The sequence below is a fragment of the Camelus ferus genome, chromosome 7, assembly GCF_009834535.1.
Source record: "Camelus ferus isolate YT-003-E chromosome 7, BCGSAC_Cfer_1.0, whole genome shotgun sequence".
Taxonomy (NCBI): Eukaryota; Metazoa; Chordata; class Mammalia; order Artiodactyla; family Camelidae; genus Camelus; species Camelus ferus.
This window is the reverse complement of record NC_045702.1, coordinates 49033741-49269982: the sequence shown is the minus strand read 5'-3', so window position 1 is coordinate 49269982 and position 236242 is coordinate 49033741. Positions and strand designations below refer to the sequence as shown.

The window sequence follows — 236242 nt, the reverse complement described above, 5'->3', positions numbered from 1 at the left end:
CAGCTTTTAGGCTGGATATTCTCGATTAGCAGCATGTCAGTTGACCACTTCACAAAAATGTTTTCTTGACCGGTACCTGGGTGTTGGCTTAACTTAAGTAATACATGCACATTATTTCACACTGCTTATGCTAAAGTTTTCAAAGTACAGTTCACCCTTGAACAACACAGGTTTGAACTGCACAGATCCCCTTAATAAGCAGATTTTTTTCACTAAATCCATACTACAGTACAACAGGATCTATGGTTGGGGCCGATAGTTATACTTGGATTTTCAACAATACGGAGGGGTCAGCACCCCTAGCACCCACGTTGTTCAAAGGCCAACTGTATATTTTAAGCATCATGACTCTTGATCTATTTTGACTTTCATCTTTCCATAGTCAGTACATACTGTCTGCATAATTTTCAGTTGTATGATCATCTGATGGCCGCATGAGGGAAAACATGGATCCTACGAGGTTGGCCTGAGTTTTACATGACACTGAATCACAAGATGAATATATAGATGACAAGTGTCCTATATTAGTGATGATAGTCTGAATTTATCTGAATTCTTCCTGATCATAATGGGAGAAACTTTATTGCCTTTTCAAAATGTTGCAAGTGGGGATGCCCAGATCCTGACTTCCATATGACCATAGACTTTTGAGTCTAATGATCTCAAAAGCCTAAGATTATGTAAACCAGCATAATTTTAAGTCTTAAAAAAGATTTAAAACAAGAATCAGAAGACCTCAATAAGATTGAAGAGGCTCTGTCTCTAATGTGTTTGGGTCAGTCATTTAATGTTTCTTTGTCATTTTACTTTTATTTGTAACATAACAAAGTACATCACTGCATTGTGAAAAAGATCAATCGAGTTGATACGCATAATATGCTTTGACAAAATAAGGTGCAATAGCAATGCATAAAATAACCAGTTCACATTTAAAATAATATTCAACTCTTTATAAATCATCACAGGTCACTTTTTATGCTCATAAACCCATCAAGATATTGAGAGAAAACACAACTATCCTGTTACCCCCCCAATGTTTTAAGAATTAGTGATACATTATGGTTGGGAATAGAATCGAATCTATAAATGTAACTCATAAGGATGTGTATCAATTTGGCTTGTTCAGTTATCAAAACTGAGAATTTAGAATAGTGAAGTTCAGATATTCCATATTTAACATTAGAAAATGTAACCATAAAATCTAGTTTTCTTTGTGTCCTAAAGAGGAAGTTGTTATCTTCTTTCTTTTCTAAGGTTTGACCCTCCTGCCTGGACAAAGGGTACTTATGCCATATAAATGACCATTTGTTTTAGATTTAAGTGGGTGGATTTTTTTTTTCTTTTTTCTTTGTAACTAGGATAACAGACATTATGGAAGGTTTCTTTGAAGTTTTATGCTGAGTACTTTCTGCTCAAGCTCTCATTTTCCTCTCTTTACTTACTGCCTTTCCATTGTGATAAATCACTGAAATCTCGTAGACTTATCCTTACAACAAAACTATCATTCCTTTCTTTCCTTGTTTTAGTTTTCTTTTCCTTCTATGAAGTTTTGATGATTTAGATGACCTAAACTACACATGCCACTTTGAAGAGTAATGTTATATATATTTATAAGTAACTTCTGTAATGTTATGTACAGAGTTTTTCATCTATTAAGCATAGAATCCTCCTCCAAACATGTCACCTGTGAATCATATGGTATTTGTGAAATAGATGTTAAATACTAGTAATAAGAAAGTAAAAAGAATCAGCACTTTAAATTTACCTTAGTCATCATACCTTTCTATTTTGTCACTGTATCCTTAAATTTCTTTACTTACCACAAAACAATACTGAGCTAAATCTTCACTATACAAGACACAGCTTATAACATTTCCCACATGCATATTACCCAGTGGTAATATTGCTCGGTATAAAATCTGTAGTGAGTTTTGATTATACTTTTCCACATTTCTGGTCTTTTGAAGTACCTATATTTTATTACATTGTCTTTTGAATTGTTTTTGTTTCTTCTGTATAATGATCCATAAAGAATTAATTGATGTTTGGCGTGCATATCTCAAAAAGGTCTATAAATCTTTACTATAAAATTCCAAAAAACAGGTAAGAAGTAAGCACTTAAAATTTGATTTGAATTATTTTAAACACTGTTTGCAAAATCACTATAAAAAGGACCAAAGTTATGATTCCATTTTAAGTAAAATTATATGTCCCCTTTATAGATTACTGAATAATAAGGCTTTAAAAATATAAATTAAAAATCTAAGTGCTATTATTGCAATTAGTATTCATTTTTAAAGAAATCAACCTATAATATAGTTTAAAATTATCAAACTCTGTGTTAAAGAATTTTTAAAAAAGAGTATTATCTCTTGGGAATTAAGGTGTCATAAACAAAGCATTCTATTAAATTGCTATAAATAAAGATATCTCAAATTTTCCAGGACTCCCCTTGAGCTGGATCAAGGGGTAAATTATTTCTGTGAATAACACTTTATCAAGTTCTGATAAGTCAGTTTTCCAAGGTATAAATGTGACACAAGAAGGAAGCCTTGGCCTCTGTATGCTCTTTGTTGTCAGGAGCCTTGTTTTATATATTTTTGTATCCTCAGTATCTAATGTCTCCTGGGATATAGCTGTTTTTCAATAAATGTTTGGTGACTGAATGAGTGAATCTTATCAGTGTATCCAGGCAAATATTCAACTGTGATTATTCTTTCTAGTGCAGTTATTTTTCCTCAGGGAAGAGATCCATTCTGTAACTAAAGCTCCATATACCAATTTGATTATTAGATCTATTTGCCTATCTGTTTACATTTGTAGTGGGCTATCTGTTCTATCATATTTTTTTATTTTTCCCCGTGACACTCAAAAAGAATCAAAAAGAATATAGTGAGAAGGTACAGCTGCCTGTCTCTTTTTACAAAAGTATGATTACTGTGATCTAAATAGTAAAATAACAATTGCAATTTCTTTGTTAATTAGTAACCAAATAAATCTCATGCTCAGTGTGGTTTCTGCACACCCCATTAAATTAGATTGATCACAGTCCTTGGTTCATGACACTCTATCATTCTTGACTCATGAATGACCACATTAAAAAAAAAAACATAGTTAATCAACATGGAATGAACACCACTGAACGTACTACCCAGCCAAATAAGTAGGTTAACAGTGTCTTATGTCTACTTCTGTGTTGCTCCTCTATCCCATCTCTCCTTGTCCTCCCAGCAGAAATAACAATTATCTTTACATTTATTTTTATTTTATCCTTGTTTATTTTTTACTTTTAACTTAAATATGTAAGCCTAAAGAGTATATTATTTATTTTTATTTGTTTTTGAACTTATAAAAGGGATATTATAAGTGCCATGTGGTTTGATATAAATCAGAGCTGAATTATTGTATGCTTGTGATTTTCATATATTTTAAATTCTACAAATATTATATTATTCCACATAGTTTATTAGACCCTGTGAATATGAACTTAAATCTTACAATATTCTCAGTATTGGTGAAAATAGACAAACCTATAGTTCCTATATGATTTGACAGAGAAAGAACACCAAATGCTTTATGATAGGTACTAGCAGGAAAATTGAGTTGAGCCTTGAAGAATGAACAGGATTTACTTAAGTAAGGGAGACCGGCATTCCAAGCTTTTTCTCTGTTTTCATGATGTTTGTAAACTGGTGGTGTGAAATAAGTCTGGAAAGGAAGGTAGAAGCCAGACGGTGAAAGGCTTTGCAAGCCATACAAAGAGTTTGTATATTATCACATAGGTACAGGGAGTCTGGAAAGATTTAAAGAAGAATAATAAAATTTTCAGTTTTGTTATTTAAAGGAATTACCCTAGTACCAGTATGGAGGATAGGTTACAAAGAAGTCAGACATGGTTTCCAGACTGTGGCAGTGGTGCCGGTGAGAAATGTTGAGTTGATCTTAGACAGTGGCATGTTGATAGGAAGAAGTTAAAGATTAATAAGGAATTTTGAAGAGAACATCAACAATACTTGTTTACCAATGCAGTGATTGGGGGGAATTAACGCTGAAAGGTGAGAAATTTAAGAAGACTTCAGCTTTCTGAGTTGGATTGTTGAGTCACTGGTTGGGCTATTAGCCCAATCCAGGGACTTTTTGTACAGAGAAAGTTTAGTGAGGGATAGCAGGGTGTTGTGGAGAGAGAGCTTAGTCTAAACCTGTTGAGTTTTCTAGAACCTATAAAACAATAACGAAACCTATGACTTGATACCTTAAAAAAAAGGCACCATGCTAAGAGTTCTGGAAGAATCGAAACTAAACGGTTTTGAGCCTCAAAAAATTTACTCTCAGGAATGGAATGATACAAGGACTGAAGAATCTCTAAGATGAGACAGAATATCCTAGGTGACATTGAACAGGAATACACAGTGCTGTGATTTCCATAAGAGAAAAAGCTGTGTCCCATTAGAGACCAGGATTGACTGCAGGAGTGAGATGTTCCTTGGTTCACCTTGTTAGATCGTGAGTCTTTTAGTTGACAGATGTTGGTGAAGGAGGGAAGTACAGGAAACTAGAGATGAATGTAGCCAACAGGGGCATGGTAGACAGGCAGGAAGCATGGAATATATTTAGAGAGCATTCAGTTGCTCATTTTGACTACAATTTGGATTCCAAAAAAAGGCTAGTGGATGATGAACTTGAAATAAAAATTGGGACCAGATTCTGAAGGGCTTTGAATGTTAGGCATTGTCATTTATTTAGTTGGCAACTGCATTAGGGATTGACGCGCTAGGCTTAAGAAAGCTTTGAGGGTAAACTAACCATGGCAGAATTTCACTGAGGAGAATAGAAATCGACTATGAGGATCCTGTTTTGGAGCCTATTGTAACAATTCATGAAAGGAAAAAATAAAAACCACAAAGGGCCATAGAAAAAAGGGAAAGGACAGATAAAATTTCATATTAAAGTGAGAAAGGAAGGAGGGATTCCAGGATGGTTAAAATTTGGGTTAAGCCCTTGATGGGAAGGCTAGTGGTGGCTGTTGGTTCTAGGAGTTCCCAGATGACTGTGTTGGAATAAATTTATGGCTATAGGTGATTGGGAGGAAATAATTTCTTTGAGAAGAAATAGTTACCCAAAATAGCAAAGCCAGAAAAGATAAAGACTAAGAAAAAATAATTATGACTCATTCATTACCTTTGAATGAATGGTTATATTAAAATTGTGGGCACAGAGGAAAAGACTAAAAAGACCATGAGATTTTCCCTTTATTTGTAAAATGATTTAATTAGAATTAAGATTTTCAAGTTTCTTTTCAACTCTAATGTTCTGGAAGTCTAAGATTCTATGAATCTTAAAAACTAAAGAGATTGGGGAGTGGGTATATACAGTGTGTGTAAAAATAGCCTGATTACATTTGTAAGTAAAGGGCAACAGTCAGCAGGAGTAGAGATAGTGATGAAGCAAAAGAGAAGTGATGATGGTGCAAGACTCCTCTGGAGGCAGGAAGGGATGAGAGCCAAAGCATAGATAGGGATATTTGTTATGATAAGTCGGCATGGTAAATAGCAGTGAGGAAAGAGAAGGTGAATAGAGATAAGGAGGGATATAGAAGAGATTTGAGGTAGTGGATTTGATTGGGCTCAGTCACTGCAGTATATTAACAAGTGAGGTTTCTTTTCTGGGAGGGAACTGGAGGAAGTCGGAATAACATCTGCAAGTGCTGCTCAGGAATGTGAGGAACAAGAGGAGATGCAGTGAAAATTACAAACAGCAGTGAGGGCACAGATCACTTTGTGTCTACGTTTGTCTTTGTCTATGTAGAGCCTCTGTATTATGTATTAGGCAGACAGGGATAATTCAGAATGTTTAAAAAATACTGTTTCAGGTGAGTGTAGGGATAGATGAACATCTCTTTCTATAGCTTTCATCGGTGAGGCTAAAGAGCACTGTGGCATGTAGGCTCGTCATGGAGCAAAAGGCACGTGATACTGATTGGAAGGAAGATGTTTCTTTGGTCAACTACGTTTCATTTAGAGGAACGGGCATAGATAAGTCCTTAGGAGTTTCCTCACCACCATCAGCTTAGCCCAAATTACCCTAGTCAACAGCAGCTCAGCATGCAGGGTGAGACACCCCAAGCCAGAGTTCTTGTATTATCCAGGTTTAGAAACTCCCGTGCATTTCAAAGATGGAAAGACTTAAAATATAAATTGGGGTTTAGAGATTTGCGGATATTAACTACTATATATAAAAAGAAAAAAACCCAAATTCTTCTGTATAGCACAGGGAATCAATATCTTGTATTCAATATCTTGTATTAACCTATAATGAAAAAGAATATGAAAATGAATATATGTATGTATATATATATATGTATGTATTACTGAAACATCATGCTGTACAACAGAAATTGGCACAATATCATAAACTGACTACACTTCAGTAAAAATAAATAAGTAAAAATGTTGGCCAAACATTTTTTTTCTCAGAGAACAAAATTACATAAGTAACTTTATATATATTTTTAAATTAGAAATTCATGACCAGGTAGAACATACAATGTTTGGCCTTTTCCAGAGTGAGTAAGGATTAGAGTCTTCAAGAGCCCTCTTAGAAAAATCTTTTCTGTCAATGACTACTGTACACTTCCTTTCCTTGGAGTCACAGCTAGGAAACTGGAGAAGGGTCAAGGGCACATACCACTTCTTATTGCCAGTGGACCCCTAGTAATTGGACTTCAAATAGTGCTGAGTTCATGTTCCTTGAAGACCAAACCGAGACTTGTGTAGCATTTAACAAAATAAGACTCCCTGGCCAAAATCGAAATCTCCAAGTGTAGACAATGTACAATCTGGACCAATTCCACCTGCTTTCGAAAGCTGCCAAATGTTTATTTTCTTCTCATTTTGTCCTGCATTGTGTTTTCACTCAAAACACATATTTCGCACCAAAAATAATTTAGTGGCTTAGTGGGAATAGAGTCATAAAAGAGGAGAAAACGGAGAAACTGTTGGCCATGATTAATAAATTGTGGAACATGTGACTTGGCAACTCTTTGATTCACCAGCAGAGTCCCCTCCCTTGTAAATTCTAGTTGGCTTTCCCATACATTATTATGTGGATTCCTTATAACCACTTCCCTTTCTGATTTTCCAGAGACAGGGTATAAAGTTTCCCTAAATGCCAATAAAATGTGAAATCTTATCCCCCTCTTTAGGCTGGCTTTGTGTAGTCATCTTCTAAAATAAGAACAGCAAATGTCTTAAACATTGCTATTTTCTATTTTTATGTTCATTCAATAGTTACAGTTCTTCATCATATCACAGTTTTCATTCAACAACAGTTTGTTAAATTTGGGGACATGAATATTGAGAGAAATTATATGTGTTTTGTTTTCTCCTTTAAAAATAAAATTAATTTTACATACTACTGTGGAGATAAATTGACATCCTTAAATTAGTACAGATTATACCCTCATTTCTCCACCTAATCAAAATATGTACGTGAATGAACTTGAATGAAGTACATTAACTTCAAATCCTTCAACACATAATCTTAGTTGCTGGTATATTCCTGAAACAACATAAAAATACTAGGGTTCAAATGTTGATTTTGTTTACATAATCAAAGTGTTTGTTTTTTATGGAGGCAATAAGTTCAAGCATTGTTATTAACTGTGACACATTAAAAACAAGGATTCTTTACTAAAGCATACTGAAACATTTGTTGACAAGCTTTTAAGAGAAGGTTTTCATTTTGAGCAATGAAGGAGTGGAGGGATATAAATAGCTTTTGTCGTGTGCAGTGTCTTCTGAGAATAATTTCTTTTTCTTCTTTCTTCCTCCTTTTTTTCTTTAAATGGAACATTGGCAAGGAAAAGCCTAAAATATATATATATATATAGCATTACATCATTTGTATTAAATCATTTTGTGTTTTGAGGGCCTTCTAGATTCAGAGAGTAGAAATTAGAGTGAAAAGATAAATCGTTCAATATGTCCCAAAGCCTCAGAATCCATGTTCCTGGTATCAGAAAAAGTTCATGGCATATTTATATCAGACCTGCAATATATAAGCCTTGAGTATTTAAAAGTTGCCTTAGAATGAAACTGGAGAAACAGGATTTGCAAAAGGAGTTTAGTAAGTTTTGGATGAAGAGAATGTAGCTTCACTTAATTTTGATTTCTGTTGTCCCTTCTGCTTGCCCAAGCAAGGTACTTTCCAGGTAGAAAAGAGGTACAACTTATCAAAAGTAGAAGAAAACCTCCTCTCTCTGGCCTTGGGAAATTGTGGGAAGGATAGGAGATGGAGGAAAATGAGAAGAGAAGAATGGGCAGATGTGTGTCCCTAAATCACCTATCTGCCCACAGAAGAGGAGATGTGTTATATAATTGGGCTGGGACACTGAGAACAGTAGGCTATTGCCCGATTCCCCTTTTCGAAGAGGTCCTTGGGCAAGGGGCATACCAATATAGGGCGACCTGGTCTTAAGACGGCAGTACAACATAGTTAGACATCTCTGCTGGCCCCCCTGAGCCTCCCTTGGCCACCCACATGTGTGGTTGCAGAGGTGAGATGCATAGGGCCTGTTGGATGGGGCAAGGTGAGCCATGGCAGGGGCTGAAGTGGACCGTCAAGCCAGGAGCCAGCTGGAGACCCTCAGAGACCTGCGTATGAAACCTTTTATAACTGAGGGGAAAGTCAAGAAAGGTCAGATGGCCCGTGTTCCTGAGGAAATACCCTGTCACAAAGAGTGGACAATGAGCTAATCAGCAGTGGAGTTTAGAAACAGAAGCCAGCAGGGTGCCCAGAAACCAGGTAGACTGGGAGCATTATGCTAGAAACAAGAAGATACAGCCAGTGTATGTAAGGAAGTCAATTTAGGGAGAGGGTTGGCCTAAGGATTGGGAGAGGCGTAGTGCCCAGGAGTCATATAAGATAGGAGCTGCCACCTAAAGAGACAATTTACACGCATGTGCATTGGACTGAGTTTTAAACTGGAAAAAGCCAGTTTTATCTCCTCTCTCCCTCCATATGAATTATTAGGTAGGAGCTTAAGAAGAGAACTCAGCTTAATTACAGGCTGCAAAAGGAACTACATTTTCTCAGAATATTCAAGGATTACTGACTCACCTATACTTTTAGCAATGCGCTGGATGAATTGCTAAAGTTGCTAGTTGTCCACCGAGCAATGTCAGCACTACTGAATTCCCAAATGTGTCCTGTGATGTCATATCACATCTTTTCCTATATAGGAAAACAGCAGTGAAAATGTCACTTCTTATGCTTTTAAAAAAACAAAATAATGAAATCTTCCATAAGTCCTCTTTGCAAATACTAAGAGTTACAAGCTGATGGTCTGAGGGTCGTATCAAGCTTGTATATATGTTTCATTTGACCTATACAATGTTTTTTTAAAAGGTAATATTTAAAAATTATGATATTTCAGAAAATAACAGATTTCTGGCTACTAGTGAAACCACTTGAAGGTCTGGCAGGTGCCTGGATTTCTAAATGTGGCTCATTGCTGGAGCTGAGTATTGGGTGCCCATTTCATGGGTGATGTGCCCCGCTTTGCTGCTAGTCTGCTACTGTCTCCACCAGGTGGGCTTCTCTCATGACTCCTTGCTCCCTGGCACTCTTTCATATTGGGTCTGTGACTGCTGTATCCAAAGGATAAATGTGTGTTTTCATCCTATACCCAAACCTGAGACAGTGGCCATTGAACCTGTATTTTCTTCCTCACCATTTATTATCTCCTTATAAGTCTCCTCTTCAAACACAGCTGTAAATTCTTCACTTGTATTTGCCCTACCCCATTCCCTTCTTCATGATTCTTGAGCCCTCCCCCTCCCCACCACACACACACATAACACACATACTCTCTCTCTCTTTCTCTCTTACTCCCTGTTTCTTTTTAGCCTAACTGAACCTTCTGAGTCAAAGAGTTAAGTCAAACCAAGACCACAGATGTTTCCTTAAGATGCTGCTATATGCGAGGCATTTGTTAGATGCTGCTGGGATCCATTCCCATAAGGAGGTTTACAGTATCTTTGGGAGTATAACACGTAAACACATACAAATTAAATTAAACATATAAAGCATTAAATAACTGATCACTAGAACGATAAAAGAGATATGATGGAGCAGTGTAACCAGTGGCACCACAGAAATCTGTATGAGTTGCCCATATCATCTGCATCTCTTTAGGATAGAGAATTAGAGTCCTGGTTTTGTGTCATGGAAGAGTAACTCCATTTATTTCTAAGGTGTCACTAAAATCTCAAATAAAAACATTATTCATTTAAATTGAAATCAAAATCTAAGAACTAATGCAATTAACATCAATTTACACCTCAATTTCATGTGTGCACACACACATAAAAATACATAATGAACATTTGCTAGAAGTTAATGAAGACTGAAAGAGTAAAAGCATGAATGTAAATTTCATGGTTCTTCAAATTTCTTGGTCAGTGATTCTGCAAAAATCTGCATTTTAAAACTTGGTAACCTTAAAGCAGATATAGTTTTCTTATCACTTACTAGAAGTTAAAAACATGAGACGTTTCTCTCAGTACATCAAAATTCTCCTAAAAGAAATAGGAGAAATACGTTCTTCTAGGAAACATGAAGAATTGTTTTTTCCCTTTTCCTGTTGTACTGTCAGGACTTACTTCTCTTTGCTTAGACCTAGTTAAGAAATCACAAAGCTCTCCTGCTGGTAAGCAAGTTAACTGCTAAATAAGGCTGGAGGGTTAAAGGTTAACAGGCATGGCTTCAACAACAACTTTCTTATAATAGACATGCCTTACACCTATTAACCTAAACACTCCCTATTATATCTATCATATTTGGTTGTATTTTATTTCAGTTTCCACCATTCCCACCTAAATTGATGTTGCTTTCTTGTATTCCTGGACCTAAGTCACTATTGCCATTCTGAAATTAGTTCTCTCTATTGGTCATAATCACATCAAGTATTTAAAGTGTTATTTAATTAAAATCTACATGTAATAAGGTCTAAAGAGAATTTTGCTTAAATAAGTGGAATTAATGTTGATGTCTCTTTGTTGGTGTTAACGAGTTACTTTAATTGGTGAAAATGAAATAACGTCTACCAAAAGATTATTGTACTAAAGCATACATGGTAATTCACTTATTTCAGCCAACCTAATGATTAATTAATGCAGGTTAATTAATTAGCCTTATTGGATAGTGTCCTGAAGGGGGTTAATGATGATCATCCATCTAGACTTCTGCCATTGTAGGGGCAGAGGAATAAAGGCACCACCAGGAACTGGAAGGTTTAGAATCTTCCACAGTCACATTTACATACTGGGAAGCAAAAACTCTTCATGTTCCTATTTGAATATACCATCACTTTCAGTTTTAAAAGTGGAAAAAAGGCACAGGGAGGTTTAAAGTGTTCCCTCCTTCTCTGTCACTTTCCCAGGATACTACTGAAAGCTTATTAGGCCTTAGTTGAAAAATCCCTGATCCTTGCCAGTCTGATGCTTAGCAACTAAATTATTCTCTCCTTCCCTATGTGTTTTACTCACCTTGAAACCTACAAGACCGAAAAAAGTTACCCTACATGTGCAAATTAAGCAAAGGGGCATCCAAATTCAGAAGATTTTTATAGGTTTAGGGCATATCAGGAAAGTAGATAAATTTGAATGTTATCCAGGGTATCGCTGATGAAATGGGTTTCAAGTGGTCTTGAGTAGCAAAATTTTATCAACTAGAATGGTTACTTTTTACAAAAATTAATGATCCTTGATTTCCAAATTTATTAGCAAGTATTTTTCCCTGGGGGAAAAAAAGACAGAGGGTTTTGTGGTTACTTTTTAGTGAAAAACTAAAAAGGATAATCCTGCAATTCTTAAAAGTTGGTGCCTAGAGATTTTCTTTACAATAGCTGAACTTAACTCAAAGAAGGAAAATGTATATGATTTCCATTTTATTTACAAAAACTCTTATTGTTTAAAAAACACAAAGAAATTAAGATTTAAAGAAAAACATTTTACATCCACATGTATACTCCTTACAATTTTCATCTTTTTTTAAACTTAATTCTTTCTAAACTTCCAAGTTTCTCTAAACATTTACTTGGGCAGCAGAGAATCTCTACTTTAGATATAAGTGTAAAAACGCATAATTCGAAAAAAACATTCAAATACACAAACACATCAGTATAGTAAAAAAATGTATTGCTGGTAAAATTTTCTTAGCGAAATATTTGTAAACTGTTTTGCCAGAACAATAACAACCACTACAACAAAAACCAGTGGAATAAGCTTTAATTTGGGGCCACAAGGCTGTATAAAGCAGACTCACTGATAATTACAAATTAGGCAAAATTGTGGTTAGCTTAATGAAAAGACTCGAAAGTGTGCCAGGCCAATGGCAAAGTACCTAAATCTAAAGACAGACAAGCTTTTCTTGATTACAGTGATTACATCATGGTCATTAGAATTTAAAGTGACTAACCCAAACACAGACATCATATCTTCATTTGATAGCTGTAGTCTAGTAAATAGTGGGAAAGGATGTTATGTATGGATTAAGCTTGATGAAATGAAAACAGACATTCTTTTTGAACCTGTCTGGCAAGGAAAATGAAAACTTCAGAATCAGGCAGTAAAGTTAACTTTTAAAGCTCAGTCTCTTTGATTGGAAGGGGTCTGTGTAGTGTTTTTGGCTATTCTTTGTTTTATAGGGAAGCCAGTGCAACAAATAGCTTTGCACGACTCATTCTTGCGTGCAATCTGTAGTCAAGTAAGACATTTGAGATCTGCTTTTCAGAAATTAAGACAATTAGTATTTTCAAATTTCCAAAGTATAATGAGGTGTGAGCAATGGTTCAGTATTTGTTTCTCACCACTATAATACAATTAAAGCTTCAGGTGTGAGTTTTAACTCTCCAAAGTTTCATCCTCACACAGTCTTCAGGCTCTACCCTGCTCTGCATGTGGACAATTCATGCTGAGAAGACAAATGCTTTGCTCAGGGGAAAGGGATGCATTGGGTTACAGTTAGAGCTACATACATGAAAGCAAGCCCATTGACCTCTGATCCCAGACCCCCACTTCATAGCACTACCTGTGGGAACACTGTCTCAACCAGAAGAGTAACTATTTAGGAAGATCAGGGGAGTGAGGCAAAGAAAAATAAGGCATAGAGCACAGAATGACATGGTGAAGTTTCTCTGTATTCCATTTCTTCTTGTAGAAGATCCTAGCTTGGTTTAAGAAAATGCAGCCTTTAAAAAAAAAAAAAAATTTACATAAACTAAATAAAGCCAAGAAGAAATAGACTTACATAATGACCACATTATATAATTTTAAAGAAAAAAACTGATAAGACAACCTGTGGTCTGAACTTCAGTAAGATAGTCAGTGTAAGTAAAAAGAAAGAACACCCACGTTAAAGTCAACTTCATTATCATCATCAAAAAGCATTTATTGAGTGTCTGGATGTACTGAGCATCACTGAACCTACTATGTTTAAAGTACTTAAGAAAGAAACTAAGTCTTAATGTAAACAGAGCTCAAGTAACGTGAATTGATATCAGTTCCTTAAATTGCACCTTAAAGAAACCATTAGGTTGTTTAAAGAAAAACTATATAGAGACTACATGTGAAGCTTGCATGTTTTATAACTCTGGTAAATAAATGGTTTTGTTTTCTACTTCACTGAAGTTTCAGAATGGTCAGAGGGACCCACAAAAGTTTCACAGCAATTCTCAGACAAGGATTTATTATCAAAAGAACAAGACATAGATTAATCTTCCAAAATGCATTTTCTTGAGTCACTTTGTCTTGAAATAAAAGTCGAACTTGCAAAGTTTTACATTCTCCGTTGTCCTAGCATCTGCCACAGCCATTACCAAGTTTTTTTCATAGTGCAGAAAACAGGCATATATAATGGCATTGCCAAGGAACTTTCAAGTCTGTGAAGTTACCAAGGACCTGAAACCTTACTCTGCTCAGATGGAAGCCAGGCAGGTGGCCACGTCAGTAGGAATGCCTGAAAGCCTCAGGGAGCAAATGCACGTGTTCACGTGTTCTTTAGAACACGGCATCCCTCATAATTCGTATTTAACTGTTTTGGGCTAGGTTGAGCAGAAGCATTTTATACAATCTCCTTAGGTGAACCTACTGTTCACTGTGATATGGTTTAGATTCTTTTATCTACTTCTGGCCATTAAAGGGATATTTCTTATACTGAAGTGATTGTGGCTTTTTCAAGTAGAACAGAGATCAGAACAATTTTACCTCAAAGATTAACCTCCTGGATACCTACAGAATCTGGTCACTCTTATTTTGTCTGTTAATCCCTGCAGCCATGCCTCAGTAGATAAGAGAGAAAAGGAGCTCTAAATTATATTGAACTGGTCACTTAAATAGTGGTAAATTGCAGTGCAGATCATAAAACTTGGTATTTGTATGGATGAAGTATTGTATGGATAAAGGTCAAGTTGGGTTCTGGTTCTAAGGGATCCAAGTCGTGCTACAGGGAGATGCCTTGTCACACTGGAGAGAAAACAAACAAATACAAACAAACAAATTTTAAAGAAATGAGAGAGTTAAGCCCTTGAGGACTAAGGAAACCAGGGGCAAGTAAGGTAGGAGTAGATGATGAAGACATGCTAATAGAATAAGCAAGGTAAATTTAGGCAGATGAAGGATAACCTGGAAACAGAGGCCATATTTTTACCACTTAGAAATAATATTGTGTTTCTTGTAGAGCCTAGGTAAGCATCCAGAGCTGAACAATAAGGCAGTCAGATCAGGAAAGTGTGTAAAAATATCTGAAAGGGAAAACTGTGAGGAAGTAAAAAAGTCAATCTCGGTTCTAGGGTCACTGGTTGTTTCAGAATCTCACTGGTCTGGTAAAGACAGTAAAACTATCAGTGATTCATGTGCATCAGGTAACTGTTCCAGGGACTTCACATACATTGTAACATTTAATTCTCATCATAATTACAGATAAGAATTATTATTTCATTTTTTTCAGATGAAGAAGAAACTGGAAATTCAGCGATGTTAATGAACTTGTCCAAGGTACATACTATTAACAATGGAATTATATTTGAACTATCTGTTTGTATAAATGTTGGGGATTTATTTCATTGTTTTATATATTATTCCATTAAAATTTCTGTAGTCCAGAATAGAAAGTCAGGTAATAAGTTGTAAAGTTTTGATGCTTTTGCTAACATTTGTGAAAAGTTAGAGTTGGTTTTGCTCATTTTTCATATTTTTATATTTTCATGCTCATTTCCTTTTCTTAAAGTTTTGCAACCGTATATATAAAGTGCTAATATTTGGCAGTAAGTTTTAAATTTTTGTAATGTCAGTTTTTAGTAACCAGTAGAATTAAATATACAAGAACAGTATTTGCCTTTATTGTACATTGAATATTTTTAACAATAACTTTAAATGGTAACATAAGGCTTCTAAGAGTCCATGATTCTGGGAAAATTTAATGATAGGATTTCAGGTTTGGTTTAAGCACCATCCAAACACTAGCTAAATTACTGAGGTTTTGTTTTATTAAGAATGCAGAATTTAAAATCCAAACATAATTCTTTTTTAACCATAGAAGTTGTCTGGATAGGAAATTACTGTATATATTCATGAATCTGCAGCCTAACTTACCAACCTTAGGAACTCACACTTTATTCGTTCTTGAGTGTCTTTTAAATTTTCTAAAATGTCAGTATTTGAATTGAGACAAATTCATGAAATCTTTGAAAAGTCACCTTTTTGTGTTTTAAAATAAATGTATGCTGTAGAAGGCAGTATTAATCCCAATCAATAAATCAACCAAAATTGATTAATCCTTTTCTGTTTACTGAATGGTATATGCTCTTGAATGCTCAAGAGAAGGGTGATTAGACCCACTTCTTGGTCTCAATGAAATATATACAAAAAAACCCTATCGAAAACCACCACCACCACCACCACCAACAAAAACCCATGAAGAGACTAATATCACACAGCATTAAGTAAACAAGTGTTTAAATATGTGGTAGATAGTTTATTCCCAAGATATGAAGGAAGCAGAAAGTACAGCTTGATGAAGGGCATGTTAACTAAATGCTCAGCAAAAGGTATTATTTAAAGAAAGGTGGCAACAGCTTTTCAGACATAAACAAAGGATGGAAGGAAGAATGTGGGGTGGCTAGAAGGAATGAAGTGCTCATTTTAGAGAAGTAATACTGGAAACAGAAAGTAAGCCAAGGTTATGAAGTCTTTATCTTCCTTCCATTGTTTTAGACTTGAAACAACTTGCTAAAGTGTTTTAGATAAAGAGCTATTCTTAAAATGCTTTGTTTAAAGGTCAACTGCATAAAGTTTTGCAGAATGGTTTGGAGAGGGAACACAGTATGCGACAAACTTGAACGACAAGGGTTTGAGGAGTTAGTGACGTAAGGGTAGTGGCAACAGAAGGAGAAAATACTGACACTTTTTGTGACACTATTTGGTATTTTCCACATTTTTACAATGAAATCATATTAAAGATTATTTTGAAAAGATGAGAAATACCACTTTTAACTGCTCTACTCAAGTACAGTGGTTCTCGTTTTATAGTATGCCCCTCAGTCTTGTTACATGTATTTTGATATTAATGGTATTCAAAGAGGTATGTTATTTAAATTTTTTCTTGTAATAGTGTGTGTGTGTTTGTGTGTGTATATATATATTTTAAAATTTTCATTATTGCTAAGAACCAAAAGAAATTTTAAAGAAAGAAAAGGAAAATGAGATACCTGAATATTGAGGATATAAATGATAAAAATTAAATGTTACTCCAAAAGGAACTTGTACAGTGATACAAATAACAGAATGGGAGCTCGTTAGTGAATGAATATTAAAATGTAATTTTGAACATCCTGATGGTAAGTTGAAAATATCTCAGAGACAGTTGGACACGTGAGGCCTAGAGGTCTGGTCTGGAGATGTAGATTTGACAGCATAGAAATAGTATAGCATAGATTTTATGTTCATACACTCAGGTTTTATTATGATTCTTTTTGTTTATTATCTAGATGACCTCAGGCATGTTATCTAAGTCTTTGGGATCTTAGCATTTTTTTAACTAAAAATCTGTCTGTCAGAATTTGGGGGCAAACACTTTGTAGACACATTTGAAGTATTAATTATTCTGGAGAAATAAAATTAAGATAAAAATTAAGAAATAAAATTAAGATAAAAATTGTGACATCTTGTTATTTCACTCTAATTGAACATTTTCCTTAGCATAATAATTCCCGATTGGGAATACCATCATGAGCCAATATGAATTTTCTATTTTTTTTTAAAATCAGGAATGCTCCAAGGTGGGCAGTTTGGCTCAATACATACAAAACCATCTATTGGTTTGGCATAAATATATTTTAAATCAAATGACTGAAAGAATAAAAAAAACCATCATATATATTATTTTTTGTTTTCCCTAAATTAAATTTCCTTCAACACTATATAATCCTTCTGTCAAAAGACATTGCTCATGTGAAACCTATTTTTGCAAAGCTGCCTGAGAAAATGAGTAATGAGAAATGATGATTTCTGTGTAGCCGGAATATGCCTATCAGAAATGATACTTGACGAAATGTGAAAATACTGATTAATGAAGAAGAGATTGGACAGGTCTGGGAATGCAAGATAACTTTGTACTCCAGGTTGCATCTGGAAGCAAAGTACAGAGGAAAATGTTCTGTGAATAAAAGAACTTCAGTCTCTGTGACTGCCCATCTGGCATTTTTCACCAGCACCAAATTCATTAGCAATGATTAGTCCTTTTCTCCAAATCCCTCACTCAAAATAGGTAAATAAAAGGAGAGTTTGGATAGTAAAAGATCAAGGAACAGTATCTCTATTTTGAGATGTCCTTAAGTTCTCCCGATTGGTCAAAATCTAAACAAGCATTAAAGAAGGAGCTACATGATGAAAAGATGAATTCTCAGTAAACATCTCCAGTGTTATGTTCTATCTAAGGTAACTGAGAATTTAGTTGAATTAACCCACATATATTGACAATTTGTCATGTGAATTTACACTTAAAATGACATGGAAAAGTTATTTTACTTTGTTTCTCTACCTCAGCCACAAGAGAAAAATATTTACAGTTTATTTTATTGGTAAATTTGCCTATGATAGAAACCTTCAGAATATATGTGACTTGCTTTTTTTTTAGTTTAGTTCTTTTTATGTACAATATTGTATTAAAAGATATGTTTAATGCTAATGCATGATGTGGTTATAATATAATTATTATATTGTTTGATATTGTAAAACTAATAGGATTCCTAAAGGCTTTAGTAATCGTCTCCAACATTTATGTATCAACAGAGTTAACTCTTGATTTTAGGGCTCAGTTTTAACTTGAAACTGGAGTGAGACAGACATAGAGATGGATGCATATATATAGAGAGAGAATTTAAGAGTAAATTTTCCTTAGGGAAATCATTCACTTCTCAGAAATTGCTGTTTCAGGAAGTACTTTCTGAAGAACATGACATTATGTGGTATGCCTAGATTAAAATAAGGATTTGCAAAAATGTTAGACTCCTTACTTCATAGATGTACAAGTTTCTTGTGTATAGCACAGGAAACTATATTCAGTATCTTGTAGTAACCTATAATGAAAAAGAATATGAAAATAAACATGTATGTATATATATGACTGAAACATTATGCCGTACACCAGAAGTTGATACAGCATTGTAGATTGACTATCCTGCAATAACAAAAGAATACTTACTTCAATTTTCTGACTGAATGCACATAATGTGAATTAAATATTAGACATCAGTTATAAGAAATAAAGATATGCAGTGATCAAAACACTGCAGTACTGTACAGCCTCTTTAATATTAGATTTAAATATGTGTTAGGTAATAGTGCTAAGAAATAATATGAGTTGCTTTATCAAATTCAACAATATATCATCTTTTCTTTGCCGAAATACTATCTCACTCATCCCTGGGTAAATTCCTTTTATATTATTTGTTGCTGTCCTTAGACAGTTTTACAATTTATCATTGGGATTCAGTGTATTATTAGAATTATAATAATTAATAGTGTTTGCTTTGAAAAAATTACATTTCCTATCCTCAACATCTAGTGTGTTTCTATTATGGAAACGTTGTTTATGTAATAATAACATTACCTTCTTTGTGTTGGCTGCTAGAAAACTTGGAGTCGAATCTATAGCCCACTTTTTAAGTTTAGAAGACTTACTAGAGTTTCTTTTCACATATTAACTTTTTTCCTCACATATTTATATTTTCTTACTCTCTTACTTTAGTTACATTATATGTTTTTGGATACCATTTTGTAACAAGATTTGAATATATCACTGAATATTTAATATCATAAGCATATACTCCTTATAAGACTTCTTATAACTTCTACAACATAAAGAACATGCATTCTAAGTAACATGATGTAGAGAGCCACAAAGCTTTTCTTTTTTCAGGTCTAATCTGTAAATGTGTTCCCAAATGTATTTGGAAATAAAGGGGATCTAATGAAAATACTAATATTTATTGAGCACTGTGCTAAGCAGTAAATATTTATATAATGTATTTGCTCATATAATAACCTTATAAATGTAAGAACTATTTTTATCCCCATTTTACTGATGAGAAAAATGAGGTTCAAGAGCTTAAGTAACTAGCCTAAAGTTACACTGTAAGTGGTATGGCTGTAATTGAAAACCTTGAGCTCCACATTCTTATAAAACAAACCACTCAGGAAACTAATTTTCATGTATCTGACCTGAAGCTGCACTGTTGATGGCCTACAGCTTCCTTGGTTAATTCTGCCACAGAGATATTAATTTTCAGCCATTGGAAGTCACTGAATACCAGTTGTCCCTCATTTCCATTTGCTAAAGAGTAACAACTAAGATGTGTATGTGTAGAATGGGTAAGGGAGAAAGGATTTTAGAGGAAGCGAATTTTTCACAAGACAGAGGGATACAAAATACTGCTGAACATGATCTCCTTGCCCTGGGAATTATTTCTTGAAAGTTCTAGGGAGAAAGTTTATGTTACCAGAAATGAGTCTTTGGGCATAGATCATCATTCAGTGTGATGATTTAGGAGTTGGGATTTCTGATTAGAGTTAACTGGTTGGGGGCACACTGAAGTCTTTTTTAGGAGAACTTGGTCTCTTCTGATGGCATTTGCAGATTGGAAATTTAAGTTGGTGTTTTTAAAAGAGAATCACTAACTGCCTAGAATAAGAACTAGCGGAGTAAAATGTTAGGGGTGAGCACATGTATTTCCTTGATAAATCAATTATTAATCATTGTGGTGGCAAAATTAATTTGTCAGATATTTGTGACAAAGGCTATGCTCATTCTTGTTTCACCTTTACCTTTATCAGGAACATCCCATGATGTTAATTTTCTGTCTTCACTGAGGGAAACATCTGTTGCCTAAAGTACTCATAATCCAAACAGATCCATTTGAAGTCTGTTGAACCTCTGAGTCTTTTTAATAGTTTTTTTTATTTGTTTAAGGATTACAAATAGGCAATACATCTTTGAAATGGGAGCAAGTTTTATAACTTTATCTATTAATGAAAACCAGAAGTCTCTGAACTATCCTACCACTTGGCCACTTAAGTGGCTTGTGATAAACTATAAATCCTCCTTTCATCAAATGTTCTGGAGATACATTTTCCTGACGTCTACAGTGAGTTGATAGCTTATCTCTGCAGGGGCCATGATTTAGTTTTGCAGATGTAGTAGAAAAAAGGATTGCTAATACTTTAAAAAACCTGATTTCCATCTGGGAAATATGGATTCTTCATTCACATAGCTGTAAAACATCTATGAATAAAAATATTCCAGCATGAGAGCTCTATTGGGGAACAGTATGAAATAAAGACTATTAAATTGGAAGTCAACAGCCTTAATTAAGTTGTTGTTCTAGGGTAATGGCAAACTAGCCTAATGCTTTAATTAAGTCCTTTAATTTTTCTGGGGCAATTACTTTCATTTGTTAAACAAAAGTCTCAACTTCTAAGGTTTTCTGCCTGCCCCAACTCCATGAATGAATTTTTCCCCCAGCTTTGTTTGAGACTAGAAATCTGTTCATTGCTATCCCTGTTGGTGTGAGTGCTTGCTTGCCAGTTGATATATCCTGAGAAATGAGTGTTTTTTGCTTTGTTAGAAACACTAGATGAAGACAAGTTTATGAAACATCTATGGCATTTGTTGTTTTGGCAGCACTTTTTATTATCACGTCTATGTTTTGGAAGTGTTGATTAGTGCAGAGAGGACAACAGATTTTTTTTCTCTAAATGTTTTAGATACTGTAACCCTGCTTTTTAATGATATTAGTTATTTGGCTGGAATTGAAGAAAAGTGGTTTTGTTTGAGAGGCTCCTTTTAAAAAAAAAATCAAAAGCCATAAAAATAAACCCCTCAAAATAATTGTGTGAGAATAACAAATATAAAGATTTAAAAAGCTGACTTAAAAAAAAAGGTGACTTTTATCTCTCTTGAACTGAGTCTTATTTATGAAGGAATTTGGTATCATAGTTTGCTTAAAGGTAATTATCTGGAGAAGCTGAAATTCTGTGGTCACAAATCTATTAATTAGTTATTTCAAATTAAAGCTGATAGGCTGTTTTTAACTAAATTAGTCAAAAACCAAAAATAGAAGTTGAGCTCAGTGAGATTATTTTCAGAGTTTCTTTGTATCATATTTAAGTTATAACGTAATTAACAAAAGCTAAGGCTCTAAACAAATACAAATTCCATTCCTTTACTGTACCTCTGTCCCTGTGTCCCTGTCTACCTTTGCCAAGTCAGCAGTTTCTAGACTGTAATAATTGCTGAGACTTTAATTTCCAAATCCAATTATTATCCTAGGTTTGCTAGTGATCTTCATTTTGTTGAAACTTTAAGCTGCTATTCAAGAGCAATTCACCCAAACTTTGAATGAAAGTATCTTTTTCCAGCTTTCTTAAATCTTCCTGCTATTTTGAGTGCCGTCCAGGAAAGAAAACATATTACAACTTTTGATAACATAGGAAGAAAATATTATTATCACAGCTTGAAATCTGTTAACAGGGGCTTTCTTTAAGGGACAAACATTAAAGTACAACAGAAATTTAATTACAAGGAGATTTTCCACTTGTCAGAAATGTTTGCACTAATGTCAGCAATAAGTACAATAAAGAGACTATTGTCTGGTACTACAAAAAAGGGAAAAGATGAAAGAGATGCCCAGAACCCCTGTTACAGACACACTGAAGGGTCATTGATTACTTGGATTTTCTTTTGGATAACCCTAAACAAAATAGTGAGTAAAAATATTATAACAGTGCTCATTTGTTAGGATCACATTGATTGTCAGTGTTTCGCCAGAGAACTGTCAGGGCTGCTGTTTGTCCTTGCAGTCTGATATGGAAGTAGACCACTAGTGTTTAATACTTATGGAGAAATGGGGCAACTGTAGAAGATCACTGGCATTTTTTTCTTGATTCTTCCTTTTCTTTTGACTCCCAAGTTCCAAGCATTGCTTATAGGATGAGCTACATGAGTATCGTATGAGAAATCCAAATAGTAAATTTATTTAGAATCTGAATCTTAATGATACTGCAAGAATCAGGGTCAATAGAAAATTCTCTGGCGGATCTGATAATGGTTTCACATGTTCTGGCTATAGGGCCTCTTGCTGTAGGGAACAGAAAAAGATGTTAATCAAATGGATTTCTTGTAAGGAACCAAAAGTGGCCTCATGAATTAAATTTTGTTATCCATCTAGAATCTCACTGTATGTGAAACTCTTAACAACTATTTATTTCAGTTCGTCCTTACAACACTTAGATGATGCAGATACAATTATGGTCTTTTCAGAGACTTCAGAGAAGTAAAGTGCATTTCCAAAGGCCATCCAGCTAGAACACAGTGGAGCCATGAGTGAAATATAGATCTGCAGAGTTTGTATCCCATGCACTTAATCACACCATTTTTTCAACAGCTTGATGGGCTATTTCAAATATCCCTTGAGACAAATTTCAAGGCCAAAATAATAAAAACAAAGCTTTTATCCAGGGCTTCCCAGCCTGTGGATCATAGGTTCCTGAGGGACATCCAAGTTAATATAAGGAATCCTTGAGCTCAAATATTCATGAAGCATAATTTGTAGACAATAAAGATGTTGTATATTACTGTTTATTAGATGTAAATATATGTGTTGTGAATAATAAAATATAAGTTCAATTGTTAATCATCACTGATTCTGAGGAGCTTTATGCATTATCATTTTCTAGCCGATGATTACCAAAGTTTTTTTTGTTAAGACATCAAGAAAATGCCAGACAGTATTTCTAGTCACTGGGCAGATACAGTAAAGAAAATGGACGAAGATCCCACTTTTGAGCAGCTTAAATTCTAATGCTCTCTATACTGTATTATGTAATGTATGTATTTTTAGTACAATCATAATTGTTTTTTCAAATAATCTTGGCACTCTCTGAAGATATTGCCTTGGTACATTTTTTTGGTGGAGTTGGAGTGGGCAACGATCCAGACCAACACCTTGTAGGTTTCTAATGGAAGCAATTTTGGAAATGGATTGGGCAAACTGTCAAATCAGAATCAGCCCTAAACAATCCCTACACTCCAGGGTGTTACCAGGGATAACCCTGGTGACCCAACTCTTACCAAAACTTGGTTTTTGAGAAATAATATTAAAAAAAACTGTCAGAAGGATATGCATCCCAGTCCATCTAGTCTGCTAAATAGCATAAATATTTATCCCTGGATTAACTTAGGCCATCAGAAAGCTGTGTGCATAGATTGTGTGGTTTTGGCAATCCTTTCAAACCATGTTTATTAAATTCTGTTTTGGTATGACTTTCCCATTGAACATAATAGGGCAGCTACAATAAGAAGCAGCTCCATGGAGCTGTCTGTATGTGATGGAGGGATATTATTGAGGATGACGTCCCCAAAGTTTCTTAATGTCCCCTCTGTGTGAAACTGGTGGAGAGTTTTGTGAAGACCTCAATGTAGTAAAGTGTGGGTTTCTGTGGAACAGCTGGTATGTTTTTATCTTATGCAAAATGATAATTTTATAACTGATTATATTTGTCACTTCAGTCTGTCTGATAGAGGACTCAGAACTGTATTTATGGCCCACCTTTAATTCTTTTGCAGACGTATACACATTTATTTCTGTGTTCTTAGTCTCTGGCTTCTTCATAGTATATAAGCCTCATTTTCTCTAGGAACTGATACCCTTAATAAAGTTTTATTTTACCATATGGATTTTTATAAGCAACTCCAAATACTTTTGGGAACAAGGCAAGCTATATATTCATTAATGAAATAAGTATAGTAATAAGAGCGAGGAGAGATATAAAGAATTAAATAATCTAAGCTCCCTGACTTAAAGTTACACCAAATGTACACTAACCCTGTAAGTTGACTGCCTACATTTTTCTTTAAAGTGCTTCAGAATAGGCTTCAGAAAATTCGTTTTGAACCATGTTCAGTTTCTGTTCCCTGCCTCCAAGATTTGTTGTTCTCAAGGCTTCTCCTGTCTCCTGTCTCAAAACAAAACAGTGTACCTGAAACTCCCAAGAAGTTAAGCAACTAAAGATAGAGTCGTGTGATATTTTTGTGCTATCTTATTTGAATTCCACCTGCATCTTTCAGAACCTCATATTTTTGTAACTCAATCTAATAATCTTTATGGTAGGTAACAAAGTAGATAGAATATTTTGACACCTGACACGTATACGTCTTTTTGCCTTATATTTTTTCCATTAGGTTACTATGAAAAGTCATTTAATTTCAGTCTCCTATAGAGTAGAATTGATATGAATAGGAATGTTTGCTTATATAACAAAACAGTTATTAGAAAGCACTCAATATCTGTTTTTCAGAAAGCCAGCTACATTAAGAATATAGAACTACCTTCATTCTCTAGTTATGCTAGTCTATTTTCATTTTTAATATAAGAATATCAGTCATACTCAACTGTCAGTTTTATTGGTTTATTAACTGTTGAACTTCTAAAAGTGGCTGATGCTCACAGGAGGTTCCTGTTTGAGTTCATTGGACTGATAATGTTAGATCTCTTAAGAGGAATTTAGATTAGGAGATATACAGCTCTCATAGGTCATATTAAGCTTACTTTCCCCACATATGACTGTGGTTCTTTTCATAGAGCACAATTCATGCTTCTCCATGGTCCCAAGGAGATTGTACATATAAACAGGAATTTTCTCCTGTGGGTGAGAGATGAGTAGAGCAGGATGTGAACCAGGCAAATAAAATGTGAATTTATAGGTGTTCTGCTTCTGAGCCCACTCTCTGTGTCTGTTAGAACCAGCCCTTCCTCATCCCCCAACTGCCAAGAAGGACTGTTTTTCTTTTCTTGTAGTTAATGAATATGAGTTTATTCTGAGATTGTACAAAGATTTCAGCAAACTGATGCAGCCATGTCAGTGCTCAAATGGATTAGGAAGAACCAAAGCCCAAGGTGAACAATCTCTCACAGCTTACTATCATGACGTTTAATTTGTCCATGGACTTGAAAAAGGGACACACTGTTTCCTTACACTTTTTTCTCTTAATATTTTAGTTTATTTTGACCCAATCCATTGTCTTGATAATTGTCTGCATATTTATTTTTAAACATTAATATTGATCTAAAATCTTCAGAAGCAACTAAGCAGTAAGTGTTATCCCGAACCTACATGGTAATCATGTTAGGAATCTTTTTATTTAGCACTTAAAAAAACAAATACAAAAACATTCCTTGTGAAAAAAGTACTGAACACTGTATTTCTATTACAGTCACAAATCACAAGCCATGTGGTTTTCTAAGATAGCTAACACTTTTCAAAGTGAAAAGCTTTTCAAAGTTAATGTCAAATATTCCCACTGAGTGATTCTTAAAATGCATTAGAATGTAAATGGCCGAAAATTGAAGTTAACCTCTTTTGACAATTCTGTAATATCTACCATTACAGATTCAAAACAGGGCAATAATTCCAAATGAAAACTTGGCTAGTTTGGTCTGAAAAAAATTTAGGATAAAAAGCCATGCAAGATGCTCCCACATAGTATTTCATAAAAATATGATTTGATCTGATCGTCATAGTCTGGAACAGATTTTTCTTGGTATTTGGCTTTTCCCCCTTCATGCCTGAAATAAATTTTCTGGAGTCTGTGTCTTTGCTACATGCTATGTATTCAGAACAAAAATATCTTTCTTCTCTAGGGAGTGACTGAGGCAAACGCTTCTTTACATGGGATATTTTACTGCCTGCATTTTTTTCAGGTGCTTTTGCTTAGAAATGTCACTCATTACATTTTTACTCCTTGCCAGTTTATTTACATGCACCCAAATCTTCCTTCTTATCTTGTCTATTATGAACTCTCTTTAGTCAAATTCAACCCGCCACTTACAACAAGTCAAATATATCTGGAATACTGCCATGTATTCCCTGTAGTTTCTCTGCTTTTTGTTTTCTTCCACTTTTTGTTGCCTTTCTTAGTGCAGGCTCTTTGGAAATGCTTAATAAATATTTGTTGAGTGAATGAACAAACAAACAAATATATCTGTTGCATTTACCATATATTGCCTTGTATTAAATTTTGTATATATAAACTTTTTTTTTAACATTTTTTATTGATTTATAATCATTTTACAATGTTGTGTCAAATTCCAGTGTTCAGCACAATTTTTCAGTTATTCATGGACATATACACACTCACTGTCACATTTTTTTCTCTGTGAGTTATCATAACATTTTGTGTATATTTCCCTGTGCTATACAGTGTAGTCTATTCTACAATTTTGAAATCCCAGTCTGTCCCTTCCCACCCTCCACCCCCTTGATAAGCACAAGTCTGTATTCTCTGTCTGTGAGTCTATTTCTGTCCTTTATGCTTTGTTTTTGTTTGTTTGTTTTTGTTTTTGTTTTTGTTTTTTAGATTCCACATATGAGCGATCTCATATGGTATTTTTCTTTCTCTTTCTGGCTTACTTCACTTAGAATGACATTCTCCAGGAGCATCCATGTTGCTGCAAATGGCATTATGTTGTCGGTTTTTATGGCTGAGTAGTATTCCATTGTATAAATATACCACCTCTTCTTTATCCAGTCACCTGTTGATGGGCATTTAGGCTGTTTCCATGTTTTGGCTATTGTAAATAGTGCTGCTGTGAACATTGGGGTGCAGGTGTCATCCTGAAGTAGATTTCCTTCTGGATACAAGCCCAGGAGTGGGATTCCTGGGTCATATGGTAAGTCTATTCCTAGTCTTTTGAGGAATCTCCACACTGTTTTCCATAGTGGCTGCACCAAACTGCATTCCCACCAGCAGTGTAGGAGGGTTCCCCTTTCTCCACAGCCTCTCCAGCATTTGTCATTTGTGGATTTTTGAATGACGGCCATTCTGACTGGTGTGAGGTGATACCTCATTGTAGTTTTGATTTGCATTTCTCTGATAATTAGTGATATTGAGCATTTTTTCATGTGCCTATTGATCATTTGTATGTCTTCCTTGGAGAATTGCTTGTTTAGGTCTTCTGCCCATTTTTGGATTGGGTTGTTTATTTTTTTCTTACTGAGTCGTATGAGCTGCTTATATATTCTGGAGATCAAGCCTTTGTCAGTTTCACTTGCAAAAATTTTCTCCCATTCTGTAGGTTTTCTTCTTGTTTTATTTCTGGTTTCCTTTGCTGTGCAGAAGATTGTAAGTTTCATTAGGTCCCATTTGTTTATTCTTGCTTTTATTTCTTCTAGGATAAAATTTTTTAAATGTATGTCAGATAATGTTTTGCCTATGTTTTCCTCTAGGAGGTTTATTGTATCTTGTCTTATGTTTAAGTCTTTAATCCATTTTGAGTTGATTTTTGTATATGGTGTAAGGGAGTGTTCTAGCTTCATTGTTTTACATGCTGCTGTCCAGTTTTCCCAACACCATTTGCTGAAGAGACTGTCTTTATTCCAATGTATATTCTTGCCTCCTTTGTCGAAGATGAGTTGACCAAAAGTTTGTGGGTTCATTTCTGGGCTCTCTATTCTGTTCCATTGGTCTATATGTCTGTTTTGGTAGCAATACCATGCTGTCTTGATGACTGTAGCTCTATAGTATTGTCTGAAGTCTGGGAGAGTTATTCCTCCAACCTCTTTCTTTCTCTTCAGTAATGCTTTGGCAATTCTAGGTCTTTGATGGTTCCATATGAATTTTATTATGATTTTTTCTAGTTCTGTGAAATATGTCCTGGGTAATTGGATAGGGATTGCATTAAATATGTAGATTGCCTTGGGCAGTGTGACCATTTTAACACTATTGATTCTTCCAATCCAAGAGCATGGAATATCTTTCCATTTTTTAAAGTCTTCTTTAATTTCCTTCATCAGTGGTTTATAGTTTTCTGTGTATAATTCTTTCACGTCCTTGGTTAGATTTATTCCCAGATATTTTATTACTTTGGGTGGTATTTTAAAGGGGATTGTTTCTTTACTTTCTTCTTCTGTTGATTTATCATTAGTGTAAAGAAATGCAACTGATTTTTGAACGTTAATTTTGTAACCTGCTACCTTGCTGAATTCTTCAATCAGCTCTAGTAGCTTTTGTGTGGACCTTTTAGGGTTTTCTATATATAGTAGCATGTCATCAGCATATAATGACACTTTTACCTCTTCTTTTCCAATTTGGATCCCTTTTATTTCTTTCTCTTGCCTGACTGCTGTGGCTAGGACTTCCAGGACTATGTTGAATAGGAGTGGTGATAGTGGGCATCCTTGTCTTGTCCCAGATTTTAGTGGGAAGCTTTTGAGTTTTTCACTGTTGAGTACTATGCTGGCTGTAGGTTTGTCATATATAGCTTTTATTATGTTGAGATATGTTCCCTCTATACCCACTTTAGCGAGAGTTTTTATCATAAATTGGTGTTGAATTTTATCAAATGCTTTTTCTGCATCGATCGAGATGATCATGTGGTTTTTGTCCTTTCTCTTGTTGATGTGATGTATTACACTGATTGATTTGCGTATGTTGAACCAGCCTTGTGTCCCTGGGATGAACCCCACTTGGTCATGATGTATAATCTTTTTTATGTGTTGTTGGATTCTATTTGCTAAAATTTTGGTGAGGATTTTGGCGTCTATGTTCATCAGTGATATTGGCCTATAATTCTCTTTTTTTGTAGTGTCTTTGCCTGGTTTTGGTATCAGGGTGATGGTGGCTTCATAGAATAAGTTTGGGAGTATTCCCTCCTTTTCAATCTTCTGGAAGAGTTTGAGAAAGACTGCTATGAGTTCTTCTTTGTATGTTTGGTAGAATTCCCCGGTGAAGCCGTCCGGTCCTGGACTTATATTTGTAGGGAGGTTTTTAATTGCTATTTCTATTTCCTTTCTAGTGATCGGATTGTTTAGTGTTCAGATTCTTCTTGATTCAGTTTTGGTGGACAGTATGTTTCCAGAAACTTGTCCATCTCCTCTAGGTTATCCAGTTTGGTTCCATATAGTTTTTCATAATATTCTCATATGATATTCTGTATTCTATTTTGTTTGTTGTAATTTCTCCATTTTCCTTTCTTATTTTGCTAATTTGTGCTCTCTCTTTTTTCTTCTTTGTGAGTTTGGCCAGAGGTTTGTCGATTTTATTTACTTTTTCAAAAAACCAGCTTTTGGTTTGGTTGATTTTTTCTATGGTCTTGTTAATCTCTATTGTATTTAATTCCTCTCTGATATTTATTATTTCCTTCCTTCTGCTGCTTTTTGGGGCTTTTTGTTCTTCTTTTTCTAATTCATTCAGGTGGTGGGTTAAATTGTTTATTTGAGATTGTTCTTCTTTTTTGAGGGAGGCCTGTATCGCTATAAACTTCCCTCTTAGCACTGCCTTTGCTGTGTCCCATAGGTTTTGAGTGGTTGTGCTTTCATTATCATTTGTCTCAAGGTATTTTTTAATTTCAGCTTTGATTTCCTCATTGATCCATTGTTTTTTCAATAACATATTGTTTAATCTCCATGCTTTTCTTTTTTTCTCCTTTGTTTCTCTGTTGTTGATTTCCAGTTTCATGGCATTGTGGTCAGTAAAGATGCTTGAGATAATTTCTATCTTCTTAAAATTGTTGAGGTTTCTTTTGTGCCCAAGTACATGATCGATCCTGGAAAATGTTCCATGTGCACTTGAAAAGAATGTATATCCTATTTTTTGGGGGTGTAATGTTCTGAAAATATCCACCAAATCTAGTTTTTCTATTGTAGTATTTAATTTCTCTGTTGCCTTGTTTATTTTCTGTCTGGAAGATCTGTCTAGCGATGTTAATGCAGTGTTAAAATCTCCAACTATGATTGTATTCCCATCAATATCCCCCTTTATCTCTGTTAGTAATTCTTGTATGTACTTAGGTGCTCCTATATTGGGTGCATATATATTAACGAGTGTAATATCCTCATCTTGTATCACTCCTTTAATCATTATAAAATGTCCTTCTTTATCTTTCTTCATGGCCTTTGTTTTAAAGTCTATTTTGTCTGAAATCAGTACTGCAACACCTGCTTTTTTGGCTTTTCCATTTGCATGGAATATCCTTTTCCATCCTTTCACTCTCAATCTATGTGTGTCCTTCTCCCTAAAGTGGGTCTCTTGTATGCAGCATATTGAAGGTTCTTGCTTTATTATCCAGTCTGCCACTCTGTGTCTTTTGACTGGAGCATTTAGTCCACTAACATTTACAGTAATTAATGATAGATGTGTGTTTATTGCCATTTTGAACTTATCTTTGCAGTTGAATTGGTATATCCTCTTTGTTGCTTTCTTCTTCCTTTTGTGGTTTGGTAATTTTCCTTTGTATTATCATGGATTTTATTTAATTTTTGTGACTCCTTTGTAAATTTTTGGCTTGTGGTTACCCTTTTTTGTAAATCTATCAACCCATTACTATAACTGTTTTTATTAAACTGATAGTAACATAATCTCAGACCCATCCTAGTGTTAAAAAAAATTTAAAAAAGAAAGAAAAAAATTTTCTATATTTCCCTGCCTCCCTCTCCCACTCTCAGTAATTTGTATGTCTTCTTTTATAATTTCATGTTTACTTTATTTGTAATTCATGAGTTATCACCTTTCCAGTTGTGTGTTTCTCATTTCTGTAGCATCCTGCTGCTTTTCTATGTAGAATAGCCCTTTCAATATTTCTTTTAGCATGGGTTTAGTGTTGCTAAACTCCTGCAGCTTTTTTTTTTGTCTGTGAAACTCTTTATTTCTCCTTCTATCCTCAAGGATAGCCTTGCTGGATGAAGGATCCTAGGCTGCATCTTTTTTTCATTCAGGGCTTTGAATATATCTTGCCACTCCCTTCTGGCCTGTAGTGTTTGTGTAGAGAAATCAGCTGAGAGCCTTATGGGGGTTCCCTTGTAACTTACTCTTTGCTTTTCTCTTGCTGCCTTTAGAATCATTTCTTTATCCTTGACTCTGGCCATCTTGATTATGATATGTCTTGGTGTGGGTCTATTTGGGTTCTTCCTGTTTGGGACCCTCTGAGCTTCCTGTACTTGGATATCTGATTCCTTCTTTAAGTTTGGGAAGTTTTCAGTCATGATTTCTTCAAAAACCTTTTCAATCCCCTTTGATCTTTCTTCTCCTTCTGGGACCCCTATTATGCGAAGATTGGGACGCTTTGTATTATCCCATAGGTCCCTTATGCTATTTTCATTATTTTTTATTTGCGTCTCTTGTAGTTCTTCTGAATGGGTGCTTTCTATTGTCCTGTCTTCTAGATCACTAATTCGTTCCTCTGCATTATCTAGTCGGCTTTGCACAGCTATTAGATCATTCCTCATCTCTGTCAATGAGTTTAACCATTCTACTTGGCTCTTCTTTATAGCTTCAATTTCATTTTTGACATATTTTATATCTCTAAACACTATCTCTTAATTCCTTCAGCAATTCAATCACTCCTTTTTTGAAATCTTAATCTAGTAGGCTATCGATGTCTATTTCGTTGATCTTTCTTTCAGGGGATTTCTCTTGTTCTTTTAATTGGGAAAGGTTTTTCTGCTTCTTCATCTTGCTCATACGTCTTTGGCACTGTGGTTTATGGAGTATCAGTTGTTTGTTTTGGTCCTTAAGGATTTTATCTATCTAATGCCTATTTAGGAATAGAACTTAGGAAAAAAGAAAAAAAAATAAGAGAGAGAGAGAGAATTTTAAAAGAAGGGAGAAAGAGGGTTTGAAAACAGTGTATAATGAATAATAGAAGAGTGAGTTGAAGCAGAGTATTAATCGGGTTGAGATGTCCTTTTAAAACCTTTACAAAAAAGGGGGGGGGAGATGAATAGATGTATTTGAAACCTATGTCTAATCAATAGCAGGACATCAAAACCCAAGAGAAATAGAAATGAATTAAGAAGTAAAAATTAAGAGAGTAATAGAAAATAGAACAGGTAAAAACAGATTTAAAAAAAAAAGGGGGGGGGGTTGTCGGTGTTCTCCTGGAGTCTGTGTGTTTTTAATGTGAAGTCTTTCGGTCTTCGTCCTGTTTTGGAAGCTCAGCTTGCTGTTTTCAGAGGCCCTCCGTTGGCGCCCTCTTCTGTGCTGCTCCCAGCACCTGCCGGCAAGCAGATCGCGCCTCCTCCTAACGGTGGGTCAGGTGCAGCTCTCCTCTGCTGTGGGCGGGCGGGTCGCTGCCCCTCCGGATGCCGCAGTCAGATGTTGCAGACTGGCCAGGTAGGAGGGCGGGTCGTGCCCCCTCCCAGCACCTCGGTCAGGGGCTGTGTTCCTGCCCGAAAGGCGGGGGGGGCCGCTCTCCCTCTACCTGCGCTGCCGGTAGCTCCGCTCTCTGTGCGGCTGCGCGCTCTGCCCTGGTTGGTGTTCCGCAGGTGGGCTTGGGGAAGACCGAGGGACAGCCCTGTCCCTGCTCCGAGCCAAAACCCAGCTCCTTGTTTGTCTTTGTGGAGCAAGTTCTCTAAGGGACCAGGATGGAAGGATCCTATCTGCCCCAGGCTTCAGGCCAGTCTCAGTCTGGCCTTTGAGGCTGCTAAGTCCTTCAGTGCGGATGCAGGTTTCGCCCCGCCCCCGCCTGGGTGCTCAGCGCGGAGGATATGGCGGCTGTGCCTGAGCCCCACCTCTCTTCCCCCGAAAACTTTCCGCGGGTTTTCAGAGATGGGGGTGTGCACCCTTCCCCCGAGAGCACATCAACCTTGCTGTTTTATGGAGGGCCCAGGTTCTGCCCTGTGCACCCACAGTCACAGCATGCAGCCCCTTGCAGTCCCCCAGGGCTGCCTCTGTGCAGCCGCCCCCGTCCTCCGCCCGGCTTGTGCAGCCTGGCCCTGCCCGCCGCTGCCGGCCCGCGTCTCAGGCTGGGTGTCGGGGGGATGCTCTGTGCCCGTTTAACTTAGTTCTGTTAGTCAAGGGCTGGTCTGTACAGATCCGAGCCTCGGAGGCTCCCCCTCCTTCCCGCTGGCCTCTCAGTTGGAGAGGGGAGACCCAGCAAGCGAGCGCCAGTCCTCCTTTGCCGCTCCCTCCCCGCAGGACCTGTCCCGCGCTGCTTTGCCTTTTGTTCTTTTTTCCTTTTCTCCTACCAGATTTTTGGCGTCTTTATCTTTTGAAGAGGGCGATGTTCTGTCGGAGTTCCGCAGGTGCTCTGGTTGGCTGAGTGGGTCTATAGATGTGGGTCTTGGTGTATTTTTGTGGGAGAGGGTGACCTGCGAGCGTCCTTCTACTCCGCCATCTTCTCCGTGTCCCCTATATAAACTCTTAAGTTCTTAGAGGTGTGTAATGTTGGGATACACCTCCCCTTCCCACCTTATCACATGCACATATACATGCACAACATTCCTATGGTAGGTGGTAGATACCGAAACATTGTTATTGAATATGTAATTCAAGGTAGGGTAAGTGGTAAACCAAAACATGAAATATACTGATATACATCTGAAGTGTGATGCTAGTCTTATTCATTCATTTATTCAACAAATATTTTCTCAGCCCTATACTACACTACACATTGTTCTAGGCACCAAAACAGTGGTGGTGAACAAAACAGAGTTCCTAACTTTGTAGGTCTTATATTCTAGTGGTGGGGAGAGACAGTAAGCAAATTGATGAATAAATGTATGACTTGTAATTATCAATTAATGCTATGAAGGAAATGAAGCAGGGCCAGAGCTTAGCAATGCCCATGAAGAAAAGAGCTATATAAAGTAAAGGTCAGAACAGATCTCTCCACAGTATTTTACGTTGGTGATATTTACGTTGGAATACACAAGAGGTGAGGGAATTAGTCATGGGGCTACTTGTAAGAACACTGATGTTATCCGATAGGACAGCAAATGCGAGTATTCTGAGGCCAGAATGAACTCGGCCGGTTCAAGGATGAGCAAAAAGGCCACTGTGGTGAGTGTGTGTGAGTGAGATAGAAAGGCCTTGTTTATTCAAGTGGGCATTTCCACTTGAATGTTAGACTGACACCTCAAACAAGGAGGAGCCAGCAAATGAGCCTGAGAAGGTATGGCCATTGAGGCAGGGGGAAAGCTAGGGGACTGTAAGCCCCTAGAGAAAAGTGTTTCAGAAGGTAGAGGGTGATCATCTTTGTCAAATGCTGCTGAGAGATCACGTAAAATGAGCATTGAAAAATTGATCAACTGCTTTGACAAGAAGAACGTCAACAGAGAATTTTAACAGAATGGTTTCTGTGAAGGTGTCGGCATGAACACCTGACTAGTTAATAAAAAAAATGGGAGATGAGATACAGGAGAGAGTGCGTATAGGCAGGAATTTTGAGGAGCTTTGTTGGAAAGGGAAACAAGTTGGAACTTTGTTGGAAAGAGTAATGGAAAAGTTTCTGCAGCGAGTATTTAGGATCTAGAGAATTTTTTTATTCACGTATAGTCAGGTTATGATGTGACAATTTCTGGTGTACAGCATAATGTTTCAGTCATACATATACATACTATTTTGTTTTCATATTCTTTTTCATTATTGATTACTACAAGGTACATTAAATATAGTTCCCTGTGCTATACAGTATAAACTTGTTGTTTATCTATTTTATATATACTAGTCAGTATCCGCAAATCTCTAACTCACAATTTATCCCTTCCCACCTCCTTCCCCACTGGTAACCATAAGTTGTTTTCTATGTCTGTGAGTCTGTTTCTGTTTTATAAATAAGTTCATTTATGTCTTTTCTTTTCTTTTTTTTTAGATTCCGCATATAAGTGATATCGTGTGGTATTTTTCTTTCTCTTTCTGGCTTACTTCAATTAGAATGACAATCTCCAGTTCCATCCACGTTGTAGCAAATAGCATTATTTTATTCTTTTTTATGGTTGAGTAGTATTCCATTGTGTGTGTATGTGTATATGTATATATATATACACATATATATCACAACTTCTTTATCTATTCATCTGTCAGTGGACATTTGGGTTGTTTCCATGTCTTGGTTATTCTAAATAGTGCTACTATGAATATTGGGGTGCATGTATCTTTTTGAACTAGAGTTTCCTCCAGATGTATGCCCAGGAGTGGGATTGCTGGATCATATGGTAACTCTGTTTTTAGTTTTTTAAAGAATCTCCATATTGTTTTCCATAATGGCTTCACCAAACTGCATTCTCAACATCAGTGTAGGAGGGTTCCCTTTTCTCCACACCCTCTCCAGCATTTATTGTTTGTGGACATTTTAGTGATGGCCATTCTAACTGGTGTGAGGTGATACCTCATTGTGGTTTTGAGTAGAGAATTATCTTGTTTGTTTATTTTATAAGATGGTCAGTAGTACAATTTATGTGTGTGAGTATGTGTGTGTGTGTGTAATGAGGAGAACAAAATTCCAATAATGGAATAACATCTCTTCTTTGCCCATAAGATAAGGGTGAGAAGTTGTGCCTTGGTCACAATCACCCTGACATCATTAATACACACACACAGACACACACACACACACACACCCTCAAATGCAGATTAGTTCAGGATTCCAGAGATTGGCTTCAATGACTGGCAGAATAATTTAATACTGGGAGAGAGTCTTAATTTTTAATTCCCTTCATCTGAGTGAAAAGCTTATTGATGTGTTTGTGAAATATTCATTTGTTTCATAAATACTTTTTAAAAAGCTACTCTCTGCACTAGACATTGTTCTAGGTACTGAGAATGAGAGAACTGAAGAGACTTGTCTTCTTGGTATTTGTCTGCTCCCCTCTATTGATTTTATTTTGATTTCATATTGCATGTCTGTGGCATACTGGTCTAAATAGCACAGGTTGAAATATCGAATTTAAAATGTACTCATGTTTCTATGGGATTAATTAAATTTCTATTTTTCTGAGCACATTAAAATGAACAGAGTTTCTTTGTTATATTTCAGAGGCTTCCAGGAGCTCTTGGAGCATGAGTATGTGTGTGTGTGTGTAATGAGGAGAACAAAATTTTATTGAGAAAAATATCTTTAATTACTTACAACTTCTGGATTTTTAACTCCACTAATAATAAGTAAAACGTTTAAGATTTTCTTTTTAATTTGTAGGATTGTAAATACTCTTTCCAAAATAGGGTTTGGAGAAAAAACACTTTCACTCTAGTGAACATCCAAGTCTAGCATACACACTGATGTCTCTTATTATCTGGGATGGGTATCTGCGTTACAGTCACAACTAACCACTATACTCACTGTGTGACTCCTCAAGCAAATTATTCACTGCATATTGTTTGTTTGACATTCTTGTCATTTCCGACTTAACTTTTAACAAAGGTTTTGTCTTCTTTTTTAAACTTGAAAATGGAGCCATTTGCAATCCTTTGGGGAAAAGTGAAAGAGGGAAATTTTTACATGAATGTGTTCCACAATGATATATGCCCAGAATGGGGTGGAATGTGAAGAAGGGAAAGGGTTGAAGAAGCTGAACAACTTTATTGGGCCTCCTGTGTGGTGTCGTTCCGGAAGGATGTTATTATTTGCCTTGGAGTGGATCCCCAGAGGAGCAGAGTCCATCTTAGTCAGATGTCAGTATAAGAACACAGTCATTTGACTCAAAGTACAAGCTTTCCTGGGAGGATCTCTCGGCTTGGATTGTTCACCCTTCTGTTTTCTTCTGTTAATACAAATGACCGATAATTACTTATAGATATATGAAACATTACAATTTTTCTTCTTAATTAATTAGTGGTTTTATTTGCCTGTTTTCTGCAAGCAAAATTGACAAAAAAAATTCCCAGTGTAATACCTGTAATACCTCCCATGTGTTTTAAGTTTATATTTTCAAATCCATGAGTGTTAACTTAGTTTATTAAAATTGCAGTTAACTTATAAGAAATTTCAGGAGAGTAAGACATCTTACTGGATTGGAGGGCTCAGTAATATTTGTTGAGGACCTACCACGAGGAGGGTATTGTTTTAGGTGTCATAGGGGAAACAGGGACACGTCATACCTCAACCTTGCTATCATGGAATCATAGTTAATTTGGGGGAACATGTACATACAGACTTCACAGAATGCAACAAAGAAGGCTTCTCTGGTGGAAACTGCTCATTTTAATAGTTTATTAGTTACTTATTTCCCCCCACATTCTCTCTTAAAATTCTTAAAACCCCTTTTTAAGCTAAAATAGTCTAATAACAAAAAGACATTGCAGTGACTTTTCAAGGGAACTTACCTAAGAATAGGAAATATAACCTGAAAGATGTGAGACGTTTGGTGATACAAAATTCAACTTAAAAATAAAAATGTTAACTCTTTTAATTATTTTGTGTTTTTTCATACAATCATAGGTCCAAGGGAGTTGAACCCACAATTTATCCAAGTCTTTTTAAAGAAACGTGTAATGCCAGAGAAGAAAATTTCAGACAAACCCCAGAGCATTTTTTCACAAAGTTATATACCAATAAAAGAAAATTATGACAAAAAACATTTTGTGACTTTAATTACAGCATTTTTCTGCCATACACGACTTGCATAATTATAGCTGGAGAGACAATTCAGCCCCACGTCTTTAGTACCTAGACTCCATGGAACCAGAGTCCTGAATTCTGGCAGACTGAACTCTGCTCTTAATCCATCTGAGGCAGATAAATTGAGTTTCAACAGTTTAGTTTTTGAGAGCTCATTGGTGCCACAGTGTACGAGTGATTTCATGGGTGTTGTCAAGACCACAGGTCCATTCTGGTGTACTTGGCCTTAACCTCTGTGAGGCAGCTTTAAGACAAGGGAATACTGAAATCTTGGGTTGGTTACAGGGTGATGGAGACAGATGTTCTCTCCACCTTGTCTCATTTGTATTGAAGATACGTTAAAATTTGGTGAAGGGGTAAAACCATAATGACATTGATATTAGTTGAGTTTCCTCATTTGATTATGGGGAAAAGGTTGTTCAGTTCAGTTAGACTGAGCAGGTAGGGGAGGATCTGAGGGTTTCAATACCAGCAGCTTCAAGTCCTTTTCTGACAGTTTCTTTGAAGTTATGGGTACTTCACCTTCAGAAGTGGAAGGAAGGGAAGGCTGGTAGGAGGGAGGGAAGGAGGGAGGGAGGGAGGGAGAGTGGGAGGGAAGGTGGGAAGGAAGAAAGGAAAGAGGGAAGGAAGAAAGGAAGGAAGGAAGGAAGGAAGATAAGGAAGTATCTATCTAATTTTCTCTGCAGTTTGGCTCCACTGGAAAGTCCTCTTTCCACCTGTCATACCATTCAGCAAAAGTCTGCATTCCCTGAAGCCATTTCAACATGTTAGCTCCTTCCCCTAGCTCTGAAGCAGGTCTTGCAAGTTCTGTTCTCTTGGGAATTATATTACTCTTATGCTTAGAAAATGGTCTGATAATGTTGGACAACTAGAGTACAGCGAACCCCACTCTCTTTCTGTTTCCAGAGGCATAAATAGGTAAAGGTTAATGCTATATGAGGTCCTGCCTGACCATAGGATTGCATTTCCTTTATTCTAGTGTAATCTCCCAATTTGTAGTAGTATCTCACGTAAAATAACCCTTTAAGATATATATATGTGGAAGAGGGTATTTAATTACTACCTTCCCTCAGATTTAAACTACAATCTGTGCATTAAGAGAACCTTTTTTTTAATTGAAGTACAATCAGTTAGAATGTGTCAATTTCTGTTGTACAGCACAATGTCCCAGTCATGCATATACATACATATATTTGCTTTCATCTTCTTTTTCATTAAAGGTATTACAAGGTATTGAATATAGTTCCCTGTGCTATACAGAAATTTGTTTTTTAAAACCTATTTTTATATGTAGTGGCTAACATTTGCAAATCTCAAACTTCCAAATTTATCCCTTCTCACCCCCTTTCCCCGTCACCGTAAGATTGTTTACTATATGAGTCTGTTTCTGTTTTGTAGATGAGTTCATTAGTATCCTCATTTTTTCTGTTTTTTAGATTCCACATATGAGTGATATCATATGGTATTTTTCTTTCTCTTTCTGGCTTACTTCACTTAGAATGACAATCTCTAGGGTTATTATTTTTTGATCTACATGCTATTCAGTTCCGTGCCAGAATTTCATGATACTAACTTCAGCACCCTCTGTATTTCCTTCTCCAGGGTAGAAATGAACCAAGCATGGTTTCCTCTTTCATCTTTGATTCCCAAACTCAGCATTAGCACAGGACCATTCATTTTAAAACTAGATAATGTAAACCACAGCAATCATGTACCACTTCCTCATCTTTAATTGGTTGCATTATATACATTATGCTTTAATGTATAGTGACTTTCTAAACTCCCTAGGACTACTTCATTTTACGACACATCCACCAATATTAATGCCTAGCGTTTCTTTGCCAGTTCACCCCCTGCGTCCTAGCCAAGCATATTTATAATTAGAAAACGATTGCTTCACACTCAGGTTTCATTTCAGCTTCTCTTTGTTGGTGACTTGACCCTGTTTTCACCTTACTGACTACTCGTTTGGCTTCTCTGCTTTCCACCTATGGGGTGGACCTTCAACCCGCCTGCTTTTATTCTACACATTCCACTCCAGGAAACTGCTCCACCTTAGACAGTCAAACCCTTTTCTTTCAAATTCAGTCCATAACAAATGTACAATATGTTACACAGCAAACCTGAACAATTTCCCACTGTGCAATGTTCCTTAATGAGTATTTTATTTTCTTAATGAAGTTATAAATTCTTTTGTCCAGGGATCTATGTCAGACTTCTTTATTTCTCCCTTAGTTACTAATACAAGCTATTGAATACAAATTTAAATATACATACATATATACATACATTATATATCTTTTATGTTATATTTATGAAATTAGTAGAAACATTTTTTTCTTTATTTTCAAACTTGAGCAAATGACATTTTTGAGTTGTGTTTCTGTGCATTTCTTAAATTTGAAAAACCATCTTTTTAGATGAGAGGATAGATGTTAATTTAAAATCCTACTTTAATGAATATTTTGTATTTTGTAAGGTTAACTAAAAATTTTTATTTTTCACACCAAGAATCCAAGACCCCCTTATAGTTTTCATGTGCTATCATTTTAAATAAAACAGGTATTTAAAAAGAGCCAATCATCTCAGAATATTTACTTTTGAAGAATGAAAATGTTTTAAAACATATTTAATTTGCTTAGCTTAACAATTAATATTATAATTCTACTAATAATATAATCAACATTATCAATTATAGTAATAATGTAATTAACATTAATTATAGTAATAATATAACTAATATAATTAATTATTTTTAGCTTTGTGGATACTATATGGATATTTAAAGTTAATTGGGTATGTGTTTTGAAACCAACATTTCTAGGATTTGAGGCGATTAAAACAATTTTTATAAAATGATTAAGTATATCTCATATTCATTAAAAGGAAGGATTTGAACTGATTTTAGAAACTGGCTAAGGAGTTGAATGGCTCTGTGTAAATACAAAATAAGAGGGCACTTTTGGATAAAAATGAACATTTAATAGAAAAGAAAAAGAAATGCGGAAATTAGAATACCATTAAAGATTGCTTTTGAGACAATAGTCCCTGGGTTGTCTTTGGAAACTTGTTTTTAACATAATCTAAAACGTATTTTATTTCTCAGATAAATGTATTTCCCCTACAATTACAATTACTTAATAGTGATTTTGATGTTAAAAAATACTTTCTGGTTCTAAGTGGGTTTTTTTGTTAATGTATATGTATACCTGAAACAGATAATTGACTAAATTTGAAGAGGGTCTTAATAATTTAGATTTATTTTATGTGAGATTAGATTCATACTGACTAAGGAATCATATCTCCAAACTTTGTATACACTGAAAAAAAGAGGGTAACAAAGTAAAAAAAATTCCATCCAATGAACAGATTTACTATTTTATCTATCCTTTTTGTCACATATGCTAATTCAGCTATTTCCAACAAAAATGATGAGCGTTCCAGCTACTCAAACTTAGTCTTGAGACATTCAGACTAAGTTTAACAGAGTAGCAAGAACACATTTTGTTTTCTGCAGAAAGACAAATTGCCACACTTATTTTAGTTTTTAATTTTGGGAGGTAATTAATCACTCTACTATTTGGATCCAATGTGGTCTATGTCAGATACTTGAATTATGTAGATTGCATTCATAGTGTCTGTGAAAGGGACATTTAATGATTTTGATATATCAAAATCTGTTATATTTAAACAGAGGCTACTGTCCTATTATTCTGAATGAATTACCCAGGAAATTTATTTAAGAACAACTCTATCTGCCCTTAGTGTGAGAGACCTTTCAGCTCATTACCAGGCAGCAGTTTAGTGAGACATCACTCAAGATGATAATGGTTTGAATTATTTTGAGCCGCCGAATAATAAGGAATCTCCTACATGTGACCAAAATTTATGGCTGTGGCTTGCATAGTAGCTTAGCAGTTCACATATGGCTTATGTCAATGACAGAAACAACGTTATTTTCTAAATCATATTGATTTGTTATGTGGTATTGAAAGATCTTAAACAGAATCAAGGTCTATAAATTGCAGAATGTAGTCCTCAAAACTTCTTATCTGTGTTTCAGTTCTGTCAAAATGAGCCCAAGAGCCAAGCATTCTGTGTACACAATGCTACTAGTCAAAGAATAAGAACTGAGACTGTTCAATTTCCTCTTTTTTTGGCAAGAAGCCAGACGGACATTTTCCTTTCTGTTAGTTTTGGCAAGGAAGAGAGAGAGAGGAAACTTTACTGCTCAGTTACTGATGGTTTTTCTATTTTGTTTTTATTAAAAATGTTGAAACATGGGCCCTTTGTCAAAATTATTTTATTATTGAAGGGTGGGTGGGGTGAATGAACTGGCGACTGTTCAGAAAACCATTAACAGCACTGATAATGGACAATCTCATTTTGGTTCCCCAACACAGAAGTACTTAATTGCAATAAATTATACCGCAGTCTGGCAGCTAATGTGCATGTTTAGTGAATTGGTACAGCCTTGGAGGTTAAAGTGCTGGGAGGTAACAAACTTAGCCCATCTGATATTGCAATAAAAAATATGATCTTTTAAAGTTACATGATAATATATTTTGGGCACGAAACTAAAGGAATGAGTTTTCATTGGCTGCGGATTTGTTGGGTCTTTGAGACTAAAACACTGAAAAACCGACATCTCTAATGGTGACATTTGAATTAAATAGAAAATTTAAGTACATCAGCAGTGGAATGCGACCCACCCAGACTAAGAGATTGGTGGCTATCAAAGAATTTACAGAAGATTCAGTGTGTTCTCAGAAAACAATTGCTTTAAGACAAGCTACCTTTACCTATGCAGTGGACTGTATTTTTAGTTCTTAAGTTATTTATATAATTAAAAAAAATACATTTTCTACATGATTCTGTCATAAATATCCCTTGGAGTTTTTAGAGAAATACGACTTTCTTTTCTTCGTGATTTTATAAACCTAATTGTGAAACTGAATATCAATTAGAAAAGCACTAATAATGGATCTGATGATAGTTACGGGGTCACAGCCAAGGCGAGTGGAGGAAAAAAAACTCAATAAAACTAAGCAACAGAACCTTTAATGTGTGAAAAGATTCAAATGGGGAAGCATGGGAAACAATTTTCTATTTTGTAACCAAGTGTTTAATATTATCATTTCACAATGTGAGATTTAGACCAGACAAATAGTGAGAAAAATTGTCTCATAGAAGACATTTCTGCACTTTAATGTATTAAGTGTTTAGTTTTCCTCATCATGGAGTAAGTAGCTTGACGTTGAGGACTTTACACTAAAATATTTGGAAGCTACATCCCCTAGTTCTGTTGCCATTGAAAGGAAAAGTGAATGACTAATTAAAATGCTTAATCTGCCTAGAATTCCTATCTGTAGTTTTTTTTTTTTTTTGTGGTGTCCTTTGCAGATGATTTAGTGAAAAATTGCTGACAATTAAGGTCCTTGAGAAAAGCTAAAATATGAAGTACTATGTTTCCAAAAGAAGATAAGAACCACTCTTCTAGATAAATCAATCAAGAGGCCTGTTTTGATAACAATTATCTAAGTGACTATATTGCAGGTTGTAAAGAATAGAATTGTAATGAGAGGATTTGCCTAATTGGAGACATTGTGCAGGCTCTTGTAAGATAGAAGTCTTCATTTCTTTTTTTATGGTTTTCATATTTACTGAACATACCTGTGGATACTTCCGTTAATATCTTTTACAAAGCTTTACAAATGAAAATGTACAGTGAAATGAAGGAAACTCTAATAACATGGTACTTCTGAAAGACCTGCGTTACCAGTTCCTAAGCTGCCGGAATTTTCTTTCTTCTGAACTCTCACGTTGATGACACTGCAGTCATTTTTTATATCATATGAGGATCAAATAACATCCTTCTGTTTCTGGCACTTTCACTGATGTGCTTAGCTAACTCTTAAAGAAGATAGAATATTAGAGTTCATTTTGTTCAGATCTTATACATGCAATCGATACTTAGTCCAATAAATTTTTAATATAAATATACAAATACTCTTTCCAGTCTCACTGCCGAATAGCAAAGCTGTAATAGAAAGTTTTGTCAGACTGCTTCCAAAGACTCATTCCTATTTTGCTTTAAATAATAAATTTTCCGACTTACCTACTTGTGTGCATTGCCTAAAATAAAGGAGAATTTGGTTATAGGCAGCCTAGAAAAAGGATTTGGTAGAGTAGTTGAAGCCATAGGTCCAACATTTCCTTCTTTGAAGAAAGATAATTTCTGCCAATCTCATTCTTTTGTGGGAGGGAAGATCGCAAATAAGAATAAGAATGACAGGGGACCCTTTTTATGCAGTGGTGCTTGGGCCAATGACATATTGTTACAATAGCTCACTCCAAAAGTTAGTCATTTTTTCTGGATAGGAGAAATCACCACAGTGTCTTCTTAATTTGCACCGGGTGTACTCATGGCATTTTAAATTTGCCCTCAAAATTTACTTTTGAATTTGTGTAAATAGATGCCCAGCATAAAATTAACTAAATGTTAGATTTGATGATAAATAAACATACAATAGTTTTAAGGGAATAGATTTTTTAAGGAGAGCTTTTTTGTTTGTTTTATTTTTTAAGGTCAAATCAAGGTGTTTGATTTAAGTAACAGGTAATATTGGTTAAAATTTGAACCAGGATTATATTCATTAAAAAAAAAATAGCCTGAAGAAAGCCATAGAGCAAGCACATAAAGAGACCTTGGAATCAGTCAAGAGACATATTTAACACATTGAACTGGATCTGGTATTTGCAAATTCTAAAGATTTTATCCAAGTTATATCTTCATTCTAGCCGTCATGATATTTTGACTAGCTCTCTGAGGAATGCATTGCTGACCTGTAAAAACTTGAACGGACCATCCTTATATAGTTTAATGTTTCTTCACTGATTAGAGAATATCATGTTCACTGAAAACAGAAGATGAATGACACACTGTAGAATCGTATCCGGAAACAGATTGAAACCAAAGTTCCCACATTCAAAAAGTGAAATGGAACTTCATAGAAATGCAAGATGTTAAGACGAGAACTTGAACTGGCTGTACTTTGTATGTGTGTAGGGAATTCTTAAATTATTTGTGATTGAGAGGAGAGAGTTGTTTTTGCTTCTTGAAGGAATGTACAAAATAAGGATGGTGATGAAAAGGAAAGGATGAAATATTGCTTGGAGCCTGTCAAGATGGTGATAGAATGATGGAGTGAGGAGGGTCACTGCGATGTGCAAGAGGACAAGAAAGTAAATATCTTGGTAATGAATTCTTTCTTTCCTTGTGGTATTCCTAAAGACTGAAATAAATAAAATTAAAAATTCCCTGTAAAAAATAATATGGTGAACATGTTTTCTTACAATATGTTTAGTTATTTTTATTTTGGAGAGCAGTATTTGTTCAGCTCTTTATGCTTCTGGCTTATAACCTTACACCTAAATGTTAGTTTTGGGAAATACAGAATACTAATTTAGATCAATCTATAACATTTAAGGAACTCAAGATAAATAGTTATATTATCAATCCTTATGTTTTCTTATTGAAATAGAGTTATGAACATGTACTTTGAAAGACACACAGTTCTCACTGTGTAGTAAGGAAACTAGACCTACAGAAGTCATGTTTCCCAAGTCACATAGCTGACACCGGTTAAAACGAAAAACAAATCTCATGCCAGAGCACTTTCCAGCATAGTATACTGTGAGTGAAATGATAAAGTTACCCCATATTAGTAATGGAAAATTTAAGACTCAAGGATATCCAAAGGTACCGTGGCAGCAACAGAAGCAGGAATATCAGTTGCACGAACTCACAGCTAAAATTATTATTCCAAAATTGTTAGGTTTATGCCAGTTACCCTAAATTCTAATTACTACCTAAACTGTCTAACAAGTGCAGAGATAGAGTGCTGAAGAGACAATAAAGCTTGAGTTTGTGTGTTTTATAGATACTAATATTTGGATGGCTTCATTTATTTTGTTTCCTTAATGAAGAACCTGGAGTAGTATACCCAGCCCTGGAATACCAGAGTGGAAGTTTTTTTTCCTACTTAATATAAATTTAAAAGTCTGTATTTATTTCTAAAAAAATTAAATCAAGCATTTTATTCTTTTGCTATTGATTCTTACACATATTTGAATAGAAAGCCTGAGTGCTACAGATAAGGAATGTTTATTTTATTGTCAAATGAAGACTAAAGCTGGAACACATTCATGAATATCTCTTTTACTTAATGTTAGAGAAAGATAATTATGAGTGAGTTATACTATGGAATTTCAGTAGGCAGTATCTATTTTCCCAACAGCACTTATGGATAATTGAATGACTAAACCATTAATTCTTTCAGTGTACTTCTCTCTTTAAATAAATGGACACAGCATAAAAAATTAAAAAAATAAAAGTTAATGAAATGAAAAAAAAAACTAAGTGAAATAAAAAAATTAAACAGATGGAAATAATTGGATAATTAAACAGTTATTATTCCATATTCATGGATAAGAAGACTCAATATTATCAAGATGCTAGTTCTTCTCAACTTGATCTATAGATTCAGTGCAATCCTAATCAAAATCTTCACAAATTATGTCATGGATTTCAACAAAATGTTTCTCAAGTTTATATGGAGAGGCCAAAGACCCAGAAGAGTAAACACAATATTGAGAGAAGAATGAAGTTGGAGGACTGATGCTTCCTAACTTCGAGACTTACTATAAAGCTTACTGTAAGACTACAATCAAGAGAGTGTGCTTTGGGAAAGAATAGACAAATAAATCATTGTCCAGAAATAGACCCCTGTAAATATGGTCAACTAATCTTTGACAAAAGGGCAAAGACAATACAATTCAATCCAGTGGAGCAAAGGTAGGTCTCTTCAACAAATGGTGCTAGAACAACTGGACAGACACATGCAAAAAAATGAATCAGGGCACAGACTTTATGCTTTTCACAATAATTAACTCAAAATGAATCACAGACCTAAATGTAAAATACAAAACTGTAAAACTCTTAGAAGACAGCATAGGAGAAATCTGAGATGATCTTGGGTATGACAATGACAGTTTAGATACAATGCCAAAGGTAAGATCCATGAAAGAAATAATCAATAAGCTGGGCTATATTAAAATAAACAACTTTTCCTCTGTGAAAAGCAATGTCAAGAGAATGAGAAGACAAGCCATAGTCTGTGAGAAAATATTTGCAAAAGACACATCTGATAAAGGGCTGTTCTCCAAAATATACATAAAACTTTTTTAAAAAAGTGAAAAACTAGCCATCAAACTTTATTTTGTTTTCCCTCAAATTTACCTAGTTACTAGCTGACATACATACAATTAAATAGATGCTTTAGTTAGGGTTGATTGTAATGCAGAAAACTTTAAAAAAAAAAAAAAGGAACAATTTGAACACTTGTGATTCTATTTAATATGAATGTGAAAGGAGACCTATTTTACCCTACATTTGAGGTTGTTTAGATCCACTTAGGACAGTTTGAAAGCCTTTTTTCTTATGCATTTTAAACTATGGAAATGTATGATGAGTTCATACCTCGAATAAGACAGAGCAATTTGAAGGTTAATATTGCTGAAATACTACTCTCTTCCGTTTTACCTATTGGGAAATATCAAGGGAAAAGTTTTTGGGAATCTTGTTCTGCGTAGAAGAAGAAAAATGGCACAGCTTTTGGTTTCAGGTGCTCTTATATTTTGCTTCTAGGTTTCTGGGACATTTTAAGTCTAATTCATCATTTGTAAAAAGAAGATAACTTTGAAGTAGTGTTGGACAAACTAAGTTTAACTAGAAATCTAAAGCGCCTAGTACATAGAGAATGTGCTAAAAATGTTAGTTCAGGATCCCCCTATGTGTACCAGTATATTCAGAAGAGATTGTTTAATTATGGTCAGAGAGAAAATTCGTGTTTGCTTGATTTTGTTTTAAACTAAGTTTGTAAATACTTTATACGTGAGTACGGTAATCCCCCCTTATCTGCAGGGATTATGTCCCAAGACCCCCAGTGAATGCCTGAAACCTTGGATAGTACAGAACCCTATATATGCTATGTTTTTCCTATACATGCATACCTATGATAAAGTCTAATTAATACACTAGGTGCAGTTAAGAGAATATCTGAATTCCTAGCATCACTACTCTTGTGATTTGGGGCCATTATTAAGTAAAATAAGGGTTCCTTGAACGCAAGCACTGTGATACTGAGACAGTTGATCTGAAAACTAAGACACCTACTAAGTGACTAATGGGTAGGGTAGCACATACAGTGTGGATACGCTGGACAAAGTGATGACTCACATCCCAGGCGGAATAAGGAGAGTAAGAGCATGAGAATTCACCACGCTACTCAGAACGACGTGCAATGTAAAAAGTGTGAATTGTTTATTTCTGGAATTTTCCATTTAATATCTTCAAACTGCATTTGACCACAAGTTAGCCACAGAAAGTGAAACTGTCGACAAGGGGGGACTACTGTATCACCTAAGTTCACATTGTTTATAATGGTATTAAAATGTATCCATTTTATTTCAACTCAAAATTATCAAAGTAGATTAATTTCTCTGTAGCCTGTCAAGAGTTTGGTAGAGTTGTCTCTGAGTGACAACTTAGATTTTCTAGGGATTTTTTTTTTCTCTTTTGTTACATTAAATGGAGCTGACAACTGCCACGAAAAAAGGTATTGTTCAGAAAGCCACAGCTAGAATCATTGATGATATTATGAGGCCTTTAGCAAAGTTGACAGGGCTTCTATTACAGATGGAATATAGAGGCTCCCAGTTCACAAGTTTGTTCTGCAGTGTCACCTTTTTCACTCCCCCTTTATCAGTTTTCAGTAGAGCATCAAAGTATTTTTAAAATGTAAATTCGATCATGCCATTTCTCTCCGTAAAATCCTCCAGGGGAGGGCTTTCCTTGGCACCTAGAATACTGTTCTAAGTTTTCACCATATATTACTGAGACTGGATGATGGGGTTCTATGTGGCTCTTCTATCTATCTCCTTCTGTCTCAGCCAGGCTCACTTCACTCCAGCCAATAGGTCTTTCTGTTTCTCAACCCCCCTGCCTTCAGGTCTTTTGTAAATGCTTCGTGGATGCTCTGTAAATGCCTTGTTGCTTCTTGGAATTTGCCCCTCTTCCTTGCATTATTCCTCTTCTCTTCTCACCTCCTTTATGTTAATGTCTCAGCCCAAGTCTTACTTTTTTAGAAGGAAGTTTATTGATTAAGCTCTGTTTTTATTTTTTAAATCTCAGTCTCTTGTTTATTTTCCTGCATATCACATCACATTTGTCATTGTTTTATTTGTTTACTCAAACATCTGGGTCTTGTCCTTACAAAATTTAGAGCTAAGAAGTGACTTACACACTTCTTTCATTTTGCTAAAACCGTAACAAACTTTTGTTTGAAAAAGACATGCTTTCTGTGTGAGTGTTACTATTCTGTCCATTCTGCTATTCTGTGAAATGCTGTGACATGTCCTTTTTGTTTTAGCAGAACAAGTATGCTGTACCAGGAACGTGCATAGAGTAGCAATCATGAGTATGTCCCCAGCACTTAACAACTTTGTAAACCAAAATTAGGGACTGCTTCCCTAGTAGGAGACACATTTTCAACTCTTCATTTTATTTTTCTCTTTGTCTGGCATAAATGATCCCAATACTTCTGCACTGTAAGTTCTGAATCTTTTGGAGTAATGCTCCTTCCACCAGTTTCCTCAGATCCTGGCAAGGCATCAATTTGTTTCCTTTCCTTTGCCAATGACAATACTCTTCATTTTTGAGTTCCTTTGGGGTATCTTTCTGACAAGATTTTCCTTAACAACATGTGCACCCACACATGCGTGCACACATACCTCACACAAGTGTTCACTTGACTCCAATTGGTAACAGAGTCACAAGCAGAAGCCAAAAAGATCTTTACTGTAGCTGATTGTTACAGCCACATCATGTTAGAATTAAATGTATTCTTAATTTTTCTCTGTTACATGTTAGTAGCTATAAAAGCCACAAGTCTTATGTCTTTGGAGGTTGTTGGCATCACTTTCATAATGCATGTAAAGGTATACACAAGGATTGGATCACTGCTCATATCTGATCAATCTCTTTATGTGCTAACATTTTCAGCACAGCATGACATACGTTCTGGGTAATTGCTTAATTTCCTCACTTTATTTTGGGGTAGCTAGACTTCAAATTGTCCTACAAGTGATTTTTAAACTGTACTTGGAGTATTTTCCAAAAAGTTTTTTGAGTATTATTTTTCAGCTGATATTTTAAAATCTTTCTATATTGACCAAGAGATAACTATACATATTTATGTTGGAAATAATATATTGTTGGCCATGATTATATTGCATTTATTTTCATTATTCTTTTAGATTCTAAAGTAACCTATTCAGGAATTAAATTCACTAAACCTAACTAGCAAGTTTCCCTCTTGTGTCTTATTTCCTTCATGGCTATTATAGGACCAAGAAAGGCACGTTGAACTATCCCAAGTTATCAAGTTATTCAGGTCAATCTAGAGGTAATCTGTTCTGTGCTTCTTCAAGAATTAACTTAGCTATTCAGAACAGACTTTTACTATGGGGAACACCATGCACAATGGTATTTTATATTAGAAAATCTTGACTCCTGTGAAACAAACATTAATAATATATCATAAAATATATGTTATTTTGTTGCTTTTAATGATACATATTAGTGACCTTGATTGGTTAGAAATTCATTCAGAATTGTCCAAATAGAGGGAAAGCACCGTAAGAGTTATCAAATTTCAGCTTAGGTCCAAGAATGGTCTTACTGTCTTCAGAACATCAGAGAACTTACTATCCGTGATTTGGTCTTTGAAGTCACCATGACACCATCGCCTCTGATAAAAGAGTTTATTTATAACTTGCTCAGCTTATGTCTTTTCCCACTGAATCAGCAGGCTTTCTAAGGTTTGGGGATATAATTTCAAGGACTGTTAAACCTCTGTCAAAGTTTGGTTGGCCCCCTGAGGGGCCCTGTGTTTCAACATTCTCTTTGCTAAGACAAGACTTCTCAAGAAAGTTCTCAGAAAACTGACAGCCTCAAGTACCAGAGGTTTTGTAATTTGAAGTGGCATTTAATCTGAAAAATAACATTAGCAAATCAGCATATAATTGGCTTTCTATTTCCTTTTCCTACCCTTCATTATTTTTTCTTTTTGGTTAGGTTGAGACACAAGTCAAAATTATACTTGATACAGCAATTTCCTAATCTTTTCAGAAGGATGTTCCTAATCACACAATTAAGTAGATGGAGTGTCACTGTCTTAAGAAAGTAGAAAAATGTGCATTTTAATCGGGACTGTTTATATTTCTAGTGTTTCTCTTGCATTGTCTCCTTTATTATTCATGTATCCACTGAAGTTTAAGGGGACTCTTTGCCAGCAACTACAAGTTTAGCAAAATATATAAAAAAGGAAAATTCTTACACAACTCTTTCATTTCTGTATTTAATTGCTTTGGGGTCCCCTCATCACTTTTCAAGTTTCCCTGCTTCTCAGCTCTTGTATCGCACATTAAACTATCTCCACATTTTAGATTTGTCAGCTAGCAGGCAAATGGGAAATTCCCTAGGGCCTTCTATGGGTTCAGGACCCTCTTGGCACCCCCTTAGATTTTCATTCTCCATAATTTGACTTTCAGTATCCTTTGTTAATATCTTTTCTCTCATTTATTTTTTCACAAAACAAGGTTTTGTTAAATAGTATTCCCATAAAAAAATCTGTCTTTTTAAATAGTTACACTTTAACTTGAATTTGTTTCACAATGCTTTGGTTGGCTTTTAGTATTGTCTGTATGAAATATATGCACAGAATATCATTTTCATAGTATTCTCTGTGTGATAGTATTTTATTCTAATGCCAGTAGACAGCACTGTTCTACTGCTCCTCTTACTGCTTAGATCAATAAGGGCTGTTGGCTTTGCTTGAGGTCACTAATGTTGACGAATTTAATAGGAACTGGACATCTGGACTCTGATTCTGTTCTACTGCTTAGTTCTGAGAGCCTTGTTTCTTTACTACCAATCATTTTTCTTCAACAGTAACAACAATCAAACTATGTCGATCCACATCTTTTTGATCAGGTCTCCAAGGATTTATTGCTATATATTTGAATATGTACCTAAGCTTAGTTTCTGCTCTTTGTGTTGTGTTTTGTTGTTAGTTGCACGGGCTTTAGAGTTTAATCCAAGTTCTCCATTTAATAACTTGTGAACCATGAATAAGTTCCTCAACCACTCCAAGACTCAGTTTTCTCATCTGTTAACTGGGATAATAAGAGCTGCATCATAGGACTGTTACTAATTGTAATGAGACATTTAATGTAAAGTGGTCAACACTTAATGAATAGTGGCCACTATTGTTAATAATTAATAGCAGATAGAAATCTTGCTCTTAATCACATTGAGATTCAATTGGTGAAATAAGAACTATCAATATGACTTAAGAAATAACCAGTTATTAATTATTAAATGTTTACTATATGTTCTAGATATTGGGATAAAGCATTTCACAACTATCTCATTTAATTATAATAATAAATCTATAAGAAGACATTTTTTATCCTCATTGTTTTAGATGATGAAGCTGAAGCTTGAAGAGGATAAATTCTTTCCCCAAACTCTCCTACTTGTGTTAAATAGAGCCAAGATTCCCATCCAAGACTTTGTCCCCAAAGACCATGCTTTTTCATCACTATCTGATACGAATGCTGAGTGACATAGTACAAAAGGTTCACCAGATCTTGAAAGAATTTTGAAGAAATGATGGACTATTGATTTGGAAAGCTCCATGGAGGACTTGACCTTTCAACTAAATCTTGAAGGAATCCTGGGAGAAGTGGATATCCCAGAATGAGGGAAAAGATTTTTCCATTTTAATGCATACTTTTATAACAATACAATATTTGAACCTAAATATATTAATTTAGAGAGTCCACATACAAAACGAAATGATATATGCCTAGATCTGAAAATAAAGAAGAAATCTTGCTTGATTAGGCTAGAGACTGCCAAGATATATTACAATTGCAATATTCTGCCTCTGTTATGTAAAAATCTTAGGAATTCCTCAGTTCAACTAGAAACAAAAACTCTTGAGGACAGTGGAGAGTATTCATGGTTTAAGATGAAAATACTGGAAAGAGTTTTGATTTTCCTGTGATGCTGTTTCTTTCTCCCATTAATTGTTAAGTGTGCACTAATGGGCAGTACTGGACTTCTCTGTTAATTTTCTCTCCTCTCATTTTCTTGGGGAAGTCATCTGTACATATAGTTTATATTTTGCCAGTATTTTTGCCATATATTGTATTTGCTTGTATATTAACCTTCTATCTTGCAACTTTGCTGTAATTGCTTATTAGCTCCAGGAGACTTTTTTTTAGAGCCTTTCAGAATTTTTGGTTAATTGATCACATCATCTGTGAACAAAGACAGTTTTATTTATTCCTTCTCAATCTGTGTATCTTTTACTTCCTTTTTTGTTTTATTGTATTATCTAAGATTTCTAGTACAGTGTTGAGAAGCGGTGGTGAGAGGGGGGCATCTTTGCCTTGTTCTTGATCTTGGCAGAAAAGTTAAAGCTTTGAGTTTCTCACCATGTTAGCTTTAGGTTTTTTGTAGCCAAGTTTTATCAGGTTGAGGAAGTCTTCCCTATTTCTTGTTTGCTGAGAGCTTTTATCGTGAATAAGTGTTAGATTTTGTCAAATACTTTCTCTGCATACATTGATATGGTCATGTGATTTTTATTTTTAAGCCTGTTGATGTGATGGATTACATTAATTGAGTTTTGAATGTTGAACCAACCTTGCATACCTGGGATAAACACCACTTCATTGTGGTATATAATTGTTTTTAAACATTGTTGATTTGCTAATATTATGTTGAGAGTTTCTGCATGTATGTTCATGAGAGATATTGGTCTGTAGTTTTCTTGTAGTGTCTTTGTTTTTTTGTATTAGACTAACACTGGCCTCACTGAATGAGTTAGGAAGAATTCCCTCTGATTTTATCTTCTGGAATAGATTGTAGAGAACTGGTATAATTTCTTCCTTAAATGTTTAATAGAATTCACCGGTGTACTCATCAGTGCCTGGTGCTTTCTCTTTTCGAAAATTATTACTTGTTGATTCAATTTCTTTATAGATATGGTTCTATTTGGATTGTCTGTTTCTCTTATGAATTTTGACATACTGTGTTTTTCAAAGAATAGGTCTATTTCATCTAGGTTACCAAATTTGTAGGCATAAAGTTGTTAATAAGATTCTTTTATTATCCTTTTAGTGTCCAGGGGATCTGTAGTGAAGTCCCTTCTTTTATTTCCCATATTAGTAATTTGTGTTCATTTTTTCTTAGTTAATCTGGCTAAAGGCTTATCAATTTTATTGATCTTTTAGAATAACCAGCTTTTGGGTTTGTTGATTTTCTCCAGTGATTTCCTGTCTCAATTTCATTGATTTCTGCTCTAATTTTTTATTAATTTACTTTCTTCTGCTTACTTTGAATTTAATTTGCATTTCTTTTTCTAGTCTCCTAAGGTAGTAACTTAGATTGTTGATTTTAGATACTTCTTTTCTAGTTTAAGCATTTAATGCTATAAATTTCCTTCCAACCACTGCTTTTGATATATTCCACAAATTTTTATAAGTTATATATTTTTCTCATTTAGATCAAAATATTTTAAAAATTTCTGTAGAGATTTCTTTTTTGAGTCAGGTTCTTTGTGTTGTTTAATCTTCATGTATTTTGGAGTTTTCCAACTATCTTTCTCTTATTGATTTCTATTTTTACTCCTTTGTGGTCTGACAGACATTGTACGATTTCTATTTAAAATTTTTAAAGGGTGTCTTATGGCTTAGAATGTAGTCTGTCTTGTGATCTGGGGAAGAATTTGTATTCTGTTGTTGTTGGATGAAGTAGTCTGTGGATGTCAATCATACCCAGTAGATTAATGGTGTTGTTGAGGTCAGCTGTGTCCTTACTGATTTTATGCCTGCAGTATCTGTCCATTTCTGATAGACGGGTGCTAAACTCTCCAGCTGTAATAGTGTATTCATCTATTTCTCCTTGCAGATCTATCAGGTTTGTCTCACCTAGTTTGACACTCTGTTCTTAGATGCATACACATTAAAAATCGTTGTATATTCTTGGAGTATTGATCCTTTTATCATTATGCAATGCACCCCTTTGCCCTTGATAGATTTCCCTGCTCTGGTGTCTGCTCTATCTTTAATTAATATGGCTACTCCTGCTTTCATAGGTTAGTGTTACTGTAATTTGTATCTTTCTCCATCCCTTAAGTTTTAATATATATTTGTCTTTGCATATCAAGTGGGTTTCTTGTAGATAATATAGTTAGATCTTATTTTTTGGTCCACTCTGACAATCTTTGTCTTTTAAATGGTGTATTTAGATAATTGATATTTAAGGTAGTTATTGGTATAATTAGATTAATATCTACCAGATTTCTTACTATTTTCTATTTGTTGCCTTGTTCTTTGTTCTTATTTTTGTCTTCCATACGTTGTCTGCCATTTATGATTCTTGCTGAGCATTTTATGATTCCATTTTGTCTCCTTTCTTAGTACATCAGTTATACTTCCCTTTTTACTTTTTTCAGTCATTGCTCTAGAATTGCAGTATACCTTTACAACTAATCCAAGTCTACTTTCAAATAACTCTATACTAATTAACAGTAGTGAAAATACCTTGTAATAACAAAATGTTCCTAATTCCTCCCTTCCATCCTTTATAGCACTACTGTCAGTTATTTCACTTAACATTCATTCTTCATTCGAAGTTCAGTGTGAAACTTTGACAAAACCTTCTCTGAACTCTCTCTCCTTATGCTGTTTATGCAGTTATTCTAATAATTCTTAGGTAATGAGCCATGAACATATTGTATGTCTAGTTCTTTTTTGTTCTGTGTATTTTAAATAAGTTTATTTTGCCTCCTTCATTTGATTTCTAAAACTTTATTTTCATCGTAATGTCCCAATGTGTGGAATAATTCTCACCTTATGGTTTCTCAATAAATGCTGTTAACCTTTGTCTACTCTCCAGTAGTATATGGCCACCATCTACTCATGAGATGCGTTAACTCATATATGCTCATGTTTTTTTTCTTGTACAGGCATAGGAGTGTCTGCAATTTTCATTTTGAAGAAATAATACTGTCACCAACGTAGTCTTGCTTGACTTTTATAGTAAAGAACTACTCTTGAAATGTGCTTGCATCAATAATGGCTTAGGTAATGGAAGTTTTGTAAGTCAATTTATATTTTAATCAGAGGAAAGGAGTCAATAATTTTGAAGTCTGTCCTCAAAGCTTATTCCTTTAGTCTTTGCTAAAAATTATATCATATCTTCAGAATGTTAAATAGAACAATTCTATCGAGGCCTAGGCTAGTTCCTGATTGCACCTAGGGCCTATAAATTTTGAAGCTAATTTTTTGGTCATCCAATTGACGTGTCCCATGATGACATTTGAAGAATGCCTAAAAGCAATGTAGAGATAGATCTGCCAGATTTCCATTTCTGAAACACCTTTTGTAATAAGGCATGTCATAGTACTTATTGTTATAGTATGTAATTTGCCTGATACGTTTCAAAATTAGAGAGCTTAAATTTTATGACTCTCTTGGTGCTCTTTTCTTATTATTATGTCAGCTGAAACAGAAATCCTTTCAAACATAGGTAGGAATAAAAAGACCCTGTCCAATCATAATCATTTCTACCAATGGCCATATGACAATTTCTGGAAAATAAAATGGCTTAACAAAGAAAAGTGATGTAGATGAGAACCAGTTTAATTCTTGCTGTAGAGTATCCAAAAATCTTTTATTTTTTTTCCTTCATAAATGTTATTGCTTGCACTCATTCCTATACAGAAATTCCACCTTTGCTCTAAAAAACTTCAAAAAGGGAATTAATTTGTTCATGAATTATTGTTATTAATGTGGATCAGGCACTGTGCAAGGAACCACAGTGGTAGCAGTGACTGTGTCAAACATTGTTACCTTTAGTAAGGGTCACATTAGACCCAAAAAAACAATCTGTGTAGAGTTTAAATTTTGATTACACCAGAAAGCAACACTTATGTGGTCTCTTAACACTTTATTTTAAGATTAAAATTATATTAAATATTAAAATACATCCAGGGAATAGGTAGTGTTTAATATTTCTATGTCTTGGTTTTCCATTTTCTCATTCTCTGTCAGCTGTAGTTCCAGCCGTATTTCTAGCTCTTGTCTGTGCATTTGTTTATCCATTGACTGTATTTTTTTTTTTTACTAAATTATAAGAAGATGCTGCCTGCATTAATTTTATGAGCACAGATCTTAATAGAGAAGAACACTAACATATGCCAGGCTATACCCTAAGCTAAGAGGCTACACACGTTATATACAAAGTTTTTAGGCATTTAACATTTGGGATTCATGATTGTTTCAAGTTAGGGCCCCCAATTTTTAATCGTTGTCATGTGCGCACTATTGGTTGTTTACTGTTTCACAGCTTTGCTGCATTGTGGTACTTTGTAAAGTGTTAAATTGGTTATGCTGAACTACTTTCTCAGAATACTCTTTTCTGTGTTTCCAGTTAGCGTGGGCCACATGAATCTTTGTTGTCCTCTTCACTCTGGCTGGCAGGATACCACTCCCCAGGCTTTTACTGAGTCCTTCCTGGACTGTTCGAGTGTTTAGCCAACAACCAACTGGCTGGTTAGATACTTGAGTACCTCCCTGGAGAACAGAATAGGCAACTCAGACCAACACACAGCATTGTGAGCTAAATAGATGTTTTGATTTAAGCCACTCAGTAGTTTTTAATCCAGACATAGCTAAGTGAAGCAAGAGGAATGAACATAGTAAGAAAGAGAGGACAAAGATTGGGATAGTGCTATTTGCAATTATTTTTGGCAAAAATAGAGGTTAAATTCCTTAGGTCCAGTGAATAAAAAGGTATATTTCCCAGGCTAAAACAGAGTACTAGCTGAAATTCCAAGTGTGATGAAAGTACTTCATTGACGGGAATCTGGTGGAAACTAAGTAGAGTCTTAGAATGGTTCTAAATAAGCTTAAGTATGATATAATTTAATTTCTTCAGAGATGAAGAGTCACACAATTACACTTTTAAAGGTGGCATATAAATTCAATTTTGAAGGTCTTTAGATATTTGTTTATCATAACACTTTTTAATTCTTCATTTTATTGAATTCATTTTATTGTCTAACAGAATTGGACATAATATAAAATTGGAACATTCTTGAAATACTATCACACTTTATACCACTTACATGGCATTATGCCATAGTGCCTTATGCGTTGACTGTTTACCTGACTTGCATTTCTTTTTATTTTTCACATTTTGCATCAAGAATCCTACTATATGTGTAGGGTGCGCTTTTCATAGTGCATGCCGATGACCATCTGTGCCAGAAACAGCGAGAGTGTTTGTTTGAAATGCAGATGTTTGGACTTACCCCAAAGTTTCTTAAAAGAGTCTTCAAGGATGTGACTGGAAATTTCCTTCTTTAGCAAGTTTCCATACAAACACTAAAATTTGAAAATATACACTATGAACCTGGCATTGCCCTAGGTGCTAAGAAAAAAAAGTTTTTAAAATGAATGGCACGCAGGAATATGTGTGCTTAGTTGAAACTACTATTTTAATACATAAAATTGTCTATGTAATTTACATAGCAATAGTACTCATGCCCAATACTCTCAAGTAAACCATTTTCTTAACATTTATTATATTGAATAAATATTTTTCATATCAAAAATGAAATACAGATGAGTAATTGTGTTTGTATAGCTAATTTTAGTAAATATTGGCCAATTTTCCTTTTAATAATTTAATGCAACCCTGCACAGACAGATAAAATGTAGTTTAATACCAGTATTCGTTAAAATAATACAAGTTACTTATCAGGCTGTGTCTGGTGTAACTAGTAAAGAAAAAACACTTTTTACCCTTGATTTGGCAGATGCCTCTTCTCTAACTCTCAGAGTCAAAATAAAAATGAGGAAAGCAGACAGTCCTTGCTGAATGAGAAGAAATTTGGAAATATGTAGTAAAATCCCTAAACTAGTGTCTGTATGACAGATGCATGTACAGGCTCTCTATAAAACTGCAATTCAGAAAAGAATTAAACCTACGTTCCTAGCAATTTTGCATAAGTCCGCCTTTTTTTTAAAAAAAAAAGGTGAAGCAAGTTTTTAAAGCAGATGTCATCGTTACATTAATACCTTAAGGGAGTAATTGGAAACAGCAATAAATAAACTTTGCATCATTGTTAACTTTAAAACTACGCTAGCAAAGATGATCTAAAGAACATATGAAGGGCATGATTAAAACGTATTCAGGTGTGATCTGGAAGAAATATAATGTTCAAGGAGTTCAGTCATTTCTTAAGGATGAGTTCTTGATTTTACAAATTTTTTGTTAATTCTATCTCAGCATGGTAGCAAACTTCAGTGTGAATTAAGCACTAAGAATCAAAATGCAGAAACATCACTTATATCTTAGAGGAAGAGCAGTACCCCTTCCCCCTGATTCTGTGCTCTGCTTTGCTTATTCATAATTTCTTCTTTTATCCATCATGAGAATAAAATTAGTCTGTTTTTCATTTTATGCATTTGATTCAAAATCAACGAATTAAAAGTAGAGAAATTATTTCCCTGCACTTCTCCAAATCAACTAAATGGAGATTTTCTAACAACTGAAAGTCATGACAACCATAATTTTGGGAACAGATGCATAATTGGAAGAATGAGGGGATGCTGAGGTTTACCTTCCTATTGCTTTGAATATATGTAGCTGCACCAAGAAGAACAAGCCCATATGACATCCAACTAAGCATATATTTTTTTGTCCAGAATATGTCTTTTAGTCATGAAACTTCCATTGAGTGTATGTGTCATCCAGAGTGAGAAGCATGTTTTCCAAGTCTGGTTTTGTAGGTTTCTCAGAACCCCTTTTGATCCTTTTAATTTTATTAACTGAGATGGAAACCTCTTGACATCAGAATTTTTGCAAAGTTTATTCCATATCCCAACCCCTGAAAGCTTTTAAATACCTAGGGGTTGGTCCAGATTGTCACCTAATGAATAAGAAAATCTTCCGAAGTCCCTACTATTTGAGGCCATTAGTTGCCATAAAATCAGGAATGATTATATTATCCCTGTAAAAACAAATTAAAACCTTAGGTTATTCTACTATTTTCCATTATAAATGGGGACTTTCCAGCATCACTAAAGAAGTAAGTTTGCCAAAAATGTTTAATCTGTCATTTCTTTGGACCAGTTTACAGAAAACACATGGCATAGAAGAACAAGCCAAACAACAGAAGGAGGAACCAATGAAAAGAACCCAGAAAATAAGACCATATATAGGAATGCTCTCCCATTCTTTTCAAGAAGCTGGTATCTTTAAAAATAGGCAGAGTTAGAGGAAAGGGAACTATAGCACATTAAAAGAGATTTTAGAGAGAAAACAACCAAATGAAATATATAGTCTTTGGCTGATCCTAGTTTGAATAAACTATCTATAAAATAGAGCTCTGGTATACTTAGGAAAGTTTAAATATGCACTGGGCATTAGATGATGTTAGAGAATTGCTATTAATTTTATTATATTTGATGAAAGTGTCATGGTTACAAAGGAAAATATCTTTATTTCTAAAGATATACCTCTTAATATTTAAAGATAAACAGCTGTGATGAATGAAATTAAAATTATCTAAGCAAAAGAAAAATATTAATAGATTTGATTGATGAAGTAAATATGGCATGTTTATAAATTATTGAATCTCAGTTCTAATTATATGGTTTTATTATACCATTTCTTCTTATCTGAGTTTTTGGGAAAATTTTTGTAGTAAATTTTAAAAGGACATAGTTGTCTTTAATAGTACATTCAGTTATTTAGAATTTTTCAAATGAGAATGGACCTTACATTATTATCTAGAGTGCAAATTCTAGTAGCAAAGAACACTCAACTTGGTGTTAAGAGATCTGCATTCAAGTAAAACCATGGGTGAGGGCCTAGTGCAATTGCTTTCTCACCCTCAAACCAAGTTTAGTCAAGGACTTTTCAATCTGATTTAAAATAAGAACAATAATCCTTGTTACCCTCCCATGTCAAGGGGGTGTTATAATGATGAATGAGTTCCAGGAATAGATTTAGCCTGCTGATGTATTTGTAACCCATATGGCTGCATCACCCTTTGACTTTCCTAAGAGGAATAGAAAATAGTTACATTTAGTATGCCACAAATTAAATTTCTGTCAACTTTGGCTTTAGAAACCACTCTCCTAGAAATTTAGGTTTTCATAGGCTGGGAAAGAATCTTCATAAGATTCCATATAGAGAACTGAAGTTACTATACTAGTAGCAGGTGGTTTTAATATAAGCTGACATGAAATTTTGTTGACAGTAAAAATATTTCTTTTCTTTAAAAAAACGTGTTTATTGAGATATACAAACCTGCAAATATTCAATACAAATAATTTGATTTTAAACAGATATATACCTGTAAAACTATTACCACAATCAAGGTAATAAATATATCCATCTCTTCCAAAAGTTTCCTCATGTCCCCTTAAAAAATATTTTTTATTTGAACAGCTTTAAGAATTGCTTGGCAGTACTATGTACGCTACGTATTCTGTGGAAATACTGAAACAAATATTTAGCAGAGATTCAAAACTTTTAGTATTGATCACATAAAAGCTAGTATTGTATTAACAAGTAAAATTTTATAGGATATTGTTACTTGGTTGTTAATTTTTAAAATTCCTATACCAAAAAATATTTTTAAGCATTTCTTTTGTGTGATGTACTTGATATACTAGTAGCACAGATTAATCCAATACATTTGCATCAGAAATGTGTCACACTCTAATCTAGAAGAGGTTCGTTTCATTTATTTTTTTGAATCATTCAAGTCAGCAAACATTTATTGTAGATCTTTTATTTTTTTATTTTTTTATTTTTTGACTGTGTCAGGTGCCATTTTCTTAAGAGCCTGGTCAGGAAGATTAATCTGTTTGTGTTTTGGATCTTATATTTTCAGCTAATCTTAGAAAATCCTTGTACTTTTTCCCATTCCAAGAAAAAGATGGTCCTGGGCATTTACTTCAACTTATTTCCATGAGCTCAGACTGCGTGGGGCTGTACCATAGCTACAGAGTTTTAGAGTAAATCAAAGTAGAGGTAGAATCCTCAGTACAAATGGACTAGGAAATGAAGAAAATAGCCTAACCATCAAATAAAATTAAAGAATAAGAAAGAAAGGAAATTTGTTCTATTCAAAAGTGAGTTTGCAACTGAGATCAGGTTAAGACTAATGATAAAGAGTCAACACCAGAAGAGGAGAGGGCTTATGGCTTCACCCACATGTGTCTAGGAAGGTGATCAGGTAGATGCTCTTTAGGGACTGAATCTGCTCAGATGTCAGTGGCACGCTACCTTAGCTACGCTGAGATACAGCATGATGGATACATTTCTTGTGGTTAGAAGTTTCTAAGTAGCCTACCTGTGAAAAAGGTCCTCAAAAAAGGAAACTCTACCTGGGAAAACAGGATTCTTGTATCAATCAGAGGGCCCATGGCTTCTGCACCGGGCATATTGGGGATTAATCAAGTCTTAAGACAGGAAGAGAAGCTTTATTGATAATGGACTTCTCAGTTGCTACAATCTCAGTGCTTACAGTCTTATTGAAAAACCAAAAAAGTTTAAATGCCAAATTGAATATTTGGCATTCAAGAAAATGTCAGTGATCTCTTGGTAGTATGGGTAATTCTCCCATAATTTCAGAAGAAGATTAGTTATTATAGCATACGTAAAATCTATAAATTCAAACACAGTAACAATAATTTCAATTTGGATTATCTGTATGGTATAGGAGAAATAGAAATGCAGTATTTTATAGTGGTTAGAGATAGCAGTTTATCACTTGTGACACTTGCTACAGATCAGTGTGATTTTTTAAAAAATCCACTGAATGAATATTTATTGAACATCTATTAGTGAATGGAAACATTATAATAAATGATGACGATGTTTTCATTTTATGTACAACAGTGCTTACAACTACGTGCACAACAATTAGGAATACATTCAGATAAAAGTAACAGAAATCCTGACTTACAGTTAAATGAAGGAGAGTTTCTACTCATATTTTTTCTTGTAGCAATTAAATCTAGAAATAGAAGCTCTGATGCTGGTTCAAAGATACAGTAACATCAGGATGGATATCTCTGCAACTCTCTTGACCTTTCCCTTATGGTGGCAAAATGGCTGCACCAGACCTACGAATCATGCTGTATTTAAAGTATAGAGAAGGAGAGACATGTCTCCAGCCGTATCACTCTCTTTTATTAGGAAAGTTAGAGGTTTCTAAGAAACATCCCTATCAGACTTTCCCTTATATCTTATTGGCTAGAACTGAATTATATGACCACTTATAGCTATAATAAGAGTGGGGAAATCAAGTATCTGGCAATGGGGAGCAGAAATACTATGACTGGTCTGGATTAATCACAATTCATTGCCAGAGGCTGGATATATTACTCTCCTGAATATAATCAAGTTTCCAGTATTAAAGAAGGGTGGAGGGAGGGGAGACGTCGTTGAGTAGGCAAGCAAGAGTGTGCCACAGTTTGTTTCATATCTGTGTAGAATGCCATTGTATGCTTGTTCAATACAAAATTTTAGTCACATATGCCAAGCTCTCTACTACATAATCTGTTAGAAAGCTAAAATATATGCAAAATGATAAGTGAATAATGTAGTACGTTAAAAATGTACTGGTTTGGATAGTCTAGAGAATTAAAACATAGTTTATTTGGATATTTTTTGTCTTTGTGTTAGTACAACATCTTTCTTATGTAAAGGAAAATATCTAAAAGCTATAAAATGACCATCAAATTATTATGATAAAAAAAAAACCAGTATGTTACAATAAGAACAATGACGAAGTAGGCAAATCTTATCTAACATCCACAACTAGTGAGTGGTATGACCTTGGACAACATGTTACCTGTTTAGTTGGTTTCTTATCAATAAATTCGGTAGAGTCCAAATTAACTCACTCTAAAATGCGTAATGATGGTAAAAGTCAAACACAGAGATTGGGTTGAAAGATTTGATGATCACATATGACCGTGTAGTTCAAAATTAAAAAATGACTTTTATTTTCTGGTGAAAAATTATATGTCTGATGGTTACATTGAACTTAATTTTGATTTTGAAATGTTTTAAACATAGCTTATTATGAAACAACTGAAGAGAGAGAAGGAACACTATATATATAACAGATTTGCCAGATATATTCTCATCTTATTCTTAAAAAGTGCTGAATGTGAAGATAGCAAACAAGAATGAGATGGATATTATATACTAAATTTATTTAACTTACAATTTAACATACAGTTTTAAATGATTATAATTATGCAAAGCTAGAAATTCAGAATATTATAACTTAAATTGTAATGATTTTTCCATAGTTGCATTTTCTCATTTTCAGAAAAATTTAGCAAATGTAGCTGACTTTCTGAAATTATTTGTTCTTAGTATTTGCCATACTTTACACACAGAATTAAAAAATGTAATTCTGTAAGGTAATTCTATGTTATTCTACATTTGTCCAGTTCACTAATTATGCATATGAAATATTTTGTTGCATTTCAAGAAAATTATTTTTCCTGTAATCACTACCTACCTATCTGCATTGTGTTAATATAGTAGTTATGTTTGAAAAGCCACTTGTAGTATAGGTTAGTTGAGAATTTTTCTGTAAGTTAGCACCATTAACATTGTGTTATGAAGCCAAAAATGAAAAATAAAAAGGAATAAAGTATAGGGAGTTAAATGAGAAGGAATCTTTAAGATTCAAGGATAAAAAATTATGTTCAGTTTTGCAAGTACTGTCTTTATGATTGGTTCAATCAGTGCATTCAGATATAATGCCTGAAATTTCGAAGTTACACTTAATCAAATTGGCTGTGGAAATCGCCCTTGAGCAAAATTACATGCAGCTTTAAAAATTAAGGCCTTAAAGCTATGGGGTATAACAACTAACCTGTACAGTCTTTAAAACACATCAGCAAAGTTAGGAAATATTTGGCACCTGGGAATTTTCTTTTGGCATTATTAGGGTTACAGATATAGTCAAAATATTCATGTCAGAAAAGTTTTCAATGAAAATTCCAGATGTTTGACAAATGTGTTGCCTTCTAATTCTTTTTAGACATAAGCTGTATATGTTCATTCTTCCCAACAATTTCTCTTTTTTAAAACTATGTAAGCATCAGTAAATACCTTGACCTAATGAATGATGAATATAGTAGGTAGTTTAGATTTTATATAAAGAAAAAAATGTTGAACGGTATATGTACAGTTGGCAATATTGAAAATAATGCTTCTGTTTTTTTCTTAGTGACTTATTGTTGTAGAACTCTATCATTCTTTTGGCTGGCCAGCAACTATCTTTCAAATATTTCTACCTTTGAGTGTTGGTGAGAGCTAACACCCGCCTCCCAGTTTAGAAGTGGAAAATGTTTGATACTTGCTTTCCCAGATTCCTTGGTAGACAGGGAATAGACCAATGACTAGATTTCACTGATCAGATTCACCAGCCCCAGGTTTTGAATCAAGTGTTAGTAATGCAAGGACTACCAGAAACTACTCTGTTGGAGGTTGCAGGAAGATTCAATTCCTGTTAAGCTGCAATGGCTGTATTGTTAATGGTGGCTTCCTGAATCTGGTATTTTCAGTATTAGCAATGTGTATTGCTTTATCCAGTCCTCAGTGGTGTTTCAGTGTTGTCTTCACTGGACAATTCAACAGTATGATTTTTGGAGTTGTTCTTGGTTGCATAGCCCTGAGACTTGTCCCTTAGTTTTCTTGTTACTTGTGGTGGCCAGGAGAACATGCCTCATATACCTTTACCAGCTATAGACAGCTTCATTAACCAAATGTCCAGCTACTATGATGTAAAACACATCACTGAGCCATGCTTTGCCCAAGCTGCATCAAGCCAATAACTGGCCTTAGCAAGAATTCTAAGACAGGTACTCTTTGAGAGACTTATGGTCTTGTTGATCTTCAGACTGTACTTTGAAGTTTCTATCCAATCTTTCCCTACTTCTTTCCTTCACCAGGCATCAGATTGCTGCAATATCTGATGGCTTCCTAAACTGAACCAGTTCCTCCCCAGTTTTCTTTCAAGGTGTGTTCCCCTAATGAAATTCCTGTAGTTTTAATTGTGTCTTGGTGTCTGCTTCTGGGAAGACTGAAACTTACATATGAGATGCCACGTATTTCTTTAACACTTTCCTTTTCTGCTTAAATAAACCAGAGTTGGTTTTTGTTACTTTCAGACCATTGAATGATACGTATATTTATATGTAGCAGAATCATTAACAATTAGTGTTAATTATATTTTAAGCAAATCTAGACTTACCCCTCATTGCCTTAAGGTTTTATTTGAATCAGATGTCTATTAACATATTTAACATTTCAGTGAAACTATATTCACTAGAAATTATCCAAATTAAAGACTAGAAATGTTTTAAATGTTTTGGTCTGTTTTAAATGTAAGTACTGTATGCAAATGTTTAGCAAGACCCTTTCTGAAAAGAGTTTCTGAAAGTAAGAGAGTGAATTACTTATGAGGAGGTATCACACAATTAGAAGTCTTCTTTAAGGATGATTCATGATGGAACAGTTATAGACAGTGGGTGTGTAAATGACCTGAAATGTCTAAATAGAAATAGTCAAATAAGACAATGAAGTACAGTGTTTTTGTTGCTTTTTTATTGAATATTATATGTACATAATAAAATGAGCAGACTTTAAATGAAAAGTCTGAAGAATTTTTATGAATGAATACATCTCTGTGACCAACTAAGATGTAAACCTTTCATCACACCAGTAAATTCCCTTGAGTCCCCATTCTCAGGTATCTCGACTGCCCTGGGAGCAACGTGTAATCTGAGTTATATAGCCTGCTGACACCAAAATTCATACGAATGGAATCATACAACATGTCTTCTTTTGTGTCCGACTGCTTTGGATCAACAAAATGTTATTGACAGTCATCCGTATTGTTGCATATGTCAGCAGTTTTACTTTTTATTGCTTAATAGTACATAATTTTAAGAATACATCAATTTGTTTATCCAGTTTCCTATTAATAGACATTTAGGTCATTTCCAGTTTTATAGATTATGATTAAAACTGCTGTGAACATTCTTGTACAAGCCTTTTGGAGACATGTTTTCATTTTTCTTGAGTATATACCTAAGTGTGTATCTTATGATAACTGTACATTCCACTTCATATTAGAAACTACCAAATTATTTTCCAAAGCGATTTCATAATTTTGTGTCTCCACCACTTAGTGTATGAGAATTGTTGTTGCTCCACATCCATTTTTTTCCCTTTGTGCTTCCATTTCTATCTTGTTTTGATTTATGGTGTATTTTTTGTTTTCTATTTTACATTATCTATTGTCTTTTTAGCAATCCCTCTTTATATTGTTTTTTAGTGGTTCTAGTAGTTACAACATACATTCTTAACTTATTACAGTCTACCTTATACTACTACATGTACAAGATAAGAATCTTACAGAAGCATATTACATTTACTTTTTCCTGACCTTTGCTATTTTTAAGTATACTTCATATGTTATAAGCCTCATAATATGTAGCCATTATGTTTGTTTTAACACATGAATTTACATTTAAAGAAGCCAAGAAAAAAAAGAAAAATAGTCTTTTGTATCAACAAACATGGTTACCATTTTCAGAGTTCTACCCTTGTTCTGGGTATGCTAGGATGATTTCTGTTGGCTATTCAGGTTCACTGCTGCTTATTCCTATAGATTCTAATTTTTATCTGTTATCATATTACCTTAAAGCTTAAGCAAAAATACTCTTGTCTTTTGCATGGTGGAAATTGTCCTTACATCTCCCTTATTTTAAAAAATTAAGCTAAGTTTATATTTATGGAAATGTACATATCTAAAGTATCCAATTTGATGAGTTGGACAAATATATACAATCATATGACCAATGATCTTATCAAAATATAGGACATTTCCAAATCTCCAGAAATTTGCTTTATGCCTCCATTTAGTCAATCCCTGAATCTCATCAGCAACTACTGTATTCGGCTTTCACTTTTTGACGTATACTTTTTTCTGAATACAGAATTCCAGGATAGTAGGGTTCCCCACTGCCACCTTCCCCCAGCACTTTTGAAGCTCCATTTTATTCTGACTCCCATTGTTTTTGATGAAAAGTCAGCCATCCTTCATGCTGTCTTTCTACAGTATGCACATTTTTTCTCTGTATTTAAATATTTTCTCTTTATCAGTGTTTTCAACAATTTTATTATGATTTGCCTAAGAGATGGTCCTATCCCACATTTCACATGCTATTTGTTTGTTTATCCTCTCTAGTTTAGATGATCTCCACTGGCCCTTCTTCAAGCTTACTCCTCCCTTTGTGACTAAACTGCTGTTAATTCCATCCATTGAATTTATCTTCAAATCTTTTTCTTTTAGTTATACAATTTCTACTTTTAGAATTTTAAAGTCTCTAATGAAATTGACTACCTGTTCACACTTCCCCCCCATCTTTGATTGTAGAATCTTTAACATATTTATAATTGTTACTTTATAGCTCTTTTCTGTTAATTCTAAAATCTGAATCATTTGTTGGTCTGTTTCAGCTGACTTTTTTTCTTGTCATGTGTCACATTTTTTTCTTCAGTCATACATTTTGATTATATACTAGATATTTTGGCATATGCATTACAGAGCCTCTTGATTCTGTTGCCGTCCTCTGAACAGTGTTGAAGTTCTAATAGGAGTTAAATTACTGGTGGGTCATGTTTAATGGCCACACACTTGGTTGTGTATATCATTAGCACATGTCTATCTTAGTTTTGCCTTCAGTACTGGGATGAACTCTTTACTGCTATGGCATGACTTTTGGAGTTTCAGTAGAAAGCCTAAGACGTTTACCATGCCTTTCTAACTCGTAAGATTTGAGCTCAAACTGTCTCCCCTGCCATGAACAGAAGCCAAAATTCCTGCTTTTTTATTTCAGTTTTCGAGCTGTTGTTTTCCCCCTGGCTTCATGGAGTCTTGCCTCCAAGTTTTGCCCAACTCAAAAGTCAGCCAAGGACTTGAGAAAAGTTTAGGTGCATATTTTGATATGCTCCCTTTGTGGCTTTTTCCTTTTCAAAGAGGTTCCCTCCTAATTCTAGTCATTTTTGTAGTCCCAAACCTCTCTTCACATTCCTCAGACACAAGAGACTATAGCTTTCTGCTTGAGATCATCTTTCATAAATTATATATACAAAATTTCTTAAGTATGAAGACAATTTAGAATGACCCAGAGAATGGCTATGGTAATAAGCTCTTCCCCTCCTATCTACCTGCCTCCATTGGTTCTAGAGTATTTGGGGGTAAGGCAATAAAATAATTCTGGGTAGAGTTAGAAGCAGAATTAACACAAATGGTTGTGCTGAAACAAAGATATACCAAAAAAGAGTCTCTCTTCTAACCAGATTTTCCCTCTGATTAAACATGTTAATGTGTTAACATACATTTAAAAAATATTCTGCTTCCATTGTCTTGTGGAATTTAGTCATGCAAAGGAGAAGCTGGAATCATTCTGGCATTTTTCCTTTCTCAGCTGATTTCTTGTTGTCCTAAAATACTTGTAGAATGACCTATTATCTTTGATATTTAAAAACTACTAGACCATGTCTATGCATGGATGTCTTTATATATTTACAAGGCAGCAAAATTTTTCCATCTATGAACCAAAGTTTTGTTTATTTTCATTCCAAAGATATTTTCGCTAGTTGTCTAAAATGACTTTTATATATATAATTTCAATTTCTCTAATAAAATTATCTTTATGTATAATTCTAAGGTCTAGTATCCAATTTCTACCATCCTCCTCCAAATATTATCAAGTCTTTTTCTTTTGTTCTTGCTTTCTGGAAGATTATTTTGTTTGTTCTACATTTTACCAGTGAAATGTTCTGCCATTTATTTTGGCAGTTTTGGGCTTTTTCCAGTGCAGATTTGAATTCTGCCCTTCAACTTCGACTTCCTGGTATCATTAATCTCCCTTTGCCTATATGTTTATATCGTGTTATTTCTTTAGGGCTTTGGACTCCTGTCCTATGAAAGTCAAGTCTTTTATATTAATGATTATTAATAAAATCCACTAATAATTAGGAACACTTATTACTTGCTAGGCACTGTATTTTCCATGTGGATGTAGTAGTGAGGTTGCAGTCTGTTAGGGGACAGAGAGACATCAATAAAACAAAAATAAAGACGTGATTCTAACACTAGGGCAGACTTACTGATAGAAATAAATTAGGGATGCTGCAGTGTTAGCACTTTTTAGTGCCCTAATTATTTGTGGCTCACTCTGCTTTGTTAAGAATAAACTTGAGGGATGGAGGAGTAGGAGTGGAAGGATGATTATTGTCGATGTATTTTTAATACTGCTGAAATCTTCTGCTAATATTTTATATACTATTTTTCCATCCACTTCTATGAATAAGATAAGTTTAATATTGTTTTCTAGTGTTGTCCTCTGCTAGTTTTAACCTCTTAGTTGAACAAATGACCCCAGATTTGGTGGGTAGGGACCCCTTTAAGCTGAGTCCTGTGTCCTTTTGACATGTCCTAATCATCTTTGTGTGCTTTACTCTTTGATACTTTAAGATGTTCTAGACTTATTTTATTCTTTCCTAACCACAGTCCTGGAAACAGCAATTTCTCCAAGAAACCCTATTTCTTACTTGTCAAGAGTGGTACTTAGAAACTAAGATTTGAGCTTTGAGGTATTTTATATTTTTGAGTCTGTTTTTGTCATTTAAGTTCTTTCCAGGAAACTTACTTTTATAGCTAAATTTTCAAATTTATAAGCAAAATTGTGTTTGTTTTGCAGGAACCTTTTATGTTTTTTAAAAAAAATGTCTATTTTGCTTCTGTTTCTTGAACAGTCTAGATTCGTGTTTTGAGCAAGTCTTTTTTGAAGGGGTATTTGCTTTCTATTTCACTCATTTCTGCTTTCAGCATTTTTTTTCCAGTTTATTTTAGATTGATTATATTGAACTTCAGTTTATTTTAGATTATATTGAACTTCACTATTCTTGATTAAATCAGAATATATACAGGTGAAACCAGGCTATATATGTTTTTAAAGGTCCTCGAGTAATTCTCATGTGCAGCAAAGTTAGGGAACCGCTAGGAAATGACAATCATTTGTTAGCTTTACCATCCTGTCCTTGCTAAATATAGTAACAAGTTAATATTTTTGTTTTGTCTTTCTTAAATATTATTTCTTGTAATGTATGCTAAAATCTACTGTTCCTTAAAAATACTGCCTGATAATGACCTGTTAGAAAAGTCAAAAGTTGTGCATCTCACTCATACTTGTGAAATTAAAGCAACAAGCACTGTAGAAGCAGGTTATGTATTTATGAGACTAAGGAACCTTAGTTTAAACTAGGAAGTGACCAGAGAAAGGGAGAAAAATTAGAAATCCAAATTTATAATTAATAAACCAATAATTCTTGCTTTTAGAAAATTTATTTAAATGGCAGCCAAGTTCTGCTTCTGAAGGAAGAATCTTGTTGGCAGGGGGAAAAGGAATAATTCATTCATTATAAAATGGAGCCCAGATAAACAAAAATTCGCAAGCAAAATAAATTCATTACAGTCCTATGCAAAGTTCTTTTTTTCCCCTGATCTTTCAAGATTTTCTCTCTCCCCATCTTTCCCTTCCCCCTCTTTACTTAATTATATTTGCAAATTCTTGCCATTTGGAACAGTTTTGGAGCAATGGCAAAGTGATGCTTGAGAGGTGAAAGGCAATCACAACTCGGCCTGGAATCAATTGATAGGGAGAGTTCTTGACAGCACGCACCAGCTGATTCCCAGCTGTACTTGGGATGCGGCTGCTCAGCAGCATTCTTAGCAGTTTGGGTCCACTCGTGGTAATTGGTTTCAGATGAAACCAGAAAACTCGTTTCACACTGTCCTCATCCTGCTGCCCAAGGAATTGGAAGACGTAGTCTAACATATTCAAGGCAAAATCCCAGCTTCATGGAAATCCCATCACTTAAATTCTAGCCTGAGCTGGATCTGATTGTGTCCTGGTAGTCCCTGTGTGGTGAGAAAGATTATTATCATGTAATTTCAGTGGTTATTTGTGCTCACTCTGCTGCTCTGGCTATGACTCTTCTATTTCCTTCAGAACATCTTGCTTTACAAACACTAAATGTGTCCCTAATCATGTAATTAAGGAAAATGTTAGTGATCATATTCCTAACTTGGAAGTGAAAGAGCGGGTGCAGTTTTACCTTGTTCTCACTAAACTCCTCCCCCAACTTTAAATTTAAAGCTTCAAATAAAGTGAAAATGCTGTCGACAAATATTCTTGTTTCTTCTTTCCTTTGGTAAATGAAACGTGTGTGTGAGTGTGTATGCATACATACACACACACACACACACACACACACACACACACACACACATACATATATTTCTCTAGTAGAAAAATTGATTCCATCCTATTTCTTATTCCACACACTTTAAATGTTATTTTCAGCTTCAAGTAAAGTACCAAGATGTGATTTAAACTATGAGGACCTATTAGCTCACACAAGAAGAAATCTGGAAGGAAAGTATTTCCATGGTTGGTTCAGTAGCTGAAGAATATTATAAAGGACCCAGGTGTTCTACATTACAATCATATTCCCACCTCCACTATCCTCACTGTCGCAGTGTGTCTGGGGTGTATACTGCTCATGGCAACAAGATGGTGTCATTAGAGACAAACATCGTACCTTTAGACAATACTATACATGGTGTTCTAGTCAATGTTGAATGACCTACTCTCTGGAAAACAAAAACAAACAAGAAACATCCTAATTTTCAGCATTTAATGATTTCCATGTTGTAAATTTCCCAACCCTGGCCAATCTCAAGCTCCAATGCAAATGCCATTGAATGTAGCATTGGGATGAATGATCACAATCATGAACCAGTATTTGCTGGCTCCAGCATACCACCAGATACCATCCAAAGTCAGGAAGAATTTTTTTTTTCGCTAGAAAGGAAAAATTTTCCCAGAAACCCTTAAATGTCCTTATGTCTCGTTTGTCTGGCTTGCATCTAATGCCTACACCTAAACTTATTGCTGGAATGGCCATGATTGCTGGTGAAGACTAATCTGCATTCACTCCTGGAGACAGGGAGACCTTCTTCAAGCTCATAGGAGAGTAAATACCTGCAAAATATTAGCTCTGTCCAGCAACTGGAAAGCCATGAGAATGCCTGGTGGGTAGGCAAATAATGGTGTCTGCCAAAGGGACAGAACCAGACAAAACTATGTTCTTGAGCACAAATACACGTGAAAAGGAATAAAGAAATATAAGCATATATACTTATATTTTTTATTCTACTTTCAGCATCTTTTTATGAGTCGACCATAAAAACACACACACACATTATTTGAATGTGTCATCTTTTTGTTTGGGCAGCTCCTGGAGCCTAGTCATGGTGAAACATCAAAGTGAAAGAAGATTACGAGTTGAGTTGGCTCAACTTCTCTCAGAGAGCACTTCAAACAGTGTGAATGGTTGAGAACAGCTAAAATTCCCCAAGAAAAACATTATCTCTTCTATGAAACATGACCCTGACAATGTTAATATATTTTCGAACTTGAACACTTTATCATCTGCTGTTCTACAGCACCTTTCTGAAGCATGAGCATCATTTCTTGCAACTGAGATGTTTCCTTTTCATTTGAAAGAATGTAGTCTTTCCCACAGAGATACGCATAACTGAGTTCAGGACAGTAGCTCAGGATGGTTAAGAAGGACCTAGCTAGGCAGACAAAAATAAAATACTGTGTTTTCTTGAGGTCAAAGAAATGAAGCATGCTGGTTCCTCTTGTTTAAAGGATAGTAATTCATGTTTTTCTGTCCATTATGCCATTTTCTGTTTTGGTTTTTTTTTTTTAAGAAGATGTCAGCTCTTTTTTTTTCAGTGTTCATTTCTGTCATTCAAACTTCATGCTTCTCCTTTCTCATTACTTCATCTCTAAACACACACATACCATCATATCTATGAATCTACATTTTCCCCTCTTTAAACAGAAGCTGGATTTTAGATATCTTTTTTGCTCCATCTGCCATTGCTAACTATTATTTTACCTATTGACAATGCAGAGGTGACATGAGCAGTTCAAACTTCTGTGCCCAATGTGATGAGGGGTTAGTAACCCTCTTGCTTCTAGGCTCTGGAATATCAGGTCAAGATTTAGGATACCTTTACAAATTGATGAGTTAATTTCTGAAGATGAGGCAATGCATGATCTAACACAGGAAAAACTCTGTTAATAAATGTTGCTGTAATTGTAATGAGCTATCTGTTGCCCTGTGAGTTAGTTATGTTACATTGGTGTTGTTTTACAGTTTCTGTATGTTGTTTAACCCATGATATAATTAGTAATATAACATTAACATTTGCTATATATGTGCTGAGGCTTACAAAATAGTTTTTCTTTCTTTCTTCCTTTGGAAGAGGAACGATAATCACTTGGCTCTCTGTTGATGGAGAACTACTTAAGGTGAAGAAGACTTAGATTCAAAAAGAAGAGATGTTGGGAAGATATAAGGAGGCAATCTTTTGGGGTTCATAACCCCTCTGAAAAGGGGTGAATTGTCATTATTGGAAATATTTAGAAAATTAAATAGAGATTTTTTTTTGCCCTCAGTATTTTAGCAATGTCTTGTCCAAAGCCCAGAGGGTGACCCAAAAGAGATCTCCTGTATTCTTCCAGGTGTGAGTTTGTTCAGTGATATAAATTTAGTTTCTGCTCCAAAGCAAATTTATAAAGCGGTCTCATTTTGGATACTGGATAGATTTATCCCTTCTCTGGGATCCAAGAAAATAAGTGGTTCCTTCACCAAGAGCAGTTTGTAAATAGTAAGATGTTACCCCCACCTCCACCCAAGCCCCTACATCTGAAGCCAGATAGTCATTTTGAAAGATGTCATTTTCTTGGGCTGACCAAAGAAAATATTGCTTGGACATATGTGATAAGAACATAATCTAGTCTTTATACTTTAAGTAAAAATGACATCATTGTCTGATGCCAACTACGGAAGGCATAGATTTAAAAACTATTTCATGTATATATAATAGTTCCTTTGTACTACTAAAACCTGTGGTTGTTATATTTAGGTTTCTTTTTTCACTACTTTTCCATACAGAAATATCAATTTTGAGGAAGTTTTTTAAGTTGGTGTCCCTCAGTTCCAAAATGTGTTTTAATGAGATGTAGATAATTTATTCACAGCATTGTTAGGGTAATTTAAAATTTAAAAAACTTAAGTCTGTAATTTTCAAAATCTATTTTGCTCCTATGGCAACACAGGTAAAATGAAGAATCAGCAATTTACTTAGAAACAAAATGTAATTTACAGTTTACCTTTTTAAAGTATCATTTTTTTCTTCTCTTTTATAAGAACCTCATGTGGTTAACACAGATTCCTGATTAATCAAAAATTTTTAACAATTTTTTTTGCTAAATGCATATTTTACATTTTAAAAATTAGATTTTGATTCTAGAAAAGTTTTGTAGAAAAGTTAAAATGATAGTACAGGGAATTCCTATATATCTCTCCATACTTTCCCCTAGTATTAATATCTTACATTAGTATGATTCAGTTATCATAATTAATGAATCATATTGATGTATTATAAACTGAAGTCTATTCTATGGCCATTTCCTTAGTTTGTACCCAGTGTCTTTTTTCTGTTCCAGGGTCCCATCCAGGATATCACATTACATCTAGTAGTCATGATTCCTTAGGCTTCTTTTGGCTGTGACAGTTTCTCAGACTTCCCTTGTTTTTTTGATGACCTCACCATTTTTGAGGAGTTCTGGTCAGATACTTGCTATCCCTCAATTTGGGTTTATCTGATGGTTTTCCCATGATTAGACTGGTATTACAGGTTTTGGGGAATAAGCCAAGTGCATTTTAAAATGCAAGTGTTTTATTCTGTCTTCCCATTTTCGCACTGTGAACATTGTTTATGTTAGTGAAAGTACAGGTTAAAGGTCTCCTGGAAACATGGGTATTAACTGCATTGTTAACCATACAGTTATAAGTAGATCATGTAACAAAGTTAAATTTTCCGAAGCAAGGAAATTCATAATTTCAGCAAAATTTTGCTTCCCTCTGGAGAGAGTAGGGTGGCTATTATGAATTTCCAGTGGTGATTTCGTGACTTTTCAATTATAAATATAAAGGCTTAGAAAAGACCAATGCCAGATGCTCAGGAGGCTCTGTGGTATAAAAACAGTAGTTTTCTAACTCGTTAGCCCTGAAAATCTCTGTTCAAATGAAATCTTGCTTGGCCACATAAACAAATATATAAAAGCAGAACTGGTCTGATTAAAGCAGGACCCCAGAGGGACATACTTAGAGTATAAGTACCCACCAGTTTGGTAGTTTGGTGGGATGAACAGGGAACAAATATACCATCACATGATTCCAGTGAGGCTTCAGTGATATGTGAGGTGTCTACTATTGCAATTCCATGGCACATATTTGCTCAAGAAATATCAGAGTCCTTCTCAAACTATCATTATTATTATTATTATTTAGTAAATGAATCTTTACTCTGCCACTTGAATATTTATATATGCTATTTGAATATATACACATAAATGTATATATTTATATATATATATACATTTATAAATTGTATGCAAGCAAAAAGAAAATACATATAATGATTAGAAGATGAGATAATTGCAGTTAATGATTAATTTTATTTGTGAAATTGAGAGAATTACTATAGGTTAATATCTAAACTGGGAATAATCCAAAAAATTATATAAAAATTTCCTATATTTAAAATATACTGAATTTTAAGATGCTTTCTTAAGATAATTATTCTGTTGGTTAGAAGTTTTAAAAGCTACTGTCCCTATGTATCATATTGCATTCAAAAATACTAGTATTATGGAGTATCTTTCAATCATGCTAATCAAATATTAATCTGTATTTTCTAATATTAAAAAATCCAGATATATCACTTAATCTAGTTGGTATTCTAGGAAGATGGTAGGAGTAATAGAGTTTAGGATTTAATAGAAATTTGCACTAGACTTAGTTTAGGAAAATGAGCCAAAAAAGTTGAAGCCACTAAACCAGAATTCTAATATACTCTGCTATGTCAGCATTTGACAAAAATTTTACAGTAAAAAGAAGAGGAGGAAGAAGAAGAACAACAACATCAGTTTTGGAATAATAATTTATCTTTGGTATTTGGCATATTTAGTGAATCTAAATGATAAATTTTGTGGAATTTAAAAGGTCTTAATCACATTTGCTCATAGGTGGATGACTAGTAACCTTTTAATGTGTTCCATTGTTTTATATCATTATTCTAGTAATCAGTTGCAGTTTTACAAGGTATTATATTAATAATAATATTGTAGTTAATTTTAAAATATTTTCACATCTATATGAAATAGGGAGTGAAAACAATTGCTCTTCTGGTTTTACAGATTAATGAAGCAAAGCAAAGGCTGATTGGGTAACTTCTGTGGCTCACAGAGGGACTCACTGGAGCAACTGAGTGTCCTAAAGTCTCAGGTCAGTAAATGTTCTGCTGCAGATTATAGTTAGTTTTGATATATCTATGCTATTTATAGTTTTAAATTTTGTTTCTTCCTTTTTATATGTTTAGCTAAAAGTGTTCTCTTTTCTTTATTTGAATCTTCCAAGTGGTTTAAATGAGATAAAATTCTACATCTAGTATCTGTGGTTTTGAAACAGCAAATTTTTCAATGTGCAAAAGAAGCAAAAGAATGATAAAGTGAGGTGATGTACCACCATGTATTTAGTTGAAGTTCAATTTCACTGTTATATTGGTCAGAGCTTTACCCTTGGTGACTTCGTGCTATTGTTTTTCTGCTGAATTTACTGTGAGTTCTGGCTGGTATGTTATCTCTGTCATTCTGAGTTCAAAGAGACAAAGCAAGAAACAATAGGTAAACTGTAGTCAAACCACAGCCACCACAAATAATGATCACTAACATCATCTTCATTTCCGGATGTCAGAATTGCTATATACTAGATAGGTTTTACTATGGAAGCCTGGATATATTGGGAGTTTATTTGCTGTTTCTTAGACTGTTGGATATATCTTGAGAACTCAAAAGAATTGACATGTAGAACTAACTTGAAAGACAGAAATGATGGCCAGATAAGTTGTATTATTTTTGCATCAGTTTAATTAGAGAAAGCTCAGACACAGCATTGATGTTACCAGACTTTTCTAAGTTCTTCAAGATCATATAAAACTGAATCCATATCGGATAAGCAGATCCTGCCTTTCTGAATGGGAGCTAGCGAGCAGGATTTGCCTCTTCTTAGGTGGTCTTTCCTGAGCTACAGCACTTTTCAATAGGAAGTTACTCACTCTAGCTAGTCTTTATCTCTTTTACTACAAGTCATCCCTATTCCTTTGCTTTATTATCATTACTTTAATGTGATGGTAATTATTCACGATCCTCCCTATGACACCTTGAAGATGACAATGTTCAAGGCATAATATTGATCGACTTCCCCATCTGTAAGTACTTCCTGTCACCTGTGAATTTCTGTTGTTGGGCGTTTTTACTTTTCTGGTGCACTTTTTTTTTTTTTTTTCGCCTGTGTGTTACTGATATGTGTGCTTGTTTTATCTTCTTTACCTGAGAGCCTGTTCTGGTAGAATAGCAAGAGCCATGATTCATCTCTTGCTCTCCACACCCCCAAATCTTGTTTAGTGTAATGTAAGGAGTCACTGAACATTCACTGAAGTAAATCTTTAGACTACCACAGAATGAAATTTCAGAAAAATGCCACTTTAGCTTAGTACCTCTCAATATTTCATATTACTTGAATGCTACCAAAATTATTCAGCTCAGAGCAGCATGTATACAGACACTTCCATGTTGGTGTATGTTTTTTGTTTTTAGTGTGGATTGTATTTTTCTCTCTCTCTAGGACTTTGGAAAGCCCAAGGTGGCTTCCAGGTGTTTTCAACAGACATCTTTAGCTTAACGAATGTTTATAAAAGCCATTTTCTACTGAAATTTAGCCTGCTTTCCTTGTCATTGTTATGTGTCATTTTCTACAGTTTTTTAAATAGTATATCCAGTTTGTTAACTGCATACAATTTAAGGTGTTTAGGTGCCATTTGGAGACTTCATAAAAGGAGGTCACTTAGAGTTCAGAAATGTTTAGAAAAGAGAAAAAAAATCTTAGGTTTTCCTTGGGGTTAGTAATTTAGAACCCCTGCATTGTTTAGACTCAAGATACAATATGCTGTGCTAAGATTATCTGTTGTGAATCAGGCTAAAAGCAAAATGAAAAACTGTGGCAAATGTAAGTGGTGTCATATTTAAGAGAATAACTCAAATCCCTCCAGCCTGAATCATTTAAAAAATGTATACATAAATTCATGATCATTTTAAAGTGAAGCATTTACTGAGTTTGAAAAAAGAAATTTAAGGAAAAGAACAGTATCAGGGCTTTCCATTGCTCTGCCTAAGTCGATTACTCATGATTTTGGAACCTACAGCCTGGCCTTAAGCCGTAAAGTCATGAAGGAAGAGCTTCTGAGTCATTATTCCCTTTCTTGTTTGGCTGAGAGGAAAGCAGAATTTAAGATGTGGTCATTTATGTATCTAAACATGCTCCTTTAAATGTAGCCAGTCAGAGTATCCACTGAGAGAAAGAGAGAGGAGACGGAAATGACCAATAGCTAGCTTCTGGCTGGATAAAACATTTACACATAACTTCTGGCTTCCCATCAAGTGGAGCTTTTGCGAGGGATTTATAGGTCAGATAGCTCAGCAGTTTCAGCCTGTTGCCCACTGTACCTTAACAAAGCTTGCGCGTGTTTGTACAGCTGGACTGGTAGCTGTGGGAGTCCCAGGAATCCCACAAGGCCCCCGTCCTTTTACCTCCCCTTTGCCATTTACCAGCACACAAATACATACAGAATGAAACTGTCTGACTAGCAGGTTAAAGGCCCACAATTCAAACCCTGTTTATTTTCTTTCCTTGATTTCCTGCTGCTACAGTGAGTAAATGGTATTTTTCCCCCTTGCTTTTTTTTTTTTTTTTTAACCTGTTTGTCTATCAGTGTCTGGTAGGAAAGGAAAGAAACACTCACATTTTAACAGAGTTTAGGAGACTCATGCTTTGGTGTACTATTTTGAATCTCTCTCTCTCATGCCACCCCCTACTCCCAACACACACACACACACACGCACACACACAAACACACAAACACACAAACACACACCCTCTAACGCCTTTCTCTCAAGGTCTTTCCACTTTCATTCCACATTCATCTTTTTCTCAGATTTTTTGGGGGAGGGACTTATTTACCCAAAGGAAGGGAAAAAAAAATCCCCAAACTCCTCAAGTGTAATTTCAGCCGGAGGAAGGGTGTTATTTTAATTACTGTTGAACCCATTCTGAAGGGAGGCCCGTAAATGCTTGATGCAGTGAGGAGAGTGGCAGTTAATATGCCTTTTGAATCTGTGCCACAAACTACAAAGACTGCCATCTGGGGAGGTATTACATTTGTAAGAAAAAATAGTTGAGACTTTTCTTTAAATGAGCTTGTAAATTCCAGTCAATCTTAGGTTCACTCCATTCCCCCCCCAAAATCTCCCATATGAAATATTTAAAGTCATACTAATTAACCAGAAAAGAAACAGCGATTCTAAATTGAGACAACTATCACTGTCCTCATAGACTTGATATGCATATTTATATTTTGAGTTGTTTACTGTCATCCCCAACAACCATTTCATTAACATCCTTGAATTAGAGAAAAATCAAATGGATGAAGAAACCTTTTTCACATGTTCAATGTTCTTAAATTATCTTGTTTCTTCATACAAAAAGAAAACTTTTAATTAGAAAGCATAACTAGTCCATTAATTAATTTGACCTTTTTAATAATTGGTCACCCTTCATCTCCCAGGTAGCTATTCTGGCAGATGATGTAGGAATGAAGGATTATTGGAGTTAATGAAACTGGTTGATAGTCAAGTCACAGTTTAATTAGCACATTGTTCTAAGACAGGACATGGAATCATTTGGGGCCTCTGCTTCTTCATCTGGAAAATGGGGAAAATGTGCCTTCCTTGCCAACTTCACAGAGCGGTTGAGAGAATCAACTGGTATGATGGCTGTCAAAGTGTTTTATACACGGAGAAATTTTATGAGAATCTGAAATGGTATTCTTTTTCCAAAGTTTGAAATTATTCTTGATATTTGAGCTTTTCCTTTCCTTCCTGAGAGACTTTCACAGCAAATCCATAGTTGCTGGAAGACACAAATTCTGAATTTCAAGGACAATTTAAATTAGACATAAGATATTTCTTTCTGTAAAAGTTATGTTTGCACTGTGTCTTTTACGAAATTATAGGAGCACCTGAAATACAATTTTTTAAAAGCCTGATTATGTTAGTGGTTGATCCGATTGATGTCATTATAAATATTCAGAAAAAGTGCCCATAATCTTCTTTCAAAACACTCCAGGATGCTTAAACTTCACACCCTGTTGACATTTTAAATTACTTAGCAGGAAACCTTCTGATATTTATCCTTCCATTTGCTAAAGTTCCTTAGTTCAAAGCCCCCTATGGAATTGCAAACTTATAGGCACTGATTTAGTAAAGAAAATACACACATAACATCACAAGAAACAGGCTCTGAGTTACATTGGACTTCACATAACACTTTTGCCATTAGAAAGATTTAACATTTATATATTGCATTGAAAAGTTAATTCATAAGATCCTGAGGGAATAATGCTTAAACAGTTTTTCATTTGGGAATTTTTCTTCATTCAATATTTCAATTAACATGTGGAAAATTTTTTTCAGTTTCCCCCTCTTGTCTCCTTTTCCTTCCATCCCCATATAATCCCTGTCTGTGATGGTCTACTTTTAAGAAGGAGGTATCTCTAGAACAGTGTACATGTCCCTGTCCATCTCCATCCTTTGTATGATAAGAGTAAGAGGTCTTTTCAGAATATTTACTCTCATCATTTGGATTCTACTATTATAGTGATATTGTCTTCATCTTATAGTATTTGCACAAAAGTAAATACTTTATTTGAACATAATGTATATTGTTCTTCAAGTTAAAAAGTCTAATGAAAAAATAAGTCCATTTTTATCTGCTTTTAAAAATTGTCTGTATTTTAATTTAGTCCTTCTCTTTCCATTCTTTTCTATCCTATCTTTTGAACTCTGTGGTGAGTCTTCATTTAAAAAAAATAAAACATTTAGATTCCTATGTGATGGATCAGATTAGTGTTTTGTATCCCTTGTGCTCTAATCATTCTTTGAGGCAGACTTCTTTTGACAATAAGTTTGGCCACCCCATACAACTGTACTGCTGTTCTTAAGGCCCTTGCTTAGTAGAGAGGTAGTGAAGACTAGAAGCATCTGTTGCTCCCATAACATGTCCACATGGCCGACTTTGCTAATTGCATGAGATAAATTTGTGTGGTTTGGCTAGTTCTCCTAAGTGCCCAGCATATACTTGTCCTTCAGCTGTCCTCTTAATTTACTAGTTCTTACTCTAAAAATTCCCAAACATCCCAGAACAATCTGCTTAACATATATGAAGAGGTCATTGAAACGTACTGGCAACTTCTACGTTCAGAACAGCGGCTGAGTACAGTTTTTGAGTGTCTTGGCTTAAGAAGCATTTATATTCAAAATTCTCAATGAGTTTCTTAACTTAGACAGGAGAAAAAGATGCAATCAAGATGTGTTTCCCCTGTGAAAAGTGGGAGATTGTTGAAGAGTATTAAAAGTTGAACAGCTGGCCAATGTTTATGAAAACAGCCGGGCTCTTATCCATAAGACAGGAAAGAGAGTCAAAAGCCAAAGTTTCTTTCTTTCAAGACAGCTGGAAGATTTTCAGAGTTCAGGGAAATTTTTAAAACTAGGATAGGTGTACCTTTCCCCCACCCCCTTGAAGATATAAGAACAAGAAGAGTAAGAAAATATCTTGGGAGTAAAAATATCTTTTATCAGTTCTACTATTTATGTTCTACCAAACACATGTATCACTTTTAGGAAAAAGTATTTTGTTAACTTTTACCAGAGGTAAGAACAGGTAAATAATGTGGCCAGTACATAAAAATAAGAGGAAGGAAAATTAATTAACATAAAATGGAGAAAAAAGTGTAAAAATCAGTTGTATAACTAAGGATTAGTTTTAATTCCCCTTATGGTCTCCTTATTAACTGAAACAAATTAATGACTTTAGCAAGTAGTAATTTTTCAAAGCAACCAACCTTCTAAATCAATTATTTGGAATCCCTGTAACTTATCTGTTGTATGGTGGAGTCAATGAGGTTTATGGCTGGAGGGATTTACTCAGAACAGGAGGTCTGGATGGGAAAATTAAGGAGGAAGTTAACTGAATGCTCCATTTGTACCATTTTTACATTGTTCTATTGGTCAGTTTTATTTTATCCCTTCATGTAGTAAATATTTATCTACTGGTAGAGAAGAAGTTCATCTGTCTCAAATATGAGTAGGAATCAGAGTTAGAGGTGATTTGACTAACCAAGGGAAAAAAATCAAGGCTAAAATAAAACTTCATCCTACAAATAAACTTCCCTCTACTAAGCAGTTGTATTTTAGAAGCATCAAAATGACCTTATTTTAACAGATGAGTCTTGCAAAAAAAACAAAGCTTCCCAATAAATAAATATGAATTTGTTGAGTCCTCCCCATACATAGTATCTGTAAAATTTCTATTTGATGCTTTTTCTTTCTCTATAGAATGTTACTAAGTTCTAATGAAACAATTGATCATTATTTTGGGTAAGAGAATTTGAAACTTATTCATGGAAAAAAGAATATATATGTTTTACAGTGAAAACAAAACTGTAAATTTAGTTCATTTGTTCAAGTAGGTTAAATTTCAACTCAGAAGGAAAGCTATCAAATGCAGCATGAGGTAAACAATGTTTTTTTTAATTTGCACATATATCATACATCTATGTAGATTTTCAAGAAAACCAGATTAAATTAGTTGTTTCATTTTATTCTCATCCCAAGCTGCTTATGAAATATGCAGTAGGATTTATTATTTGATTTTAAAAATAAGAGTGTAGATATTTACTTTCATGATGGAAAGCAATTTCCAAGCCTTATTATTAGAAATCTCCTAAGAGGGCAACCAGTAAAGCTAAAGATTTGAAATTTCCTTTGCATAGAAAGAAAATGAAACAAATAAAAAACTTCTCATATACTTATTCTCATATGATATGAAGCATTTACTACTTTTCCTCTGTTATCAGTCATTCTTTCTCACTCTTCGAGTCTAAATCAACATGCAGTGATTCTTGGCTTCCTAACACCTAGTGCACTTTCAGATACATGCTTTAGTGGAGCCAGTTCAGCAGAAGGCTGGACTTACTGCTGGAGTAGGTGATCCTCATGAGAGTGAGATTAGGAGAACCCTAATGCAAGAGAAAGCAGCTCTGCAGCTTCAGGAAAGCCAGGGAAAGCCAGGTTGTTGGGGACTGTGCTGGGAGCTGGATGGTGTCAGAAGCTATGATGGAAGTGGCTCTGCCAAGAAGCCAAATGCATCTCACAAAATGAGAGGAGCAATGGGCTGGGAAATGCACAAGCTTAGCTCTAGCCTTTTGGCCAGTAGAATAAATGCGGTACCACCATGGCCCACCATAGAGAAATCTCTTCTTGCCTTATATCAACGCTCCCTGAGCCATCCTCAAGGTAAATGGGCTTTCCAATATCCTAATAGTCTAACTGTGTTCTGAGCCACTAACATTGTCACAAGCCATTGAAAAAATAGCATGAACATTCAAAAGAATCCAATTTTACCATGTAGACATAATGTAGGCTATTTCTACCAGGTAACACAGATTTTTGGTGGAAATATTTGCTAAAATAAGCTGTAAGCAACTTTCAAGACTACAAGTAATGTTTCTTTAATCCTCACATATTCTGTGTGGGTTAGGTAAGCTTATTGAGCAATATTTTGAAGAGGAAATATATGATGTAGATGTTGAATTACTGGCTATGATAGAGAACAGTGGTAACTGAAGTGATTCCCAAATAAAAGGCAGTTACCAAAAGACGTATTTCATCTCCCTGCTACAGAAGGATTGGCGGAACAAATTGATCAAACTATGTTAGTATAATATTAACAAAATCAGTTTCGAAGCCTGCTGATTTTTATAAAAACTACTTAAGGGTTACAAATGTAATATACATGTATATCTTTTCTTAAATGTAATTCTTTGCCAGGTTACTTGAAATGCATTTTATGAATTTCTGTGTGCTTTTGTTAGCTCTTTGAATTAAACGTGTTACTTCTAAATCTATTTTTTTCACAAATTAGTTTTCACTTTAAAGAATCCCACTTTGGAGTAAATGATATCACTGATTTATTAGAATAGGCGGCATGACATCAACTACTTTTTATCTAACTTTATTTGTGGCTCTGACTCCTGAAGTTCATCAGTTTGTCCTTCCCACTGTCTCAGACCTGTGTTGCTGACTATATACTGGTATATGAATTTGGGTTGTATAGTCTTAAATAAGAATAATACCTCTGTTTAACTCCAGCTGAATAATTTGGGACGGCACTCAGTAACCAAGTGAGCAAGATTAATTTCAATCTGGCACTGCAGAGAGTTCTACCCTGTAGCAGAAAGTGTTGTTTTTGGAACAATGTTAGACACTCTTTACTATTTTACTGTCTCCTGACAGAAGTTAGCAGTGAAGGTCTTATACAGTAATTTATCAACAACCTTTTGAATTCACACTTTTTCAAACCCTGTGTCCTCAGTTGAGGGAAAAGTAGCCTGCGATTTTGCATCAAACAGTCAGGGGAACGCAGATCCCGACCAGGGTAAGTTTTTATGGAGAAACTGATCTAGGTGACTTGGACTTTGGGTAGACTCCTTGAGGCCTAGTCTTGAAAGAAACTAAAAAGACCTGCAGCAGGGCTCTGAGTGATCCCACAAGATATGTAAACACAGATGCAGCAGGCCGAGGCAGGCAGCCCAGCAAAGATCCTGGGCCAAAGTCCCAGCAATTAGCACATTGTGAAGCACAGTGCCCATGTGGGTCTCAGAAAATAAACAAACTGTTGTCTGCATGTGTTTTTAAAAGAAAGCTTCAAAGCAGGTTTAAAATTTTATAGAAGTTCATGAAAATGGGAAGGATTATGTATGATCTATTTATTTTGAAAAAAAATCACAACTGTATATAGATCTCTTTTGTGTAACTTTAATATAAAGGTAAAATACCCATTTAAAAAAATGCACATTCAGTATCTATTAAGCATAGCCTGGTCCTAAATATTCAATTTACCAAAAACATATCTTGAAAGGATACTGGAAATGTACCACACCAATGTAAGATGTTAATGATAGGAGAAACTGGGGAGGGGATACTAGATGGGAACTCTGTATTTTCTGCTCAGTTTTTCTGTAAACTTAAAAATGTTTCCAAAAAAGCATATTAATTTTTAAAATAATTTAAAAGGATATTAAAATCAATACCATAATTCATAATGGGATAAAATTATTTTCCCCATCACTGTCTACTATCATAAAGTCGAGAAAATTGGAAGTGCTTTGAATGCGTTTAGAATAGAAGCAAGGGTATATTATGTAACTTGTAGAAATACTTCCTTAAAAAATGTATGAGCCTAAAGTGTATATAAAGCATTTTTTGGTTTTTTTTGGTGGAGAAAGGTAATTAGGTTTATTTATTCACTTATTTTTAGAGGAGGTAATGGGAATTGAACCCAGGACCTTGTGCATACTAGTCATGCACTCTACCACTAGAGCTATATAACCTCCTCCCTGAAACATGTATATTTTAAAACTGAGATTCTAACCTCCCTGGTTTTTTGTGTAGAAAAAGGCAAACCGAATTAATGTGTGTATGTGTGTGTGTGTGTGTTTGTGTGTGTGTGTGTGTGTGTGTGTATCTTCTCTCTGGTGAGAAAAGAGAGTTCTGTGGCAGTATTTTTCAGTGATAGATAAATAAGATTTTTTTTCTTCAAAAGCTTTGTAAATGATAAAGGTATATCTATAAAAGTTGATTTTAGAACCCTCTTATTAAGTAATCTTAATAAGTATTAGTATATTCAAATCAGTCCTTATTGTGTGTTCGTGTGGTTATGAGTAATATTATTTTCCAAAATCTAGTCTTATAAAAAAGAGAGAGAGAAAGGGAAAGCAAACAAACAAACCAAAGTGTGATATTCTAGTGGAAACCAGTAACAGGCAGTTTCCAGGAGTGAACTTTATTTCCAGCCATTTATCTTGTGCCACTTCCTCCCTTTAAATATGACTGCTGATTTTGCTTTGTCTGGGAAGTAACAGCAAGTTGAGTAGAAAGGCCTGAAGTTAAAAAAAGAAAAAGTCTAAAGTCTTGACAAAGAAAAATACTCTTTCTCATTCTGTCATGCGATTTCCAGGATCAGAATTTATGGAGACCTGAAGTTCCTGGCACTACCTGACATAACTGGCATTACTTGATCTTTCTAACCACAGCACCCCAAAGCTGAAAAGAATCAGTCAGGTAGAATTCACATTCATTTTTCCTTCAATGAAATTCATTGTATAGTAGCATATGTTTAAGGGAATGTGTGAGTTTTATTGCAGGTCAGAAAGGCTGCAGTTCTAATCCGTGATTCACAAAGAAAACAGAGCACACAAAGACCAGTGCAAGACTGCTGGGTTGGAGGTTGGAAGGTTCCAGTATGTAAACCATATTCCAATCTGATATGTGTGCAACAATAGGGTGATAAAAATGAAAACACTCCGTGTGGCTAGGAGACAGTCTTCGTTTTAGGGCCCTCAGTACTTTAGTGTTTAGAGCTGTTGGTCAGATTTTGCAAGGCTAGCATGATTCTGAGTATGGTGCTTTGTGAAGTGCATAAACCATTTGTGAACTCAAGGGGGATATTAAATATATTTCACTTGCCAAGAAGTTAATCAGTCAACCACAGATCCTTATTCAATGCAATTTATTGAACACCTGCCATATTAGAAGAACCATAACAAGCCAGGTGGTGAACTGAAATGGCAACACTGCCCTCAAGGTGCTTATAATCAGAAGAAAATAAAGAGGGTGGCAACTCAAATTTACAGTGGCCTTCTAGTTTACACCATTTCACGTACATTTACAAAGGATGATTGAAGCACAATAACTATAGGCAACACCACTATCAACAAAAAACCCCAAGATAGGCACACATGATCAGTTATAGGTATTTATGTGTGCATATGCGTGAGTGTGTAAACATGCCTGGGGGGCATGCATCTTTAGTCTGGATAGCTTTAGGGAATATTTGAACTTGAAACAGTTTTCTGAAGGAATGGTAGGAAATAAGGAGGCTTTGTAATTAGAGGACAGAATTCTGAGTGATGTGACTGTTTGGAAAGTAAATATTGTGTCAAACTGTAGTAATCAAGTAATCAAATAATTAGCTGTTAGCTTTCTAATTGGACATATTAACTTGACTTTAAATTGGGTTGGGAATAGTTATTTAGAAGGTTTTGAGCAGGGGAGTGATATAAATACAAATTCACTTCAAGAGATCTGTTCTGTCTTTTGTCTGTAGGACAAATGATTGAGAAGCTAGAGGCAGGCTAGTCTAACAGCTTGAAGGTTGTGAAGAGAAAAACTGATCTTTCTTATCCCATTGGAAATTTCTGGTCAGTCAGAAGAGGCAGATTCAGTTTTAGTTAATCTCACTCACTCTGTACCTGTTAATTCACCAAGAAAAGTAGAAGTTATGACAAAAGATTAGTATGAGATTGATGAAACAATGTAAAAACATATGCCATGTAGTAGGTACTCAAATTACTTAGTTTAATCTGAATCTAAAACATAAATCCAATTATAAGAATTAGAATAGATTATTATGCAGCCTCAAAAATAAAGCTTTTTAAAAAAAATAAATACTTTCATTTTATAATAAGGTTATCCAGAGAAAATTTACATTAGGCAAAAACTATACATCTATAGTACCATGTCACATTCAGGAAAAAAAAGTATATCTTCCTTATTTCATCCTAGTTTTTTTCCAAATCATAATGAATCTATAATACATCTGAGGGATTTTTTAAAAGTTGCTTTTGAAGTAATCTTACTGCTGAGAAAATCCCCAAGGCTATGAGCAGAATCATTTTGAACAAAGTGTTCAGTGTTTCTTTTCAGCCAGTCCAATGGAAGATCTGGTGCCATCTCAGTATACTAGTTTGACTTATCTTTCCTTATCAAATCAAAACAAGGAAGTACCGATCTTTTTTTTTTTTTCACAGTTGAGTATGTAAAACAAAATGAACAAGATAAAAAAACGTGAATTGAATGGTTATGATATGGAACATTGTTTTAACTAGCTTTGATCTTATAGTACTTTGGGTTTAAGGATTTGGGTACTTTTGAATATATATTTATGTTTGTAGCAGATAAATAAGCAAGGGAAGGTTTTGTGTGGTCATTGCTTTGGAGTACCAACTTTAAAGTCAGGCAGTTTTATTTTTGCAGTTCATCTTCTCTCCTGACTAGTTCTGAACTCTGGCAGAGTAACATACCCTCTAGAGTTGCTACCTTAAATGAGGTTACATATAATACACAGCCTACACAGAGCACACATTCAACAAATAATTCACCCTTTTCTTTCCATTCTCTTCTTTATTTTTATTTACAACCCCAGTTCAAGTACAAATAAACTTAAACATAAAATAGCTAAAATAATAAAAACAATAATTTACATTTACTTAGCATTCTACAATTTATAAAAGCTTCTAGATTTATGATGTCACTTGATATGGACAGAGCAGCTATTAGTAATGCCATTACACAGAAGATTATTCTGAAATTCAAAATAGTTTCGAGAAATATTGTTGATCGTAAAATCAAATTTTATGGTTAAATTGAAGCCCAGATGTCCTCACACTAAGGACAGGACTCTCTACCATTCATAACTGCTGCTGGCAGAGGGGTGGGCTTGGGGAGAGCAAGACAAGTGAAGGGCAAATTCACGCTGGGAGGTAAGGGTGGAGTGATAGGATAAGCCAAGCTAATTTTATGTGTCAAGATAGATGTCAAATTGTCAGCAAAAGAAGTATTAAAAATGCAGGCACTTGAGATAGAATTAGGAATAAAAGTATGCAAACAAATATCAAGGTCTTGAGATAACACTAGGATTAATTTTGGTAGAAAATAGCAAAATAGTATGTTTGTTAAGTCCTTTTGAAAGGACTAGAACACATATTTTCTATTCATTAATGCAGAGGTTCTAATACTTTGTGTTTAGGGCACATTTTCTAAATTTACTTGGTTATTTGTGGTAATAGATTAGTAATATATTCACCCCCTACCCTCCACTTTAAAGATCAAGAGAAGATACAGCAAGAAGTTTCCCTCCCAGGTCTGTCATCCTAAGCATGCAGTCACCCTCCTAAATCAGCCAGGATTCAACCAAAGTGGCAGTACCACTAGAGGTAGGAGGTAGAAAGATAGATAGATAGATAGATAGATAATCTCCGTCTATCTGAAATCTCTCTCTCTCTATGTATTTTTGTGTGTTATGTATGTGTGTGTGTGTGTGTGTGTGTGTGTGTGTGTGTGTGTGTGTGTGTGTGTGTGTAAAGAGATTTATCGCCAGGCATTCTCTCATGTGATTGTGGTGGGATCTAGCCAAGCAAGCCCAACATTTGTACAGCAGCCAGTCAGGAAGGGAAGATCATGGGCAGACTCAAACCCACTGGCGTGGGCTGGGGCTGCCAGCTGTAAGCAGTCAGGAAAGGAATATTACGAGCAGAATGGACTCCATGGGCACAATCAGAAGCTATTTTCCACAGGTGGGATTTCTTTTTTCTCTCAGAGAAATCTCAGCCCTGCTTTTTTTGGCCTCCAAATAAATTTAGTCAAGTCATGAAGATTATCTAGGATAATCTCTTTTACTTAAACTCAACTGATTAGGAGATTTCCTGATATAAACATCTTTGATATAGTGTAATATTCTTTTACTTTTATACTGCATTTTTTGCTGTATTACTAAATTTTTGTAGTAATATTCATAAGTGAGATTGTGATTTTGTTTTAGCTTTCTCCTGTGTCAGATTTTAGTGACAGGGTAATTCCAATTTAATTTAAAATAACTAGAAGATTTTTTCTTCTATGCCTTGGAAATATATGTATGTCATCAGAATTTTCTTTTCCATAATTGTTCATTTGAGTTTGACTGTGAATGGTCTTGGCTTGGGGTCTTAGGAGGTAGCTATTTGGTGAATTTTCCTATTTCTTTTAATGATAAAATTAGCCTACTCATAGTTTCATTCCCTTTTGGGAAATTTAAATAAATTTTATATCTCTAAAAATGTATCATCTTCATTCAAATTCTCCAAAATTTTTGCATAAACTTGGGTAAGCAAAGCACTGTTAGAATTCTTTAATTTCTCCTGTAACTATACTTATTTGTTCCTCATAATTTCTTCATTTATAAAATTGTGCTTTCTCTTCCTTCTCTCTCGTGGCCCTTTAAGCAAGTATTAATGCAATAAAAATATTTTTTGTGAAGTGGTATAAATAGTGGTTAATATACGACATGTGCAATGTAATGTATTGCATGTCCACTATCGTTAATAATACTGTATTGCATGTTTGAAAGTTCTAAGAGAATAGATCTCAAAAGTTCTCATCACAAGAAAAAAATTCTGTAACTATGTGGGGTGATGGATCTTAACTAGACTTAGCGTGGTGATCATTTTACAGTATATTCAAATATTGAGGCATTGTGTTGTACACCTGAAACTAATATAATGTATGTCAATTATACCTCAAAAACAGTGATTAAAAGCATGGTTCAAGATGTACTTACTATCTCTGAAAGGTGTTGGAAAAATTTCCTTAGCTTCTATATTCCTCAGTTTCCTCATTGATAAAATGGAATAATGTACTACTTACTTTGTAGGATTGCTTGAGTTGATAAACAATAAATTCTTGGTATTATGATTGCTGTTGTTGTCATCATTATCTTTTTTCCCATGGAGGCAGCAATTGGATTTATTTATTACTCCTCCTTTTTGTTTTCAAATATAATTCTTTTATTATTCTTTCATTGTTACCAAGATTTTTGCTGTATTTTATTAATTCAATCTTTTATTGGTTAAACCAACCTCTAGGAGATTTACAAAAAGGGCTATTGGGCATAATAGTATGAGTTCCTTCATGTTTAGAAACATTTGTTAGGTGGCTTTGTAGTTGGGCAGTTTGGGATTGGTAATTATTTCTTGGATCACAGCTTTTTCCCTGAAGTATTTTTCAGGCATTGCTTCAGCTTCTTGAGTTATGGGATTAATTTTTTTTTCTTGGAAATTTATGAGGCCATTTTGATGATTTTTCTTCTTTAAGATGACTTTATATTCTCTGCTAGAGTGCCCAATGATTTCTTTAGTTACCTCTGAAATCCAGAAATTTTATTTTTTGGTGTGGTCCATTTTGCATCAATTTTTCCTGGGACATAGTTTGCTGTTATAATCTGCAAATTCAAGTCATTTTTTACATATGAAATTTTAAAAATTATTTAAATGTATTCTAGTTTCATACCAGAATTTAATGCAGGAATGCCAGTTATGTGTATATTGGATGTCTTTTGCTTACATTCAATGTCTATCAGTTTCTTTCAGAAATTTTTAACTCTTTATTTTCATTTCCATTTTGCTAAATTTTTCTAATTCTGGTACTCTGCGTTCTTCACTGTGTATCCAGCATTGTCAGCACTAATTTGTATAGTATCATGTTCATTTCTTTGGTTTTTCAAATCTTCCAGTTCTTTCCTAAACTCTTTTAGCTCATGTTTCATCTTCTTTTGTCTGATTGTCTTCCTCCTGAACTCTTACCTCTGTCTTTTGATTTTTCACTCTGTAAAGCCAATAACCTCATCGAAAGTCTGTAAATGTATAGCACAATATTTGTTCAACATTTTCCTCCGATTTCTGATGACATAGTCTGTTGAATTTTGTTTGAATGCTATTTGTTTTTACTTTTCCTTTCCTAATTTTTTTTCCCCTCAGGAAGTGTGTATAGATCCTATGCTTGTTTCTTTTAATTTTTCAGTTCTGATGAGGGTTTTTTCCCCCTGTGGATTAGCCATTTGCAGGTGTTCCATGTGATGGATGGGCTATGCCCATGCTGCAGACTTGCAGAAATTTTGATATAACTCAGTTTTTTGGAGAGCTCTTTGAGCCTTTTCTTCACCCCAGTTAATAGAGCCTGGTAGCTGTTGGGCTGCTCACAATGGTGAGACTCACTTCTTCTAGCTGTTTACTGACAGACTGATCCATGCTTGTACATCAGCGTGATGGCTAACCCAGCCTGACGAGACCTCCTCTGTTTCTTAAAACCAAACCAGGTCGAGAGACCCTGCAACCACTAGTCCATATGTTCCATTCCTGTTTTTCTAAATACAGGATTTTGGACATGCACCTCAGAATGCCTCTCCTCTCCCAGCAGCATGTACTTCTGAGATCTGCAGCCACTCATAATCTTTCTGCACTTCTTTTATGCACTATTTTAATTTCACTGCTTTTGCTCTTATTCAACCTTCTAATATACTCTACCACTTATTTATTTTCACCCATTAAAGTAAAATATAAGCCTCATGGGAGGAGAGCTTTTTTTTTTTTCTGTTTTACTCTGCCATATCCTGGGTTTCTATCACAGTTCCTGGCATATAGTAAATATTCAAGAAAATGTTTGTTGCTTGAATAGAAGTATTATGTGTCCCACTTAGTCAGTAGCTGGTTAATCACCTCTATAGTCAGCAATGCAAATCAACTGTTATATTATTACCATAATTTTGATGCAATACAGTAAGCTTTTTGTGGATACGAACTAAATATTTCCAGTATATCAGTTGGGACTCTTTAATTTTTGAGTAAAAGACTGATTTAGCTAAATATGGACCATGTCACTAACCTGTCTGAAAAGGTTTCAGCATTGATTAGGTTAGAATTCAAATTATTTGAACCAGAAATCAATCTCTGGCTCTGCTTCCTCTGTGTTGATGTCGAGTTGAATGAACAGCAGCTCTAGGACCTATACTCTCTTAGGTTTTAGGTCTTGAGGGAAGGATAAGGTCGACTTCTCCAGTAGCTTCAGCCTCACCCAATCAATAACTTTCTAGAACTGGGACTTATTAGCCTCTGATTACTCCATCCATCAATCAGTCACTGTTGCCATGTCCAGGATTCCTCTGTCTATCTGAGGGGTAAGCTCATGCTCAACTCTTGAAGTCAGGAAGGAGTTGCCAGGACCACATCATCTGAGAGTAGGGAAGGAAGTGATTAAACAATAAGACAAAAAAAAAAAAAAAAAGAAAAGAAAAGAAAAGAAAAGAAAAGTTTCTAAATACTATATAAAGTACCTAGGTGTTCCATAAATACTGGTTGTGCATACCATGGTCATTTTCCCTCACGATCATATTTATTTTATTTCTATGCTTAGTAGTTACAGTTTCTAAATGCCTACTTCACTTTCTTTCAAATGCTGGAGGCATATATTTAAAAATGTTTTAAATTTAATTTGTTTTTTACTTAAGACCTTCAGATAATTGTCCTTCCTCTTTTCCTTTTATAGGAGAAAGTCAGCTACAGTCAAGGGATACTGTTATGGCAAGTTCATAAAGTTCTCTGGGTCAGTGGGATAAATGAAGATCCATCCAGTACAAGTGGGGATCTTGTATGTTCTTGTCCTGCTTTGGGAAAATTTCCTACCCATCTTCTAAGCATAGTCAAAATAAAGTTTAGATTGTCCAGATTGCTGCCCAAGACATCAATCTACAAAAGTACTAAAATATTGCCAAAGTCCTTAAACTATAGTAGAAATCTAAAATGATTTTACAATTGTATTTTATGAAGTATTGTGTGTTGTTGAAAGGGCCATTTTAAAAGGTAGCCCAGGCTTGGAAAGGAAACCTCAACCCATGGGAAGGCTTGAGTATAATTATCTGCTATTGCAAATGGTATATAATAAACCAACCAAACCTTAGTGGCTAACAGCACTAAGCATTTATTCCTACATTTAGGGGTCTTCTGGTAGAAGTTTATTCCGTATAAGAGGGGCTTCAGCTGGACCTGGCTCTAAGCTGAGGATTCAGGTCTGTACAACATATGTGCCTTCTGGAACCCAGGCTGAAAGGGCATTGACTACCAGGGCCACGATCACTGCTTCACAGAGAGTAAGTGGAAACAGGTAATGCTCTTTTGGGTCTTGGCCTGGAAATTTCACATTGTCACTTTCTTCCACGTCTCACTGACTGGAGCAAGTAACACAAGCAACCCAGTGTCTGCAGTGTGAGGAAATATCCTGTATCTCTAATGGCAAAAACTGGAGAGTCTCAGGGCTAAAGGTGTGGGTGAATAATTCTAACATAGGAGTGTGTGAAGAATTGGAAACAAAGATTCAGATCATCTACTCTAAAAACAGATATATGCTAAACCTCGTCTAAATTGAGGTTGGGAGCTACAGGGTGATTAGTTTTGCTGAGTGACGTTTATAGATTTGGTCTTGTATTAGTAAGGATTCTCCAGAGAAAGAGAACCAGTGCGATATGTATAACCTGTGTATATGAGTAGGTAGAGAGAGAGATGAGATAGGTATAGATGTAATTTATGGTTATGGAGGCTGGCAAGTTCTCAGATCTGCGACGTAAGTAGGAGAGCTGGAGACCCAGGAGAGCTTATGGTGTTGTTCCATTCTGAAGGCTGGCAGGCTTCAAACCCAGGAGGAACCAATGTTTTCATTCAAATCTGAAGGCAGGAAAAAAACCCCAGTATCTTAGTTCGAAGGGCATCAGGCAGAAAAAATTCCCTCTTACTCAGAGAGGGTCAGCGTTTTTGTTCTGTTCAGGCCTTCTGGTGACTGGATGAAGAACACTCACATCAGGGAGAGCAGTCTGCTTTACTCAGTCTGCAATTTAAATTTTAATCTCCTTCACAAACAGCCTCAGAGAAACATCCAGAATAATGATTGACCAAATATCTGTGGCACAGTCAGATTGTTATATAAAATTAGCCATTACAAGACCAGTTTTTTGGGTTTGTTTTGGTGCGGAATTTTTTATGACAAGTGAAGAGAAGCTGAGTGAGGATGTCTTTTTGTCTTTTTCTTACTGTGTCCTCAACCTCTTTTCCAAATAGCGAGCCAGCCAAACTTTGAAGAATATAGGTTTAAAGAGATGCCAAATTATTAGTCTTGAGTACCCACAGATCTTGGTCTGGCCCTGTTCCTAACATTTGTGCATGTGGCCCTCAGTAACTCGAGAGAATGAAAGTGCCTTTTCCTTCACGAGAGAACCACACAGTGTGGGAATCTGAAGTCTTCCTTCACATGACCTCATTGTGGAACTCAGCATTAAAACGGTGGGTAGGAATCTCTGAGGCTGCTTAATAGTATGGTGGTGCATGAAGTTTCTCCTTTTGGGTGAACTACCATAGAAGTTGTGGTAACATTTTTGCTGATTTTTTTTATGGTGAACCGACATGTGAGTCAATAAGTGTATTTTTTTTTAATTCACTTATTCATTTACATAATAATAGAAGTGTCCAAAGGGCAGGTTGAAGTGGCCACATCCTGTCTTCAAAAAAACAAAGTATCTGAGGAAGACTGTTGCCAGTTAAAATGTCATCTTTGAATTACATTAAAAGTGGAATTGTTTGGAACCTGAATGTGTGAAATGTCAAAGGAGAATACTCAAAAGAGGTTTCAGTACTGGCCCAAAGAAAAATGATCTAAATTTAATGAATGCTTAAGATTACATAGTCATTTTTTATGATTGTCTTTAAGAAGAGAAATTTTAAAAATCCCTTTGTTTAAAGAACTTATTGTTCAGTGTGGTTAAAGGACAAAGGGTGAATGTATGAAGATGAGCCTGAAAAGCCAGTGGCTAAATCACTGAGGGCCTTGCCTGTGAAGCCAGGAAATGTGAACCTTCCCTTAAGGGGTGCTCAGGACCCATCAAGATCGTTATGCAGCAGAGTGACAGAATTGGTGTTTCCGGATAAGTTGCTCTGGTGGTAGTAAGGACAGATGAAGTCCTGATTAGAATTTTTAAAAGATCTAAACATGAATTAGAGATTCGGAGAGCACCCTTTTTGCAATTCAAAGTAATACAAGAAGCATACACAAATGGTGAAATTAAAAGAATGCTTAAAACTTAAATATCACAATTATAACTTCTTTCCAGAGATTCTAATTTTTTTAATCTGGATAAATTTATTGAACCTAAGCTCTGTTCATGTTTTATATTGTTTTTATTTTACTGAAACCCTAAGAATGTGATTTTATTGCCACTAGGTAATCTAGTATGCCATGAAGATTTAAACTCAAGCGATAGCTGTGGGGATGCATGGACAGCAGAAAATTTTAAAAGGTAGAGTTGAAAGAAGTTGGTGATTAACTGACAAAGGAAAGAGTCAGGGGTTTGGATGTTTCTAGGTTAGAACCATTGGTAGATTAATATGAAAGCACACAGGAAAAGCAAACATTTGGAGGCATATGGTAAACCTAAAATGTAGGTTAGTTCTTACTGCATCATATAGAAGCGTTTTGGAAATGTGTCCTGGTGGTAGAGATATTTTTCTCTGAATTTATATGAAGTAACTTTATGTTTTTCAAAGTGGCAATTCAACTCTTAGAACCTAAAACAAACTTCAGACTCAGAATCAAAATTTTACTTTTATTTTACCTAGAAGGCTTTTTGATGGCAGATGTTATCTAACTGGAGAAAGGTTAGCTTTAATTACCAAATTGCAAGCATTACAATTTTGGTCAATTGTGTAATATTGATTATGCCTATGATTCACTTGAATTTCCCCAGCCAATGCCAATGATGAATGTGGAACCAAATAGTTCCAGAGTCCTAAAGAGCTCACTGCTGCTACAGAATTCTGAAACCCCCTTCATTCATTCAACAAATGTTTCTTTGACATAAGTAAACATACACAATCTGTATGTCGTCTTGTTCTATGTTGTAGTGTATGAAAGAGCATAACCCAATCTTTATGTCCTACTAGTACATCTTTAACCTAATCCTATTTTGGAAAATGCTGGAATCGAATGAAAGCAATAATGAACTGGGTTTTTTTTTTTCTTTTTTGCTTTATTGCCGATAAGAGTACAGTTTGAAATGTTGTTAATAAATATTAATGAACTTAAAAGAAGATAATTCAGACTGACTTGGGATATGAATTCTGACACAGAAAGTTTTAGAGTTTTAAAAAGATCTAAACACTGAAGAGACTCTGGGGCCCCATTTATGCAATTCAAAAAATTTCCCTCCACTTTATCCTTCTTCTTTTACTCCTCCTCCTCTTCATCTTCTCTTTTACTTCTTGGGTAAATACAAAAATAAAAACAGCAAGTGGAAGTTACTTCTTCTCAGGGTCCTTAGAGTAGGTGATCTGGCCGCCTCTTGACATAGTCTTTCTTTTTGCTCTGGGAAAACATCAGTATGAAGATAGTGACCCTGTGCACTTGTTTTAGATGAGGGTAAACAGAAAACGATATTACTTGCCTGAATGAAGTAGACTATCCCAGGGAGGAAAATAATAGCTGTCTTCTAGTTTCTGTTTTTCTAAAAAGACCAGTAAGGACTTAAAAGGAGAAAAAACTGGAGAGGAGGGTGAAAGATGATTACCTTAAGGATTAGAGCTGTTACCCTGGTGAAGTCTGCAAATACTGTTCCTAGGTGATGGGTTGAATGTCTCTTGAGTAAAATGAATTTCAACTGAGAGATTAGCAGTAAATCTTTACAGGAAAATATCTCTCAGTTAGTTATTCATTATGAGAGTATGATTTCAATAAAAATGGATATTGTTTCACTCATTAACCATGCTCTTATATAAATATTATTTTAAAAGATCAAAAGGAATATACCATTTGTTGAAAAAGTTCAAATTTCTAAAGTTTTATCATCAGTTCAGCTATTTTAGCTAAAGTAAAATAAAAAATGATAACTTTTAATGAAACACAGTGTTTTTCTGGCCTTCTTAGTGACTTTACAAATTGAAATATTTTAAGGGTTTTATCAAAAATGTGGTGTGTATAGATTTTATAGATGCCTCATACATTGCTGTATACTTTTGTTGGCATTTTTTATTTTTAAAAAGTAATCAAAAACAGATTGTGAGCTCCAGGAACAGCATATATGCTTCAGGTTAACACGGTAATGGCTCTGACCTTTAACCCTGATGCAACTGTTCTATCCTAACAGCTCTTTGTGAAAGGACACCAAATACTGAAGAAATTGGAAAGGTTAACAAAGTTAGCGGACAAAATAAACTTGATACTGAGAGTGAACTTTCACATGTAGCAAAAAAATAAACACTATTCTCTTACACTGATCATCAAAGGATGTTTAAGATGCCTATATGCTTCTTAGTGCTAAGTTCATACTCTCTTTTGAGAATTGTTTATACAGAGGGTTACCAAATTCATAGTGAGTCAATTATAGTAAATTCATAAGAACTAATATGTACAGGATTATTTTAAAATAATGGAAATCCCAGCACTATTGTGGTGACAACGATACTTAAGAACTTGCTATGTTTTCAAGTCATTTTCATGACATCCAAATTTAAGAGGCATTCTTAATGCCCTTATGTAGACCCTGGTGAGTTATTCCCCTACATAATTTACAGAATTGGGATCCAAAATATAACCTGAATTCTTGCCTGCTGCAAGGTAACATAAAGCCTGACTTCGGTTACTGACACATTTTGGAAGGTCAGAGCTCAGGCTGACTACAATGGAAATTACATATCAGATTACTTTTCTCTCATAGAAATGGTATACAGTAAAGTTACTGTAAAAGTTCTCTGATCACCTAGAACATAGTGTGGAAAGGCCATTAAAAATACACTGAAATGGTAGGTGTGGTTTTGCTAGTTACCGCTTATCATCTAAACAGTTTCTTTGGCATTTCCTGAACACCACACATCACTGAATAGATGTAAAGATGGTTTCTCCTTCCTGCACACAAGAAATAAATAAAAGAAATATGCCAGACTAAATATCACCAGAGCACTCAATGTTATTTTTTGTAATGAGAAGTACAGGTTAGGAACTCTTCCCCCACATCAAGAAAATAATGTTTACTTGAAAAGAAAACAAAGCACAGACAAGAATGATCAGATCTGGTTTTGCATTTAAAAATACAATCCTTGATGGCTTAAGAAAATGAGACTTCAGGTGGTCTTATGTTTTAACTCAACAAAGTTCCACTTGTTATATAACTCATCTTACTAATTTATTGTTGGGCTTTGAAAAAGCCTCCCCATTTTGCCAGCCTTCCAGAGTATTGGTTGATGTGGCTAGCAGTCTTTCAGAAAACACCAGGATTAACAGGGTATTTGCACACCTGCAAAGCTCATTTAATGACTAAAATTGCAAATGCTGCACAAGTAAAGCAAAAATATGTATATTTTAAGTTATTTAGTGACCACAGCTATATAACACTATTCAGACAACCAAGAATGTACATCTATATATTATGTATTCCAAAACGTAGTTTTGATTGATTAGTTTTCCATGTCAAATACTTCTATTTGCTGGAAGAGATGACAAAAATGCTTAACAGAAATGGACAATTTTATGAGAAAATGGCTGAGCAGCAAAAGCATTAAGAAAAAATTGGGTGATCTAAGGGATCTTAAAGTCAAGGATAAATGAATGAAGAAAATACTTGTAAATAAAGATGGACAGCATGGCTGATTATTTTTCAAGGACTTGCATTCTGATGAATTACCCTTAATATCTGGACTAAGCAAATGACTTCCCCGGGAGGTATTCTCCCAGGGATGACTCACACCTTTCGTTTGTGTAATTAAAAAAAAACAAACAAACATGATTTGATAAAGAGATCTTCATTTTGATGATTGCTATGTGTCTTGAAAATTCTCTTTTCTTATAAACTGGTTTTAACTGAGAGCTGAGTTTTCAGCCTAAGTGTGGCTTGTTAAGGAGATAATTTCTCATGGGCTAACTGAGACAGAGAGGGATTAGGTTTTGAGAACCAAAATGATAACTAGAGTAATCCATACCATATAGAAATTCAGCCTACTCCCCACTTTGGAAGCCTGCCGCAGATATAACTTTTAGAGATTAGGAATTAGGATTAGGGAACTTGGATATAGTCTCAGAATCTTTCTTGATTCTTTTAAATTCGCACAAATGGTGAAATCTATTTGCCATCCTGCATAGAATCATAGTCTAAGCTTTAATGTCTACTCCTCCACTTCTCTGTGGGGACGACAACATCATTCTGTGCTTCATTGTCTTGAGAACTAGTCCTAAAGAGGATATATAAAGACAAAGTCCAACTTCTTCTAAAGCCATAGGACCACCCATGATAAACCCATTATAATGAAAAGAGGCTTTATCAAATTTTCTCTAGCAGAGTATATATAATCTGTTTTTTTCCTAAATCACTATTGCTTATGCTGTGTTCACTGTAACAAAATGAGTTAGTCAGGCTTTGAGTAAATACAAATTCTTTAAGATGTTTGGTTTTATTTTTGAAAATGATTATAGTTTATACTACTGGTGCATTTTACTGTGTGTGCATGAAAAGAAAAAACAAGATTTGCACATAAATATATGAGTTTGATGCTATTGATTTAAGGAGGAAAATAATCCTTGTAGGCCTTAAAAGCACGGTGTTCTGAAAGTTAGCATCTAATGTATTAATATCCTGCTTATAGTTTTCAAACTGTAAACAATTTGCCATCTAAATTTTCAGCATTCTTTGAGAATCAATTTTCAACTCAGAAAATCCTGTGGGCTTTTGACAACTGTGAATGTAAGTAAACAGGTTTTAAGTTATAGATAAGAGGCTGTAAATAAATGGAGATTCTCCTTGTGAGTGGGTTTGCAAGAACATCTGCAAATTGTAGACTACATTCAACTTCAGTCTGTGTTTTCCCCAGAGTGACTCACTCAGTCATCACCCTATTTGTGTTATTACTGACTCCCAACTATGTGAAACACTCAAACAGTTGGGATTCCTTTTGGAATGCATACAAACAATCCAAATCTTCTAATTCACATTATGTGGTTGGGCCCGAGACTGTTGTGAAGACAGGGAGGAAAAACCTGAAGGCTGCCTGTGGCCACGGGGTGTGGTGATTTGGGGCTGGTGGCACAGATCTAGGGAATAAGTTAATACAGGAAGATACTCAAGTTACATCCAGTGTAACATACCAAAACAAAATCTCTCTCTCTTAGTAGCAGTTGTTGGCTAACCTTTCTGCCAGTGTAACTCGAAGTAGATTTCCTTAGTTGATTGATTTTCCAGAAAATCTATTTCTCTACGATTTTTTATCCTTACAATTTAACACACCCAAAGTCTAAATAAGAACTCATTCTGACTACAGATATTTATTTTATTTAGTTCTGTAGGAGCTACAATATCTGATGATCAATTTTACCAAAACTCTTGAACTCTTTAAACCCAGTTGGCACAAAATTGTTATGGATGGAAACCTTTCATCACTTCTTTTATTATTGCCTTTATTTTCCAATTTTTTTGACTTCTAAAATTCGAAATGTAGTTCTTTTTAACCTGGTGCAGCTATTTTTTTTTTTTTGAAGTGTAGTTAGTTACAATGTGTCAGTTTCTGGCATAAAGCACAATGTCCCAGTCATGCATATATGTACATATATTCATTTTCATATTCTTTTTTATTAAAGATTATTATAAGATATTGAATTTCCTGTGCTATACATAAGAAATTTGCTTTGTATCTATTTTATATATAGTTGTTATCATTTGCAAATCTCAAACTCCCAGATTTATCCCTTCCCAACCCCTTTTCCCCAGTAACCATAAGATTGTTTACTATGTCTGTAAGTCTGTTTCTGTTTTGTGTATGAGTTCGTTAGTGTCCTCGTTTTTTCTTTTTCTTTTTTTTTAGATTCCACATATGAGTGATATTGCATGGTATTTTTCTTTCTCTTTCTGGCTTGCTTCACTTAGAATGACATTCTTCAGGGACATCCATGTTACTGCAAATGGCATTATTTTATTATTTTTTATTGCTGAATAATATTCCAATTGTGTAAATATACCACAACTTCTTTAACCAGTCATCTGTTGATGGACATTTAGGTTGTTTCCATGTCTCAGCTATTATAACTATTGCTGCTATGAACATTGGAGTGCATGTATCTTTTTTAATTAGAATTCCCTCTGGATATATGCCCAGGAGTGGGATTGCTGGATCATATGGTAAGTCTATTTTTAGTCTTTTTAGGACTCTCCACACTGTTTTTCATAATGGCTGCACCAAACTACATTCCCACCAGCAATGTGGAAGGGTTCCCTTTTCTCTACACCCTTTCCAGCATTTATCATTTATGGAGTTTTGAATGGTGGCCATTCTGACTGGTGTGAGGTGATACCTCATTGTAGCTTTGATTTGCATTTCTCTGATAATTAGTGATATTGAGCATTTTTTCATGTGCCTATTGGTCATTCGTATGTCTTCACTGGAGAATTGCTTGTTTAGGTCTTCTGCACATTTTTTGAATTGGGTTGTTTGTTTTTTTGTTGTTTAAGTTGTATGAGCTGTTATATATATTTTGGAAATTAAACCTTTGTCAGTCACATCATTTGCAAATATTTTCTCCCATTCTGTAGGTTGTTGTTTTGTTTTCTTTATAGTTTTCTTTGCTGTGCAAAAGCTTATAAATTTAATTAGGTCCTATTGGTTCATTTTGCTTTTATTTCTATTGCCTGGGTAGACTGTCCTAGGAGAACACTGCTAAGATTTATGTCAGATAATGTTTTGTCTTTGTTTTATTCTAGGAGGTTTATAGTTTTTTGTCTTATATTTAAGTTTTTAAGCCATTGTGAGTTTATTTTTGTGTATGGGGTGAGGGAATGTTCTAATAACTTCATTGATTTACATATAGCTGTCCAGTTTTCCCCACACCACCTGCTGAAGAGACTGTCTTTTCTCCATTGTATAATCTTGCCTCCTTTGTTGAAGATTAAATTTTAGAATTATTTGTTCTAGTTCTGTGAAAAATGTCATGGATAATTTGATAGGAATTGCATTAAATCTGTAGATTTCCTTGGGGCGTATGGCCATTTTAACAATATTGATTCTTCCAATCCAAGAGCATGGGATAGCTTTCCATTTCTTTAAGTCATCTTTAATTTCTTTAATCAGTGTTTTGTAGTTTTCTATATATAAGTCTTTCACCTCCTTGATCAGATTTATTCCAAGGTATTTTATTGTTTTGGATGTGATTTTAAAAGGAATAGTTTCTTTACTCTCTTTTTCTGATACTTCATTGTTAGTATAAAGAAATGTAACTGATTTCTGTATGTTAATCTTGTATCCTGCTACCTTGCCGAATTCTTTTATCAGCTCTAGTAGTTTTTGTGTGGGCTTTTAGGGTTTATTGAGGTATAGTTTACATACAGTAAAACTCAGCATTTAAAGTGTACAAATCAGTGGATTTTAGTATATTCACAGAGTTGTGCAAACATTACCACTCTCTATTTCCAGAACATGTTCATCAGCCAATAAAGACACCCTATACCCATTAGCAGTCATTCCCCATTCTCCACTTCTCCCAGTCCCTGGAAACCATTAATCTACTTTCTGTCTCTATTATGAACATTTCATATAAATAGAACCTAAAATAGGTGGCTTTTTATGCCTGGCTTCTTTCACTAGACATAATGTTTTCAATCTTCATCTGTGGCTGAATAATATTCCATTGTTTGGGTAGTTCACATTTTATTTATCCATTCATCATTTTACAGACATTTGATGGGTAAATGGTTTACCTTCTCTTGGTCTCTCCCTCTCTGTCTCTCTCTCTCTCTCTCTGTCTCTCTCTCTCACCTCATATTGTTCTGGGTTTTGTTATCTTTATGATATTTGTTATAGGTTGTTTGATTTCACACATGGAAAATCCTAGTATTGCCTTCTAAACTAGTGCTTCTCAAACTTTAATGTATATATTAAACATAGAAGGCCTTTTAAAAAATTCAGACTCTTGAGTCAATAGGTCAAAAGTGAGCTCATGATTCTGCATTTCTAAGAAGTTCCCAGGTGATCATGATGCTGCTGAAATGTAGGCTACTTCTTGAGTACTAAGGACTCCAACCATATGTTCCATTAAAAGGGACTATTCTAAGTAAGGTTAGTTTGTGCCAGGCACACTTGAAGATACTTTCATGAATGTTTATCTAAATATTTTATTAATAGCTATTGAATACATGTCAACTGCTTTCACATAGAATTTAAGCAAGGTATGTTATAATAGTTTAAATGATGGGTATGTTGTAATAGTTTAAACGAGGGGTTGGCAACCTATGGCCTGTGATTTTTTGCCTGCCATCTGTTTTGATAAATAAAGCTTTATTAGAACCTAGCCATAGCTATTTATTTGCATGTGGTCTATGGCAGCTTCAGACTACAACAGCAGATTTGAGTAACTGTTACAGAAACCTTATGGCTTGCTAATTGTGACAAAGACCACATGACCTGCAAAGCCTAAAATATGTATTATCTAGCCCTTTACAGAAAAAAATTCAAACTCCTGGTTTAAAGACATATTACATTATAAAATGATTTAAATCAGTTTACTTAGGCAAATCTATGTATATAGCCTAAAGAACTTAGGGTATACATTAACTCACCAAGAACATTTCATCAAGATGAAATTAACGTTCATTAAGAACATTTCATATATGTAGCAACCAAAAAATAAAAGTGCAGTCAATTATTTCAATCTCTTAAACATTTAAAGTTGGATTTAACTTAACTCTCAATTCTATGAATGCACCCATAGAGCTGAGTATGGCTAGAAAAAAACACAAAGGCTAGCCATGCAATAATTTTATGATCGCTAAACCCATACTTGGTCCTCAGTGAATCACAGCAATTATTTCCCTAACCTGTTTGCATTTCTACACTCTTAGATGACAACTCATGCCTTTTCCTCTCTGCTCAAACTTCCAACACCTTCTGTCCCATTCTCAGTCTTAACTGAGAACTACTTTCTTTCTACTAAGAAAATGGAATCTATCAGAAGAGAACATCCATTTCTTCTATCACTACATCCTCTCCTACCTGTGTCTCAGCCTCAGGACTCTGGTTTTGTTCTTGTTGCACCAGATGAATTGTGTGTGTTCTTGACAAAGGCCACACTCTTCACTCATGCCCCATATTCCTACCTCTTACCACCTGCTTCAGAACATTAAGGCAGCACTTTTCTCTCATTTCTGCATCATCCAATTTGGCCACTCCACTAGATTTCCCCTATCAGTACACAAACATGTTCTTACTTCTTTCATCTTAAAGTTTCAATGGAACTTTATTGACTCCACTTACCCACCCACCATGAACACCCATTTCTTGCCTTCCCTTGACAGCAAATGTCCTTGAAAGAGCCATCTATACTTTTTTCTCCAGATCTCTCCTTCCATACTCTGTTGAGCCTACCCTAACTGTGCCTTCATCCCCGCTCTTCCCCTGAAGTTGCTCTTATTAAGGCCACCAAAGACCTCCCCAATACAAATTCCTATGGCCATTCTCAATACTAAGCTTGTCATTGGCCATTCACATAGATGTGCACTCCCTTCTTTTGTAACATATTCATCCCTTGGTGTCTAAGATCCACACTTTTCTTATCTGTCTTCTATTATTCTAGCCATTCATTTCCCACTCCCTTTTGCTATTTCCTTCTCATCTACTTGGCTTCTAAACGTGGGTTCTCTTCCTTTCTTTATCTACACTCAATCCCTGAGTTAATCATGGTTTATAATACCACGTATATGATGAAGGCTTTAAGATTAATTTCTCCAGCCCAAACCTCTCCTGTAAACTCTGGAGTCTTAAATCCATCTGTTCACATACCATCTCCATTTCAATATATAGTCAGTTACTCAAACTTATTGTGCCTACAATTAAATTGCTGACTTTCTCCCTCACCCCAAATCTTATCCTTCTGTCTTACTCATCTCAATTAATGGTAATTTCATTTTTACAATTCCTGAAACCCAAAAAGCTTGAAATCATTCTCTATTATTCTTTATTTCACACCCCATATCCAATCTATGAAAACATCTTATCAACACTTGCTTTAAAATACATCTGGAGTCCAACCATATTTTTTTATTTCTGCAACCAACCATCCTTGTCCAACTCACCATCATCTCTCACCTGGATTATTGTAACACTCCCATAATGGGTATCCCTGCTTTCTGTTCTTGCTACCCTGTATGAATTTTACTACTGCAACCAGTGATTCTGTTAGAATACCACGGCACTCTATACATCCTTCAATAACGTACTATTTCACTCAAAGTAAAAGCCAGTGTGTTTCTAATGCACCATAAGGAGCTACATACCATCTCTATGACTTTATTCCCTACTCCTCTCCTCACTCAGTAGCCTTGGCCACCGTGCTTTTTCATGAACCTACCAGTCATACTCATGGCTTTGTACTTTCAGTCCAGTTTTCCTTGAGTCCTCCCCAGGTATTCACATGGCTCCTTCTTTCATCTCCCTCAGGTGTTAATTCTTTCTCTTTTAGGGCTTCCTCCCTTATTTTTCTTTTATTATTTAATGTTCTCCATAATATTTATGACCACCGAACAATTTTTATCTAGTGATTTTGGTTATTGTCCTGTCCTTCCATTAAAATGTAAGCTCAATGAGATCAAGGATTTCTGTATTTTGTTGTTATATCTCTATTTGGGCCTTGCACATAGAAAATATCAATACTGTGTGTTGAATTTATGATTTTCAAGCTAAGGGAACATTGGTTTTGTTCATGCATGGATACAGTTAAAGACTCAAATCCCTTGACTTCTGGATGGGAGGAGTTTCTCTGGCTAAAGCAACTTTGACTCAATGTTATCTCTCCTCAAAGGGTGATCTGGGCGATGTTACTTGTCACTTGTCATTCTTCTTCTTCTTTATTTTCTCCTTTTCTCTGCTAGATAAAAAAGACATAGTGCCGGCTTTGCCATCATTCAAAAACACTTCAAGGGCTGTTACAGTGCTTTCCTCACCAAATGTCTTCTTATGTCTTCAAGTAACAGTCACCAGTGCAGCTCTGTGTCTGCCTTTGAGTTGCTTTAGCCAGAGAAACTCCTGTCATTATCTCAAAACACTCCACGTGTTCTGATTAAAACAAACCAAAAAAGACTCTTTTATCCCATAAAGAAGTCCTCTTTAGAAAGAAGTTAGCTATTACAAGGGGAACATTGTAGATTTGAAAAATCATTTTCCATTTTCAGAAAACAAAGATAGCTTTTAAAATATCTTTGAAAGTTAAAAAGACCTGTTTTAAATCCTCTCCCAAAGGGGCCTATAGCCACTCCATTTTGCCTTATATGCTGACTCTTTAATCTCTGCCTATTGACAGATGAAGTCCCATTCAAATTCCATGGAGTGGTTGTAAATTTGTTGCTAACTCTGTCCTTATAAAATCTAGGCATTTAACATCTTGTTAGTAGGATTAGTATATAAATGTATTTTATGTTCACATGTCTTTTATTTGGGTTTGTCTCTGTACTTACAAACTGCTGGTAAACTTTGTCAAGAAAAACAGTCAATCTAAAAATTAAGACTGAGTAGTAAGTCAGACTTCCTGTTAAATTGCTCTTTTGCTTTGAGGAGCTTTGCCAGCACAAAGAACCAGTCTACAGTAGCCCGAGATAGTGGTTTTTGGCTAAGCATCAAATGATTAACATTATTCATATGTATTCCAAAGTACAAAATCTGGCTATGCTTCATGCTGAATATAGAATTGTGCTATTTAATATTTTTAAATATTGAATAGCACAAGGGATTTGATTTTTTTTAAGCTGATATGCCATGGATTCCTTGTTTTTACATAGAATTGTATTTTATTGAATCCCAGAACCCACCTTTTGTACACACATGTGATTATGACACTTCACTGTCCATTTCCAAATTCTCTATGCCATCATGCTTTTCTTCCATATTGCAGCAGGGGAAGAAATAGACCCTTCCTCCAAATGTGAGACTTCTAATAGTACCCCTGGTCCCATTATTTTTTTTTTCTGTCCTGGCTTTATTCCATCAAGTGTTCCTCTATGCCATCTGTCTTTCTAGAGAATCTCTCTTTTCAACCTAATGTCTAACTGTGCCTTTTGAATTAAAACAACAACAACAACAACAACATTTTCTGTTCCCTACAAGTTTTTTTTTATGACACAGACATACCTTTCTTAATGTTTTTACAATTAAAGTGTATTTGAGTCCATGAGTTTAATTTGCTGAACTTTAACCAGAGTCTTAAGGGTTACTTTTAAAGCCCATTTACCTGACTTTGAGGTTAGAGAACAGCCTTAGTGGGAAAGTTGCTTTATTGATCAGCTTACTGTGTGGATCAGTCATGATAGTAGTAATAGATTTTAATTGTGCTTTGTATTTTAGAAGCATTGGTTTATTCATCATTGGAGACTACTACATAGCTCTGCAGCAAGCAGATGTTAGTTTATAATTGTTGTTGATTCTTAAAAGCAGGTATTTTAGGCATATTAACTGGAATGGGAAAAGACTCTTCCTGTGTTTCACTATACAATTCTTTTAAAATATCTATTTTTATATATTTACTGTTTCTTGTTTTTCCATAACTTATTCTTACATTAATATTTGTCTAGGAAACTAAGAAAAAAATTTCATAAGCAATCTTACAGAAATTTCCCAATAATTCCTTAATTACCAAATTCAATTTTAGCCACATTCTTCTTATATTCTTTAAAAATTTTAATATTGTTGAAACCAAGCTTCCCTTGCAAATCTCTTCTCTTGACTTCTGAACAGCACTCTCCTGTTACTTTCTCTGGGTCTGGCTGGTTCAACAGAAAATGATCTTGGACTGTTCACCTTTGAATCAAGATTTTATCCTTGACTCCTTATAACTCTTTGGCAATGTCCTCAACCAATGCGCAGCCACTGTGAATCTGCACCTCTGACTGTTCTTTCTTCTAGGTTCTAGTTGATCACGGCAGCTAGCTTTAAAAAATAATCATTTTGCATGCTGCCATTTGAAGTTCTTACCTGTCCTAACAATCAGCTTCTTTTTAATCCTCAAATCATTCAAGTTTGAAATTTTAATCATCTAAATTTTCCCTGCATTGTTGTTGTTGTTGTTGTTGTTAATTCTACCACTGTCTCCCGGATCTGTTCCTTCATTCACACATCAACTGTCCTGCCTATTTCTCACTTACTTACTTCCTGCAACAGCCTCTTACTTTTCCTTTTGTATCTCTAACTTCAGCTTCTAATTTGTCATGTATTCATCCAGTCTTAAATAATGTTTCTGGTTTCAGATCATATATCTAAACTCATGGACTCAGTCTCCTGAAATTCAGCTTTGAAGCCCTGGCTTCTTGAGAGAATATGATTTTTAGTCTCTTTAACCCTGTGTGTCTCAACTCTTATCTATTCCTTGATATCATTCTCCCCATGAAGACTGCCATGATCATTACAGCTGAAAGTGATTTCTCTTCCTTCCAGACTCCTGCATGATATAATTATGTTCTGGTATGACCTGCTTTCTTTGTTGTATTATTGCTATTCGTTGTGGGATTAAAAACTCACAGAAGACAGACCTCATGCTTGGTTATCTTTATAAATCCTTTGGTGACTATTCCAGTGCTTTATATATCATAGGAACATGATACTTGTTGAATGAATACAGATACAATATGCATGACATTTATACCACAGTTACTTTATATGGCATTATAAGAGTCCTTTGATTCTGTAAACATGAAAGATGTTGCTTAACATAGCATCATGTAGTATATGAATCAAATGATATGTTCACAGTTTTGTTACAGGCATATATGGTTCTATAGCCTTAAATTTTATGGGGATACCTAATCAAGAAAGGACACCAGTAGAGGATAGAGAGGACCATTATCCTGGGAGTTTTCTGAAAAGGCATGGAGCAGAAGGCTTGGATTTGGCATCACAAATCATTGCTCCCATCTTCCCCTCCAGCAACTACCTAAAAAAAAAATTGTACATGAAACTTTAGAAGTCCTGTGTAAAAATCACAGAAATCCATCTCACTCTTTACAAACAAGGTAATACTGGTCATTAGGTTGCTGAGTACCATCATATTATATAGTGTTAAATGATATGGTATTTATATGTTATTTCCAAGAGTTATGTATTACATTTTTTCAGGAGAAAAATTCTACAATTATTTTCTTTTTAATATTTCACGTTAAATCAGAGAATACTTCAACAGAATATGTTGCGAAGGGGCTGTTTTGAATGTAAACTGAAGCAAAATTAATTAGAAGTTGCTGAAATGCTAGAGAAATAATCCTAATTTTAAATGGGCTCCATGTGATGTTTGACTTCATTACTGACAAATTCAGAATGGACTTCATTTATTATGCCGTGAATGTTCATTATTTTTGCAATGTATTGCACACACATTTCCATCCCTTCCAACCTATTTTTTAGTCTCAGCATTTCTATTTTGACGTTAGAAAAATATACAACCAAAATCTATAAGACTTTGATTAAATGTTGATACAGCTGATTTCAACACAGCCAAAGCCAGTGACCATACATGGAATCTAAACAACAGCTAGTAATTACAATGTCAAAGGCATGTATACACTGTGAGTTATGTTTCATTGTCTGGCATGCAAATATAGTCTCCGTTTCCTTTACACTATGTCCAAAGTATAAAGAAAGCCAACGAAAGAGTTCTGTTTCGTTTATACAAAAGAACAAGGTTCAATCATGTTTGATAAGTTGCAAATTACTGGTAATACCACAAGTGTTGTTACAGCTGCTAAGAATGGTCAGGAGGATGTACAAAATGCAGCAAAGGCATGAATCAAAAGAAAAAATCTAAACAAGTTTGAATGATGGTGTATAGTATGGCTAACTTTAACTTCACTTGGGGCCTGGAAATGCCATATTGGGTGCAGTGTGAGGTGCCTCATATGGAATCTGGCCTCGTGCAGATCTGCTGGGCTTTCAACTCTTTTCATACAAATGAATGGCTTCTTCTTGTTTGCAAGCAAACACAGCATTTAAAAATCAAAATTCTTACAGCCTTAAAACTTAAGACCTGAGCAACCAGGGACAAAGAAAAGGAATAAATATGGGTGAAAATATTCAGAGGCAATAAGAAGCAATGGGATTTTTTCTCAACAAAACTGAAATCCCTTTCCAAGAATCAGACCAATTTGGTATATTAAAAGAAAAAAAAAAAACCCTCAAAGTACTACACTTTCCTGTGAACCTGAATATTTGAAATATGAGTTTGGAAGGTCTCTAAATCAGGTTGGAATTTAAATTCAGTAAGCATTTATTAAATCCTACTGTGTACAGCAGTTTCTCATTTCATGTATTTCTTTCACCTTTGCCCCTGCTCTTTGCCAATCTAATAATTTAGGTGAAAGTGTTTTAGGATAAGAAGAAGCCTAAACAGCATTGCAGTAGTGGAAAAAAGAATCATAAATGATGGTTCCCATTCTTTGTTAAATTGTGAGCTTAAATAATTTTCTGAGCTTCTCTGGGTGCTCATTTGTGCGCATGTAAAATAAAGAGGAATGAGTAAAATCAGAAGTTACAAATGAATGACCCTGCAGCCAAATGTGGCTACAGCCCTCCTTGTTTGAATCCACGACTTGAATTAGGTTTAAATACTTAAAAGCCAGAATGTTTTATATAAAACTCCCAATTTCTAGCTTCACTTGAAAAAATTTCTGGCATGGCTGGGCTTGTGTTTCCACATAGCAACAATTGGCTACAGCTAAGTAGCTGAGCTCTCTTATATACAGCATGCAGTCTCCTCTCAAGGGCAGTCTTACGGGGTAATTTATGTTACCTGTCTTACCCTTAAATGACTGTTTTCTTCTCTGAAAGTTGTAAAACCACTTTTTAAAGTTTGCCTTCAGAGTCATCTATTTATGATTAATGTTATGCCATATTCAAAATGTAAATACAGATAAAAGTTTTTAAAATCTAATGAAAGCAATTCTACATTATTGCACCACAACAGTTATGATACTAATATTATGATACTATTACTACTACTGCTCCTTTTAGTAGCTGTAGTATAATATTAATAACAAATATTTTAATGACCACTAAGTTTGTGCCTGGCAGAATTCTGAGCGCTTCCATGGGGATTAGCTGGAAAAATGCATACAACAACCTATCATAATGTAAGCTCCAAAGGGACAGGACCTTACACTCCAAACCAGTGGTTCTCAAACTTTAGCATGCATCAGGGTCATCTGAGGGCTTGTTAAAACATTGGTTGCCGAGTGCCAACCCCAGAGTTTCCCACTGGGTAGATTTGGGATGGGACCCCCAAATTTGCATTTCTAACAAGTTCCAGGTGTTGCTGGTGCTGCCAGGCCAGTGACCACACTTTGAGAACCACTGGTCTAAACACTGATGTATCCTCAGTGCCCAACAGATAGTAGATATTTAATAAATATTTGCTAAAAGAATAGGCAAATAGACAGAAGCTGTATTAGGTAAATGCTTTTACTCTGTTAAGTGGTGAGGAAACTAAGTAATCTGGCTAAGGTCACATATCTACTAAATATTAGAACTAGGATATTAAATTCTTGTACCTCCACCATAGCACTGTGATGAGGATTAAATAAGAATGCATGTAAAATTGCTCAGTTTGAGTTAAGTGTTGAATATATATTAGCTATTCTTATTCTACTGTGGGATATTGTCTCTCTGACCATTTAACATAAAGCTTTTGGCAGAGTGCCCAAGCAATTTCATAAAAGCTTTCTGTATGGATCTGCATTTAAACTGAATCACAGTTTACCAATACCCTTCACTCCCTTGCTAAGACATACTTAGGGTGTGCTGAAGGCTTCCAGCTAGAAGGCCAGTGTACAAGCATACTTCTCCTACCAATTGAATTGGGTGTTTTCCAAGAGACATTATGCTTGTTTCCAACCTATTTATTCCTGTTTTGGTTATTACTGTAATTTTATTAAACATTAGGCAAACCTACAAAATATGAATTTGAGAAGTAATAAGCATTTCTAGGGAAACTGGAATACTTTGGAAAAACTGTACAAGGTGAGCAGCTATAAGAAGATACTATAAGGTATGAGTGAGGAAACTGTATACAAACAATCAGAAAAAAAATCACGAAAATGTTTACAAATTCTGCCTCCACACTGATTTGCATTTTTAGATGATTTATTTAAAGTTAAAAGAAACAGAACTGAGAAGTTACACTTAATCCATCATGGATGTGATGTGTGCAAAGAAGGAAACAGAACACCACCAATAGGAAACCTACACACCAGAGGCTGGCAAACTGTGCTTAGGCCAACACTGGCACACAGTCTGTATTTGTACCAACCACCATGAGCTAAGAATGGTTTTTACATTTGTAAAGGGCTGTAAAAAGAGGGAGAAGGAGAAACAGAAGAGGGAGGAAGAAGAGGAGGAGGAAGAACAGGTGGCGTTGGATGAGGAGAGGGGGTGACCCAGTGCAGCAACAGTGACAGAGGCCACACGTGGCCCTAAAAACTACAAATATTTACTATATAGTCCTTTACAGACAAAGCTGGAGGGTCCAGGTAGCACAGGAAAAAGGACTTTGTCTCATTTTAGTAGTTTGTCTCTAGAATATACATTTATGCATGCTTTACATTAAAATACCCATATGTCTTTTTTAAAAAAATAAAGTTCAGCTTTAACTGATTTTTTTCTATTACTTAACAAATTGTCTTGATCACACTGGAAAAAAGTTTTCCACTTGAAGAGGTGCTCAAAAAATTGCTCTCTCATTGTTCATTCACCTTATTGATGTCAAATCTGTTCACCTCCCTTGAGTGGCAGGATTCTTCCAAGGCTTTCATCCTGATCTAGCATTTTTCCTCATCAGTCTTTCTGAATAGAATCTGGTTTTGTGGATGCAGATATTGCTTACAAGTAATAGCAAATTCACACAACTCTATCTAATGACTTTTTAAAATGTATTCATTGATTTATCCACCATTGATTGGGTGTCACTTTGGTGCCAGGCAATGTGCTGGTCACAGTGTCATCTGACCCTCAGTCTGTCTCTAAGGGCCTCATTTTCCTATCAAGTTGAACTAAGGAAAAATCCTGCATCTGCTTTCTCTCATTCCTGCATTGGTCTTTCCCACAGCTAGTGTCACTGCATGCATTGTTTGGAAGAATTTAATTTACTTGTTTATTACTTTGCTTGATGAAAGTATAACTTCATTCATAGAATCTTGGCTGGGTGAGGTAGTAGGAAAAGGTAAGCGTGTAAACTGTAACCTTCATATGTTGGCCAGTTTCCCCAAAATGTGTAGAGGTACTGGTACTTTTTTGTGTAGTACAGAACCTTAGGAAATAGTATTTTTTAAAAAAGTTTTAATCTCCAAGGTAAAATAAAGGTGTACTATAAAGCCATATGGAAATACTTTATAACAGCTGGGCTGAGACAGTGTACTGCTAATTTGCACGGTTCTTTTATGTAGGGTAAATGTATTTCTTTCGCTAAATGCAGTTCTGAAGGCAAGGGTCTTATTAATTGCTAATGCTGCCCCCAGTATTCTGATATTCACTGCTAATTACATAAGCCAGTATGCTACAGTCTTAGTGAACCATTTTTCTTCTGCTCTGAGATATTTGATCAGAAGGAATTCCACCTCTGGAACAACTTGTATTAGGTTAGCCCCCTGGGAAAGTTCTAATTTGCAAGATCCTTACTGAAAAAAAATCAAATCTGTTTCAAAGAGATTACATTATAAATGTAAACTTCCTAATGAGCTTGAGTGAAATGCTGTAGGCTATAACTGGTGAACTTTGAAAGTTTTACCCTTTCCCCTTCCTATATATATATATATTTTATGTAATCTGTATCCTAAAGCCCTATAAAGAGACCAGCTGTTACTCACAGTGCACTGATGCTTGTAGCCAAATCCTACATTTTCTCTGATATAGGTGATCTTTCCCTTTTTATTCTTTCCACTAAAAAAAAAAGTTTACTACTAATAAAAACAGCTAACACTGTAGTGATCATTCACCAGATGCCAGGCTAAGCACTTTTGCATAAAATACCTCATCTGATCTTCACAAGAAGTTAACTAACTTGCCCAAAGTCTCTCAGCTATTAGTTAGATTAAAAAGAAAAAATGGCACTTCTGCTTGCTAGAAATTGAGATACTAAAAGAAATATTAAAATCATGAGGATATCAGAAGTAGCAATTATTTAATTTTTTAAATCATAAATATCCATTATTTAGATGTCAGAATACCAACTTGTATGATTTTGGAGTCCTTCCTTTCCTTCTCTTTCCAAATATGAAATGTAAAGTTGAAAATATGTCAAAGTAAAGTGATTTATTCTTACTCTATTCTTACTTTTTACTACTTTAATCTATTCTTACTTTTTATTACTTTATTGTTAATCTAAGGATAATTTTTGAGAAATTAGTGATCCTAATAAGTATTGTCAATTGACTGATAAATGCTTTGTACACAGTTACCTATGATTATGACTCCAGCAAATGAAAATATTCATATTTATATCTGGTACTAAGCTCTTCTCAAAAGCCCACTGGTTGGTCCTTCTGGTGACCTGGGTTCAAGGGCCAAACTAATCACCATTATTACACGTATGACCCTGGCAAATCTCTCTATCTCTGTGAACTCCAGTTTCTTTATGTAGGAGTAGAAGGGAATGGTTGCATTTTACTATCTGTCTGAAATAACTTATGACTCCAAAATCCTATGAAAGTTTTAATATAAATTTTCCAAAATACTAGTTGCACACTCAAATAAAACTACAGCTTTTGAAATCTGGTATGTAGCTCTTTGCTTATTTGTCTCCTGCCATCCATGTCCTCCCATTTGATTCTGGTTAGCTTCTCTACCCTTCCTCACTCTGCTTCTCTGAAACAGCAGTGGCTCTGCACCGAGATGTCTCTAAACAGAACTTGTATGCTGTGGGCAGTGTAAAAGAGAGTTAATTTCAAGGAGAAGCAGGCAGTTTCCCACTGGTTGGGAGAAACTGAAAGACAAAGGAAGGAGGAACTTTTAAACAATTATCCTTTGATGGCTCTCCAGCGTTCTCTTCTTCTCTCCTTTCCTCTCTTGCTCCCTGCAGTAATTCAGTAAACCAGGCCCATTGCACTTTCTGCTCCTTTACTGTCCGAATCCAAAAGGTTTAATATCTATGTCTCTTTGCTTCCATCCCACCCTCATGTAGATCTTAAAAGAAAAGAAATTGCTAAGGGCCCGGATATCCCGTATCTGCTGTCCTTTCATGGGCCCTGGTACGGCCACACTTTGAGCTGCTGTCGTTCTTTCTAAGGGGCACTTGTCAGTCCCACTGGGGTTGAGAAATGTGAGTGATGAATCAGCTATGAACTTTATCAGCAGTTTCTGGGTAAATCATAAATATCTAGAAACTGGAGAGGAAATTCTCAAGAAATAATACTGATTGCCATGGATAATAGAACATGAATAACATTAATGTTATTCATTATGTAAACGGAAAGGAGTGGGGATTCAGAAGGAGGGAGACAGTGAAAAAGAGGGAAAAGGAGAAGAATATGAGCACATTGTACATTTGAAACACTTATTGAGTAATAGTTTGCAGCTATAATATCTATATTATATATAACATTATAGCATAGTTATATGTACATATAAAATGTTATAGATACATATATTATTATAAATATTGTGTATGATATTTTATATATATCTTTACGTATCGAAGTTTGGTCTCTAATGAAAGGTTTTTATCTCGGATTAGCATAGGTAGTATTCACTAGCCATGAAATTTGCTTTTTCTAAGTATTACCATTTATTTACTTTCTGAATACAAAGAGGGTTTCCTATAGGGCTTGAAACTGGATAAATCATTATCAGATTGGATATATCAGTGTGGAGTGAAGAGGTACTAATTTAGGGCAGTGAAATATACCCTTTGAAATGTTGGTAATTGGAACCCACAGAGACACCTCCTGCTCACTCTCCCTGGCCTTCTTAAACATACCTGGATAATATGCAGCAGAAAGTGACACGTCAGAGGGCCAGGGTGGCTCTCTCATCTGTGGAGTCAGTAACCGTTTGACTTTGGTTGGTCCTGACCCCTGCTTCCTTCCCCAACCCAGAGTATGTTACCCTCTCACTGTTTGTGGTATTACTTTCTGCTGTACTTCTGAGATGAGAGTGGAGACGTGCTCTCTCTTCCTTCCTTTTCTTCTGAGATCAGTATCATTGTTACTAATCTAATGATGCAGAGAAAACTGAGTTTTCTGAACAGCTCATGTGAGAATTTCTTTGTAGGGCAAGCTCTCTTTGCTGAGAAGACATTTTGAAAAGCCTATGGGAGAGGAGAAGCTAGATTCGGACTGGTATCCAGAGTTGGTGAAAGGAAGAAGGAACCCTTCAAAGAGGGGAGGGAAAATAAACGGTGCCCAGAACTGTGTGGGAGGAATGCTTAGAGCTGTGTGACCTTGTGGTTGGTAGCAGGCAAGAAAGGCTTGGCAAAGGGAAACATCTGTTTTTTTTAAGTGAAGTGCCAATGGGCTGTGGGATGTTACCTACCCACCCCAAGCCACAATCCCATAAAAATTCAAAAATAATATACTAAATGTGCTTGGATTTCTTACGAAAGAGAGTGAAGGGAGTTGTGTTTTGGGTCAAGATTGGCATTGACTAAAACCGTAGGCAAAAAAATGGAAGGGGGTGGTTGACATCCAGGTGTTATTATTCAGAGGCTAAGGTTTTCTGTGGATTTCTGAAGGAAACTTCCTCTGCACTTTTCTCAACTCCAGAGGTTTTCTGCCATCTTACTCACAGCACAGGCGCCAAGTTCAGGTAAGAAATATTCTTGAAAAGAGTCTCTGACAAATAGGAAGAGTATAGGAATGTCAGAGGCACAACGAAGATGTAGACGCTGATACTAACAGTTGTTTGGACAAGCACATGCATTTCCCTAATCTCGGTATAAATCTCAGTTGTATGTCATTATACCACATCCAAACCATGAGTCTACCTACAGTTGTATCACCAGTTGTATTATTTTAGCCAGAAAAGTCAAGAAGGAATGAAATCCTACATTGTTTAAAATTTGCCAGGAATCCTTAGTTGATGAAACAACCATTCTCAAAGGCCTCGTCTTCTGCATTATCCTAGTTTTAACTAAACACAGAAACTATTTTGTTAAAATGGATTGCAGACACACAAAGAAAAACTATTTCCAAACCCTGCAGTCAGGTGAAAAAAAGTAGCTGGCACTTTGTCCAGGGATCTACAGCAGTGTTCCTCAAGCCAGGAGCTCACACAATGCTTCCTGCCTGCCTTGTTGCTGGCAGATATGGCCACTGGTTGGAAATAATCGTTTTTAATAATGCAGATCATCACAAGAGCTCGTGGGAAATCACTCTAAATATTACCCTTGGACTTTAGTATAGAAATATAGCAAAGGGAAATTGTCCCTATGATGCTCAAGGGTTAGAATAATATGGAAAAATCAACTCAGTTCAAATAATTTATTGTCTCTGCCATGCTTTTTGCATAGCACAGCTTAAGCTGTCATTCACCAAGGGGCTATTTATACAGTCTGAAATTCCAAAGGATTCCTGGATTTGTGTTCTCCTACTCTCTTTAAATGATGCATAATAAGGTACTCTACAGAGGTCTTTTGTAATGAATGTGGAGCTGTTTAGTTTGGGCCCCATCAAAGAGATGGAAGAACAGTAACTGGCTGTTTGAAATTTTATATTATAGAAACTATACTCTGCCACCACTTGAATTTGTTAGCGTCTTTAAAATAAACTCTATCCCCAGACAAAACCAAATAAATCTTTGTATTCTTGACATTTCACTGTAGAGGCCAATGAGAGGTGTAAATAGAAGCCTGAAGGAACAGAGGAAGTAGTTTCCCTAGAGGGGCAATCTCCAGGAGAAATGCCCACTGTTGTTGATGGTGTTTTTTTTTCCTAAAGGTGGCCAAGTTTTCCTTGGCTTCTTGGATCTAATCATAGTGCTTGCTTTCCAGCTAGGCGTGGCAGTGTTGAGATTGGAGTTGCAGAATTGTCAAGCCAAATGCTTGCTGGACATCTCAAACTGGGTGTCCTGCAGGAACCTCGTTCAACATGTTCAAACTCTTACCTCCAGTTACCACCCCCAAGTAGCTAATATCTTTCCTTCATTCCTTAGCTGAGTAAATGGCAAATGATTTACCTGAGAATCCAACACATAAACACAGAGTTTAGTGCGGGAAACAATACAAAGACAGAGGGAGATTCTTAGTGCAGTTTGGGGTATGTTCACCAGCTAGTTAAAAATATAACTAACTCTAACAAGATCAGTAGATTGTATCCATGTCAATATCCTGGATGTGAGACTGTACTATAGTTTTACAAGATCTTTTTATTGAGTGAAACTGGGTAAAATGTACACAGGATGTCTCTGTATTATTTTTCTATCTGCATGTGAATCTGCAATTATCTCATAATGAAAGTTAAAAAATATGATTCTTGATTCAGGTATAGAAATGGCAGATCAAGTACGCTTTTAAGCATAAATTCTGTTTTCACCATATGACAGGTATGTGCATAAAATAGTATAGCTAACTTTAAAGATACTTTTCTTCTATTATTCTAGTTCCTTGATTTTTTTCAGAGTCTGGAGCAGTAAATGAGATAAATCAAACAATAGTTCTAGGCTGCTGTTTGATATTTTATACAAAAACATAGGCACCTGGCATGGCTCTTAGACGACCGAGTGCACTTTCACTGCTGAGCCTGCACTGCATAGGTTTCTTTTTTAACATGTAGCTCTCCATTGAGAAACTTTTGTCTTCCTCCCAAAATGCAATATGATTTTTGTAATTATGTGTGACTCACTTTATATCTTGGATTTCTCCGGGGGTACTGGATCAGATTAAGATGATTCTATTTATGGATTCTGGATTCTACATTCTGACTAATGATCTGGCCTGCAACTGCTGGAACAGTTTGTGTCTGCCAGATTATAGTATTATCTCTAAGGCCATCTGAGGACCTCAAAATGGCAGGATATAGTGAGGAACATTATGATTGCTTCTTTCTATGTAGTATTTGGGAATATGATTTGTTAGAAACAGATGAAGAAATCAGAATGAAATTCAACTTTACCAAAAAGAACCTCTCAGCCTAGAAAAGTTGTGTCATATTCCCAATAGTGTATCTTGCCCCTCCATAATTTCTCAACCTGATGTTTACTTAAAAGAAATAAGCAAAACATGCTGCTAGAATTTTAACTACAACCAATAAATTTCCAAGGATTTAGGGGGAAAAAAACACATTATTTGGGTAAGTTCCTGGTCATTAAGTTGAATATCTATCTACCAGTTGTTGGAGGTGGAGTGCAGTCATTTTGGTCATTTAAGCACAAATAAAGATGTGACCCAATAATACATAAAACATATAAGATAAGAAAAACTTTTCTTCCTTCTCTTCTGGTAGACAGTTTAGGATTTTCTTGCATCAAGGGCTTTGATTTTCCCTGTGTTCATTTTACATGGGAGGATATATTTATTCCTTGGAAAGCTTAATCTGTAATCAATTATATTTAACAAGTTAACTCAATTTTAAGTGATATGATATAAATGAAGATTAAAGCTAATTTAAGGCAGCATTTTTTACTACTGTATAAATTAGAATTGGAAAAGTCAGAAGGAACTATGTTTTTGATTAAGGTTTGGTTTAGGCTGAAGAGTTTCAATGAGATAATTTTTATAAAACTCTGAACTGGAGCCAATACCTGCTAAAAGATAACAGGATATATTAAAGCCATATTAGAAGCTTAAAAATGAAGTCCTTGAAAACCTTTAATCAGGAAACAAACTCTGTGTATATATTTTAAAGCCTACCCCCATCTACCATACCCTTCTCCTGCCCCACTCCCATTGCTCTGAGTGATGCCACCATCCACTGTAGCCAGGATGACTGGTTTCATGACTAGCATCCCCTGTGTACAGTTTGCACTCTGCCTTAAAATTCTTGATTCATTTTTCAAACTAAAATCAAAATGATCTTTCAAAAATACCATTCTGATCATGGCCACTTCTCTGCCTGATACCTTTCCATTTTGACAGGGTCTAAATTCTTTACCTTGGTATAAAACGAAGTCTACCCCTGCTCAGTTGATGTCACACCTCACAACCCTTTCCTTCTTACATTTTCTATTCACCCTTCTTATGCTCTATGAATGTATTGATCTTCCTCTTATCTCCATCTTACAATGTTTTTAAACTCTTCTTGGAATATTTCCCCTTGCCTGTCATACCTGTCATCTGACTAACTTGTAATAATGGTTCTGGTCATGTCTTGGAACTGAAAAATCTCCTGGGTTATGGGGATAGCTTATTTGTCTATCTTCCCAATAAATATGAGAGGTTCCTTAGATCAGGGACTGGGTCTTGCTCACCATTATATTTCCCTTGTTATCAGATTTAAAGACTCTCTTTTTCTTGTTAATATATTTGTATTTTTTTAAGTTGAAGTATAGTTGGTTTACATTGTTGTGTCAATTTCTGGTGTACAGCATAGTGATTTAGTTATACATATATGTATTCCTTTTCATATTCTTTTTCATTATAGGCTATTACATGGTATTGAATATAGTTCCCTGTGCTATACAGTAGGACCTTGTTGTTTATCTATTTTATATATTGTAGTTAGTATCTGTAAATCCCAGACTCCCAGTTTATCCCTTCACCCTCCCTTTCCTCCTGGTAACCATATGTCTAGAGTCTGTTTCTGTTTTGTAAATAAGATCATTTGTGTCATTCTTTTAGATTCCACATACAAGTAATATCATATAATATTTTTCTTTCTCTTTCTTACTTCACTTAGTATGACAATCTCCAGGTCCATCCATGTTGCTGCAAATGGCATTATTTTCTTCTTTTTTTATGGCTGAGTCATATTCCATTGTGTATATATACCACAACTTCTTTATCCAGTCATCTGTCGATGGACACTTAGGTTGCTTCTATGTCTTGGCAATTGTAAATAGTGTTGCTATAAGACGCTATAAACCTCCTAGAAGAAAGCATATGCAAAACATTCTCAGACTTAAGTCTTAGCAATGTTCTCCTAAGGCAGTCTACCAAGGCAATGTAAATAAAAGCAAAAATAAACAAATGGGACCTAATTAAACTTTATAAGGTTTTGCACAGCAAAGGAAACCCATAAACAAAATGAAAGACAACCTACAGAATGGGAGAAAATGTTTGTAAATGACTGATAAGGGCTTGATTTCCAGAATGTAAAAACAATTCATACAACTCAATAACAAAAAAACAAACAACCCAATCTAAAAATGGGCAGAAGACCTAAACAAACATTTCTCCAATAAGACATACAAATGGCCAATAGGCACATGAAAAATGCTCAGCATAGCTAATTATCAGAGAAATGCAAATCAAAACTACATTGAGGTATCACCTCACACCAGTCAGAATGGCCATCAATTAAAAAGTCCACAAATGATAAGTGTTGGAGAGGGTGTGGAGATAAAGGAACCCCCCCTGCCACACCCACACACACACACACACACACACACACACACACACACACACACACACTGCTGATGGGAATGCAGTCTGGTGCAGCCATTTTGAAAACAGTATGGAGATTCCTTAAAAAAATAAAAGCAGACTTACCATCTGATCCACCTATCCCATTCCTGGGCATATGCCCAGAGGAAACCATTAACTTGAAAAGGTACATGCACCCCAATGTTCATAGACTTAAAGACTCTTTCAATGCCAGGATACAACACAGTGACACTCAAAGAGATGAAAGTTAGGACTCTTTGTTACTTACAGCTCCAAAGATAAGAATACTGCCAGTCAGGGTCACATACATAGGTTGCTGCACCTGGGACAGGTTAACAGCAAGCTGGAACTGTAAGGGCAGCTTATGTATGGCGAGTGGGATGAGATTAGCTAGATTTCCCTGTGGATTGGCTAATTTGAACAATCTGGGTGGCTCTGGGGCATAGGGGCTGCCCCAAACTGTCTCGTATCTGGCCCTTGGGCAATTAGGAGAGTTCATAGTGACCCTGGAGTATAAAAACCCAGCAAAGGAAGTGGTTGGGGTTTGGACTTAATCAGCTCTCAAGATAGATATCTGACTGGCCGCTAGCCCATCCCTCAAAACTGGATCAAGATAGCATTTCAAACAAACAAGCAAGCAAGCAAACTATATTATGCTGTAATTCAGTACCTAAATTATGTGCTCAAGATATATGTATTGACACAATGAGTGAAAAAAATGTGTATATATATATGCATGAATGTATACTACCATTTGGCCCTATGACAGTTATTCTGCTTTTTCTTAAACTGCCAGTTATTTAGTATAATTCACAAATTCCCAGTGCCATCTTCCACTCACTGTCTCTGGACCTCAATTTTTACATCTCTAAAATGGGTCTCTGACTCTTGTGTACAGTAAGAAGAAGTGGTAATACATTTGATAAATTTTAAAATGTACATGTTTTATTTTTAAAAATATTCATTTGATAATTTTATTTATTCATACTGTAAGTATTCTTGCTGCCTGGCCACATTTTGATAAGGTCTGGCCAAGAAACAGAGTTTCTGGACCTGGAAGGCCAGATTTGCTTCCTGCTCTTAAAAATATACCTAAAAATTAGCCCTTTATTAAACAATAGGCTTCTGAAATATGATTGCTGACATTGCAGACCATAATACTAACACATGGAAGAAAAAATAGATTTTGTTTCAAAATATCTTTTTCTATATTAAGGATAATTTAGATATTTTTATTACTCTTGCTGCAGTTGCCAGATAACATTGTAACGTATCTTATGTAGCTCTATTATTACATATCTAGCTATAAGTAAGAGATAAGTAATTCTAAGCCACAAAAATATGATAAACCACAGCTCATTCATCATGTCATCAATGGTCTTAAATTGCATATGTCTAATTAGATCCCATATTGTAATGAAGGTGAGGATAAACTCACCCAAAATAATAAAACAGATCCAGGGTTATTAGACTTCTGCTATGAAAGAGCTCATTTAGAGGGCCTCAAACAGTTAATTTTGTATTTTTCATTCCTCACTGGAATCATTTTGAAATAATCACAAAAAAACTTGCAAGCACAGTACAAAATATTGGTTTTCTTTTTTCTCCCCTGTTTTTTTTTTCCAGAGTAAGTTGTCAACATGATGTACAACACAAACACTTTGTTTTGTTATTTACTAAAAACTAGAACTGATCCCTACAAAATGACAGCCACCAGAATAAAAAAATTAACATTGATAATTACTATCAACTCATCCTCAAACCCCACTCAAGTTTCAATAATTGCTTCAATAATGTCTTAAAGCAAATGATTCAGATCAGAATCAAAACCTGCATTTAGGTGTTATGTCTCTTTAATCTTCTTCAGTCAGTCTGGAATAATTCCAGATTCTTTCCTTGATTTTCATGATGTTGATACTTTTGAAAAACTGCAGGTTATATATTTTGTAGAATGCTCCTCAATTTGAGTCTTTCTGATATGCTCTCATGATTAGATTCAGGTTATGCATCATTGTCAGAAATTTCCCAGAGGAGATTCTGGAGTCTTCTTGTTGCATACAATCAGGTGGCTCATGATTTCTATTTATTCCATTACTGGTGATACTGACATTGATCATCTTATTCAAGCTGACTCCCCAAACTAGCCTTCTCCCTGCTTCCACAGTGTGCGTATACCCTCATCCAGCTCTAGCTGATACCTCACATCAGAACATCTCTCCACACAGATGTCTTCTTCAACTTGACTTGTTCTGTCCCCCTAATGGTTTTAGAACTGAATTTTTAGGAAGAGGCAAGGGAAAAAAGGAAGACAAGGCAAGGAAGAGAAGGGGGAGAGCAATCTTCTTTAACTTCGTCAACATTATATACCTACAATCTTTAGTGAATTAAAATGTAATATATAGATTTCAGCTTTCTGGTCAAATACATAAAAAGGCTTTGAAGTCATCACTGTCACCCTTATTGCAAGAAAGAAAGCTGAAAAACTGAAAATCAACAACTCTTCTTAGATCCCTCAGAGAAATGAGGTTACATGCTCCCACCCCCAAACAGAAGAGTTAGGCACAGAGATTTCACAGGTCACTGGGAGCAGAAGCTGCCTCTAGAGCCAGCATGGAGTTGGAATATGAAAAGGGGAGTTAACTAAATGCTGTAGACTGAGCATGAACTAATTTGAGAGGTTAAAAACTACTGGAAGCCCAGCTTTAGTGTCCCCAGACTTGCATAAGTTTTACCTCCAGGAGCTCCATCATGTTCTTACTGTGAAGACCAAAGAAAAGTCCCCTCCTGGTTCCACCAGGAGGAGAGGAAAAGAAGCCATTTGGAAACTTCCCAAGATCATCCTGTTCTCCTTAACAAAGGCCTGCTGTCAAGGAAAACTTTTATCAGATCAGTCTAAGGTGAAGTTTGCCATAGCCTAACTGACCTGGGGGGAAAGGAAATACTCAACTTCAGTCCCCTTTAGCTTTCCTGTCTCCCTTATGAGGTTTCAAATAAAAGCCGAGAAGCACTGGTAAAGGTCCACCCCAGGGATACTAGCTGCTGAAGGATTGAGACCTACTCAGGACTGTAGAATGCTTCCCCTCTCCTTACATTTTACCACCACATGAACAGGAAACTTGTATAATAACTAGTGGCTACAGCTGAAAAGAGCAGAGAGGTTCAGATACTATTTAAGAAGGGGCCTCTAGAGAAACCTAAAGCCAACAAGGGAGTCAAAAAAAAGGACACAAGAGAAAATATTGTCCTAAACCTACAGCTACAGCAAACAGTGGGCACAGCCTAATTCCTAGCAAGACAAATGTAACACTTCATACTAAAGGTCTATTTACCCTAGTTCCTTTTACACTATATATCATGTTCCTTTTTCAACAAAAAATTTACAAGGTATGCAACAAAACAAAATAAAACAATGTGAAGGGACAGGGCAAGAATCAGAACTAGACATAAATATGGCAGAGACCTTGGAATTATCAGACTGGGAATGAAAAGTAACTATGATGAATATACTAAGGGTTCCAATGGAACCTAGTGGATAACATGTAAGAATAGATGGATGTTATAAGCAGAGGGATAGAAACTCTAAAAGAATCAAACTGAAGAGAATTATAAAATACTTCAAATTAAATGAAAACTATAAAATTTTGTGGGATAAAGCAAATTCAGTGCTTAAAGGGATACTCACAGCATTGAATGCATATATTAAAAAAGAAGAAAAATCTCAGATCAATAATTTAATTTCCACCTCAGGAAACCAAGAAAAGAAAGCAAATCAAATCCAAAATAAGCAGAATAAAATAAATAATAAAAATTAAAATAAATAATAATAATTAAAATTAATAATAAAAATTAAATCTCATACATCACTGAGATTGAAGATAGGAAATATAGGAAGTATAGCAAATAAATGAAATCAAAAGATGGTTTTTTGACATGAAAAATAAAATGGGTAAATCTCTAGCCAGGCTAACCCAGAGGAAAAGAGAGAATAAACAAGTTATATAATGGATCAATACCCTGAAAAACATAATCTAACAAAATTTAGATTATGTATATATTAGAGAAAGATACAAAGGTTCTGAATAACAATTAAAGAACCTTAATCAACAATTAATAAAATTCCAAGCAGAAAGCTCCAAGTCTGTATGGTTTGGCTGGTGAATTCCATCAAACATTTAAAGAAGAAATGATACCAATTATCTACAAACTCTTCCAGAAAATACAAGCAAAGGGAACACTTTCTAACTCATTCTATGAGGACAGCACAACCCTCACATCAAAACAAGACAAAGATATTACTAAGAAGGAAAATTACAGACTAATACCTTTCATAAACATAAATGTAAAAATCCTCAACAGAATATTAGCAGAGCAAATCCAACAATTCATAAAAAGAATTATGTATCATGACCAAGTAAGATTTATTCCAGGTATGCACGGTTGTTTCAACATTTGGAAGTCAACTAACGTAATTCATCACATCAACATTCTGAAGAGGAAAAAAATATATGATCAATAGATGCAGAGAAAGCATTTGACAAAATCCAACATGTATTCATGCTAAAAACTCTCAGGACTAAGAAAAGTAATGTGACACTTAATGAGAAACTAAGTGCTTCCCCCTAAGATCAGAAGAAAAGATGGCTCTCCCCTCATCACTCCCATTCAACATTGTACAAGAAGTTCTAGATAATAGATAAGAGAAAGGAAATAAAATATATATAATTTAAGAAAGAAGAAATAAAATGATCTTTGTTCACAGATGATATAATTGTCTCTGTAGAAAAATCCTAAAGAATAGACATAAAGCCTCCTAAAAGTAGGAGATACAATTAATATATGAGTTGATTGTTTTCCTAAATAGCAGTAATTAACAATTGGAATTTGAAATTAAAAACTCAAAACTATTTACATTAGCATCAATACACTTGAAATACTTAAGTATAAATTTAATAAAATATGTACAAGATCTATAGGAAGAAAACTACACAACTCTGACTAAAGAAATTAAAGATCTAAATAAATGAAAAGATATTTCATGTTTATAGTCATAGATAGATTCAATAGTACTAAGGTATCAGTTCTTCCCACCTTTATTTATAGATTAATGAAATCCCAGTAAAAACTGTAGTAAGTTATTTTGTGGTTATCACAAACTGATGCTAAAGTTTATATGGAATGCAACAGACACATAGTATCCAACATGATGCTGAAGAAGAACAAAGTGTAGGACTAACACTAACTGACTTCAAGATTAACTCTAAAGCTGCATAACCAAGACAGTGTTGTATAGGCAAAAGAACAGACAAATAGATCAATGGAATAGAATAGAGAATGTAGAAATAGATTCACAAAAACATAGTCAACAGATCTTCAAAAAAGGAACAAAGACAATTCAATAAAGGACAGTCCTTTCAACAAATGGTGTTGGTACAACTGGACATCAAAGAAAATAAATCTAGACACGTGAAAAATTGAGTCTAGACACAGGACTTATAGTTTTCCCAAAATTTAAGTTAACAGTTATTCATAGACCTAAATGCAAAGCTGTACAGCTTGTAAAATATACACTGGAGAAAATCAAGGTGACTTTGTGTTTATCAATGACTTTTTAGGTTCAGTATCAAAGACATAACCATGAAAGCAAAAATTGACAAGTTGAATTTCATTAAAATTATGAACTTCTACTCTGTGAAAGAAAATGTTACAAGAATGAAAAAGCAAGCAACAGACTAGGAGAAATATATCTGAAAATACATTTCTGATAAAGGACTTATAACCAAAATATAAAACGAACTTTTAAACCTCACCAATAAGAAAGCAATCAACCCAATTACAAAGTGGGCAAAAGATCTAAATAGATCTTTCACCAAAGAATAAATACAAGTGGTAAATAAGCATATAAAAAGATGTTCAACATCATATATGACTAGGAATTGCATAGTAAAACAACAGTGAGATACCAATACACATTTTTCAGAATGGCTAAAATCCAAAATGCATTCAACAGCAACTTCTGGCAAGGATGTGGAACAACAGGAATTCTTATTTGTTGCTCATGGGAATGTGAAATTGTATAGCCACTTTGGAAGACAGTCTGGCAGTTTCTTACAAAGCTAAACATAGGCTTACTGTACAATACAGCCAAATGAGATGAAAACTTATTGCCACATAAAAAATGCACAGGATTCGTTATAGCAGCTTTATTCATGATTGCAGAAAAAAGCAAACAAAATGTTCTTCAATAGGTGAATGAATAAACAAACAGACATTCATACAATGGGGTATATTCAGCAATAAAAAGAAATGAGCTATCCAGCCACAAAAAGATATGAAGAGAATTTAAATGCATTTTGCTGAATGAAGGAAGCCAAATCTGAAAAACCTGTATACTGTATGATTCCAACCTCATGACATTTTGGAAAAGGCAAAACTATATGGACAGCAAAAAGATCAGTGATTGTTAGGGACTCAAGAGGAGGAGAGAAGGGTTGAATAGGTGGAGCTCAGAGCATGTTTAGGGAAATGAAACTATTCTGTATGATACTATAATGATGGATACACAACACCATGCATTTGTCAAACCCACAGAACTGTACAACATAAAAAGTGAACCCTATTGCAAACTATGGATTTCAGTTAATAATAATGTATTAATATAGGTTTATCAATTGAAATAAATGCACCACATTAATGCAAAATGTTAACAACCGGAGAAAGTCTGTGGGGGGTGGAAATAGGTAATACATTATGAAAACTCTCTGCACTTCTTATTCAGTTTCTCTGTAAATCTAACACTGCTCTAAAAATAAAATCTATGAATAAAAAATAATATATGCAAAGGTAAAAGATGCATTCACTGTAAAAAGTTACAAAATTTAAATAGTTCCTCTTAGACCTACAATCCTACTTCCCATTGTTGAAATGTTGTCCTATTTCCTTGCAGAACTTTGTTATTTACTCAGTAATGTGAGCATATGTGCATGTTTATATGTACATTTATATATGTGGGTAGCTATTATACCTCTTTTATTTATACAATTTAACTTACAGGCAGTTTCATCAAGCATATCACATTCCATGGTACAGATAGCATAAACACCACTTGCTTCTACATTATATTCTTGCTTTTTAAAATGTTCAGTCTTGCTATCCCCTTATGGCATGTGCTGCATAGTTTTTTTGTGTGAAAGGTTTTATTAGAAAGGTCATTAAAAACCTGAGTTTCTCTTTATAAAATAAGGACTCAATATTAGTCACTTATTTAACAGTAGGTAGCCACTACTACCCACTCCCCTTCCTTATTCTACCTCTTTTAATTTTGCTTTTACCCTGGTTACAGGGACACCCCCCTGTGTATGTACACCCTCCCCACCAACACACATTAATCAGGCTATAAAGAGTAACTGCTAGAAAATAGAGCATAGAGAAATTGAGCATTGAAACGAGCCCTAAAGGTGATCGGCATCACCATCCTTCATAATGCCCAGGAGATATACAGCCAAGAACAGGGTTTGAAACTGCACACAGAACTGATCTTGGGAAGACGGAACTTCTCCACAGATACCCTGACTTTCACTGCTGATGGCATCTAATGCATGACTTAACTGTGATGCCTCCAGTAATTGGATCACAGTCCCTGATTTTATCCGTGCTAGAATGAATTCTAAGTATTCCCTGCTGCTTTACATTTCTGGCTCCCAAACCAAACTCCACTGCAGGTGCTTGTGATTAGAGCCTAGCTTTATGCCTGTATCCTAGCTTCAAAAGTCTGAGCAAGCAGGTATCTGACATCTATTGTGGGGAAAAAAACTGTTGAACAGCCACTGCATTTATCAAAGTCCCTATTACAAAATGACTCCCTAAATTGAACGCATCATTCCAGATGGTTCCTGGAGTATTTAGTATGCAACACAATTAGCCCTCTTCATCTGGACAGAATACATAATTATATTAAAGTACATACTAAGATTATGTGAACATTTTTCAGGTCCACATCAAAGAGCTGGTTCATAATTAAGCTTGTGGTTAATTATAACCCTAAAAGTTCACCTTTTATTGCTGTTTAGCCATGTGTTCTCCATCCTGTATTAGTACAATTGTGTTTCAGTTTTTTAAATCCAAATACAGCACTTTATATTTAGCCTTGTTAAATTTCACTTTGTTAGTTTTGGCTCCTTTTTCCAACTTTTTGCGATCCTTTTGAATACTGTTTCTGTCATTCAGTATAGTAACTCCACAGTTTTGTGTCATACACAAATTGGATAAACATGCTTTTTGTTTTCATTCAAGTCTCTGATAAAATGTTGAAAAGAGTATAAAGCACTGTGGAATACCAGATAACATTTTTCGTCTAGTGTGGCATCTAGCCACTAATTAGTATGTTACACCATACTGATCAAACTTTAACTTATCTAGAGTTATATTAAACACATGTTCATGCTTTGGCTTGCGTCACGATGATGATAATGATAAAAAGGAATAGATGAAAGTTATTTAAGTCTGTGAGTATAGCACAGGGAACTACAGTCAATATCTTGTAATAACATATAATGGAAAGTTATTTAAAGTAAAAATTCTTTATAGTGTGAGCATTGTAGAATCAGGTAGTGAAACGTGATTAAGAATCAAGGATAACACATTCTCCAATGTGTGGATATGTTTCTCAAAAAAAGTAAAATTAAAGAAGCCCAGATCACTATTACTTGTAAATTAAACATCAGTCTTAATAATGTATCCCCATAAATCTCAGAGTGTGTTAGAACAGAGGCCAGCAAATATTTTCTGTGAAGGACCAGATAATAAATATTGTAGACTTTGTGGTCTCTGTGGAACTCTGCCCTTGTAGTACTAAAAAAAGCCATAGACAATACATAAATAAATGGGCATGACTGTGTTCCAGTGAAACTTTAAGTATAACACCATGTTGCCAGATTCGGCCCCAGGCTATAGTTTGTCCTTATTAATGAGTATCTGTTCAATATTACCTGCCTTTAGCTGATTTTATTCACAGGCTAACCTTATGAAGTACAATTTTGATTCCTAGTCCATGTGGACTCCTTTTGTCTTTCCAAATCAGTAAGGCTCATCTATTACAGTTGATCTTAAATAACCACACCAATTGCTTACCATTTATATCACTTTGTGGTTCTCACAATTCCTAGAGAAGGCACCATCTGTTTACTGGTGTAGAGGGGCACTAAAACTTTGTCTTACCAATCTTGAAAGTCCTAAATCTCCACCAGAAGAGACAATAAATAAATCTTAAACAAGTTTGTACTTTCAAAAGGAGCTGTGTGGAACATTGGGGAATACAAGAAGTAAATTTGAGATCAAATTTAGGTTCCAAAATTTATGTTCCATATGAGTTTAAAACAGTTATAGAGCTGAGACAAATGAAAAGGAAACAAATGCTTCCTAACAAATAGGAAGTGCCCATTGGATGTTAAGAAAATTCAGAGCAGGCAGTGAACAGTGTGGCATAAGATGATCTAGGAAGGAGATAATAAAGGTGTATTTAGATAAAATGTCACTTTTTTTCCCAAATTACTTTCTCTCAAATGATTTAAGTGCATAAAATTACTATGGGTATGGTTGAAATCAAGAGAGAGGATAAAAAGAAGTTAGAGAATAAAAGGAAAGTAACTTTTACTTAGCAGTTTCTATTGCTAGTCTTCCTGTAAAGTATTTTACATGTTAATCACTTAATCACTAATTCTCTGTGAGGTGTTTTGTCGATTACCATTTTATAGCAAGGCAACTGAGGATCAGAGAGGTTAAATAGTTTACTTAGGGACACACAACTATTCTATAGTGAACTGAAACCCTAATTTATTCTGACTCTGAACATTACCCCCTCCTGTTTACACTACATTGAAAACATATGAAGTATGCAGATAGATCTAAGAAGAAAAACAGTAGTTTCTATACTTTTTAAAAATTGCAGCCCAGCAAAGATGCTTGATTTATATCTTCCTCAGAAAAAGAAACATGGTAAACAGATTTCTAAATCAATCTTCAGAGCTTACAATGGGGGAAAAGTATTATATGTATTTGCACTGAGTTAGCTGTGAATATTCTGACTTTTGGGCAAGCAAGGATCGCTTCCTTCCAACTAATACCATTTATATTTTGGAATGAAAATAGCCCTCATGCTGTGGAGTTTTTAGAAAAATAGTGGCATACATTCTTGAGCAATTAGAAATTTTTAAATGCCAGGTGTTTTGCATTTTGGAAGATTCTTTCCTATATATTGTTGCTGTATTCAAACAAAACTGTCATTACAACATAGAAGTATGAATACAATGCAAATTGAGAAAGGATAGGGTTGGGAAGAACATTGGTTAAGAGCAAGTGCCAAATGTATATAAGCAGATATTATACTGTTATACACCTTAATAATCTGAAACACATCAAGACAGATGAAGAGTAGAGAGGTTGGTGAAAAGACTTCCTTTAAAGAGAATGGTGTTTTGAGCACTACTCTCTAAATTTGTATGGTAGAAGAAAGGTAATTCTCCCTTCAGGTCAAGACAAAAGTGAGGACAGTTAGTGGTGCCACAGAGAGCTTCCTGGGTCTCCTGAAGTGAATTACGTTACTCTCTGATGCCTGCCAGGAAAACCTAATGCAGAGAAGGTCATCCAGTCACCTGATGAAAGTGTGAGAAATGTGCTTACTGTGTTGTGATTGGTCCGTGCTTTCAGTTTGTACAGGTGAAGAATGCCTGAGTGCCTCCTGAGGGCCAGATGCAATGCATAATTATTGGCCATCTTAGAACTTGTCCAATAGGGCCACCTAGAGGAGAGGCTGAAGGTGGAGAGTGAGTTCTGAGGGTTGTGGATCATCGTAGATAAATGGTCAAGGAGCTTGCGTGAGATCACCAGTAACAGAGGTCTTTGTAGAACCCATGAAAGTGCCTCACAAGAGAAGAGGTCTGCTTAAGATTGAGTGTGTATTAATACATTATTCTGATATTCACATTGCTGAATTTATACTCTATATATGTATGAAAGTGACTATAGGGCTCTAAGACCTAGGTTTTCATCCAAGGTGACTACCATGAAAGAAAGTTTCAGAGATCCATGTGAAACAAAAATAAAGATACTTTTTGATTGTATATCATGAGTCCTTCTTGATCAATGATAAAATATTAAAATCTTCTATTGTAATATTGAAAATGGGGCAAGGATATTTAGTAAAACTGTATCTGTCCAACATTTGTACTGGAGGTCTTTGCAAGTACAATATGGCAAGAAAAGAAATAGAAGAAAGATTTAAAAGGAAGGTAAGCATTGATACCATGTGCAAATGACATGATTGTATTTGTAAAACAATTTTTTTAATTAGAGGTAAGATATTAGTATTAATATTTGCATTTTACACCATCTCTTCATGCAAGACATATGTAAGTAAGCAATTATAATTATTAAAAATACTCTTGAAAATAAAACTTTATAAATGATAGTATTTAAAATAGAATAAAAATATCAAATTCCTAGGAATAAATCTAAGAAAAAAGTGTATGAAACCTCTATACAGAAAACTATTATTGAAAGAAATTTTAAAAGTGATAATAAAGGGAGGGATATCCCATTTTCATTGCTTAGAACACTCAATAGTTTACATACGTCAGTTCTTACTGAAATGTTCTAGAGAGTCAGTGCAAACTCAGTCCATCATCAAGAGGGTATTTCATGGAAATGGACAGGCTGATTTCAAAATTTATATGGAAAAGCAAAAGACCAAGAATAACAAAGATAATCTTAAAAATAAAATGAGATGACCTTTTAATGACAGATATGAGGATTATAAAGCTACTAGAATTAAACAGTGTTTACTGGTATAAGGATTGTCAAACAGACCAATTGAATAAAATAGAAGCCAGAAAATTACTTGCACAGGGAGAATTCTCTGATTTATTTTTAAGTTGCAGCTACAATACAATATGAAAAAAATAATTTTCATATTAAATGACCTGAGTCAATTAGATGTATGTATGGAATTTTAAAAAAAAAAGAACCTTTTCCCCTGTCTCACATAATACATAACTATCAAATTTAGATGAATTATAGACTTGTAACAGAAGGTAAAATTAATACATTAAGTAGAAGATATCAAAGGACAACATCTTTGTGGCCTTGGAGTAGGCCAAGTTTTCTTAAACTGGGTATCAAATGCACTAAACATAAAAGAAAAGTTTGACAAATTGGACTACATTAAAAATTAAACCTCTTAGTTATCAAAAATTATCAGTTAAAGAATGAAAACAGTGGGAGATGATAATTACTATACACATATCCAACAAAGAATTCATATCCAGAATATAAAGTAATTTCTTCAAATCAATAAGATAAATATAGACTATCCAGTTTTTAAAACTATGATAATGACATGCAGAGACATTTCACAAAATAAATATCCAAATTGATTATAAACACATATAAAGTTGCTCAATCTCATTACATATCTAAGTTTTGCAAATTAAAACTAAAACGAGATGTTCTAATACACCTCCTAGGATGGCCAAAAAAATTTTTTTCAAGGACATAGAATAAATGAAACTCATGCATTGTTGGTGGAATGAAAAGGAAAATTTGGCAACATCTGTTAAGGTTGAACATTTGCATACTCTATGACCTAGTAATTTAATCATGCAATATATATTTATCAGAAATATATACAAATATGCATCAAAACACATTCAGTAATGTTCACAAAAGTATAATTTGTAGTATGTAATACCTGAAATCCATTTGAATTTGACTTAACAGAAGAATGGATAAATATAAGTAATTGGTTTCTTTACTCAAGGGAATATAACTGAAGAAAGAAAAATCTACACAAAGAATATGAACAATTTTCATAATCATAATTTTGAATAAAAAAGACAAAAAGAAGATAAATTGCATAGCTTCATTTTTATAAAGCTCAAAAATAAGCAAAACAAATTTATCGTGATATGCATTGTTTATCTATTGCTATTTAACAAATTACCCCCCAAACTTAGTAGCCTAAAACAATAAACATTTACTATCATAGGCAGTTTCTATGGATTGGGAATCTGGGAGTGGCTTAGCTGGGTGGTTCTGGCTCCAGGTCTTTCATGAATGCCATCAAACTGTCAACTAGGACTACAGTCTCTGAAGACTTCATAAGCTAAAGACTCTTCCAAGCTCATTCAGTTGGCTGTTGGATGGAGGCCTCAGTTCCTTATCATGTTGTCCCTTCATAGTCCTGCTCATGACATGGCTTCCGTCAGAGTAGGTGATATGTGTATGTGAGCAAAAGAAAACCCAAGATAGAGTCACAGTCTTTTTATAACTGAATATCGGAAGTGACATGCCATCACTTATGCTGTCCACTATTGATCACACAAAGCAACCCTGGTACAACGTGGGAGGGGACTATAGGGTGTGAATACCAGGAGGCAAGGATCAATGGAGGCTGGCTTGGAGGCTGGCTTAAAGGCTACCTTTCACATGTTATAAATCAAAGTAGTATTTGCCTTTGCAAGTTGAGGAATGGCTAGGAAAGAGCACTAAAGAGGACTCTAGTGTGTGGATAATCTGTATCTACACCTGAATGGTGGTTACATGGGTGTGTACACATTATAAGAATTCATATATGTGCTTGAGATTTGTGTAATTTTCTGATGTACGTTACACTTCAGTAAAAACAAGAAAACATTTTGAAACACCCCTTTTGGGAACGTCTTACAGCTTTGATCACATCAATTTTGCAATGCCAAGATGCACACACACATGTGCAATTCATCTTCTGCTGTTTATTCCCTTATGTGCTCTTTGTATCTCTATGTAGTTTGCTTGAATCTATGCTTTCTTTGACATCAGTGCAAATTTCTTAATGGCAATGGTAAGAATTCTCCACAGGGACTGCCGATTTCATTCTGAGCCATTTTGTGGGATTCTCTGGCACTGGGCATTTATCACCAATGGCCTGGAGTGGGGAGCTGGTCAGTAGATGGTAAGGGAGTTGATCTGGGTTCTTGTTGAGAACAATTACTTTAGAGCTGGGATTGGCAAACTTTTTCTGTAAAGAGTCAGATAGTAAAATTGTTTAGCTTTGTGCACCATGGGGTCTCTGTTGTGACTCCTCAACCGTGCTGTTGTAAGGATGAAGGCAGCCATGGACATTGTGTAAACAAATGAATGTGACTGTATTCCAATAACACTTTATTTACAAGTATACAAGGCAGGTGGGGCTTATTTGTCCCACCAGACCCCAGGGCTCTGATCTGTGTTATAGATAGATCAGTGCACTTAACTTTTCAATGTTCCTCCCTGCAGATCAGTCTGTCCAAGCCTTTCTCCTATTTTATAAGCTTTGGCTTGCACCAGTGATATTTCAGACATTCCTTAGATTTAAAATTCCATTTTATTACCCTATTTTAAATTTCAGTCGGTTGTAGTCTGGTGACATAAAAATAGAATATAAGCAATTATATTAGCATAAGAAGACGAAGTAATTTTAAAAGAAATCTATCACATCAAAGAGAATCAACATTTTCTGCTTAATTATTGGAAATGTGGTCTACAATAGCAAAGAAATGTGCATTTCACCTTTTACAGACCTACTGCTAATAAACATAAGTCCTGTATCCCCCAGTCCTTCTATCTGTATTGTGAACATGGATCAAATACAGAATTACCTAGAGAAATTTAAAAAAAAGTAAAAGAAGACCATTAGGTCATGTTGGTAGTGTACGTCCTTGCCCCAAGAGAAGGCAAGCAGTGACTACTTATATTCAGATTGGCTAGGTGGGAATTCACTCCAGCTTTTATATTCCAATGATCCTTTGGCACAAATTTTTAACATTGTGTTAAGTTCATCCCTGGAGTTGAAATATGTAAGTCCCAAAGGTTAATAATGAGCAGAGGTGTCCTTGGTAGAAAATATCTCTCATTCCAATTATGAGAAAAGTATGTAATAGTGTAAAAAAAAAATCTGGAAAAACAGATAACGATCAGGTGCTTTTTCCTGTACTCTCAGGAGAGAGTACAACTCTGTTGGAAAACAGCCTTGGAGGCTGAAATGAGTTTCCACCTCATTTTACCATGACTTCTTAGTGTGCTCCTGTGAAATTACTCTAACCTTTTTTATCTTGGGTGTTGAGTTTGCAGGAACATAGCCTTTTACTCAGAGGTTTCAAGAGGCATTATTAACTGCTTTTTTAAAGGGAGTTTCTTTTGTGGTCTTCCAAAGCATCTTTTAAAAACTTTATCTATTTATATGATTTCTCTTCTCTCACAAGGTTTTGATTGGCCTTTCTAAGTACTAAGTGGAAAAAATACATATAGTTTTCCTTCCATGAAATATTTATTCTGTGGCACAATGAAAAAATGGACAACTGAACAATAGGTAATTTCAAGACTAGATGGATTTTCTTTTGGCTGCAAACGATCGCTCTTTATGGGTTCATGGTTTCTAGGGAATTTGGCTGCAGTATGAGTTTTGTTTCTTGAAGCTATTCATACAGTCTTGATGCACACATGTGTGAAACATTATAAGAAAATGTCTCCTTTTGGGATTGGGAACAAAGGAAAATTACCAGGAAAATAGATAAAGAAACCAAGGCTCCACTGGTGAGATCTGAATTATATAACCAGAACGTGTCTTTCTGTTCTTTAGGCATCCAGGCATTTTTTAGGAGGCCTCTTGTCCTTATTGATCCAACACAACCACGCTTAGGCTAGCATTTCTAATTTGATCATAGCTCCAAGAATTATGTCTGTAAATGGAAAAAGTCTAAATCCACTTTGTGTGTACCAATTTGTGTGCCATACCTGGTAGCTCCCTAGACCCTGAGGCTAGTTGTTCTTGTTGATGTCTCAAAAATAGTAAATTTGGAGTATTTCTCTTTTATCTATCTTAGTTTTGTAAAAACCACTCCCAATATATGACAGATACCAGGAAATGGAGGCAGAGGTTAAAGTGTTCTGATAATTTGAAGAAAGGGAGCTATATAAATGCAAAGCATTAAAGTTATCATTATGGAGACACCCTTTTAAAAAATCAACCTTCATTTTCATGCCAACAAATATCCTCCAAAAGGCTTATTTTATCTTTGCCCATTTTGCATGCAGTCCTTGGCAGCCACTTAATAAAACCTTTGGTACCATGCATACTGCTTGCAAATATTTCATTATGAATCAGGCCTTTCTGCTGGTAAACACAGAAAAATTAAGCATGAAAGTAAATCAACACTTCAAACCAAAAAAAAAAAAAAAAAAAAAAAAGAAACAAAACAAAACTAAAGTAAAAGTGGAAAATATCAAACCAGACTTCACACACCAAATAAGAGTCTAAATCCCCTACCTCATAACAGAGCCATTTATTGGAAATTTTAATTCAGACATGATCATTTATCTAAAACACGTAAGATTCCTAATCCATAAAGAGAAAGACAGCAGAGAATGGGTACGATTACACTTTTCCTCCACTGAAACATGAGAAATACTTAGTAGGTGATTCACACCCTAATATTTCAGTTCAGCCTATTCATAAAATTCGACTTTAGGAGATGATGCTATATTAGCTGGTCCAGTATAGGGAAATTAGAGATTAAATTTTAAATTTGCATTAGCATGCATGCTTATAATTTATATTTATTTCTTGCCAGTAGAAGAAAAATATTTATGTACAGTACTAACTACTTTGAATTCTCATAGTAAATAAGTGGTTCCTTTATATCCCTTGAAAGCAGATTAAAGTGAGTTGACATTTCACTGATATTAACACCTCTTCTGAAATAAGTTAGCTTTTTAACTGATTCTAAAGGACTAGTTACAAGAAAATTTTGAGGATAGAAGACAATACTTTATTAAATTAAATGGGAAAATAGAACATCATCAAAAATAGAATAGCCTTTGTATTTTTTTAATTAACTATTTTTATATTTAAGATGATATTGGGCTTCAAGCTGTTATTGTAATCTAGTTCCACATATTCCTCCTGTATTCTGTAACTCATTCTCCAGCATTCTGTCAAGTGTAATCATTTTAAGATTAATATACTTCAAGTCCAAAGTTTATTTAATTCACATTATAACAAAGAAACATGGTACTGATGCACAGGATTTTTTTTTTCTGTTGGGGAAAAAATACAAGCTTCATGGGGATATAGAATAAAAATGTTATCCTTACTCAGCACATTCATTCATTCATTCATTCATCACGTATTGAGCACTTACTGTACATGGGCAATGTACCACAATCTTTTTGTGTTGAGAAGCTTTGACTGGTGCCTAAGGAAAATCCCCAAATTCTCTTTTCTTGTAATTAATATAGGAAAAGATAATTTTCTAAAGTCCCTTAGTCCAAGACTCTGAATCTATGTGATTCATCTCAATGAAACACTTCCTTAGAAATATCTTTTTACCTTAGATTGTCAAAATTAACCCTGTTGGAGTTTTTTGGAGAAGGCAGAAATTTCTATTCTCATAACTATGTTTGTGTGTGTGCATGTATTTTATAATCTGGCGGTTTGTACTTGTATATCTAAGATTTTCTGACACCTGTATCTGATTTAACATCATACTTTTAGTTAGATTTTTTTTACTAGCAGCAGCAATCCTATCATAATTAATATAGATTAGCTAACGTATGCTATCATGGCTTAAAGTACTCTTGTTTTCAGAGTGTTTTCAGCATATAACAAAGACTTCAGCCTTACCAGCAAGTTGCTTGAATTCTGAAATGAGAAGCCAATTGAATATAAAGGAACCACAAATATCCAAGTATGGATTCATGTTAGGGTAACCACATGATTTAATCATTCAAAGGTGTTTGAGAGTGAAAGGAATACTCTTAATAAATATGTCAGGACAACAATTATAAAGTAGGACCTTGACAAACTAGAATATATGATTACCCTACTTATTACATAGATACTGAGTTTTTAAAAAAAATCCTCACATACATGCAAGTGTCAAACTAATGTATGGCATAGTAAAATGCAATTGTTTTGAATAGGATAGCATTTCAATTTAGTGAGGAGGCTGAGAAATGATCTAAAATTAAAGGCTACTGTTAACATATAGTGATGTATGTACTTTAACATCTTTGAGAATTAAGGAGTAAGTTTTGCACAATATAAGGTCATTTATAACAACTATTACAGCATGTGCAGGTGTGGCGTGGATTTTTTTTTAAACTGGATAAATTAATGGTTGCCACCATTCTCATGTTGCCTCCTGTTGCCTTTACTGAGAGGCCCTTGCTGCCTCCATAGGTAGCTTTGAAAGATCACCTCCACCCTCTACTTGGAAGTCGGCGCCATTACTGAGCACTCCAGTCTCCACTGCCAGAAGCCTTGCCTTTTTTTCCCTTGGCTTAGGACAGTCGCATTGCTTTGTCCACATCTTAGTCATTACTTCATCATAACTGTGGTCAGATAACATTAATAGTAACATTTTCATTCTCCTCCCAGCTAAGTGTTCAGATAAAATTAATAGAATTAATCATTCTCACCGTAGCCAGGCATATTTTGACAGTTATAAAGAAAATATTTGTTTATGTTTCCTTCAGGATTAAACTGTAAATTAACCTTAAGTTGAGTGCACTTGAAGAGATGGGGTTTACACTATTAATTGTGAGAAGTCAAATAGTAGAACTCAAATTTTCTAGGACTTACTTAAGAATTCTTTCTTCATAGCTAACCAAAGATCATCAGTATATCAGCAGAAGTTAGAATTCTCCCCTATATACGTAACATTCTCTAGTTTTCTATTCATAGGATGTTTGATTGCATGAAGAGAATTTTCACCCATAACTTTAAAGGTTCAAAACATTTCATATCCTGCGATCCTCCAAAGGGATGTGGAATCATCAAACTTCACAGAGAACTCAAGAAACATGGTCCCTTTTATCCCTAAGGATACATTTTTCTAATTGTATCTGAAAAATGCTTTCCCTGAATGTACTTGTCACAGACCTCCATATTTGGTACAAATGTCTTTAGCTTATATTATTACTTTGTAAAATATTTTACTTTAAAATATCACACTTGTAAAATTATCTTGTTTACAGCATTTGAAGAGCCAGAAATACTGTAAACTTGATATTTACATTAAGTGGAGAAAGTAGATGATGGAATCCCATTAGAGGAAAACAAGTAAACTAGATCGTCACTTTAAGAGATTTCTTATGGAGGATTTATTCTTTAGCTTGTTATGATTTCATTTTTATAGAAGCAGCTGTACTTGTTATCGCACTCTGCCACATCATCAGTCATCCAGCTACTGCGGAGAATTCCCCCCGGCAGAACAGGACATTCATGAGTTTATATTACTGCCATAAATTCTTTGGCTGTAAGTTTTTATACAAATAATCCCATGTCTCTTGTATACATTGCACCAATTGGTTAATAACATGATCTCTACCAGGGGATTTCTGGAATGTTCTATCTTTTAAAACAATGACCCAGAGAACATTTTTACATACACTAAAAATATTCTAAATGAAACTGGGCAATCTGAGGACATCTGTATGATGAGAAAATATGTTTTCCCTTAATTTTCCCATTTAACCTGGTGACTTTTCTGTTAGCTGAATGACAGAAAAACAAGTATTTGCAAATGGGATATTGTAAGGTTACTATATTTAAAAAATAAAAAATATGGAGTAGATTTTCAAATGAGAGTAGTAAGTTTCTGGCCATGAAACTTTTCACAGTTCCTTTCCTCCACTGCTTTTCAGAGTTGAATAATCTCCATCCAAAATACCAGCATTTTCACCATGACAACCACTAAGTAGTTGCCAGAGTTTCTGACCATTAGCAAATTCTTCTTGCAAAAAAAAAAAAAAAATGAAGAGTGCTTAAGCACACCGATTGGTCTGTTGACTGAAGCCTAAATGTACTAATCCGATTTTCTTTTACCTCCTTTTTTTGTGTGAAAAACACAGTAATAGGATCTGAAATATTATTTCACAGCTTTCAAAGTTGAAAACGTTCTTTGCAGGGTCTTCTTTCATCAATTACACCATCTCTTGTGTTCTTGTGAGCTCCGTTTCTGATTATTCTAAACCATTGACTGGCTCTCAGATTTTAGTGACGAAGTTAGTATTATCTGAAAAACCATAGGAAATTTTTCAAAAAAAGAACACAGATATGACATAAAACACAGCAATTTATATCTGGGGAAGAGATAGTTTGAGATTAGTGTTTATGATAATTCTGAGCAATTTGTTTAACACCATTTTTCCAAGTCCAGTCACAATTTTCCAATATGGAAAAGCACAGTTAACTAAATTGAAATTTCACATTGACCACTTAAAACCCTCAGTACTACGTTCTTCTGACGTAAGTATCATAAGCAGCTTAAATTTAGCTTCAGTTAGAATTTAAGGTATGCCTGCTATTGAAATAAAAAATAAGGTCACTCTAATAATTATACCCTCTTAAAACAGATAAGTGGATTGTCAAGTTATAGATTCATATATACAGTAGAATCCCATTTTTAGGGAAATGGCATGTGTATGTTTGCTTATGCTTATAATATTTAAGGATACCTACAAAATATTAATTGTAGTTATTAGGCTGGAAATTTGAAGAATGAGAATAGTGTAAGTTGTTTTTTTAAATGCTTTTACTCATTTATTGAATTTTTTTTTTTATTTTGGGGGGAGATAATTAGGTTTTATTTATCTTTGATGGGGTACTGGGGATTGAACCCAGGACCTTATGCATGTTAAGCATGCACTCTACCACTGAGCTATACCCTCCCCCTGAGAATAGTGTAAGTTGTAATGTTTACTTTATATTTTTTGTCCTTTTGAATTTTAGAAGAAGAATCAGGTGTAATGCTGGAAGAAAAAAACTGAAAACAATTAAAAACAGATGAAAGAAAGATGATGTGGTCTTTTAATATTAATCTTTATCAAGAAAGGTATTTCTTCTCAGCCAAACTATAAAAATAGTACAATCAATTCTAAAATATAAATGAGTTAAAGAAACATTTTGAGATTGTGTTAAGAGAAACAAATAGAACTAAGATGAGCATGAGATTGTTTCATTTGTCCAATATTTTAATAACATAAATTATCCAGTTTGGTAACTTACCTTAAAATAGAGAAAATTATAGCTATGTTGTAAATTCTAAACTTTAGTCAAGATTTAAAAAATAAGTATTCTCCTTTAAAATAGCATTTCTGTTAGTGGTCACAAGTAGGCCAAATAAGCATGATCTTTATGAATGGAATGATACATATTTTTAAAGCTGAAAGAATCTTGTCTTTTTAGATTTTAGATTTCAGAATCTAACAGCGTTGTACTATCTGTATAAATCATCTGTTAAGTGAAGTGATAAAAATCAAGAGAAAATGCATATGAACTGTAACCGACTACTGCTATCTAGGTTCATGTTGGACTCAGGGACGATCGAATTATATATTATATTTTGAGAGTAAGCATGATAAAGATAATTATAAGTGATGCCATTTGAGGATTAAAATCAACAGACTTTTCCATGCAGCATTGGAACATGCAAGGAGATGTTGAGCTTTCTGGTTTCGTGCAAAGTGGAAAGTACAGATGGCACAGGTCTGTATCACGCCACCTCTCAGTGACTGAGCATGCCTCTCAAATTCAGTGGACTTTATTGTGCTTTTTGTTGCTTGACACTTCTAGAATTTTTTTCCTGATATATTTCATGTCTAGTTTTCAGGCATTAATAATCTGACCAAAAGAATGTTAATCAAAACATGAGCTATAAATAATGTTTTTCAGCAAACGAATTCTAAGGCCCTTTCTAGTTGCCATATTCTCTGATTCCAAATTCCTTGAAAAATTTCAATCATGACCTATGAGTTCATGTAGGTACCATCTTCTTCCTATAGCAGGCATCTTCTTTCTTCCCCGAGGAGCCCAGGTGCTTCCTGTACTTTTTTTTTTTTTTAATCTATCCAATGAGTATGACCGAATAATAAGCTAATGAATTTTGTTCAGTTAATGATGCCACTGTCACTTTTCAATTAATCATGTGGAAACAGTGATTAATCTAAAACAATTAACACACAATCAATTTATCTCAGCCAGTAGGCATAACATTTTAGATGTGTATGTTTTTAGGTGTGTATTTAATAGGGTGAGAATTTCACTTTAAACAGAATAATAAAGCCACATTTTGAAAATCTGATACAGGAGAAACTGGAAGGGAGCCCACCTCCACAATGTAATTCCAAACTCAATCTAGTTTGAAAAGTGCCTCCAGGAAGAAAATAGAGCACTCTAAGTTCTATCCTCTCTTAATTCTTATCTGTAACATAATACCTACCCAGTTGTTTGCGAATCTCTGCACTCAGGGAAAATTGGAGGTCATATATCAATAAACAAATATTTCAGTGAAGTGCCTTTGGACTATCACACAAGATAACTCCAAGGTCTATAGGTAACTTGCCCATAGATATGTGAAACTTTACTGTTAATCAGAGAAAAATAATTTTTAATAATGTGTTTGTTGATTTATTTGTTCATTCATTCAACAACATTCACTGATCACCAGTAGTCCTGCTTTTACTAAGCGCTAATGATTAATACCATAGTGAAAAGCAGTTTACAGACACTGCCTTACATGAGCATACCATGGAGAAGAGATAAATTATGTCCATATGTAAGAATTATATGAGTCACCATGTAGTAAATGCCAGAAGATAAATTATGATGAAAAACATTTTATCTTGGCTGTGATGATCATATAAGTCTTCACTGGGAAAAGATCCGTTTTTGTTATGTAAAACCCCATTTCAATGATTTATTATACGTTTCCCTCAATAACAATATTTATTTTTATTTGTGATCCTCTACATTAGTTGTTACATATTTATTAAGTGGGATCATGTGTCATTATCTCAGCTTTACGTGTAAATCTAGGAATACTGGGGAGATAGCATGGCAGTGGAGATGGCAGAAGAGAGTTTGTATCTTTCTAAATTCCCCCATAAAAACAGAGCAACTGAATTGCATACCCCCAAATCTGTGTACATTTACAACAAAATGAGGTGACAAGGCTTCCCTACAAACTCTAAAACCCCCACTAACAAGCAGGTGGTAATAACCCACCCAAAACCACGAGACCTTCATGATCTCAGCATTTGTATGGGAGGAAGCAGAAAGAAGAAACAGAATGTATGATAATGCTGCAAAGAGAACCACACAATAGGCAAACTCTTGGTTTTCTTGATGAGCTTGGATTTGATTACAAATTGTGATGTCATAGCGGAGAAAAGTTTGCTCAGGTTGGTTTTCCATACCAGGAAGTCAGGTTATGCTAAAATGAAAAAAAACCTAACAGCATTATGTTATTAGAAATATGGAAATAAATGCTAGCCAAAAGAGTTGAATGTAGAATCAGTTGATACACAATGGGACAGAAGGCTGCTTTTTTTTAATACTCTCTATAGTACTATTTGGTTTTCTGAACTATGTATATTGTAATTTTGATGAAAAAAACCTTTTAATGTCTGTATTAATAGTATTGGCAAGAAATATAAAAATACTATTTCAATGATCTAAGTGAAAATTGAATATGAACCTTTGAAGCTAACATTTGAGTGCCTTTTAATGTTAATACAGAAATATAGAAAAACATTAGGGAGAATTTCAGTTAAATCCCAATTCCATCCAGAGAAAACAACCCATGCTGCCTTCACCCTGAGCAATTTTGGCTCCAGTATATGTTCTGAAAATTGTAGTACTCTCTTCTTTCTTTAAAAAACACTGAATTTATTTTGATGAAAATTTCTACCTGTGGAATATTTCCAAAATATATTGAAATTTTAAAAATTAATTAAAAAATAATACATGTAGTGACGAATTATCAGTTCACCAAAAGATGTCAACTTCATTTCTTGTTCAATCATCAAAAAATACTGACAAGCCTGTGTCTTGATATGATCAACAAATGACTTGTCGTAAGATTAAAGAAACAGCCAATCTTTAATTTCAAATGTTTTGACACAAAAGTAAATGATACTAGTGTTTCTCCAAAAGACAATTTTAAGAATCAAGTGACAAAACTTACTTAATCAAACCACTGGTTAATATTATTTAACTCAAGTTATGTTAATATATTCCATGATATTTTTCTTGAAAAAATGATTATAGATGAAAGAGAAATTCTAAAACTTTCTCTTATTTGGCACATAATATTTTATTCCTCCTTTTCATAACCTAACATACTGATTTGTCAATACTTAAATTCTGAAACTTTAAAATTACTATTAAAGGTTGACTGATAAGTTTGCAGGGATATAAAGATAACTTGAAAAGTAAAGTGTACATAAAGTATAAAGTAAACTTTTTATAGGAGTGTAACATAATTATAGAAAAGAACATGACTCTTAAGTGCTCAGCAAAATGAATCCTTGTATAGTGGACACAGCTACTTTAGTAGCATTCTGATGAAGAAAGATAATATTACTACATTTTAGAAACACACACTCACAATAGATTATTTTGCCTATTTTTGAACTTTATAGAAATCGAGTAATATAATTTATACTCATATGTCTGGCTGGCTTCTTTTAGCTGACATTATGTTTGTGGGATATATAATTGTTGCATGAAGTAATCGTTTTTTCTTCTTATTTCTATATAGTACTCTGTTCAATTAATAGGCCACAATTTACTTATTCTTTGATAGAGATATGGGTTGTTTGTGGTTTTGGAGTATTAAGAACATTGCTGCTATAAACTTTCTTTTTGCATGTCCTTTGGTGACAAATAGATACCTATCTGTGAGATACATACAAAGGGGTATAATTATGAGGTTGTGAAGTACACATGTGAACAGTAGATACTGTCCAAGAGTTTTCCATACTGTTTTTCTGCACAAGCTTGTTAACACTTAGTATTGCCATCTTTAATTTTGGCCATTTTAATAGGTGCATGGCCATATCTCATATTGTTCTTAATTTGACATCTTCCTGAGCACTACTAAAGCTTCCTTTATTTTGTTTAATATTTTTTCCAATAAATACACTCATACTTTTGGGATTCTGATGACATAGGAGTAAGCTTTTTTTTTCATTGCACTGTACATCCCTGAGATTTTATTCATTTGTTTTTAATCTATCTTCTTTCTGTTGTTTAGATTGAATAATTTTTATTGATGTGTCTTAAAGTTTACTAATTTTTTCCTCCACTTTTAAATCCTCCAAGTTTTTTTAAAAAATTGTGGTTATTATACCTTTAGTTCTTAAGTTTTCATTTGCTTACTCTTTATAGTCTCACTTTCTTTTGTGAGAATTTCTTTTTCATTTGTTTGAAGTGTACATAAATACTCATTCAATTATTTGTGTGATAGCTGTTTAAAATCTTTGTCAGAAAATTCAAATATCTGTGCCGTCTCAATGTTAGTGTCTATTGATTGTTCTTTATTTGACTTGATGTTTCTTGGTATAATGAATTCTTTTTTATTGTATCCTGCACATTTTGGGTAGTGTTATATGTGACTCTCGTTCCTATTTAAATCTCATCACTGCCAAACCAGGATGGTAGTCTGGGTTATGTTCACAAGAATGATCTCTACAGATATTCCCTGGCCAGAGAGGAGCTGTATCCCTGCTGCTTGTATGTGATGATAGTCAGGCTCTGCCCATTCGCCTCTGAGGATGCACACTGTCTCCTTACTGCCATCTTGGGATAGTACTGAGTCCGCTTACACACAAAGCCTCTACAAATTCCCCACCAATCAGGAGCAGAGCTGCTTCCTCTTTGTAGAGGTTGGGTGGAAGTCAAGGCTCTGTTCACTTTGGCTGGAGTAGAGCTGTTACAGTCAAACTGTTTTTGCCTTCCAGAGCTGCTCCTCTCCCAGGCCTGTAGCTAGAACTTTATTCATAACTTGCTTTTGTGTGTAGGTGTCTGTGTGGTGTGAGAGAGAGAGAGTGTGTGTGTGTGTGATTGTTCATTTGCTCCCATTGGTATATCTTGGCAGCAAAATCTTCTTCATCACCTGAAGAAGATTATGCAGAAGGAAAAAAACTAACAAACCAATAAACTGCAACCAACAAACAGCAAACAAACCAATTCAAAATAGGAAACTCAACCCAGAGTCTTGAGAGTCAAGAGAGTTTACCGTTTTTCTTACCACCTCTCAAGAGTCCTCTGATGTTTGTCTCATGTATTTTGTCCAAGGTTTATAGGTATAATAAGCAGGGTGCAATATATCTACTTTGTTTAGAACTAGGAGCAAAATGGTATTATTTTTAAGTTTCTTTTCTAATTGTGTGTTGCTCACATACAGGAATACAACTGATTTTTTTTTTTTATACTGATCCCTTCACTGGTGATTTGCTAAATTTACTTATAAATTCTAACTCTTTTTTCTTTTGGATTTTCTACATTTAAAAATGTGTTATCCAAAAATAATTGCAATTTTCTTTCTTTTTTCTTTTTGAACATTTTAATATTTTTTAATCTAATTGCACTGAATACAGGGTTTAGTAAAAGCTTTATGCCTAAATTCTTAGGGGAAAATTTAATATTTGATCATTAAGCGTAATATTTGCTATAGGCTTTTGGTAAATATTCAGTCACAATTAAAAATTCCTTTTAATTCCCTGGTTTGCTATGACTTATCAGGAAAGAGTAATTTAATCAAGTGCTTATTCTACAAGTAATAAAATAATCATACCTTTTCCTCCATTTGATTGATATTTTTTCATATGTTAAAGTAACCTTACATTCATGGACCAAACCTAACTTTATCATGATTTCTTATCCTGTTTTTATATTTTCCTGAGGTCTCTTTGCTAATATTTATTTATGACTTATCATCTATATTCAGGGGAGAACTTGGCCTTTAATACTTCTTCCTTGTAGTGTCTGTCATTTTTTTTCTTTAAGTTTAATTTGGTTTCAGAAAGGTAAGATATTGGTTAGAGAGTACAAACTTTCAGTTCTAAGATGAATCAGTTCTGGAGAAATAATGTACAGCATTGTCTGTAGTTAATAATAATATTGTATACTTGAAATTTTCTAAGAGAATAGATTTCAAATGTCACCAATAACAGAGTAACCATTTGAGATTATGGACATGTTAATTAGTGGTAAGCATTTCACAAATGTATGCATATATCAAAACATCACATTGTAAAGTTAAATATATACAGTTTTGTCAATCCTACCTCAATAAAGCTGGGAAAATTAAAAGTAGAAAAAATAAAGTTGAACACTTCTTATTCAATAACAACAAAGTTTATTAATTATGAGAAAGCTATTCATAAGTTCTCTCACAATTTTTCATGCACCTAAGGTCTATAGTGATCTTCATTTTTTATATTGAAGATAATTCATTTTTTTATGTTATATTCATTTGCTGGAAGACTTATCAATTTTATGTATCCATTAAAGAACCAATGTTTAGCTTATTTTTTCCTTTATTGTATTTGTTCGACTTCATTAACATTGCTTCTCATTTTTATAAGAGCTCTTCTTCTATTTTTCTTGTTTCGTTTGTTGTATTTTTTTCTAACTTCTTGAGATAGATACTTAGGGTAGGAAGGAAATGGATCATTGATTTTTCTGCCATCTATTCACTAATATAAGTTTAAGATGTAAATTTTCTCTAGGTTTAGTTTTAGGTACATCTCACAAATTTTGATAGGTCAGATTTTTATTATTTAGTTCAAGTTTTATTCTAATATCCGTGATAATTTCTTCTTTTACCCTTGAATTACTAAAGTGTATTTCTAAAGCACAAAGAAACTTCTAGTAATATTCTTTTTTTAGGTGCTAGTTACATGTGTGTGTTACTCCAAAAGATAAAAGACCCGGTTTTTGTCATACCCAAAAGACAAGTTTGCAGTTCGGAGATGGTGCGTTGTGTAGCAAAAGATTTGTTTAAAAGGAAAGGAAAAGTACACCCCCACGAATGGGAGGTGGGCTGATCCAAGGGAGGAAAAATGGCAGTATCTGCCTCCCCTGTCTCTCTTACCCTTGCTTAGAGGTGGTCTTTTGATTGATTGAAGGCTCTTGTCCCTGGAATGCTTGGTCATGTTTGGCCCCTTTTGCACGTGTCCCTACCCATGGTGTACACAGAAAAACCCATAGGTGGGGAGAGCTTAAACTGCAGTGTTAATTATAATACAATGAACATTGGTTGTGTCCGATTAAGTCTTTTCTGCTACTGCGTAGTTGTGGCTGTCGGATTTTAACCAGTTTGGTTTTTGTTTGTTTGTTTTGTTTTTGTTTTTGTTTTTGCTGGCACTCATTTAGAAGAAGTAAAGTCCTTTCCTGCTGGAGGCAGGCGTAATGCCATCTTCTGGACCATCCTCCCTCTCCTCCACCTATCTGCCTGGTGCTCCCACTTAACTACCTGCCTAACATGTTCATCTTGAGAAACATACATCTAATGTATGTGTGATTAGTTCCTCTGCAAGCAATGAGTCTTTTTTTAACCTGGCTACATTCAAGATTTTCTCTCTCAAGATTTGTTTTTCATCAGTTACAATGCAGTGTACCTAGGTGCTGCAGTCTTTGTATGTACTTTGCTTGGTGTTTCTAGTGCCTGCTGAATCATTGGCTTGCTATATTGCTGTTCAGAAAAAAATTCAGCCACTGTGTCCTTATTTTTTTGTCCCACTCTTATAAAGAGTAACTAATCACACATACATTAGATATTTTAATTGTGTCACATGTTCTCTTGTGAGTTTTTCTACATCTTCCAGTTTCTTTTCTCTTCTCATTTCAATCTGGATATTTTCCACTGGTATCTCTTTTGCTGTTTGCATTCTGCTGTGAAATCTGTTTATTTAGTACACAATACCAATATTGTATTTTTCAGTTCTATATTTCCCATTTGTTTTATTTTTATATATCCTCATTCTCTGGTGAAATCTTCCTTGTTGTTACCTATATTAGGTCTAAAGTCTAAGCCTTGTAACTCCAGGGATTTGTGTGTCTGTTTCTGTTGTCCTTTTGTCTCCTCAGCAATTAATCAATTAAATACCGTATATTTTGTATGAAACATTATAGAAGGTAGGATTAGTATTCCTGTCTTCAAAGAAAATTCAGTGTATTCTCTGATAACCAATTATAACGGGGCTTATTTGTAGACTGGTAAGGCTTGGTCTACCTCTGTTCCAGCCCTTACCAGTTAGGCATCTTAACTAAGAGTCTGGGATGTCTAGTGGTTGACCTCCTAATTGGGTATTGAGCTCCTATTTTTAATCTCCTCAGTACTGTGAGACTGTTTATAACTTCATTCTGTATTTATTAAACTTCTGTTATTCTTCTCGGCCTTTTATCCTGTGCAGTTGAGGAGTTTGACTAGTGTGTTAAGAGGACATCCATTGAGTGCTCTGCTCATACTTCGAGTGTTTTTCTCTCTTGGGATCTTGATCCCACAAGTACTGACTCCCTTGAGAGACACAAAATTAATTTTTTCCTCCTAGTTTGTAGACATTCCAAAACCTGATGGTTTCTCTTATTTTAAGTAGTGATTCTCTGCCTGAATTTTCAGCCTCTCCCACCACCATGAATCAGTAGATCCTTCAAGGACAAAAGTAGGCAGAAAGTCTGCTCATCTCTCTGAAGTTCCCTTTTCTCCAGGACCTTGGCCCTTACAATTCTGCTCACTCTATCACTTCTTCTATACACTCAACTTTGTGTGTGCCTGTCAAGGGAGGGGTGTTATTTGGCTTTCTTAAGGATTGTTTGCTGTGTATCAAAAATGATGAAATAGAAGAGGAAGTTCAACTATATGCTTTAATTCTTAAATTATTAATATATTTAAACTGTACTTCTAACAAATGGTTTCTGATACTATTTTTATTTGGTAAAATGATGGTAAGAAATTTCACTTCAGACTTTCTACATCTTTCATTTAAGCAATTAATAATTATTTTAAAATTGCTAAATTAATTGGTAGTCAGATAAATCTATGCTTGACTCTTACTTCTATCACTTCTTCGCTTAGTAGTTATGTGACTGAGCAATTAATTTATGTTCTCCCAGGCTTGGCTTTCTTAATCTGTTAAATGTAAAAAGACTTAGCACATAGGTTTGTTGTGAGAATTAATTAAATTATATATTAAAGTAGTAAATACTTGACCCATTTAACCAGCCAATAAATGCTATTTTCTTTTTCCTCATTATCCTCCTCACAGCTAATGATGTAAAGTAACAAGGGATAATGATGGATAATAAGAGATGATAGAAAAATAAGGGACCTGAAGCTATCTGAGTAATCGAGATTTGGCAATAAGTACCTACACAATCGTGGAATTCAGTTTAGTTAAATCATTTATTCCTCATTTATATAAAACGATGAGACTGGAATAAGGGGAAGGTTAGTGAAAAATCAAAGAAAAAAACAACAATACATATTCTTCTGCCATCAGGCCTATAGTAGGGCTCTGAATATATAAGTGTTTTTTTTTTCTTTTTTGGCAGGCTTTCTTTCCGTATGTTTATTTTTAACATATACATGTGAATCAACTGTTCATTTTTTGTTATTTCTGAGTAGCATTCCATTATATGGATGTAACACAATGTGTGTATCCAGTCATCTGTTGATGAGCATTTACATTTTTTGAGATTATCTTTTTTGTTGGTTACTCATGTTGTGAATCATATTAACATTTGAATGTTAAGTCAAATTTGCATTCCTGCTATAAAAATCAGTTGGCTATGATATATAATCCATTTTATATAATGTCGGCCTTAATTTGTTTAAATTTAGTGTAGAATTATTGCATCTGTATTTAGGTTATTCACCTGTGGTTTTCTTTTCTTGTAGTGTTTTTGGCATTAGAGTAAGCTAGCTTCATGGAGTGAGTGAGGAAATATTTCCTTCTCTCTAGTTTTCTAGAAGATTTTGGACAGATTTAGTATTATTTCTTCTTTAAATGTTTGATAGAATTTGTCAATGAAGCTATTAGGCATAGAGTTCTTTTGTGAGAAGGTTTTTAACCATAAATGTAATGTCTGTAATAGTTTTAAAGCAACCCAGGTTATCTGTTTTATCTTGAGTAAGCTAGAGAATATATACTTTTAAGGAAAGAAAATTATTAATCAGTTATTCATTACTGCCATGAAAGAACATATTGCCCCTGTTTATTAAATCATTAGCTCTTTCTAATGAGCAGTATTCATTTGGTAAAGTTAACTGTGGTGAAGTATTTGTGATAAGCTTCTCTACTATCTCAGAAAACATCAAGCCAAGTCTGTGCATTTTTCATCTTTAACAACCACACCACTATCACCTCTAATCAGCAGCATATACAATATGTTAAGGCACAGGGTGTAACTCCCCTGCCCTCCCTTAACTTTTTGAAAGGAATCAAATGTAAAAACTTTTGAAGTCCTTTCATTTTAAGCTTTGAGACTGATGAACTCTGTTAATGTCCATAAAGGGGTCCAAAGGAAAGAAACAAAGTGGGCAAAAACACACTAAATTATGTGCTAAGAGGGAGAATGTAAGACATAAAAGTAGTTTACCCTAGAAAAAAATAATTAAAGATCATATGGAAAAGTTTTGGGTATTTTAAAAATTCTGTTGCATATCCAGGTAAATCTGGTTAAAAAAGGTACAGGTTTGAATTAGAATAAGCAAAAATATTGGCATCTAAAACTGTAATGTTTTACCAAAGAAGACTGAAGAGTGTTATTTTTCAGTGAGGTTCAAAGAAAGTTGACAAATGATTTAAAAATATAGACTTCACTGTTCTGCCCTTAACTATGCCTATGTCTAGCTCTCTGGGAAGCGATATTAAGCAAACTTTTCTAGGTTATTATTATTTTGATGTTATTAATCTGCTAATTTCTGAAAGAGGCAGAGAAAATACACAAGGATAATAATGCAAAATGATATGAGGTACAAATATAGGTGAGGTTATTATTAATATATTAAGATCTTTGTAGAAGAAATTAATAGAGGATGCTGATAGATCTTAATTTCCAAAATTTGAAAAACTACTGCAGGAGCCAACTTTCCATGCTTTGGGTTTCTTTGTTATTATTATTTTCTTTTACTACCTGTTCCCCATTTATACAAAAATGTTTCCAATCAGTACAGATTACCAAATCAAGCATGATTTATATTTACAACTTCAGAGGTGAACCTGACTGTTTCATGGAGTGGCTCAAACTAAACATTTTTAGAGTCATCTAGCCTACTTAATTTGAAAAGTAGTTGACAATGGCATGTTTTTGTGTAAGTTAATGATGTGAGAAATATGCATTGCATCCTGGGCTATTTCAACATTCAGAAAGGTTCTCCACCAGCAGAATTTCTAATACATTTCTTTTACTCCTTTCATGACACATTAATTTAGTTCCACCAAATAATTCATGTTCAATTATATGCTCGTCAAGTGTCTGGATTCTTCAAATGAGACTTTCTTAAAGAGTTTCTTTGCCACTGGGGATAACTGAACAAATGGGAAAAAATCTTGTCAGTAGAAGCCTGAATATTTTCCTTACTTAGTCTAGGTAGAAAAGGAAAGCAAGATGGCCTCTGGGCAATGTTCTACAAACTGACCTGTCAAGGACCTCAATTCTCAAGTTTGTTTTGTCTCTTTCTTTCCATTATTGCCCCCTCAATGAGTTGCTAGGTCAGTAATCCCAAGATTATGGCAGAGAAGGCAATCCTTGAGAGTCTGTTGCCATGAATATATTTCTATTTGTTATGGCTTCTCTTTTAGGTAAGGAAAAGAGGAATACATGAAAAAGCAATAGTAAAGTAGGAAGAGAATGCCACTAATTCTGTACCCTCTCAGTGTCTCTCCATGTTGCATTTATCAAGAAGGAGAGCCGCTGTGTGTCCATACGTTTAGAGATGGGGTAGAATGAAAAGTCTGCTGCTTTGGGAACCTAGAAAACTGGATTCTGATCTCAACATGTCCACTAATACTTTATCCTTAGTCTTGCTCATGGTGGTTTCCTTATTTGTAAAATTATGCTACCAGCTCATCTCTAAGCTTCTTTCTTATTTTACAAATCTATGTTGACTGAAGCTATGACAAAGCCAGAAGCCTGTGAATCCCAAACATTATCTGGTCAGTGTCTTCTAATGAATGCATATTCTACATATCTCCGCCAACTAGCGGTCATGGGTTTTTTCCTGGCAACTCTGAGTGAATATATGCAGGTAACATAGAATCTGGAAAGGAACAGGAGGAAAGGCAGCCTCTGCCTGCTGTGGCTCCTCATGGGCAACAAGACAAAAGTAGGGGGGCAGGACACTGAGAGGATGAGAAGGAAGCGAGAATAAGAATACCTGAAAGTTACCAGTGCAGCAGTGTGTGTGTGTGTTTTCTCACAAAGATCCTTAACGTAAACACTGGATCATCAATTGAAGAAACAAATTACTTTCTGAGGAATCTCTTCTTTTTAGTTCAGAAAGTTCACTCATTTTTTTATGCTTTGGTCACCAAACTATCATCTTGGCAGGTATATGGACAAAGTACAAGAAGTGATGGAGGGAATACCTTACAATCTGTCAGATACTGTGCGAGCATTTTATACTTATCATTTCGTTTAATGCTCACAGCTATTTTGTAATATTGGTTAAATTATTTTCAAGGGGTCTCAGAAAGATAAATTAAGTAGTCTAAGATCACGTGGCTATTAAGTGTTAGAGGATGGATTGGAATCCAGGTCTTCTTCGCTCTAATCTTCTTCATTATGCTATGCAGCCTCTATCAGCACTGATACCTGCTAGTCCTAGACACTGATGAGTCTTGGATTTGATTTTATCCTACTTGCAAGCTAACAAGTTAGCCAGTTACTATTTACAGATGCTGACAGAAGACACTCAACCCCTGGGTCAGAGACAGATGTTTTTGTTACTCACAGCATAGCAAGCAACATGAACATCATAGATATGCTTCAGTTCCTGATTTAGTTTTCTTTTACTGATGTAACAAATTACTCCAAACTCAGCAGCTTTAAACAATACTAATGTATTATTTCATGGTTCTGTGGAGCAAAGTTCAGCACTGTTGGCTAGTGATCTGCTGAGTCTTACAAGACCAAAATCAAGGTGTCTGTAGTCTTTGCCTCTTCTTTGGAAGCTCAGGGGGAGAATCTCCTTCCAAACATATTTAGAAATTTGTTATCAGAATTCAATTCAAATCCATGAAATTGTAGGAATGGGGCCTTTGTTTCTTTGCTGGCTGCTGTGCAGTTTCTTGAGGTCATCTGCATTCATTGGCTTGTGGGACCCTCCGTTTTCAAAGTGAGTAATGACAGAGCAGATATTTCTCTTTCTCTGAAAATCTTTGACTTTCTCTTCATCTGTATCTCCCTGATTGCCTCTTCTGCCTCTGCTTGTAAGGACTGATATGAATACATTGGGCTCACACTGACAAACCAGTATGAGTATTTTAAAGTCAACTATTCAGTGACTTTAATTACCTCAGCAAATTCCTTTTTTGTGTGTAAGACAACATATTCACAAGCATGATATCTCATCATAGTCACAGTCCTGTGGATCAGGAATAGAATCTTGTTGGCATAATTTTTCCTGACACAGGTTCTCTTGCCCCAGATCCCTTGAGGACAGTAAGATATCGTCCAGATGGATGCTCGCATGCAGTGGGGTAGCATCAGGGATGAGAAATTCCCAAGCATGAGGAGTCTCTTTTTATAGTAAGCAGTGAGAAAGACTGTTCTTTGCTTAGTGAAGAGACACTACCTCTTCTTTTAAAGTTACATCTCTCAAGTGCATAACACAACCCTGAGAAATGACTTACTTAAAGAATGGCCAGAGCACTGTGTTCTTGGCTCATTGAGCAAGAATTGTAGGAGGCAAGAGACCCAGAGAGGACTCTTTCTTCTAACTAACTCTCAGAGTTGTTGAGAAACCCCAAATGGCAAATTGACCCTTAATCTATAAATACGCAGGTCATTCCTAGTGAAGTAAAAAGATGTCTTTCTGATCTGAGTTTTAGTTACAGTGAAAAGTGTGCTCCCTGAATTTCAATAAAGAGGGAGAGAAATAAGCCTGAAGATCAAATTGCATATAATATTGGTGGATGGGGCATAGTCTCTACTGTTTACATAGTAATACTAATGACAAATAACAATCAAGTCAAAAATCTATGGAAAAGCTCAGGATGGCAGATTTTTTTAAAGATATAATGGAAATACCTTTGATTACATTATAGAAGGGGCTCAGGTTTGCTCCTTACCTCTACAAATGTGTGATTTTGGACAAATGACTCAGAAGCTCAGCTTCTGTTTCTCAGTCTATTTGATGAAAATAATAATACCTACTCTAAAGATTTATTGAGAGATATAAATGAGATAATTCCTGTAAAGCTAGTAGCATTGTGTTTATAATATAGTAGGTGTCCCACAAATGTTTCTCCACGAGTCACCTCTCCAACTCTACTTACATCCAAATAGGAAATGTTAGGCATGAACCTACCTTTGATACGATAGAACACCATACCCACTAAAAGACAGTAGGTACCATCTGTTGCACACTACCGCTGTGCACCAGGATTCATCTCAAAATTAGCTTCAAATTTAGCATGACTATGTATGTGATAAGTGAATGTAGAAGTCCAAGTTATACTGATGTCTCCATATATCTGTCGGTCCCTTAACTCAAAACATTTCACTTCAACATGCTTCTTATAAAGCTTTAGAAAGCTTTCAAGAGATAAATCTTGAGTATTGTGTGCTCAGAATTTTTAATTCACCATAAAAGCATGTAGGAAGAGTGTAGAAAAACTCCCCAAACTTTGAAAAATGTGGCTTTTTCTCCGAGATAAATATTCACCTACAAGAGACTTCGGGGAAATTATGGTGTTTCCACTACCCTGCAGCAATTTCCACATTCCACTGAGGCAGAGCACGAGGCCCTGAGGACCACCTACCCAAGTGTATTCCTTTCTTTGATATCGCAAAGCTCTCAGTACCATTTTGTGGTGTTTCCACTTGGCTCTGTAATCATTATTGTGGGTTAAATTTTTTTTTTTTAAGTTCATTTTTTGCTTTCCAGCACAGACCCAGATCTGCAATGGAAAATACATTTATAGAAATATGTTGTTGCGTGTGTGTAACTTCCATTTTGGGTTTGTCCCAGACCACCTGGAACACCTTCACGGGTTTCAGTTATCCAAGAGCCACAGCGTGAAAATCAGAGGGATGCTTCATTAGGTTACTGCTGGCGGTGCTTTGAGATCCCTGAGTGAAAATCAGAAACTTTTTTTTTTAACTTATTCTTTTTTTTGCTACAAATAAAGTATACCTTTTCTGCATGTTAGTGCCTTGGTTAATATTTGAAATGTGCAGCAAAAAATATAATAAGATATTGGTCTTTAACGTTAGGCAGGAGCATATTTTTAAAAAATGGCTGTAATGTTCTGAGAAAGCTGCCGCCTGTTTTTCTAACCCGGACACTGGAGTCTGCACATTACAGACCACACCCTCAGAGCCTACCTCAGGTTTATAGAAGGCCTAGTGTGTGGTCAAGACCTCTAGACTTATAGTTAAAAGTTCAGACCAGGGATGGGCTCAATGACACCGATGGCTTTTTATAATTAAGTTGAACTGTCCTCTGGCAAAGGTTCCAAGAAATCAGTCTCTCAAGTATATACTTCCAGACGAAGGGCATCTAAGTTCCATAAATTTTTTTTCAACACTCAAGGATTCTGATTTTTACATAAATATTAATGCTCCAATTTCTATGCTATTATGGAAAGAATAAGGAAAAGGCTTAGGAATCTAGCCCACAAATTTCATGGTTAGAGAAAACTAACTACCTGACCAGCAGACACAGAAGGCCAAAGGCACACCAAACCACACAGCAGGAGCTCAGTTTGCCAGAACTGTGGCTGAGTTGAAGTGGATTTGGCCTTCAGTATATTAATTCCAGGCACCCGGTGGTCTGAGACAGAAAAGGCAAAAGTAAGCAAACTAATTGGTAAGAGGATAAGCTTTTTTCCCTCCTCATCCCTTTTGGTAACTGTTTCTCTTTCACGTGTGCCTGTGACTTTCCCACACAGCCGTGGAAGAAGCAGAGAGGACAGCAGGTGACAGCAGGGCTCGGAGGTGCCGCGGCAAGAGCCAGAGGCACGGTTTGTCCGGCAAAAGCCTCGTAAAGTTGCACATGTACTCCAAGCCACAGGCGGAGAATCCTTGTCCTTCTAAATGTGAGGGCTCATCTCCTCCCAGTTGCCCTCTTTTCTAAAATGAAGCTGTGTGCTCATGATAGCCAGGCTCACAAAAACTGACTGATAACTTCTAAACGATAAATATGAGGTATTGGTGGCATCAGAACTCGGCACCTTGACTTGATTTGTCTTTATTTGTTCTTTTTATGCAAATGGAAAACAAAAACAAGAACACAAACTCTAAATCAAACGCCAGTGATCCACTGTACTTTCATATTGTGGCCTTTTTTTTTTATTTAGTTTAATTTTTTTTAAGCATAGGGTTTATTTCTCCTTTAGATAATTGCTTCTGAGACAGAAGGGCTCCCTCTAGCCACCAGCTTAAATAACACACATCCTGCTCACCAGCAAAATTTTCCTTAAATGTGGGCTAATGTTTACATAGCAGTAAAACTGTGTTCTGAAAATATCAGTGACAAGGCTTCTGCAGGGCTATTAAACTTCCACTGTATTGGATTGGATTTTTTACTTTGCTTTTTGTTTTATTTTTTAAATTATTGCCAGGAAAATATTTCTAAAGAAGTCAAAGAGGAATAGCCAGGGCAGTAGGAATTATCTTTCAAAGCAACAAATTGGAAATGTTTTATAGCATTTAAGGTAATGCTCCTCATAATACTCATTTTATAAATATTAAGAGGGAAGCCAAGATCCAAGAGTATTTCCAGCTTAAGCACAGTCACCTCAAAATTAACCATAGAGCTTGCTGTAGAGTGTGAAGTACTTTAGGTTTGTGTGAGTTCATCGAAAAAGGCAAAGTCAGAAAATGCTTAGACCTCATGCTTCTATTTTGAACCTACTTGTGCTGCTGTTTCACCCAGTTACTCTTCATTTCCTCAAATAGCTGTGCTTGTGCATTTATGCTTTTAGTATGCACTCCTTTAAGTGTTAAAAGAAAACTAACGCAAATAAACAATCCAAGTCTAAATTATTTCAAAGTGGGTTTTAAAAAATTCTCTGTCAAGCAGTAAGTCAGATGAGGGTAGATACCTCACGAACACACCAGTAGGCATCTTCCGCACAATCGAGCAATGGGTGTCTTTGCATTACCTCTGCCGGGAGGTCTTCTAGGAACTGGGCAGACAAAAAGCAGGATGAAGACAGGAAACTTGAGTGGCATGGCATATGGAATTAACTAAACTTATGATAAAATGTGAGATAATAATATAAATAAATTCATGATGGGATAAAAGTTCATTTTTAAAGTTCTTAAAATGAGGAAAAAGATTTATCTTGAAATAAATTTATCACAACAATTACTAGCATCTGATAGCAATTAGAACCTTGGTAGTAAAACTCTTGTTATGATTTGGGGAGGGGGAGGGGAAGAGAGTGAAAGTTTTAATTGTTCTGAGCAAGTTCAAAGAGCACCCGGAATCCCCAGTTCTCAGCTCTCCTGCTGGAACCACCTAGCACTTGGCACTTCTTCACCCAAAGCTCTCTAGTGCTTTACCTTTTTTTTTTTTTTTTGCATGCGCATAGCTTGCATGTGGGAATGATTATGGCATTCTCTGAAGCACAGTGGGTTTTGAGATGATACACGTTTCCGCTTCTCACCTCCCTGAGCAAAGATTTCTATTTCTGCATTAGTGTCTTTATGAATGGCAGTATACCACTTCTTGGCATGATGTCCAACGTTTCGTGGACACTTTAGATTCCAAAGACCAATTGGACATTATCTTTGTGCTCTCATGAAACTAGTTGTTTGTTGTTTCATTAGAACATTCTGTGTTTCTAGCCGTTCTCCAGCCTTTACTTTGATAATAAATATATACTCTAATGATGCAGTAAAAATTCTAGAGATTATCTAAACTCTCATTAACTTTAAGGTGAAAAGCAAGAAGTACCACTGGTCCTCTGCTATTGAATCCTATACATTGGATGCTGATCCCACGCACTGAGCAGTGAGTGTGCGTCGTGCATCCGTGTCTGTAGATTCTAGTTCTGTTTTTCTCTGATAGATATAAAAAATAGGAAAGTAGTTAAGTAAAATATCAGGAGAAAATTTTTAATTTACGTTTGATATCTTTTTTAAGAAAAATATTTCTATTTTTCAAAAGAAAAAAATACCAGGGAAGTCCTTTGGTGGGGGCTAAGTTTGGGTAGCTCCTCTCAAAGAAAATGTTTCCAGTTTTCCCCTCCAGAGCATTTACTTATATACAGCTCTGGTAACATTCTGAAGTCTCTTGTCTTTGCTTGTCAATTTCCTGGAATTACCTGCATCAGTAGTTCCTGTGCTAGTGAGCAAACTGGAATTTAACTGCACCAAAAGTGGCTAGTAACCTCATTGTTTCTGGCTGCAACTTGGAAATCTTAATAGGATAAATAATTTTTTTTCATTTTTACAGTGTAACTTGACCTCTAGTCTTCCTCTAGCATGATTACTTACTAATTACTCTATTTCTTATTGAAATTTAGATTGCTTATTTTACTAATAATTATTAAGTACCTATTGTGTGTTGGACACTGTTTTAGGGTCTGAGATATAGCACTGTCCTGCTGGGAGAAGTTTTAATGTATAAGATGAGTAAAGCTACAGAAATAAATACACTTTTTTTTTTTTTCAGTAATGATAGAATTCCAAGAGGGGAGAGATTCAAAGAATGCTTCAAAGGACAAGGAACACACACTTAATTCAATCAGGGGGTTTAAGGAAAGGTTCTGAGAGAAAATGACTTGTGTGTGGAACATTAATGCCAAATTTTGATCAAGTAGTCAGTTGTTTTATTATATAAAATAAGTTTTGTAGATGAGGGGGTGGTTACTTTTACTTTGATTAGCTAATATTAGTAGGCACATACATTTTCAGAGAATTTTCTGGTCTGGTGTGAAAAAGACTTAACCTATATATATGTTTATTTTTCTGTATCTGAAAAACAAGATAATTCTTACTCCTCTAAATTTGCAGCCCCTGGGGACTGACTGAAACTGACTCAGAACTAAAGGGTCCTGCTTTTTTGACTAGAGCCAGGATAGTTATTCATAAAACACCAGTGTTTAATTTCTTAATCTGTCAATTTGCAACAGATTTTTGGTGAAGAAAAACCATAATTATTAATCTTGTAGAGTTACTCCTTGGGGATTCTGAGAAGCTGCAAATTACTGACTCAAAGCAATAGCAAATCACATCTAAGCTCACACAGCTCTCTTTTAGAGGTAAGAGTATGTTTAGATGGGGAAACAACAGAAATCTTTAGAATCTTCCAGTTATTCTCAAATAGATGAGAACATCCCTCATTTTCATTTAGCTGATTTTGGAATGCTAAATGAAATGAATTTGGAAATTCATTCAGCTTCTCAAAATAACTCATATATTCTAATTTGATATTTGAATTCAAAATCACTTTAAAGTAATAGCATATTTGACACAGAAGACACTCAGTTTGGAATGCTCTTACTTTTCATACAGCCAAGTCTAACATAATAACTTTTTTAATATGGAAGAAAAAAATTAAATGGATTGGAGTTTTGACTTTCAATTTATTATTATTCAATCAAATATATTTTGAACACACATAACAAAGTACCAAAATCAAGTGTATTTTTGGAACTTGCAAGCAATTCAGTAAATTAAAATGTTGGCCTATAGCAAGGAAAACTAGACTTAAAATGTTTAAAAATTACTTTTTCCCTCTTTAAAATTGAATTCATTTTGTACTTTATTGATCACTATTTTTGATAATACAAGGATGTTTTTATTCATATGACTTAAAGATTATTTTCTACCTGTATGTCTATATAGTTCCAAAAAATAAGCTTAATCAAATTATACCACAGCATGACCAGAAAGCTATTATTAAATTAAAATTGCATATTTCCAGAACCATTTTCTGGAAAGTTTGCAAACTCAATTCAAAGTTAATTTATTATTAGTAATAATATTATTATTATTGTTAGTTGGTAGCAGATTCTGCTGATACTGACAATTTGGCTAAGTGTGAAATTTCTCAACTCAACACAGAAACCATACCATTTTGCCTAAAGTAGAAAAATACCAAGCATTCTCCTTTAATGCATGAAGGAGGTAACTCGGGGCAAAATATAATTTTATAAATGTGAATGTGTCAGGTTGGTAGTGGGTAGGGAGCTGTGGTGCCAGGGCACAGTAGACAGAGACAGGCGGATGGCAGTTGTACATGTTCCCTTTCCTGATCAGAACAGGCAGCAAGCAGCTGAGATGTGTAAATGAGCATGAGAAATGTATATGTGGTGTTGGACATAGAGACAGAGCCCTATGTAAGTGTCTGCTTTCAAATGGAAGCACTGGAATGGAAACAGAAACCCAGAATATGGGCATACAGTCAGTTCACTCCCCAACATATTTTAATGGGATTGAATTTAAGGATTATAGTAAAGAGTTTAAAATTAATTACAAGAAACTCTAGCAGGCATTTCCTTAAGACTATGAAGGATTCTTGATGAGAAAGCTGATAACATTTCCCTAGCTTAGGGCTGACAAGTTTAATGTCTCAGTATCCCTTACTATCAGTTGCCAGTTCTCTGTCTTCGTCAATTTTCAAATCGGTCAGTGGCACATCTCAGAAAGCTCTGACAAATATTTATTTATGGAAAAGACTCCACAGTGGAGGAGAGATGCTATCAGCAGGGCTGAGACCTAACAAGATCATGGCATTGTGAGATGGAGGAAGAAGGCATAGAAAGTGCCTGGTGGAGCAGAGAAGTTTCACATCTCAAAAGCACCAACCAAATAAGCATTTAACTGTGGTGCTATCAACTTGAAAGGCAAAGATTGTGTCCCTTGATGACAACAGCCTGTGACAGTAGTTTATAAAGAAAACAGAGGAACTTAAAGCTGGTGGTCACAATTGTCCTCAACCAGGTTAAGTTGTGGATGGACCCTATTTTAAGAAAATGGTCTGTCTTGTAGAAACAGAAGAGAGAGATTTAAAATTGTGAAGTTCGGGTAAAATATCTTAGTCCATCCTTGTTCCTTATGGAAATCATTTGACAATAGTTCTGGAAAATCTAATTTAAAAAAAAGTAAGGGGAAGGGATACACTTGGCATCGTGTTAAGATACTATATGAGAAAAACTGAAAATAATCAACATCAATTTCCTATAGGTGATCAAAACTCATCAGAAATATGTTGACTTAAATTAGACAAAAATCATAACCAGTTGGGATTTAATCAGAGAATCAGAACTACTATGGGTAATATAGAATAAGAGATTTCTTTTAAGGATTAGACCTTATGCAGTTTTGGGAATTGCCTCTGTGTCTAGTGTTGATCCTGAAGTATCTCTAAGTCAGCCATAGTGACAGTTGGGAAGGAACCCAGCATGTGGCTGAGAGTAAGGACAATCTGCAGTGTGCATCTATCTTCCCCCATCCCCATCCCTGAATTTGTTCATCCTTTATATCTGATTTGTTCATCAGTGACATGAGCATCTTCTTTGCTGAATCAGATAATGATTTTTGAATACTAGAATAGCATTTCCTAATTTTTATGCTATCTATAATGTAAAGGCTCTAGGCACAACACAATTTTAAATTTGTTATGCTTTATTAACATTTTTTCCATCATTCTCTAAGATTAGACAATCAACAGACCATAAAGTACTGATTTTACCATTTGCCCACTTCTGTGGTATAAATGCTCCCACCATGACCAATACGCCATCACTGAATACAAAGGTGGGAAGAGATACTCAATAACACATCATTATATAGTATTTCCACTATACAGATATAAAAGACATAAATAACCTCAATATCATAGATAATAGTAAAATGCAATAAAATAATTAAGAAGTAAAACTGAACTTACTAACTAGTTGATTTTCTTTTAAGAGTGATGTGTGTTAGCAATTTTGAAATTAATTGTAATATATTCTAGCCTTAAAGAAAATGTGTGAAAATATTGATGATAATAGGAAGCAGTTTTCTCACTCTTGAAGAAGGAGGTGAAAAACATCAATTGAGAGAAACTAGAATACCCCCTGTGCTGTCAGACTGGAATAGGAGATATTAACTAGTTAGATATATACACAAATAAATATGCATACATATATACAAATAAATAATATTATTGTAGTTATAGTAAAGCTCCTGATATTATGGAAGAATATCCTTGTTCTCAGGATATGTCTACTGAAGTATTTGCTGTTAAAGGGACATGGTGTCTCCAAACATATTCATACATATATGTTGTATATACAGATATTTATGTATATGTATATATCCATAAATGTGTGTGCGGATTCATGTACACATGCACATATGTACACACACATAACAGAGAGAGAATGAAGAGGAGACGAAAGGAAAAGGGAGGACAGGAGAAGAAGAAAGCTATTGTTGTAAAATGTAAATACTGAATTGGGTAAAGGCATCCCGGACTTCCTTCTATTATTCTTGAAATTTTTAGTTATGTTTCAAATACAGAGATATAATTTTTTTTAAAGAAATTAAAAGAAATAAAACTGACATTATTCATAGACCACCTGATTTTTTTAACATCAAATTCCAAATGAATCTCCAGAAAAGTTATAAATATTCATACTTTAGTTTATTAAGTTTAACGTATATAATTATAGTACTCCAGAGCTATATAAAAATTCAAAATTTAAAAATGATACGATGTAAAAATGAAATAAGAAGCATCAAATACCTAGGAATACATCTAAAGAAATATGTGCAAGTTCTCTACACTGTAAACCACAAAATATTACTGAAACAACTTAAAGAATCAAAAATAAATGGAGAGATACAATCATGGATTAGAAGACTTGATATTACAAAGATTTTCACCAATTCACCCCTGAATCCATCTCTAAATTCTACAGCGTCTCAAACAATCTCAGTAAGTTTTCCTTTGGTGGCGAGGACAGGGATGTTTTCTGAAATGTACATAGAAATTTAAAAACTAAGATGTCTAAGACAATTCTGTACAAGAAAAACAAGAGAAAACCTTAAGTTAACATTTATAGCAAGCTTTATTATAAGTCTACATTAATCATGGCAATATAGAATTTGGAAAAAAATATACAAATAGATGATTGGCTAAAATACAGCATCCACATATAGACTCCTATACATGAACCTTGATTTTGGAAAATGGCTGAATAACTGTATCATAGTCACACAATGGCATAATATATAACAATGAGAATGAATAAACTAAAAGGACATGGAAAATATGTTGAATCTTACAAACAAGAAGAGCAAAACAAATGAGGCACCAAAGACTGCAAACCATATGATTCTATTTACATAAAGTTAAACAATTGCAAAAAGCAGAACTGTTTGGTCCAGATAGAACTGCAGAAAGTGGATACTCTTGGAGGGGTGGGCCATGATAGGAAGGGGACACATAAGGGTCTTGGGGTCCTGAAAACGTAATATAGGTGTGTACAACTTATTAAAAATGCATCAAGCCATACACTTTTGATAAGCTCATTTATCTGCAAGTCTGCTATAGTTCAATAAATTTTAAGATAGAAAAATAAACTTTGAAAAAAATGTAAGAAAATTAGAGTGAATTAAATAAGCTTCTTGTTCTTCCTCAGACTAAAATTGAGAGTGTGTAACTGCAGAGGGAAGAGAGAGCCATAATTTGTTAGCATTTATGTATGTATCTTTTTCTACTCCATATAGGGTACAGTAGCTCAAAGTATAGTATTTGAATGCCTTTACCAGCCTGGAAAGGTAGTCAGAATTCACTGCACAAACGTTTTCAAGGGATGCTTTGATATTCTCTGTTGAAATGTGCACGATAAACCCTAGTGAAGTCCTTTGAAGGTTACTAAAAATTGGGCTCACTGCTGGAACACTTAACTTCTGTGACCTTTACTGAAGGCGAGCCAGGAACTTCTATAGAATACTGTGTTGTTTCCTGAAAGACACAGTCACATGGGATTAGATTCAGTCAGAAATTTGACTTTTACCCATAGGTTCTGGTGTGACTTAATTAAACCAGAAAAAAAATTAATAAAAATTCTTACTTTTTGATGCTGGTCAAATTTCTCTGTAAAATATAAAAACAAAAAATCAAAATCTTCAGAATCTATCTTCTAATTCCTCTTGTTTTCGAAACAAACACTCTAAGTTATACAAAATTCTAGATATTAGTTGTCCGTTTAACTAACCTTGGGTTTGCAATTGATGTAAACTCTCAACATACCAAGCTATCTGTTAACATTTAGCAATTTTTAGGCATTTTCTACAGCTAATGTATTTTTTAATATCATATAGATTAATTTGTTCAAGTGAAAGTGGTCTAAAAACCTAGTAATAAAATTGTAAAAACCTCAACATATCAGAACTTAAATCCTTTAGCCCTTTAGGTTTAATGTATTTTTAAACACATTTTTAAGTGCATAACTGATGTCGTTTTAGGAGAATTCAAACCCACATCTCTTCAACTTAGGTCAATTGTGCAGATAACAGTAATAGTAATAGTTGGAGCTAATATTTATTGACCTCTTGTATATCAGGCACTAAATTAAATCTTTTATAACGTTTAATCTATTTATTATTCCAACAACTCTAGTGATAACTGAGGCTTAATAAGATCATATAGTTTACCCAAGGTAATGCTACTGGTAAAACGGAGCTAGAGATAAAAAGTCAGGTAGTTAAAGTTCAGAGCTCTTGTTTTTACCAAAAAGCCACAATGGGTATTGCTACTAAAATTAGCACACCGTTGAACAACACAGGTTTGATCTGCACCAGTTCACTCATACTCCGACTTTTTTCAGTAATTATACAATCATCCCTCCCAATTTGCAGGTTTCTGAATCTGCAGATGCAACCAACTGCAGGCTGAAATTTCTCTCTGGGGGTTCCTTAATCCGTGCATGCAGAACCATTCATTCAGAGGACAGACTGTGGGATTTGAGCATCCTTGGATTTTGGTATCCAAAGCAGGTGCTGGAACCAATCTCCTGTGGATATTGAGGGACAACTGTATACATATTCTCTGTTGTAATATAACATACAATGCAGTATAATACAATAAATAACATATTGCATGTATACATATACACATATGCATAAATATGTATTCTATATTGTAAATATATACATATGTTATACATTATACACAGTGCTTACATTTTTAAAAGTATGATTTTATTTTAGGCCATAGATGATACATCAATATATACAGAGACTTCACAGACTTCTTTATCAGATCAAGGACATTAAATAAAAATGAAACTCTGAATAATAAGTAGATACCTCTCAGTCACTTGAAAATGTAAAAAACAAGAACAAACCATAAAAACCTTTTTCCTTCATAATTTTTGGGACAAATTATAAGTCAGTTGAGTCAAATTATTAATTAGTTGAGTTTAAGCAATCACAGCATTTAAAACACACCATATCAAAGGCATAGGAACTGTTGGAGAGCTCTCATCAGAGCTGAAATCTAAAATATAAATTTTTTTCTCTCTCAATAAGAAAATAAACAGTAACAAACTAAACATTTAACTCGAGCTAGAACGGGAATAGCAGGACAAACTTAGAGCAAATCGGGAGAAGAATTAATAAAGATCAAGTGGAAAATTAATTAACTGTAAATTGAAGAACTGGAATGGCTAATTGTTTACAGAAACTAGCCTAATGAGGCAAAAAGAAAAAAAAAAGAGAAACAGAAAAATGAGTCAATCTAGATTCAGAGAGTCTTTAGAAAATATCTGAAAGTTACTTGTAATGAATTTGGTAATTACAATTAGATGAATAATTTCTAGAAACATAAGTTTATGAATATGTTAAAAGTACTAAAAATTTAAGCCATCTAATACTGCCCCTAATTTTAATAGTATTCTGGAACTTACAATTTATGCAATCAGATGTGTAAAAAAGAGGCATAAATATTGGAAAAGATTACACAAAATCATATTATACATATATGATTGTCTACTGAGATAATTTAAGCAAGTAAACTGAAAACCTATCAGAACCAATTAAAGGATTATGTAGAAGTCTAGTTAAAATACTAAATATTCAGGTAGGCTAGGGTGGGGGCGACATGGGACTTCTTCATAACCACAAAAATGGTTTAATCTATTACAGCTCCCATAGGGTTGGTCCACTTACCAAATACGGATGATATTCTAGTCCATGGGTCAGAATCAGATGGCGCCTTGATCCACTTGAGCCATCAAGTGCTCCCTGTTGTACAGTCTGCTCAGGCCTGCAGAATGAAGCAGACACTTTTTACTATGAATAATAATGAGAACAGATTTTTCTTCATATGTTTTATTCTTTGCATTGAGTGTGAAGATGATACAATGGCTTAGTAAAAGTAATAAAATCAGTACAATTGCTAAAAAAACCCCAAATACTAAATAGCCAAACATTAACAGCCAAAACCTGATTGAAAAACAAGATACAATTCAAAATTCCAATAAAAGTATAAAATAACTGGGAATAATTTTAACAAGAAATGTGTAGGATCTACAGGAGGAAATTCTAGGAAGACTAGAATGAGTGTAAACAAGATTTGCTGATTGATAAATTTTACAAAGATATCAGTCTCCTCTTAGAAATATTCTATATGTGTAATTCAGTCCAGTAGGAGTACCAGTAATGTATTTTTTTTTTGAGAGTAAGAATTTGAAAAGCTGGGAGGGAATCATACAAGAGGTTAAATTCGATAGATGGCTAGGAATAGACTGAGTACAAACCAAGCATTATGAGATGTCCCAAAAGAAATTGAGTGATATGTAAGCTCACTGTCACCATATACCAGTAGGTTCTTGACATGAATAGAACGTCTTTTACAGGATATGCAGTGCTTTTTAATGGTGAAGGCCAGGAAACAGAATGGAGAGAGACAAAGATAATTATGAAACCCTTTCTGCCTTTAGGAGCTCTCTGTATTGCACTAGAGACAAATGTTTAACAAGTAATTAAAATACCTTATAATGACTATTAATATAGATGTGTGTTTATGGTACAGAAAGGACTGCAGTAACAAATGAATGGGTACTTTTTTTGTTGTTTTTGAAATTTTTTTTAATTGAAGTATAGTCAGTTACAATGTATCAATTTCTGGTGTACAGCATAATGTCCCAGTCATGATATGTATACATATATTCATGTTCATATTCTTTTCATTAAAGGTTATGACAAGATACTGAATACAGTTCCCTGTGCTATACAGAAGAAATTTGTTTTTTATATATTTTATATATAGTGGTTAACATTTGCTTATCTCAAACTTCTAAATTTATCCTTTCCCACCTCCTTTCCCTAGGTAACCATAAAATTGTTTACTATGTTTGCGAGTCTGTTTCTGTTCTGTAGACGAGTTCATTAGTGTCTTCTTTTTTCCTTTTCTTTTTCCTTTTTTTTCAGATTTCACATATGAGTGATATCACATGGTATTTTTCTTTTTCTTTCTGGCTTACTTCACTTAGAATGACGATGTCCAGGTCCATCCATGTTGCTGCAAATGGCATTATTTTATTTTATTTTTTATCACTCAGTAGTATTCCATTGTATAAATATACCACATCTTCTTTATCCAGTCATCTGTCAATGGACATTTAGGTTGTTTCCATGTCTTGGCTATTGTAAATAGTGCTGCTATGAACATTCGGGTGCATGTATCTTTTGGGATTAGAGTTCCCTCCAGATACATGCCCTGGAGTGGGATTACTGGATCATATAGTAAGTCTATTTTTAGTCTTTTGAGGACTCTGCATACTGTTTTCCATAATGGCTGCACCAAACTTCATTCCCACCAGCAGTGTAGGAGGGTTCCCTTTTCTCCACACCCTCTACAGCATTTATTGTTAGTGTACTTTTGAATGATGGCCATTCTGACTGGTGTGAGGTGATACCTCATTGTAGTTTTGATTTGCATTTCTCTGATAATTAGTGATATTGAGCATTGTTTCATGTGCCTATTGGCCATTTGTGTGTCTTCATTGCAGAATTGCTTGTTTAGGACTTCTGCCCATTTTTGAATTGTGTTGTTTGTTTTTTGTTGTTGTTAAGTTGTATGAGCTGTTTATATATTATGGAAATTAAACCTTTGTCAGTCACATCATTTGCAAAGATTAACATTTGAAATGTAGATACTTTTCACTGTCGAAGTTAGAAGAGAGGGGAAAAAAGTATTTCTGGAAGGTAAACCAGTGTATGCAAAGAAGCAGAGCATGAGAACACTTGCTCAAGATTAGCTTTCTGTAGCTAGAGGTCGTGATACACATGGTGAAAACAAAGGCTGCAATGCAGATGAGGTCTCATTTGTGAAGGATTTTGCTATTATAGGAAAGCTTGTCTTAAACATATAGACATGTGGGTGTGGAGGTGTGTATGTATACACTATGTACGAACAGAACTTAAGGTGCACAGTTTTGCTTATTCTACCAACCTTTAACAGAATTGGTGCACTGTTATTATTATTTTTTAAATAAATACTTCATTTCATTTTGAACAGAAATTCTCTGATAAGGAGCAGACTATATTCATGTTATTTTACCAAAAGAAAGATTTTGAGGCTCCACTGAAAAATATATGAGGGGTTTACTGAGTTTGGATTAAGAACAATACTTATATTTCTTAGATTTATGCATGAAATGAGAGAAAAATTAAATTCCACTCATCTATTAATTCTCAAAATGAAGAATTAATCTTCAGTCGTTTTGTTTGTGTCCTTTATTAAAGCTGCAAGTATTGTAGTCATAATAGTTCTAATACATATCTTTATATGAGTGCACAGCAATTACTAGATTTTTCTTTTAAAAACATGAGCTAACACAGGAGTTGAGGCACCGGAAATTCTGCCTTCACATGTCTCTTAATGGAAGTAAAGGAGAAAAAAATCAATTTCATGTGAACGAAGATACCTTTGGCCTCTACTGGAAATAAATCACACTGAATAGGCAAACTGCATTTCTTGAGATAGATTTTATTTATGCTCTTATTATTTGTCAGACTGTAACATGACAGAATTTATGAATAATCAAATAATTCTCAAAATAAATGAGACGAATTTCTTTCTTTTGATTATTAATTACAGAAACTAACCTTAACTCTTTGGGCCCGCTGCTGAGAAGTACAAAGTGAAGACCCTGCTGTGTGGATAAACTGATGACTCACTTTTAATATCAGGTTGAGCCAGGAACACAAACTCTGCCAAGTGAACTCCACAGGGAGTCCCACTTCAACCCACTCACATTTCCTACTAACAGCACTCTCTTCCAGCCATGCTGAAATAAACTGAGCTTCTCTTTGGCATTTTGATTTGTAAATGAAGGGAGCATGTAAAATAATGAATTGCAGTGATTTCTAGGATAAAGTTTTAAAGCAGCACATTAAAAGGATGTCTGTACCATGACAATGGCATGCAATTGTGTCCTGATGTAAATTATAAAATGGTTCACGTTTAGCATCCTTTTTGCCCCCATTTGAGTTACAAAATTATTTCACCTGCAGGACCAGAAAGATAATGTTGCTGTTATTTATAATATGAAGATGGTCGCAGGGAGGTGGGGTATTTATAAATTTATGCTTGTAAAAATAGGAGCCTGAAAGAAGTTTAATTTATAAACCTGAGGCCAAAGAAGTTTCATGTGATGTAGGCCATGCATTTCTGTGTTTTGACGTTGGGGTTTAAGCTATCACACTGGTTAGGATTTTTATGACTCCTTTAGACATGTTTATTTGAAATCTCCCTGGCTTTGCTTGGTGAACTCTAGACATGCAAAAGTACCCTTAGGGCACACACTCCCCTCTGGCAGATTTGTTTCCCATTTTTCTCCTTTTAGAACTCTGGCTCTTCCACTATTGCCACCCAGATCAAAAGCCTCATGTTTATTGTCCTGGCCACATGATGGAAAATATATCTCTGGGTAAGCCTTGCATTAGGTTTCCTGCCTGAAAAGACAAAATGTTTTCTGTTCAGACACAAAGATTGTTCTTAAAAAGGCTTGTGTTTGCATATGAAGCTGCACTACCACACTGATGGTAAATCCAGCAGCATTTTGAAATGGTAACAAATCACTGTTTTGGTTTTGTTTCTTTAAAGTTAACTTCCCTCTCCTCTCCACAACAGCACTGGGGTCCTTTGTAAAAGTCATTCTAACTACTTCCTCAGACTCTTCCTCAGACTGAAAGAGGTGATTGGGAGGACAAAGGACCGGTAATTTGGAATGTTTTAACTGAGCCTGGAGAGGTGAGCCACATATCAGTCACACTTCCTAAATTCTGGTTGTGGTGCCTTCACGATACTGCAATTAAATAAGCAATCCTTTAACTGACCAGGTCTGAGACTAGTGCAACACCAAGAGACACAGTCTTACTCTATAGCAAGATTTCAGTGACCAAGGTAGAAGTAGACATATCTGGTGGTGTATGTGGCCATCTGTATCTATGCTCTGTTACAAGACAGAAGTGTTGGCTTTTTCTAATTGGAAATCCTATTTTGTGACCTGAACTGATGAATAGTTCTGTCTTCTGCTTTGTAGAGAAGGATATTAGAGAGAAGAGGAAGGGAAGAGAGAAGGAAAAGAGAAGAGGGAGAAGGGGAAAGAGAAGGAAGATGATGATAAGAGGGAGTAAGAAAAAGAAACGGAACAAAAGTAAATAAAACAGACCACACAATAAAAGACTATGTGTATCTAGACATATACATTCCAATATAACATAGAACATGACAGAATTTAGTCTAAAATATCAATCACATCAAAAAATGTATATGGATTAACAAACCTGTTAAAAGACAAGAAGTCCTGATTAAAAATCTGCATTTAACACTATAGTTATATGAGAGGCGCATACAGAACAAAGAGATTAGGAAGATTTAAACTGAGAGGACAATAATATACTAGGCAAATGTAAATGAAATGAAGTAGGGTTCATGAAATTGATAACTAATTGTGTAGAAGAAAGAGAATTTTAAAAAAAATGAAGGACATGTTCTAATGCCTGGCCATAATTCAAAATGAAGAAAAAACATTTATATTTATGTAACAATAACCTAGCAAATTTCATAAAGTAGAAACAACAGAAGATATCTGGAGCATAAAAACCTCACAAATTTGAAAAAATAGAAGTAAAGAGCATTTTCTGACCATAACACAGTGTAAAGTGAGGATGTCACTCGCCTTCAGGTCCTTCGGGGACTAAGTCATTGGCTGCTGCAGTTGCTGACCTACAGTACACCCTGAAAGGAATTCAGGACAAGGGACAGGATGACGTACTCTGTGCTTTTGGAAAACAGGCAAAATAGGCTCTTAGATAGTTACACTTCAGGAGGGATTTTAATGAACCTAGATTCTTGCATCTTCCCATACATAGAAAAGCACTAAAATTATTAACTGACATACCTGAATTTCGTGACTAGCGATAGCCTTTTACTGAAATGCATGCTTGACTGTGTGTATCCCCAGCCAAAATCACATACATACTGGCCTCTTCCCCCTATCTCTTCAGAGCAGTTCCTCAGAGCTATTTGAGAGGCTGTCTCCTGCTATAATCCTCAGCAAGTCTCCCGAATAAACCTGAAACTCACAGCTCTAATGTTGTGTGTTTTTATTCCAGTTGATAACAGTAAATCTAGAAATTAATAATAGAGGATGTAAAAATCCCTCCCCCAGATATAGAAAGAAAAACACGTTGTGAATTCTTAAAGAGCAATTTCAAAGTCAAAATGAAAAATAAGGGTGATAAAAATATGAAATTAGAATTTTGGGGATACAGCTAAAATAATGTTCAGTGAAAATTTGATTACTTGAGATAACTATATCAGTAAAAATGTTGAAAGAAAATGAATAAATTAAACTCTCACCTCAAAAATCTAGAAAAACAATGACTAAACCAAAGGAAAGTATAAGGTGAAAACAGAAATGAACAAGTTAGAAAATTAAAAGCCAATAAAATCAGAAAAACAACAAAATGGAAAAACTATTAACAAAACTATGTAAAAATAAAAGAAAACCAAATACACAAAATTAGCAATCACACAGGAGACACTATGATCAAAAGAAAGTTAATTTAAACAAATCTTAAGGGACTACTTTGTACAACTCAATTTGAAAATACCCCAAAAGTGTTCATCAAGAGATAAGTGGATAAAGAGAATTCTTTCTTCATATATGGAGATGATCATATTATCAGTTATATTAATGGATTTCCTAATACTGAACCACTTTTCTACAATAAATCCTATTTGGCCGTGATGTACTACTTTTTGATGTGCTGTTAGACTGTAGTTAACCGTTAAGACTTCTTGAATTGGGTTGCATGAATGACATTAGCACATAGTTTTCTTTTTTCATTTTCATTTTTCACTTGATTGATATAGTACTTGCTTCATGAAATTAATTTGAAAGTATTTCTTTTTTTTTCCTGTGCACAGATATTGTTTAGTAGCATTGAGATTACATGATCTTTTAACGCTTTGTAAAATTCTCCAGTGAAATCACATCACTCTGATATTTTTGTGTGGGCAGACTTCTTAAATACATTCTCTATTTCTTCTTTTTCTGAAAAAATACTAATTTATCTAGATTTTCAAATTGAGTTGTCCAAAGCAGCAGGGAGTTTCCAATGCTTGACTATTGTGAATAATGATTCAATGAAGATGGAAATGCAGATATTTGAGAGAGTGATTTCATTTCCTTTGGATATAGATTCAGAAGTGTGTACTTCTGTTTTTATTTTGGATGAGAACTTCTGTTCTGTTTCCCATAGTTGTTGTATCAGTTTACATTTCCACCAGTAGTATACAAGGGTTCTCTTTTTTCCATACCCTCACCAACACTTCTGATTTCTTGCCTTTTAAAAATCGTAGTCATCCTAAGAAGTGTAAAGAGATATCTTATGTGGTTTTGATTTTCATTTCCCTGATGATTAGTGATGTTGAGCACTTTTTCATATACCTGTTGGCCATTTGCATGTATTCTTTGTAAAAATATCTTTTCAGGTCCTTTGCATATTTTTAATCAGGTTATTTGGGCTTTCTTTTTCTTTTTTCCTATCTTTTTTTTTTTTTCTTTTTTTGCTATTGAGTTGTATGAGTTTCTTATGTGTTTTGGACAATTAGTTTGATGTAGTCACACATTTGTTAATTTTTTCTTTTGTTATATTTACTTTTGGTGTCATATCCAAAAAAATCATTGCCACAGCCAATATCAAGGAGGTGTGTGTGTGTGTGTGTGTGTGTGTGTGCTTTTTCTAGAAGTCTTTAATCCCTACTGAGTTTATTTGAATGTATAGTGTAAGATAAGTGTCCAATTAATTTTTTTTTTGTTTGTGGATACACAGTTTTCCCAATATCATTTATTGAAGAAGTTTTCTTTTTCACATTATATATTCTTAGTACCCTTGTCAAAGATTAGTTGACAGTATATACATGGGTTTAATTCTGGGCTCTCTATTCCGTTGCATTGATTTATGTGCTTTCTTTTATGAGGTATCATGCCATTTTGATTACTCTAGCTTTGCAAAATAGTTTGAAATCAGAACATGTGATCCTTTCCAGCTTTGTCCTTCTTTCTAAAGATTTCTTTGGGTATTTAAGGTCTTTTGTGGTTCCTATGAATTTTAGGATATTTTTTCTTTCTATGAAAAATGCCCTTAGAATTTTTATAGGGATTACATTAAATCTTTAGACCATTTTGGGTAGTATGCACATTTTAATTATATTAATTCTTGCAATTCATGAACATAAGATATCTTTTCATTTGTTTGCGTCTTCTTTAGTTTTTTACCTATTTCTTATAGTTTTACATATTTAAGTTAGAATATGCTATAGGTAGCAACACAAATCACCAGAGAAAAGAAAAAAAAAAACTTTTTAATAAGTGTTGCTAGAATAAAGGAACAGCCTTACAGAGAAAGGCAAAGTTAGATTTATTCTCCATACCACATATCAAGGTAAATTTGACATGGGTCAGAAATTCAAATTTAAAATATAGAACCATAGAAGTATTAGAACATAAAATCATGGGTGAATTCCCCCACATTCTAGGTGGGGGAAGACTTTCCTAACTATCACTAAAAATTCATTAATTTAAAGGTTAACAGTAATATACTGGCTAACAAAAATTTTAAAGATATGTCATAGAAGAAAAACACGTTAAGTATAGTAAAAGACAAATGTCAAACTGTTAAAACTACTTTCCAACAAAATTACAGACTGTGCTAGTTTTCTATGACTGCTGTAATAATCATCACAAAATTAGTGGCTTAAAACAGCATAAACTTATCTTACAGTTCTGGAGGTCAGAAATCTGTGATCTTCACTAGAGGCTTCCTTCCTTCAGGATGCACTAGAAGAAACCCATTGCTTTTTCTAGATTGTACAGGCTCCCTGCATTTCTTGGTTCATGACCGCTTTCTTCATCTTCAAGGCAATAACACAGCTGCTGCATAGCCTTTTATTATGCATTTTCAATTTTTAAAACTCTATTACAATAGCTTCTGGGAACTTTTATAAGAAATAAATTCAGTGACCTATTTTTCTAAATCAACAACATTTCAAAAGCTTCTAAAAAGCTCATCTACAAATGAAGCATGATTAAAAATATAGTATAGACGTTTGCATGGTGTATTCTACATGACTGTTCTGCCTTGTGTCCACAACAGCCCAGATCAAGGACTAGAAATTAGAAGAAACAGCCCCACAGTCAGTTATACAGTCCTCATCTCATCATTTTATCTCAGTCACACCTGGTATTTTGAATTCTTGAAAGGAAATGTACTTGCCAATTTTTTTTGTCTTAATCTCTTTATGAGTAGGATTTCTGAACATTTTGAGCAATATTACAGTTTTTAGAGTTGTAAGTCTATGCTGTGGAATGAACCTTATAAATGTCATTACAATAAATGTAGACACAATTTTACAAAGAACACAATATGTTCAGTCATCTTTCTCCCTTGTTGAATCTCTTAGTTTGGTTTTACCAAGGGAAGCTTGTCTCCTCTGCTCCTTAGATCCTCTTTTTCTTTGCATCATTCTCATTTTACACAATTCAGTGATTGTGTTTTGCACCTCAGTCTTTGTTGAAGCCATTGCTTTAATTTTTTATTAACTGCAGAGCAGTCACTTTTTATACCATTAGTCAAGGCGAGGCATATGTCAACTAAAATCTTCATGATCCCATTGCTTTTACTATTGGTGTTGCTCTTAAATGCATGCATGCAAGAACTTTGAGGCTCTCAAGTGCATGCTTTGTGAAATTCCTCTCTGAGCTCTATGTACTGAGTAACAGTGCTGAGGCTAGTAACATGGACCTTCTTGATTTTTTGTTGTTGCAAAAAAAAAAAAAAGAAGAAGAAGAATTTATATGTTGAGTACTTACTTTTTAAAAAGTTTCCTCCATTGTTCAGAAGTTTTGGACTCTACATAGCTATCACATACCTCTGTTACTTCAACTGTTTGGGGTTTTATGTATTAGGCTCTGTAATACCCACATTGTATGAAGAACTGACTGAAATATGGTTAGATATATACAAAAAAGAAATTCTTTTTGCTAGTGAAGTATTCTCCCAAACCTTAGTATTGGAGTATTTGGAATTGGTTTTGAGAGTAAAAATTTAAGACCAATGCATAATTGATCAAAGCATAATGTGCAAAATCAGATTAAACATAGAATATATCTTTGCCTTCAAAACTTTGCTGTTGCATAACTTAATATATAAATTTATCTAAAGAAAGAAGAGGTTCATTCAAGGAGGGCACAATGGGGTGTAGGTTTTACAGCTACTAATTTAAAAAGAAGAAGCATATAGACAAATGTCAGCTCTTCAAGCCAGAAAATCCAGGGGTGAAGGGAATCTTTGCAAATGGACTTTTTGTATTCTTACTTTCCTTTGCAAAGTCAGCACATCAGGTGCAGAATGGAGGAGACTGTAGATAATGAACTTTAGTGTGTTGTAGAATAGGTACAGTAGCTTATTGGGTTCTACTAAAATTGTACTCTCAATTTCTTTTAATTTGGTTGCATGCATATTGAGGAAACTTCTATTTAATTTCAATTTTTCATACGAATTTTATAGAGATGATGTCCTAATCAAACATTCAGATTCCCAGGAAAGTTATATTTTTCATTGGAAATTTTACAGTTTCTTTCTGGGTATGATTTAGCATTTAGCTTAACAACAAAGAAATCTGTGCTGAGTTTGTAGACTCGATTATTCTTGTTCATGTGATAGCTTCTCTTTTACATTAATAAACGATCATTCTTTTTTGATACGGCTGTCTCTAATTTCTGAAGTTGAGTACACTCCCAAGAGGCAGACATACTAGAGATGTGCTGATAAAATCAAGATTCTGGACTTTGTTAAACTGACCATTCAGTCAACAAAAATGTATTGAGTGCCAACCATGTATCGCATGGTTCTAACTGCTTGGGACATAACAGAAAACAAAACAAAGTTCCCACCCTCAGATTCTAGTTCAGAGTCTAGTGGTAACTTGTAGACATCTGTGAGGTATCTTCCTGACAGTTTTGCTGGTCTTTCTTCTGCTCAGCCTGCTCAAATCTAAAATATCTGCCTTTCAAGTGATATCTCTAGGAGGAAGTATTTCATTTCTATTTCATTTTAAGAAATACCTTATTAGGAAGCACTTAGAACATTTTGTTTCTCACAAAGTTTATCATTTTCCCATTCTCAGGAAATAATTTTTCTTGGAAATTCAAATTCCCTACCCATACATTCTGAATCATCATATCTTTCTAATCAGAACCATCATCTCTCTATGGAATTAAACATTCAGCTGTAATAGCATTGTTGAATTCTTCTTCTCCATCTACTTAAGTGATATTTGGCTTCTTCATACAGCAATATTCTTCCAAAAACTCACTTTGGATTTTTGTGCAAAGGGAAGAAAGCATAACTTTCAGTGGAAAAAAAATAATAGCTGTTAGATTTTTACATATATAAAGAACTCTTTTTAGAGCCAGGAAGTGTTAGATGAACGCATCCATGGCTGTGAGATTTGAAGTATCAGAAATGCATCAGGAAGCATTTCTACCAAATGCTTCTTCAGTTCAGACCTCTATGTGAGCACAAAATCCTTCTACAAAGTCAGCAACTTGCTCACTGTAACACATGGTATTTTAGAACTGAGACACATTGATTAAACATATTTTAAGTAAAGTCTGAAATTGGGTAACTGACCTCATGTATATCTATCTGTTTATGAAATAATCCTAGAAAAGTGGCAATATGATTTTGCTTTTATATTTAGTCTCAACTTCTATTTCTTTTTCCAAGCCCTGCCCATTTTTTTCTTCCAAATCTTTCTCCAGTCTTCTTTATCTTCTGCATCCTCACTAGCCTCACTGTCCTCACTTGTTCAGGCCTTTGTCATCATCAGACTAGATCATTGCAATAGTCTCTCTCACTCAGCAGTATTCAAATGGCTGGCAGACTGTGATGAAGTAAGTACTATAGAAATTGAGGTTAAGTATTTAGAAGCTATTGTAGCATTTTCGTAACATTTGGGAATTCCAAGCATATAGTGATTGGATTTGTCTTGTTGACTAAGTTGTGAACCATTTAGGGTGTTGTTGAACTCTTCCGGTGAATGGCTTGTGGCATAAGCTGAGTACTAGAGATGTCCAGTGTGACCACATATTGATCTGTGGCCGACTAGGAATTCAAAACAAAACAGAATGAATAAACAAAAACTTGTCCAATAAAAATGGTTTGTAAAGAACTAACCTAAATGTTCTCTGTCTTCCTCTTCTGCTCAAACAAATCTATCAATGACTCCCAGTCAGTACAAAATAAAGTCCTAGCCCCTTGTCTTGTCCTGTAAGGTCCTCCATTAGCTTTTCATTTCTCCAGTCTATCCATTCAACACTCACTGCACACACTGTAAGAAACAAAAATGCCAAATTGCTTGTGTGCCGTGGCAGGCTGCCTGCTGTTTACACTTTTAAATCTTGGCTCAAATATGTGTCTCCTGCAGTATAAAGCCTTCCCTGAACACCCAGACAGGTTTTATTGTCTCTCCTCTCTCCTCCTATAATTCTCAGCACATGTGCTTATTATTACACATGCCACATTGGAACATCACTATTTGTGTGTCTGTCTCCCTCCTGAGAAGGTGAGCTTTTCCAGTTGGGTACTATGTCCTATTCTTCATGATTAAGCCCCTGTTTGTCAGAGTTGACATTAAGTTAGTGAACAATTAATGTATAGTAGGCAAGAGTCAAGATTCCTGGGTTTGAGCACCACCTCTGTAGTAGGCATACATGTTTCCTTGGGTAGACTTGCAAATTTATTTTTCTATTCAGGAGTATACTGAAATGCAAAGCAAGGGATTGGACTCTGATTTCTAGTATTGTGTCAATAAAATTTTAGAATCTATATTTTGAGAATTCTGTATACACTTTTAAACTAGAAAATATTTCATTTTTTATTCTTTCTTCAGATCTCCTCGAATCCCTTGGACCTGCAGAACCACTTAGCAAGTGAAGAAGTATTCAATTATTGTTATAGAAGCCTTTCAATCATATTAACTACTTCTCAGTATCAGAGTTTTTCCCTAAAGAGTTCATCTTTTACATACACTCATTTCAAAGTAATAGTGAATTATTAATGAAATTCCTTTCTAAATGAACATTGCAGGAATTTGGTTAAGCTTGAAAAATATTGGAAATTTTACAATCCTTTTTGTTTTAAAAGCCACACAGGTAGTAAACCTGTATTAGACTTTTAGTAGAAATTCTGGCAGTTTGAGGAACAGTGAAATGTATACATTGAAAAATATAAAAGCTTCCACATAGACATATAAAATTATGTAAATGGTAGTTCAGTTACAATTATAAATGTGTTGGGGACAAGGCAGCAGGACACCTCCTTTTCTTCCCTCATCTCCCTCCAACACACACACATTCACAGACATCTTTCACCTTCCTGCCCTACCCATGACCACCCAGACACAGGAATGGTTACCTAAGGGTAATTCAGTAACATGACACATTCGAGTACTCTGGGTCATACACAGTGTGAGATCATTATTCAGTACCCACATACATTAAATTTTTAAAGCACTCCTTGGACTTGATCCAAGAATGATCTCATCAATTAACGCGGCAGCCACAGATGAAGAAGCAGGAGGGTGGAATATCACCCTCAAATATGAACGAAAGGAGAGACGGAATTGAAACAGAGGAAAGAACTTTCTAAGTGCTCAGTGGTCACAATTAGCCTCCCAGTCCATCCACTTGGTTAGTCTTCAGGTGCCTAGGACAAGTGCCCACATCTCCACATTATACTTCACCCTGTGATGGTTAATGGACACAGAATCTGGGACGGGTGAGTGTGAAAGGAGAAAGGGGAAAGGGGAAATCTTCAAAAGAACACCTAGAGCTGCTTGAGGGGAAAAAAGATGAACAATGTAGAGCAGGCCAGGTGATTAACACCAGGCAGGTGGGTTTTCTGAGAAGGAAAGTAAGATAGCTCCTTCTCAAGTCTTTCAAGATGTAGAGTTCTCTTACAAAAGCAGATTGACCTTAGAAGATGTTTAGAAATAGGAATAAAACCTATAGGAGAGACAACATTTTTGGTGCACTCTAAGAGTAGGTTGTTGCTCTTTCTTTAAAGAAATATTATTTTTCTTCAAAGAATTTAGACTTAACTTTTTACTTAAAACACTCTAGGCTAATGAGAAAAGAAAATCACTTATAAACTAGAAAGAATTTTGAAAGATGATCTAAGTTGTTATGACTGGTATCCTTTTCATTCTTTTATGACTTTTAAGGACATACGTACATTTTTATGACTTTTAGGAATATTTATTAACTGTTAGTGACTGTTTGAGAACTGAGGATAAAATGACGAACAAAATGACTCAGCCCTGATGTCTTTCCTAGTCCACTGAGGAATATAGGCAAAAAAACAATCCCAGTAAACTGTGATAAATGTTATGATGGGGAGGTAATAAGTATTATAAAAGGCATCGCAGGAACTCCTGACTCAGTCCTGGGTGACAGGAAAATTAAAGCAAGTGATGTTTTTCCTAAAATAAGGATAAGTAGGAGTCACCTGGTGAAAAATGAGGCCAAATTTTTTGATTTTTCGTCTTCATTTTGTTTTTTAATTGTTAAAAGGTGACTAGCCAGAGGCAAGAAGAAGGGGGAAAGCGTGGATGAGGGAGAAAATGCAAAAGACAGTCAGTAGAGATGGCAGGATGGGGAGAAGCCTGAGGTGAGTCTTGAGAGGAAGGCAGAGAAGCTGGTCAGGTCAGGGGAGCCCTTCTGACAGTAACTGTATCATTTATCATGTACACTGGGATGCTTTCCAGAATGAGAGACACTCTATAATTACACCAGGACGTAGGGATAAGTGGAAACATACAGTGATTCTATTGAAGAATTTTAAACACAAGGATGGCATGCTGGACATACGCATTTTTTAAATTCAATTTAATGGAAAGTGGTTTGGGGAGAAATAAAAGTGGGTATAGGGAGACCAGCTAGGAAGGTTTTAAATTAACGTGGATGACTGATGATCATGACCTGAACTAGGAGAGTTTTGACCATTTGAAGTGGAATAGATGCACCTTAACTTAAAGGAAGTAGAATTACCAGAGTGACTGGAATTGAGGGGTACAGGGAGTTGGATGGAGGAGACGTAGAAGTCCAGGATCATTTCCAAATTATTATTGAAACAATTGAGTGATGGTAATGACTTTTATGAGATTAGAAACATTGGAGCAGAATCCTGATTTGAGGAAGTGGCAATAGAAGGCGTTGTTTGTGTCACATTGAATTTGAAGGGCCTGGAAAGTTTTCAGTTCAAAATCTGTTCAGTAGACACATTTGTATGTCTAGAGATATAAAAACAGGGGCCACTGACAGAGCTAGTAAGGGGGAAAGAATGGTATTTTTAAAGAAGAGAAGGTAAAGGTGATAAAAAGGCCTGGACCAAGTCCTGATAATGTTTTCCAACATTTAGTAGTTGGGTATAAAAGGAAAGGTTGGCAAAGGAGGCTGAGAAGAAGCAACCAAAGACGTAGGAGAGTGCAAACTTCTGAATTAAATACCAAGTCCAATAAGGATTACAACACTACGATGAATTCAGTCACAAACAGGTCATTAAGGTTGCCGTATGTTTTATCTCTTTCTTTTCTTTCCCTAAATTTTGCTATGTAGACTGCTATATGAATGGCTTGTTTTATTTCTTTTGCATTGTTTTGTCAGAAACTTACTGTGATTTTGATTCTATTAACGATAACATAAGCATTATATGCAAATATAAATCATCCCCAATTTTATAATGGAATTAAAAAGGAAGCTATAATTTAACTCTATTTTGTGAGCAAATATTATAAGTATTTGGCAGCTTACATTTCTTCTTTCTTGCTTTTTTAAAAATTGATTTAACCTGGAATTGCAAATCCCATATATATGTGTATATACATACACACATATATATACATATATACACTAAACTACTATCAATATTTCTGTTTTCTCCTTGCATTCTATTTTGATGGTATGCTGACAGTTATTTAGACATCAGATCAAATTCTCTTTCACAAGTAATTATTTCATTTCCTTTGCCTTCTGGAAACTAATGAATCTGGAGATAAATACTACCTCAAGCTTTTATCGATAGTATAAGCTTAAATAACCAGATAAAACCCATGTCAATTTTTTTTAAATGAAAAGTTTCTGGCACAAGTTAGTGTTCAGAAAGTGTTTATTTTCTCCCTGTCACTTTATTTCTGATCTTTGGCTTGTTTTAAGACTCACTGTCAGTCCATTTCTACCACAACATCCCAGTTCTTGGCTTCTGCTCTTGATTGAATCATCTGAATGCATAGAAAACTTTGGAAAGGAGAAGTAATATATTAATGCATTTTCCAAAACCTTGTAAATCTGAGGATGTCTCTATAATACAATAAAATCATTGGGTTATAATCCTCTCTACTGTCAAATCTTTAAAGATATGTTTTCATTGCCTTATGGGATTTTTATTTTTGTGAAACAGAAATATGAGACTTGTTTGATTTTGCTTCTTTGAAAGTAACCTCTTTTCTTCCTTCTGGTTGGCAGTAGAATTCTTTAGTCTTGAAATTTAACATTTTTACCGCGCGCGTGTGTGTGTGCTATTGAACTCAGTACACTGGTTTTCCTTGAATAGTTCTGCCATTTCTAGGGCCCTCAAATTAGATCTTTTTTGTCATCTGGGAAGTTCTCTTTTCACATATAGTGGATTACTGTTTCCAACCTATTTGCATTGTTTTTCAAAATCATTCATAGTTTGTAACCTGAATTTTTACGATTTGGCTTCTATTAGTTTATCTTCCAGTATATTCTATTTCTTTATATAATGTGTTCTCCTTTTGGCAGTCTTTCCAGAGTTTGTCTTCTTTTTTGATACATATTCTGAAATATTGTCTGATTATTAGTATTTCCAAATTTTATTTAATTTTGTCTGCCACTTTTTAAGTTTCATTTGTCTTTATGGTGGAGACTAAAAAGAGAAAGTTGATGTCGTTTTTCCTAATAGCCTCTTAAGTTTTTCTATGAAGTAGGAGACAAGATATTTGCTGAGAGTTGAGGTAGACAAGCATGAATAGAGAATTTGAGAAGATTAGAGAAGTAATGACATAGTTCTAGAGGAGAATGGAAAGGAAATTAACTAAGACAAGAAAAAGAAGAGCTGAGCAAAATAAAATATTTGGCTGAAACTGAGAACCATAAATTTGTGGTTTCTGCCCTTGGGGAACATAAAATCCAGTTCGGGAAAATGAGAAGTACTCAGAGCATTACAACCCAAACAATGTACAATGGTGAATAAGCAGTACAGATACGTTTATGACTCGGACTTTTTAAAATGATAATTAGACCTTCCCAAATATACAAGGAGAAACATTTTCTTCTTCCATAAAGAAATTTATAAAGAATAATAAGCATGATCATATCTTTCTATCAGCCTGTCCACTTTCTATCAAGTTTTCTTAGAAACTTACCACTCATATTCAGATCAGAAATATCTAAATTTACTTAATTTCTTATATACTTTTAAAATGTAGACTTTAAATTAATTTTGTCCCTGCATTCTGAACACCTTGAGCTTCTAATTTTCAAATTTAAGCATAAATAAATAAAAAGAAAATGAGTTACTAAATAGGCAGTTGTTTCTGAGTAACACTACATATATTTGAGGCTAAAATTACTATTTAATTGGAGCTCTTCGGTTTATATCTAGAAAATGTTTTAAAGACAGTTATAGAAACTATACATATGGCTTTTAAATTGTGAATTATGTTATTTATACCGAAATAAGAAACATTACAAAAAACTGTGCCATAAAAGTACCAAACACACACACACACACATATATCTATACAGTGGAGATAAATTTTATGGTAATTATAGAAAATAATGTAATGATAACCTCTTGATGCCTTTCAGGTATTTTTAAAAATTACCAGAAAGCATGAAAAGAAGATTTATTCACTATCTTGCCATACTGCACATTCACTCAAGGTGAAACTAAAGAGCTTACAGATTTACTAAGTCCTGGAGGTCAAAAATCTGGGGAAGAAAGAAGCAGAAAGGAATGCTACAAAGAGAAATGATGGCAAGATGGAATGACATAAATTTAGGTCTAAAATTATAGCTGTTCTGGGGTATACCAATGTACCAGGTAACGATTAGGTGTGAAGAAATTATGATTTTCACTAGAAATTCCGCCAAACACGTATCACGAATTTTAAAGAAAATATAGAAAAAATCCTTAGCTATATTGTGGCAATGTCCTGCCTATGTCCCCTCTGTATTTGTCTACTTGGGCTACTACAACAAAGTACCACAGAATGAGTGGCTTGAACAACAGAAAATTATTTTCTCACAGTCCTAGAGGCTCAAGGACATGATTAAGGTGCCAGAAAATACAGTTTTTGGTGAGACCTTTCTTCCTGCCTCATAGAGGGCTGCCATTTTTGCTATATCCTCACTGGACTTTCCTTGGTGTGTTTGTGTGCCTGTCTCAGAGAGAGAAGATGGGCTATCACTTCTTACAAGGACACCGTTGCTGTCGGCCCAAGGACCCACCCTAATGACCTCATTGCACTTTAATTAGTTCCCTAGAAGCCCTATCTTCAAATATAGTCATCCTGGAGTTTAGGGCTTCAATATATGAATTTAAGAGGGACACAAACATTCATTCAGTCCACAGCACTATCCATGGAATGGAATTACTGGAAAAAACATTTTAGCTTTATTTTAAAAGTAATCCCTTCCAAATGCACTGTTTTGGAGTTATTGGAATAAATTCTAAATACTTAATGAGAGTCACCATTTGAGTCAGCTTTAGCCCCTTCCCAGTGCTTAGGGCCTCTTTGAAACCTACTTGGGTCTCAGCTTTACCCTACCCACTCCCCATGATCTGCCAGGGAGGTGGCAGAAGCAAAGGTGGAGGGTGGAAAATCCAAGATCACACAGTACAAGTAGCTTACTCTAATCCTTTTAAGTGACCAAAAACTATCTTATGGACAAGCCAAAAAGCTGGTTTGCAAAATCTGAATCCCTCTTCTCAAAAATATCTGTTACAGTTGTAGTTAGAATAAAGGTATTTGTTTGAAGGACTCTCACTTTTGAATAAGTATTCAACATAGTGAGGTTCCTTGGAGCTTGCAGCAAGCTCTTTTTCCTAGGGAGGGTCTTGCCTAGATTTTCCATGCTTAAAGTATTTAGCTTTGTTATTGCCTTATGTATTTGCTTTCAGAGTGCTGTTGTGAATTTTATATATGCATATTTCCGCTTCAAACTTGACCTACAATAATTTTATGAAAATTGCCTTGAACCATGGATCTTGACAAATTTTATAACTTAATCTTTACTGACATTACTATTTAAAATTACCAGATATTCCACTTGTTACCTAAATCTAGTACTCTCATTTTTTAACTTTCCCTGTTACGTGTCTGAGAGAGTTTTCTATACAAGTAGTTTTTTGAGGTGAGGAAGTAATTTACTGGACTGTTTTGTACTTTCTTTTGTTTAATTTAAGACAAAACATATTTCTGGAATAGACTGTTGCAGACCAATTGTGTCAAAAGCAAAGTATCTAATAACCTCTTCCCTGCCTGTGCAAGAGCTGACTATTAAAACATTTGTCCAGGGCATTAAAATGACATACAGAGTGATGTTTATTGCTCTGGAGTAAAAAGCCCTGCCTGTTGTTTTTCCAGAAACTCTTTGCTTTGTCTCAGTGCATGCTTGGATTTGTTTTCCGATATGATTTTTATTCCTTGAGCCCAGACCTCCTAGATATACCATCCATGATCTACCCACTTCTTGTCTTACATATATCAAACAATGCAAGCATCGTCAGAGTATATTATTTTTAAAAACAGGTCTGGTACTTTCTTGGCTCTTTTGTGACTGTTATTATTGGAATTTTTACAATTTTATGGAATTCAATGGGACCCTACAATTTCCTTGAGTGTAGGATTTCTTCTTTCCTGTGTTTTTATGCCACAAAACTAAGTTTCAAAGAGAAACACGAGAAACACTCTTCTTTCTAGAAGGAATAAAAGGGCCTCAGCAAATTCCTAATCTAATTAACATCTTTAACAACTCAGACAATAAATTGAATGCACTGCCCTTGAAGCTCTATGCCATCTTGTTAAGCTCCTTTCCAAGACTGCTATAAATCAAAGGAGAAATGCTAGGGTCGTTGCACGTGTTTGTTGCTTGTTCCAATGTGAACGGCTGATTGCTTTACCAACTGCTCATTTAGACTGGATACTTTTTTAGATGTGTTTAGCATTTCAGGTTTGGAAAAGAGGCCCCTCTGAATTTACAGGATTACATATTGGCTCCAGTTCCTTAGGCCAAAATCTAATAATCTGGTTACTTGGCTTATTAGGGATTATGCACATTTTTCAAAGAGAATAATGAACGAATTAAAACATGAAAAAGGGGAGATGCTACCCTTCAATATTTCATCAGAAATGATGGCATGCTATTGTAATTCTATAAATTTTTGTTGTATTATGAATTTCTATGTGATATTGTCTGCAGGGCTCAGTTCTTTCTGTGGTTGTGATAGTGGTATTCCTCCAAAAACAGTGGATCATCATTTCTATTAGGATAAGTCAGTATTTTATTTCAAACTGAACCTTTACCCAGCTGAGATGCAGATGGAAAGACGAGTGTTGGTTAATCATTTGTATGTAAATTTAGTCCATCTGAACACCTTCCGTCTTTCAGATACATGAGCATTGTGGTGGGCTTAGCTGGATGAGTTTTTTTTTGCCCCTGGTCCAGTTCACTTAGAGAGCAACCACAAGGGCCACAATATGTATCACATGGCCATCACCCTGGGATTTTAACTGGTATCTTTTTTTAAGCATGTCTTTTTATGAACCTCAAATTATGAGTCCTTCAAACATAGGTCTTGCCATAGTACGAAACATAAGAAGACTAATTATTTTAGTTTGATGTCTAATTCAAAAAGAGTTTTACTTATTGTCACACAGTATTCAACCATCAAGTAACATAGCTGAAATTTTAAAAAGTAGTCAATTGTATTGCATTGTGTTGATAAAATAAGGAAAGGGTTTCTGGTATATTCACAAAATGGGAAAAATAATAAAGAAAAAAATTAAGAAACATATCCTATCTCACTAGTTATTAAGGAGGTATCAATAATGATATCCTTGAACGATCATTTTATACCTATTTATTACAAAAATATATAAATAACAGTAAACAATACCAATAAAGTTGGTATTTTCATATGTTTATGGTTTTAACAAGGGGTGTCATTTTTCAGAAACCAACATCACAGTGTATCTATGCAAACAGTACTACTGTCCAGTAATGCCATACGTGGTTATTTGCCAAAGAGAAATAACAGAGATATTTAGAAAAACATCATTTATGATTGCCAAAAGTTGATAACATGAAAGTGTCTGATGAAAATCAAATGGTTAATTAAATTATAACACATCGACCTACTGCATATGACTCAACAATTAAAGTGGTGGTTATAAATATTATATACCAACATAGATCAAGGCTTATGAACTAGTGTTAGGGTAGGAAAAAAGCAGGTTGAAAACTTTGTGCACACTAAAGATACTTAGAAATAGGCATAGAAGTAGATGGGGAATAATACTCCAAAATAATGGTAGCCGTTGTTTGGGGTACTGTTTTATGAATATTTTCCTTTTCTGCTTTTCCAGCTTGTTAGTAATATGGTTATGTTAATATTATTTTTATAATATTTATTTAAAAACAAGCATTGTAATTTTTTAACCCACTGTTTGTAGATGAGTACACAAAAACTCAACTCATAACTGTTTGGGAAATGGGCACTGCCCAGCTTTCCAATATTCCATAAGTCTGTACTGATTTCTGAACTCTTGTGAGGGAATGAGAAGATATCAAAGATGAAGGAAGCCAAGCCTAACTGTACTTCAGAGACAGCTGGCGTGTCATGAGAGTGAGTCGTAACTGCAGGCGATTTTTCAGACTGACTCAGTTGTCTGTTTCAACGTCTTCAGGATTGGGGGCTAGAAAATATTTTGTAAAAAATGCATTTTCGGAATGTGTCCTGTAGTATCTGGACTGAAGCTTGTGGAGAGTCTGATGATTAAAATGATGGGTAAATCAGCCAAAAAGGCAGGCTGTGTGAAAGACCGCTGATGAGGTTTTGTTTATTTTTTTCCCAGGGGGATATCACAAATCTTCCAAATTAGTATTTACCCTTTGAGGTTCGACTTGAGAAATGGAACCTGCAATATCTGTGTAATTCAGATGAGCTTCTTGTCCCTTGCTAGGTTAAGACGTAGTGTTATTTCTACATTTAAGGTTACCAGACAGATACCTGCAGTTTGAGGAGAAAGTCTGAGGTGTGCTCTCTGCGTCCTGAGCTGCACCATATCACAATGTGGGACAATTTGGAGAATTTAGCCACCCCTGGGGGCGTTAAAGATTAAGCTTGACTTTATCTATGGAATCAGTAAATATTCAGTATTTGTTGCATGCAGTCATGCGTGACTACATAAATGAACACATTGAAAACATAACTGAATCACATTTTTCATCTTCTCCTTATGGGTTCTCTAATATTTCTCTTACAGTGTCTCAAGATGAGAGTGAGGAGGCTTGAAATGCATTTTTTCATCACATATTCAAGGGCAAGATGGATGTGAAGATCTGGTTCTTCAAAGTGCAAGGTACTTTATTTCTTTACCAAACAAGAGATAACTGATATGGTCTGCTTCAGAGAGAACTCCTCTCCCCCAAACTAGAAGGCATATGCTTCGATGAATATATTTATATTTGTGCAGAGTGAATTGTGCCTTCTACATCAGAACAACAGGTAGACCACAGCAGTTCTTTGGTTTCCCAACTTAGATAAATACAACTTAAATCTGAGGGTTTGGAGTCCTGGTATGAAGAACCATAAGAGCTGGGGAAGTGGAGTAGTCAGCTGCACCCCAGGTTGACTTGACCCATGGCCAGCTGCAGCTCGTGATGAGGATAGCTTCTCACACTGGGAGGACCTCGGGACTGTGCCTGAAGAAGTTATTTGTAAGAATGGGATTAGACTTAAAGGCTTTTTTAGTTTTTAGAGAAAAATACCCTCGAACTTTAGTCTGGCCTATCACAAAAGCTGCCTCTTTTGAATGCTGTAGTTGGGTTTTTGCCTACTTTTGCCTACATTGTTTGCCATAAACTGCTTTTCTGGCTATTTGGGCACAATCAAATGACTATGATGTTTGTAATTCCCTTTTCTTCATGGTTGTCATCACTGCAACAGGTATCTGAGAATCATGAATTTGTGCAGCTCGTAAATTTAATATATCTAAGTACTTCAAAAGCAGTAATTGTACTGAAAGAAACTTCTCTCTACTCCTCTTATAGTGTGAAGTGGATGGGGTCTGTTTTGTTTTCTCTTATTTGGAATTCTTATTTTAATGGCCCTTAACTTCTTGTTTACGCTGAGTTTTCCTGACCAGTATTTTGACATGATTAAAAAGAAAACCGTCTAGTTACATTAGTCTCACTTGCTATCCTTGAGGCTACCTTTGTTATACTTTGCTGGACCTGCTTGAACCTTTTACACCTTTATTAATCAGTCCACTTTTCACCTTGGCTTCGCGGTTATTAACTTGTCTATTTAGACTGGAGAATTTAAAATATACCAAATATCAGCATTTCACCAAAGCCTCCTGTGGAACTTTGATTGCTTTAGTTTAAGAAAAATTATAAGGTAAAAGGCTTTGTTTCTTCTTGCTTTCATTAGTATGTTTAATTGTTAACCTCAAAAAATAGCCAAATACAAAAGCACTAAGGACTGTATGCAATAGAATCTTTTTACCTATTCACCTTTATTTTTTCTCTGACCATCTTATTCATCTCTATCCCTAGCACAAAATATTGTGCTTAACGCATGGTAGGTCCTCAATAAACCTATATTGAGTTGAAATGAAATGCATCTATTAGCATATTATTGATATGTAGAAGCATATACTAAATTTCATGAAAGATAAATCAAGATTTTCAGATTTTCCTTCTCAAATTTTCCTACTCAAACTTGATCTAATGAGAGTCTGGGATTGAATTCAACAATGAATTTGGTTGTAATATATAATTCATTGGTCATCACTAAGCAAATTGCTGAGAATTAAATCACTTTATAAATATACACAACAACAACTATGTTTATCTCCAGTTTCTATGAATTGGTCATCCAAACAAACATGGACCGTTTTGTTTCTTAACATGTAAACTTGCAGTCTTGAGCCTTCCAATTATGCCTAATGAGAGTTTCCAGAGTTATAGGGTACATGAGTGAATTGTTAAATAATCTAATTTAGTAAGGATTTAAAATAGCTATGTTTTAAAAGACTGGGTTGACTAGACACAAAAAGACCACATATTGTACTATTCCATTTATACAAAATGTCTAGAAAAGTCAGAGAAACAGAAAGTAGATTAGTGGTTGCCTGGGGCTGTGAGTAGGGACAGGAATTAACTGTAAACGGCACAGGGATCTTAATGGGGCAATGGAAATGTTATAAACAGAATCGTGATGGTGGTTACATAACTTGGCAGATTTACTAAAATTTTGCACGCACCCACACATGCACAAGAATGACTTGATTAAAATGTTTACAAATATTACGTTATTTCAGTGATTGTTCGATAAGATGTACTCAATTTTAGCTTCTTATACAATCTATCATTTTTTAACCCATACGGGACAATAGAAATAATTCTGGGACATTTACTGTGCCTTCCCACATTTGGGAGTGGGTGTGAATGCCTTATCCTTCGATTTTAACCACTTTACTAGAAAACTCAGATAATGACAGTAACCAGAAATGTTCTTTGGAAGGAAATGTAAAATTTATGCAGGCACATCAGTCATGTGTATCTTGATCACAGCTCTGCATCCCCAGAACCTATCATGGTGTCATGTACATGGTCTATACTCTATAAATATCTGTTGAATGAATAAATGGAGAACTGCATGAATGGATAGCGCCACAGTTAAGTTGCTGCTTCTATAGCATAACTTCCTATAAACACAGGAAGCTGTATTAAGTAATTTATAACCTGCTATTTGTTGTGGTACTCTATAGTTGTTCAAGATTAACAGACAACACAGATATTTTCAAGTAAACATTGGTTTGTCTGTACACTACTATCTTGAAATATTATTTTCTTAACCTCTCAACAACTGAATATTCCCCCATGAGAGGGGGTTAAAAATAAGCACAATGTTCCATCAAGTTACTAGAATACAATGAAAAACTGTTTTTACAATCATAGAAATGAGCAGTTATTGCATGTTCTGCTTTATTCATAAAACTATGTTGGAAAGACTTAGTTGCAATCCAGCTTTTGGCAGTGGACCCTTTTCAGGAACAAAATCAATAAAAGTCAGGGTACATTAAGGAATTTATGGATCAAACAAAGGCATGTTGGCATAAAAAAGAAATTAATTCTTTATAACCTGAGTTTGACTTATGATAGTCAATTCTATTGAACTAAAATGATATATTTAACTCAGTCGCAGGGTGCTAATTTCATAGTCCCTTTCTTTCCCCCAGCTGTTCCTGAATAGGTGTTGGAGGTAATTAACTGCTATTTTTCTCAGTAATTCAGAAACCAGTGAATCAAAAACCTCTGTGTGAGTGATCGTAGAAAACGGCAACACTTAGTTTATTACATAACACCTTCTTATTCCAATTGTTTAATGTTTGGGAGCAGTTTCTCCAGAATTTTTCTCACTGCAGAACAACTTTAAGTCCACTGATGAACACACACACACACACACACACACACACACACACACACCCTATGCACCCACCTACAAAAGTGAATATACATTGACACCCCAAAAAGCTGCATATTATTTATGACAATTGTTATGGTAAAGATAATTGATTCAAATTTAAGTGTTTTATGCTCAAAATGAGAGCCACTGCTTTTGAATTGGTTTTCATTGTTCTATCTTTTAAAAGTGGGTATCTTATGAAAAAATTATGAATCAGAATCATAGGTGGCCAGAGAGTTGTAGTAACAAAGAATGTAACTTTTCCTTTTACGTGCAGCATCACAGAGAAAATTTAGGTATTGTCATCATTTAGTAGCCTGTGACTCGGAGGTAGTCACACTTCTACCTGTCTCTCGACTGAGATCACTAACTGCTCCTATCACAATGACTCCATTTGAAAACTTGCCTCTGGTGGAAGTTCCGTAATTGGAAGCCCAGCGCTCAGCTCATTAGCATACCGTCTGGCCAGACTGCTGGGAAACAGCTGGTCATTGCCTTCTGTACCTTTGACCCCCGTGGTAGAGGCAAAGGGTTCCTAAAACCAAGATCCAGCCTCTTGTTCGCAATCAAAGCCTGCCCTTCTGGCCAAATGTATGTAGCTGGGTCGCCAGAATCACAGAGGACTTGCCATGCATTTTCACCCTGGCAATTTCTTTCCGCAGTTTCCTCTGGGTGCTGTGTTTTCATTTAAGAGGTTGCTGAGGAGACTGGGCTACTACTTCCATGACCCAAGTCACCATGTGCCCAGACAGGACTTTCCTGTGGCAGAGGTAATCCAGCACTGGAGACATCTGTTCCTCCTTTCTGTCCCCCCCAGGACTGAAGTACCCCAAGGATAGCACATTGGGCCCAGAAGACTTCTCAACACATTGCCTTTTTAGGCTGAAGGAATCATTTGTGACATGGTCATACTCAGTCATTCCCTAACATCTTGTTTGATAACGTCTGTCTTCCCCACGGCACTGGAAGCTCCATGAAGATGAAGTCCATATTTTTCTTTTTGTTTGATGGAGTATACGTGGTGCCTTTAGCATGGTGCTTAGTGCCGGTGGGAAATTTGATACTTACTTTTAAAATTTTTAAAAACAATTATAGAATACATGTGTGTGAATAGTTACTTAACTGATATAATTCGGTTACAAACTCACTGGCTTGTTATAATTCTTGAAGTTCACCCCTGTACAGAGAGCCTGATTACTGCCATGGAGATGTGATGGTCTTTTTAGCCTCAACACCTCCCAGCTTGTTCTGGGAACTCTCAAAATAACATCTCTAGTATGAAGGCCTGTTTAAAAGACTCAGTTTCTCTGTTTGACCCTGTGTTAAAGCTTTTCTTCTTTCTGAGGTCATTGGGGGCAATAAGTACTGACTTTTCTTCGATATTCTCCTTAGTCCTGGACTTTAGATCTACACATTTTCAATTGTCTAACGAGCTGTGACTCAAGGCAGCTCCATGCCTGCAGTGCGTATGAACCAGCTCAAAGAGCACCATGCTCACACAGAGTAGTGGTTTTTATTTTCCTCTCTGAGTGGCCCCTGGCTAAAATGGAAAAACTTATCATAAAGTGAACATTGGTCTCAGATGTGCACTCCATTTGGGAACAGATTTCTCCTTGCCTTAATTTCTGCCCAGGTAGACACTGGCCCTCAAATCTGAGGATCGTTATTCTGAGGATTTCCTTGGCTTCTGTGAAGTACTAACAGGGTCCCCTGCACTGAATAAAACATAGGAGGTGGCATGCTTCACTTTCCCACTGGGCTTAGAGTTGAGGTAATTACGGTTCTGGGTTTCGTTCATGTTTGGAATTTAAAACTGTTGCTTTGTCAGTGTGTTGATTTTATGGTCAGTCTCAAGAGTAAGTAGATTTCAAAAACATAGCCAGTTAAGAGGAGAGTTGGCTGACTGGTAGATAGAAGTATCTGGATAATAGTAGTATTCGTCCCACAAGATGGTTCTGAAAGGCGGGTTATAATTGACTTAAGCCATTTTTTGCTGCCTGTTCTTTTAAACATGTGGCTGGAAAGCCTCTTCTGGTCTTTTAGCTCAAATGCTCGAACATATTCTGTAACAGTCCTGCAGCCTAGTCCAACACAAAGAAAGTATTGTACTTCATCACTTGCCTAGGTTTTTCTACAAGATCAAAAGTGAAAGCTATTTCCATTTGAATTGGAAATACACAGTAAACGTTTTCTTGATAGAACTTTTAAGATTTCTCCGTACAATGTAAGGAAGGCAAAGAGAACAATTGCATTGTATCTCCTTAAAGCAGTAAAAATGGAATAAGACTTATTTTTTTCTGAAAATGTCACAGGCTGATATCAAGGAGATCATCAAACTGTTCAGTTGCATAAAGGACAGTACTTAGAGAGGGGAAATAGGATTTTGGAATATAGTTAAATCTAATAGACTGAGAGTTTGTGATACTTTCAACAAGGGTTTGCCTTAAGTCTAGCTTGGAGTGGTTTATAGAGAAAGAATTTCTAAATCAACTTATCAGGTAGAGACATTTACAGAGGGTGTTTATATGACTTAAGAGAGAGAAGTGACTCTAATATCACTTCAATGTGTTAGTAGTACCATGTTCATAACAGCTATTATTATGAAAAGCCAAACCTTCCTAAAAGGAATTTATTGGACAAGATTTTATTGTATAACTAGAATTTGTAACTAAACAAAAACAGCAGAAACCATTGTTTTTCTTCCCCCAAAGTATTGTCTAACTAATTATTTGCAACAGAAGTTTGCATCTTGTGTCTACCACACCCTCCCTTCCTCTATTTATAGATTCCAGAAATGACCACAGGCAAAAAGCAGAAAAAGATGAGGGCCATCTACCTGATATAGTCATTTTTTTTCATTTAAATGAACCCAGAGTATAATGATATGCCACTGAGAAGAGGAGAGATGAGAAGGAGTCGTGAGGATATGGAACTGTGTTATTCTGTTGTCCCTCATACGGATTTGGGAGCAATTGTATGCAGAATATACATCTGGTAAAGAGTCTTGGGAGGTTGACCTACTGGAAGCAGTAATCTGTTGGGAGAGACAAAGGACACAGCTATGGAAGTAAATGTGGAGGGCTCAGCATCCTGGGAGCCCATCCGGGAGCCTGGGGTCCTTGGTATGTATCACTGGCATAGACAGGAGAGTGAGAGCGTGCAGAGCAGCCCCTGAGGAAGAAGAGAAAGGGGCCTGGCACTAATTCTTGGAAGGAGGGAGGTTCATGGTGTTTGCAAAGCGAAGACTAGAGTGAACAAGGTACATTCAGAGTTGGGAGAAGCCACCACAGACCCTAGGCCTGTACCTGTATCCTTGATCTCATCATGGACAGGGAGCCATGTCCACTAGGAAGGAGGCCGGGGGCCAAGTCCTGCAGGCTGATTTGCCTGAATACATGTGGTTGGGCACAGACCAGGCAGAAAGCCCAGGGACGCTGCACCCTTCATTAGAACAAGGCAGCTCAGAGCAATTATGTTTTCCCTGCTGTTGTGCAAAGGCGAATCTATGGGCAGGAGCTGGTGCATAATTCTCCTACTCAAGACAGTGTTACAAATGGCTTGTTGAAGCTGCTTGCTTAAGGACTGTGTAGCAGAACATGGAACATAGGTACCTGAGAAGACATGATTCTCCTGTTTGTGGCTGAAGACCTGTTGAAGGGCCTCTCAGTGAGGACAGGCAAGGCTTTGCTCTTTGGATGCTGGTTAGTCTCATGAGCGGTCTGCTACACGTGCTGTACGCTCACAAACGTCTGTAGATTTTGGCACTTGCTCTTTATTCATGAAACCTTTGATAATAGCTTTTGACTGTAATAATTTATCCTCTTCACATCGAGATGGACCTCTTGTTTAAGAAATTCCTGTTTTTGTTTTTGTTTTTTAATTGTGGATTTCCTAGTCACTGTAAGGGTGAAGGAACTGGCCTATAAGGGACAAAGAAATACAAAGGCACGTTGCAAGGTCTCCAGCTGCATCTTTTTGTTTTAAATTATTTTTACTGATGTACAATATTATAGAAGTTGCAGTTGTACAACATTGATTCATGCTTTTAAAGATTATACTTGATTTCTAGTTACTATAAATGAAGTATTATATTGTATTCCCTGTGACAATATATCTTCGTAGCTTCTTTATTTTATGCGTTATGGTTTATTACCTCAAGCTGCATCTTTGAGTGTTTCTCAGGGACCTGCTTTCCACCGATAGAGTCAAGGCTGGGCAGTGAGACAAGGATGTGAGATGATGAAGTCTCAGCCTGAAAGAGCAGAGATGCAGCCCCGTCCTGACACTTAGCATTATCATTAGTTTTGCTGACAGGTTGTGAAGTCTCAGTAGGTCTGAATGCTGTTCAGGTTCCATATATTGACTGTCACTGAGAACAGAACAGGGAAACAGGCTTTGATGGTGTAGATAGTGCCCTGGAAGACTTGCCCTGATGACTCAGGGACAGGAAACCCACCCCCAGTGAAGGTACTTAGTCTCCATAAGGTCACCAGGGCCACCTTGGCAGAGACAGAGAGCTCCCAGGAAAGATAGGACACCCTTACCCCAATCCCTGGAAACGGCCCCAGCCTGAGGCTGGAGAGAATGACCGAGGTTGGGACAGTATGTTTAAAGAGCACAGTAAAATGACTCAGAGGGTGTTGTTAACTGAGTGCCCTCTGTTACCGTGGTCTTTCCCCCCACCCCTTTTACTTTATAAACAGTTCTAGTCATTTCTGTCTGAATTTTCACTATTTTAATTCCAATATTATTTAAAATCAAGGGATCGTTTAGTAAGAGCTTATTAAGCACTGGCCTGAGAAAGGACTAACAATTTAGCTCATTACTGAATTGAAAATAAAAATCTGATTCTCAACCTTAAGAACGAAACTGAAGAAATATTCACACACACCACAATGTAATGGAGGATTCCAGTCTCAGACCAATACCCATGGCTTGTTTCACATTCAAAGCAGAAACATGTTCCCAGAATCCAGAATTTTGTAAAGAAATACAAAATTGAGCAGTGGAGAGGCAGCTTAGCACAAGGGTTAATTAAGAGCAGAGACTCTAAAGAAGATCAAAAATTTAAATTATTGGATCTTCTTCAAGTTAGTTAGCCATGCTGTGCCTCAGTTTTTGCTCTGTAAAAGAGGATAATGATGACATCTATCCACAAGGGTGAAAAAATTATTTGAGTTTTTCAGTCTGAGTTCAAGTCCTACTCTAAGAGCCTTAGGCTTCATATATTACTGTAGACTCCTACTTGTCATCTGCAAGGCTGTGTAGAAGAGGGAATAAAATGAAATACCAGCTTAAGTGGCAGCAATGTGTATCCTATTATGCCAGTTATTTAAGAAGTGAAGTGGTTCTCCATTTGGGGGAGGGTTATTTGGGCTGGACAGTAAGGGTCCAGTGTTTAGTCTTCATGGAATCCTAGATTGCCTGGGTTTTCCATCTCTCTTTTGGAATGCTATGCTGTTGTCTGTTACTTAACCAAAGGGGTTTTGCCAAACCCAGATCATTTGGAAAATAAAAGCAAAGCTCCAGACAAATATTAAGACAGAAATTTCCAACTGGTTTTGAAAGGAGGAACTACTTTTCACTTTTCATTTCTCAGAGGGCTTGAATAAGGAAAGCATCTGGAGGTGGGGGTTGCTTAATGTGAGAGGAGCTGGTGAGAGAAAACTGTGATAGTGAAGTACCTGGGACGGTGGGAAGGTGGAGGGAGGTGGGAAAAGATTTAAAAGGAGAGGTTTGGAGCCATACCTTCAACACTGGAAGTCTTGAGAGCTCTTTTAGGATTGGGATGGGAAATGAAACGTGGAAAGTGGCAGTGTCACTTGGCTTAGGAAATTGCCATTAGATTTCTGTCTACTGGATGGGAAGACACTCTTTGTCAAAGGTGTGTCAGACACCCCTAAGTCAGAAGACACAGCTGTTCACTTTTTTTTTTTTTCAGTCAAAACTAATTGTTTGAGTCAATGAGAACTAAGAAACTTTGGTAGTGCGTAGAGGAATGTCACATGCAATTACGAGTGTGAGGTTTATTCACTTATCTTTAACTTGCTGTTTGGTGTTATGTAATTACATTCTAAGAGCCTCTGAGTATGAAGAATTGGAGGTGTGCACGGTCTGTAATATGGAAAGATTATGCATTATTGTTGCATTTCTGTAGTTTTAGTTTTATTTTGAATGTGGCAGAATAGCTCCCTACACGTTTATCTTCCTAAGGTGCATTATAGAGCAAAGACCCCTTTTTTTAATGCCAGTGGTGCTGGATTCCAATATTATGGCTTTTTAGTTCTTAAAATGACTCTCCAGTCTAATGACTTTAACTCTAAAGTTTAAAATGACTCTCTATCTGAATATCATATTCATAATGCAAGGCAATGGATCAATAATGATGAAGTAACAGAGGTCCCAAATTGGTGATGCTGTGGACCATTTCTTTGGCACATACAGTTTATTAAGATTTGACTTAGTTGTAACTTTTAAAGATTTAAGATTTCATTGAAAATCCAATTCTCAAATTCTTTTGAAGGATCAAAGATCTTTAAAGGTTCAGTTTGAGTGCATTCCTCAGAAGCAACACGAATTCCCCAGCCTTCAGGATAGTCTCTCCGACCCACTTTATTGATATTTGCTTTACTTAGTCCATTGCCTATCCCATGATGGCATTTGAATCTGAGACATCTGACTTAGATTTATCTTCATGATACTCATCAATGGAATTTTTTTTTAGAGTTTAATTAATTAATTAATTCAGATGAATAACTGGTTTGAATAACATGAATTTTGCTTTTGTTTTATTCTCTCTCTTTTTTTTTTTTTGGTAGCAATTAATGGATACTGGTAGTCAACTTATGTCCTTACTCTCCAATTAATTTGGGAGATAGTTAAGATAGCCTAATTATTATCTGGAGATTAATTTTTAATTAGATTTTATTTTAAAAAAGATACAACCTTTCATACAATCCTAAAAACCAAAAAGATTTTAATTTAGACATTGTCCTGCTATTTCTAAGTAATAATCATTTAGAAACAGTTCATGGGCTAGGGGATTATATAAAATTTTTGAAAATGTATATTTATTGATGATACTGTAAGTACTGATGATAATATAAATACTGATGATAAAAATGTTAGTGCAGAAAGAAAAATTAAATAATTTAATGGAAAAAAATAGAAAAGCTATACCAAGCAAATCATACATGAGTTAAAAACATAAAAGATATTTTAGAAAAGGATTTTCAGTTATATCCATTTGCAGATATGGTATTTTTCTGAGGTGTCACTTTAAAAAAAAAAACTTGGGCATAGTAGTTTAAAATTTCTAAGACATATCCATGTACATTTTGTCATTTTAGTTTTAAAACAACCTGTGTAAAAAGGCTTAGAAATTCTTGTTCCCATTTTAGAGGTGCGGAAACTGAGTTTCAGGTATGTTTTCGATCACTTGCTGGAGTCACACAGCTAGTTAGCAGCAGAGCCAGCAGTGGTGCGCTCTGTTCTGACTTTCACTCCAGAGCTCTTTCCACTGCATTACCCAGGCCCTCAGTCTGCAGTAGAAGCTTTTCTAAAGTAACACAGAAATAAAATGTCTAGTCCCAAAGGTGCTACAATGCTAAAATATGAGATGTGATTTAAATTAATTGTCGCATTCTGTGGTAAAGAAATAAAAATATTATTCAAGTTTAACCTTTGAGACAAATTCACATAAACTCAGCCAGATACTTGGAGAAAATTCCACAAAACTGCTCCATGGAAGGTGAACAAAATTTACCCAAAACCATCAGCAATGTCTTACTACTGTTTAAAGTGGAAGCCATACCCCCGGTGGTACTGCTTTGTATGCCATTTCTCAGAATGTATTTTTGTATCATCCTGACGTGCAGTGCTGGTTTGTGGAGAATTTGCTAGATTCTTTCTAGATAGTTCCACTTTCTGATTACTTGAGCAAATGGATAAAAAGCAAATATTGCAGCAGTCAGAATAACAGTCTCCTTGGATTTCCTGGTTCTCATGTCTTTTATGGATTAACTGGTACAAATGAGCAGTGAACCCCAAAATGTATTGCAACTATTCTGACTTTTAAGACCTTAAGATCTATATTGTCTAGTGTAGTGGGTAGTTGTTTATTCTCAAAATCAGACATTTCTAGGGGAAAAACCTGGCTTTGCATTTTTCAGCTATGTGGATAAATTGCTTAATCTCTTTAAGTGTCATTCATTCATTTATTTATTTCAAAGTATTTATTGACTCTGTAACATATGCTATGAAGTATGTTAGAGGCTAAAGAAATGGCAGTAAACAAAGAAGACAAAAATTCCTCTCCTCATGGGTTTTCCATTTTAGTGGCTCAATATCACTGAATGTTAAGTGAGTTTAATTATACTTATTCATTGGATAATTCCTGGGATCTTATAAAATTAACTCTCTTAGAAGTATACTTGTGCACATTAAATGCTTTAATTTCTGCCTTAAGTAGGTTAGAGAATAGATTTAATGAGTAAGTATTTCAATTCCAATATACCCTCCCATACAAATAAGTCATGATCTTTACTGGAAGTGAAAATCAATGGGAAAAACCTAAGTAGGACCCAGCAAAGGGAACTACCTCTTAAATAAAAAAAATGTTAATTCACTGCCTCTCTCTCTTATTTCTGAACTTTTTAATTTTGAAATAATTTTAGACTTTAGAAAAGTTTCAGAAATAGTACAGAAAGTTTCATGTAACCTTCACCCAAATTCCCCTAATGTTAATATCTTGAATAACTGTAATATAATTAATGAAAGCAAGAAATTAACACTGATAATTTACATTAATTTCACTTTCACTACAGAGTGTGTAGTACAGACCAGTTTTGGGGTTTTGATTTTTCTTTTAACTAATTGTTTTGTTTCACGATACAACCCAAAATACCACATTGCATTTAGTAGTCGTGTTTTCTAAGTGTGTGTCAGTTCACCAGTCTTTCCTTGTCTCTTGTGACCTTGACATATTCGAAGAATATTGGTCAGGTGGAATGTCTCTCACTTCAGTTTTGTTTGATGTTTTTTCTCATGATTAGACTGGGTTTGTACATTTTGGCAAGAATAGCACAGAAGTGACGTGATCTTCCCAGCTTACCAGAGGGGGCACAAGACGTTGACATGTCTTGCTACTGGTAATGTTCACCTTGATCACCTGGCTAAGGTGATGTCTGCCAGGTTTTGTCTTTGTGATTAATAATATCTTGGGGAGGATACTTTGAGACTATGAAAACACTCTCTTTGTCCCCAAGCTTTTACCCACTAATTTTAGCATCCACTGGTAGATTTTGCTTGCAGTAATTACTGTTGTGTTCTGATGGTGATTATTCTATTTGTGTCATTCCTTCCACATTTATTATTGCTATTCTTCTGTAAGGAAGAGTTGTCTCTTCTCTTTCGTTCATTCAATTTTTATAAACTTAACGGTTTTTCTCTTTTATCCTGTGGTTATAATTCAATATTTTCTTTATTTTTTTTTACTCATATTGTTCCGTTTTTGACCGTGAGGAATTTTTTCTGGCTTAGCTCCTGTGCCCTTTTGACATATGCCCATGCAGTTCTGAGTACTTCCTTACTTTTTAGCACAAGATGTCTCTCTTTACTTATAAGGAGAGGATGTAAAATCCTTTGAGAATATAACCCACGTAAGACTTTTATATCTTTTTTAAATGCTAAAACCAGGAATTTATTATCCTCCATGATTTTGTCCAGGAAAGATTAATGTCAGTGGGTGTCTTTGCTCCACATTGTACAAGCATTTAACTATTTTTAAACTAAACTAGTCATATTAAAGGATCTGAGTTTCCCTATATTTCCCACTTTATGTAAGGGTGATGGTTTAAGTACATCAGTGTACCACCATTGAAATAATTCCTGAATCCACTCTCCTTCCTGACTTAGACTGTCACAGCATCCAATGTGCAGTGATGTGTATTTTGGTGTATAAATGAATGAGGAGACTCTTACGCACTTGGTGTTATTCAACAATACACCTTAGTTTTGCTGGATCAGGGAATGTGGGGTCAAGCCAAACAAAATGCTTTTTCTGGAAATCTGTGAGGTAGTCTTGTTGGCTCTGTTATACATTTTAAGAGAATGAGAAAAACACCCACTCTGTAGAAAAGAGGCTTCAGTATACTTTGCCTGTAGTCTCTACCTTTTTCTAGAACAGAGGTCAGCAAATTGTGGCCTCTGGGCCCAGTTGAGTCAGTTGTCTGGTTTTGTTTTGTTTTTTTAATAGTCCACAAGCTATTTGTTACATTCTCAAGTGGCTGCATTTTATAGTTATATGAGTCTGTATAGAATATTCTGTTTTTTTTTTTTTTTTTTTCTGGGCCCACAAAGCCTACTACAAACTATCTGGCCTTTTCAGAAAATCTTTCCTGACCTCTGTTCTAGAAGTCACTCTTCCTTACTTTGCACATGCTGTTCCCCCTGCCTAAAACACTTTTTCTCTAGTTTGCCCACTTGACTGATGCCCACATGTCCTTTAAATCTCAACTCCAGGTTCCCTATCCCGCAGTCTTTCCCTGACCTACCACGCAGAGTCAGATGTCTGTCTTCCTGCCACTTGTACTGTGAACTTGCAGTGATATGGAACACCTCTTCTCCACTTCAGTGTGTGCTGGAGCCAGCTGCTAAGAGCCACTCAGATGCATCTCTTCCCAGTTCCATATTCAGTAACCTCACACTGGTATCTTGAAATTGACCATGGTAGTCGTATTTACACCATGAAAATCAGCAAATTCCACAAACCAGTGATTCCCTCTTCCCCATGTCTTCCAGATAGCAAGACATTTAACTTTACTAGCACATACTGCTTATCACAGTGGTGTTATTTACCTGTTTGTTTGTTTTCTGACTCTGCTGTCAGAACCACTTAAGGATTGAGTCTGGATTTTATCATCTTTGTATCCTATAGTAATACCTTGTATGCAGTAGGCAAAGCATGCTTTTTGAATTAATGAAAAACTGAGTGAACGTTGTTGTATATGTGAGTAAAAAAAAAAACTTTTCTGTAATTATTTCTAAATTCAAGGAATAATAAGTTAACTTAGTGGCCTAAAACTAATGTAAGTCAGAGATGTTTGCTTAAAGTAACCATATTTAAGATCCTCAATAAAAAAAATAGAGAATGAGAAGGGTGATTAAAATAAAAAGAGATTGAATAATAAGATAATAGAATTTTCCAGCTGAAGGCATTCCTAAAAATTATAAATTCCAGAAGGCTGGTGGCATTCTGGAATAAGTCTTTAGGCTTTTTGACTCGTGTCCCAGGCTCTTTCTGCTAACAATTAGACCAACAATTAGACCACATTTGTCAAAATGGAACCCCTGTCTCCCTTGTCTGTATTTTCTCCATTCTTATGTTGACCTCCTCCACCTAATCTCTCTTTCCAGTCTTTCATTTAGGTAAATAGACTGGGGGAGAGGGCTGTTGTAGAGAGTCTGCAGCAATATAAAAACTAGGAAACTAGATCCATTGCTGCCCTACAATTATTGGTAGAAAATGGTAAATGACTGGAGAAAGAACATAAGGAAAATATGTCTTTGTCAGAATTAAACATGCAGAAATATAATAACCTAAGTTTACATTCTGGGACATTATAACTTCAAAAATCTCTCTTTTTCTCACCAGTGTGATTAGACCAGTGAGGACTTTGTTACAAATGTAACACACAAATACCAAGATGCCTCCTGTCTTACTTGGGGCGCTAGGATCCTTTAGTTTGTTTCTATGGCTTCAAATCAAGAAAAATGAATATATTTTTCAAAGGACAAAATGATTCCCTGTATATCCTAATCAACCCTTTTCTGGGACTCCTGGGATTCAGGTGACTCGAGTTCTATGACTACGAATAATAAGCTCAATTCTCTGATTTCTTCTTCCTGTTTCTTTAAAATTAAACTAAGAAAACATTTCATGGGTATAATATAGCACACGTACTTGAAAGTAGACAAAGTGAGGCACATAATTTATATCCTAAGTCGGAAAAGTCACAGTTATCTTTTGTTATAGAGGAGAACCCCAAGGGTTGTTTCCACAAAGTAAAGATTCCTGAAAAGACAATGGAAGGACTGAAACTGGAAATCAGTGAGTCTACACTAAATATCTGAATCTTTTAGCAACGTTTCTCTATGGTTTTAATGTACAGTTCTTTATCACTCTATTTTGTCCAAGAAAACTTGACAGAATTTGAAATCCTTGTTTTGTGAACACAATAGATCTATCAAATATATATTTTTCCAGTGACACTTTCTGCTCCCCAGAAAGGCATTCTGTCGTTCCCCTCACCCTTGAGAATCATTGCAAATGATCAGTTGGTCTGTGGTGACTAATCATTTTTCATTGCCCCATCACATTCAAAATAATAATGCTAAATGTATAAACTGTCTGTATGTTTGCATGACTTGCTCAACATTACAGAAAGCAGCTGGAATATGAATTGTTCAGGGTTAAAGTACATTGCTTTCCAGTTTTAAATACAGAGTCTTTTTTCACAGTCCCAATACTCATAAGTGTTACTAAAACTATTTCACAAGTGCAGTCCCCAGATCTTCAGGCAGTTCAATAGTCCATGCTGTCTCAAAGCGAAAGACAGACAGTCCAAGTGATGATGTTGCCAAGGCAAGAGGGTTGTATTTGGCTCCTGACTTGAAGGACAATCTAGCTACTGTGAAAAGCCTGGGAATTTGACTTCTGTTATAATTGGATCAGATCTTTCCAGCAGCTCCTTCAAGGGGATATTAGTTTCGTATGGAACCTGCAGTTCTTCCAATTTGAGCCTTTGATCATACAAATAAATGTTGAAATGCTGATGCTGATCCTGTCATGCTAACAGAGTTGGTGGCTGGATTTGTATTCAACTGTATGAAAGACACGAGGGAGTGGGCAAGTAAGTAAATGGGCCATTTGCTTAGGAGGCATGGTGCTGGTCTAAAGAAGATGAAAAGGTTGCCTAAGTTTAAGATTTTCAGGATATTTGCTTTTACTACGAAATTAATAGCCACCCAGTATTATCACTAAAATCTGAAGTTGCTACTGAGCTGTGAACAATCAAACTGCAGATTTCTTGAGGAAATGTTTTGTAGTGTTAACCACCTTTCGGAGATATCCGAGCCATCATGCTTCTTATTCACCATGTGGTTAAAGTTGATACATCTGAAAAGTATGTGGAATCCCCTTTCAAAATGCATTATATTTGATGACTATGCCACAGGGTGTAAGCATCCCACTCAGGGTGTATTCAAAATTAAAAATGACATTTAGCTTTTTTAAAACAAACTTCTTTTTTTTTTTTTTTACTGTAGAATATTTTTAGATCTATAGAAAAGTTACAAAGATAATAGTTTCCATACACCTAGTTTCCCCTATTAACATCTTACAGTAGTATGATACATTTATCCCAACTAGTGAAACAATTTTGATGCATTGTTACTAACCAATGTTCTTACTTCATTCAGATTTTCTTAGATTTTAGCTAATGGACTTTTTCTGTTTCAGGATACCATCCAGGACACCCCATTACATTTAGTTCTCTTGTCTCCTTAGGCTCCTCTTGGCTCCTGCAGTTTCTCAGACTGTCCTTGTTTTTGATGGACTTGATAATTTTGAGGGGCACTGGTATGGTATTTTGTAGAATGTCTCCCAATTTGTTTGTCTGATGTCTCTCTTATGATTATACTGGCATTATGGATTTTGAGGAGGAAGACCACAGAGCAACACTTAACATGTTGTATTAACTAGATAAAGAAATGTGTGTCGCATTTCTCCACTGTAAAGTTACTCTTCTTTCCACCCTCCCATACTGTACCCTTTGGAAGGAAGTCACTACATGCAACCTACATGTAGAGGGTGGGGAGGTATAATCCACTTATTTGAGTGGGAGTATCTACATAAATTATTTTGAAATTTTCTGCACAGGATATTTGTCTATTCTCTCTCATTCATTTATTTATTTATTCAGTCACTTATTTCTACCACTCTACACTCACAGATATTTATTTTGTAACCAATGCAGTGTTATTTTGTTTTTGCTGAAGTTGTGTCAGCTTTGGCCGTTGGGAGCTCATTTCATTGACTCCTGTATCTCTTCAACAAAACTTCTTACCCTCCACCCAAACAAAACATTGTTTTGTTTCCAGTATCTTCTTACACTACAAGATACTCGACAGTACAAGATCACCCAAGCTCATCTTGTATATTCCCTGACCCAGTCATAGAAACCGCCATAGCTTAGTATTTAAATATCAGACAAACTTTCGTCAAGAATTCAGCAATCTGTGACCATCTTTTAATCTCCATTGCTTGTTTATGTAAACTGTGTTTGTAATAAAAGTAGAAGTTTCTATTTGGTTGCTAACAGATTATTTTTCAAAAATAAGTGACTTGGTAGCTTTTAAAATCATAATCAAAGATGCATTACTCTAATTCCCTCTAAGTCTAATTTGGTTATTAATTCAATAAAATATCATCTGATTGAATCATGACCCTAAGAAATCATCTCCAACTGAAAGAGGAGAGTCAGATTACTGTATGGAATAATTATGGCTATGCCTCCTGGCATGAAAGACTAGCTGTTCTGAAAAAGGAGAGTTCCCAAATAATGAGGAAGCAGCCACGAACTAAAATTGTATCTGGACTATAATCTCAAAACCTGGAAAAGAAAGAAAGAAAGAAAGAAAAAGACTGTTCAGTATTGTCAGCCTATTTATTAGCTGATTGAAAATACAAAAATAAAAGTGATACCTGGTATCTCTTTTGGGAATGCATTAATAGAAGAATCCTACACAATTCTAAGGCAATATGGTATAAAGTTTTGTATGCATTTAAAATTCAACTTAAAAGAAAAAATAAGTTTTTAAAAAAATTATGGTACACTATCATTTTGGGGTGATGGGCAGGGGAGGAATGTTGGGGAAGAAGTAATAAGCAGTAAATCCCTTTTACTCACTTCTCTTCAGTGTAATCCTGTGGGTGTTTTCCAGAACATTAGGTACTAGTTATTAATTTCTGCTGGTAGTCTCATGTTGGTGAATCATCTCTTGGAAACACAATTGTCATGGTTTAAAAGTAGGTACTTGATACGTGCTTTAACTTTCTTCTCATTTTACCAGTTTTCTTCTAAAGGTCAACTTTATACATTAGAATTTTGTTACGCTAGACTCTGTTTTGTCATAACTATAGCATTTATGTTTCCATTTGGAGGGCTGAGTTGGTAGCATCATTATAAAAGAACTATTGTTTTTCCCCAGTCTTCCTTTTAAATATTATTTAAAGAATGGCAACTAGCTAAATCAATTGTTTTTACTCTTTTTAAAAAAATCAATTCCTTTTCATTAGTTATTTAAAATCAGTTTGTTTTTCATTATGCATATATGTGTTTTAAATTCTGATTTCCTCTCATGTAATATAACAGCTTAAGCCTAAAAGAATGCTTTATTTTTAGAAAACATTTTAGAGTATTTTATAGAATGATAAGAGTTGACTGGCTAGAGACCATCCATGGAATAGTGTCAAGAATCTACTGGTATTATTTATTTTCTATTTATCTGTCTTTTCATCCCTCTGCCCGTTTATTCATCCCTCTGCATACTGTCTCTCAATAATACTATGCAAAACACTACACTAATAGAATTTGAAGTAGTACAATTGTTTTGCAATACTTGTGTAAACTGAGCAAAAAGCCTATTTTCTAATGGAAGCCCAGAAAAACTTTTACAAAAGGTAGAAGATATTATATACCAGATGAATGACACATAAAAAATTAAATGCTATGTAGACAAACAAAAAATGGAGCTTTTCTTGAGATAGGGGCAATTTTATCAGGTCAGACATAAAAGCATAAAATGACATTTGAACTGATCCTTAAAGGGTGGGTTGGATTTTAAAAGAGAAAAAAGAATGGATTCATTCATTTATTTATTTATAAAGTGTCTAATAAATATTCAAGTACAAGGCACTCTGCTAGTCTAACGCACAGGATAAGAGCATTATCTGAGGAATAGCTGATGATCGAGATTTTATGAAGAGTCAGATTTGTGTTAGAGTGAAATATGTGGCTAGAATTAGAAGTTGAGGGCTGGTCATGCAAGAACTTGAATGTCAGGGTCAAGAGAATTCCAAGCATTAATTAGTAGCTATTAACAGATTTGAGCAAGAGATGATGGTAAATCCTACATTCGAAGAGGGATGAAGGAATTGATGATTTTGGAGAGTTTGGTTTATGAAAATATAACAGTTGCTGTAGAAAATAAGTAGGGAATTAACAAGAGATGAATAAAAGTTTCTTTAGAGTTTACTAGAGAACTGATAGCATGTATTTTTATTAGAGTCCAATGTTATTCATTGCTAGCCATACAGTGGGAGCAGAGGAAATATAAAGTGAAAGTGGCCCAGAGTTGAAAAGTCACTTCTTAGTCATAGAAAAAGATGAAGGGATCAGCTTGGGAAATTCAACGAGATGATTGTGGAAAGAAAAGAAGTGAGTGTATTCAAGGAACTTACAACTCTAATGAGGTGGTTTTTGAGAGAGAGGGAGAGAAACAGTAAGAGAGGGAGAAAAGAAGGTCCGTCGATGCGGTGGTATGTATGTGGCACACTGTGATGGTTAATTTCATGGGTCGCTTGACCAGGCTAGGGTGCCCAGAGCTTTGGTTAAACACCAGTCTCAGTGTTGCTGTGGAGGTATTTTTTTTAGATGTGATTAACGTGTAAGTCAGTAGACTTTGAGTGAAGCAGATTACCCTCCATATTATTGATAGACCTCATCTAATCAGTTGAAGGCCTTAAGACAAAATAACTGAAGTCTCCTGAGGAAGAATAAGTTCTGCCTCCAGCCTGCCTTCAGACTTGAGTTGCAACATTTATTCTTCCCTGGGTCTTCAGTCTGCTGGCTTGCCCTGTAGATTTTGGACTTGCCAGCCCCACAATTGTGAGAACAAATTCCTTAAAATAAATCTCTCTCTCTCTGTTTCTGCCTCCTTCTGTTTTTCCGTCTCTCCTTGTCAGTGTGTATATTTAAACATACTCACGTGCACATAATAAATAAATAAAATCAGTCAATCAACTAACCAATCAATCAATCAATCTCCTATCAGTTTTGTTTCTCTGAAGAATCCTGACTGATTCCAAATTATACGTATATTTTCTAGCTCTGATTACTGACAACTGAGAGGGCCTAGAAACAATGACACCTGTAGCAATGAGGATAGCTAGCACTCACATCTTGGATTCTGATTATTCATCAAAGGTACTGAGTCCTTGAAAAAATGGCTAATTCCAGGATTGAGATATGTAAAATACAAGATGAGCCTGGAAAACCTTGTGGTGTCAGAAAGTAGGTCTAATCCAAAAATAGATTGGAGGTGGGCATGTTGAAAGAACACAGGAACCAATTTGAAAGAATTTACTGCAGTCAGATTTGGGACAATTTGAGCAACAAATTAAATAAAATCCATGGACTAAAACAAATATTCATTAGTTCAAACTGATATAACTAAATAAATGAATAAAAAATGAGGAGAGGGACAGCTCATGCATACAGTAAAGTTCCAATGAGTAAATGTAGAAGGAATGATGGAAATATAAAACCACAATTGGCATAGCAATAATTCTTGCAGTGAAGTATCATCAATGTTGCTAAAATAATGGGTTAAGGCATAATAAAATACAGGATATTTGAATAGTCTCAGAGTTTCTCTTCACAAAATACTTACCAATTACAAATGGAAAAAAATTAAAACATTGCAGTGTCAGATGAAACGTTACGGTTATAGGCGATAGAGTGGAAACACTGTGATCAAGGTTAACATCACCAGTAATGAGACACAGAGACATCAGATGTTTCCTGATACGATACACTGAGAAGGTACAACATCATTTTTGTGATATTTTAAACAAAAATGCGTACACTTATTAGCTGTTTTGAGATGTAATTTGTACTAGCCTTTAAGTGTACACGTTTTTGTGTTATATTGAATGTATACTCTGCAACATCACCGTAATGCTATTTTAGGACATTTCTATCACCTTGAAAACATTCCCTCATGAGAGGCTATGGTTAATCCTTGCTCTGACCCCAATTCCAGGCAACAAGTTGATCTGATTTCTGTCCTTACAGTTTTGCCTTTTCTAGAAATACCGTGTTAGCGGAATCATACATTATGTCTGCTGTATCTAGTTTCTTTCACCTAGAATTACAGTTTTAGGCTTGCCAGGTCTTTGTGGTTTGTTTCTTTCTACTGCTGAGTAGCATCTCATTATATATATATATATACCATATTGTCTTACTCCAATAGAAGGACATTTGGCTTGTGTAATTATCGTGGATAATGCTCCTGTAAACATTTAAATGCAAGTCTTTGTGCGAAGATGGCTTTTAATTTTTCTTGAATAAATACCTATGAGTGAAATTACTGGTCACTTGGTAATGCCAGGCACTAGCAGGGATGGGAAGAGAGAGCTCCTGGAGTTGGCACTGCCATCTTCTTTCATCCTCCTGGGTTTTGCTGGGTTACTGTTTAGTGCAGCGACTGAAGGAGGGAGGGGAGCTCAGACCTGAGGCTGGAGACCTGGGCTCCTGTCACTGGCCGGTGTTCTCACATGCTCTGTGTCGAGTCATGCACTCTGTTCTTTTAATTGTATAATTCAAAAGAAAGGAAAAAGAAGCTAAGAGTGGGCCAAAACACTGCACAAAGTGTTACAACTTCTACTGGGGATAAGAAAAAAAATATTTGTAAGAAACTGACAATCTGTTTTCCAAAGTTGCTGTCAATTTAAATTTTTTCTTTAATGATTTCTGAGAGTTTCAGGTGCTCCATATCCTTATCAGTACTTGGCTTTCTCAGTTTTTTAATTAAGATATTTTAGTAAATGTATAGCAACATCTCATTTTGGAGCTAGTTTGCATTTCCTAATAGCTAATGATGCTAAGCATTTTTTTTCATGTACTTATTTGCTATATGTCTACGTTCTTTGGGGAAGTATGTTCTTTCATTTCTTGTTATTGAGTTGATTTCTTCATATGTCTGGTTATAAGTCCTTCATCAGACATCTGTTATTAAATATTTTCTCCCACATAGGGTTTGTCTTTTCATTTTCTTCACAGGGTCTTTTGAAGAACAGAAGTTTATTTTGATGAAGTCCAATTTATCAACATTTCTTGTCTTTATTGCCTTGTGTTCTTTTTGGTCCTAAGAAATACTTGTCTAATCAAATTCAAAAAGATTTTCTCTTGTTTTCTTCTAGAAATGGTATAGTTTTAGCTCTTACCCTAGATCAAAGACCCATTTCAGGTTAATCTTGTGTATGATATCAGCTAATGATAGAGGATCATTTACCTTCACATGGATATCCCGTTATTCCATCACCATTTATTTAAAAATGATTCTTGTTGAATTACCTTGGTACTTTGTATAGAAATGATATTCTATTTTCTTAAATGTTTCATAGGATTCAACACTGAGGTTTTCTGGGCCTTGACTTTCCTTTGTGGAAAGATTTTTAATGACTAATTCAGTTTATTTATTGTCATGGGGCTTTCATATTTTCTATTTCTATTTGAATAAGTCTTGGTAGTATGTGTATCTGTGTGTGTCTATGTGTGTGTGTTTTAGAATTTTTTCCATTTCATGTAAATTGTCAAATTTGTTCACATAAATTTGCTTATAACATCTCCCTTAATCCTCAATTTCTGTAGAATATCTAGTAATGTCCCTTCTTTCATTACTAAAAGAATCACATTGATAATTTATATCAACTTTATATCCATATGTAAATAAATGGAAAATTCATTATGATGGATCATGTGTTAGTCCACAGAATAAGACAATACATTTTAGAAGATTGAAATCATACAAAGTCTGTTCTTTGTACGCATACACATGAAAAGAATGGGTATTCTGCTACTGTTTTCAAATGTTCCATATACGACTGTTAGAGAGGAGCATTGATCTCTCCAACTATAGTTACCAGTTGTTTACTTCTTTCAGTTCTGTTGTTTACTTCTTTCAAAATGCTTCAGGCATTTTGGGTCTCTGTTGTTAGGTACCTATGTCTTTAGATCTTCTTTGATTCCTTTCATCAAGTTTTCTAGTTTCTCTCATATGGATCCTGTGTGTAATTTTTAGATGTATACATAAGTATTTTTCAGTGCTAATGTAAGTGGAACTGTGTTTTTCTTTCAAATTCCAGTTGTTCACTGTGAATATATAGAGGAGAGCAGTAAGTTGACTTTTGTGTATTAACCTTTTATCTCCCCTCTTGAATGAGTCCACCAGCTTTGCCAGTAAAACTGCTGATTTTTGCCATCAACCTTGAACTGAATTGACCATCACTGATCATTCATAAAGCTGCAGATTTTACTGCCTGAGCTGGAGTGTTGAAGTGGGGTGATATTGGGAACATACCCAGGAAAAGGCCACAGAATTGCCATTGGTTTTCCCCAATATAGTAGCAGTTTTTCAATTTGTTGTAGGTCTTTGGTCACTTTGAAGTACTCTGAGACACCTGAAATAATTAATGTATTTTTTTTCTTCTTCTGTTTTATCCAGTTTTATACTTGCTTTCTCTGGTGGAGAATTTCTTGATCTTCTCACCAGATATTATTGAAAGTCCGCAACCTGAATTTAATTGTGAGGAAACACCAGACAAACCCAATATCCCCAATGCCTAAGTATGGTCTTAGTTGACTGCTTCCAAAATAAAGAACCAGTCTAATACCTCCATATTAGGCAGAAATGTTTAAAGAAAATATGTTTCTTATAATACTTATATTCAATGATATTTCTTGCAAGAACAGAGGGGAACTCATGGCATTGCAGACTTGGAACCAGATAAGATGTTGGGAAATTTGACACAAACTAATCTAGCCCATAGAATTACCAAATATATGATGGTACTCTTTCCTTGATTTAATAAATAAGCACGAAACGCCCTAGGAGAGAAGTGAACTAGTATCTAGATCTTCATAATCTGGTTCTGGTAAAGTTTTAATGATTATGGGAAACATATCTTTATCCAAACTTACCCATCATGCCTTCTATCTAGTCTTGCTGGAGATTATAAGACCTTTTTGGTCTCTGTTTGATGAATATAACTCATTAGATTTAGCTGTGTCACTTAGACAACTGACTTAGGGAAAGGCCTTGTGTAATGAAAAGTTGAAGCCATGAAAGTAAGAAGCCTAATTCTCTCTGCCAAATAAGCACCAGAACTAGGAAAGCCTAATTTCCTATCGAATTTTCTTGAAAGTGGAGGATAAGGAATTCTGATTAAATCCACATTTGATACAGCTGTATAGAAGCAGCATGTAAATCCTCCAAAGCTGCCAAGGCAGCACAAGCTGTCCTCACACATTTCAATTAATCACTAAGTTAAGTCTGCATATGAGAATTAAAGGACTAAATAATAGCCACAAAGAACCATTTACAAATTCAAAAATTATATTCTGTTTATACTTGATGACAGTTTATTTCTGTAAAATGTTCCTATTAAGTCCACTAGTCACAAAGTATAAATGAAAACGAGCTTGAATTTTGCAAATATATTTGATTTTACACTTGCATTTTATAATAATATCTAGGCTCACCAATACAGATACATATATTACAAACAACTTGATAAATATGTTTTTTTGCTAACAGGCTTGCATGTATTAATGATTGTCAAATGTATGTGTTGTTGATATTTTGGTTACCCTGTATTTCTGTCTTTATGCTGGTTGGATTCCATAGCTCATCATTATAGACCTTCACTGGCAATTTCCTCAGTTCACTGCCTCTTTCTCCTTCTGTCACACTTGCCTATTCACAGGCCAGTCCTCGCTGAGCCCAAACATCCATTTCTGCCTTACTGCTTTGCTGAATGTGTATAGCTGGGAAATGATGGAAATGAGCACACGTGGGCAAGTTGGTGTCAATTATTGATTCATGACCACAACCTCAAATGGGTATATAATTCAATATTTTTGAGCAAGCTCACTGTCTTACTATGTCACCATGTTTGTATGCACCTTCCCTTCAATCCTCCACTCCTGCTTTTCTCATATATAGCTGGTCTCTTTTCCCCATATAGTGATCTTTCCCCCCAGATGTGTTCTGCTCAGAGGATCCTCATCTCATTTGATGGAGCTCCTTCTTACCAGTTTATCAGGCTAAAATCTTTGGGGTCAACCTTGCTTCCCCTCATTCTCTCATACTCCACCTCTGATCCATCAGCAAGTCCTCTATTATATTCAAGAGTTTCTGGTGTGAACCACTTCTCACCTTCTCCACTGCAGCCAGTGTGATCTAACCTACAATCTTGATTATTATAATACCTTCCTAATGGGTCACTAACTCTGGCTGAATTGTCTTAGTTCTAATTGCCATCACTTAAAATAATGCCTGCCACATAGTAGATACTTAATAATTTTTTTAAATTAAAATTTAAAAATTAAGATTAAATATTAAGCTAAATTAAGAAAGTTTGATTAAATGAATGAATTAGCATTCAAACATAGTTTAAAATTCTTATTAAAAACAAACTGACTCTTTTCAACAAATGGCACCTGAACTTAATATTGTTAGGATGACAGTACTACCCAAAGTGATCTATGGATTCAATGCAATCTGTATCAAAATCCTAATGACATTTTTGGCAGAAATAGAAAACTCCATTCTAAAATTCCAATGGAATCTCAAGGGACCCCAAGTAATCAAAGTAATTGATTTTGTTCTAAAAAAGAACAAGGTTGGAAAAATTAACTCAAAATAAAAATATTTCATAAACTCATAACTCATAAACTTATTTCCATATCCTCTTCCAGATAATGCTTCTTTTTCTACCACCCCTACCTTTCCCAATTCTCACACTAACCGAATGTGTTTTTTTTTTTAATTCACAAAAGCGTGGCCTACTCCTGTTGTGTCTACCTTCTCTCTTGACACTTGTCCCTCTTCTTCCTCTGAATTCTATATTCATGTCCCTTACTACTCCAAGTTCAAATTCTAACAAACAGTTTATCCTTGCCTTAAATTGTCTCTTGACAAGATTTGACAATCTTATTTTCTCTGTCAACAGATCTCCAAATTTTCCTCATATCACTCTGTGTTCTCATTACTTTTCCACTTGTCAAGTTATTTCTTGAATCAGACTTCAAGTGTCAGAGATCTTCAAGACTCAGGGGAAGGCCCCTTGTCTTTTCCCTTTCTGTACTCTTATCTTTCTATCCAAAACCCTGACCCCTGTTCCTCATGGCAGACTCCTCTTCCCTCAAGTATCAGCTTAAATGTCAATCAAAGAGGGCTTCTCCTGTGACCCTATTCTCCCTCTTCTCCTCCCATTTTCTGGTTATTCTGCTTTCTCTCCATAATTTATTTTATTCATTCCACCCTTCTTAAATTTCTTTCAAGTCACACTTAGAATCAGTTTGAAGTCACATAGTTGTACAATCTCTTGAATTTTCTCATAATTTATTGAAAATTGCTATGCTATGGTAGAACATAGCCATATTATTTAGGAACTTTTCTCTGAAATCCTGGACAATAGTCTTAAAATTGCCAACGACAGAGGGAAAGAAATGTTATTTAATGTTGTTTTTTAAAGTGTATGTTTTTATTATTTCCCGCTTGTTCCCCAAATTATATTGTACCAAAGCATTTAAAAATTTTTTATTCATAGGAATCTCAACCAAAGTAAGTATAAACATATATACTGTAGTTACCAACCACTATTATTTTATTTTTATGCCACATATTAAATATAACATACATAGTAACTCATTGTTCTACTTTTTTATGGAAAGTGCATGACAGGTTTGCCATCTCTTGTGCATTTCCCTATTAATTCCACACAACACCAGCATGAGCCCTTTAGGGCCATAGAATGGAGAAAAATAACCTGCTTCCAAAAGTCCGGCAGGCCCAGCTGCATTAGGAGTTTATGCCCAGTTTGAACAGAAAATGGCTGAGCCATAGTTAACAGTGTAAGTTGGGTTCCAATAGCGTTTGGTCTATGTGTATTATAGAGTGACACCTGGGTGATTTGGGGAACTGTCACTCTGTCTCCATTTTCTTTTAAACAAGATGAACTGTTTGATGAAATCATACGAAATATGAGAGAATGATGTGTGAAAATTTAATAAACAGAATCTTCAATTAAATAGAGTTGAGAGACCAGAAGGGGAGCTCTCATGTCCTGCCTCGGTAGCAGAGCCCATAAGGAGGAAGAGACTTCTCTTCTGGCAAGGACTCAGTCAATGAAAAGCCAAGGACTCTTTCTTTGCTATAGCCCTCACAACTTGCTTTTCCCCTCTATAAAAGACTTCTCCTTCCCTTGCCATGGAGGGACTTGCATGGGGCTAATCATGGTTGCAGACCCCAAATTGCAATTCTTTGCTGATCTCTAATAAATTCATCTTTGCTGAAGAAATATCTGGCAGTCTATTTATTTTAAGTTAACAGAAGTATAAAGGAAAGTCAGTAATTATAAAAGATAGGTAACACCTAATACAGGAAGGGAAGACAAGTTTATCACAGAAAATAGTTTGGAAGAATACCTACCATAGAATCTGGTACATCCATATACTTGAAATTCAACACTACCTGTCTGCAATATATTTATTCATCAGGATATAGACTACTCAAATGCATTATCAGATTATAAACTGAGCAATCAGAGTAATAGCAAAAATAATTCCTTTCTACTGAGTAATTGGCAACTTCAAACAGTATACTGAGTGTAAAAAGAGTTGTAATTAAATGATTTATTAAAAACCCCTCTGAGCTAAATTCATTAAAATAGAAAAAGCAGGAGCTTGCACACAGTCAAATCTATTCCATTAAAATATTGTAATAGCTACTCAGGTCATTAATTTCCTCAACCTCTTTGGTCTTCATTTTTCTTTTGAAATATGGGAATAGCAAAGGTTAGCTCATAGATATATTGGGGAAAACAAACTATATGATGTGTAAAGCACTTGATACAAGCAGCAATTTATAAAGGAAATTTTCCTGATTGAAATATATTGCTTTTAAAGTCTATCATATACCTCTATTTCTGGATTATTCAATTTTATTAATGTTTCTGCCCACTGTCTGAAACATTAAGACAATGTGTATGAAATTTCCTCTCAGTTTTGGTAAATGTTAGCAGTTAAGGTGATTGATGGTGGTTCAGTGCCCCATTATTCCTGTCTTCTCAGTTCTCTAGAAGATGTTCTGGAATCCTTGTAAAAGCCCCAATGACCTAATAATTCTTTAAATTGTTTTCAAAGATATATGACGTTCTCTGACTTCCTTAATTGACACTTTTTAATTGCTGTGCAGAGCTTGAAGGTAAACTGAAGAAGGAATGGTAAAAGGGATAAATACTGATTTAACCTTTGAGTTAAAAAATAAATGCTATTTACTTTGTAAAACACCAGTCCTGCAGCCACCATTATTACCACCACTAATGAATATTTGAGCAGCACTTTTTGAAGCGTATAGTGATTGAGACTGGTGCTTTTAAAGTTCAGTATGCCTATAACGTATCTGGGAGCTTGTTACGATGCAGATTCCAATTCAGTGGGTCTGGGCTGAGAGCTGGGAATCTGTATTTCTGACCTCATGACTCATGCCCACACTGTGGGGCCTCAGACTACACTTTGAGTAGCAAGGGTTTTGCAGCCTTTGCTTGTGTAAGGAAATCTGAGCAGAAAGGGAAGTCATTCAGTTGAATTGCACTTATCATTTAAAAAAGATTTGGGCCATGCAGAGAAATCTTCTCCAAGATGCCTGTATATTTTCAGAAGACAAAATGAAGAATGAATGAATACAAATGGAATAAACTCATCCAGTATATTGGAAATAGTGTGGGGTATTTGGTGCCAGAGATCTGGCTTTCAGTTTGTCTGGGCCACTCACTACTTGTGTGATCCTAGACAAAACTGCCTAAATAACCTTGATCCTCGGTTTACGTATTCATAAAATAAGTTCAGTAACAACTAGTTGTGAGATTGTTACAAGCACTAAATGAGAGAACATATCATCAGCATGATGACAAGTGAAAGTATTTTTTTCTCTTCTTCAACATGCAGAGTTGTGTTTTTATATGCTGTGTATACCTTATACTACATATTACACTTTGTACTAGCAGTATTTACAGTATGAATACGCCAAATTTTTTTCTTTTTTAAATAAGTATGCAAATATTAATCATTTTGTTGCGTTTACTAAATAATGTCAGTCGTATTAAATGGTGAGTCTTTGACAGGAATCAAAAGATTCAATTATATAATTGTTCCCATTAGTATATAGATTATCTTTGTATAACAATGACTGAAACACACTACTAAAAAAAGTGTGAGCTGTCTCTTTTAGTTTTCTGCATGTACACAAAGTCAGAGACCTGCCTTGAAGGCTCAGCTCTGCCAATAATTTATGTTTCCTTGGGAAAGACACTTAATTTCTGTGGACCTTGGCTTCCTACTCTGGAAAATCAGATTGGATTACAGCTAAAATCTCTTCCATCTCTAAGTTCCTAATCCCCACCTTATTAGGGTGATTGCAACTCATTGGCTGAAAGTTTAACCGCATGTATGCATATGCCATGCAGAATAGTGAGACTGTTCTTTGAACAGTCAAGCATGAAATCAACTACGTAAATTCAACACTCACCACATGAATATATTTATGTTTAGTTAATATTTGATGGTGATAAAACCACTCATAAATCTAAAATAATAATTAAGTAATTTTGAGCATTTGCTAGCTATTCTTCCCTAAGTCTTATTTACAAAAATTAAGTCATTTAATTCTTCATCAAAACCCTATGAAGTAGGTACTATTGGTATCTTCACTTTACAGTTGAGGAAACTAAGACACAGGGAGGTCAACATGCCCACGGTCACTCAGGGTTCTTATCCATGACTTGGCTCGGAAGGTCACATTCTTAACCACTGTGTTAAGCAACTAGCGTCACCATCACCATAAATGTTTCCTAATTCATAATTTACTTAGTCTGTCATGTAGGAGCACTGAAGTGACTTTTTATTAGTTGATTTATATAGGCGACGCTCCCGTAAAATCATTCTTTCAACCATGTTAAAGATTGCTTCCACAAACATTTTGGCCAAAACGTACTATTTTGTGCAGTATCCTGTGTAGACACACCCTTAAAGACAGATTTTTTTATGCTTGCTGGACCCCACCACCGCTTGCCCTCACTGCACCACTCTTCCCTCAGATAGAAGAGAAAAACATGCTTCAAGGACCCAAGAAACAAAAATCATCAGAAAGTCACTCACTCTCTTTTTTGTTAGCTCATTTGAAACTCTTAGGAGAGGGATTTTCTTCTTGGTACTGTTGCAACACATTATGCAACTTCTAGGGAAAACAGTTCACTGCACTTTGTTGGTAACAAGTCGAGTAAACATAAATTCAAGTCCAGGTTAAGTAGTACTTTTTGAAGATTTTATGTCTGGTGTAGTCTGCTCAGTGTCACCAGGTTTCCACAGCAATATAGCTGTAACATTCCTTCTGAGAGACCTTGCATCAGGCACCCTGGAGCAGATTTATGTCATCGACCCCCACAAGGTATTAATCATTCTTTGAGGTCATTTTCAACTATCAGAGTAAGTGCATTTGAAAACATTGCCAAAACTGCCTTCAGGCCAGTTCTCGTGGTTAATTTTCTGTGGTGGAAAAACAAAAGTCTGAAAATTCACAAAACAAATTTTTTGGCTGAGGAGGCATGAAGATTCTGATGCAGATGGAGGTGCTGCCATTCATTAGCACACTTACAAAATGTCTGTGTTGTGAAAGCCAGGGCACACTTGCAGGAAAATAAACAGATTTATCAGCCTGGTTACAATTTTATGAGGTACCATGTTGAAAAGTTTCCACTGTCTGTGTGAAATCCTGACAGGATAATTTAGACATGGCCGGACAGAGGTGTCTCTTCTGTCAGGTGCTAGAAAAAAGTATTAAGAGCCAGGTACACTTTTCTCATTTGAGACTGGGCCAGGTTCTAAAGAGCTTTTTATATTTTCAAGATTTGATCTTTGTAGAACTCAAGCAACTAATTTGAGTCCATGTTTGGGAGCTGGTTATGGCCTACCTAAATATCTGTAGTCCAACTGAGGGGAATGAGGGTGCCGATGTTCAGGCAGGAGTGTTCCATTGTCAGGGTCTTCAGATGTAGCTGGCAGAGGGACTGCATCCCCTGGAGCAGCCCGGAGAGCTGAACTGTATGTGAATCTGTGCTTGCAGTACTGGGAGACAAGGTAGATACTAAAAAGTCATCTGAGAAATAAAGATTGCCGTGAGTCTATGGCAAATAGACTCATAAGGGGTTTTTATTTGTGTGTGCAGTGTGGGTGGCTGCATTGTACTTAAATGGACATAATTTCATTAAAGAAATAGATTCAGGACTTTTGAAAGGAACGACCCATTGAAAGTATCTTTACTGTCCGCCCAAACTAGTCTCTCCCACCACTTTCTTCCCCACCCCCAAGTGAAGTCTTTCAACTCAAGGATTCTCTATACACAGTTGATTTCAAGAGCCCACATCTACCAGGAAGATTGCTGGCATCCTTGGTGAAGTTATTCTCTTGAGGCAGTATTTCTTGGTTTCTGCATGCATTTAAGATGGTTGGGGATGCAGTTCAACTATTTTCAAGTAATTGTGTTTGTGATGTTTCTCCTTTTCCAATTGCAGTAGTTTGAACAATAGGCTTTTTTTTTTTCTACTCTAAAAATCTTCAAGGGTTTATTTCATACTTTCTTGAAGTACTGGCAGTGTCTTTAAGTCTGATCCAACTTCACCCCTATATTAAGAAGATTTCAATCCAAATTTTTGAGACTTACCCAATTTATAGGGATAGTGTAATAGATCTAAAAGAGAGAGAGAGAGAGAGAGATTCAGGAAGTAAGAGAAGGACCTCAGTGCATTCAGGAACTGCAATTCCTTTTGAGTAGCAACAAATATTGACTAGTAACAAATATTGACTAGTTTCTTTTAGAATGAGAAAGAACTTTATGAATACTTTTTCAAGGCTGCTTGGGACATCAAAGGTCTTCATGGCCCCAACCAATGCCTTACCCTACAGAACTTCTGTCTAAGAGTCCATCTCACACTCTTTAAGAATGAGTACACTTTATTTGTACATTTTCTCCAGTCATATCAAAATTCAGCACAAGACTTTCAATAAAAAATATATAAGTAAATATTTGTTAGACATAGTCCAAATTAGGTACCATGCCTGGCAAACGTTGGGTCAAATGGAAAATAATGTATCTGTTAAGTATAGACTTGGTTACTCCAACATGACAGTGGTGGGATTACATGGAATAGAGGGAAAATTCAACAGGAAGACAACTCAGTTTTATGCAGCTATTTACCACTGACTTTCCTAACCATCACTTTGTGTATATGAGCCCCTCACAGAGGAAATTATAAACATTGGAAATTCCCACAGGTAGTGGTGAACTTCAACGTATAGAAACTAAGATATGAATCCTATACCCTCTCCCTCACCACACCTATGCTTTATGATTCCAGTGTTGCTTCAATGGAAATGCTGTCTAGTGGGCTATATAAATGATGATCTCATACTATCTTGAATATTCTCTATGACTACCTTTATATCAGTGCAGAAGGGAAACATTTGGGATGGAACAACACGGCGGTTTGAAGAGCTCCAGACTCCTTAGACTTAGACTATGTGTGGTCCCAAACAGTAATTTGGCTTCTCCCTGAATGCTATAGACTAGATGTTTTTGTCTTTCCAAAATTCATATGTTAAATTCAGATATGATGGTATATGATGGTGTTGGCAGTGGAGCATTTGAGGGGTATTTAGATGATGAGAGCAGAGCCCCCGTGAATGCAATCAGTGCCCTTATTAAAGAGGCCCCTGAGAGGTCTCTTGACCTCTTTCACTGTGTGAGGTTACAGAGAGAAAGCAGCTGTCTGTGAACCAATAAGCTGGCCCTCACCAGACACCAAATCTTCCAGTGCTTTGATCTTGGACTTTCTAGCCTCCTGATGTGTGAGAAATAAATTTTTCCTGTTATGAGCCACCCCGCTATGGTATTCCGTTGTAACAGTCCAAGTGGACTAACACACTGGCTCATGATCTACTTTCATAATCTGAAGTGTTGGGTAGTAGCTCTCTTTGATGTATGAAGAAGATGACATACTTCTTTATAATTGTGGGGTGTGTGTGTGTGGGTGTGTGTGTGGGTGTGTGTGTGTGAATTGGGTCTTCTGAATATAATCATGTAATAGCTACTTTTTGATTTTCACAGTCCTTTTTTTGTTATAGATATGAGAGACAAAGTAATAAAAATCCACAGAAAATTAAACAATGTCATTTTACAGCAAATAATGTACTTTCTCAAATCAAGGGTAACATGAAAAAGCATCATTGATTTATTAACACCTTTTCAAAAAATCTCACTACAAAAGTACATGTCAGTTATAAAAAATACATACTAATTGTAGAAATATTAAAATGTGAAAACAAGTATGGCTTATAATTATGGAAATGTGATAGTTTTTCTTTTTTTCTTTATGTATCAAATTATTTTTACTAGACCTATTATTAAATTATACTGATTCATAAATATTTGAATGCCACCATTTATACTATAACAATACTTTATTATTCTGGGTGGTCAGTCACACAAAAACTTAGAGAATAGAGATCTAAAATGGAAAAGCACTGTGTTCTCCCTCTATCCAAACTTGTTCTTGGAACAGTCCTGCTTTGAGAACTATAATAATCCTGAGGTTCACGAACTTTCTCTCTGTCTCCTCAGAAATATATCCAGATCAGCAATCAGCATTTCCCCATCTTTCATGGAATAAAAGGTGGGGATGTGTTCAGTTTTTCTGAGACATGTTGCCAAAGCTTTAAGGTTATATCAACAACAGAGTAGATATAAGAACGAACCATCATTTCTATTAAAACGGGAGGAAAAGAGACCTAATTTCAATTTTTCATTTAGAGGTTTGCTTTGAACATTTTCTCTGTATTCTGTAGTGACCTGAAGTTGCTTCCACCACCACACCCAATCCCACAAGGATTTTAATTGGCATGCTTGATAATATTGTTTTAAATTTAGTAGGGAAGGCCTCCCACCACTGTTTCTATAGAGCGTATTAAACTCTTGGGGAATTTTTCCTCCAAAAAAAGCATGGAATTTCTCTCTGAAATATTTATTTCTCTAGGACTCTAAATGAAAGTGTCTGGAATAAAAAAAGAGAATGAGAACAAGAGAGTGAGAGAGCCCGGAGAGGTGTATAAGAGAAGGAGGGAGGCAGGAAGGGATTCTTGGTAAATAATTCTTATTTTAGAACTGATTTTAATGACTCTCTTATTACCTATCAAAAGGAAATGAAAGAAGTTTTAACAATTTTGAAATTTGCCATTTAAATTTCACATTTGCCTTGTGAAATTTCCATATGCCTATGGAAAAAAAGTCTTCTTTTTGGATTTTTGCACATTTCCTTTCCACTGAGAAGATATCTGACTTTTGCCAAGTGAGATTTGGAAGATGTTAACAAAAAAAAAACTTCTGAAGCATAAGTGAAAAGTCTACTGATCACTCCCTCTATCTTTGGAAATATACTTCTTTTCAAATTACCCAACAGTAAGGAAGTAAATGACTATTTATTTGCTGTTTGTTGTCTCCTGAACAAACATTATTAAACTAAAATCATCTTTTTTCCTGAACTTTTGCATTGCATCTGAACTCCAGACTGCAATAATAGACAACTCAGTATTTTGGGTCATGCCAAGATTTTTTTTTGCCTGATAATGATTTCCCAGCAGTCCCACAAATTAAATTATAAAATGTCCAGGCTATTCGGGCCACATCAGGATGAGATGTCCTCTGTTCTGCATTTAGATGAATGACTTCCTACCTCCAAATCTTCCCGTGTTAAAAGAAACTAATCTACATTTCTTTCAATTTGGTTGTTCTAGTGTAAAACTTCACTGTTGGATGCCTTTCAGGAATATATGTCCTTGTTTGATATTCTTCATGTCATAGTCTACAAATGATCCAGTTGACCCACATTCTTTCTTATGCATCCTACAGAGATAATCACCAAGGATGTATGTTGGCTGATGGATACTGACATCAGGAAGACCAATTAAAATGAAGAGCCAGAGTTAAGATCCTGGTGCCTTTCCTGCCATCACTTCCAGAGTCGCCGCCTTTTTCATGCTTCTAGGTAATGCTTGGGCTCTCAATCTAAGATTAAAAACATCTGCTAGAGGAATTGTCAAACAGTCTTGGAACACTTAGTCGAATTCACAGGAACCCCATCTGGGACTGGTGATACTTACTTCTTTCATATCTTTAATTGTTTCTAGCACCTCCATAGATCAAAGTTCTCTCCATAATCCTTTCTTTCCATCATGGCATATTTACCCATTTTATATCAAAATGTATAATCTTTACCATCTGGTTTCATAGGGGAATATAAATCTTTATCAAAGTAGATTAACATTAAGTAACTTTATTTTTCAGCTCTGTGTGCCTGTATTTATTTCTCATGTGCAAACTTAAGAAAAATCATCCCTTCTTCTATGGTAGACTTTAAATTTAGAAACGAGATTCCTGGCCTTTTCTAACTGTGGAGTATTTTTACATGTTGCCTGTACTTGAATTTAGAAGTTCAAAAGAAGTCAGTTATCTTTCATCTTCTCTACTAGAATGATATATATTGCTCTTACAACACATATCACATGATCTTGATTATAATTTTTTACATCTGCAAATATATGTCATGTCACAAAACTATGAACATCTAAGAGGCATGATTAGGTTTTAACAATTTTTAATACTTGGCCTAGTGACTAGTTCATAGTAGATACTCAATAAATTATTATATTAATATCACAATAAATTATTATGTTATAATGTACTCAATAAGTATTACATTAAAATATGAAAATGAAGGTTTTCAGATTAAAATGAAAATTGTAAATCAGCTGAATGTGGCAGAGTCCTTAAATAACAGAAGGCTAAAATTATTGTACATTTACAGAAATATAATAATCTGATTTATACAAATGAATGTATCACTCTAGTTATAATTCATAAGCTCCTATAAAACATAACTCCTATTTTCATACTCTACTCCTACAACATTTTATGTTTTCCTACTATTGCACATTCAATGTGCTCTGTTCTCTCAAACACGGTATAGTAACTTACTGCTTCTATTAACTCCACTTTTTCTATCATGCACTGCAGTTTGGGTCTTTAATATAGACAAATCATTACTTTTAAGAGGTAAAATGTATGGTTAAACCTTAAATTGTTTGTGTTGTAAATTTATTTTTGTAGTCAGATATTAGGTTTTTATCTCAAGTTTCTGATCAGCTGTTAGTGAGTCACTGTTGAAAGCACAGACAGAATTCTTATTTATTACTATCAATAAAATAAATTCACATTCTGTCTTATCTCCAACACTGAAAAGTAGGCATGGACTGAAAAGACACTTTTAACTGGGGAGATTCTCTTATAAAAAAATGTTTTGGGAATTTGTAGTCTTTGTCTCCATTTTGAATAATTACCAGTTCTCTAATCCTGGTGTTAAGGATAACACCTCAATCAAGTTCATCTTATTCAGGACTAAATAAATATCTTATTCTAAAGCAAAGACCTCTTCCAAGGAGCACACCAAAAATTCTAAATACATCTCATCTTCTTCTATTATGACATGTGCCATTGGGAAGTATGAAAAATGAGCTACTTAATTTTAAGGCATGACTTTGAAAAGATAGCATTTCTTAGAATGACATATGTCCTATTAAACTTGAAAAAGTGAAATATTTTAGGAGCAAATGTCAAGGCAAGTGTTGGAGAAATCTGTAGGAGAAAAGAAAAGAAATAATCTAACCATAAGGTCATGTGAATACACTAATTTTTATTGAAATTATAGCTCCAGAAGCTTTAGGACTTTGCTACAATATCATATTTACATTGATAAAGTGAGATATTTATGTTTGGACCATTAAATTGACAAATACATTGATGTTTAAAAGTGCAAAATGAGTTTTAAATATTTAAGATGGTATTCTTTCAACCTCTAAATTAATTCTGGCTGTACAAAGTACCCAGTAAAGAAGAAAAAAACCTTGAAGTGGGAATCCAAAGACTTATGTTTTAATCTGGTATCTGATACTAGCTAGGAATTACGATCATAGGCAGTATGTTTAATTTTTCTGGGCTTCATGTATAAAATTAGAGGATTGGACTGTGTATTATCTTTTTATTGAGGTATAGTCAGTTTATAATGTTGTATCAGTTTCTGGTGTACAGCAAAATTATTCAGTCATACATGAATATACATATATTCATTTTCATATTCTTTTTCACCATAAGCTACTACAAGATATTGAATATATTTCCCTGTGCTATACAGTATAAATTTGTTTATCTATTTTATGTATTCCAGTCAGTATCTGCAGATCTCGAACTCCCAGTTTATCCCTTTCCACCCTTCTCACCCCTGGCAGCAAGTCTGTATTCTATGTCTGTGAGTCTGTTTCTGTTTTATATATAAGTTCATTTGTCTTTTTTTTTAGATTCCATGTATGAGTGATATCATATGGTATTTTTCTTTCTCTTTCCGGCTTGCTTCACTGAGAATGACATTCTCCAGGGACATCCATGTTGCTGCAAATGTAATTATTTTATTATCTTTTATGGCTGTGTAGTATTCCATTATATAAATATACCACAGCTTCTTTATCCAGTCATCTGTCGATGAACATTTAGGTTGTTTCCATGTCTTGGCTATTGTAAATAGTGCTGCTATGAACATTGGGGTGGTACATTTGTCTTTTTGAATTATGGTTTCTTCCGGGTATATGCCCAGGAGTGGGATTGCTGGATCATATGCTAAGTCTATTTTAAGTCTTTTGAGGAATCTCCATACTGTTTTCTACAGTGGCTGCAACCAAACTGCATTCCCACCAGCAGTGTAGGAGGGTTCCCTTTTCCTCATGGCCTCTCCAGCATTTATCATTTGTGGACTTTTGAGTGATGGCCATTCTGACTGGTGTGAGGTGATACCTCATTGTAGTTTTGATTTGCATTTCTCTCATAATTAGTGATATTGAGCATTTTTTCATGTGCCTATTGATCATTCATATGTTTTCATTGGAGAATTGCTTGTTTAGGTCTTCTGCCCATGTTTGGATTGGGTTGTTTGTTTCTTTTTTATTAAGTCGTATGAGCTGTTTATATATTCCAGAAATAAGCCCTTGTCAGTCTCATCTTTTGCAAATATTTTCTCAACTATTCCATAGGTTGTCATTTTGTTTTGCTTATGGTTTCCTTTACTGTGCAAAAGCTTATAAGTTTAATTAGGTCCCACTTGTTTATTTTTGGTTTTATTTGTTTATTGGGTAGACAGCCCTAGGAGACCATTGCTGGGATGTATGTGAGATAATGTTTTGCCTATGTTTTCTTCTAAGAGATTTATTGTGTCTTTTCTTATGTTTACATAAGTCTTTAAGCCATTTTGAGTTTATTTTTATGTATGGTATGAGGAAGTGTTCTAACTTCATTGATTTACATGCTGCTGTTGTTTTCCCAGCACCATTTGCTGAAGAGGCTGTCTTTATCCCATTGTATGTTCTTGCCTCCTTTGTCAGCTCCATCCTACAGCTAGTGAATGTCTTTCAAGAATGAAGGGGAAATCAAGAGAAAGGAAAACTTAGAGAATTTGTCCCAGGAGACCTATCCTAAAAGAATGGCTCTAAACAGAGAGGAAACAATATAAGAAGGAACCTTAGTTTATCAGGAAGGAAGAACATAATAATCAAAACATGAATAAATACAAAAGACCTTCATTCTCTTCTTGAATTTCCAAAGTTATGTTTAATGGTTGAAGCAAAAATTGTAAAATTGCTGGATGTAGTTCTAAATATACGTAGAGAAAATATTTAAGATGATTATGTTATAAATGGGCGAGGATAATGAGAAGTAAAGGGAGCTAATATTTCTATGCTTCTCTTGACCTGGTAAAATGAGGACATCAGTAAACTGTCCTCTTGTGTACGTATAATGTAGTACTGTGAGCAACCACTAGGGAAGCTATACAAAGAGGCATACTGCAAATACTATCAATAAATCAAAGTAGAATTCTAAAATATGTTCAAGTAACCCACAGGAGGGCATTAAGAGAAAACAGAGAAATGAAAAACAGAAGGAACAAAAACAAAATGGCAATGTAAAGCTCTAACATATCAATAATATCACTAAATGTAAACAGTGTACATTTACCAATTAAACAATGGAGATTGGTATATTAGATCAAAAAATATGACCCAACTATATGCTAGTGATGATGTCTCTTCAAATATAATGATATAGGTAGAAAGTAGGAGGATGGAAAAAAGATGTATCTTAGAAATATTGATAAAAAAAGTTCAGGAATGGCTATACTAATATCAGTAGACTTCAGAGTAAAGAAGAGTTCCAGAGACAAAGAAGGATATTAAATAATCATAAAAGGACCAATCCACAAAGACATAGAAATCTTAAATATGTATGCACTAAACAATAGAGTTGCAAAATATGGTAGGAATAACTCAGAGACCTGAAGGAAATAGAGACAAACCCACAATTATAGTGGATAGAGCTTGACAGTGAATTCTTAGACTTGACACAAAAAGCACAATCCATAAAGGGAAACACTGATAAATTGGACTTCGTCAAAATTAAAAATATTTCTTCTTCAAAAGATCCTGTTCAAAACATTAAAAGATAAGTATGGGCAGTAAGTCCAAGATCAAGATGCCAACCTGGTCATTTTCTGGTGAAGGCTCTCTTCCTGCCTAGAAGACAGCTACCCTCTCACTGTGTCCTCACATCACATGCACACACACACACACACACACACACACACACACACACACACACTAGGTCTTCCTCTTCTTGTAAGGTCACTAATCCCATCACGATGGTTCCACCTCCGTGACCTCATCTAACCCAGTTACCTCTCAAAGGCCCCATCTTCAAATACCATTTGAAAATTGGGGGTTAGGGCTTCAACATCTGAATGTTGAGCTGGATACAACATTCAGTCCATAACAAAGGAATACTAAAAATCCAAAGATTAGAAAATATGTAGTTGAATACTTACTTGCTCATAAATTTCATATCAACTTCCAGGACCTGTAAGGAGACCTGACTGTTTTTGAGTTCAGTTGTAACAGGGAATGAGTTTAAAAGAATTACAGTAAGCCCTCTGGTCTTTTCCATGAGGATAGTCAACAACATTCTTTGATTATGTTTGTGTGGATGAATATGTCTGTCTATGGATAATATTAGGTCTCCTCAAACAAATGTCTTCTATGTAAATAGACCTGAAATTCATGCTGTTCAAAACTGTCTCTTGGTTTAGATTATTCTACATTGTGCTATTTGTATGATATTGGAACTTACTAATCCCTTTGCAAATCTGCAGTTCTAGCCACATGTTAGATGAGTTTCTAGTGAAGCTGTCTAGGGAGCTGGGCTCTAGATAAATAAATATAAAGAAAAAATACTAGATAAGATAATGAGAAAGAATATGCTCATATTGATTTTTTTGGAAATATGATTGCTATTTTTAGGGCTAAATCTCTTCTACCTTTTTTTTTTTCTTTTAAGAGAGAAAGTTAAGAAAATAACTGTGGCATGGTGCCAGCTTCACATTGGATACAGATGGAAATTCCCAAGTAACATTTGCTATAACTACAAAATCTATAGTCAATCCATGTCTAAAAAGTTAAAGGGAACCTTTAGCCTATGTAAAGAATTGGGGATTTGAAACAATTCCATAGCAAGCAAAGTTTACAATGAGCTGTCAAATAGTCCTGGTGAATGAAGCTGGCATTTAGAAAGGGGGTAAGAGAAGTAAAAAATAATGAGGAAATGAAGACTTTTTTTGTAAATTGACATGAAGAAGTTGTATTTCAGAATTATGGGAGAATGCCTAGTGGTCAATATAATACTGACAAGAGTTTTAAATTAGTGAGGAATAGTTGATGAATTTGCTCTTAAATTCACTATCTGCTATTTTATGGATATGTATATATTATATATGATATATCTACTTCCTAATATCATCACATTAAGGGTTAAGATTTAACATATGAATTTTAGGGGGACACAAACATTCAGTCTATAGAATAGATACATAGAAATGAAGAAAGAAATGTGCAAAATATATATACACATATATAGCCTTTTTTTGTCACACAAAAGGTAGAGTAATAGAAAAATTTTCCTCTTGCTTTTTTTACCTAATGTGTATATCCTTGAAATCTCTCAATATCAATTAATATTCATTCTTTTTATACCTTAAAAGTCCTCCATTATAGGAAAGTACCATAGTTTATTCAACCACTCTCCTATGTGTGGGCATTTAGGTCATTTCCCGTATTTTGATTTTGCTGTGATGAATAACCTTGAGCATATATTTTTGTATTTGAAGGGATGTATCTTGAGAATAAATCACTAAAATTAGAATTGCTGGACAAAAATTAAATATGAGCATCTCTTCATATGTTTAAGGTTTGTTTATATATTGTTTCCTATAAATTGCCTATTCATTTTCTCTGCACATTTTTCTAATGGATTTTGGCTTTTGTAACGCTCAGTTTTTTAGTAAGTTTTTTACCATTGATAGTGGTTCTAAGAGGAAGTTTGCCGCACACTGGTTGGTATACTGTAAAAAATTCCCAAGCAACATTATATTGAAAATTAAGAACTGAAATTTGCAGATGATTCCCTTCCTTTGAAAAAGAAGAGTAAATATAAGATCATCCCTATAATAGTAATAATAATACCCTCTATTAACTGCTTTCCAATCTAGTGTGTTGTGTAGAAGAGAAAAAACAGGAGCTCACCAGCCCTCCGAGAATTGCACCTAACCCCAGCATACTGGCTTTGAAAATCATCTTTCTTGTATGATGAGAAACATACAGTTAAACAGTTCTGTTCAAAATAATCCATATGGAATTTTTTTAAATGTCCATCTTTATTTGGTTTATATGGAACACAATTCTCCACATATTATTATGTATAAACTGATTATCATTGTCAAAGCAGTATTCTGTGTACACAGTTTGACCAGAACACTGCCCCCATAGGAACTTTCTGTGGTACCTCATTACAGAACAGATTGTGTTCCTTTACTTCCCTATATCATTCCTCAGAGCTCGCCTCTCTCATTTCCCCACTTACTGAATACATACACCTTAGGAATCTTTATTATTATCAGCCTGTTACTCTAACTCATAATATCAGGTTCATAAATATATTGGATTTCCTAAGTAATATATTCTATGTATTATTATTAGTAACACACATATTAGTAACATCAGCCAGCGTCCTCCTCCCCACCCTCCTGCTTCTCTCTCTCTTCTTTCCTCTTTCCTTCTTTATTCTTTCCTTCCTTCCCTCCTCCTCTCTCACCTTCCTTTCTTGCTTGTCTTCCTCTTTCTCTCTCTTTCTCTCTTTCTCTCTTTCTTCTTCTTTCTTTCTTTCTTTCTTTCTTTCTTCTTCCTTCCTTCCTTCCTTCCTTCCTTCCTTCCTACCTTCCTTCCTTCCTTCCTTCCTACCTTCCTTCCTTCCTTCCTTTCTTTCCTCTCTTTCCTTTCTTTCTTTTCTTTCTTTTCTTTCTTTTCTTTCTCTGTCTCTCTGTCTCTCTCTCCCTCCCTTTCTTTTTTTTTCTTCCTTTCTTTTTTCCTTTCTTTCCATAATAGGTTATCAACTCATGTTCTGGACCCAAGCCTTACCCCATCATCCACTTCCTCATTTCAGAGACATGTTAGCATGGGTATATAGACCACACATTTCAGACTGCAGAATAAACAAAAATTACTTAAGTGTGATAATCAGGTGCTGATGATTCTATATGACTCTCCAATATATTTACATTCTTTGTCACCATCAGAGTTCAAGGTTGAAACCTGAATTTTTATGGGAATGAGGGTCTGTGTTGGTGTATGTTTTTCTTTTCATTTTGGAATTGGCTAGTACATGATTTACTGGTGAGA

At 35.0% G+C, this 236242-nt stretch overlaps 1 long non-coding RNA gene across 1 annotated transcript; it reads left to right on the top strand.

Moving 5' to 3' along the window:
- Positions 1-77611: 77611 nt before the first annotated feature.
- Positions 77612-228404, top strand: LOC116664935. The gene is made up of 3 exons (XR_004321484.1): positions 77612-77699; positions 192979-193074; positions 228273-228404. It is a non-coding gene; the product is annotated as an uncharacterized LOC116664935 (long non-coding RNA).
- The last annotated feature ends 7838 nt before the right edge of the window (positions 228405-236242 follow it).